The sequence below is a fragment of the Carcharhinus amblyrhynchos genome, chromosome 32 (assembly GCF_965287045.1).
Source record: "Carcharhinus amblyrhynchos chromosome 32, sCarAmb.v2.hapA, whole genome shotgun sequence".
NCBI lineage: Eukaryota > Metazoa > Chordata > Chondrichthyes > Carcharhiniformes > Carcharhinidae > Carcharhinus > Carcharhinus amblyrhynchos.
The window spans coordinates 7825043-8095760 of NC_137355.1; the positions used below are offsets into that span (position 1 = coordinate 7825043).

Consider the following 270718-nt stretch of genomic DNA (forward strand, 5'->3'; position numbering starts at 1 on the left):
ATTCAAGGATCAAATAAACAAATAGCAACTGAGTGAGAGAGGAGTGATCACACAGATAAAATGGGTGCCCTTCTCTTTGCACTTTACACTGGACATGTTTAGCACCAACTTTCAGCTCTCATCCTACTCTTCACACCAGCAACTCATCCCTGCAGACCTCAATCACATCTTTTCAAAATTTAGAGTAAAAGAATACAGTCTGTAACTCAATCCTGATGTCCAAAGGCTCCAAAAGCTATCAATTGGAAGGAAAAAAGCAAATTATTGCAGATGCTGGAATCTGAAACCAAGAGAGAAAATGCTGGAAAATCTCAGCAGCATTTGTAAGGAGAGAAAAGAGCTGACGTTTCAAGTCCAGATGACCAAGGGATTTTCCAGCATTTGCTCTTTTCATTATCAATTCAAAGAGTCTGGTCCTTTTTAAGGAAGGCTGACTATTCCCTACTATGTAAAGGGACCAAAACTAGACACCGTTCTAATGTAACCTAGCTGAGGCCTGTAAGAACTGTAGTTTTTGTGTTAATTATCTCAGTGATGCACCCTTGTAATAGCCTCATAAAACAAAGTTTATTCATTAGTCACAAGTTGGCATACATTAACACTGCAATGAAGCCACTGTGAAAATCCCCTAATCGCCACACTCCGGCGCCTGCTCGGGTTCATGAAGGAGAATTTAGCATGTCCAATGCACCTAACCAACACGTCTTTCAGACAATGGGAAGAAACTGGAGCACCTGGAGGAAACCCACATAGACACCAGGAGAATGTGCAAACCCCACACAGATAGTGGCCCAAGCCAGGAATCGAACCCGGGTCCCTGACGCTGTGAGGCAGCAGTACTAACCACTGTGCCACCATGCCATTAAGGACATGAATATTTCATAAGCTACAATTCCGGAGCGTAGGGGGAAAGGAAAATTAGTGTCCTCACTTTCCTGGGAAGTTCAGGTAAGTTATCACGTACGATTGATACAACTGCTTTCGTACAGAATTCTACTGCAATGTATTACTCCTAATAAGTGGCCAACTTGCGTTCACCAACATCCAGCACAGGAGAAAAAGAGAACTGGTCGTTTTCAGCAAAAACTAAATATGTGCGTCATTCCATGACTCAAATTCTCCACAAAATCTTCTGGTTTTCCCAAATTGTCTGTTCCGCATTAATGTTTGCAAACCCCTGTATAGAAATACTAACCCAAAAGTCTGTTTACCAGGTGCACACACACTCCAGGATGTTTTCATTTGTTACAAACAAACTGATAATACATCAAATGTAAACTATTTACTTCAGGACAATATAGGGGCAGGGAAAGGGCCCACTAAATTTCATAATGCTCAGCCTGTTCAAATGTTACTGATCAGAAAGCTAACTTGAATTACTGTTACAACCAAGGAGACCCAGTCTCCTGCAGTGAAAGAGGAACCAGTTTAAAAATGGGGTGCAATATCTGTATGATGACATAAAGAACAAGCCGGACATTCCTCATTCCTTTTTTTTATTACAAAGGAAAAACATCTGTCATTCAAACAAAACACAAACCATAGGAGATGTGAGGTGGAAGTGGGAGTTCTTCTGCCTGGTTAAGTACTTCTAAAGCATTGTGCATTTCACTCGTCTTAACAGCATTCTCAAGTTTATTGGAGATGAGGAGGCTCTCTGATTGAGAATACAGTCAAATCACTGCCAAACAGTTTATAGACAAGTGTTCTGATGTGATCCTCGCAAACCATCATTTCATGTTCCTTTCCTCCCCTACCCCACTGTGCAACATTTTCCAGGAGAAGCTGACACTTGCAATTTTTCAGGGGCACAGAATGTTCCCTTGCATTGCTACGCACAACATGGTTCTCACAGAAAAATCAACACTTGAAGGAGGCTTGCATTTATACAGTGTCTTTCACAAACTCCAAATCAGCTTACAGCCAATTGAGTACTTTTGAAATTGGGGAAATATTATAGCCAGTTTGCATATAGCACAGTCCAACAAATAGCACTGTGTTTCAGAACAGATAAACTATTTTATTGATGTTTTTGAGGGATAAATACTGCTGGGATCTCCCCTAGCTCATCTTCAAACTAAAGCCATAGGACTGTTTAAAAAACTCCTGAGAAAGCAAACAGGGTCTATGTTTGGTATCTCAACAGAAAGGCATCACCGCTGAAACTGATCACCTTTCATTAAAAGTAGCGTTTTTTTTGGTTTTGTTTGGACGTGCATGGTAGATCTTCCACATTTAGGCTTCAAATGAATGACCGCATATAGCAGTTACACTTCCACTTCCACTTGGGTTCTGATTGTAAATGCACTGAAGCCCAATTCACTGAACCATGCGTGAACCATGAGAAACACAGCAAACCATTTATCAAAAGTCTCACGGAAATGAAAAGCAAAGCAGAAGCAGGGGAGGGAGGGGCGTGTCCCGCATGAGAGAACAAGTGATATACACCTGACCCACACATCCATGACAAAATATCATAGTAATTACAACAAATACACTCTAAGAGGTCTCAGTCAAATCAGTATAGAAAAACTGTTATTTTCGGTATTGAAATGATTAATTGTTAAGCTACCACGGTTAAAGCAAGAGTTTCATTCATTTGTTGTCTCTGCTGGTGATTTCTAAGAATTATTAGTCATGAAGAAAAAGTCCACGCTGGTGTGCAAAGCCACAGATAGTGATCAGCCCTGCTCAGGCAGAGCAATCAAGCACCAGTGATTATACGCCACCACAACCTCAACTTCTAGCACATGCACAGTGGCTCCTGCGATATTATTAAAACAGTTGCCGCTGCATTTTAACAGAGCTTACTCATTTCAAAAGGTAGGCATGAAGTCATTCATAAAAAGAACCGCAACTCAGCACTTCAAAAATCACAAAACAACAGACTGAGAGGAGCACCGTGGGCGCTAAGGTTGTGAATTCTGACTGGCACCAACTGCAGGCAGAGATGACTGCCCAGGATATTGATGTGACCTTCAGAATATCTTTCAGAAGCTTCAGTGTAAGTTACGTGGAGGTCATGCTGGCTAGCATTTGGAAAATGAGGGAAATTATGACTGTAAAATTGCGGCCATTAAAAACATCAAGGAGGGTGCACTTCATGCACTGAAAGTGTCACAACAGTGTTGGGATGTTTACAAGTCACCAAGCAGACAATCACTGGAAGTGGAACAAAAATTGAGCTTCCTCCACTTGCCAATCGTGGCAGCAACTATGAAGGTGAGGGTGGCACAGTGGTTAACACTGCTGCCTCTCAGCACTGGGGAGCCGGGTTCGATTCCAGCCTCAGGTGGCTGTGTGTGGAGTTTCCACATTCTCCCTGTATGGGTTTCCTCCAGATATTCAGGTTTTATTCCACAGTTTGAAAAATGTGCGGGTAAGGTAATTGGCCATGCTAAATTCTCCCTCAGTGTACCCAAACAGGTGCCAGAGTGTGGCGACGAGGGGATTTTTTACAGTAACTTCATTGCAGTGTGAATGTAAGCCATTTTGTGACTTACAATAAACTTTTTATGAAGTTACTGTGAAAATCCCTTAGTCGCCACACTCTGGTGCTTGTTCGGGTAAACCGAGGGAGAATTTAGCATGGCCAATGCACCTAACCAGCATGTCTTTTGCACTGTGGGAGGAAACTGGAACACCTGGAGGAAACCCACGCAGACACAGGAACAATGTGCAGACTCCACACAGATAGTGATCCAAGCTGGGATCGAACCCAGATCTCTGATACCATGAGGCAGCAGTGCCAGCCACTGCGCCGCCATGCTGCCCAGAATTAATTACCAAGAACATAAAAAAAAGTTCTAGCCCCAGAAAAAACAACAGTTTTAGCATTATTGGACTAATCAACAAGCTAGTCTTATCAGGGGGGCAATATTTCACCTGCAAGTAGGCTGCGAGATCACATGAGGCTGACCGTTACTGCACAAAATACCAGAACGTGCCAAATTTACTGTTAATCGGTTCCACAAGTGTATCATGGCTACAATGCAATCAAATGCACTGGGCTAGACTGAGCAAGGCCTCAACTTACGGGCATGCATTTCACCTCCACATTCATCCTCTTCACCTTTGAAAGTAATCAGGCAAAAAGGACGTGGGTGAGTGAAGATGCTTCAGTATGTGCACTCCAATAACACTGAAAAGTTCAGGACAATGCAGTGATCGTCATCTACCCATACTGGCACGTACAGACTACATTCATGACTATCTGCAGGATGATCTGTACTGACCTGCAAAGCCATCTTTTCAGGAACAACTTGAGATGGCAACAAATACTAGCCTTGCCAGTATGCCCACATCCCTGGAATGAGTAAAAGGTATGGTTCCAATGTGGGATGTCCAAGCTCCCAGTGCTGTGCTCCAAGGCGCCTGAGAATTGTCTGATCTAGAGTGTCCAAACTAACTCATGTACAAGAACGAACAAAGTAGCTTCCTTCTGCGCCATCAATGATTCTGAATGTCAGGATACCAGATCTCATGTGCTGCAATGTTAAATTCAGAGACCAATAACAATTTATATCACTCATCTGAAACTGGAAAGAATTGTATTTATCTGGTGCCTCCCCCATCTTGAGAGCATCCCAAAATCCTGATCAATCAATTATATTTTTTTTGAAGTGGCAGCTGCTATATACACACAGGCAAAATAGTTTTGAGATAAATTCCTTGTCACAAACTAAACAGCACACAAACTTGCAGAAGTGCCCAGTTTCTATGGAAACCCACTGCCTGAGGAGTGAAGATACGTGCAAAATTTGGTTAAAAAACTAGGTCAAGCATTTCAGAAAGTAACAGATTATTTAATCAATAAACTGCACAAAATCCCCTCTGAGAAAAGGAAAATAAAGTTTGAATGGTTTTCAAATACAGAGACGGAGACTGAGGGAGTGCTTTCCAAGCAAAGGCTGAACTAACATCATGCTGAACTTTGCTCCACCACCCATCTTCCAATGAGCCCCAATTCTTCCCACAAGTCTTGATACCATCTTCCACTCACCCACGTTCTTTTTCACAAGTTGGCCGCATTTGACATCTCATGCTTATTGTGAAATACAAAACTAGATGAGTAAACACTTCTGTAATGGAATTATTTTCATAAGTTATACTTGCTGCTTAAAAAAAAGGATAAACATGAAATAACACTTGTCCAATCTCTAAATAGTGCCTTAAAAATACAAGTCAGGAGAGTGAAACACAAACCATTTTGTTTTAGAAGTTAGAACTAACCTGCTATTTTTGTACCAAATAGAATTCATTTGCAGCCCAACAGAACAAGATGTTCTTTCAAGTCTTTCCATGTATACAGCACAGGGATGCAGATGTCATGCTGCGTGTACAAAACCCTAGTTAGACCCCACTGAGAATACGGTGAGCAGGACTGGGCACCACACTTGAGGAAGGGTGTTTTGGTCCTGGGAGAAATTCAGCACAAGCTCACAAAAATGATACTTGGACTTCAAGGCTAAATTACGAGGAGAAATTAGACAAATTAGGCTTTTATTCTCCCCAATTCAGAAGCTTGAAGGGTGATCTGATAGAAGTCTACAAAATATTTACAGGGAAGGTCAGGGTGGATAAGAATAAACTATTTGAAGGCTCCAGAACCAGGGGCCATCATCTAAAAGTTAGGACCAAGTCATTCAGGAGAGATGTTAGAAACACTTCTACACACAGACTGGAGGAGGTTTGGAACTCTCCTCCTCAAACTGTGGTGGATGCTGGTTCAATTGTTAGATAAATATTTGGTGAGTAGAGGTATCAAGGGATATGGGCCAAGGGCAGGTACATGGGGTTAGGCCATGGATCAGCCATGATCTTATTGAATGGCGTAGTGGGTTCAAGGGGCTGAATGGTATTCTCCTGTTCCTATGGCAGCTGTGGTTCAGTTGGTAGCAATCGGCCAAGGATATCCTTTCAAACTCACCCCCGTCACCGAAGCAAAAACCTCAACAGTTGCACTACCACCTCATAATTAGCTGACCACTGGAGGACTTGGGCACATAATCTTAGTTGATACTTCAGTCATTACTGAAGCACCTTCTGCCTCTCGGGTGGATATAAAAGATCATTTGGCACTACGGAGCTTGCTATGTGCAAATTGGTTGCTTTGATTTCTACACTACAACAGTGATTATGCTTCAAAACTACCATTATCTGTGAGGCACTTTGCGACCTGAGGTCATGAAAAGTGAGAGACCATGTCATTTCAGTTCTAATAGCTTAAATGAGAAAAGAACATTTCAAGATAGCAGAAAACCGAATGAGAAATAATTCACGGCCAGATGGACACATTTTAGGATATACACTGGTAGCGGAGGATAGTTGTCTAACAAAAATAGATTCTCAATTTTTCAGCATAAAAATCAATCAGGCCTCATTTTGCTTCTTGTGGAAGGAGATGGGTCATTTCAAAAGACCATAAGCTTCATTCAATTGATTTGAGATGCCCAAAATTATTTAGTAGCTGGGACTGCTACTAAGTGAACTTTGGTGGCCCTGATCTAGGGAAGAAGGTAGGCAAACGTTCACTTTTAAATTCTCAAAATACTTGTCTAACAGGAACTCTGATCATTAAAAGTAATAACACATCTCAATAAGAACATAAGAAATAGGAGGAGTCGACCATCTAGCCATTTGAGCCTGCCCCGCCATTCAATAAGATCATGGCTGATCTGTCGTGTCTCAGTTCCACACTCCCGCCCTCTCCCCATAACCCTTAATCCCCTTGCCTATCAAAAACCTATCAACCCGCGTCTTAAATATATTTAGCGAGGCAGCCTCCACCACTTCAACAGGCAGAGAATTCCAGAGATTCACCACCCTTTGAGTGAAGAAGTTCCTCCTCAACTCCGTTCCAAACCGCCCCCCCTTTATCTTGAGGCTGTGCCCCCTAGTCCTACTGTCCTTTCTGAGCTGGAAGAGCCTCTCCACCTCTATCCTATCCATCCCATTCATCATCTTATATGTCTCAATGAGATCTCCCCTCATTCTTCTATACTCTAACGAGTACAAACCTAGTTTATTCAGCCTCTCCTCATAGTTCAATCCCCTCAACTCCGGACCAAGAAAAAAAACCAAAACACAGGATTCATTTCTATAAGGTTAGAATGATAAAGTCGAAAGATTAAGTATAGAATTAATTAAGTTAATTAAGTTTAGAATTTTGGTTAAATCACACTTGGAGTGCTGTGAAGAGATCTGATCTCCATATTGTAAAGACAAAACAAGAGAAGATTCAAGATAGATTCTTCTGAATGACACTGGAACCTAGATAGGTTACACATATCAGGAAAGGGATCTCTGGAAAAGAGAAGACAAGAGGTCTGAACTGGTCTAAGAGGTCTAAGATTATGAAGGGTTTGGATGGCGGCACGGTGGCACAGTGGTTAGCACTGCTGCCTCACAGCATCAAGACGCAGGTTTGATTCCCAGTTTGGGTCACTGTCTGTGTGGAAGTCTGCATGTGTTCCTGCGCCTGCATGGGTTTCCTCCGGGTGCTCCAGTTTCCTTCCACAGTCCGAATGACGTGCTGGTTAGGTGCATTGGCCATGGTAAAGTCTGCCTCAGTGTACCTGAATAGGGGATTTTCACAGTAACTTCATTGCAGTATTAATGTAAGCATACTTGTGACATTAATAATAAAATAAATGTAAAGGGTAGATGTAAAAAGGATGCTTCCTACTTCCAGGACAGAATAGAACTAGGGGCCATGAATATAGAATTAGTTATTAATAAATCAAATAGGGAATTCAGGAGAAACTTCTTTATTCAAAGAACAGATACATTTAAGGAGAAACTTGAAAAGAATGAGGGAAAGAGGAATAGAGGGAGACACTGATGCAGATGGGAAGAGTGAAAGAGCGTCAACACCAGCGTGTCAGGCCAATGGCCTGTTTACGTGTTGTAAATGCTTTGCACCCAAGGAGAGCATTTGAGACAGTCCAGCATAATTACTGAAGTAAGAGGAGTGCACCAGACTTTCACTTTTGTAAGTAGTGTAGGTACACCGAGATGCTCGAGGCAAACAATGAGGACAGTTGGTGGTGGGAGAACGTTGGATGACACCCAAAGTTAGCAAAGCGCAAAGCTACCGGAATTTAAAATCAATTTCCAAACTGAACAGTTGGTTACAATCAGAATGTAAATTGCCTTATTTATATGAAAAGTGCAGCCATTATACCGCCATAAACCCACTTAATTCTTCCAGCCACATCACAAACCTGTCCTCTGAATCCTACGCTTCAGGATAACGAGGGAACATTAACATGGTTTATTCTAACAAGACGGACAAAAAAATGTTCACCAGCTACATTGTTCATGCTGTAATTTGCGTCCAAGATTTACTAAGCAAAACACCACTGCCCACGCACAGCAACGAAAAGCACTGAGTGTGAACAGCCGGTGTACACCAATACATCTACGGATTTCAACCATTCGAAGCCTGCAGCAATATTTCTATAATAAAAAAAAGTTTGTGGTATGTAATTTAGGTAGTTCTGCAAAATTCGGCAAGATATATTTCAAATATCATACTCAAGGATAAGCATTGTCTCGTAATCCTGAACCTTATAAAGAAAAACGTTATACAAATTACAACACACATTCCTACCAGCCCATGTTGGCAGGTAATTCCACACAAAGTAATCTTTCCAATATCTGTACATTTATTGGCGCCTCTCAAACTGGATGCAGCCAGGGAGGAATACTTCATGTGGAATTGCCCTTGGCTTGACTTTGTAACTAAAAGCTTTGGCAAGAGCAGCTCAAACAGAGTCAGTGCACTTTTACATAAAATGGGTTTCCAACAGTTTTAAAGGAGATTCGAGAGATAACAGTTGGTACACCTTCCCTTGTATATGCTCAGGGTTATACAACACTTCGTACTTTCCCTTTAATATGCAGTATTGCACAGTTAAAAAGAAACCAGCCGGCAGGCATTTGTACAGAGGAAACATGCGTGGGCGTACTATTTTCTGGAAACTGTAGAGGGTTAAGTACTTACAAAGTTAATGCAATTCCACTGGCAATTTCAGTTTTTAAAATGTGGAAACGTATTTCCCCTTTTATGGATTTGAAGCTTGGGCTAAATTTACAAAGTAGCACTTAATGTCTGTTCTTGTTCTATGGGGGTAGAAAGATTGGGAATGGAGTGATGGTGGAGGTTGGAGAATACAGAGAGAAAAAAAAACTGCAGCAGACAACAAACTCTGCACGCACACACCAGAGCCAACTATTGTCAAAATAAATACCTGCACCAAAAAATAAAATGGAAAAGTTTGGCCCAAAATCAGAGAGAGAATAAAAAGGTCAATATTCTTTCCCTGGGTAATGATTGTAAGGGATGCACAGAGGAGCATCACTACATGACAGAGAAACTTGAACTCTTAAGGCTCCAAGCCTGAAGACTGCTCTCAGTCTCTTATCTGCAACACTGCATCCAAACCACATCCTCCATGGCCCTCAATTAACAATGAGGCCCTGGAGAGCACGAACAAAAGGCTCTTTGCTGCAGCCTGCGCACACGAGGAAAAGATGAAGACTTGAGTCCACTGAACTTCCATTCATCACCCATCCATTCACGCAGCTGTACAGCTCCCTTCAGACAGCCTGAACATAATAGGGAGCTCAGAAAACAAACACGGTCACCATAAACAAGACAAGAGTTTCAGCAACTATCAGGCAAATGCTGCAATGCGAGCACATCAGCAAAAGGCACGTTGACCACAGCAAGGCCATGGTCACAGCGAATAGCAATGGAAATTAAACTCTGATCTGCATCCTCAGAATCTGGCTAGATTATGTAACCATGTACTGTCACCGAGCAACTGAAAATTAGACACATCCCAGATCTCTTCACTTCAGCCAAACAACCAGAGACAGTAAATCAATGGCAATGCTACAGTGACATGTCTAGTGGACAGCTGCCATACTTGCATTGGTCTAGAGTATGATCTGGTTGAATGTCATACTCCTATGATTTACTACTCCACTCCAACAGTTTTTCATGTTAGTAACACCAATCATCAGATCGCACATGGGCAAAACACAGAAGAGACAGGAGTGTATCTAGCCAGTCTTGACTTCAAAATAATTTTAACAGTGAATGGCACTGTGGCTAGCACTGCTAGCTCACAGCGCCAGGGACCTGGGTTCGATTCCTGGCTTGGATCGCTGTTCGTGCGGTGCTTGCACGTTCTCCCTGTTCTGTGGGTTTCCTCCAGGTGCTCCAGTATCCTCCCACAGTCCAAAATATATGTTGGTTAGGTGCATTAGCCATACTCAATTCTTCTTGTATGTACCCAAACAGGCACCGGAGTGAGGTGACTAGATGATTTTCACAGTATGTTCATTGTAGTGTTAATGTACGCCTGCTCGTGACACTAATAAATAAACTTTAAACCTTTTCATTCAATATCAACCTAGATGGAATGGCCGACTCCTTCACTGTCATAGAATCATATAATCCCTACAGTGCAAAAGGAGGCCATTTGGCCCATTAAGCCTGCACTGACAACAATCCCATCTAGGCCCAATCCTCATAACCCATGTATTTACTCTGCCAATTCCTCTGATACCAATGGGCAATTTTGTACGACCAATCCATCTAACTCACAAAACTCTGGCAGTATGCATGACTATTAAGGCAGTCTGTTTCAGCACTACATTTGGGAAAATATGGCCTATTTAAGGGTAACTTCAGGCTGGATTCCAAGAAAATGAAGCATTAGAAACCGGGACATTTCAACTTCGAAAGACACGAGTAACATTCCAAAATGGATTTACACAAATGGCTAACTCAGCAAAAAAGGCAAAGCAGTAATGCACATTATTTCTTTCTGCTGTTGCAAATTCATTGCAACAAAGAATTAATATAACGCTAAAAAAAGGCCCCTCAATACAAATAACACTTAAGGGGAGATAAAGTAAATGAGCAGGCGTGATCATTTTGGAATGAACACACTCAACGCATTTTACAGTAATTAGTGGGTTTTTTGTTTGCCATAATTGGGTCTTTTTCAAAATCTGTTCAATTAGTTTTCATGGCTGAACCTTCAATTCCTCATGAGTCAAACATATAATTTAAAACACCTGATGAGTGAGTAAAATGACTTGGTATCAATATACCGCTACCATAAGACATTAGAGCAGAATTAGGCCACTCGGCCCATTGCGTCTGTTCCACCATTCAATCATGGCTGATATTTTCCTCATCCCCATTCTCCTGCCTTTTCCTCATAACACCTGATCCCTTTATTAATTAAGAACCTATCTATCTCTGTCTTAAGGACACTCAATGACCTGGCCTCCACAGCTTTCTGCAGCAAAAAGTTCCACAGATTCACCACTCTCTGGCTGAGGAAATTCTCCTCATCTGTTTTAAAGGATCGTCCCTTTAGCCTGAGGTTGTGCCCTCTGGTTCTAGTTTTTCCTACTAGTAGAAACACCCTCTTCATGTCCACTTTACCCAGGCCTCGAAGTATCCTGCAAGTTTCAATAAGAACCCCCCCCTCCTCCCACATCCTTGTCAACTCCAGAGTACAGACCCGGAGTCCTCAACCATTACTCATACGACAAACTATTCATTCCAGGGATCATTCTTGTGAAGTTCCTCTGGACCCTCTCCAGCACATCCTTCCTGCGATGCAAGGCCCAAAACTGTTCATAATACTCCAAATGCAGTCTGACCAGAGCTTTACACAGCCTCAGAAGTACATCCCTGCTCTTGTATTCTAGCCCCTTTGACATGAATGCTGACATTGTATTTATCTTCCTAACTGCCTAATGAACAATAACCTTTAGAGAATCTTGAACAAGGACTCCCAAGTCCCTTTGTGTTTCCAATTTCCTAAGCACGTCCCCATTTAGAAAACAGTCTACACCTCCATGCCTCCTTCCAAAGTCCATAACCTCAGACTTTTCCACATTGTACGCCATCTGCCACTTCTTTGCCCACTCTCCTAATCTGTCCACACACACACACACACACCCCTCTTCTCAATACTATCCGTCTCTACATATCTTTATAGCTGCAAACTTAGCAGCGGTGTCTTCAGTTCCTTTTTCCAAATCGTTAATGTATTTTGCACCAGGTGCTCCAAAAGGCACGCACAGCCCAAAGGACACTTCTAATCGCTTCAATAAGCTGAAATGAAAACATCACGCTTCCAGATAGACTGGGCTGAATCCACAAATTGGATTCAGTCGAAGCAAATGAAAAGCAGAGTTAAAACAAAATACTTAAGGTGACACTGTGAACTATTTTGACAACCAAATTAAATTTGCAGCCCTTCTGTTGACAGCTCAAGTAACCAATAAGCCACGACTCGCACAAATACATCCCTGACTCCTTTTAAAGCAAAGGCCAGTTCCTTAACATTATTAATTATTTCAATCACATAATGTGAAAAAAAACCTCACTGAGACATAACTTTTTAGAATTTTGGTCTGACAGGACAAACCCTTCCTGGTTATAGAAATCAGCCAGTGAGTTCAAACTGCTTGCACAACGAAACTCGTGTTCATTTTTTACTCAACAATATACTTCATTCTTAAAATTTGTAAAAGTACATGACAAAATATTTTGACTTGAAAATTACAGAAGTGCAATAACATTCAACTTGTCTCCATACAACATGCTCCACTCCAAAGGTGCCTCAATACTATCGTAATACTCTTAATAGTTACAATATTCTCTCAGTATTAACACAGCTGACATGCACCAGCCACACAAACGCGACAAGGCTTTCTTTATAAGCGATAATAAAGTGGAATCCTCTTTCTTAGGCAGTCCCTTGGGATAGAGGAATTGTTTTATTCATTCATGGGATGTGGATTGCCCATTCCCAATTGCCCTCAAAAAGGTGATGGTAAGCTGCCTTCTTGAACTGCAGCAGTCCTTTTGAAAGAACAGCCATAGTGCTGTTAGGAAGGGAGTTCCAGACTTTTGATTCAGTGAAGGAATGGCAAAATGGTCGCAGTAAGAAGTCTCGCAACACCAGGTTAAAGTCCAACAGGTTTATTTGGTATCACAAGCTTTCGGAGCACTGTTCCTTCATCAAGTGAGTTTCACCCGAGGAAGGAGCAGCGCTCCGAAAACTCGTGATTCCAAAATAACCTGTTGGACATTAACCTGGTGTTGCGAGACTTCTTACTGTGCCCACCCCAGTCCAACTCCAGCGTCTCCATATCATGGCTACAATATGGCTCCAAGTAAGGATGGTGTGAGGTTTGGAATGAGGTTTGGAATGAGGATTGCAGGTGGTGGTGATACCATGTGTTTGCTGCCCTGGTCCTTCTAGGTGGTGTTTTGAAGGTGCTATCGAAGGTGACTCGCTTGTCTTGCTTCCATTCTAGTTCAGTGGGTTCTGAGATGACTGACAAGTCCAATGCATGACTTTGCCACACATGAAGCAGACAATGCCTCAAGGGTCAGGTAGATGATGAGTTAATTGAGGTTTGTGCGCTCACTGAAATGCTTCAGCATCCTTTCTGCATGTTCCCAATGAAGTCTCCCAGTTTAGGCTGGTCACAAGCCAGAGATTCCCATGATTCGGTGGAATATTTGATCTCCTCAGAGATGCTTTGTGGACATGCCTGATGTGTTTCTGCTGTTCTCCTTGCCTGCCATGACCAAGTTCCAGGTACAGCAGCTGTTTCTGGAATCTGGTGTCAAGCATACGGATGTCTCACCCCGCAGAATCAATTTTGGGTGGCCAGACATTGATGAGTATGTTTGTTTGGCAGAGAACGCTACTGTTGAATTGCCTTTCCTGTCGCCAGACCTCTATAAGGTCACCCCTCAAGTCTGTTACACTCCAGAGAAAAAAAGTCCCAGTCTATTCAGGTAGGGGAGTCTAAAACCATAGGGCGTAGGTTTAAGATGAGAGGGGAGAGATACACAAGGGTCCAGAAGGGCAATTTTTTTCACACAGAGGGTGGTGAGTGTCTGGAACAAGCTGCCAGAGGTAGTCGTAGTAGAGGCGGGTACAATTTTATCTTTTAAAAAGCCTTTAGATAGTTACATGGGTACGATGGGTATAGACGGATATGGGCCAAATGCAGGCAATTGGGATTATTTAGGGGTTTTAAAAACAAAAGGGTGGCATGGACAAGTTGGGCTGAAGGGCCTGCATCCATGCTGTAAACCTCTATGACTCTCTGACTCTAAGACAGTGGTCAGTGTTGCTCCTTGCATTTTTCTGGGTTCAGAGTTGATGTCTTTCGTGCCTCTCAATGGCCTAAAACCTTACTGTGACTCTGGAAGGAGCTCCTTGACCACTGGGAGAAGATAATTGAGGAGGACACTCAATGTGGCAGACAGCAGGGAACTCCTCTTTAGTTACTGCAATCAGACTCACCTCCCTTCCTGATCAGAGTCAGAGTCACAGTGAGATCCCCCCAGCACGCATTCCCCTTCCCAGAGAGATAGGAGGCTGTGCAGCTAATCCCATCATGTGTTGGAATTCCAGGAGGGATTCCATCTTCTCCAAGGCTTTAATGTTTCTCAGCTGTCAAAATGCCTTTTTCAACTTTGCTCAAAACTACTTGGAGACTGAGCTGGATATCATACTGAGGAAGAGAGGTGAGGATGTTCAAGTCAAAGCTTTGTCAAAATATTCTCTCCAGCAAGTCCTGACAGTCTCCTTGTCCTTCAATGAGCTCCCTTCATGCCTGCCCTCAGCACGGTGGGCCTCTTGAGTGCTAAATAATCATTGATATTCTCAAGTTGTTGATCTCTTAGTTTTTCTACTCACTATTCGTTCTTTATGCCTTGCTTTTATGCTGTACTTTGCCTTCAGACACCTGTAGGACTGCTGCATTTCTCTTGCGGTGTGGACCATTTCCAGTTGGTGAAAGCTTTGTGTTTCTGCTCGATTGGATTAAAACAGCCAAGAGATACGGCATCCAATTAGCCACATTGTTTCCTGGTAGAGGTGCCAAGGACCTCCACACCGGTGCTCCCAATGGTGGACTTACAGGTCAACAAGGTGCTATGGACACAATGTAGCTCCTGGTGGTTGGGGATTGAGAGGTTAGCAATGAGGCAATGAACAAGAAGGGATGCCTTGATGGGATCTTTGAGTGCTTGCTACACTGCTTCTGCTGCCTCCACTTTTTAGATAATCCGTTCAGCAGTCATCAATACCCCCTCATGGCGTGGTTAATGTGATCATCTGCTTGAACAATTACATGGTTGAGCAGACGTGCCAATGTTCGGACTGTGGATGCTGCCATGGGGCCTTGTGCACCTCTCACTGGTGGAACAGGATTCTGGCTATATTTAACCTTTGCATCAAGAGGAGGTGATCTCTTTCGAAATACGTAAGATTCTGAGAGGCTGAAACAGGGTGGACAAATAGATTGTTTCCACTGATCGGGGAATCTAAAACACTGCAGCAGTGTCAGGATATGGGGTTGATCATTTAAGACTGAGAGGAGGAGAAATTTCTTCACTCAAAGAATTGGGAATCATTGAAATTCTCTATCCCAGAGGGTTGTAGATGCTCCAGTGTTGACAATATTAAAGCCTGGGACGGACAGATTTTTGATCTCATAAGAAGAAAAGGCAAATAAGTAGACAGGAGCTTTGACGTGGAGGAATAGACAGGGCTGGATCAATTCACTTTGTCTCAGTTTTCCAGATATAGACAACTTATTCCTAGCTGAGGATTCTTTGGCGTGGCCACAGAATTGTAAGGCCAGAAGGCCAGCTGTGGCACCCAGAACTGAGCATAATCCTCCAGCTAAGGTTGAATCAGTGTCCTATAAAAGTTTAGCATAACTTCCTTGCTACAATTTTATTCTCAATACTCCTACCATTCACAGATAGAATCTTGAGGCTTCCATTTCCTCCACTCCCGAGAGTCATTTTTGTTACTCATTATTTCCCATATGGTCATATCCTTACAAGCTGCACACTTATTTCAGAGACTGCAACAAACTAGTCATCAATTATAGCACCTACGTGGGTCATAACCAGCTTCTGAATCTCGATTACCATCACTTTCTTTTCCTCTTTCGAGCCCCACTCTGTTTTATGAGTTTAAATCCTCTGCTGTATTTTTTTCATGCAAGGACATTGGTGCCAATCCAAATTAGGAGCTTGATGAGATTTCCACTCTATTTCAAACTGCACAAATCACCACCATTTTGCTAATCAATTTTGCAGTGAATCCATTAACTAGAAAAACAGCCCAACCATGGTTAAACCTGCACAGAAACCAGAGCCACCCACCCCTGTTCTGACAATGGATTAAATCCAATAATCGGGGAAAGACATTTATATCAGCAATGTGGGGGGAATCTGGTTGGGAGTTTATACTAGTAGGTTGATCATTCAGTTGGTAATGTCTAGATGTTACTTGGAGTTGCTAGTGACAGTTTATATCTGCCACAGTTAAAGCTCCTGGCCTCCAGAAATGCTGGCAAAATCCATTCCTTGAAGTAGCTCATGACACTAGGGGAAACAGCTGAGCCACCTCATTAGCTTTACAGCATGATTGAACTTGCAGGATTCTTGGAAAGGAGTTAGTACAGTGTTCCGCATCACCAGCTTTAAGTTTAATCTCTGGGAAGCGACAAACAAGAACAAAATGTCCAATTACCATTGAGAATAACTGGCCTATCATTCAGGTCAAGAAAACTGTCATAAAACAGCAGAGCGCAGAGTAGCAGCAGGGTGGAAACATGGGTTCACACCTGCAATCCTACACACTAACGTCCCAATCTTAACAGCAACAAACAAGTGCCGTTACTATCCTGTGCCAGTCTTGCACAATTTGTATTACCCATATCTTGGGGGACTGCCCCTCTCTCCAGCAGAGACAAAGAAGTTTGTGCAGATGCTGCAGTAATACTGGTCTTTCATGATGAGTTCAGGAATTATAATAATGGCAAATGAGTTGATTGCTTTGCCAAGTTCCTCCAGTGTGGATTTAACATCCAGCTCTTCCTTAACAGGTAGGCTCTCAATGCTATCTAGACCTTCCTCAGTGATCACATTGTCTCTAGAATACAACTCAAGATAGTGTTCTGCCCATTACTCCAACTGTTGTGTGCATTCAGTGAAGATCTCCATTGCCTTTGTGTTAAATTGAATCACTTTCCGTGCTGATAAACCTGTTGCCTTTTTGACCTGTTCATACCAGGCCGTGAGTGAACCAGGTAGGTTTTTATAACAATGATATTTCATGGTCACTATTACTGAGGCTAGCTTGATTGTTCCTGATTCACTGAGCATTAATCAGCCTGGGCTTTCTGGATGCCTAGCCCAGTGACATTACCATTTCACCAATGTCTCTCAGTCAAGGGTCGGCTAACCACACAGTAATTTTTCAGATTAGGTTGGCCCTACATTTTGTGAACACCATACACCTGGGTAACTTTAACAATTTCATTTGGTAGTTGCCAGTGTTGTAGCTTTATTGAAACAGTTTGGATAGAGGTGTAGCTAGTTCTGGAGCATGTCTTCAGCATTACACCTGGAATTTTGTCAGGACCCATAGCCTTTGCTGCATCCAGTATGCTCAGCCACTTCTTGGTGTCTTGTGGAGTGAATTGAACTGGCTGGCATCTGGCATCTGGGACGGTGGGGACCTCAGGATGGATCATCGTGCCTTTTGCACTTCTGCTAGGCTCTACCTTCACAGAAGTTGGGGATGCTCATGAAGCTTCTTCCTCCCATTTGTTGTGGGGTCATTTAATTCTATTGTTGTGTGCTACTTCCACTGATTCATGTGGTTCCTGTATTGTTGCTTCACTAGATTGGCACCTTGTTTTTCAGTACAACTGATGCTTCTTCCGAGTCTTCTGTACTTCTCACTGAACCAGAGTAGATCCTGTAGCTTGACATCAATGGCTAAGTGGGGAATACAACTGGTATGCATACGTCAGGTTCCCAACTGCACTATTGGAGGCCATGCCTTCAGTTGCCAAGGCTCCACGCTCTGGAATTTCCTCTCTGTACTCCCTACCTCACTTTCCTCCTTTAAGGCAATTTTTAAAACCAGCTCTTTGGATCTATTATCACCTTATGTGGCCCAGTGTAACAGTTTTATTTATAATGCTCCTATGAAATTCACTGGGGAATTTACTAAGTTAAAGATGCTATGTAAATGTAAATTGCCCTTGTTGTTATTAGGTGATATTACGGGGGACAATTCTGCTGCGGCTGGTAGCCCACAGAGACGTGTATTACACAGCCATATTGTGGGGCAGCTTGCAGAATATCTTGGAAATCCAGTGCTGTAGAATCCATTCTATTTATACTGTGAAACTGGAGAAACAATTAAGGGATGCTCCATGTTGTGGCTTAACTCATGGACAATGGATTAAATCCAATGGTTGGGGAAATACATTTATGTCAGCAATGCAAGGGGAATCTAGTTTATACTAGTAGGTTGATCATTCAGTTAGTAATATCTGGATGTTGCTGGTGATAGCTTATATCTGCCACAAGTGAAGCTCCTGCAACAACCACCACCCCCACCCCGGAAATGCTGGCAAAATCCATTCCTTGAAGTAGCTCATGACATTAAGGGAAACAGTTGAGCCACCTCATTAGCTTTACAGCATGAGTGAACTTGCAGAATTCCTGGAAAGGAGTTTGTATCGTGTTCCACATCATCAGCTTTAAGTTTCATCTCTGGGAAGCGACAAGCAAGAGCAAAATGTCCAATTACCATTGGGAGTAACTGGCCTATCATTCAGGTCAAGAGAAGTCGAGGAAAATTATCATAAAACAACAGAACGCAAAGCAGCAGCAGGGTGGAAATGTGGGTTCACACTTGCAATCCCACACACTAACCTCTCAATCTTAACAGCAACAAACAAGTGCCTTTACTGTCCTGTGCCAGTCTTGCACAAACTGCACCGACTTTCAAAGCCATCCTCGGATAAGATAGAACAAGATTCTTGGCTCAAGGTGATGAGAAACAAAAGTGAAGGAACCAAGAGTTGAACAAAAAAAATGCTTTGATATTCAAAGCACCAGAAAAATAACTGATGAAAAAAAGTTCTGAACTTGTATTAAGTTCTAAACATCAGTCTTCTGAGAGTGGCAGAAGGAGGGGGGAAAGACAAGGGCACCAGTCACAAATTGCAAGTAGAAGTTTTATTGCCAGCCAAGAAAGTGACAGAGAGGCTGCTGATTACAGGAAGCAGTTACGATTGATAAGATGCTGCAGAGAGGTATTTGCCGGAGTCGGCACCATAGTGTGAAACTGAGTGGTCACGTAACCCGTGCTTATATTCTCAATCCATTTCCAAAGCATTGACGGTACATTACTAGGAGGAGGTAGGTGAACCCTCCAAGAACAAAGGGTCAAGGAAATCCTCATGAAGTCTGACAGGATCTCGATGATTTTCATCATTACACATCGAAGAAAGCTGACGAACTTTATGTGATACCAAAAGTCTGATCATAAAACATTTTTCTTCGATTGTGATCAGTCCATTTCTTTTTGTAAAGGAAACTTAGTTCACATTCAAGGTCCATTTAACAGTAGAGGAAAAGCAGTTCAGTGCACTTCTTGAAAATGAGAGAGTGACTATTAAATCGTACCACAAATAAATCTTGTACCCTCCTCTCTCATCCTGAAGGTACTGATTCTTGCTGAGCTGTTGTTTCATAGCCGGTAGCTAGCCTGGCAGGACATCATCCAAATGGCCACCCATTTCCCACTGGACCCCACTCACCCAGCAAAGTACGACAATAAAATGGCAAACCGGCCCAACTCTTGTGATCTCGAGCTATATCTCAGTGTGCTTTTACTCACACTGTCATGACTAAGCCACATGAATTTTTTGACTAAGACTTTAAGAAGGCAAGCTCCCACTGAACCATCTTCATACCCTGAAGAAATGAGCTGGTATGTCCACATTCAACTCTTTCACCAAAACTTTGATGATGTGTTTGGTCTCCGAACAAAATGTAATTACACCCCTTCCAAACTAACACCACCCCACTCCCAAAACCTTACATAGAATATAGAACCCTACAGTGCAGAAACAGGCCCTTCGGCCCATCGAGTCTGCACCGACCACAATCCCACCCAGGCCCTATCCCCAGATCCCTACACATTTACCCGTTAATCCCTCTAACCTACACATCCCAGGAAACTAAGGGGCAATTTTAGTATGGCCAATCAACCTAACCCGCATATCTTTGGACTGTGGGAGGAAACTGGAGCACCCGGAGGAAACTCACGCAGACATAAGGAAAACGTGCAAACTCTGCATAGACAGTGACCCAAGCCGGGAATCGAACCCAGGTCCCTGGAGCTATGAAGCAGCAGTGCTAACTACTGTGCTACCGTGCCACCCGTTTCTCATTTTGGCTGTACCAATGTATTCATAGAAGAAAATGAATGCCCTTGCATGTCTCCCCCTCTTCAATCAACCACTGGAGTAGGACACGAGTGGTCCATGAACAATGAGAAGCTTAAATGACATTCATGTACAAGTTCCTCAACTTTCTTAGTCTTGTAACGATGGGAACCAACAATTTCATCCTTCCAGGATATTGATGATACTTTCTTCCAAACCTGCATCCTGCTGTCTCCTGGATAAGTCTAACATTCTGACCTAAAACATACTTCCTGGCATTCTATTCCATCTGTTAATAATCCTCAGTGAAAAGGAATACTTGCTAATATCTATTCTAACTGTGACTCTCACAACTTTGTTCTCCATGATTCACTGAAATCTGGTATAGGTTTACATCCAGTATTGTATACACCTCTATCTGGTCTGCTCAAGAAGCCTAGTCCAGTAAGTATTTCCTCAGTTCCCTCCCCTCTAACAGCACGGTGGCACAGTGGTCAGCACTGCTGCCTCACAGCGCCAGGGACCCAGGTTTGACTCCTGGCTTGGATCACTGTCTGTGCAGAGTCTGCACATTCTCCCTGTGTCTGTGTGGGTTTCCTCCTTGTGCTCCGATTGCCTCCCACAGTCTGAATGATTTCCTGGTTCGGGTGCACTGGTCGGGCTAAATTCTCTCTGTGTACCCGAACAGACGTCGGAGTGTGGCAACTTGGGGATTCTCACAGTAACTTCATTGCAGTGTGAATGTCAGCTTACTTGTGACTATCAATAAACTTTTCTAACTCTAAGACCATCTCATTGTGCTGTCTCAAAGAGACTTTGCTTTTAGTTTGAGTGTTACAGTAAAATTCTCAAAGCTTGAAATCCTCTTGAATGATCCTTCCAAGTCAGTCACTGGAAACTTAAATATCTTTTTACAAGTTACCAGTCTGTACAGGGATCAATTTATATACTTTTATATGACATTCTATTCCTCTATTTATAAATGCAAGGAACCCATATTCTTTTTTTTAAACCATCTTATCTTGCCATGCCATCTTTAAGGATCTTATCCAAGTTCTCTTTGCTGAGACAGTTTTCAAGGTCATGCCATTCATAGTGTACTATCTCTCCATATTAATCCTGCCAAGTGCTTGCATCCGGAGACAACGTGAAACTCCATTGGACACGTTTTTCCCTATTTCACCATCCTGTCAACATCATTCTGAAGCCTATAACTATCTTCATTACTACTGACAACTTGGCAAACTGCAACTTGATAACACCGATCCTTATATCTGAATCAAGATCATTCCTAAAAATTGAATGGACCCAAAGTCAAGCGCTGGCAACCATTAATGCAAACCACCTTCCATCCTTCTTTGTTTCATCATCACCCAAGCCAATTTCATATCCAACCCACCACTTTTGCCTTACTTCCATGGGTTTCCATCTCCTGACTAAGCCTTTGTCGAATGCCCTCCACAAGCATAACATCCAGTGCGCTGGCTTAACTGACCTTCTCCATTGACTCTCTGAGAATTCAATCAAATTTCTTTTCTTTATTATTTCAAAGGATATCAGCATCATTGGCAAGGCAATCAAGTTAGCACTGCTGCCTCACAGCACCAGGAACCCGGGTTCAGTTATTGGCTTAGGTCACTGCCTGTACGGAGTCTGCCAATTCTCCCCGTGTGTGCGTGGGTTTCCTCTGGGTGCTCCAGATTCCCCTCTCTCAGTCTGAAAGATATGCTGGTTAGGTGCACTGACCATGCTAAATTCACCTTCAGTGTACCCGAACAGGCGCCGGAGTGTGGCAACGAGGGAATTTTCACAGTAACTTCATTGCAGTGTTAATATAAGCCTACTTGTTACACTAATGAAATAAATAGACATTTGTTGCCCATTTCTTGAACTTAATGGGTTCTTAGGCATTTCAAAGAGCAATTAAGTGTCAACCACATTGTTGCAGGACTGGAGTCACATGTAGGCCAGACCAGGTAAGAAAGGCAGATTTCTTTCCCTAAAGGACATTAATGAACCAGATGGGCTTTTACAACAATCTATGGCAGTTTCATGGTCACCATTACTGAGACTAGCTTCATATTGCAGATTTATTAACTGATTTTAAATTCCACCAGCTGTGGTAAGAACCCATGTCCCCAGAATCTCTGGATTGCTAGTTCAACAATATGACCACTACAGTACTGTCTCCCTCGAGATAATACCACCAACTCCCCAATTTAGTGAGAGCCAATTTGCCTAGAACAAATCTGTGCTGGCTCCAATTTCACCTTTCCAACTGAAAATTGATTTTCTCTCTGATGAATGTGTCTAATAACTATCTGACCACTGACAGGAGCGCTATAGTTTCCCACTCATCCCTGTCAAATAACAAGTTTAAGTTTATTTATTCGTGTCACAAGTAGGCTTACATTAACACTGCTATGAAGTTACTGTGAAAATTCCTGAGTCACCACACTCCTGTTCGGGTACACTGAGGAAGAATTTAGCATGGCCAATGCATCTAACTAGCACGTTTTTCAGATTGTGGGAGGAAACTGGAGTACTGGGAAGAAACCCAGGCACGGGGAGAAGGTGCAGACTCCGCACAGTGATCCAAGCCGGGAGTTGAACCCTGGTCCCTGGCGCTATGAGGCAGCAGTGCTAACCACTGTGCCGCCCTCCAAAAAAAAATCAAAGTGGAGAATGTGGGCATCAATCCCACTACCCCTCACATGCAAAGCAAGCACTCGATCATTTGAGCTAACTTCCTGTAGTAACATAACTTGAAAAATCTCCCAGTCCTCCAGCACCAAAAACAGAAAGACTGTGACCAACACATAACTCTGCCAATTCAATCATTCTTCATTTTAACAATGTAGAATGTAGAATGCATTCCATCTGCAAGGGGTGACAAACCGACTTTTGCTAATTTTTTGTTTATTCCTATCTTGTCTATAACTCTGCTGTTCTTTTAGCGTAACCTCGAGATCATCTATTTCCTCTGAGTTGATAATTATTACATCTGATCATTCCTTTGCACTTGACTCTGCCTTTCCTGCTAAACAGAATACCAGAAATGGAAGAGACAAGGGGAAGCAGTTCGAAGATATACTGATGGAAATTAAAATTTCGTTATCTGTTTCTCAAAATAACTTGACAGGGAGACTGCAGCACCAGGAAAGGAAATTTCAATTGGTCCCTGCAGAATTGGTTTACTTCCGAGCGAAAGAGTTTCAAAATACATTTCTCTGAATTACAGGCACTTTGATAAAGAGAAGCTGCCTGAGAAATGTAATATAAAATGATTTTTGGAATCTTTCCAATCTTCCATCAACCTTTAAACAAATCAATTACGAAAATATTTCCGCTTCAAGTACCTAATGTCTCTCTGCAATACCCAATATTGGCATTGCATTCCATTCAATGGAAAATGGTAAACACATGCAGTCTGACATAGATTCTGCTAATCTGTCCCATCAGGGCCACAGGACAACGACAACACGGGAGGCTTATCAATTTCTCTTCCTTGGTGAGATGGCCACGGCAAACACACAAATTAGTTTGAAACGTTCAAACAAGAAGATGGGCCAAATGGCCGCCTTCTCCTCTATGATTCTATGAAAAGTGAACAACCTTTTAGCATTTACAGGAAAAGTCCCTTCAATTCCAAGTTTCTGCATAAATGAATGAGCCAATCACTACTTCAATCTGTGCTCCCACAAAACTTGTGATACGCAGTCAGAGTAAGACAAAGGAATAAAACGGAAGCAATTTCAGAGAAGTGATTTTTGAGTTTGAGGTTTCAGAGACATGAGCGCACGATAGGTCGCTATTTGAAAGCAATGGGTTTTTTTCCCCACGTGACAGGTAAGATGATAACTATATTTTGTACACCATGCTTTTCCATGCTGGTTAGGGGAAGAAATTTCTCACCAAATATCTATGGAAAGACTCAAAGTCAGAATAAAAGCAAAATGCTGCAGATGCTGGAAATCTGAAATAAAAACAGAAATAGCTGAATAAACACCACAGGTCTGGCAGCGTCTATGGACAGAGAAACAGAGTTAATGTTTGAGTCCATATGACTCTGAAGAAGGGCATCACGGTGGTTAACACTGCTGCCTCACAGCGCCAGGAACCCAGATTCGATTCCTGGCTTGTGTGGAGTCTGCACATTCTCCCTGTGTCTGTGTGGGTTTCCCCCGGGTGCTCCGGTTTCCTCCCACAGTCCAAAGATGTGCAGAATAAGTTGATTGGCCATGATGAATTGCCCCTTAATGTCAGGGGGATTAGGAGGGTAAATGTGTGGGGTTACAGGTATATAGGACAGGGCCTGGGTGGGATTGCTGTCAGTGCAGGCTCGATGCGCCAAATGGCCTCCTTCTGCATTGTAGATTCCATGATTCGAAATAGTTTGGATGGGAAATATTAACTCTGTTTTTCTCTCTACAGATGCTGCCAGACCTAATTTTATTCCAGCATACTGTGTTATTTGAACAGAAAGGACTTGCATTTCCACTGCACTTTTTGTGACCTCAACAACATCTCAAGCTACTTGCAGCATTTGATTGCAATCGCTATTGTTATATAAGAAACAGTTGATTTGTAGACAGCAAGTTCCCACAAACAGTAACGTGACACTGACCAAGCCATCTGCTTTAGTGATGTCGGATTGCATGGATCCCAAAGGCTGTGGTGCCTATCCCGTGGCAGAGATAAAGGACAAGGACACCTCCTCGGGGCCAGAGAGGAACTAGGAGTGAGAGGACAAGGATCCAATTCTTACGGGCCATATACTAACGACATAGGTAGAACTAAGGAAGAAGTTCTGCTGAAGGAGCACGACCATTTAGAGGCTAAATTGAAAAGCAGAACTAATATGGTTATAAACTTTGGATTACTACCTGAACTACAAGCACATTGTAAGAAGTCCCACAACACCAGGTTAAATTCCATCAGGTTTAATGAGTATCAAGAGCTTTCGGAGAACTTCTCCTTCATCAGGTGAGTTTCCTGATGAAGGGGCAGTGCTCCGAAAGCTCGTGATTCCAAATAAATCTGTTGGACTTTCACCTGGTATTGTGAGACTTCTTACAACGAGCTTGTAGTTCAGTTAGTAATCCGAAGTCACCCCAGTCCAATGCCAGCATCCCCACATCAAGAAAGTTTAAATTTAAAGTTTATTTTATTAGTGTCACAAGTAGGCTGACATTAACACAGTAACGAAATTTCAGCGCCTGTTCGGGTACACTGAGGGAGAGTTTAGCAGGGCATTGCACCTAACCAGCATGTCATTTGGACTGTGGGAGAAAACCGGAGCACCCGAATGAAACCCACTCAGACACAAGGAGAAGGTGCAGATTCCGCACAGACAGTGACCCAAGCTGGGAAATGAACCCGGGTCCTTGACACTGTGAGGCAGCAAGTGCTAACCACTCTGTCACCATAGGGATTTTGGTTCATGGGACACTGGCATGAGGAAAGAGAGAGCTGTTGTGATGGTCTCTGAGTCGTGTCCTGGGGAATCGCTTAACTGGATCACAGAGAGGGCATTAAACTAATAGTGATGAGTGAGAGGGTTCACTTGAGGGGAGTTTGGAACGTTAAAGAGAAAGGACAAGACAATAGTGTAGCAATACAAGTGTCTTAGGGCTCACAGGTGCAGACACTACCTCTCAGCCAAAAGCTGTGTGTTCAAATCCCACTCCAGTACTTGATGGCCATGAAAGGTGCATTCATAATGTAGTCGAACAGGTTGATTATTAACCTGCAATTCTTTCCAATACATCTATGGCAGGCAATAAGAGCAGGACAGTCTCCTGGTCAGCCCAAACCTGCAGAAAGCAATGTCAAATCACTGCAGTATCTTACCAAGCCTAACCGTGGACCAACACACACTCTTGGTACCTGAAGAGTGAGAGCATGACACAGGTAATGATAATCGGAGTATGTCAGGAAGGGATAGAGTGTACAAACTTCAGAATGCATCAGGAAATAATTTCGGAATAGGGAAAATGGTAAAAAGATATAATGATAGGCACTTATTATGAATTCAGAAAAAGACGAATAACTATATAGCAGAAACAGAAATATTTCTGTTGTACTGTGACCAGGGCTGGGAACTGAATATTTAAGGTGACTTCACATTTCAGATGGATAGGCAGAAAGGAAAAGAAAACTACAAAGTTGCTAAGAAACGTCAGTACAGTGGAAATAAACTTTTTTGGCTCAGAAAATTAAAATGTAGAATTAGTTTGAGTGGAGATTAAGGCGAAGAAGTAACTGGTAAGGATTAGTTTATAAGCCTCATAATATTCACTACACTGTGAGATAGAATAGAAATCAAGAAATAATGCAGATTTGCGAGTGATGGACTGCAGTGATTGTGGGCAAATTTAGTCTTCATACAGTTTGGAGGGACCAAACTGGTAAAGGCAGTCTCAAGGATGAGCTCATAGGGTGCACAATGGACACTTTAAGAGCAACGTGTTCTGATACCAACCAAGGAGCAGGCTATTTTATATTTAGCAATGTGTAATAAGGCAGGATTACTTGATCTCACAATAAAAAGGATCCTCGAGGTAGGAGTGATTATAACACGATGAATTTCACATTCAGTTTGAGTGAGAAATTTTAGACTGAGACTTGTGTCTTAAACTTAAATAAAGGCAATTACAAAGGTATGAAAGCCAAGGTAGACTGGGGAATAGGTTAAAAGACAGCAGAGAAGCAATAACAGACATTTAAGGGGATATTCCATAAATTTTCAACAAAAATACATTCCATTGAGAAATAAAGACTCCGTGAAAATGTTGCACCGTCTGTTGTTAACTAAAGAAGTTAAGGATGGTATCAAACCCAAAGAAAAGACATACAATGTTGCACAGATTAGTGATAGGCCAGAATATTGGGAAAACTTAGAAACCAGCCAAGGATCTTTTTTTTAAAAAATGAGGGAGAGATTAGGAAATTAGCAACAAATGCAAAAGCTTTTTATGGATGATGAGACTGGAGAACTGATAATGGGAAACAAGGAAATGACGTGGAGATACCAGTGTGGACCTGGTGCTGCAAAACAAATAAATGCCAGAGTATCTTGAACAAATAGGTGTCCCAAGAATAGTAGAAAATCAAAGAGACAAAAGGGAGGGAGGCAGGGGCAGATTTTCAGTTCGAGGCCCCATGTATATCCGACCTCGTATCCCTCCCAACCCCACCGACCCATTCAGCCCCCTGCACCTACTCCACCATTCAATAGGATTATGGCTGATCGAACATTTCTAATGTCCCCTTTTGTCTCAACCCCTGATTCCATTACTGATTAACAATCTATCCATCTCAGCCTTAAATATACAGAAGGACTCTCTCCCCACACCTCTCTGTGGCAAGGAGTTCCAAAGAGCCTCAGAGAAGAAATTCCTCCTCATTTCCCTTTTAAATTGGTCCCCCCGTTACTCTGAGACTCTGCCCCCTGTCCTGGACTCTCCCATTCTTTCAGCATTTACCCTGTTAAACCCCTGAACAATCCTACATTACAATGAGATAATGACAATTTCATCCAACGGCAGGGCTGACTTTAGGACCCAAATGGCTGACTGCTGCTCCTATTTTGGATGTTCTTCACCCACCTCCCCTTCAGGTCTCATCCAAAGCTCAGGATCTGATTTTAAACGCATCCCTCGAAAATGTGCTCTTCCTAATCAGGAGCTGTTACTGCTGAAGCCATCCGTGAGATAAAGCAACTGCAGAAATATCACACACACACACACACACACACACACACACGCAAATGATCTGCAAGCTTCCAACTTCGCCTGCCAAAACTCTTGTCTCTATGTTGACGAGGTGAAAATCCACAGGGAGTGTCAGTTTAGATCAATTCTTTCAGAAACTGCTGGCACCGTTACATATTCAGAGTGCTGGGAAATGTCCCATAAAGACACATCAGTGCGTCAGAGAACACATTGCAAGGTACTGAATACAGAACTATTCAGGAAGCTGTACTTCCAGAAACGTTGATTCTAAGTTTCACAAAATTGGATTACAAAAATAATGTCTATTAATTTGATGCAATTTAATAATGATTTGTGCATTAAGTTATTTCTTAATCCAAATGGATTAATCCTAATGGACTGACATGCATGGCTCATTTCATACACGTGCCATTTGCAGTGGATTCAAAATGTGTGTGGTTTTGAAGGCATTTATGTCCAGTATTGACGTGCTATCCCAGTGTCTCCAAAACAGTTTATTCAATTAACCTCTGCATGGATTGCAAAAGTACATCACCCCTTGCATTCTCTGGACACAACTTCTTGGGTATTCCTTGAGCCTCTGATGTTCGAAGTTTTTGGTATTATGGCACCTGCAAAACCTGATTTTCATTTGGGCTCCTCCTCACTGTTAGATTGCTGCAAATCTGAGAGGCTAAGGGTTCCCTTAATTGGGGAGAGTCATAGCATGTCCACTACAACTCCCACCAACTTTTACAGACGCACCATAGATATCATTCTTTCCGGTTACGTCACAACTTGGTATGGCTCCTGCTCTGCCCAAGACTGCAAGAAACTACAAAAGGTCATGAATGAAGCCCAGTCCATCACTGACTCTGTCTACACTTCCTGCTTGCTGCCTTGGAAAAGCAGCCAGCATAACCAAGGACCCCACCCACTCCAGATATACTCTCCCCCACCTTCTTCTATTGGGAAAAAGATACAAAAGTCTGAGGTCATGTACCAGCTGACTCAAGAACAGCTTCTTCCCTGCTGCCATCAGACTTTCAAACAGACCTCCCTTGCATTAAGTTGATCTTTCTCTACACCCCAGCTATGACAGTAACATTACATTCTGCACTCTCTCCTTTGCTGCTCTATAAGCGGTCTGTATAGTGCACAAGAAACAAAACATTTCACTGTATACTCGTACATATGACAATAATAAATCAAATCAAATCCTTCCTCCCTCTGTCTTGCATTTTCATGCTAATCACAATTACAATCTGCTCTCCTCCCCTTCAGCATTTGGAAACCAATCACCTGGGTGGGTGTGGAAAAGGGGAAAAGAGCACAGTAGGGACAGGTAACTCCTTTCAATTCTTTTTCCACCTTCACCTCCCTGAATGGGAAGCACCAGCCTCCTGGCCAACTGCCAAACATTGCATTCAGAAATAGCAGAGGTGGACAAACACAAAGCATTTAATTCCATCTTTAATTTTAACACCCAGCATCAACATCAACATTCCAGCCCTGCATTTTGATCAGAAACACGAAAGGAAATCATAATTCCGAGAGCGAAGGGACAGAGAGCACTCTGATTGTTTGCTTTCTGCTGGCCATTTTGGTGATGGGCCTTTAGGTCTGGTAGCCCAGTCAGAGTTCTTAATACTCACCAAAAATTCCCTATCCCTCTTGAAGGCACACCATTTGGTTCCTTTACATCATCTAGGTCTAAGAATGCAGTATGAAATAGTCAAAACATGAATTGGATGTGTGCCTGGGGGAGGGAGCGATCCTTGTTGGTTTGAGTTATTTCTAGTTTAAAACCCATAGAGAATACAAAGTATGGCCAACATGTCCTCACACCCAGGGCATGTGAAAAATCTGATTCATAACTGGCCATGTACTGCACTTTAAAAACGCAAAGCAATAATGTCCTCAAAGCAAACTGTGAGCACCCTCCCCAGTCAGCAGCAGTGGCGTGATTTCCGTTCATAGCTCGACAGGCGTTTATAAGGAAAGGTGAAGTTCAGCAGGGGAAGAGAATGTAGCTGCCCATCATTCTAGAATGTTTTGTTCCAGAGTTTCGAACAATCAGCAGAAACTGGAAACTTGTCTTTTATATAAACACACTTGCTGAAACGCACTGAACGGCAGCAGAGAAGCTCCCACAGTGTCGAATAAAGGACTCCTGCTTAGATCAACAGCCTATAGACCCATTATCCAATACACTTCCCTCCACTCAACAGAAGGAGTGTAAGCCGCAAGAATGGTCCCTGTTGCTCAATGGGCTTTTAATTTATTTGTCTGAGCTCTTGACTATTGGTTTACTGTGTTGCGTGCTGTGCCTCATTCAAATTATTTAATCAGCACACAAAAAAAAGGGCTGCGATTATCTGAAGTAGACAGCACCAGAAATTGACCATTGAGTGAAGAAAATCTGAAACAAGACAAAAGAGGCAATCTCAAAAAGGTGGTTTCTTCCCAGCCTCCCAAGACTCACTGCTTGTTCTCTCTGCTGGGATGGTTTCACTCTATTACCAAAATCGAACTGTTGATGCTCAGTCGAAGAGAAGGCTGAATTGCACAGTGATTTTAGACTGTTGCAAGGTAGAAGGCCTGGTGTTTACAGAGATGGAGTTTGCACATGGGATCTGAGAATGGAATGGCGATGACTGACTTGCATCCACGAGCACTGTTTTGGCTTGCAGTATGTTAGTTACTGGTCCACTGTGGAGGGACTAGATGACACCGGACCTGTTTCTACACTGCTGTTGGTGACTCTGAAGTCTACTTATTGTGTCACAAGTAGGCTTACATTAACACTGCAATGAAGTTACTGCGAAAATCCCCGAGTCGCCACACTCCGGCGCCTGTTCGGGGACACTGAGGGAGAATTTAGCACAGCCAATTTGCCTAACCAGCATGTCTTTGGGACTGTTCACCACCCCCTCGTTGCAAAGAACATACTACAGCTGCTGGCCAACCGGATTGCTTCACAGTGTTCTCAGGACACTGGGATGAGGGATCCTCTCGGGCAAAGCCAAGCTTTTAGCCCCTTCAAAAAATATCTGGTGCTCATCAGTTGCCATAAATTAAAGCAAACTTTCACTCAAGTTTGGGGATCCTGAGGAAAAAGGACAAAAAATAAACACTAATTAATTCAACTTATAGAATCCCTACAGTGCAAAAGGAAGCCATTCAGCCCACTGAGTCTGCACTTACAACAATCCCACCCAGGCCCTATCCCCATGCATTTACCCTAGCTAGTCCCCCTGATACCAAAGAGCAATTTAGCATGGTCAATCAAACTATCCTGCACATCTTTTAACTGTGGGAGAAAACCAGACCACCCAGAGGAAACCCATACGGACACGGGGAGAATGTACGAACTCTGAACAGACAGTGACCCAAGCTGGGAATTGAACCTGGCTTTCTGGCGCTGTGAGGCCGCAGTGCTAACCACTGTCCACCTCTGTGAACATCAGATCTTTGGCCCTGCCAGGTACCACTGGTAGTCATGATGTGGAGATGCCGGCGTTGGGCTGGGGTAAACACAGTAAGGAGTCTCACAACACCAGGTTAAAGTCCAATAGGTTTATTTGATAGTTAAACCCACAAACTTTCGGAACGCTGTTCCTTCATCAGTTGAGTGAAAAGAACTTTCTTTCCATTCACCTGACGAAGGAACAGTGTTCAAGCTTGTGGGTTTACTACCAAATAACCTCGTTGGACTTTAACCTGGTGTTGTGAGACTTCTTACTGAGGTACCACTGGTAGCCAGTGCACCAAAATTATCTTCCTAATGGCACTGTGGATATATCAACACCAGATGGAGTACAGCAGGTCAACAAGGTGCTTCACCACCACCTGCTCAAAGGCAATTCGGGAAATGCAATTTATGCTGGATAAAAGCAAATTACCGCGAATGCTGGAATCTGAAACCAAAAGAGAAAATCTGCTGGAAAATCGCAGCAGGTCTGGCAGTATCTGTAAGGAGAGAAAAGAGCTGATGTTGAGTCCAGATGACCATCTGTCAAACCTAAAAGACATAGAAAGTGGGAGATATTCATACTGAAGGATGAGGGAATTCATTCCATCACTTTTTATACCTTTTAGCTTTGACAAAGGGTCATCTGGAGTCAAAACATCAGCTCTCTTCTCTCCTTATAGAAGCTGCCAGACCTGCTGAGATTTTCCAGCGTTTTCTCTTTTACTTGCAATAAATGCTGTTCTTTCCAGTGATGCTCATCTCAATAACGTCTTTTAAAAAGTGGGGAAACCAACCGTACACACCAGTAGCCACTACAAAATACTGCACATCATTCTCTCCCCAACTGAACAATTAGACTTATTTCCCCACTAAGCAATTGAAGATATGTATTTAAAAAAATGGGATTTTTTTTTTAAAGAAAAGCAGTACTCTTCTCTGCAATCCACATCCCTTGTGATGTGTAAAACTGAACCACAAAATACTGACTGCTCAGAATTTGAAAAAAACCCATAGTTGCAACACTAATTTCCTTGAATACTCTCCGTAAACTGACCACACTTCAGCCTGGGATTCCCAGTAAACGACAGGTTACATTATCCACAGGCCTAATCGCAAGCAACCAGCTTACACACAGACTAGCAGAAGGGGAATGGAATGGGACTGTTCACCAACCTTTCATTGCAAAGAATATACTACATTGCTGGCTAGCCGGATTGCTTCACAGCACTTTCAGGACACTGAGGTGAGGGATCCTCTGGGACAAAGCTAAGCTTCACAGCGCCAGGGACCCGGGTTCAATTCGCGGCTCGGGTCACTGTCTGTGTGGAGTTTGCACATTCTCCCCATGTCTGCATGGGTTTCCTCCGGGTGCTCTGGTTTCCTCTCACACCCCAAAGATGTGTAGGACAGGTTGACTGACCATGTTAAATTGTCCTTTGCTATCAGGGGACTAGCTAGGGTAAATGCATGGGGATAAGGCCTGGGTGGGATTGTTCTCAGTGCAGACTCAATGAGACAAATATCAAAAAATATCTGCTGCTCATCAGTTGCCAAAACTAAAAGGAAATTTTCAGTCAAGTTTGGAGGTATTTAAGGAAAGAACAAAAACACTAATTAACTAAACTCAAATCCTAAACTGCAAATGAGGCCATTCAGCCCATTGAGTCTGCACCAACAACAATCCCATCCAGTCCCTATCCTCATACCTTTACCTTAGCCAGCCCCCCTGACACTAAGGCACAATTTAGCACGGCCAATCCACCTAACCTGCACATCTTTGGACTGTGGGGGGAAAACGGAGCACGTGGAGGAAACCCACACAGACATGGGGAGAAACTCCACAGTCAGTGACCCAAGCCAGAAATCGAACCCAGCTCCTTGGCGCTGTCGGGCAGCAGTGCTAACCACTGTGCCGTCATGTTGTTGTTGAATTGTTGAATACAATCAAATTGTTTTATCATTAGCTCCATTATAGCCTTTATATATTTCCATTATATATTTCTCTCTAGCCCTTCCCGCCATGTTCGATTCCAAAATCCAACCTGGAACTATTTTGTGCAGATGGTGTGTGATTCTCCTCCAAGTTCCTAAGCCAAGCTAATTGCTATACTCGGTACTCAGTAAAGTTTCCCCTGTAATTTACCACTAGGGAATTTTCACAGGAAATGTACATTGATGGGAAAGGTTTCAAGGGATATGGGCTAAACGCAGGCAAATGGGATGAGTTTAAGCAACCTGACAGCATGGACAAGGTGGGCTGAAGGCCTGGCTTCCGTGCTGTATATCTCTGCAAATCTCATGCATTTAAACACAATTTCAGGGAAAGCAACCTTTAAGATGACCTTGCAAGGTCAAGGTAGACTAAAAAGCAACACTGAAGATAGAAAGCAGACAAGAAACCATAGATGGCAGCCTCTGCAACAGTGGGGTGACTGACAACACCACCAACCTCCAATAGTAACTCATAAAGAACACCAACAGGAGGGGGAGGGGAAAAGGAAAGAGGTCACTTAAAATATCAAAACTCAAACTGATCACATTGTTTGGGGCAAGAAACCAAGACAGCCAAGTGGAGTTAAGGTACAGATCAACCATGATCTAACAAAATGGCATAATTAATTTGAGGCATTAAATGATCCAATACTGTTCCTACGACAGTACCCAGAGTACATAAGAAGTCTCACAGCACCAGGTTAGAGTCCAACCAGTGTCCTCCCCACGACCCAAATACCAATGTGGTTATTTATTCTTGGAAGTCAACCAAGTCACTATGTCCTCAAGACAGCACACCAGACAAGCAGCTTACCACTGCTCAGATTGGAAAACCTTTTCCTGACAGAAATCGCCTGCTTCATCCACCCCCAAATAATAAACATGGACTTGCCTCTCTTGATGTTCAGTACATATGCGTAGGGCGGGGTGTGTGTGTGTGTGTGTGTGTGTGTGTGTTTGGGGGGGCTGGTGCAGAAAAGGACAGCAGGAATGAGAATGAGATCACTTCCTTAATCCCACCCAACCATGTCTGACCTAGCCCCAAGAGGCTGGATGTACTGCAATGAGACCTTCAACAACTCTACTCGAAACTGACTGGGAGGAGTACGGTACACCACCCCGCCACACCCCCATTACCCAGGGGACAATTTCTCTGAGCAGGAAGCACCTGGCTCTACTCACAATCACCCACAAGAGCAAGATCGAGATCTGTTAAGGACCACACACACATCAATCTATGATTTGGCAATATACTGTAACGTTCCAGGACTCCAATGTACCCCAGATCCCTCCAGCCTCTCACCAACCCCCATTCCAAAGAATACCATTTTTACTGACTCAGTGGATATCGCAGTGAGTAACAGTGACACTATCAGTCGGACTTCAACACATGCTCCCACCCACCAAACTCAGCACACTTTAGTTGATTAAAGCAACAAACCAGTTGTTACAGACAACTACATTTACAACTGCAGATATTTCATCTGTAAATTAGCAATCGTTGTCAAATTCTGGTGACTGCAGCTTCAAACCAAACTCATCAGGTCAGCATAATTAACTCAAACCTTTCCCTTCAAGAAGCCAAATTCTATGAAAAACTCTAGGTCAGATTGAGAAAAATGAGGGGCAACACAGTGGTGAGCACTGCTGCCTCACAGCACCAGGGACCTCGGTTCGATTCCCGGCTTGGGTCCTGGTATGGAGTCTGCACGTTCTTCCTGTATCTGCATGGGTTTCCTCTGGGTGCGCCAGTTTCCTCCCACAGTCTGAAAGACATGCCGGTTAGGTATATTCTTCAGTGTACCCAAACATGTGCCAGAGTGTGGCGACTAGGGGATTTGCATAGTAACTTCATTGAAGTGTTAATTTAAGCCTGCTTGTGACTAATTTATAAAATGTTTTAAATGCAATTTCTACACATCTTTTCACCCAGTAAAAGTGCATCTTCTACATCACTTGAAAATATTTCACTTTTCTTTGCTGGCCATATGTAATTTTGTAAAAGAAACATTGATTGGAATGCATTGGGTTAACAGTTAAGTATTATTGAAAGTTAATCTAGTTAAAGCAATGACATGCACCTCCTGCTAATGCTGAAGTCACATCAGTAGGACAGGAGTGAACAGAACAAGCTTATCCTGTACCTGCAATTGTGATCATTTCAAAGGGCAGCACTTAACTGCACCTGGCAAACACAAGAATGCATTCAGCATTAAAATGCCAAGACAGCCCAAGCAATAATCCTCAAAGAAAGACTTGCATTTATATAATGCCTTTCATGACCTCAGGACATCCCAAAGAAGCACTGTACAGACAATGAAGTGCTTTTATGAAGGTAGTCCCACAAATCTTGATGTTGGCTGAGGGATAAATATTGGCAAGGACCAGGGGGAACTCCCCTGCTCTTCTCTGAAATAATACCATAAGCTCTTTCACCTCCGAAATCAGTTTAATGGCTCATCTGAAAGATGGCACTTCCGACAGTGCAGCACTCCCTCTTACTGCTCAGGAAGCTCAGCCAAAATTATTGTGCTGGAGTTTCTGGACTGGAACTTAGATCCACAACCATGTAACTCAAACGCTGATACCTACTGAGCACAACTGACAATATGTTCAATTCTAGTGAATGTCTGTGGGCTAATGTCACCAGTTTTATATGGTACAAGGCATGCTTAAATTTTGCCTCTAATATCATAGAATTCCTACAATGCAGAAGGAGGTCATTCAGCCAATGAGCCTGCACCAACAATAATCCCATCCAGCTCCTATCCCCGCAATCCCACATATTTATCCTACACAGTGGTTAGCATTGCTGCCTCACAACGCCAGGGACCTCAGTTCGATTCCCAATCTTGAATCACTGTCCGTGCAGAATATGCACATTCTCCCTTATGTCTGTTCTGGGTTCCTCCCACAATCCTAAAGACGTGGGTTAGGTTCATTGGCCGTGCTAAATTCTCCCTCAGTGTACCCGAACAGGCACCAGAGTGTGGTGACTAGGGGATTTTCACAGCAACTTCGCAGCCAACTTGTGTGACAGTAGTAAATAAACTTAAAACTTAAACTGACTGGAGGACAGTGAATCAAAGACATCCTGGCATCCCACCAATGACACTTGCATCAAACGGGAGATGGGATGGGAACTCTAGCCAATATAGGTCTTAAATAGAAAGGGAGGCAGTGCCACCTCAAAGTTCTGTTCTGACAAGACCTTTCTCAGTCAGGAAAGCATTGTTAAAACACCAGTGAAATCAGAGTTTTTGTACAGAACAGCCCAAAAGAGTAAAATATAATTTTCTTTCTGCAAAGAAGCTTTCAAAACAGAAAGTGTGTACTACAAGTTACCAAATACCTGCTGACCAGAACTTAAGGTAGAAGTTGCAACAGAGGATAAAACCAATAAGCTGAAACAGGTTGCTGCATTCTGCTATGTATTCTGAATGGCCTCAGCAGCTGCACCAGCTTATTTACAAGAATAATAGTTGTTTCTGAGTGCTGAACATAAACAGTCATAACCTTTGGGAAGGGCTACATTATTCAAGTTTATGAGACATTTTAAATCAAAAGTATTGCATATTTTACTAAAAAGGTTTTGTTCAAATGGCCTCCTCCTGCTCCTATCTTCTACGTTTCTAAACACACTTCACACAGGCACATGATAAAGGATTGAACTAAAATTGTACATCTTCCTGCGCCTACATGATAAAAAGCCACATCCTAAACAGATGGACAATAAAGAGCTGCTCTTCCATAATACAAGATTTATTTATTACATAAATGCGGTCAGGGAGAGCCAACATCTGTCTGCAGTGGTTCTTTTAAAAAAAACCCAAGGTTTATTCATTTCCCTTAGTCCAACCAAAAACCCTTATCTCTTTAACAGTCTCACACAAATTTTGTTCCAAATTCTTCCATCAAAAATCTGCACCCCTTCCCTCCTTGGACACCTGAACAGCCACCTCACCAACATAACAGAATAAACTCAGAAGCAACCAAATTCCACTTTAAAAAAACTAAGCAAACTGTACCAAAGTCAGGGGAAAGTAACTATTTTGATTGGACTACATAGAAGTCATTTTATTTTAAAATATAAATGGATTACAATGATGGAAACTAACAAACACAATTTGGGGTGGCACAGTGGTTAACATTGCTGCCTCACAGCCCCAGGGACCGGGTTCGATTCCCTGTGCCTGTACGAAGTTTGCACATTCACCCCGTGACTGCGTGAGTTTCCTCCAACATAACAAAGATGTGCGGGTTAGGTGGATTGGCCACGCTGGTCAGGGGATAAATGCATGGGGTTACGGGGATAGGGCCTGGGTGGGATTGTGGTCAGTGTAGACTCGATGGGCCAAATGGCCTCCTTCTGCAATGTAGGGATTCTATGTTCTTCTCTGAAGTTACACGTTAATTTTTATTAACTGTAGTAGTTTGGGCACCAGTGAGCTACCCTTTATTTCTCAAATCACATCACTAAAAAGACAGACATTATCTGGTCATCATCACAATGCTGTTCGTGAAGCTTGCTGTATGCAAACAGGTTGTCACTTTACATTACAACAGTGAACAAATTCCAAAGTACCATGGCCAGCTGTAAAGTATTGGCAGATATCCCGAGTTTGGCAAATAGTGCTACATGAATGAAAACACTCCCTTTCAGCAGTGTAACTTCATTCAAATGTAGAAGACAACCTTCAAATTAATTATTAAAAAGCACAGCAGAGCCATTTGGGGCAGCATGGTAGCACAGTGGTTAGTACTGCTGCTTTACAGCTCCAGGGACCTGGGTTCGATTCCCGGCTTGGGTCACTCTGTGTGCAGTTTGCACATTCTCCTCATGTCTGTATGGGTTTCCTCTGGGTGCTCCGGTTTCCTCCCACAGTCCAAAAATGTGCAGGTCAGGTTGATTGACCATACTAAAATTGCCCCTTAGTGTCCTGAGATGCTTAGGTTAGAGGGATTAGTGAGTAAAACATGTAGGGATATAGGGGTAGGGCCCAGGTGGGATTGTGGTCTGTGCAGACTCGATGGGCCGAAGGGCCTCTTTCTGTATTGTAGGGTTCTAGATTCTATGAGACGGCTCCTGGGTGACTTAATTCATTAGAGACAATGCTGCAACATGCATTCGTGGCCCAAATCAACCCAGAAGCAGAAACTCTGACCAACTTACACAATAATCAGGGCAATTTGTTTTATATAGCATCTATAAAATAAAAGTGTTCTGAGGCACTTCCCAAGACAATTTTAACTGAGTCAGGTAAGATTAACTTGGTCAAAGTGGCATCTTAAAAGGAAAAGGTTTAGGTTTATTTATCAGTGTCACAAGGAGGCTTATATTAACACTGCAGTGAAGTTACTGTGAAAATCCCCTCGTCGCCACACTCCGGCGCCTGTTCGGGTACACTGAGGGAGAATTTAGCATGGCCAATGCACCCGAACCAGCACGTGTTTCAGACTGTGGAGGAAACCGGAGCACCCAGAGGAAACGCACACAGACACGGGGGAACTGTGTCTCTGACTCTGCACAGACAGTGACCCAAGCCAGGAATCGAACCCTGGCGCTGTGAGGCAGCAATGCTAAACACTGTACCACCTAAGGCAGAGAGGCTTCGGGGGAGAAATTCTGGGCAATGGAATTGAAGGCACAGTTGCCAATGATGAGCAATTAAAAAGCAATTAAAAATACATAGCCAGCCTTGCAGATAAACTAAAGCCCAAATATATATATATTCTAGCTGGCAGAGGAACGGCATGGTTCCAACTTTGTACCATGCTATACCAGCTGCTTCACCCAGAGGTCAATTAAATCCATGACTGACTCCCCATTCAAGGTCTTAGCTGCCCTTCGGCCACTCAGTAGATGGGAAACAGCAACCCAGTTAGTCTCTGCCTCCACACACAGGAAATATCTCACCTCCATTCACAGACTCCCCGGCTAAAGCTGACAACTCACCGTGTAATTGGACACAAACAAGAACACTTGCGTTTGATTATTTTCATGCAGTGAGAATGAAAACATGCAGGCAGCTGTCCTAGGCTGGGAGCCGTAAAGCTGCCTGCCAGTCACTCCAAGCAGCCAGTCAATGGGTATTGAAACACTAGCTCAGCCAATGTTACTACTCTACACATCATCACCGATTTGCTAACCTTACAAAGAATGAAACGAATATCCTAGCAGAGCAGCCACTTACCAAATACTAACCGAGTAAACAACACGGACTTCTCACAGCTCCAGGGTTACGTAAAATCAGACAGGTCTGATGATTATCCAGGCAAAAAGCTTTTGCACAATTATTCAAATTTAAATCTGCCACGACAAATGTGTTTTCAAGCTCTGGGCAACTCCTAAATGATCACATTTATTTCCCACTCCTAGCTTCCCTTAGCACAATGATTGTTAATTCAGAGTTAATCTCCCATTATGGGATGCAGTAGAGTGTGTGCAAGAGCAAAGGAACAACAGATCCCCTTCTGTGCAGAACTTCAATCACTTCCTATAAGCCTGTATTTTCAGGGCACCGTGGACCCCCCACACCATCAGCATTGTTTCATCAGGAGTTGTGGGTGGGTGGGGGGGGAAGCCCTGTTAGGGGAGCGAAGGAAAAGGTGGAGCTCAGGGTTTGCAAGGCCAGGTGCCTCCAATGGGCACAGGGAGTTCCACCAGCCCTTCCAATTCAAAACCAGCTAAAGCTGTTGAGTTACTTGCTTGGTGTTGATCTCCCCCTGCCACAGGTAAATACTGTGGAGAAAGTGAAGGAACCCTCAAGATGCCATTAACATGGGCCTCAAAAGGTCCAGTGAGCCAACTGCCCAACTCCTCCACTGTCCCCTATAAAATTTCAGACAGTTTGTGCTGGGGGGCGGGTGTTGGTGGTGAGCAGGCCACGTGATGGATTCTAACTAAACCCCCTTCCCACCTTCAAACCTGCTGGCAAGGAAGATAAAATCCAGTCCTTGCTCATTCGATTCAAGTCACGTTTACAACTTGACAAAGAATCATTAGGATTTATAAAGTTTCTATAATCCAGAAAAACATCTCAAAGCACATCACAGATCAGGCAAAAGTCCACACCTACCCAATACAAGAGAGGTTATTAGAGGTGGTTACAGGTCTAATTAAAGTAACGGTTTCAAGTGAGATTTATTTCACAAAATGAAGTTACCTTACCAAGAATGAAACAAATATCCTAGCAGAGCAACTACTTACCAAATACTAACTGAGTAAACAACACAGACTTCTCATAGCTCCAGGGTTATGTTTTTCTTTTCAAACTGTTAGTTTCTTGCCCATTGTGATTAAGCCACCCATCCACTGACTCGGTCTACACTTCCCGCTGCTTCGGCAAAGCAGCCAGCATAATTAAGGACCCCACACACCCCGGACATTCTCTCTTCCACCTTCTTCCTTCGGGGAAAAGAAATACAAAAGTCTGAGGACACGTACCAACTGACTCAAGAACTGCTTCTCCCCTGCTGCCATCAGACTTTTGAATGGACCGACATTGCATTAAGTTGACTTTTCTCTACACCCTAACTATGACTTGAACACTCCATTCTGCACATCCTTCTCTATGAATGGTATGCTCTGTAGCACACAAACAAAAACAATACTTTTCACTGTACGTTAATACATGTGACAATAATAAATCAAATCAAAATTCCGCACTAAAACTGCAACACTAATATACCAGCCTCTCAGACCGGTCTTCACTGCCTGTCTAAAAGGCCCCCAGCAAGGTTAATCGGGTAGCTACATGAGCCCTTACGCCTCTGCATCATCGTGACATTGAGTTCACAAGCAAGAGCAGTCCTGGCTCTGATCACTAGTTCCCCTGCACAACGAGAACTGAAAACAGCAATTCGGCAAGTGTTTAAATCCCGCTAACTTGAGCCCACATTTTAAACACCCAGTCGGGCCTCCCAAAAAAACACAATGCCTTAACGCTTCACCACAAATTCCCTAAGCTCAGGATAAAATTACTCACTACTGGGCAAGAAATTAATAGTTTGAAAAGAAAAACAAAAACGGGGAATGGCTTTCACCGAAGCAGCACAAAAAACTTCCAGAACACACTGGAGGAATTCCACAGTACATCCCTTCCTGACAAAGGGTACTGTAAAACAAGGTTGAGTGAAACCATTTCCAACATGAACCTGGGAGTCAGAGAATTCTTTCACAAGGAATAAATCAACTGCTCAGTGAACAACGACAGCAGCAGCACAGGATCTCAAAGTCACCGAGTTTCTTTCCTGCAGCAAATTGACGAGCAGAGCTTTTCTCCGCCACTGAGAGTTATCAGCTTTCTATTAATGAGAGACATCACCAGGGGCTTCCTAACCGGCTTTGAATCAGTAGACCCACCAATTGGAAAGGATCCAGATGAGGTTCACAAAAATGATCCCTGGAATGAAGAGCTTGTCATATGACGAACGGTTGAGGATTCTGGGCCTGTAATCGTTGGAGTTTAGAAGGATGTGCAGGGATCTTATTGAAACTTACAGGATACTGCAAGGCCTGGATAGAGCGGATGTGGGGAGGATGTTTCCGCTAATAGGAAAAACTTGAACCAGAGGGCACAACCTCAGGCTAAAGGGACGATCCTTTAAAACAGAGATGAGGAGGAACTTCTTCAGCCTACCACCACTCATCACTCATGTTGGAGCCTCACAGACTGGTGGAAAGGCACTATATTTAAAGGTGCTGTTGGCTATCCCTTGATTCAAGAATGACATCAACTCAAGGTTGCTGGCTTCTGCTGTGGGTTTTCACATGACTGAACAGGCCGATTCTCCACTGGCAGATCTCTGGGCACGTGGAGCAAGACGTCCCCTGCGGTGGTGAAATCCCAAAAGCAGAATTTGCTTCCTTTTCTTTCCTTCTCTGCCACAGCTCTGCCTCATCATTAAGGCACTGGACTCAACATGATGTAGCTAGACACAGAAGTTCTCACCAATTTGAATAATTACGTTAATGTCAATACTACTGGGTTTCTAGAGGAGTTTCAGCGAGTCTTCAGAGCATTTTGACTTCCCTGCAACATTGGTCATTTGAGAGTTGAAAAAAAACACGACCTGGCAGGGGAGGTGCTTTTTGGCCTTCCAGACAGTGTCCAGTTCATCAAAGTTAACTTTGCACAAGTTTTGTCCGAATACTGGCTTTGAGAAGGACTTCAGCGTTTGTTGAGAGACCCTCCCACTGAATCTGGATGGAAGCATTGCTGGTGGAATTTCTCCAGTGCTCTTGTATGTGACTGACAGACAGTTCAGGTGTCACTGCAGTACAGGAAGGTGGTGACTGCCCCCCACACACTAGGACTTTTGTCAGCTTGTGGAGGTCTCCGTTGTCACTGGTTGCTGTCATTTTTAGCAGGCTGACCTCTTCAATTCTGTCTACAGGAGACATGAATGTTGTCAAAGCAAAAACCATACATCATACTTCACACCTGGTCAGCCACCTCCCATATATGCTGAAGGAGAGAATCTGGAACATTGAACATTTTCCATACCTTGGCAGCCACCTCTTAAAGATCACCACTGATAAGGAACAATGCCACATTGCCTTCAACAACAATGTATATAACAAAATAAATTGCCCAATGCACTTTTTAATAATAGGGGCTTCGTAATAAGGTGCTTCAATGGAGGGATTATAAAATAAAAATACACACCAAGCCACACTAGGCATTTTATAAATTTTTTCCTGGGATGCAGGTGTCCCATCCCTAATTGCCCTTGAACTGAGTGACTTGCCAGGTTTAAAAGTTTATTTATTAGTGTCACAAGTAAGCTGACATTAACACCACAATGAAGTCACTGTGAAATTCCCCTAGTCACCACACTCCAGCGCCTGTTCAGGTACACAGAGAGAATTTAGCACGGTCAATGCACCTAACCTGCAAGTCTTTTGGACTGTGGGAGGAAACAGGAGCACTCAGAGAAAACTCACGCAGGCACGGGGAGAACGTGCAAACTCCACACAGACAGTGAGCTGCTGCAGAGTGTAGTTAAGAGTCAACCACACTGACCTTGCTGGGTCTGAAGTCAAATGTAGGCCAGACTGGTTGAGGTGGGCAGATTTCCTCCGCCAAGGGAGGGTGGTGAATGGGATGGGCTTTTCGGACAATCGATAATAGTTTCATGGTCACTACTGAGACTAGTTTTATAGCTGCCATGATAGGATTTGAACTGTGTTCCTGGGCTTCTGGTAATGTCCAATGACAAATAGGGAAGGTGGAGGCCACAGAGGAATTTGAAAGTAAGGATGGAAATTTTAAAATCAACTAAATCAAGGCAGTACTTGCCTCTGAGCCAGTGCAGGTCAATGACGTGCCAAACTGTCAAGCTCACCTCAACCTAAGTATGACAACTCCTACATCAGTGAACACTGGCAACAATATTTAAACCAACAATTCTGTGTGACCAGTTCTTCCCAACTCCACCCATTTTACTTGAATGATTATGAATCATAACTGATTTCCACATATTTATCTCAGAACACTGTCCCAGTCAAATGGCACAGAGTTCCAGCGCACTGTAATTATTAGCAATATCTGATGCATATGCAAATATGTTTCAGCCAGGAAGAGAGGCTTGTTACAACACTGACCAATAAGCAACTGCTGGGAAGAGACAGCTGATGGTATACCGGTCCTCATTTTAACACTTTCTTTAATCTTGTATCACTTGGCATTCAGTCTTGAACTTGAAAGACCACTGAAATTAGATTCAGCAATTCCATCAAAAGAACGTTAACAGCTGAAAATACAGGCAAGTTGCAGCACTGTAGATCTTCCACCTTGCTGTTTAAGCATCTTGCAAGGTGCCTTCCATTCCTTTCTAGAGCAAAGTCCAATGGGTTTATTTGGAATCACAAGCTTTTGGAGTGCTGCTCCTTCACCAGGTGAGCTCGTGATTCCAAATAAACCTGTCAGACTTTAACCTGAAGTTGAGGTTGAGGTTCTTAATGTGCCCACCCAAGTCGAACACTGGCATCTCCTCATCGTGGCTTCCAGAGCAAAAACTGAGGGCCTCAGTCTATTGAGCTTGTTTACCTTCCAGTCAACTGCTCAAGATGACAAATCACCTTCAACCGCAGTTATTCACAAAGTAATTATTTTTCAGTTTATTTATTAGTGTCACAAGTAGGCTTACATTAACACTGTAATTAAGTTAATGTGAAAATCCCCCCGTTGCCACACTCCGGTGCCTGTTTGGGAACACTGAGGGAGAATTTACTATGGCCAATGCACCTAACCGCACATCTTTCGGACTATGGGAGCATCTGAAAGGCTCCCATGCAGACAGGGGAGAACATGCGGACTCGACACAGACAGATAGCAACCCAAGCTGGGAATCGAACTCAGGTCCCTGGTGCTGTGAGGTAGCAGTGCTAACAACCATGCCACCCATTTTGCATCCCACCCCCAGGTAAATGGGCAGAGAAAGAGGTCAGTACTGTGCAGCTCGATTGAGGCATTAACCCAGTCAGTGAGGCCTTCCAAGAGGACTGATCACTTCACCCACGTTACCCAATATTGCCAAGAGAGCGAGTGCCAGCTGACAGCAATGATTTTAGGAAAGACCCAACAGCGCAGCTGGAGCTTTTCCCGGTATATGTGGTTTGGTATCACATTGTGCCACATACTTACATGCTAAGTAATATGTAAAACAGGAGTATTTGACAGTAAGCACACACTGCCATCTTTGAATGAGATGGTGTCACTGAGGTATTATTTTTGAAATAGTTCCTTCCGCCATGACCGATTCAAGTTTTAAAAGCGCATTTCGTACCCAGAGCAAAATGGATTCTGTGCAAGATGCTTTCTCAGCTGTATAAATGGCAGTTCACTGGACACCAAACCTCCATAGTCGACTAGCTCCATTCATCCAGTGCTCAGGAACAAATCAGATTGCAACAAAAAAAATGGCAATTCCCCAAATGTACCATGGGGGGAGGAACCACTGGGGTGGGGGGAGGGCACTGTGGGGAACGGGGGGGGGGAGGTCCGGGGGGGTCCCCCGCAGGGAGGGGGGAAACTGGGGGGAAACTAGGGGGGAGTGGGGGGGAAACTGGGGGGGGGGGGGAACTGGGGGGGGGGGGAGTGGGGGGGGGAAACTGGGGGGGGGGGAGTGGGGGGGGGGGAGTGGGGGGAGGAGTGGGGGGGGGAGGAGTGGGGGGGGGGGAGGAGTGGGGGGGGGGGAGGAGTGGGGGGGGGAGGAGTGGGGGGGGAGGAGTGGGGGGGGAGGAGTGGGGGGGAGGAGTGGGGGGGAGGAGTGGGGGGGGAGGAGTGGGGGGGGAGGAGGGGGGGGGGAAACTGGGGAGGGGAGTGGGGGGGAAACTGGGGAGGGGAGGGGGGGAAACTGGGGAGGGGAGTGGGGGAGGGAGAAGGGGGTGGGGGGGGGAGGGGAGGGAGAAGTGGGGGGGGAGGGGAGGGAGAACTGGGGGGGGGGAGGGGGAGGAGAACTGGGGGGGGGAGGGGGAGGGAGAACTGGGGGGGGGGAGGGGGAGGGAGAACTGGGGGGGGGGGGAGGGGGAGGGAGGAACTGGGGGGGGGAGGGGAGGGAGAACTGGGGGGGGGGAGGGGGAGGGAGAACTGGGGGGGGGAGGGGGAGGGAGAACTGGGGGGGGAGGGGGAGGGAGAACTGGGGGGGGGAGGGGGAGGGAGAACTGGGGGGGGAAGGGGGAGGGAGAACTGGGGGGGGGGAGGGGGAGGGAGAACTGGGGGGGGGAGGGGGAGGGAGAACTGGGGGGGAGGGGGAGGGAGAACTGGGGGGGAGGGGGAGGGAGAACTGGGGGGGAGGGGGAGGGAGAACTGGGGGGGGGAGGGGGAGGGAGAACTGGGGGGGGGGGGGAGAGAACTGGGAGGGGGGGGGAGAGAACTGGGAGGGGGGGGGGAGAGAACTGGGAGGGGGGGGGGAGAGAACTGGGAGGGGGGGGGGAGAGAACTGGGAGGGGGGGGGGAGAGAACTGGGAGGGGGGGGGGAGAGAACTGGGAGGGGGGGGGGGAGAGAACTGGGGAGGGGGGGGGGAAGAGAACTGGGAGGGGGGGGGGAGAGAACTGGGAGGGGGGGGGGAGAGAACTGGGAGGGGGGGGGGAGAGAACTGGGAGGGGGGGGGGGAGAGAACTGGGAGGGGGGGGGAGAGAACTGGGGGGGGGGGAGAGAACTGGGAGGGGGGGGGGAGAGAACTGGGAGGGGGGGGGGGAGAGAACTGGGAGGGGGGGGGAGAGAACTGGGAGGGGGGGGGGAGAGAACTGGGAGGGGGGGGGAGAGAACTGGGAGGGGGGGGGAGAGAACTGGGAGGGGGGGGGAAGAGAACTGGAGCGGGGGGGGAGAGAACTGGGAGGGGGGGGGGAGAGAACTGGGAGGGGGGGGAGAGGAGCCGGGAGGGGGGGGGGTGAGAGGAGCTGGGGGGGGGGGGGGGGGGGGGGGGAGGAGCTGGGAGGGGGGAGAGGAGCTGGGAGGGGGGGAGGGGAGAGGAGCTGGGAGGGGGGGGGAGAGAGCTGGGGGGGGGGGGGGGAGAGAGCCGGGAGGGGGGGGAGAGAGCCGGGAGGAGGGGGGGGGAGAGAGCCGGGAGGGGGGGGGGAGAGGAGCTGGGGGGGGGGGGGGGAGAGGAGCTGGGAGGGGGGGAGAGGAGCTGGGAGGGGGGGAGGGGAGAGGAGCTGGGGGGGGGGGGGAGAGGAGCTGGGGGGGGGGGGGGGAGAGAACTGGGAGGGGGGGGGAGAGAACTGGGAGGGGGGGGGAGAGAACTGGGAGGGGGGGGGGGGGAGAGAACTGGGAGGGGGGGGGGAGAGATCTGGGGAGGGGGGGGGGGAGAGGAGCTGGGAGGGGGGGGGAGAGGAGCTGGGGGGGGGGGAGAGGAGCTGGGAGGGGGGGGAGAGGAGCTGGGAGGGGGGAGGGGGGAGGAGCTGGGAGGGGGGAGGGGGAGGAGCTGGGAGGGGGGGGGGAGAGGAGCTGGGGGGGGGGGGGGAGAGAGCCGGGAGGGGGGGGAGAGAGCCGGGAGGAGGGGGGGGGGAGAGAGCCGGGAGGGGGGGGGGAGAGGAGCTGGGGGGGGTGGGGGGGAGAGGAGCTGGGAGGGGGGGAGAGGAGCTGGGAGGGGGGGAGGGGAGAGGAGCTGGGAGGGGGGGGGAGAGGAGCTGGGGGGGGGGGGGGGGGAGAGAGCCGGGAGGGGGGGGAGAGAGCCGGGAGGAGGGGGGGGGGAGAGAGCTGGGGGGGGGAGAGGAGCTGGGAGGGGGGGAGGGGAGAGGAGCTGGGAGGGGGGGGGAGAGGAGCTGGGGGGGGGGGGGGGGAGAGAGCCGGGAGGAGGGGGGGGGAGAGAGCCGGGAGGGGGGGGGAGAGAGCCGGGAGGGGGGGGGGGGGAGAGAGAGCCGGGGGGGGGGGGGGGGGGGGAGAGAGCCGGGGGGGGGGGGGGGAGGGGAGAGCCGGGGGGGGGGGGGGGGAGAGAGCCGGGGGGGGGGGGGGGGAGAGAGAGCTGGGGGGGGGGGGGGGAGAGGAGCTGGGTTTGGGAGCTCCAAGCCGGGGGACGGGCGGGATGGGGGTTGGGAGGGGGCAAAGGGTGGGGGGTAGGGGGAGGGTGGCTTTGTGGGGGGGGGGGTCTCCTCTTCCCCTGCTGTATTTGGGATTTTTTGTTCTATTTTACTGTCTCACCCCCTCCCGCCACTCACCAGCAAAGTGGGTTTTTTTCGGGGGGGGGGGGGTCAGTGTTGCCCCGAGGCGGCAGCGGGCCGGGCTGTGAGGAGGAGGGGGGGGGGGTGCCGGTGCGGGCCGGGCTGTGAGGAGGAGGAGGGGGGGGGGGGGTGCCGGGCCGGGCTGGGCTGTGAAGGGGGTGGTGGTGAGTAACCGAGTCCCGGTGCCCGGTTAGGCCGCGGCTGCCCCGGTAACGGAGCCTCAGCCCGGGAGATGGGAGGGAGATCGGGGGGGAGGGTGGGAGTTATTCACCGAGAAAATAAATCATCTAAACCCCCCACTAAATATTAAACACCCTGTACCCCCTCTGCCTCTCCCCCCGCTCCCTGACCTGCTCCTCCTCTGCTGTCAGCTCCGCCGCCATCCTCTCAGTCAGTCCGGCCGCTGCAGCCGCCAGCGCTCCTGTCCGCCGCTCCGCGCGGGCGGGCTCTCTCTCTCTCTCTCCTCCCCTCTGCCGAACAATGACTGAGTTCCGCTCACAGCCTCATCCCCCTCTCCCGGGGCCCTCCGCAGCCCTGCCGGCCGCCGTGGCCCAGCGGTAATGTTACTGGACTAGCAATCCGGAGACCTGGGTTCAAATCCCATCCCCTCCCTACCCCACCCCACTATACACCCACAGCCTGGCAACTCCCATTCATTTCATATGCAATCTGGAATTTGTACTGAAAAGGAAATCTGAACTAATTACAGAAAATTCAGACTTGGCAGCATTTGTCAAGAGTTTTGTTTTAAGTTTCATTTATTTGTGTCACAAGTAGGTTTTGTCCAAAAGATGTGCTGGTTAGGGGCATTGCCCATAGAATCCCAATACTGCAGAAAGAAGGATTGTATTCAGTCCATCAAATCTGCACCGACCACTATCCCACCCAGGCCCTATTCCCATAACTCCACATATTTACCCTGCTAATCCCCCTAACACTAAGGGACAATTTAGCACGGCCAATCCATCTAACCCGCACATCTTTGGAGTGTGGGAGGAAACCGGAGCACCCGGAGGAAACCCACGCAGACACGGGGAGAACACATAGACTTCACACAGACAGTGACCTGAGCAGGAATTGAACCCGGGTTCCTGGCACTGTGAAGCAGCAGTGCTAACCCGCTGTGCCATTCTAATTTCTCACTCAGTGTGCCCAAACAGGCACTGGAGTGTAACTATAGGGGAGTTTCACAGTCACTGCAGTTTTGGGCGCCATACTTACGCAAGGATATTTTGGCCTTGGAGGGAGTGCAGAGGAGGTTTACTAGGCTGATGCCGGAGTTGAGGGGGTTGAGCTATGAGGAGAGGCTGAATAAATTAGGCTTGTACTCGTTAGAGTTTAGAAGAATGAGGGGAGATCTCATTGAGACGTATAAGATGATGAATGGGATGGATAGGATAGAGGTGGAGAGACTCTTCCCGCTCAGAAAGGACAGTAGGACTAGGGGGCACAGCCTCAAGACAAAGGGGGGCGCGGTTTAGAACGGAGTTGAGGAGGAACTTCTTCACTCAAAGGGTGATGAATCTCTGGAATTCTCTGCCCGTTGAAGTGGTGGAGGCTGCCTCGCTAAATATTTTTAAGACGCGGGTTGATGGGTTTTTGATAAGAGAGGGGATTAAGGGTTATGGGGAAAGGGCGGGAATGTGGAACTGAGCCACGACAGATCAGCCATGATCTTATTGAATGGCGGGGCAGGCTCGAAGGGCTAGATGGCCTACTCCTGCTCCTATTTCTTATGTTCTTATGTTCATTGCAGTGTTAATGTTTTAAAGTTTATTCATTTGTATCACAAGTAGGCTTACATTAACACTGCAATGAAGTTACTGTGAAAATCCGCTTGTCGCCACACTCCAGTGCTTGTTTGGGTACACGGCCGATCCACCTAAGCAGCTCATTTTTCAGACTGTGGGAGGAAGCCAGAGCACCGGGAGGAAACCCAGGCAGACATGAGGAGAACATGCAAACTTCACACGGACAGTGACCCAAGCCGGGAATCAAACCCAGGTCCCTGGCACTGTGAGGCAGCAATGCTAACCACTGTGCCATTGTGGGAAGTAGATAATTTTGAACCCATGTGACTCTTCTGCAGAATATTATTATTGTCTTAGTCGTCTCTTTACTGGTGTTCATGATTGTCTACAAACAAAGTTTGTGGAGGAAATCTGCTGTCCTGTCCTGATGATTTCAAATTGATCTACAAGGCACAAGTCAGGAATGTGATGGAATATTCTCCATTTGCCTGGATGAGTGCAACTCCAATAACACTCAAGAAGTTTGACACCATCCAGGACAAAGCAGCCCCCTTGATTGCCACCTCATCCACAAACATTCACTCCCTCCACCTCTGATGCAGCAGTGTGTTTCATCTTCTACAGGGTGCACTGCAGTAACTCACCAAAGATCCTTAGACAGAACCTTCCAAACTCACAACTGCTACCATCTAGAGGGACAAAGGCAGCAGGAATGCCACCACCTGCACGCTCCTCTCCAAGCCTCATACCACCCTGATTTGGAAATATATCGCCATTCCTTCACAGTCGCTGGGTCCTAATCCTGGAACACCCTCCCTTAACAGCACTGTGGGTGTAGCTACACCACGTGGACTGCAGGAGCTCAAGAATGCAGCTCACCATCAGCTCTCAAGGGCACAAGGGATGGGCAATAAATGATGGCCAGCCAGCGACACCCATGCCCCATGAATGAATACAAAAATGTTTCTCCCTATCCACTCTCTCCAGACTCCCCATGGTTTTGAGAACACATTATCACATCTTCTCCAAGAAGAATTATCATACCTCTTCCGATCAAGCCACGTAACTAAATTCCTCATCGCTGGAACCATACAGGTAAATAACAGGGTCAGGGGTTATAGGGTAAAAACAGGAGAATGGGGATGAGAAAAATATCAGCCATGACTGAATGTTGGGGCAGACTCAATGGGCCAAGTGGCCTAATTCTGCTCCTATTTCTTATGGTTTTATGAATGTTTTCTGCATTCTGGCTGATGTTTTCATATCCTTCACAGGGTATGGCAGGTACCCTGTTTGCCAACCTCTGGTCTAAGTCTGAGGTGGCACTGAGGCTAAAGGCTGGGGTGGGCAGGTGCAGTGTTGCCAGCATTAAGCTGAAAGATGTTTGGGCTCACTGAACACTGTTGAAATTTTGCAAACACTGGCAACAGTTTTGGGATTGGTGGAAGAGGTGTTGCCAGTTTACATGTGAAATCTGACTTCAGCTTTTGAATAAAACTGCCTCTGGGGGCGTTGTGTAAATGGTGAAGTAGACCAGCCAACAATGGTGATGTGTACTGCAACAATCTAACCAGTTACAATCATGCTGAGTAATTCATCTCTTGACAATTGCAGACGGATAGATCTGGTTAACTAATTACAATCACACCCATTCATTCATTCAGATTACACAAACCAGTCCCTCTGAACTCAACCAGACAAATTAATTTGTTGACACAAAGGAAGTGCCCACATTTTCACACACATTTTCTTCTTTTTGACACATGGGCAGCACGGCAGCACAGTGGTTAGCACTGCTGCCTCATAGCGTCAGGGTTCCGGGTTCAATTCTTGGGTCTGTGCAGAATCTGCACGTTCTCCCCCTGTCTGTGTGGGTTTCCTCTGGGTGCTCTGGTTTCCTTACACAGTACAAACCTTGTGCTGGATGGGGTGCGTTGACCATGCTAAATTCACCCTCAGTGTACCCGAACAGGAGTGTCTGAGCAACTGAGAGACCTAGATAGAGTGGATGTGGAGATGTTGTTTCCACTAGTGGGAGAGATTAGAACTTGAGGGCACAATCTCAGAGTGAAGGAACGCTCCTTTAAAAATGAGAGATGAGGAGACAGGTTTCGCTTGTTGTAGGACATTGAGTCAACCCATGTAGGCTTGGGTCCAGCTGTAGGGGTTGCTGGACCATGCACAGCGGTGTTGAAAGACCACAGTGAACTTGTGTATGTCACAGCAACACACCAGCATTCATGGTCACTTTAGTTTGCTGGTACCAAATTTCACAACCTGTCAACTCACAACCCAGGGATCACAGGACCACGTCGTCCACATTCACAGACTGAGTCCCAACCACCTTTGAGGAGCTGCAAACAAACAAAAATCACCCCTCTTTCCACTTGCACCCCACAACAGAGGGTTGTTCGTTTATTTTAATTCACTTATGGGACATGGGCATCACTGGCTGGGCCAGCATTTATTGCCCATCACTTCGTTGCCCAAGAGCAGTTGGCAGTCAACCACATTGCTGTGGCTCTGGAGTCACACACAGGCCAGACCAGGTCGGGACAGATTTCCTTTCCTAAATGCTATTACTGAATCAGATGCGTTTTTCCAACAATGATTTGTCACTGGATTCTTAATTCCAGATTTTTTTCACTGAAATCAAATTCTATCATCTGCCGTGATGGGATTCGAAGCCGGGTCAGCGCGACATTAACTGAGTTTCTGGATTAGTCACCCAGCGACAATTCCGCTCAGCCACCACCTCCCCGTGATGTCTTGTCAATCACATTGTTAAGGTTTGATCATATCAATTAGCTGTTCGGGTTCAGAGAAACAGCTGATGAATATGAGTGGTCATTGAGCAAGTATAAATAAGGGACAACTTCCGTGCGACCAGTGGGCACGGTGTGGGCTGAGGTGCATCATCACCCTCCACTGGAATGATATTTTAGTTTGATTTTGGTAAGTTTCCTTTGAAGTTTGATTGTTTTTGTTACGGTGCCCCAATAGGGGTGGTCTCCTCTGTCTAATCCTGAATTTGTTCCAACTATTTGTTTTCTTAGAAGAGGCTAAAAATAAAGGGCAACTCAACTGTTGACCCCTTTACTGCGGCTACGTCCACGGCTAGATGATCACAGGACAAAGAACAAAGAAAAGTACAGCACAGTAACAGGCCCTTTGCCGCAACCGCCTCCCACCCCCAAGCCCGTGCTGATCATGTCGCCCTAAGCTTAAAAAAAACTCCCTTCCTTACTCGGTCTGTATCGCACTATTCCCTCCCTATACATGTACCCATCCTGATGCCTCTTAAATGTTGCTAATGTGCCTGCTTCCACCATCTCCTTTGGCAGCACGTTCCAGCCACCCACCATTCTCAGTGTGAAAAACTTCCCCCGCACATTTCTCTTAATACAGTGAAGAAGGAGTCTATCTTGTTTTATTTATAGGGAATATTAACATGGGATAGTCATAAAGGTTTACAGCATGGAAACAGGCCCTTTGGCCCAACTTGTCTATGCTGCTCTTTTTTTTTAAACCTCTAAGCTAGTCCCAATTGCTTGCATTTGGTCCATATCCCTCTATACCCATCGTACCCATGTAACTGTCTATATACTTTAGAGGGTGGTGAGTGTCTGGATCTAATTGCCAGAAGCAGTAGTAGAGGGCAGGTACAATTTTTTCTTTTAAAAAGCATTTAGACAAAATTGTACCTCTGGCAGCTTGTTCCAGACACTCACCATCCTCTGTGTGAAAAAATTGCCCCTCTGGACACTTTTGTAGCTCTCGCCTCTCACCTTAAACCTATGCCCTCTAGTTTTAGACTCCCCTACCTTTGGGAAAAGATGTTGACTATCTAGTTGATCTATGCCCCTCATTATTTTATAGACCTCTATAAGATCACCCCTAAGCCTCCTATGCTCCAGGAAAAAAAAGTCCCAGTCTGTCCAGCCTCTCCTTATAACTGAAACCATTAAGTCCCCAGTAGCATTCTGAGTAAAGCTTTTCTGCATTCCTTCTAGTTTAGTAATAATGTGGAGATGCCACCATTGGACTGGGGTGCGCACAGTAAGTAGTCCCACAACACCAGATTAAAATCCAACAGGTTTATTTGGAATCACGAGCTTTTGGAGCACTGCTCCTTCATCAGTTGAGTGGCGAGTTGGGTTCACAAGCACAGCATACATAAACAAAGACTCAATTGCAAGATAATGGTTGGAATGCGAGTCTTTGCAAGTAATCTTGTCTTTACAGGTACAGACAATGTGAGTGGAGAGAGGGATAATCACAGGTTAAAGAGGTGTGAAATGACTCAAGCCAGGACAGTTAGTAGGATTTTGCAAACCCAGGCCAAATGGTGGAATTACAGATAGTGTGACATGAACCCAAGATCCTGGTTGAGGCCGTCCTCATGCGTGCAGAACCTGGCTATCAGTTTCTGCCTGGTGATTCTGCGTTGTTGTGTGTCTTGAAGGCCGTCTTGGAGAACGCTTACAAGGTCGGAGGCTGAATGCCCTTGACTGCTGAAGCATTCCCTGACAGGAAGGGAACGCTCCTACCTGGTGATTGTCCAGCGGTGTTCATTCATCCGTTGTTATAACATCTGCATGGTCTCTCCAATGTACCCTGCCTCAGAACGTCCTTTCCTGTAGCATATTGGGTAGACAACATTGGTCGGGTCGTGTGAGTATGTAGTAGCATGTACCTGGTGGATGGTGTTCTCAGTTTAATAACATCCTGGGATAACTGGGACACTGAGCAGTGAGACTGAACAAGTCAATAAACTCTCTCAGTGAAGAAAAGCTCTTGTGTTTCCATTTCTGATTCAACAACTGGCCTGAAACCTGTTAACACTGATCGATATTAGAAATGGAGCAAATTCAGGGTGGCGTATCTCGATGGTTTCTTGGCAGGCAAAAGTTGCGTGGTTTGAGTCATTCAAGGAGTGTGGAAACATTGTATTTTAATAAGGAGGAAAGAAATCCCATAAGCTCAATCACTGAATCATCATCATAACCGCTGTTGATTCATTTACAGTGATCGCAAATCAATTCCTCCAATTGCAACCACAAAGATATTTTCAGAAGACTTCTAGAAAATAGGCCATATACGGCAGACTTTCTAAAGAAAGGAACGGTTCCCGTAATTAATCAAAAATTGGCTAGCGGGATTGAAAATGCTTCCACAATATGAAAAAATGTGATGATATATGTAAAAGGTCACCTGAGAATAGATCCATACAGTGAAAAAGGAGGCCATTTCACCCATCGAGTCTGCACTGACTCATTAAAAAAACATCTAAGCAAACCTCCCCCGCACCGCCTTATCCCCATAATCCTCCGTAATTCCCAAGGCCAGCCCACCTAACCTATACATCCTTGGACGCCAAAGGGGAATTTAGCATGGCCAATCCACCCAATCCAGACATCTTTAGACACTAAGGGGCATTTTAGTATGGTCAATTCACCTAACCTACACATCTTTGGACATCAAGGGGCAATTTAGCATGGCCAATTGTCTTTCCGGCTGTGGGAGGAAACCGGAGAACCCGGACGAAACCCACATAGACACAGGGAGAATATGCAAACTCCACACAAACTGTCAGTCACCCAAGGCCAGAATCGAACCCAGGATCCTGGCACTGTGAGGCAGCAGTGTTAATTACTGTGACTACTGCGAATAATTCTCTGGAGATAAGCTCCAAGTCCACTGGTGTTCATTATGATTTTGTGACTACTGTTATTAAATATGCTCATGACACCAGGCCACGTGGTCAGATAGGAAAGATAAAGCTTCAAAATATCCAATTCGATTAAGCAGTTGGGCGCAGGAATAACAGATAAAATGCCACTTGTTAATATTTATTGGATTATGAAATAGCAAGCAAATAACGACATACAGCAGCACTCCCCAAACTGGATTCCATGGAAACCGGAGATTGATCCTCGGGTTCAGGGAATAGGAACGACCATTTTAAATTTGGAAAAAAACGTCTTTCATGGCACATGGGCGTCGCTGGCTAGCCAGCATTTATTGCCCATCCCTAGTTGCCAATGGGCAGTTGAGAGTCAAACTTGTTGCTGTGGCTCTGGAGTCACATCACAGAACCCTACAGTGCAGAAGGAGGCCATTTGGCCCATCGAGTCTGCATCGATCACAATCGCAGCCAGGGTCTATCCCTGTAACCCCATGCATTTACCCTAACAAGTCCTCCTGACACTAAGGGAGGCCAATCCACCTAACCTGCATATCTTTGGACTGTGGGAGGAAACTGGAACACCTGGAGGAAATCCACACAGAGACAGGGAGAATGTGCAAACTCTGCACAAACAGTGACTCAAGCCAGGAATCGGACCCAGGTCGCTGATGCTGTGAGGCAGCACTGCTAACCACTATGCCACCCCACGTAGGCCAGACCGGGTAAGGACGGCAGATTTCCTTCCCTAAAGGACATTAGCGAACCAGATGGGTTTTTACAACAATCGACAATCTACCAGCTTATCCAATTGAAGGTCATTTTAACACAGCATTGGTGACTCCCAGGCGCACCAGTCAGCCTATCAGCAGTCACTGCACTCAGAAGCTGGCTTCTGATTGAGGCAAAGTTGGTCAGCGGCAAAGCGACGGCGGGAGTGGAGGTGGCCAGGCAGAGGAGCAGGCGGCAGAGCGAGGTAGGCCGCAACCACGGGCCAGAGAGGAGGCTGACTTGGAGGCTGACTTGGAGGCTGACTTGGAGGCCAGGACGAGAGCAAGGACTGGAGGCTGGGGAGAGGAAGCCTAAATGGAAAGCGGGAAGTGGGGAGCGGTGGCTGGTGACGGGGAGCAGAGACTGAGGACAGACCTTTGGGGGCTCTGGGGAAGGAGCGTGAGCAGCAATTAAATTGAGCTGCTCATGCTACCTCAGCAGAACCTCCTTCTGAGTCCTATCAATGTCACATTGCTGTTTGCGGAAGATTTCGCTGTCCAGATCAGTTGCCATGTTTTCTACAGCAATTCGAAAGCTTGAAATGCCTTGGGATGTACAGCGGTCAGGAAAGGCATTGTATAAATGCAAGTCTTCCTTTCCAAGGCTTACACTCCCTGAAGAAAAATGACATGTCACAACATCTTCCGTCAGAACGTATCCGCCATTCAGTGAAATTGCCTTGCTATCAAAACCATTAACTAATTAAAAGGTCTCTAAGTGATGGCAATGTGAACATTTTCTTTATTAACTTCAAGCACAGTCTCACCTGCAGCCACTGACAGGAATCCTGGACCTGATGGAGCATCCAATGTGTTTGTGACCCTATGGATTGGCTTTCCCCTTCATCACCGGCTGACTTGATGATCTCTGTAAGCTATGAGTGTTGGCATTCCTATTCTGAAAACGAAAGAAACATGGGCTGGAATTATCTGGCCATTTGCACCCCCCACACCCCCACCCCCCCCTCCTGCCAGAGAGGACGGAGAATTTGGTGCTCAGCCAAATCTCCGTTGACTGCAGTGGAACTGGAGAATCCCGCTGGCCTGAACAGTTGCCAATCCTGCCCACGGTGTGTCCTTAACTATGCTGGAGGTTGTGGGTTTTGAACAAAAAGATGTGGTCTTCACGCGTAGATTCAAAGTAACACAGGGATTTATTCTTGGAGCTGTTGCCTGTACAAGAGTAGAAAATGAAATGAAACAGCAGCCTGTGAAACACCCCAATAACACCACCATCAAATCACGTGATCAGCTCTTAAAGCAATCATGAACATCTTAAAAATATAACAATGAATGGAAATGAAAGAACTAACTTGCATTTGTATATCACCTTTCACATCCTCGGGGTCTCAAGCTGTCTTGAAGTCTTCACAGCCAAAGAGTTGAAGAGTGCTTTAGCAACAAGCTCCAGAACCCACGCTGTTTGGTCTAATTGCTTAGAGAGTGTTGACAAAGCTTTTTTCATTGTCCACTGGCTGTCACGCTGCTAAACACTAGTTTGATTTATACATAAACAATTAGCTGAGTTCCTCTCAAGACCAAAGGTAGAAGCTAGTAGGAAACTTTGGGTCTGTTCTGAGGGTCTTTGCTCTGTGAATATGTATAATCAATACCTCATGCAGTGTTTAGGCAGAACGCCAAACTCCCATTGTAAAATAACCATGTGATCAAATAAATCAATCATGTTTTAAAACACAGATCCCATGAGAGAACATCTGACCCAGCTCATCTGCATTGCCTGCACAGTTTTAATGACCTTCTCAACTTTTTACTGGAGAGTTTGGCTTTGTATCACTGCCCTTGCTTAATTTATTATTGATGAAGGAAGTGGAGACAGGGAGAGAGCAGAGACTGAGTTGAAGAGAAGTCTAGGTTAGAGGGGAGAAAGAGGGAAGGATATCTCGTTGCCAGAAGTAAATATTTGGCTGTTCCGGGACACTTGCATGTTACAGACTCTGGTTCTGAAGCAGAAAGTTTTCCAAACCACCGTGATCAGCAGCAGTGGAGATCCACTGAACCCTCCTCCTGCAAGTGTCAATCCAGATAGTGGCAACAATGGGGAAAAGGGAGTATGTAACGCCATGAATGGTAGGAGCAGAAATAGGCCATTTGGCTCATCTTCTCTGCTATTCACTGAGACCATGACTGACCCATGTTAAGGATTCAGTGTTCTGTTAGGGAGCGAATGTGGTGGAGGATGAGAGGGGTCAGTCCTGAATCAATTGGGGCAGAGAGTTAGAACCATAGAATCCTACATGCAGAAGGAGGCCATTTGGCCCATCGAGTCTGCACCAACCACAATCCTACCCAGACCCTGTCCCCATACATTTATCCTAGCTAATCCCCCTGATACTAAGAGGCAATTTAGCATGGCCAATGCGCCTAACCTGCACATCTGTGGGAGGAAACTGGAGCACCTGAGAGGAAACCCACGCAGACATGAAGAGAACAGTGCAGACTCCACACAGAGAAGTGACCCAAGCCAGGAATCGAACCCAGGTCCCTGGCACTATGAGGCAGCAGCGCTAACCATTTCTTCATTCATTTCTTTTGGGAACACCTGATCAGAGTTGACATGAACTTAAACCAAAGCTTGGCAGTTAATTGTCCCCTCATGCATTCTCCATGAAACACTGCTGTAAGAGTCCATTGCTATCCAATCAGAACTCTCTTTTCATGCTGTATAAACTGGGTCAGACCCCAACTATTGGGACAGGGAGTTTATTGCTGACTTCTGTGATTTCAGCTTTGCAGAATTTTAATGTGTTTATCAGTCTTGTTATAAAATGTCGAGGTTGGGACGCCAGCATTGTCACTCAAGGATTTGGATGCCTTTTCCACCCAAAGGATGGGATTGACTGATTGTTTATGAATGAGAAGTTTTCTTCCGAGTGTTAAAAATTCCAGGAAGGGAGGTTTTCCTTACACTGTGAAGAGTGATGGTTCTGGAATGCACAGCCTGAAAGGTCGATGGAAGCCAATTCAACAACTTTCTGAAGGGAATTGGATTTCCAGTAACCCTCACTTCAGAGTGACTCACTCAACGTGAATACCATTATATCTGCAAGTTTCACTTAAATGTTGTTTGCCACAGACTTCCTCATGTGGCCTGTCACTCACATGATTTTTTTCCACCGCACCACTTCCACTTTCACCCTCAGTTCAAGGTGGATAGGCCATGTCAAATTGCCCCTTCGTGTCAGGGGGACTAGCAGGGTAAATATGTGGGGCTATGGGGATAGGGCCTGGGTGGGGTTGTTGTCAGTGCAGGCTCGATGGGTCTCCTTCTGCACCGTCAGGATTCTCTGATTTCTCCTGACCTTGGTTTTTAAGTGGGAGACTGGTGGCAATTTGAACCGAAGAATCACCACAAGGCAGGTTAAGGAGAGAGTGAATCACCTCAGCAGGTACAGGAATTGAACCAGTGACTTGCTGTAATGTTCAATGTTCCATATTGGTCATTGGAGATTTTCTTCTACCATTTCACTGCCATCTAGAAATAAATAGTGCACTTTCCTCTTACCAGTTATTTTTAAATGTCTGTCCTCTTGCTCTCCATCCTTTTGCAGGATCTCCCCTCTCCTCTGGCTAGACCCCTCCTGGTTTTTCAGCACTTTGATCAGATCTCCTCTCAGCCTTCTCTTTTCTCTGAGGAAAACACTCCTAATTTCTGTCAGTTATCTAAGTAACTCATTCCTTAGGGCGGCACAGTAGCACAATGGTTAGTACTGCTGGTTCACAGCTCCAGGAACTCCGGTTCGATCCCCGGCTTGGGTCACTGTCTTGTGTGGAGTTTGCACATTCTCCTCGTGTCTGCATGGGTTTCCTCCGGGTTCTCTGGTTTTGTCCCACAGTCCAAAGATGTGCGGGTTAGGTTAATTGGCTATGCTAAAATTGCCCCTTAGTGTCCTGAGATGCATGGGTTAGAGGGATTAGTGGGTAAATATGTAGGGATATGGGAGTAGGGCATGGGTGGGATTGTGATCAGTACAGGCTCGATGGGCCAAATGGCCTTTTTCTGTGCTGTAGGGTTTCTATGTTCATCACGAACCAACTGTCCAGCCAACTGAACGAACTGCCTGCACCAACCAACTTCTGCCACTGGATGGAGCACAATCAATCAAATCCCACCAGTACTAAACTGAAGTGTACCGAATACATGATTTATTTCTATCATGCATTACTTATTTTATATTTAATGTTGTATTTTATTTTGCAAGCTATTTCAGTGAGGAATACACAGTGCTGCACATAAATGATGCAGTATTTCATCTTTTACATTGGCCAAAAGTCAAAGGAACCTAACACTGGCTTTAACGTGATTCATTTAACGTCACGACTTTCAGGAATGCAACCACAAAGTGAAGACTTGCTGTAAAGCCAAAAAGAGGAGAAATTTGCATGGCCATGGGACTAATCAGACAGCTCTTTGTAACAGGCTATCACAAACAGGATAGGCTGAATGGCCATCTTCACTACTGTCTGATGTCATGAACCAATGTCCAATGGACATGAGACACTTCCTCACCAAGAGGCAAATCACTCTTCAGACACAATGCAAAGTCTTCAATTATAAAGATAAGTTTAAGTTTATTTATTAGTGTCGCAAATCGGCTTACATTAACACCGCAACTGAAGTTACTGTGAAAATCCCCCTCGTTGCCACATTCCTGTTGAGGTACACTGAGGGAGAATTTAGCATGGCCAATGCACTTAACCAGCATGTCTTTTGGAATGCAGAAAATTGGAGGAAACCCACGCAGACATGAGGAGACTCCACACAGACAGTGACCCAAGATCAGAATCGAACCCGGGTCCCTGGCGTTGTGAAGCAGCAGCGCCAACCACTGGATTGAATGGAGTGATACAGAGGGGTGTGGTGTTTCTATTAAAGGAGATAATTAAATGCATGTCATTGTTAGGCAATGCAATCAGTCAAGATCCGTCATTCCTCCCCCTGCTTATTTGTGTATAATAATCCGTATGGCAGGAGTGACAAAAATATCTTGAAGGATGTGGATAATTTCACAAGACTCACCTCTGTTCTGACAAGGTCCAGCAAACTGAAACACAAACAATACAACATATTTCTACAGAACTCTGGCTCAAGGGAGTTCCAAAGCCAAACAGAAAGCACACAGCCCCAGATACTAACCGGATGGATTAATCATCTGCTTTCAGTTAATGATGAGCTTAAAAAAGAAAAAGGAATTGGTGCCAATCTTATGCAAACTGGAATGTGAAATTAAAACTATACTTTGTAGAGGGCAGTAAATCCCACTCCCCAAGAGCTGCCAGTCTGCCACACTCTGGTGCCTGTTCGGGTACACTGAGTACCAACAAGAGGCAAGGCTGTTCCCAGCAACGCACCCACCCGAGGTCCAGGATCAGCCAGGCACCCAGGCCACTGATGAGTGAGAGTGGGATGGGCCGGGGGTGGGGGGTTTGTAGGGGAGAAGGGGACAAGCTGGACAATTGCTAGAACTGGCCATGGCTCTCACTGGTTCTCCCCTCTGCTTGAGGCTGGATTTCCCCTTCAGGCACCGAGTGTCCTTGGAATAGGAATCCCAGGCGCCCACTTGTGGTTGTGGCGGCAGCAGTGGGGAAGGGGCGGGGGGGCGGGGTCTCTCCTGCAATCCAATAATTACCTTTCAGGCTTCCAATGCAGCGGCTCACCCTTCTGCTGTTGGTCAAATGGGAGCAGTGACAGGGCTGAAGGACCTCAACTGGGCATTAACTGCCTAATCAGGGATTTCAGGTGGCATCAGGAAAGATCAATTGTGCCTCAGGGGAAGGGGTTAAATTCCACTCAGTGCATGGGTGCGAGAGCGCGCGCAGGTGCAAGGGCGTGCGCTTGAGTGTGTGAGGGTGAGTTAAGTGAGGTGAATGTATTTGGCGGACTGGGTCAAGTGAAGTGTGCGCTTTGATTTAGATCTCCTGGTCTTTCTCCACAATGTGATTGTTTGCTGCACTATCGCTGCTTACGGGAAGACTATTCCGAAAGTCAATTCAGGCTGTTGTGCAGGGTGTGACTTGCACAGACCCTCGGAGACTCTCTCCTCAGTTCCTCCCCCTGGTTAGAAGGCAAGGATGATAGATTAGATTCACAACCTTGTTTTGCAGCTGGAATTCCATTAAGAGGGAGAAGAGAGGTGCCCAGACGCTGCGAGCTGTACGGTATTACAAGGAGAAGTTTTTGATTTATTAAAAAGCAGGTCACCAAGACTTGTTGACAGTACAATTCATCATCCTCAGCACAGGGGCTGAACAGCAAAGTGATAAATCAATCTTTAAAAACAACAGCTTGGAATATAACAGGCACAAAATAACAATACAGGATTCCCAACCAAAGTATCACATTCCTATGTTTCAAAGATTGTTGTTCAAGGAGACACATCAGACCTCATAAATTCAGCAATCCATTTCTCGTTTTGAAAACGAGGATTGCTCGGAAAGTGAAATGATGTCTGGTCTCAATCCTTCCTATGACCGTGAGAATAGCTCAGAGCATCCAGATTGAATTGTAAACATTGCCAGGTTTAATGTCACTCGCCAGCTATTTACAGTCCCAACACATTTGCAATTATCTGGCAGGCAACCTGAGCTTTTGTCAGTATGAGCAGGTTCGGCAGGGGGTGGGGAGGGGGAAGCAAATATTCAAACGGGTTTGCAAAGTTGGGGACAACCTTTCGGGATCTGCATGGTTCACCTATTATGATGGGTATGAGTGAACTTTGGCCCATTGAGTCTGAACTGACCACAATCCCACCCAGTCCCTATCCCCATAACCCTACATATTTATCCTGCTAATCCCCTGACACTAAGAGGCAATTTAGCATGGCCAATTCAACTAACCCGCACATCTTTGGACTGTGGGAGGAAACCAGAGCACCAGGAGGAAACCCATGCAGACACGGGGAGAGTGTGCAGACCCCGCACAGACAGTGACCCAAGCTGGGAATTGAACCCGGGTCCCTGGCGCTGAGAGGCAGCAGTGCTAACCACTGTGCCATCCTGCCGCCCCTCTGCCACCAACTTCAGCCCCTCTGCCAGACTTACTCATACCCCTACGGACCAAATTGATAAAAACAAATGCTGCCTACAAATTCCTAACCGACAGTGTAAAAACTCAGAATTCAATCCCCTCGATAGATGCCAGCAAATGCTAAAAACATACTTGACTCTCCTCAAGTTCCCTGACGTCTGTCCTCCCCTGTACACCATGACTTGTAGGGTGTTGAGGACCATCATTCGCACTCCCTTCTCTACAAGAGTCACTGTCCAGCCTCACACGGGATGGTTCAAAAGCAGCTGAAGTTGCTGCTAAAGATGGGGAACAAGAACAGGCAAAATCTCACCCCCAAATGATTCCTCTCAACAATTCCCTTTCAATAACCACCTGCCCTGCACAAAGCTCAAATGTAACTTTTTAAAAAATAAATAATGGGGTGCCTCTGGGATGGTTTTGGGCAGGGAGACTGCCACCCCGGTGACTGTCCACGCAGCCTGGCTGCCTAGCTTCCGATTTTGCTCGTAATTTCCATTTTTGCGGCAGAGGTTTCAGCCTTTTTGGGAGTGGAGAGGTGTTCCAGTTCGTATCGCCCCGACTCACAGGCCTCCTTCTTGCCTGGGCTGCCGCTGTCCGCGCCGGCCTTGCTCCTTTTCAGCTCGATGATCTGCTGCATCTGCGAGTTGGCGTACTCGGGCTTGACGGCCAAAGGGCAGGTGGGGACGGCCAGTCCCAGGATGTCGGCCACCATGTAAGGCTTCAGCCAGCCAACCAGTGGGGTGCTCCCTGGGGTGTAGTGCGTCTGCTTGTGGTAGAACAGCAACCCATCCACCTGCAACGCACAATTCAGGTCACACACCCATACCGGACAGGAATAGGATTTGACTTAATGAGGAACCTCAACTGATCAAAGGCATTCATCCTGACACACCAGCTTCACACTTAAATTAACAAACATCTGGAAAGAGGGAGAGGGGCTGAAAGGAGGAGAACATAGGAACGTGGAATTAGAAGCAGAAGTTGGCAAATTTAGCCCTTTGAGCCTGCTCCGCCATTCAATTAGATCATGGCTGATCTCTCCCTGATCTCAAATCCACCTCCCCACCTCTTCCCCATATCACTTTTTTTTTAAAATCAGAAACAGATCCATCTCCTCCTCCTCCTTCAAACCATTCAATGATTCAGACACTACCGCGCTCTGGTGCAGCGAGTTCCACAAGTTCACCCCCCTCTGCGAGTATTAGTTCCTCCCCATCTCAGTTTTAAATCTACCGCCTCTCAACCCATATCTGTGACCTCCTGTACCAGATTACCCCACAAGGGGAAACATTTGGTCTACGTTGGGGTGAAAGAGGGAGGAGAGAGAAGGAAATGCTTCAGATTAATTTAGGGGATGTTGCTGGCTGGACCCTGTAATTGCTTGGCCATTTCAGAGGGCGCTGAAGAGTCAATTACATTGCTGTGGGCCTGGAGTCACATGTAGGCCAGACCAGGTAAGGACAGCAGATTTCCTTCACTAAAGGACATTAGTATGGGAGGTGTTGGCCTACTGGTATTATCGCTGGACTATTCATCCAGAAACTTAGCTAATGCTCTGGGGACCTGGGTTCGAATCCCGCCTCAGCAGATGGTGGAATTTGAATTCAATTAAAAAAAAGTGGAATTAAGAATCTACTGATAACCACAAAACCATTGTTGATTGTCAGAAAAACCCATCTGGTTCACTAATGTCCTTTAGGGAAGGAAATCTGCCGTCCTTAAGGGAAGGAAATCTGCCGTCCTTACCTGGTCTGGCCTACATGTGACTCTGAAGCCACAGCAATGTGGTTGAATCTCAATTGCCCTCCAAGGGCAAGTAGGGATGGGCAATAAAAGCTGGCCCAGCCAGTGATGCCCATGTGAATAAAAAAAAAGAACCAGATGGTTTTTTCCCCCGACAAATCGACAATGGTTTTACGGTCACCATGAAACTTTCAATTTCAGATTGCTCTTTCAATTGAGTTCAAATTTAACTACCTGCTGTGGTGGGATTTGAACCCAGGTCCCCAGAGCATTAACCTGGATGGCTGAATTACTAATCCAGCGAAAGTACCACTGCGCCACCAACCCCTGGCGGTGAGAAATTTCACAAACTTCCAATGTCCCAAAGCCAAATATATCCTTTTGAAGTCCAGTTGTTATTATAATTCATTTAGGAGCAGCAAGCTCTCAAAAACAGCAGTGAGACTGTCACCAGAGTATCTGTTTCACTGCGGTTGGGCAACGGCAAAATATTGGTCAGGATGTTGGAGATATCTCCTCTTTTTTGAGACATTGCGAGTCTACCTGAGGGGAGGGATGGGGGCCTCAGTTTAATATCTAATCCCAGTGACAGTAGCTCTCCAACACTGCAGCACACTCAGGACTCTTGACGAGTGTCACCCTATAGTTTGTACTCAGGTCTTTGAGGTGGGACTTGAACCCCCACATTTCTGATTCAAGAGACCGGCCACACACCATCCTGACTTAGAAATACATCGCAGCCCCTCCAGTGTCACCGGGTCAAAATCCTAGAACTCCCTCCCTAACAGCACTGTGGGTGTACCTACACCTGATGGACTGCAGCTAGTCAGGAAGGCAGCTCGCTGTTCTCTTTTTTTTTAAGGAATCCCTACAGTGCAGAAGGAGACCATTCGGCCCACTGAGTCTGCCTCACCTCCCTATATCACCTATGCATTTACTATGGTTAATTCCCCTGACCTACATATCTTGGGATACTAAAGGGTAATTCAGCATGGCCAATCCACTTAAACTGCACATCTTTCAGGCTGTGGGAGGAAACTCACGCAGACACGGGGAGAATGTGCACAGACACTGACCCAAAGCCAGAATTGAACCTGGGTGCCTGGCACTGTGAGGCAGCAGTGTTAACCACTGTGTCACCCCTTCTCAAGGGCAATTAGGGATAGGCAATAAATGCCAGATTAACCAGCAACACACACTGAAAGAATATTTTAAAAAGACACTGAACAGGAGTGAAAAGCTCTTGCATTCTGAAGTTGGAGGATATCGTACATAACAGTGCCTTGTGATGGGAGGGGCACCAAGGTTACCATATGTTTAATTTTTAACTTGGACATTTCTCTCTCCCGAGAATGTTAACTGGATTCATTCAGGGGTCAGAGGCTGTGATTCTCCAGAGAATGTTATTCTGGCTAAGTTTTCAACAAAATACATGGGTTAGTGTTAAGAGTGGTAACAATGTTGAGAAAAATATAGGATGAAAATAGGACTGGGGGCGAGAAGAGTGAAGGGACAAGTAGATACACGGTACACAGCAATATCACACAAACCAGTCTCCCATCCATTGACTCTGGCTGCACTTCCCACTGCCTCGGCAAAGCAGCCAGCATAATCAAGAACCCCACACACCCCGGACATTCTCTTCTACCTTCTTCTGTCAGGAAAACGATACAAAAGTCTGAGGTCATGTGCCAACCGACTCAAGAACAGCTTCTTCCCTGCTACTTTTGAATGAACCTATCTCACACTAAGTTGATCTTTCTCTACCCCCTAGCTTTGACTGTAACGCCACATTCTGCACTCGCGCCTTTCCTTCTCTATGAACGGTATGCTTTGTCTGTATAGGATGCAAGAAACAATACTTTTCACTGTATACTAGTACATGTGACAGAAATAAATCAAATCAAACTTCCTTCAAACTTACCTCAAATGGGTAATTTGCAGCCAGAGTCTGACAAATGGTATCCGGGTTACACGGTGAATTTGGCAGGCCGACGAATTTAAACTGCGGAGAGAGGGAAGATTCATTTTTGCATTGTTCAACAGTGGCGACAACCCCCAAGTCTTGCGAGCCAAAATAACATTTAAAAAATGATGGGACAGATCTTGGATTTTTTGTGATATGCAGAACACAGGGCACTGAAACAGGCCATTCAGCCCTACCAGTCCATACCAGCATTCATGTCCCACTCAAACCTCCTGTCTACTCTCATCTAACTTTATGAGTGTAACACATTATAGGAAGGACGTGAACACACTGGAGGGGGTGCAGAGGAGATTCACCGGGATGTTGCCTAGAATGGAACATTTAAGTTATAGAGAGAGGTTGCATAGGCTTGGGTTGTTTTCTTTGGAGCAGAGAGGAGTGAGGGGTGACCTGATTGAGGTGTTCAAGATTATGAGAGACATGGACGACGTGGATAAGGAGCAGCTGTTCCCCTTAGTTGAAGGATTCAGTTATGAGGGGATACATGCTAAAAGGGAGGGATGGGAGGTTTAGGGGGGATTTTTTTACCCAGAGGGTGGTGATGGTCTGGAGTGCACTGTTTGGGAGGGCGGTGGGGGCAGGGTGCCAGCACAAGTATCTGGATGGGCACTTGGCATGTCAAAACAAGGCTATGGGCCAAGTGCTGGGCAGCTCAGGGCCTTTCATGCATGGGTGCAGGCGCAGACTAAATAGGCTGAAGGGCCTCTTCTGCACTGTATCGCTCCTTTAATCGTATCTCCCCCACGTGCTAATCTAGCCTCCCTTAAACCCATCAATACCATTCACCTCAACCACTTGAAAGAGGTGGTGTTGTTCCTCATCCTGCAGTCCTGGCCTCAACATTAAGTTCAATTTAAGTTCAGACCATAATCTCTCATTTTTGTTTCCTTTGTGTCTTTTCTTCCTTGCTTTTCTGCTGTTACGGCAGCTGTTCCAATAGTACTCGGGTGGTGGATATTACTTGCTGGGCTCACCTACAAGGGGCAGCTAAAAGAGTCAGTCGGAGATCATAGTATGCAAGGTGCGTCTCCATAACTAAACGCTCGCAATTTTAGGAAGTCTTGCTTGGGCTATACTATCCTTCAGAGCCTGCCCACCTGAGTGGTTACAGTAAGGCTCAGGATGGGGTTAAAATTCTGCCCAGTTTGTTTTTCCTTCAAGTCCAAACTGTGTCACTGTTTGCACATCTCCTTGTTTGCTTTCCCACTTTTCCACTATTGCTCAACCAGCCCTGTAGCGGTGCGGATGAGGCAGAGCAAAGTCTCGCCTACTTTGCTGTCACAGGGTCATTTGTTCAAACAGCAGGTCCGTTTACACTCGGGGTGGGATGGTGGGTTTTTGAGCACGTCAATATAATGCACCCGAACTATAAACACGCAAAGCAAACATGCACCTCGCAGAGTCCTTGCCAAACATCCTACTGCCCGAGTGAAGAGCAGGCAATCACTCGGAAAGAACTGAAATAAAAACAGAAGCATGTTACAGCTCGAACTTCTTCCAGCCCTGGTGGAGTACCGTTGACCTGAAACATTAACTCTGATTCTCTCTCCACAGAAACTGGCTGTGCCGCTGAGCTCCTGCTATTTATTTCCCATTTCCAGCACCCACAGCCGTTTTGCTGCAGTACCAGGATAAGGCTTCAACAACATGCTACATAGATTGCAGCCACAAAAACCATTAAAAAATATACACTTACAACATCTTAAAGACAACAATTAGATCAAATCAACTTTATAAGCATCCTCCTAACTGTGTGTGTGTGTGTGCGCAGATTTAGTCTCCTTATCTGAGGATGTTCTTGCTGTAGAGGGAGTGCAGAGAAGGTTTACCAGACTGATTCCTGGGGTGGCAGGTCTGACGTATGAGGAGAGGTCGAGTCGCTTGAGATTATATTTACTGGAGTTCAGAAGAGTGAGGGTGCATCTTATAGTTTCCTTTAAACTCGAACAGGATGAGACAGGGTAGATACAGGAAGGATGCAGGGGAGGCATGGTGGCACAGTGGTTAGTGCTGCTGCCTCACAGCACTGGGGACCTGGGTTCGATTCCTGGCTTGGGTCACTGTGTGGAGTTTGCACATTCTCCCCTTGTCTGCGTGGGTTTCCTCCGTGTGCTCTGGTTTTCTCCCACAGTCCAAAGATGCACGGATTAGGTTCTTGTATGGATTGGCCATGGTAAATTGCCCCTTGTGTCAGGGGACTAGTTAGGGTCAATGAATGGGGTTATGGGGATACGGCCTGGGTGGGATTGTGGTCAATGCAGACTCAGTGGGTCGAATGGCCTCCTTCTGTACTGTAGGATTCTATAATTCCATGTTTTGGATGGTGGAGGTGTCCAGGACCAGGGGCCACAGTTTAATGATATGATAGGACCAAGATGAGGAGAACTTTCTTTATCCAGAGGGTGGTCAGCCTGTAGAATTCACTACCACAGGAAGTAGCTGAGACCAAAACAAGGGGTGGCACGGTGGCACAGGGGTTAGCGCTACTTCCTCAACAGCACCAGGGACCTGGGTTCGATTCCCAGCTTGGGTCACTGTCTGTGGGTTTCCTCCGGGTGCTCTGGTTTCCTCCCACAGTCTGAAAGATGTGCTGGTTAGGTGTATTGGCTGTGCTAAGTTCTCCCTAAGCGATTGGGGGATTTTCACAGTAACTTAATTACTTGTGACACTAACAAATAAACTTTAAGAAACAATTAGATGGAACTCTTGTGGGGAAGGGAAGCAAAGAAATGGGGGGGTGGGGGGGGGGGGAAGAAATCAGGAGTTGGATGATCAGCCATGATCATAATAAATAGTGGAGCAGGCCCGAATGGCCTCGACCTGCTCCACTGTCCTACGTTGCTATTATTTTTTGAATCTGATGAATCTGCACTCTGCTTCCTTTAACAGAGACTGAACTGTGTACTCCAGTTGAGGTCTGAGCGAGTTGAGCATAACCTGTCCCTTTCTATTACAGCAGCTTTGAGATAAAACCTATTTATCCATTTAACTTGCAATTTTTCTTTAGCCGAGTCAATCAAAAGCAAAAGGAAAGGTTATTCTCTGCTCATCAGTTCAAGGAGGTCAGTTCATGGGAATGGCAATAATTTCAACAAGACATTCAGGATGCAGTGTGCCTGGGGACTCAAGCTCCCTCTACTCTGTCCCCGTAATGTATCTCGGCTCCAAATAAATGAAGCAAAACTTCACCTCATTTTTTCTTGCCCTTTGGGAGGTGACAAGGGCTCAGATTACGAGCAGTCTAAAGTGGTGGATTCCTGATGGTGGAGTTGAGGTGGTTGGCCTATGAAGAGAGACTGAATAGACTGGGTCTGTACTCGTTGGAATTTAGAAGGATGAGGGGGGATCTTATAGATTCATTAAGATAATGAAGGGGATGGATAGGGTAGAGGTAAAGAGATTCTTCCCGCTTAGAAAGGATAGCAGGACTAGAGGGCACAGCCTCAAAATAAGGGGGGGGCAGTTTAGATTGGAGTTGAGGAGGAACTTCTTCACTCAAAGGGTGGTGAATCTCTGGAATTCTCTGCCTGTTGAAGTGGTGGAGGCTAACTCGCTAAATATATTTAAGTCACGGATAGATAGGTTTCTGATAGACAAGGGGATTAAGGGTTATGGGGAGAGAGTGGGGAAGTGGAACTGATCTGAAGTGGATCAGTTCCACTTCCCCACTCTCTTATTGAATGACGGGGCAGGCTCGAAGGGCTAGATGGCCTACTCCTGCTCCTATTTCTTACGTTCTTATGAGTCTATCAAACCTTCTTTAGAAGGAGAAGCATGGATCTCCGAGACCCGATTGAGCCCCAGTGTGACTGGGGAAAGGACTCTGCTGTACCACAGTGTGCCCTGAAGTAGCTCACTTCAGCCTGTCCCTGATCTCTGCACCACAGTGAATAAACTGACTGCTCAGACTGCTGTTTGCAAACCTGGCCACAAAGGAAGTGGGAGCACTCACTGGATTGCGGGACGCTATCTCTGCCAGCTTCTCGCCTTCCTCCTGCAGCTTCGACTGGAGCCAGAAGAATCGGAATTCCGTCTGTTTTTTTTTTCAAAAATAGAAATTTTTAAAATTTATTTACTCAATGGTCACTTACACTGGCACAGCGGTTAGCACTGCTGCCCCACAGCGCCAGGGACCTGGGTTTGATTCCCGCTTGGGTCACTGTCTGGGCAAAGTTTGTACATTCTCCCCGTGTCTGCATGGGTTTCCTCTGGGTGCTCCAGTTTCCCCCCTCAGCCTGAAAGACGTGCTAGTTGGGTGAACTGGCCATGCTAAATTCTCCGTCAGCATACCCGAACAGGTGGCGACGAGGGGGATTTTCACAGTAACTTCATTGCAGTGATAACATAAGCCTACTTGCGACACTAATAATAAAGCTAAATAAACTCACTCAATAATCTGCATTAATGTAGCACCTGATCATATCCCAAAGCAATTCAAAACTAACTATATTTTGAAGTGAATTCCTTGATTTTGTCAGCAAGATGGCACCCATTTGATACGTGTCAATGTTCCTAAACAGCAAAGTAACAAATGACCAGATTACCAAGATTACCATTGTGGTTTTGGGAGATAGACGTCAGCCAGTGCACTACGAGAATTCTCCACTCACTCTGCATTCCTGCCAAGGGATTTTTTTTGTATTGTTTGAGCAAGGGTTCCCAGTTTAATGGTCCCTCCAACTCCCTCAGTCCTACCCCGTGAGTCTGTATTCGGTGCTCAGGTGTGGACTGGAGTTTGGAACATGAAGTTGTATTCAGACATGAGGCTCACTCTCTACTGAACCAAGCTGACATTTAATGTCAAAATGCGCACTCGATTGAAAATTTTGTTATTATTTGTGGCCTATGCAGGGCTTGGGAAAGTGATAATCTAGTGGTATTATCACTGGACTACTAATCCAGAAACTCAGCTGATGTTCTGGGGACCCCGGTTCGAATCCTGCCACGGCAGATGGTGGAATTTGAATTCAGTAAAAAAAACCTGGAATTATAAATCTACCGATGACCATGAAATTATTGCCAATTGTCGGAAAAACCCATCTGGTTCACTAATGTCCTATAGGGAACGAAATCTGCCATCCTTACCCAGTCTGGCTTACTCCAGAGCCACAGCAATGTGGTTGACTCTCAACTGCCCCCCCCCCCAGGAACTAGGGATGGGCAATAAATGTTGGCCCAGCCAGCAACACCCATGTCCCACAAATGAATTTAAAAAAATCTTGCATTCTATACGGACCTTGAGAAACAGATGCAACTTAAAGACATCTCCCATGTTATACAAATTATGGACCATAATAAACTGAGAGCGCGAGAGAGGCAGAGAGCGCGTGTGTGTGTTAGAGAGAGAGAGAGAGCTAGAGAGAGAGAGAGAGTGTGAGAGAGAGGGGCTTTAATTTAATTGTCTTCATACAGACCTGGCAATCATAGACTGGGTGACCCCTCCAACACATCACATCTAAGACAAAGAACGTTCTGTTGACTTCGCTGTAAATACAGTCCAATATGGTGTAATCTGGAGAACGGACATCCAAGAGTCAGCAATAATTAAGATAATAGATTCCAGAAATACATTCTCCCAAAAGCTCAATTATAAGCCTCTTAAATCAATGACATCACATCCAGGGGGTTCAGGCTAATGAAAGCCAACCATCAAGCTCTCTGTGAGTTCCTGTTTCGCAATTAAAAAATACAACATTTGGTGAATGAGTTCCTGGTACTCTACTGGCAACTGGAAGGGAGCACTTACTGGAGTCAGTTGGTGCAAAGCAAAACGGATCTGACTGATGAAAAGACAGACAACTTTTGTCACCACCTTTGGCTGTTGTAAGTTCTTCCGAACTGCAGTTACTGACGTTATAATCCGGTACATAATGTCATGTACCAGACGATAGAACTGGAGCCAATCTTTTCAGACTTTTATAACCATTTATTTACGGAGATACGCATCACAGATGTGCAACTCCTTACCCAACCCCCATAGTTTCAATCTGTTCCTCTTCATAGCAGCACAAGTGAATCCCTAGTTAGTGCACACCACCTGCACATCATTAAATAAATGTTACTACAATTAACAACTGATGTAACATGGGAAACATGAGGACGCAATCGTAGCACGGCAAGCTCCCAGAAACAGCAGTGAGATACTGATCAAACTCTCAGTTTCTTTATAATGATGTTGGTTAGGGTTAAGTAATGACTCGGAGAACAAAAACATAGAATGGTTACAGAAGGAGGCTATTCAGCCCATTAAGCCCATGCTGGCTCTGTTCAAGAGTGGCCTGATTGAACGCACCCCTCTGTCCTTTCTGTCTACCCCTGCAATTGTTACCCTTTAGCTGCAGATCCAACTTGCTTTCGAAAACCATGGCTGAATCAGTCTCCACCGAGCCCTCAGACAGTGCATTCCCGATTGTGGCCGTTCGCTGTGTAAACAGCTTTCTCCTTGCATTGCCTTTGATGCACTTGCCAATCATCTTCAAGTGGGTGTCCTCTGATCTTGGTCTTTCTGCCAATAGGAACACTTTCTCTCTTTATCATTTCCCCCACCGATGATTTTGAGTGCCTCTATCAAATCTCCTCCTAACCTTTCTTTCTCTGAGACAGCCAGTTTCTGTAAAATCTACATTCTATTCCTCTGGAAGCTTCCTCACGAATCTTATCTGCATCTTTCCTATACATTCCAGATCTTTCCTAACTGGAGGTGTCCAAGGAGTGGTTATGCAGACACAATGGGCTGAATGGCCTCCTCCTACCTTGTAACAATTCTGTCGGGAAAAACTAATTTAAATTGCATTGGGAAAGAGTGAGACGGAAGGCCCCAAGTGTGTACAGATGTTTCAGAGAACCAGGATAGGCATGAGGGGTGGAATGGGCTACTCTCTACATTGAAAAACTCTTTTGTTCTGTACTCATGTAACGGCTCAGGAAGCCCGACTGGAAAGGAACACAGTTTATTACAGAATGCAAAGTAAAACCATATTACTGTGGTGTACACACACGAGTTCTTGCCTGGGAGTACCATTCAGCAGGCCTAGTCCTGGGCCTGTCTTATAAAAAGCTCAGGTAAAGAACTCCAACTGAGTAGGCCACTGCCTGTTACTAGGAGAACTCATACTCAATGAGCCCCATGGGAAATCAATGACTTTGACCTTCTTGGGCGCATCTTTCAGCTTATGTTGACCACATTAATTTTAAAGCATGTATTATTTAAGTGTGCTTACCCTTGCCTGTGGCAGAGTTGTGCCGATTGCCACCAGGGAGGAGTGAGGGAAACCTGTTCACACAGAAGCCGCTTCGCGTGTACGCTGCTGTGCTCCCCTGACCAAAGGAGATCCAAAAAGAAACCATTAACAGGTCAACCCAACTTCAAGCTCTTGGTCTCACTTAGCCCCTCCCACTCTTTTGCGTTCTGCCTTTGACTTACGACCCTCCCCTTCCTCCAGACCCTGGTTACCATTCATCCACCTGAACCGGGCAATATTACTAGTGCTGATCCAATACTGCCCAGTCAGCCTTGACTTAACACTGCAATAGCAGCATTGAGTAACTCAACCTGCGTTCCAACTTCCAGTTCAAAGGACCATATACAGTTCAGAGGGCGGAAGTATCCCAGACCCTGTTCTTTTTCTCTCCATTTTTGTTTTAGGGAGTGTTCTTCAGTCTCAAGTTTCCTACTTTCACCCCAAAGGGCCTTTTCACACCATTTAGACCCAGAGGATAAAGCAACAAGTAACTGCTATCTAATTTCTATTAAAAAAGTTCTGACAAAGGGCAGGTTGGAGATATACGAATGCGGCTGAACAGCTGCACAGTTTTAATATGTTACATTTCAAGTTTTATATTAACTTCTCCCCAAAGACGCATTCTTGTACATATCAACTTTTAACTAGTTTTTATGTTCCACCCTTGTGCTAACTTTGAACTCAATAAGCCCTTTGTGTATCTCAGTAGTTCCTACATTTCTATATTAATAACAATTCCCCCTTTCCAAATATCTTTTATGGCGTCATCCACCACCCCCCCCAGCATCTCATCTGAAAGATAGCACTCCAACAGAGTAGCAGCATTCTCTCAGTCTATTGCATGGGCAATGGTAAGCCTTTGGAATAGGATTCTAAACTGCAATCTTCTGCCTCAAAAGAATAAAAGAATGCTATCAACAACCATGGCTGACATTTTGATAAATCTTAGTTGAGCTTTTTAAACTAAGTTTAAATTTTAAATGTATTTATTAGTGTCACAAGTAGGCTTACATTAATACCTCAATGAAGTTACTGTGAAAATTGCCCAGTCTGTTCGGATACACTGAGGAAGAATTTAACATGGCCAATGCACCTAACCAGCACATCTTTTGGACTGCAGGAGGAAACAGGAGCACCCAGAGGAAACGCACGCAGAGACAGGGAGAATGTACAAACACCACACAGCCAGTTACCCAGGCCAGGAATCGAACCGGGTCCCTGGTGCTGTGAGGCAGCAGTGCTAACGACTGTGCCACCCTGACAGCCATGCTGAGGTTTCCCCTTTCTCCAAAGACTCTCAAGCTCTTTCCAATTTTGCGTAGTCAGCACCAGCGAAGCTGTACGAACGTTGAAGCTTTGAGTGAATCCCAGTTGGCCGGTTTCACGCCAGTGTATTAATGCGATCATAGATATTACACGGATTTTGCAACACTGCTAATAAGGACAGCTTGCTGTGTGAGAGCAGCAATGTGGCCTGGCCAGTCCCTCAGGGTAGGGAGGACTTTGGGTGATTGGTACTTACTCTGGAAGCTATAATGAGGGTCCGCTTGCCAACAGGACAGACCACCAGCAGCCACTCTTCAACCAGGTCAGTAGGTACATCCACTAGCCATTCCGATAGCATCAACTGCAAGAGAGACAGACAGACAGGCACAGCCAGTTACAGGCAGCTTCTTCCTAAGGCGCGGGAGGGTTTATTAAATTCCATAAGTTACATCATGTTGTCTGAATGTCTCACAAAATCAGTTTTAATGCACCATTTGAATGTATAAACCAAATTCAGGTGACACAGTACTCGAATACAGCTGGAAAAAGATACTTTAAACCTTTCATCTTCTATCCCTCAGGAAACTTTGCAAGGAAGGGAAACAACTCATTTTTACTGCATGAGGAGGATTGTTGATTGTTTAGCAAGTGAACTCTTGATTAGTAGAGACATTGTCATGGTTCAGGCAATGGGCAAAGCCTTGACCATGGTCACTGAATCCTGACAGTGCAGGAGGAGGCCATTGGGCAGCACAGTGGTTTGCACTGCTGCCTCGCAGCGTCAAGGTCCCAAGTTCAATTCCAGCCTTGGGTCATTAAACCATAAAACCATAAGACACAGGAGCAGAATTAAGCCACTCAGCCCATCGAGTCTGCTTCAAACTGTCTGTGTAGAGTTTGCAAGTTTTCCCTGTGTCTGTGTGGGTTTCCTCTCGGTGCTCCACTTTCCTCCCAGTCCAAAGATGTGCGGGTTAGGTTGATTGGCCATGCCAATTAGTGTCAGGGGAACTAGCCATGGTGGATGCATAGGGTTGTGGGGATAGGACCTGGGTAGAATTGTGGTCAGTGCAGACTCAATGAGCCAAATGACCTCCTTCTGCACTGCAGGGATTCCATGGTTCGGACCATCAAGTCTGCACCAACAACAATCCAACCCAGGCCCTATCCCTGTAACCCCATGTAATCCCCATGACACTAAAGGGCAATCCCACCCAGACCTGTTCCCGTATCCCCGAGTGCTGACCCCACTAATCCCCCTCACCTACACATCTTGGGACACTAAGGGGCAATTAAGCACAGCCAATCCACCTAACCTATACATCTTTGGATTGTGGGAGGAAACTGGGGCATGTGGAGGAAATGCACGTTTGGGCAGCACAGTGGTTAGCACTGCTGCCTCGCAGCACCAGGGACTCAGGTTCAATTCCAGCCTCAGGAGATTGTCTGTATGGAGTCTGCATGTTCTCCCCATGTCCACATGGGTTTCCTCTGACACTCCAAGGATGCGCGTGTTAGGTTGATTGGCCATGCTGGTCAGAGGGTAAATGCAAGGGAATAGGGCCTGGGTGGGATTTGGTCTGTGCAGACAGACCCTACAGGCCGAATGGTCTCCTCCTGCACGATAGAGATTCTACAATTCTACATATGCAACAAAATCCAGGTGAAGTTGAGGTGAATGATTAACTGTTGCAAATGGCACAGGAATCCTGTATAAAAGCAACTAACTTCTAAAATCCATTGGTCAATGAACAAAGAGTTATCCTTCAATTTAGCACTGTTACATGTGTTGGCATTGAGTGAAAAATATTGTTTCTTGCATGTTATACTGACAAAGCATACCGTTCATAGAGAAGGAATGGAGAGAGTGCAGAATGTAATGTTACAGTCAGAGCTAGAATGTAGAGAAAGATCAACTTAGTGTGACGTCGATCCATTCAGAAGTCTGATAGCAGCAGGGAGGAAGCTGTTCTCGATTTGGTTGGTGCATGCTTTGACTTTTCTATCTTTTTCCCAACGGAAGAAGGTGGAAGAGAAAATGTCCAGGGTGCGTGGGGTCCTTGATTATGCTGGCTGCTTTGACGAGGCAGCGGGAAGTGTAGACGGAGTCAATGGATGGGAGGCTGGTTCACGTGCTGGACTGGGCTTGGTTCACAGCCACGAAGAACAAAGGAAACTGCAGCACAGGAACAGGCCCTTCAGCCCTCCAAGCCTGCACCGACCAGGCTGCCTGACTGAACTAAAAACCCCCTATTCTTCTGGGGACCTTACTCCTCTATTCCCATTCTATTCACATATTTGTAGTTTCTTGCGGTCTTGGACAGAGCAGGAGTCATACCAAGCTGTGATACAACCAGAAAGGATGTTTCTATGGTGTATCTGTCGAAGTTGGTGAGAGTTGTAGCGGACATGGCAAATTTACCAACTCCTCCTGAGAAAGTAGAGGCGTTCGTGGGCTTTCTTAACTATAGCAACAGCATGGAGGGACCAGGACAGGCTGTTGGTGACAGAGTTGCGATGGCATTTAAAACCAGAGATCCCTTGAGCATCGCATTTGATCGTGGTGTACCTATTCCACTTTCTCCACTGCTCCCCAGATTCTTTCAATCTCTGAGGGAGCAGAAATCTGTCTATTACGATCAGTGGGCTGGTCGCTCTTTCCCTCCTCTGTGATGATTTATTGTAGCAAACACAGAGCAGGAAAAGGTTTAACTGGTGACCTTCCTCTTTTAGATCATTTACGGGTAGTGTTTTTCAATAGTCGCCACATTCCCGAATGCTGCCAGATTTACTGCACAGCATTGCATATTCAGTAACAAACATCATTAACCATCGCTTTGCATTTAGGGGGCTGTGCACGATTTTTGGGCACATCTGGGCAGATGTCCCAGAGTGACGGCACAGGTAGCCGGCCAACACACAGAATGTGGGAATAACTTTGTGTATCTATTCCTGTCCTTTAACTGCAACATCCAATTCTGTGACCTCTGCCTTGACTAACAAGGGCAGCAGATACATGGAAACACAGGCAATGCCAAGTCATCCTGCCTTGGAATTATATTGTCGCTCACTTCCTACCACTGCATCGTAATTCTGGAACTCTCACCCAGAGGAAACACACACAAGCACGGGTAGAATGTGCAGTCTCCGCACAGACAGTGACCGAGGCCGGAACTGAACTCAGGTCCATGGTGCTGAGAGGCAGCAGTGCTAATCACTGTGTTGCCTTCCACTGTATTCACACTCTTATTTTACAAAAAAGACGACTGGGGGTATACTTTCACTGCAAGGTTCAAGGCTGAGGCACACCCCGCCCAAGGTTAACATAAGAACAAAAGAAATAGGAGCAGGAGTAGACCATCTAGCCCTTCGAGCCTGCCCCGCCATTCAATAAGATCATGGCTGATCTGTTGTGTCTCAGCTCCACCTTCCCGCCCTCTCCCCATAACCCTTAATCCCCTTGGGTGCTAGTTTTGCACCCAAAAGCAACAAGATTAGGTGAGGTATTTTCCAACAAATGCTCTCTCCCAATTTCACTCACTGGGAAGAACATAGCTCCAATTTAAGCATTTTTTTTAACTGCACTGGAGTAACTTCCAATTCATCAATGTTAAGCCAGGGTCTATTCTTGGAAATGACTCCAATTCAGTGCAAGCTCCTCTCAGTGCAGCAGTCCAGCCACTGGCCAAGTGAAAATAGCACAAGCTTTGGCCAAGTGCCGATCCCCTTCCCAAACCCAAGTTAACTGCAGCAGCGAACAAGCTGCCTCTGACTGCCCTGGGGAGGCCTCACCACTCCCAGCGTAAACACACACGGACTAAAGATGCGCAGTGATGACGTGAATAAAACCCTAACTGTGCCTGAAACCAGTGATATTTGTGAATGTATCATTAACCGTACAACAGCTTTGTAAAGTAAGCGTGTGAATACACAGTGGAAGCAGCACGGTGGCACAGTGGTTAGCAATGCTACCTCACAGCGCCAAGGACCCAGGTTCAACTGGAGGCCGAACAGCCGCCTTCTGCACTGTAGGGATTCTATGATTCTAAGTGACAATTAAGTGCCTGATCTCCTTTGACTCTGACAGCAGTGCCATTTCGAGTCTCCAAGGCCTGGTGATATCAGCACTGGTGGACAGCTGTCACTTAGCCCAACTGGATTCAATTACTTTGGCGAAGCCACAATCTAACGGAACTCCATCACCTCAGGGGGTCCCAAAGTGCCTTATTTTTGAAGTTAAAGTTTATTTATTAATCACAAGTAGGCTTTCATTAACACTGCAATGAAGTTAATGTGAAAATCCCCTAGTCGCCACACTCTGGCACCTGTTTGGGTACACTGAAGGAGAATTTAGAACGGAGTTGAGGAGGAACTTCTTCACTCAAAGGGCAGTGAATCTCTGGAATTCTCTGCCCGTTGAAGTGGTGGAGGCTGCCTCGCTAAATATATTTAAGACACGGGTAGATAGGTTTTTGATAGGCAAGGGGACTAAGGGTTATGGGGAGAAGGCGGGAAAGTGGAACTGAGCCACTTCAGATCAGCCATGATCTTATTGAATGGCAGGGCAGGCTCGAAGGGCTAGATGGCCGACTCCTGCTCCTATTTCTTATGTTCAACATGGCCAATGCACCTAACCTTTCAGAAACCGGAGCACCCAGAGAAAAACCACGCAGACACGGAGAGAACGTGCAAATGCCACGCACACGGTCACCCAAGCCAGGAACTGAACCTGGGTCCCTGGTTCTGTGAGGCAGCAGTGCTAACCACTGGAATGTAGAAAACCCAGCAGCCAATTTGAGCACAGCAAACTCCCACAAACTGTTAATATTTTTGTGTCCCTTTTTTTGCCTAAAAGTGACGTTAGCTTGAGGGATAAATATTTGTCCAGGACAGTGGGGGGAAGTCCCTGTCCTTCTCTAAAATAGCATCACAGGATGTTTTACAATGCTGGGAGGGCAAAGAGGGTCTTGTTTTAACGTTTCATCCAAAGGTTGGACTGGACTGAGAGTCGGCCCTGGCCGGGGGAAACGAAGATCAGTTTTCTCCTGGGGGCCTATAGCAAAAGCCAATACTTGGAGGGAGACAAGTGTGGCTTGTGGCACTATCCCCTCAACAGATATCTGAGGTTGCTTCAAATGGTTTGTACAGCCAACTGTCTGTTTCTGACATACAGTCATAGAGGACTACAGCACAGTAAAAGACCCTTCGGCCCACTGGGTGTGTGCCAACTATTCTAACCCTACTCTGTAACACTTGACCTTGTGTGCCTTGGCATTCCAAGTGCACATCTAAATACTTCTTAAAGGGTCTCTGCCTCCACCACCCTTTCAGGCCATGAATTCTAGACTCCCTACACCTTCTAGGTGAAAAACTTTCTCCTTTCTAAACCTCCTGCCCCTTGCCTTAAATCTATGTCCCTTGGCCATTGATCCTCCACCAAGGGGAAAAGTTTCTTCCTGTCCACTCTCTCTCTCATGCAAAGACAAAATACATCCGCTGTGATTTACAGAGAGAGATTACATGATGTAACACAAATTTTTGGGAAAAATCACTGTTTAAAGAGGCTGCATTAAATAAAAAGAGTACACCTTGATTTCAATTTGCTGTTGTGTGTACACATTAATGGGTTAAGACAAGCAGTTCCCACACACTCCCTATTTAAAAATGCAATTGCCACCGCACTGTACTGGAGGAGATGGAAACACGATGTTATCTGTACTGTTTGGTTCATTTACTTCCTGATCTATTTAATACGGACCGCTGGTCGGATTTTGGATCAGAAAATGCTGCTCAAAGATGACACCTAGTGGGTTGAGGGGTGATTACTGCGCGGAAGGACAGGTATCAGAAAATGCTGGAAAATCTCAGCAGGTCTGACAGCATCTGTGGAGAGACAATAGGACCAACGAGAATAGAACCAGCGCCACAGCTCTGACGGAGCATCATCCAGACTTGAAACGTTGGTTCTATTCTTTCTCCACAGACTCGGTCAGACCTACTGAGGTTTTCCAGCATTTTCTGTTTTTGTTTCAGATTCCAGTGTCGGCAGTATTTTGCCTTTAGCCTCTGAGCAAAATTGTCTGTGACAGCCATGTGAAACTCCTCTCCTTCCACTAATTATTTTTATGTAGTGGTGGCCACATCGTAAACAGTGTTGAGCAAGCCCTGGTCACGCAGCTTGTTTCTGGTGGGACTCCTGACTCATCATGTGGATGAGTCAATCGTCTATGTTTTTAGAGTCGAGTCCACACTGGGCAACACACTTCCTTGTATCGTTGCCGCAGCCACCTCCCCACCTCTCCCCCCCCTGCCCCAACACACACACACACACACACCCCAAAACAGGTTCCCCGCTGATCTGACAAACATCATGTAGAGACGCCAGCGTTGGACTGGGATAAACATAGTAAGAAGTCTCACAACACCAGGTTTAAGTCCAACCAGCTTATTTGATAGTGATCCCACAAGTTTTCAGAAATGGTGTTCATCAGGTGCGTGGAAGGTTCTGATCAGAGAAAGGTATATAAAGACACGCACAGTTTACAGAATACTGATTAGAATGTATTCTGTAAACTGTGTGTGTCTTTATATACCCTTCTCTGATCAGAACCTTCCACACACCTGACGAAGGAACACCATTTCTGAAAGCTTGTGGGATTACTATCGAATAAATCTGGTGTTGTGAGACTTCTTACTGTGTCCGACAGACATCAGGTTTGCACATCTCGTGTAAGCTGTTTTTGCTCAGAGTCTCTCTCAGACTTTTGGTTCCTCCACCCTCTCCGTAGTCAGAAAATGCCTCAGGTGCCACCTTTCCTTCCCCCGTGGGGCTTCACTCGATTGGAATGTTCACATTGACTCCAATGCTGCAAGAGTGTTTTTTATATTATCATTTTACAGAATCCCTACAGTGCAGGAGGCGGCCCAGTTGGCCCATCAAGTCTGCACCGACCACAATCCCACCCAGGCCTTATTCCCAGAACCCGACACATTTACCCTGACACTTGGGCCAATTTAGTACTGCCAATCCACCTCACCCACACATCTTTGGACTGTGGGAGGAAACTGCAGCACCCTGGCCCCCCCACCCCTGAGGAAACCCATGCAGACACGGAGAATGTGCAGACTCCACACAGACAGTGACCCAAGACTGGAATTGAACCCAGGTCCCTGGTGCTCTGAGGCAGCAGTGCTAACCACTGTGCTCCCATGAAAAGTGTTGTGAAAATTTAAGGCGTCTGTCCCCAACATCAAGAGGGAGAAGCTGTTTAACTGAAACCTGAAAGTAATTCATGTCCCTATTCCAGGGTGCGAGCATAGGGTGGTCAACTGAACAAGGGAATAAGAATCCCATCACATTATGGCACATTCTGCCCCTCCAGGTTAGTTGTGAATTACAGAATGCATTGGTCCCAGCCAATATTATTGACGGGATGATACTGCCACCTGCAGCAGGGAAGCAGAATTACATGAACAAAATACACACATAGAATCATAGCATCCCTATAGTGCAGGAGAAGGCCATTCGAACTATCAAGTCTGTCCCAGCTCGCTAACAGGCCCAGGCTCTATCCCCTTAACCCCATGTATTTACCCCACTAATCTCGAGACACTAAAGGGAAATTTAGCATGGCAATCCACCCAACCTGCACATCTTTTGAGTGTGGGAGGAAACCAGAGCACCCAGGAGAAACCCTTGCAGACGTGGGGAGAACGTGCAAACTCTACACAGACAGTCACTTGGAATCGAACCCAGGTCTCTGGTGCTGTGAGGCAGCAGTGCCAACCATTGTGCCACTGAGTTGCCATGCCAGTGCTGCAAGATCAGCTGCACAGCCCTAACAAAGTTTTAAAAGTTAAGTTGAAGTTTATTTATCAGTCACAAATAAGCTTACATTAACATAGCAATGAAGTTACTGTGAAAATCTCCTAGTCACCACTCCGATGCCTGTTCAGGTACACTGCGGGGGAATTTAGCACGGCCAATGCACCCTAACCAACACGTCTTTCAGACTGTGGGAGGAACCTGAAGCACCAGGAGGAAAATCACGCAGACACGGGAAAAATGTACAGACTCCACACAGACAGTGACCCCAGCCGGGAATCAAACCCGGGTCCCTGGTGCTGTGAGGCAGCAGTGCGAACCACTGTGCCACCATGCTGCCTCAGGTAATCATCCAATTCTCTAAGAATGGCTTGCTTGAATCTGCCTCCATCACACTCTGGGGCAGTGCATTCCAGATCCCCACCACTTGCTGTGAAAAGCTTTTCCTCTTGTTGCCTATGCTTCTTTTATCAATGCAGTCTTCTCTGGATCTCCAAGCTCCCGCCAAGGGGAACAGTTTCTCACATTAGTCACCCCTCCGATGATTTTGAACACCTCTCTCAGGTACCCTCTCAACCCTTGCTTCCCTCAAGGGGAACAAGCCAGTCTCTCCAAACCATCCAGATAACAGAAATTCCTTATCCCTGAAAGGATTCCTGCAAATCCATTCCAAAGCCCTTTCATCTTTCCAAATGTGTGGTCCTCAGAATTGGACACTGTACTTGGGAGTTTGGTGGGAGCATGAAGTTGAGGCCACAAATGGATCAACCATGGTTATATTTGAATGGCAGAGCAGGCTCGAGGGACCAAATAGCCTAGTCCCACTCTTAATTCAAAGATAAAGGCAAAATAATGTGGATGCTGGAATCTGAAACAAATACAGAGAAAGCTGGAGGAACTCAATAGGTCTGTTTTAAAGTTTAAGTTTATTTCTTAGTGTTGTAAGTATAGAATCATAGAATCCTTCAGTGCAGAAGGAGGTCATTCAGCCCATTGAGTCTGCACCAAACACAATCCCACCTAGGCCCTATCCCCATAAGGCCATACATTTACCTTAGCTAGCCCCCCTGACACTAAGGGGCAATTTAACATGGCCAATCCACCTAACCCGTACATCTTTGGATTGTAGGCTTACATTACGGCAATGAAGTTACTGTGAAAATCCCCTAGTCGCCAGACTCCGGCGCCTGTTCGGGTACACTGAGGAAGAATTTAGCACGGACAATGCACCTAAGCAGCGCATCTTTCAGACTGGAGGTCGGAGCACCCGGAGGAAACCTATGCAGACACAGGAAGAACGTGCAAACTCCACACAGACAGTGACCCAAGCCAGGAATCGAACCTGGGACCCTGGCACTGTGAGGCAGCAGTGCTGACCACTGTGCCTCAGAGAGATAATATTCCAGAGAGAGAAAAGAGCCAACGTTTCAAGTCTGGGTGGAAACGTTGGCTCTACTTCCTCTCCACAGACACTGTCAGACCTGCTGAGTTTTGCCAGCATTTTTTGTATTTATTTGCTCTTAATTTGTATGTATATTTGTATGCTAATGCTGGACCAGTCTCATTATCAACGGGATAGAGTGGCACTGGACAATATACAAGAAAGATTCACAAGGATAATGCCAAAACCTGGAGGTTATTACCATCAGGAAAAATTAAACAAAAGACTTCAATCCACAGAAACAACGACAAAAATCAGATCGGAACAACTTCAAAAAAAATGACAACACCCACAAGCATTCTCAAACATAAATTATCCTTTCGAGATGCTGGGGCAAGTAAAAATCAAATCAAGTTACCAGTGCAGTATATACCCCATCATTCACAAAGGATAATATTAATAAGTGGTTCTACCAAGAGCAAACTGTGCTGTGTTAATATCGACTGTGATTTAAAGATTTAAAAGTTTATTTTATATAGTATATTGAATCTTGTTACAGCAACCAATTCTGATAGATTCCTGGGTACTGATAATAGTAAAATGATCACTGGCGTGGCACGGTAACATCGTGGTTCGCACAGTGGTAACACAGATTGCCAGGGACCCGGGTTCGATTCTGGCCTCAGGTCACTGTCTGTGTGGAATCTGCATGTTCTCCCTGTGTCTGCGTGGGTTTCCCCCGGGTGCCCCGGTTTCCTCCCGCAGTCCAAAGATGTGTGGGTTAGGTTGATTGGCCATGATAAATTGCACCTGTGTGTCAGGGGAATTAGGAGGGTAAATACGTGGGGTTACAGGGATAGGACCTGGGTGGGATTGTTGTCAGTGCAGTCTCGATGGTCCGAATGACCTCCTTCTGCACTGTAGGGATTCTATTCAGAGAAGGGCAATTCACAACGATCTGTGGGGCCGCTCTCAAACAAAAAGCATCACTCGTAGTAAAGTTTCATGCAGTAGCGATAAGCAGCCTTGTCCACAAGTCTGTCCTCTACCCTAGCAGAAGCTAGCTAACATTATCTGATTATCACTGGTGGGATCTTACTTTGTCCAACTTGGCTGCTCTGCATAGTTCTGGCCAACCACACAAGCAGTTGATCAGTGCAAGATTCTGCAGTAAGGTCTCAGTCACAATCTCGGGACATCGGAGGCGCGGACAAACAGCCAAGCTCTCATTTTCAGGTTATGCCCCCTTATTCTGGACTCCCCCAGTTGAACCCGAACCCACTGGGACATTTTCACTGCAGTCTCCAAACTCTTATTACTGACTCAAATGCTTCCACTTTATTTATCCAGTCACTGGGCCTAAGCAAGGAGCAGAGGGAGGACGATACGGACGGAGTGGAACCCTCATTCCCACGTCCAATTTTCCTTCCCAAATTTCCTGAAGAGTGCTTTGGCTCCATGGGCAGTAACAGCGGCTATTCTTCAGGTCTGGTAAGTTTTGGCAGGCTATTTAATTGTTACAATGTCCGCTCACCCTGTACGTATACATTTCCAGCACAGGCCAATATACAGGAATTAGGACTGGGAACCTAGCTTGATTTCTTCAAGATTAGCCTGGGGGTGATATAACAATCCGACTGCTGCAGCTGGACTTACATCTGTGTGGCTTCTCCGGAAACAATGCCTTTTGCCTTGTCAACACACTTGGGAGTGGCTTGAGTGGAAGTTAAAATGTTCAGAATGGATTTTCATGCCTTCTCTGTCATCTTACAGTTCTTCAAAAGGAGTCAGTGACTGCTATTTCAGCACAAACAGGCTCATTTTAATCTGCGTAGGCCCCATAACATTCTGTATTTCGGCCTTCACCAAAGGGTGAGCAAGACCAGACTTTTCCATAGCAAGCACCAAAGGCAAGATATGGGAATTTGCAATGCAAATAGAGGATGAGCACAAGTCAGTTTTTCATTGAATGAGAAAGGACGAAAAGCCAGGATTTTATTGGCGAATATGTATGCAAATAAAGGATTGCTGATTTGCTGTAACTGACTATAATTGTCAAGCTTTTCATAGAATCCCTACAGTGCAGGAGGCTGCCATTCGGCCCATCAAGTCTGCATCACCCACAATCCCACCCAGGCTCTATTCCCGTAACCCCATATATTTATCCCGTTAGTCCCCCGACACTAGGGTCAATTTAGCATGGCCAATCAACCTAACCCACACATCTATGGAATGTGGGAGGAAACCGGAGCACCTGGAGGAAACCCACGCAGACGCAGGGAGAACGTGTGAACTCCACACAGATTGATCTGAGGCCAGAATTGAACCCAGGTCCCTGGCACTGTGAGGCAGCAGTGCTAACCACTGCGCCACCATGCCGCACCCAGTTGCTTGTTTGTAACTTCAGATACAATTGCAGAAAGATTGTAAGCTAGTTTCTCCTTGTGCACAAGTCAGTAGAGGTCTCGTATTGGATTATACATGGTGTCTAGCGCTGTCTGTACCCAGGTCAACTAACAGTGCCTAAGGTTGCTGATATCCATGATCTCTGACACTTGGAACATTCTCTGACCTGATTTGCGTAACGTTTGGGTAACTTCTTCTTTGCCACCTCCACTTCCATTTCATCGTGTTCATCAGATTCCTCCTCACTGTTCTCGTCTTTTGCCCAGTCATCTTCAGCCAGGCGCCTTGCGTGGTTAACGTAATTCAGTCGCTGCCTTTGATACAGGAGAATAAGGCAGGGTTGAAGCTAGCACAGCACTATGCTCAAACACAACACAATGCAGAGAATTGGTACAGTGCCCTTCACAACCTCAGGACATTCCCAAGCTCTCTACAACCAACAAAGTAGTTTGGATGCGTCACCACTGTTGTAATGCAGGGAATAGACAGCCAATTTGTACACAGCAAGATCCCACAAACAGTAATGTGATAACGGCCAGATAATTGTAAGTGAATCAATATTGGCTGGCATGGTGTCGCAGTGGGTTAACACTGCTGCCTCACAGCGTCAGGGGTCTGGGTTCAATTCCCGGCCTGGCTGACTGTATGTGTGGAGTCTGCATGTTCTCCCCGTGACTGCGTGGGTTTCCTCCGGGTGCTCCAATTTCCTCCCACAGTCCAAAGATATGCAGTTGACTGGCCGTGCTAAATTGCCTCCTAGTGTCAAGGGGATTAGCAGGATAAATACATGGGGTTATGGGGATAGAGCCTGGGTGGGATTGTGGTTGGCGCAGACATGATGGGCCACTGGCCTCCTTCTGCGCTGTAGGGATTTGATGATTCTATTCTATGATTCTATGGGGAAACCTCCAGTTCTTCTTCAAGGTCATGCTTTGGGATTTTTTAAAAATTTCCACCTGAGGGAAGATGAGCCTCAGCTCGATGTGTGATCCAGATGTCTGAGATGCCCCCTCACACTGCGGCAGCAGCCCCCTCATGCCACGGCAGCCCTTCAGTGCTTCACTGAAAATATCAGAAAATCCAACTGAAACCCAAAACACCAATCTGCTTTTCACTGAAGCAAGACAACATTACTGAAACATCATCTGATCACATAGCCACTTGTGAGATCCTGCTGTGCACACATTGGCTTCATGTTTCCTGAATCGCAACTGTACTTCAAGCAGATTTCAGTGCTTTGGGATACCCCAAGGTACTACGTTAATGCAAGCCTTTAATTTTTTTGAAAAAACAGAGGGCAGCAAAAAAAATTTCTGCCCCCAGATAAATGCACCAGGTAGTAGGGAGGTCTGCCCGGGGTCCAACTGAAGACGTGAGTTCAAGACATATGCATTTGTTCATCATTCCAGTATAGAATTAATCCACAGATCACAGCCAATACAAGGGTGGTCACGGCTGCTGCGATGAGGACACCATCAGCTATGGTTCTGGGAGATCCTGTTTATTCATCAGTATTGACTAAATAAACAATCCTATTTCACAGCTGCCCATCAGTCCATCTCTACCCAAAGGCCGGGCAAAACAGGTCCCTTGACAAAGATGACAGCTGCACAGGTAAGGACTGGCCCTGCACAGCGGCCACCTTTACCAATTGACAATTTGCCTACTCGAAACTATCCCTGAGCCAGTATGAATGAAAACCAGCTTACAGGCGCGGTGGGACAGTTCAGTTCACATGCCTGTGGGAATTTCATCAACTGTTGTAATGGGAGATTCATAAGGCTAGTCTATTGTACAACTGGACAGTTTAATCATCCCTCCAGCATACTGCAGTCCCCTAGATTTTGTGCTCAATTCCCTGGTGCGGAGTTCTGATTCGGCTGTGACAGCGCTACTCGCTGAGCTATACAGCTCGTAAGGGTTGCAGGATCCATCCTTGATCCTCCCTCTCAGATAACCTCAAGCGGGGAACCATAATCGGACTCAATATCCTGACCGGGGAGTGACAGAGTGAACCAGCATCCTGCTCCCACCTGCAGCCTCGTGAACAGAGAGGATGGGCCGTGATCTTGAGTGCTAATTGCCTGAGCTGAAATAGCAACCTCCCTCTCAGTGGATGCAGTTAGTGCACTATTCCAACATAATGGCAATGGGTCTATTATCCTCGCTCTCGCTTATCTGGGTCTTCGGCAGATATGAGCTGGGAGCAAGGCCCAGAGGGACTTGAAAACATTCAGAGTGTTGCTTGAGCAACAGTGGAGGAGCCAGTGCACGTCAGTGAGCACAGGGCTGATGGGGGAAACAGGATTTGCTGCGAGTTAGAAAATGTGCAGCAGTTTTGGACGATCCCTGGTTTACTGAGATTAGAACATGGGAGAACAGCCAGGACTGCAATGGAACAGTTGAGTCTGGAGGTAACAAAGTCACTGATGAGGGTTTCAGCAGCACATGAGTTGAGACAGGGTTGGAGTTGAGGGATATTCACTATCGAAACATGAGCCACTCCAGTTTTATGCATTACGCTGCTTGTATGTTGTTTCTGTCTCACTAATCTACATTGAGGCGGCACAGTGGTCAGCACTGCTGCCTCGCAGCACCAGGGACCCAGGTTTGATTCCTGGATTGGGTCACTGTCTGTGCAGAGTCTGCACACTCTCCTCGTGTCTGCATGGGTTTCCTCCAGATGCTCCGGTTTCCTCCCACAGTCCAAAGGGGTGTGGATTAGGTTGATTGGTCATGCTCAATTGCCCCTTAGTGTCAGGGTAAATACATGGGGTTACAGGGATAGGGGCTGGGTGGGATTGTTGGCAGTGCAAGCTCAATGGGCCAAATGGCTTCTTTCTGCACTGGAGGGATTCTGCCCGAGCTGACGTCACACAGCGGCGACATGGTAGTCATGAGTTCAGATAACCGGAGAGAAGGAGGGACACAGCTGGATGGGAGAACCCCAAAATTTCCTCAGAATTTACAATGATGACATTGCTTGCCTTCATTCCAATTACTTACAACTTTTGGATTTCCAGAAGTTTCCGCCTGCGCTCTGCCTGCTCCTGTGTGTTGGATTTGATTTTGTACTGGGCGAGACGTGGGTGGGCAGTGGCAATGCTGTTCAGATCCTGAGAAACAGCAAAGCTGGTGGACAATACCCGGCTTAATTCCTCCATAATGGTCCCTGCAAGAAGAAATCCCATGGCATTATTTCAAAAAAGTGCAGGAGAGTTCTTCCCAGTGTTCTGGGCAATATTTATCCCTCAACCGATATCACTGAAAGAGATCAACTCAAATCCAACAGATAATCTGGTCATTACCATACTGCTGCTTGCTATGTGTAAATTGACTGCTTTATTTCCTACAACAGTGACCCCACTTTAAAAGTACGTAATGGGCTGTAACGCGCTTTGGAAACTGGAAGTCGCACAATACGAAGACGAGTTTTTTCCTAAATGAGGTAGATGGTGGCACAGTGGTTAGCACTGCTGCCTCACAGCGCCAGGAACCCGGTTTCAATTCCTGGCTTGGGCGACTGTGTGGAATTTGAACATTCTCGCTGTGTCTGCATCAGTTTCCTCTGGAAACTCAGGTTTCCTCCCACAGTCTGAAGACGTGCGGGTTAGGTGGATTGGTCATGCTAAATTATCTCACAGCGCCAGGGTCCCAGGTTTGATTTCCGGCTTAGGTCACAGGGTGTTCGTGCAGAGTTTGCACGTTCTCCCTATGTCTGTATGGGTTTCCTCCCACAGTCCCATTAGGTGCATCTGTCATGCTAAATTACCGCCTCTCAATGCCAAGGATCCAAGTTTGATCCCTGGCTTGGGTCGCTAAATATTTTTAAGACGCGGGTTGATGGGTTTTTGATAAGTGAGGGGATTAAGGGTTATGGGGAGAGGGCGGGAATGTGAAACTGAGCCACGACAGATCAGCCATGATCTTATTGAATGGCGGGGCAGGCTCGAAGGGCTAGATGGCCTACTCCTGCTCCTATTTCTTATGTTCTTATTGTCTGTGTGGAGTCCACACGTCTTCCCCATGTCTATGTGGGTTTCCTCCAGGTGCTCCGGTTTCCTCTCACAGTCCAAAGATGCGCGAGTTAAGTGGATTGGCCGTGCTAAATTCTACCTCAGCGTACCCAAACAGGCGCCGGAGTGTGGCGACTAGGGGATTTTCACAGTAACTTCATTGCAGTGTTAATGTAAGCCAACTTGTGACAACAATAAAATAATAACAATAAACAAAAGACATCACCTGTAAGGAATAATAAAAGGGACAATCTCTTAACATGCAGGACACTTGGTCCCCCTGCCTTGCCACCCACCCATGCTAAACGCTCCCTCGGCGTACCCAAGCAGATACCGGAGTGTGGCAACTCGGAGATTTTCACAGTAACTTCATTGCAGTGTTAATGTAAGCCTTCTTGTGACAACAATAAAATAATAACAAACAAAAGATATCACCCGGAAGGAATAAAAAGCCAAAGAGACAATCCCTTAACATGCAGGACACCTGGTCCCCCTGCCTTGCCACCCACCCAGGCTAAGTTCTCCCTCAGTGTACCCGAACAGGTGCCAGAGTGTGGCAACTCGGAGACTTTCACAGTAACTTGATTGCAGTGTTAATGTAAACCCGCCTATGACACAAACAAACAAAATAAACGCCTTTTCAAATTGGATGGGGAGGGGAAAGCTGACTGTAGTAGGGTTTCAGTGGGTTTAACTGCGACTCTAATCGCTGGCTTAAGGTTAATAACGATTGTTTTTCAAAAAAAAACACAGAAATAGCCTTTTCTTCCTTTGTGAATTACACACGTGAAAGGATTTTACACCCAAATGAGTGAGCCGCAACTGAAATACATCATCCCAGTCGAGGTAAATCAGCTACATTGCGATAATTTTGTTTTAAAATGCAAAAATAATATTTTAGGGCCTCTCCCCGCTGCTACTCACCAGACTCCCGGCTGCTGCTGCTGCTGCTGCTGCTGGGTGGCCAACCAGCAGCTCACTCACTGCACCCACACACACTCCCTCACAACAGCGGCTGGCCAACCAGTAGCTTTCCCCAGGCTAACGCTGTAAGATATCTCACAACACCAGGTTAAAGTCCAACAGGTTTATCTGGTAGCAAAATCCACAAGCTTTTTGAGTGGGGAATGGTTGTGAATGGTGATCGCAGTAAGAAATCTCACAACCCCAGGTTAAAGTCCAACAGGTTTATCTGGTAGCAAAAGAACATAAGAAACAGCAGCAGGAGTCGGCCATCTAGCCCCTCGAGCCTGCCCCGCCATTCAATAAGATCACGGCTGATCTGAAGTGGATCAGTTCCACTTACCCGCCCGCTCTCCATAACCCTAATTCCCTTATCAATGAGAAAGATCGATCAAAAGCCACTAGCTTTTTGAGTGGGGAATGGTAATGAATGGTGATCACAGTAAGAAGTCTCACAACCCCATGTTAAAGTCCAACAGGTTTATTTGTAGCAAACGCCACTAGCTTTCGGAACTGGCTGCTCCTTCGTCGTGTGTGGCGCTTGCTACAAATAAACCTGTTGAACTTCAACTTGGTGTTGTGAGGCTTCTTACTGTGTTTACCCCAGTCCAACACCAGCATCTCTACATCATGACTTTCTCCGGGATTACACAGCCCACCCAATTTGAAAAGACGTTTCTTTTTTGTATTGTATCATAAGTCAGCTTACATTAATACTACAATTAGGTTACTGTGAAAATCTCCAAGTTGCCACACTCCGGCACCTGTTCAGGTACACCGAGGGAGAATTTAGCATGGGTGGCTGGCAGAGTGATTAGCACAGCCGCCTCACAACGCCAGGGACCTAGATCCGATTCCTGGCTTGGGGCAATGTCTGTGCGGAGTCTGCACATTCTCCCCGTATCTGTGTGCGTTTCCTCCGGGTGCTCCGGTTCCCTCCCGCAATCTGAAAGATGTGCTGGTTAGGTGTATTGACTGTGCTAAATTCTCCCTCAGTGTACCCGAACAGGTGCCGGAGTGTGGCGACCAGGGGATTTTCACAGTAATTTCATTGCGGTGTTATGTAAGCCTACTTGTGACATTAATAAATAAATTTTAAATTTGCCATTGCACTAACCAACACCTCTTCCAGACTGGAAAGAAACTGGAGCAGCTGGAGGAAACCCACGCAGACAGGTGGTGAATGGGCAGACTCCGCACAGTCATCCAAGGCCAGAATTGAACTGGGTCCCTGGTGCTGTAAGGCAGCAGTGCTAACCACTGTGCCACCCCAACGAACAGACAATATGTAATTTAAAAGATAATTTGCAATTTTTCAAATTCATTTGTGGGACATAGGCACCACTGGCTGGCCAGCACTTATTGCCTGTCCCTAGTTGCCCTTGGAGGGCAGTTGAGAGTCAACCACATTGCTGTGGCTCTGGAGTCACATGTAGGCCAGACCAGGTAAGGATGGCAGATTTCCTTCCCTAAAGGACATTAGTGAATCAGATGGGTTTTTCTGACAATAGTTTCATGGTCATCAGTAGATTTCAGATATTTCTGTTTAATTCAAATTCCATCATCTGCTGTGGTGGGATTTAAACCCGGGTCCCCAGAATATTAGCTGAGTTTCTGGATTAATAGTCTAGCGATAGTACCATGAGGCCAACACCTCCTTCTTTGCTGATTGTCTCAGGGGGTGGGGGGGAATAAATTTACCTTTCAAAAAATAAAAACCATACTGACTGAAGAATATATTAATTGATCACTGCACAATGTGCCCTATTCAGCATAGGCCAACAGGTTTCACTTCAACGTCTTGTCAAATGCCGAAGTTCCCGGAATGTGGAATAAGATTGGAAAGCTCACTTAGGAACAGAGTTGCGTAGTCAGAAGAGAACAAAGAAATCCAGTTAGGGAGGGGATGGCCTAGTGGTATTATCCATTAATCCCAGGAACTCAGTTAATGTTCTGGGGGACCTGGGTTCGAATCCTACCGTGGCAGATGGTAGAATTTGAATTCAATTGAAAAAGAGTCTGGAATTAAGAATCTACTGATGACCGTGAAACCATTGTGAAGGGGAAAAAAGCCCCATCTGCTTCACTAATGCCCTTTAGGGAAGGAAATCTACTGTCATTACCTGTTCTGGTCTCTGTGTGACTCCAGAATCACAGCAATGTGGTTGACCCTGAACAAGGGCAACTTGGGATAAATAAATGCTGGCCAGCCAATGACACGCATGTCCCATGAAAGCAAAATGAATAAACAGCTTTAATTATTGCCAATGTGGGTGCTGTTTATCTATTATCTGTTTACCTATCTATCTATCCAAATACACTACAGCTTCTGGTTCCCCCTTATTCACCTAGCTCATTATATCCTCAAAGAACTCAAATAACCTCCACATCTAGATGTAAAGGAGCATAAAGGACAGGATTAACAAAAAAAAGCTTGTGGTAAATACCAAGTGCTCAGTATGGCAGGGTCCTGAGAGGAGGATAAAAAGTGCAGTACGGAAAATTAGGAAAGCTAAGTGATTGAAAAAACTTTGGTGGAGACAATAAAGGAAAACCCGGAGATACTTAAGGAAGTGGCTCTAGAAACAGCGGATGCTTTGGTGGTCGTATTCAAGAATTCTATACGAACAGTCCCTATAAATTGGAGGGTAGCTAACGTCACTCCAGTATTCGAAAAGGGAGGTGGAGAGAAAACAAGGAATTAGGGTCAGTAAGTTTAACATTGGTAGTGGGGAAAATTCACAAATCCATTATCAAGGACTTTATAGCAGAGCATTTAGAAAGCAGTGACAGGATCAGACAGAGTTAACATGGATTTATGAAGGCGAAATCATGCTTGACAAATCTGTTGGAACTCTTTGAAGATGTAACTGGTAGAGTTGACAAGGGGGGACCAGTAAATGTGGTATATTTGGACTTTCAGAAAGCATTTGACAAAGTTCCACACAAGAGATTATTGAGAAAGATTAAAGCGCATGGGATTGGAGGAAGTGTAGTGAGATGGATAGAAAATTGGTTGGCAGAAAGGAAACAAAGAGTAGGAATTAATGGGTGCTTTTCAAATTGGCAGGCATTAACTAGTGGGGTGCCACAGCGATCATTATATTCACAGTATATATTAATGATTTGGATGAGGGAACAAAATGTAACATCTCAAAGTTTGCAGATGGTACCAAGTTGGGTGGGAGGGTGAACTGTGACGAGGATGCAGAGATCCTTCAGAATGATCTGGACAGGTTGGGTGAGTGGGCTAATCAGTGGCAGATGCAGTATAATTTGGATAAATGTGAGGTTGTTCACTTTGGAAGCAAAAACAAGGAGGCAGACTACAACCTGAATGGCTGTAAATTGGGAGAGGGGAGTGTGCAGCGGGGCCTGAGTGTCCTTGTGCACCAGTCATTGAAGGTAAGCGTGCAGGTGACAAAGAAGACAAATAGCATGTTGGTCTTTACTGCGAGAGGTTTTGAGTACAGAGCAGGGATGTGTCATTGCAATTGTGCAGGGCTTTGGTGAGGCCACACCTGGAGTATTGTGTGCAGTTTTGGTTTCCTTTTCTGAGGAAGAATGTTCTTGCTCTCTCCGTAGTGTAGCAAAGGTTTCCCAGGCTGATTCTGGGGATGGCGGAACTGATATATGAGGAGAGATTGACTAGGTTTGGATTGTTTTCGCTGGAGTTCAGGTGAATAAGGAGGGAATCTCATAGAGACTTACAAAATTCAAACAGGTCTAGACAGGATAGATGCAGGGCGGATATTCCCGATGGTGGGGGAATCCAGAACCACGGGTCACAGTCTGAGGACCCAGGGTACCATTTAGGTCAGAGATAAGGAGACATTTCTTCACCCAAAGAGTGGTGAGCCTGTGGAACTCATTATGACAGGAAGTAGTTGATGCCAAAACACTGAATGTATTCAAGAAGTGGCTAGATATAACATTTGGGGCAAATGGGATCAAAGGTTATGGGGAAAAAGCAGAATTCAGCTATTGAGTTGGATGATCAGCCACAATCTTAATGAATGATGGAGCAGGCTCGAAGGGCCAAATTACTTCCTGCTGCTCCTACCTTCTATGTTTCTTACAAGTGCTAAATCCGCAGACTTAGATGAGATATATCCCAGGCTGAGGCAAACAAGGGAGCAGATATCAGGGGGACTGGCAGTAATTTTCAAATCCTCTCTGGCCCCAGAGGGGCACATTAAGAAATCTCACAACACCAGGTTAAAATCCAACAGGTTTATTTGGTAGCACAAGCCACAAGCTTTTGGAGTGTTGTCCTTCATCAGGTGATGAAGGAGGGCATATAAAGACACAAACTCAATTTACAAGTTAATGGTTGGAATGTGAGTCTTTACAAGTAATCAAGTCTTAAAGTTACAATGTGAGTGGAGAGAGGGTTAAGCACATGTTAAAGAGATGTGTATTGTCTCCAGATGGGACAGTGAGATTTTGCAAGCCCAGGCAAGTTGTGGGTGATAGTGTGACATGAACCCAAGATCCCGTTGAGGCAGAACTTGTGGGTAGAACTTGGCTATCAGTTTCTGCTCAGCAATTCTGTGTTCCTGTGTGCCACCTTAGCAAACACTTACCCGAAGATCAAAAGCTGAATGCTCATGACCGCTGAAGTGTTCCCCAACAGGAAGAGCACACTTATGCCTGGTGATTGTCCTGTGATGTTTGTCTGTTGTTGTGGTATTTGTATGGGCTCCCTAATGAACCATGTCTCTTTTCCTGCCATGTATCAGGGAGACAATGTTGGCCAAGTTGCAAGAGTATGTACTGTGTAACTGGTAGATGATGTTCTCACATGAGATGATGGCATCCGTGTGGATGATCTGGCATGTCTTGCAGAGGTTGCTGTGGCAGGGTTGTGTGGTGTCACGGTCACTGTTCTCCTGAAGGCTGGGTATTTTGCTGCAGACAATGGCTTGTTTGAGGGCAAGAAGTGGGGGTTTGGGGATGGCCTTGGTGAGATGTTTGTCTTCACCAATGACATGTTGAACGTTCTGGAGATGTAGTAGCTCCTCCACTTTGCAGAAGTACTGGATGACGAAGGGTGCTCTGTCCATTACTAACGTTGTCCCATTGAGAGATAGACCAAGAAATTATAAGCCAGTCAGCCTAGCCTTGGTGGTGGGGAAATTACTGGAAAGAATTCTGGGGGACAGAATATATCTGCACTTGGATAGACTCAGATTAATCAGAGGTAGTCAGCATGGATTTAAGAAAAAGTTGAATTTGACAAATCTAATTAATTCTTTTGAGATATCCAGGAGCATTGATGGGATAACATGAAACCAACATGAAATAAGAACATAAGAAATAGGAGCAGGAGTAGGCCATCTAGCCCTTCGAGCCTGCCCCGCCATTCAATAAGATCATGGCTGATCTATCGTGGCTCAGTTCCACATTCCCACCCTCTCCCCATAACCCTTAATCCCCTCGCAAATAGGAGGCAGAGAGTGGGGGTCAATGGGTGCTATTCGGATTGGCGGATGGTGACTAGTGGAGTGCCCCAGGGGTCGGTGCTGGGGCCTCAGCTATTTACCATTTATATAGATGATCTGGAGGAGGGAACTGAGTGTAGGGTGTCGAAATTTGCTGATGACACCAAGACTGGTGGAACGGCAAATTGTGCGGAGGGTGTGGAGAGTCTACAGAAGGATCTAGATAGGCTGGGCGAATGGGCCAGGAAATGGCAAATGGAATTTAATGTTGGCAAGTGCGAGGTGGTACACTTTGGTAGGAATAATGGTAGGAAGGATTATTACTTGCGTGGCAAAAAACTGCAGCAGGCGACGGTGCAGAGGGACCTCGGGGTCCTTGTGCATGAGTCGCAAAAACCCAGCTTGCAGGTGCAGCAGGTGGTCACGAAGGCGAATGGGATGCTGGCCTTCATATCGAGGGGGATTGAATATAAAAGTAGGGAGGTCTTGCTGCGGCTGTATAGGGCATTGGTGAGGCCGCAGCTGGAGTAGTGTGTGCAGTTTTGGGCGCCGTACTTACGCAAGGATATCTTGGCCTTGGAGGGAGTGCAGAGGAGGTTTACTAGGCTGATACCGGAGTTGAGGGGGTTGAGCTATGAGGAGAGGCTGAATAAACTAGGCTTGTACTCGTTAGAGTTTAGAAGAATGAGGGGAGATCTCATTGAGACGTATAAGATGATGAATGGGATGGATAGGATAGAGGTGGAGAGACTCTTCCCGCTCAGAAAGGATAGTAGGACTAGGGGGCACAGCCTCAAGATAAAGGGGGGGGGCGGTTTAGAACGAAGGAGGAACTTCTTCACTCAAAGGGTGGTGAATCTCTGGAATTCTATGCCTGTTGAAGTGGTGGAGGCTACCTCGCTAAATATTTTTAAGACACGGGTTGATGGGTTTTTGATAAGAGAGGGGATTAAGGGTTATGGGGAGAGGGCGGGAATGTGGAACTGAGCCACGACAGATCAGCCATGATCTTATTGAATGGTGGGGCAGGCTCAAAGGGCTAGATGGCCTACTCCTGCTCCTATTTCTTATGTTATCAAAAACCCATCAACCCGCGTCTTAAAAATATTTAGTGAGGCAGCCTCCACCACTTCAATGGGCAGAGAATTCCAGAGATTCACCACCCTTTGAGTGAAGAAGTTCCTCCTCAACTCTGTTCTAAACCGCTTCCCCTTTATCTTGAGGCTGTGCCCCCTAGTCCTACTGTCCTTTCTGAGCAGGAAGAGTCTCTCCACCTCTATCCTATCCATCCCATTCATCATCTTATACGTCTCAATGAGATCTCCCCTCATTCTTCTAAACTCTAACGAGTACAAGCCTAGTTTATTCAGCCTCTCCTCATGGATCAACCCCCCTCAACTCCAGCATCAGCCTAGTAAACCTCCTCTGCACTCCCTCCAAGGTCAAAATATCCTTGCATAAGTGCGGCGACCAAAACTGCACGGTACTCCAGCTACAGCCTCACCAATGCCCTATACAGCCACAGCAAGACCTCCCTACTTTTATGTTCAATCCCCCTCGCTATGAAGGCCAGCATCCCCTTAGCCTTTCTGACCACCTGCAGGCTGGGTTTTTGTGATTCATGCACAAGGACCCCGAGGTCCCTCTGCACCGTTGCCTGCTGCAGTTTTCATCACGTAAGTAATAGTCCTTCCTACCAAAGTGGACCACCTCACACTTGCCAACATTAAATTCCATTTGCCAGTTGCTGGCCCATTCGCCCAGCCTATCTAGATCCTTCTGCAGACTCTCCACACCCTCCATGCAATTTGCCATTCCACCAATCTTGGTGTCATCAGCAAATTTTGACACCCTACACTCGGTTCCCTCCTCCAGATCATCTATATAAATGGTAAATAGCTGAGGCCCCAGCGCTGACCCCTGGGGCACTCCACTAGTCACCAACCACCAATCTGAATAGCACCCATTAACTCCCACTCTCTGCCTCCTATTTGACAACCAAGCCTCTATCCACGCTAACACCCTACCCTCAACTCCATGCCCCCTTACCTTCTGCAATAATCTCTTGAGGTACCTTGTCAAACACCTTCTGAAAATCAAGACTACATCCACTGGCTCTCCTCTATCCACCGCCCTAGACACATCCTCATAGAACTCCAGTAAATTTGTCAGGCACAACTTCCCCTTAACGAAACCGTGCTGCGTCTGCTCTGTCAAGCAATTCCCCTCAAGATGCCTTGCTATTTCCTCCTTGATGACGGATTCTAACATTTTGCCTACAACAGACGTTAAACTAACCGGCCTACAATTCCCTGCCTTTTGCCTGCCACCCTTCTTAAACAATGGCGTAACATTAGCCGTTTTCCAATCTTCCGGCACGTCCCTGGAATCCAGCGCTGTTTGGAAAATAACCACCAAAGCATCCACTGTCACCTCTGCCATTTCTTTCAGAACCCTCGGATGCATTCCATCCGGTCCTGGGGACTTGTCCACAATCAGTCCCTCCAGTCTCCACTTTTAATTTAACACTTTCCTTCACCTCCTTCGTTATCCACAGCTTATTACCTCTCCCCCTACTGTCCTTTTTAAATTTCTGCTGAGCACCAAGAAAGATCTCCTTAAAGATCCTCCACTGCTCCTCAGCAGACCTACCTTCCAACGCGCTCCCCCAGTCAACATTCGCCAATTCTCCTCATCCTACCATACTCCCCTCTGTTCAAACAAAGGATGTGTGTCCGGGAACCCACTTTCTCCTCCATCTGCACCAGAAACTCCACCATACAATGATCACTCTCCCCAAGAGGATCCTTCACCACAAGGTCCCTAATTCTACCCACCTCATTACATAACACCAGATCCAAGATAGCTCGCTCCCTCATCGGCTCCAACACACTGTTCAAGGAAACTATCCCGGCAGCATTCCAAGAATGCCTCCTTGAGCCCACTGTGTCCAACATGGGTCAGCATGCTCCAAAGAGGATACCCAAATGGCCAGCTTAGAGTTCAGAAGCCCAAGCACTATCTTGTGACGCATAGCTAAATAATTGTAATCATGTATTGATCATGAAGCAGAGCAGCTCAATTGATCTCATTTTATCACATTCATCTTTGAAAGATTTCAGCAACCAATATTCAATTGAGGTCACTAATATTTTAGTGATCCTTTTCAATGTGTTCAATGAGCTGGTTGATGTTATAACCCATGGATCCACACCATTATATTGTGTAGTTGATTTCTAGATTTTTCCAAGCTAAGAAAACAAACTGTGGGTGCTGCACAATGTTTAAAATTTATTATAAAAGATTGACCAACATTGCAAAGCTACAAAGCAACCAGCAAAACACTACATACCATGTTTCCATGAAAGTTTCTCCTCTCACCATCCCCACCCAACAGCAGGAATAGAGAACAAAAAGAATGAGATTCAAAATGCAAACTAGGTACCAAATCTTATTTAGCTAAAGGTCTCACTGGGCCTGGACCAAAAGTTCTAGCTAATAAGTTCAGTCCCATGATTATGGCTTTTAATCAGTATTAAATTTCTGTACAAGAAAACTAAAATAAATCCATACTACATAGCAATAGACATATATACAAATATACACCGAGGATCAATTCAAGTATCATGTGTTCAATTCTCCTCCTCTGAAGCAGCTTCTTCTGATGAGTCCTCAGGCAGAACATGTGCCCTATATGGAATAAATGGACAATTAGAAAGTTATTGCAACAATTTTGAAAATTCCCCTAAAATACATTTGTAAACAGGCAATGTTGAATCCTGGCTTACCAGTTGTTATCCTTATTGAAGGGTTTAATGATTGGGCCCCCTGAGAATCACTGCAACCCTTGCAGATCTCAGAACTCACGCTAAAAGGTGTCTGAACCAGAAAGAAAATGGCAACCCTGACAGTGGGTGCTCATCATTGCTGCTGGGGAGTGGGTGGGGTCAGATAATGAATTCAGTGGAAACATGCAGCAATGCCCTGGTGTACAGGTGAAATATTGCTTTACTATACAGCTGAATACTTCATGGTACAAGCTTGAGGCAAAGAGGGTTACAGGGGACAGCAGCAAGCCATTCACTGCAGAGTCTTCTCCTGAGCAAATGGTACTATGTCTGGTCCACCCATGCTTCTCAACTGTAGCAACTAGCATAGTAATAAAATAATTTGTATCAAAGCATTATGCATACAAGAATCATTGAATTGTCATCTTGCAATCAAGTTCAACACCAATAATACAATGATATATACTAATGTATTAGATATTCTGCTGATGGTGAGAGTCTCAATGGCTTGTTTGAAAGTAGACACCAAGCTCAGCAGCCAAAGATGCTTTCATATCTTATTGTAGGCCAACAAGATTGTCTCCATTCACAGACAACCAATCTCCGGTCACAAATCAAGTTTTTAGGAAGGGCTATTTCTTTGAAGTCCCTGACCCCAAATAGTACTGCCAACAGACCAGGAGACCACAAATGACCTTCCATAGAACAAGGTCACAAGAATGATGTCACTCACTTTTTGGTCTTTTGGCTAAGATCAAGTGTAGTATTAACGTGCTGTGCTTGGTTGAAGTCATTAGGTTACATTTCAGCTTCATTTGAAGCAATTTTTAAAAGCAGCATCTCAGCCTTTTGGACAAGATGCAAGTGAGATCAAGCCTTGGAGGAGCTATGCCTACTCCAATCAGCCTGGATCAGCAATGTCTCAACTTGAGACTTTGAATTGGATTTGATTGAATTGAAATTAAAAACAAAAAAAAAATCAGGTTTAGTGATTCATTTGACATTAGCAACATTGTTATCCAGCTTTTGGAAGCACAAACATTGCAGTTTTGCCAAGAATCAGATCTGAATAGTGGTAATCATTTGTTTGATGTTAGTGTACATGTCAGAACAGTTGGCCAAGGATAGTGTAATCAATATAAAACTCAAATATTTAAGTCATTATCCCTCAAAGACAATAAATTTTACCCCAAGTTGTAATGTTATGCCCAAAATAGCAAACTCCACCACCAAGTTAGAATTCATGCAGTGCAGGAGGGCATTCAGCCCAAGTCTGCACCAAACAATCTCACACAGGCACTATTTTTGTAATCCCACATAATTACCCTGTTATTTGCCTCTGGTATCAGATTTAGCATGGCCAATCAAACTAACCCACACATCTTTGGACTGAGGAAATGGGAGCACCCAGGAGGAAACTTGTAGACACAGAGAGAACATGCAAATTCCACACAGTGACCTGAAGCCAGAATTGAACCTGGGTCCCTGGTGCTGCAAAACAGTAATACTAACCCACTGTGCCACCCAGCAGAGAACTAGTGAAGATCTTAAATTCATGCTGAGTTGCTGATATCTGCTCAGGTGACAGGAAGTCTTACTGATTGCAGCATTTAGAATCAGACAGGGCAACAAGTCACAGCTTGTCTTGATTTGGGTGAAGTTGCTATCCAATGCCCCTCAGCTGGAGATTTGAGATTCTGGATAAGATTTCCCCTGGGGAGCCTGAGTACATGTCCCAAGTGATAATTCTCAGCCAATCCTACATGCAAGGAACCATACCACAAAGCCATACAGTGCCTTTTTCAAAAGGGGGAATGTTATAACTTACCTTCTTGGAGCTGTGCTTGTTCCGGCCTTGCTGCTACTGGCTTCATCATCCGAGGGTACAGTATTTTCCTTCTCAGGCCGTTTGGATGGTCCACCAAAAAATTCACCAATTCCTTTCTGCCACTTTGGGGTAGGCCTTGGACACACAGGGTTCCCACCAGCATATTTTCCTTCTATTAAGCACAAAACAATGTTCTAATTGCTTGATAGAGCAGACGCAGCACGGTTTCATTAAGGGGAAGTTGTGTCTGACAAATTTACTGGAGTTCTATGAGGATGTGTCTAGGGCAGTGGATAGAGGAGATCTGGCGGATGTGGTCTTGATTTTCAGAAGGCATTCGACAAGGTACCTCAAGAGGTTATTGCAGAAGGTCAGGGGACATGGAGTTGGGGGTAGGGTGTTAGCATGGATAGAGGATTGGTTGTCAAATAGGAGGCAAAGAGTGGGGGTCAACGGGTGCTTTTCAGATTGGCGGTTGGTGACTAGTGGAGTGCCCCAGGGGTCGGTGCTGGGGCCTCAGCTATTTACCATTTATATAGATGATCTGGAGGAGGGGACCGAGTGTAGGGTGTCGAAATTTGCTGATGACACCAAGATTGGTGGAATGGCAAATTGTGCGGAGGGTGTGGAGAGTCTGCAGAAGGATTAGATAGGCTGGGCGAATGGGCCAGGAACTGGCAAATGGAATTTAATGTTGGCAAGTGCGAGGTGGTACACTTTGGTAGGAATAATGGTAGGAAGGATTATGACTTACGTGGCAAAAAAATGCAGCAGGAGACGGTGCAGAGTGACCTTGGGGTCCTTGTGCCTGAGTCGCAAAAACCCAGCTTGCAGGTGCAGCAGGTGGTCAGGAAGGCAAATGGGATGCTGGCCTTCATAGTGAGGGGGATTGAATATAAAAGTAGGGAGGTCTTGCTGCGGCTGTATAGGGCATTGGTGAGGCCGCAGCTGGAGTACTGTGTGCAGTTTTGGGTGCCGTACTTATGCAAGGATATCTTGGCCTTGGAGGGAGTGCAGAGGAGGTTTACTAGGCTGATGCCAGAGTTGAGGGGGTTGAGCTATGAGGAGAGGCTGAATAAACTAGGCTTGTACTCGTTAGAGTTTAGAAGAATGAGGGGAGATCTCATTGAGACATAAGATGATGAATGGGATGGATAGGATAGAGGTGGAGAGACTCTTCCTGCTCAGAAAGGACAGTAGGACTAGGGGGCACAGCCTCAAGATAAGGGGAGGGGGGGTGGTGGTGGTGGTGAATCTCTGGAATTCTCTGCCCGTTGAAGTGGTGGAGGCTGCCTTGCTAAATATTTTTAAGACGCGGGTTGATGGGTTTTTGATGAGAGGGGATTAAGGGTTATGGGGAGAGGGTGGGAATGTGGAACTGAGCCACGACAGATCAGCCATGATCTTATTGAATGGCGGGGCAGGCTCAAAGGGCTAGATGGCCTACTCCTGCTCCTATTTCTTATGTTCTTAGAGTTTATAGAAAATACTGTACTGTAGCATTTGATATGACCAATGTCAAGTATTGTCAAATCTTTTCATCTATAATATTCATTAAAGCATTGCCTTTGGAGCTGTTAAACCCATGAGCTAAGGCTCAAATTTTAATCTGCCCCTCTTCCACTTGAGTCTTGCCAGTCCATGTCCTCAATTAATCTTCACAAATTGAAGGGAGCCAGAATTTTCATCTTTATCACTGAAGACTCAAGGAGTCAAGTGTGTACAATTGCTTTAAGATGAGCAGCCCACAAACTAAGAAGCATTTGTTGATTGTGTTGCAAATGAGTTTATTACACAAATAGAAACTGAAAACCCAACGCTACATTCAATTATATATCAGCCTTTATGACAAGAGGGCCAAGTATTTGAATCAGATCTGAGGGATTTGATTGCACTTACATCAAGAAAATGAAGTGGGAACTAATGCTTACATCTATTCTTGAATATAATTGTAGATTACCAGTTGTTAAAACTAAAATGAATTCCATGCATTTGTACACACCCAAGAACCATAGCTTCCATTTGCCTTTGCTTTGACTTGCCTTAATTTTTATACCACAATAAAAGTCAGTAGTTTCATGTATCTGGGATATTTTGCTCAAGTCAATACATACCCTTTTTCCCAGGTGATGTTAGAGAGCTGTTGGCTGTACTTGTACACCCAAGTGCCTTCCTTGGTGCTCTGGCAGCAACAGCTGTTAAGAAAACAATTGTCTGGATGTTAGATACAATGACAGACTCAGAAACAAAGTACTTGGTTAGCCAATGTAAAGACCTTCACATCAACTCATGTTGGCTTCGTCCAAATCAAGACCACTAATATTTTGTAATTTAATTCTGTAAAGCATGGGATTCTTTACCAATGTGCAGTTGAAGTATAATTTGTCACAGTAATGTTACACACCAGGTTAGAAAGACATTAATAAGCTAAATACACCTTAAAATTAAAGGGCTGATCACCAATCCCCACACCCAAATAACTATAACAGGATTCAATGCAAAAGTAATTGCTCTAGTGAATGAATGCCAAAATACAAAATTACAATCAGGGATGGAAATCATGCAGCATTTGCCCAAGGAGTGGATACCTGAACTGCTGTCCTCAAGGCTCCCTAGCCATGCCCATCCTTGGCCAGCCCCATCTGCTGAAACCCTCAGTCATTTGCTGTGAAGTATAATATTCCAATACAAAAGCTAAATACTGGTTTGGAAATTCAAGTGCAGAGAGTGGCAGATATATTTCAGACTGATCTGAATGTCAGACCTTGGGCAGTGGGAAGGAGAAAAAGCAGCAATAGTATCTCCACTGCACCAGCTTCTTCCCTGCTGCTGTCAGACTTTTGAATGGATGTACCTTGCATTAAGTTAATCTTTGTCTATAGCCTAGCTGTGACTGTAACATTATGTTCTGCACTCATTTTCTTCTCTATGAAGACTATACTTTGTGTAACATGCAAGAAACAATACTTTTCACTGTGTGCCAATACATGTGACAATCATAAATCAAACCATTTACATGCCAGGGGCTCAAGAGGGAGCTAGTGTATCACAATGACTGCTACTCAAATGCAACATTTGGTTGTTGCCCTACACTGGGAGTGTAAGATGAGGAACAGGTGAGAGCCAAGTACAGGAAAGAACAGACTGATCTGCCTGCAGTGAGTTGCATCCTTGCCTTTTTTATTCCCAGTAAAAGCCCATGCCCGAAGAACATGCTACAGAACATTGCTACTACAATGTCATGCAATATTTGACAGTAGGCTGCTTGGATCTGAAACTGTTGAGGATCCAAGGACAGCCTCAGACTTTAGGAACAATCCTTTAGAAATCAAGATAGTGGAATTTCTTCAGCAAGAGGGTGGCAAATTGTGGAATTCACTGCCATGAAAGGCTGCAGAGGCCAGTTGAGTGTAGACAACAAAGGTTACAGGGAAAAGGCACAAAAATGGGGTTAAAAACATATCAGCCATGATCAATAGGCCAAATGATCTAACTCCTATATTTATGGAGTTATGAAATCATTGCATAGCACATTCCTGTGAATAGCATATTCAGCCATTTCACAATTGAAATGTATATGTCACTTCAACATCCCAAAGTTAATTACAACCATAAAATTGTAGCCTCAACAACCCTTCAAGATACCACTTGCCTGTATTTCCCCTGCCCTCCACTGTACCAGACCTTCATTTTTCACCTTTCTTCACCGTTTCCCCCCCGCCGCCCCCCAAATCAAAACACATTCCAACTTTTACTAAAAAACCAGAAACAATCTGCTTCACAGAATTATGGCACAGCAGGAGGCCATTTGGCCCATTCACCTTTTCCCTCACACCCCTGCATTTTGTCCTGAAATGTCAATTGAGTCTGCCTCCAGACAGCACATTTCAGATCCCAACCACTTGTGAAAGTTTTATCCTTAGATTTGCTTTTGCCCTTGCAATCTTTACACAACCACAATTCCAGGCACTGCATTCCAGACCCAAACCACTCCTTGAGAAAATAGTTCCTTCACAGATGCCCATTTCAGTAGCCCACATTCCTGGAGACTTCATCAGCCATCTTCCCACAAAGCTCCCTCATCCCACCATTTCTCCAATATTTAGTTTGTTAAAATCAAAAGCATATGCAAAAGAGAATCAGTTATTTTGTTTCCCTCCCAAACTTGAGTATGTTCACCTCAGATTTGCAAGAACCATTATTCTTTAACTCAAGTTACTAACTCCAGCTGCCTAACCTGTTAAGTTATTTCCAGCATTTTTCCCCCTCAGGGTAGCAGTGGGTTCACAGCACCAGGGACCCAGCTTAGGTCACTGTCTGTGCAGTCTACACATTCTTCCCATGCCTGCAAGGGAATCCTTCAGGTGTTCAATTTTCCTCCCACAATTCAAGAAATATGTCAGTGAAGAGCACTGACCATACTAAATTCTCCCTTCAGTGTATCCAAACAGAATATGGCAACGAGGGGATTGTCACAGTAACTTCATTGCAGTGTTAATTAAGCCTACCATGCCATTAATAATCTATCTCTGGAATTCTCTGCCCGTTGAAGTGGTGGAGGCTGCCTCGCTAAATATATTTAAGACACGGGTTGATAAGTTTTCGATAGGCAAGGGGAATAAGGGTTATGAGGAGAGGGCGGGGATGTGGAACTGAGACACGACAGATCAGCCACGATCTTATTGAATGACGGGGCAGGCTCGAAGGGCTAGATAGCCTACTCCTGCTCCTATTTCTTATGTTCTTAAGAAGTTTAAATTTAAAGGGAACAGCCTATAAAAATAGGAAAGTCTAAAAATTTTTACTGCGAACTAGCTAGACCACACCTGGAATACCAGAGCTTTGCATTGCTAACACGACACGAAAGATCTTTAAAGCTGTCCATCATTTGTGATTTCTTTCTGCATCTGTGACCCCACTATGCCTGACTTGCTCATCCATACGGTGCAGCATCGCTGATAAGATACTGGTGGAGCACTGGGAGGGGTTAAGATCACTTCATGAAGGTCACTCAAGTTATATGAAAAAAAGGTGGCCATTGATTAAAACCGCTTGGATGGAGACGAACAACCGGTGAGGGAGGGAGAACGGGTGCGTGTGGGTGTGGACGTGGACCCAGGAAACATCCGGTGCTCAGCCTGGCGCCAAAAGTCTCACACCTCCCGCCAAAAGGGCCAACCAGGGACATCCCCTTTAACCCGGGAGACTGCGCGGCAGACATCCCCTTTAAAAGGCAATTCTTGTCGGCCGATAGGTCCGCAATAACGCGCTGAGGGGAAGGAAGGAAGGAGAGAGGAAGGCGATGAAACAATGGCGGCTGCTCAGCTGTACACCGACCCGACAACACGACTGACAGGGCACGGGACACCGAGGTGGACGGTAAAGCTCCCCTCCCCTCGTCCTATCCCGCGCGATTTCTTTCCCACCCCTCCCTTACCCTTGCGATAGGAGCCGGTGGAGGAGGAGGCGGACGGGCTGTCGGCCTTAGTGCGGACCATGTCGGCTGAGGAAGCTGTACCGGGCCGTGCTCGCGCCTCCCGCTTTTTAAATGCGCCGCCGCTCCCGCGCCGCCTTTTTCCCCCAACGGCCAATCCCCTCCGGCGCGCGCGCACAGCCAGCTCCCTTATTGGCCGACCGCCCGCCACTCTGACCAATCGCGGCGCTCGTCTCATTTACGCTCGGGGATGCACCAATAGCATGGTCGGACACAAAGCAAAAAACCGGAGAGCCCGCCCTCCAACCTCAAGAGAGGCTTGTCGTCCTCTCAATTGCGACTAAAAAAAAGATTATTGAAAGAAATTGAATGTAATAAATCCGCCAGCATTTGAAACGGGTAACGATTAAACTTACTTTCGTCGAAGTTGCGGTAAATCTACGGAGTACCGGATCGAACTGGGTTCACCAATCAGCTGGCGTGCTGGCATGATTGACAGCGCTGCGGGCTAATGAGGAGCGGCGTGAATTTGGCGGGACATTGCTTTCTTCTGACCTTTGTTTGCTAACATGGTTTGTGGTGATTGTAGGTTTGGTTCTACTCAAGTGTAATTAGAGGGTTACAGCAACTATGTTTATGAAGCTCAAGTGTAGGATTGAATTTGCAAATCTTCAAAATGCAATCAATTCCCGCGAACCCTGATTTTTTTTATCTTTTACCTGATTGTGTACTTTTATCTTTTACCTGATTGTTTATTTCTGGTGGAATTCAACTTTTCTGAATTCCTTTCGAAAGTTAAATCCAGCCACCACATGCAAAATTTCCCATTTGTATTTATTTTCTGTTGGAATTCAACTTTCTAAAATGCCTTTTTTCACCCCCACCAGAGTTAAATCCTATCACCACATTCATACTTCCCCGTTTGAATCAGTGCATCGAGTAACAGAACGCGATCATTTTCACTAAAGATTACATGGTGTCTCTCGAGTGTTTGAAATCCATCAACGTCCTGTATAATGGTTTGTTTTAAAAATATCCCCATTGATATCAATTTTGGCAGGTACCCCGCATTGCTCACGGAGAGACACTTTTTAAATGGATTATTTTCAGCAAAATGAGATGGAAAGTTGAAGAGAGTAATGACATTTAGATGAATTATGTCTCAGATATTTAAAATATCTATATTTGGAGTTGGATGGGAGTCAAACAAAGTGCAAGGGAGAATGGTAAAATTGATTGTGAAAGAATGTTTCTGGTCAAATATGGTTTTAAGAAATGCATGCCTTGAAGCGCCAATGTCTATTTCCTCTGGTTTGTTCTAAGCAGAGGAGAATGCTGTCATTTGGATTATCATGCCTGTGTGTCTTTTAGGTCAAACAAAATTAAGTAACTCAAATTAACTCAAGGACAAAGTAAAAGGGGCAGCTCCCCAAAAGGAGGGGGAACAGCCTGAACAGAACAGAAATACAAAGGAAACAAAACACTAAATTATGGTTTTTGGGGTCCATAATGCACCCCAGCCCCTGCGGTGCCCAACGGGCATGGAAGGCATTAACTGCGCCTGTGGACACCACATGCTCCCTTTTCAGGGACATTTGGCTGCGAACACAGTCGCGGCAGAGGGGCAGACAGTCAGGATGGACCTGTTAATGGTCCTTCCCCTCAAGCCTGCTTTGTCATTTAATAAAAGCATGGCTGAGCTGACAGTAATCTTTGGAAATCAAATCTGCAGCCTGCCTACCCACAATAACTATCTCCCCCTTGCTTACCAAGCAGCATGGTGGCACAGTGGTTAGCACTGCTGCCTCAGAATGCCAGGGATCTGGGTTCGACACCCAGCTTGAGTCACCTTCTGTGTAGATTCTGCATGTTCTCCCCGTGTCTGTGTGGGTTTCCTCTCGGTGCCTATCATCCGAAAGACGTGCTGGTTAGGTGCATTGGCCATGCTAAAAATCTCCCTGAGTGCACCCAAATAGTCGCCAGAGTGTGGCGACTAGGGGATTTTTATAGTAGTTTCACTGCAATGAGTAGTTTCATTGCTCATTAATGTAAGTCTACTTGTGACACAAATAAATAAATAAGAATCTATCCGCCTCTTCCTTCAAAACATTCAAAGACTGCTTCTCCATTTCAGGAAGAGAGTTCCAAAGACTCCAGATGCTCTGAATAAATTTTTATTTTGCCTCATCTCCATTTTAAATGGGTGACCCCCTATTTTTAAACAGTGACCCTTAGTTCTACTTCTCCCACAATAAGTAACATCGTCTCCACATCCACCCTGTCAAGACACCTCAGGATCGTACATGTTTCAACCTAAGAACATAAGAAATAGGAGCAGGAGTAGGACATCTAGCCCCTCGAGCCTGCCCCGCCATTCAATAAGATCATGGCTGATCTGTCGTGGCTCAGTTCCACATTCCCGCCCTCTCCCCGTAACCCTTAATCCCCTTGCCTATCAAAAACCTATCAACCCGCGTCTTAAAAATATTGAGCGAGGCAGCCTCCACCACTTCAAGGGGCGGAGAATTCCAGAGATTCACCACCCTTGTCACCTCTTACTCTTCTAAACTCCAGTGGATACAAAAGCTGATTCAATCTTTCCACAGATGATAACCATTCCGTTCAGGGATTAAACTAATAAACCTCTGAACTGTTTCCAACTTACTTGCGTCCATTCTTAAATGATGTGACCATTACTGTACACAGTACTCCAGATGTGGTCCCACTCGCCTGTTATAACTGAAGCATATCCTTTTGTATTGAATTCCCCTCGCAATAAGCGATAACATCGTATTAACTTCCTTCCACACCTCTTCATCACATGGAACATTGGAACAGGAGGAGGGCATCTGCTCCTCAGTCTTATTCTGTTTCTGTACCAATTGGTTGATTTTAGCTCTGTTTTCCCACCTTGGTCCCATGACATTTTATGCCCCTGCCCAACAAAATTCTATCAGCCTCAGTTTTGAATAAACCAATAAAATATACCGTATAAATGATCAGACATTTCTTTTTATATTTTGCAGCTTACATACATCACAATTTCCGTGTGCTGCACAATCGTGTGAGAATAATTAGGGGCTGTGCTTTCATTTGATTCTTTTAGCAACAGTATTATGTTTGGGAAATACAGCATGATTCAAATTTAGTGAATTTAAACAATTCACTTTTTCCTGCAGCCTTATGCATCCTGTCATCACAATCCTTCAGTTTTCCACTTCTGGCGCAAAACTAAATCCTTTAAAAACATTTCTGGATGAGTACATGGAACTTAATAGAATTGAGGGTCATAGGTAAGCCTAGCAAGTATGGATATTATTGGCGCAACTTGTGGGCTGAAGGGCCTGTTTGTGCTGCAGTTTTTCTATGTTCTAAACTGGATGCAACCTGCCCCTGTCCCCATTATCGAAGAGTCTGCCAATCCTCATTTTTTCTTTTGCCTTCCATCATCTCCCATGTGCTGTCTATGAGTGTGCTTGGATCATGAATGGCAGTGGGCATCAACCTCGGAGGGCATCATGATCCAGACTGACACTGCCTGCATTTGTACTTCAGTGTAAAGTTCTATCGGAAAGACAACACCTCCAAAAGTGCAGCACTCCCTCAGCACCACACTGAATGTCAACAGAGATTTTCTACTCAAATCTCTCAATTGGAATTTGACCATAAAACTTTCTGATTTAGAATAGTTAAATTGACTCCTTTGCTTTAGTAGTGAGGGGGTTACTTCACACATTTCGTACATTGGATTAGCAGACTTGTCCATGGGACTGTGGCTGAGAAAATAATTCTCAAACTTTTTTGATTGAATGGATCAATAATCTCCAATTCCTCCATCTCAATGTTATAGAATACTCAATAACCTGGGGCAGCATGGTGGCACAGTGGTTAGCACTGTTGCCTCACAGCATCAGGGACCCAGGTTAGATATTTGGCTTGAGTCACTTTCTGTGTGAAGTCTGCACGTTCTCCCTATGCCTGTGTGAGTTTCCTCTGGGTGCTCCATTTTCTTCCCTCAGTCTGAACGATGTGGTGGTTAGGTACATTGGCCATGCTAAATTGTCCCTCAGTGTACCTAAACAGGCACCAGAGTGTGGCGACTAAGGGATTTTCACAGTAACTTCATTGTAAGCCTACTTGTGACACTCAGCGGCGAAATCGAAAGGGTCGAGAGCTTCAAGTTTTTTGGAGTCCAGGTCACCAACAACCTGTCCTGGTCCCTCCATGCCAATACTATAGTTAAGAAAGCCCACCAACGCCTCTATTTTCTCAGAAGACTAAGGAAATTTGGCACGTCAGTGACAACTCTCACCAACTTTTACAGATACGCCATAGAAAGCATTCTTTCTGGTTGTATCACAGCTTGGCATGGCTCCTAGTTTGCCCAAGGCTGCAAGGAACTACAAAAGGTTGTGAATTTAGCCCAATCCATCACACAAATCAGCCTCTCATCCATTGACTCTGTCTACACTTCCGCTGCCTCAGCAAAGTAGCCAGCATAATTAAGGACCCCACGTACCCCGGACATTTCTGTTTCACTTTCCATCGGCAAAAAGATAAAAAAGTCTGAAGTCACATACCAACTCACTCAAGAACACCTTCTTCCCTGCTACTGCCACACTCTGCACGATTGTTTCCTTCTCCATGAATGGTATGCTTTGTATAGTGTGCAAGAAACAATACTTTTCACTGTATGTTAATATATGTGACAATACTAAATCAAATTAAATCAAACAAACTTAAACTTGGCTTACTAGTGATAGGCAGCGTCATTTTGTGAAGGGGAGATCGTGTCTCACAAACTTGATTTCTTTAAGGAAGTGACAAGAAAAATTGAGCAGGGCAGTGGATGTTGTATACGTGGACTTTAGTAAAGCCTTTGATAAGGTTCCTCATGGCAGGCTGATACAAAAGCTGAAGTCATATGGGATCCAAGGTCAGCTGGTAAGGTGGATACAAAACTGGCTTTGGCATAGAAAGCAGAGAGTAGCAGTGGAAGGATACTTTTCTAACTGGAGGTCTGTGACAAGCAGTGTTCCACAAGGATAAGTGTTGTTTGTAATATATATAAATGATTTGGAGGAAAATGTAGGCGGTCTGATTAGTAAATTTGCAGATGATACAAAAATTGGGGGAGTAGCGGATAATGAGGAGGACTGTCAGAGGATATAGCAGGATATAAGTTGGCTGGAGACCTGGATTGAAAGATGGCAGATGGAATTTAACCCGGAAAAATGTAAGGTGATGCGATTTGGAAGGTCGACTGCACAAGTAAAGTTTTTTTACTAGTTACAAGTAAGGCTTATATTAACACTGCAATGAAGTTACTGTGTAATACTGTAAATGGTAGAGCCCTTAGAAATATTAACATACAGAAAAATCTAGGCATGCAGATCCACAGTTCCTTGAAGTTAGCAAAGAACAAAGAACGAAAACAGCCCGGGAAACAGGCCGTTCGGCCCAACGAGCCCACGCCACCATTTTAATATTACCAGTCCCCCCCCCTCCACCCATGACCTCTATCTATTGTTTTTATGGCAATCCACGTTGAGGGAAACTAATTTAGGGACAATTTATTACTTCCAATCAGCCTCATAGCACATCTTTAGGGTGTGGGAGGAAACCGGAGGACCCGGAGAAAACCCACACAAGCACGGGGAGAATGCGCAAACTCCCACAGACACTGGCCTAAATGCATGTGTCTGCACAGCAAACAGTGATAGTCACTGAGCTGTCATGTTGCCCAGCATCTGGTCCAGTTTAAGCACACACTATCGACATGAAGCACTAGGCCAATCTCGAACATTCAAGAGCAGCCCAAGTACGACCTATCACGTGTATGCCTCTCGTTGGACAACAAGGCGGACCGACTTAAAACCTGTGAATTAAAAGAGAAAAAACATTATTATCATACCATATCCTTTTACATTACCAGGGACATCCCACTACTAATGAACTTTAAAACAATCTCCTATATCCTCCCATCTCCAACCCACTCATGTGCCTGTCTAAGTTACTCTTAAACAACTCCAGCGTGCCTGCCTCCACCACCTTACTTGGCAGAGCATTCCATACCCCCACTACCTTCTGTGTGAAAAACCTCCATCTAATATCTGTGTTATACCTTTCCTCCCTCACCTTAAGCCCGTGGCCCCTCGTACTGTGTGTCTCTAACATAGGAAATAGCTTACCTCTGTTTACTCTATCTATACCCTTCATAATCTTATATACCTCTATTAGATCCCCCTTCAGTTGCCGTTTTTCAAGGGAAAACAGCCCCAATTTGCTCAATCTTTCCTCATAACCCAGTCCTTCCATACCAGGCAACATCCTGGTAAACCTCCTCTGCACTCTCTCCAGAGTCTCCACGTCCTTCCGATAGTAAGGCGACCAGAACTGGACGCAGTACTCTAAAAGCGGCCTAACCAACATTCTATACAACTACAACATTAGACTCTGCTCTTATACTTTATACCCCCTCCTATAAAGGCTTTCTTCACAACCTTCTCCACTTGCACTGCCACTTTCAAAGACTTGTGCACTTGCACCCCCAGGTCTCGCTGCATTTCTATACTCCTTATGGGCTTACCCTTTATCATATAACTCCCCCCTACATTATTCCGGCCAAAATGCATCACCTCACATTTATCCGGATTAAACTCCATTTGCCATATATCTGCCCAATATACCAGCCTATCGATATCCCGTTGTATTGCCAGACACTGCTCCTCACTGCCCACCAATCCAGCCATCTTGGTGTCATCAGCAAATTTGCTGATCACACCACTTACTCCCTCTTCCAAGTCATTTATATACACTACAAAGAGAAGAGGTCCCAGTACTGAGCCCTGCGACACACCACTAGTGACAGACCTCCAGCTAGAAAAGGACTCCTCCACTACTACTCTCTGTCTCCTCTTAGCAAGCCAGTTCTCCACCCATCTAGATACCTGGCCTCATATCCCATGAGCCTTAATCTTTTCTACCAACCTACCATGAGGGACTTTGTCAAACGCCTTACTGAAATCCATATAGACGACATCAACGGCTCGTCCTTTGTTGACCGTTTTTGTCACCTCCTCAAAAAATTCTACCAGATTCATAAGGCAAGACTTCCCCTTTACTAAGCCATGCTGCGTATCCCTAATCAGATCGCCACGCTCTAAGTGCTCATACATCCTATCCCTAAGAATCCTCTCCATCAACTTGCCTACCACTGAAGTCAAATTCACTGGCCTATAGTTACCCGGATTATCCCTCCTACCCTTTTTAAACAACGGTACCATGTTTGCTATCCTCCAGTCCTCTGGGACCTCAGCTGTGTCCAAAGAAGAGACAAAGATTTGCGTCAGAGGCACAGCAATTTCATCTCTCACCTCCCTAAGCAGCCTAGGATAAATGCCATCAGGCCCCGGAGATTTATCAGTTTTAATGCTACCTAAAAGCCCTAACACTTCTTCCCTCGTAATCGATAGTTCCTTCAATTGGTCTACAGCTCCCTCGATGACCGTACCAGACATCAAGCCCCTCTCCTTTGTGAATACCAACGCAAAGTATTCATTCAGGATCTCCCCCATTCCCTCAGACTCTAAGCACAATTCCCCTCGTCTGTCCCTGAAGGGACCGATTTTTCCCCTAGCCACCCTTTTGCTCCTAACATAGGAGTAAAACGCCTTTGGATTTTCCTTAATCCTACCTGCCAAAGCCATTTCATGCCCCCTTTTTGCCCTCCTAACTCCTCTTTTGAGATCCCTCCTATTCTCTCTGTACTCCTCCAACGCTCTCTCCGTTCCCAGTTGCTTAGACCTGACATATGCCTCTCGTTTCTTTCGGACCAGGTCCTCTATATCTCTGGTAATCCACGGCTCTCTAATCCTACCTTTCCCATCCTTCCTCCTAACCGGCACATGCCTTTCCTGCACCCATTTCAGTTTTCCCTTGAAAGACTCCCACATGCCTAACGTGGACTTGCCCTCCAACAGCCTATCCCACTCTGTATCCCTAAGCTCCTGCCTAATCTGGCTGTATCTAGCCCTCCCCCAATTTAGCACCCTCCCCTGAGGACAGCACTCATCTTTTTCCATTCGTATCCTAAAGTAGACAGAGTTGTGGTCACTATTAGCCACATGTTCACCTACTGCAACTGAGGTGGACAAGGTGGTTAAGAAGGTGTGTGGCATGCTGGCCTTCATCCGTCAGGGTGTTGAGTGTAGGAATTGGAAAGTCATGTTGCAGCTGTATAAGAATTTGGTTAGACCTCATTTGGAGTATTGTGTATAATTCTGGATGCCACACTATCGTAAGGATGTTGATGCATTGGAAAGGGTGCAGAAAAGATTTACCGGGATGTTGCCTGGTTTGGAGGATATGGATTATGAAGAAAGGTTGAACAAATTTGGATTGTTTTCATTGGAGCATTGGAAGATAAGGCGGGGGGAGGGGGGGGGGAACACCTGAGGTTTACAAGATTATGACAAGTTTGGATAGAGTGGATAGTAAAGAGTTTTTTTCCCCACAGTCAAAGTGTGGATTAATCGGGGGCATAGGTTGAAAGTGAGAAGGGGAAAGTTTGAAAGAGATGTAAGGGGCAGGTTTTCACAGACGGGAGGGGGGGGATGGGGGTGGGAGTGAATGCCTGGAACGCACTACCGAAAGAGATGATGGAAGCAGATTCTTATGGATACATGAATAAGCAGGGAATACAGGGATATGGACCACATAGAAGCAAGAAAATAATAGATTAGAGAAGCATCAGGGTAGGCACAGATTTGATGGGCCGAAAGGCCTGTTCCTGTGCTTTAAAGTTCCTTTGATCTTTAAAGAAAGAGGATTTTTGGTATCCTTTCTTTGTGACTAAGTAATAGAATAGTTTTTTTCCCTATAAGCCCCTCCCTCTTGAACAAGGCTGAACCCACCTGATGCCAACACCAACCTTGGTAACTGCTGGTCTATCCAGTCATCTTCAAGCTGCTTTGTGATCTGGAGCTCCCAGTTTGAGAAACATTGTGCACTGACTTGAATCCAGCTCTGAAGTTATAAGGACCAAACATTTTTGAGATGTCATAACCCTATTATGGTACTGTCACCGTCATTAGAATGCATTGATTTATTTAATGCAATCTATTTTGTTCCTGTACCTGTCATTAATCAGGCTTTCTTTGTCCAGAGGGTAAAGGTTGATGGTTTGAATGAGGGAAAGGTTGGATTTCTTGGAGATCGGAACGTTAATGCGGAGCCAGCGGTGCCGCTGGGAACAACCGGCGCACTGGACCGTTTGCGTGTGTGGCGTGCGCGGGGGAAACATTTCCGGGTGGATCTGAGCCGGGTTTATTGGCCGCTGCCGGGAATGAGGGTGGTGGAACAGTCGAAGGAAAATGAGTGGTGAGAAGGAGTCTCTTCTGCGCTGGTGTCAGGAGGAGCTGGTTCGGAAATTTAATCTGGAAGTGAATGAGGAGCTGATTCAGTAAGTGACAGCTGCTGGCCGCAATCTCCAGTGGCTACAGCGGCATAAGCAAAGTCTCAGGTGTTTGGCCTGGGGTTCAGCTGCTTCCCCTGGCTAGGCTTCTCCATCCTCCTCCTTTAGCTTCTGTCCCTCTGCTTCATTTCCGTTCCCGTCACTCCTTTTGCTTTATACAGAGTTTTTGAGATAAAATAAATTTAAGCTGGCAACAAAGTTGTCAAGTCGACAAGGCAATAGTTACAGCATCTTTGCTGTTATTTGTGTGATAGCTGGACTACAAGTCTCCACTTTGCAGAACTCAATTCTATCTTGTCTCAAAACGTTTGACCAGAATGCCAAGCTCGGAGGTATGCCAGCCACAGAGATAATGATAACGTCGACATATTAAATTTATGTCTGAGTACTGGACTGCCCAAGAACGGATTCTTCACAGAACTGAAGTTTGCTAAACATCCTTATACTGAATAAAAGTTGACAAAGGATCATCTGGACTTGCAGTATCAGCTTTTTTCTCTCCTCATAGTTGCTGCCAGACCCGCTGAGATTTTCCAGCATTTTCTTTTTTGGGATCCTTTTACTGATCTGTTCTGACACTCTTAGAGTTTTCTAAGGGTTGACCCTCAAAACAACTGACATTTCATTTGACTTGTGGGACTATAATGTTCGTGACAAATGGCAAGGAAATGATTCACAATGCACGACAAAACTTTAAGTTAGCTAAAGACAACTGAGAATAGATCACATCTCTGGTCAATTTGGTTCTGACATCCTGTGTTTGGGGAAAGGTTTTGTGAAAATCAAATTGTGCAGTGAGAACTGTCAAGTTGTATAAAGTAGAGAGGGCTCAGGCTTTCACCATCTCCAACAAAGCCAGCACTTATTGCTTATCCCATATTGCTGTGAACTGACTAGTTTGGTAGGCCATTTCAGTCGGTAGTTTAGAGTTAACCACATTGCTGTAAATTTGCCAGCACATGTAGGCCAAACTGGCAGATTTCCTTCCCCAAAGGGCATTTGCAAACCAGATGTGTTTTTACAACAATCATTAATAGTTGTCATGGTTACTGTTTCTGAGCCCAGCTTTACATTCCAGATTTATGCTGTGGTGGGATTTTAAACCCGTGCACCCAGAGCATTGACCTGGACTTCTGGATTACTAATGCATTAACGTTGCCCCTACACCATCGTATATATAAAGTTGCATTTATAGAGTGGTTGCCAAACAAAACTGCAATATTGGAGAGCAAGGATGATCCAAAGCTTGGTCAAAGAGGTACATTTTAAGGGGTGTCTTGAAAGAGGCAACAGAAACCGAGAGTTTTAGGAAGGAGATTCCAGGGCTTAAGTTCTTGGCAGTTCATGTCTAGCTGCCAACTGTGGCCCAATTAAAATCAGGGATGCGCAAGAGGCCTGAATTACTGAAGCACAGGAATGTCAGGGTTGTAAGACTTGACAGAGATGGATTTACGCTTTGTGGTGCCCACCCTCACCTTCATTTCTGCTCCTCCCCCTGTAAAATCACACCCCTCCTGACTCAACCCATCCTCTCACCAGAGAATGCAAAGTTGGAAGACAGAAAAATATACATTGATCACTGCTTGTTGACTTGAAAATACGCTATATGAATAATTGCTGAATTGAAATCCAAACTTACCTCTTGTCAAAATGGTGGTAAAGATGCTAAATATTACAATATGAGTCTTGAGGCGAGCAAACATGGAACTTGCTGATGAGCAATGAGATGGAAAAAATCTGCCAATGGCATCAGTGCAGGACAGAATGAGACAATCCAGTACAGGGGCAAATACTCCAATCAACAAGATGTATATGCTACCATTTCAGACACTCATTCAGTTTCAAAAATAAAAGTTAACAACGTCCAACTTCATAAAATCAGAGAAGTTATTCTTATAAATTCACGTGAGTGGAGTGTCCAGTGAGTCCGAGTCCGATATCAGTGGTTCTGTCTGCCGGATTCTGTTCTTTGTTGTAGAATTTTGTGAAGGTCGGTTTGGAGAGCGATGGTTATCAGAACTACCAGCTGCAGCCATTACATAAGACAGCGATGGTCCATTTTGAAAAACGGAATTTAAGCAAGAGAATATAAAAGAGCTCATACTTTTCAGATTTTCTTGCTTCGTTCCTTACTGGCATGGAAATTTGGATAGCTTTATTCTATGCTTTGTTTTCTACAAAATCAACAATTACCTTATCGTAGGTAAAATCATATAAAGACGCATTTTCAGTTGTCAGTATTGCTGAACTTGTCAAATATTCCTGACTTATCGTACGTTGCAAATAATTTTTAATTCTTCAATACAGAAAAAGCATTCACCCGAAGTATTTGTGACAGGTATTATTAAAATATTTTCAGAATGGTTTCTGCAAACTTGGTACAAACCAGCTGGTGATCTTGAAGGGCAGAACTCATCATTATCGATAAATGATCTTCAGAAAGATTTGTGCCTATGTCCTCCGGTGGAATTCACTGAATTTGTTAGTGCAGTGGGTTTTAGGATTTTCATCCAAACCTCTGTCAAACAGAATGCAAAATAAATCAATGGTTTTCATCAGAGATTTACTTCTACTCTGCAATCGCATGTTATTTTGTCATAAATTACATTGACAGTCTTGGCGAAGATCTCTTTCCCTTCAAAGTGATTTCATTGGAAAACAGCTTCCTGTGTCTTGTACACTTCTCATCATCAGTGGGACCTATATACTTTGTTAATGTTTGTGCCCCTGCTTCCACCAAGCTAAGGTGATATTGAAATCCCATGACCAACCTTTTAATTGAGGGTAACAGTTGTCAGCACTCAGTAAATTTGAATCAACGTTTTGCAGTGATTTGCCGATAGCATTAAATCTTTGAAATAAACAGTCCCACAAAATAGTAAAAATAGGAATGTGGTAGTTGTACTTTTCAAACTGTTAAAGGTTTTGCTTCAGATTTCAGACATTGTTTTTTCGGAATCTGATGCAATTATGTCTAATAAGGTTTCCTTTATATCAATAAAGTTCATTTTCAAAGCCAAAAACAGCATCTGCACAAGTGGACCACCTTGTGTGACAAATTTGTTTGACTGTCAAATGTTTTCCATTTGCTTGCTCCAAACATGATTGCAGCATATTCCACTGATGCATAGAAACAGGGAAAAAAAAGGCAACCACGTTTTGAACAAAGTCAAAGAAATGTACAGGATTCAGCTGCAGTGTTGCAAATTAAATTCCAAGAGTGAGTGGAAGATAGGATGAATGATACACAGGGGCTTGCATTATTAAGTCTTGCTTGTAGACCTGAATATTTTCCTGCCATGTTTGTGGCATTATCAAAGCTCTGTCCACAACAACTTTGGACCTCCAAACCTAAATTTGCAATGATTTCCAAAACAGTTGTCTTCAGACACTCAGAAGTGTGGGATTGGAGCTGGACAACACAGAGAAATCGCTCTACAACTTCACCATCGTTGGTCACATATCTTAAAATTAATGTTAATTCGTTCACATGACTCATCTGGTGTTGAATCAAGTATTATGGAATAGTATTTGACATCTTTTACTTCGTTAGTGAATTGTTTTCAGAGCAGCTCTGCCATTACTGTGATATTGTCATTATATGGCGCGTTAAAAGGTTGGCCTTCCCTGAGCCACGATCATAGAACCACATTGATAACTTTTCAAATGCTCTTTGAGAAATTCATCAAATTCTTTGAAATTCTTCTCTCAAGATGGTACCAGAGCGAGGCATTTTCTTGCAGGCTGTGCCCAACATACCTTCTAGTTCCATGCTTCTAAAATTTCATTCTCACTCTTTTAATCTCTCTTCAGACTTTTGAATGGACCTACTCGCACTAAGTTGATCCTTCTCTACACCCTAGGCTATGACTGTAACACTGCATTCTGCACCCTCTCCTTTCCTTCTCCGAATGGTATGCTTTCTCTGTATAGCTTGCAAGAAACAATACTTTTCACTGTCTACTAATACATGTAATAATAAAACAAATCAGTTCTCTGAGATATTCAAGGCAGGCTAAAAAACGACCTCTTTGATTTGATGCTGATGACTCATCATGTCCTCCTTTGGAGTTGTTCCAAAATAGACAGCACTTTGACTATGGCAACAAATGTCTCAGAACTTTACTCCAATAAGAACACTCCTTTTTAAACAGAGTCAATCATGCAGAATCAGTTCACATCTTTGAACAAAACCACACAGCTTTAGTTTGAACTTTGAATATTTCATGATCAGCAATATCTCCCAACATTTCTCCAGTTAGAGTACCTGTTGATAAATGCTTGTTTCCCTTTACGAGGGTCAGGGAATAAGTTGTAAATATAACAGTAGACTACCTTAGAGATTTCTGGAAAAAAAAATCAACCAATTTCTAATTTCTGTGACCCCCATTTCTCTTCAATCAGTAAATGGGACTTACAAAGACTTTTAACTAGCTTTTGGCCTCCAACCTTCAAGACGTCTCTCAAATTTTCATATGAGCTATGTTTTCTGGTTTATTTAGTCCAAAGTATTCTGTCATTCCCAGTGCAATAGAATTTGGCCATAGAATAATGAATTCAGGGTAGGTTTCTTCCCTCATTTCAACAGAAGAATCAGCAATATTTTGTAGTTCCATTGTCATTTCAGAGATCACTTCTTGTTCAATCTTTTCTGGCAATATGGTGTCTCTGCAAATCGACAAGTCGTTAGTCGTCAAATAATTCACCTGTAATTTTGGATGAGGATGACAATGCTGTTTGTGTACTGTTCAATACTTTGAACCTTTTAAAGTAAAATGACAAACTGTCTTTTTGCCTCGCTTTGTGCTCTTGCTTTACCTTCAGTTTTCTGTGTTTTTGACTGCCAGATTGATAGTGTTGCTTCATGTTGCTAAAGAGATCGATCTTGATTTTAGGCAGCTAATGAAGTGTCTGAAAGAGCAGGCATTTTCACAGTCAGTCCCATGTTTTTACCAGGTTCAAGCTCTGCAAAAATTGGATTCCTGTTTTAACTCTGAAGCTGTGATTTTGATCATGGATTTCAAACAACATTCACTTTCCTCCTGTCCATTCTCCCATCACAAATTCCACATGTATTTCCAATCCATCACAATCTCTCCCTCCCTCCATTATCATAGGCTCATAAACTCCCTACAGTGCCATTTGGCCCATCAAGCCTGCATCAACCTAGAATTCTGCGCAGCCCGTATGCCGTAATCCTATGCATTTACCTTGCCAGTCCCCCTGATACTAAGGGACAATTTAGCGTGGCCAATTAGCCTAACCCGCACTTCTTTGGAGCGTGGGAGGAAACTGGAGCTCCTGGAGGAAATCCATGCAGACATGGGGAGAACGTCAAACTCCACACAGACAGTGACCTGAGGCTGGAATTGAACCTGGGTCCCTGCCACTGTGAGGCAGTGTGGTGCTAACCACTGTGCCATTATACTGCCTGACCCCCTCATACATTCCCCCCACTACCCCCCCAAGTGTGCAACCCAACCTCCTAACCACTGTCTTCCCCCTACATCCTCACGCTGTTTTTTTTTCCCCCTTTCCCTCCATCTCCTCAAAGTATCCCCCGACCCCTCTCACTCTCCTATTTTCACTCAACTTGCCCCTTGCCTGAGGAATGGTATCCTCAGGTTAAATCACTACCAGATAGCCCTTCCCTCAGAGGGGGAACTTATGGTCGTCTGGGACTATGGCGGCTTTACCTTTTATACTAAAAGGGTAAATTCAAAATGAGGAAGGTAGTGGAACCGGTTAGTATTGATTCATTCAAGGTAAGTTTTTGAGTTCTTACAGAAATTAACATTTTGGGGATACTATACATGTGTAACTTGAGACATGTTGGGCAAGCATGGTAGCACAGTGGTTAGCACTGCTGCCTCACAGCACCAGGGACCTGAGTTCGATTCCCGGCTTGGGTCACTGTCTGTGTGGAGTCTGCACATTCTTCCTGTGTCTGTGTGGGTTTCCTCTGGGTGCTCCACTTTCCTCCATTAGTCCGAAAGAGGTACTAGTTAGGTGTGTTGGCCATGCTAAATTCTCCCTTAGTGTACCTGAACAAATGCTGGAGTGTGGCGACTAGGGAATTTTCACATTAACTTCATTGCAGTGTTAATGTAAGCCTACTTGTGATACTAATAAATAAGAACTAATAACTAAAGAACTAAAAACTAATAAATAAGAACTAAACAAGTGTAGTGTGTTGGGTGAAACTGGTAACTCTGGATCTATTGTTTTTAAAACTCCACTATTGGAGATTTCCTCAGCTCCTCTCAGTCTGTAATAAACTAATTGACAGAGGTTGATTGTACAATTCTGCCATTCTCATTGTATTGGGTAAGCTCAGGAAATTGGGAACAAGAGGTGGCCATTCAATTCTTCAAGCTTCTTTGGCCATTCAATTAGATCAGAGCTAATCTTTATGTATCTCAGTTCTATTTACTTTCCTCCCCCCTCATCTCTCTTAATAAGCTCAATTGCCCTGCAACCTCCACAGCCTTCGGGAACAGTTGAGATCTCCAGATTTCTACTTCCCTTTGTGTGAATAAATGCTTTCTGATTTCATTCCTGAATGTCTCAGCTCTAACGTTAAAATTAGGTGAGCCTTGACCTTTTTTTTTACCTGCTCAATCCTGTGCTCACAATGTTATTTGATGGAGGTGGGCTCTGAGTTTGAGGATGAATGTAGTTATAACCCGTACTGTTTGTGTCACAGGATTGCTTGAGGTTTTGAAAGTAAATTAATTCAATTCCCTGATACCCTGACCACAAACTTTCAATTTCTTCTCACTCCGTTTCCCTACTATACACAACACATATAACAAAACTACAAAGGGTTGTGAATGAAGCCCAATCCGTTACACGAACCAGCCTCCCATCCATTGATTCTGTCTGCTCCCGCCTCGGAAAAACAGCCCGCATAATCAGAGACCCCACAGACCCTGAACGTTCTCTCTTCCACCATACAAAAGTCTGAGGTCACGTACAAACCGACTTGAGAACAGCTTCTTCCCTGCTGCCATCAGACTTTTGAATGGAGCTATATTACATTAAGCTGATCTTTCTTTTTACCCTAGCTATGACTGGAACACTATACTCTGCACTCTCTCCTTTCCTTCTCTATGAATGGTATGCTTTGCACCACAGTGGTTAACACTGCTGGCTCACAGCGCCAACCAGGGTTCAATTCTTGGCTTGAGTCACTGTACAGAGTTTGTACATTCTCTTCATGTCTGTGTGGGTTTTCTCCGGGTGCTCTGGTTTTCTTCCCACAGTCTGAGAGATGTGCAGGTTAGGTGGATTGGCCATGCTAAATTGCCCCTTAGTGTCAGGGAGATTAGCTAGTCTAAATGCATGGGGTTATGGAGATAGGGCCTGGGGGGGATTGTGGTCAGTGCAGACTAGATGGGCTGAACGGCTTCCTTCTGTTCTAAGGGATTCCATTATACATGTGATAATAATAAATCAAACATGTATTTTATTCATCCAGATATATCCTATCGATTGAGAGTGCAGAGGAAATTGAAGATTATATTGCTGACTTGGTTCAAGGGACTGAGGGGAAGAAACGGGCCTTCATTGATGAACTTCTGAAAAGGTGGAAGAAATCACAAGAGTCAGTTGCTGCTGGACAAGTGCAGTTATACAGGAAAAAAGATGGTGCGTCCAATTCTAACAGTTAAAATTCATAGCCCTTAATTTGGCTAATTTTAGGAACTCTCAATTTACAAACTGTAATAAAGACAGAAGATACTGGAAAAACTCATCAGGTCAGGCAGCAGCTGTGGAGAGAGGAAAACAGAGTTAATGTTCGGTATTCTACAACCTCGCTTGAGTGAGGCTCATAAAATCCTGCCTGAGGCCAAACAGAGAATTCCGCTCTGTGAACCTTGCCCGCCATGGAAATGGGGTGGGCATGCCGGTAAAATTCCGATCGATGTTTCAAGTCCAGTATGAATCCTCTTCCTGTTCTGAAGAAGAATCAAAACATTAACTCTGTTTCTCTCTCACAGATGTCTGACCTGCTGAGTTTTTCCAGTATTTTCTTTGCAGATTTCCAGCATCTGCCGTGTTTTGCTTTTATTTTAAAAGCTATAAGGTTGTTCCTGACATCCATTCTAATGGATTCAACTTTTAAGGTGGGGGTTAAAAGAAAAACCCTCTGAACACTTTCCACATGCTTTTTCCACTCCAAAGCAGTGTTAAGGGAGTGCTGAATTGTTGAAGGTGCTGTCTTCAGATGGGATGGCAATTCCCTCCTGTATCCTGGTCAGTTTTTATCCTGCAAACTACATTGCTGGCGTAGGTTGTTTTAACAAGTTGATGTTATTGGTTGTGAAGGGCTTGCTGTGTACAAATTGGCTGCCACATTTCCTACACTGTAACAACAACTAAATTTCAAAACGTACATTATTGACGGGAAAGGACTTTGGGAAGTCCTGACGTTGTGAGAGGTGCTCTCTAAATGCCAACCTGTCTGTCTGTAGAGGTTCCAGATTCATCGAAAGCTGGTGACCAGCTCAAGAAGTCCAAGCGGAAAGGCCGGAACAAGCAAGAACCATTGCTTGTGACAGAGAGTCAGCACCCAGCTGAGGAGGTTAAAACGCCCATGGATCTGGTGAAGGTAAGTGCTGAAGATAACAAACGTTCTTATGTCTGTTGGCTAAACGAAAAATAATGGTGAAACTCTGCCCTTTCCACATTATGCTGTACCAGTGTTGAGCATTTCCTGGCTGGGCAGAGAAGAATAATTGGCAGTGCCCCATGGCTTGACTTTAGCATCCCATTCAGTTTTAAGAAAATACAGAAGGAATACATTCAGCCTGTCAAATCTGTTCTGTGCACCAACTCTTACTTGCTTTACTCCATCTTATTTAATTTCCAGGCATGACAAAAATCTATCAATATTGATCTTGAAAATTTCAATTGTCTCAGCAGCCACAATCCTTTCTGAGGAAAGAATTCCAGATTTCTGCCACACTTTGTGGAAAGAAAGCACTTTTGGTTTTCCTCCTGAATGTTCCAGTTCAAATTTTGTCTTGTTATGGATTTTCCCACCAAAGAAAATTTTCAGTTGTATTCAAGAGGCAGCTGGATATAGCACTTGGGGCAAACGGGATCAAAGGTTATGGGGAGAAGGCAGGTTAGGCTATTGAGTTGGACGATCAGCCATGCTAGTGATGAATGGCAGAGCAGGCTCGAAGGACTGAATGCCTCATCTAGCTCCTATCTTCTATTTTTCTATTTCAATTCACTTCCCACTTTGAGTGATGCACTAAGGCAGACTGTCTTTTGTTTCCATGGCTCATAATTCCTGGACAGGTTGCTAGAATGCCACTAGGGGGTTTATAACTTGACCGTTCCATAACGAGCATGGCTGACCAGGAGTGTCTCCTCTTACCATCAGCCATTGGCATGTTGGGAAGGATTTTGACTGCATTACAAACCCACCTTCTTTAGCCATCAAGTCCTGGGGTGGGTCTCGAACCTGGAGTTTCTGGCTCAGAGGCAGGGACACTAACCCACTGTGCCACAAGACCTTCACCAGGAGAAATCATGGTTTTTAATTGGGCAGCACAGTGATTAGCACTACTGCTTCAAAGTATCGGGGACCTGGGTTTGATCCCTGCTTGTCTGTGTGGAGTTTATACATTCTCCCAGTTATCACATGGGTTTCCTCCCACAGACTGAAAGACGTGCTGTTAGGTGCATTGACTCAAACAGGTGCCGGAGTGTAGCGACTAGGGGAATTTCACTTCATTGCAGTGTTAATGTAAGCCTTACTTGTGACTAATAGATAAACTTTAACTTCAGAATTTTAAGCACTTCAATTACACCATCTGCCAGAGTCTTGATTATTCTGCCGATATAACTTTCTAACTTGTGGCTAGTTGCTCCTGACTAGTGTCATCAGCAAAGTTTGATATACAACTCTCTATTCCTTCATCCAGATCTTTGATATAAATGGTGAAAAGCTGTGGCCCTGGTGAGCCCCGGTTGTTATCTTCCACCAATCGGAGTCCATTTCTTTACAGTATTCTCTGTGCCATACTTCACAACCTGTTACATAGAACATAGAACAGTAGAGCACAGTACAGGCCCTTCAGCCATCAATGTTATGTCGAGCTATGTTGAAACCCAAGATCAAGCTATCCCACTCCCTATAATTCTAGTGTGCTCCAAGTGCCTATCCAATAACTACTTAAAAGTTCCTAAAGTGTCTGACTCCACTATCACAGCAGGCAGTGTATTCCACACCCCAAACACTCTGACTGAAGAATTTACCTTGGACCTCCCCCCCCTTATATCTCCCACCATGAACCTTATAGTTATGCCCCCTAGTAACAGCTACATCTACCCCAGGGAATAGTGTCTGCATGTCCACCCTATCTATCCCCCTCATCATCTTATAAACTTCTATTAAGTCACCTCTCACCCTCCTCCGCTCTGAAGAGAAAAGCCCCAGCTCCCTCAACCTTTCCTCATAAGACCTATCCTCCAGACCAGGCAAATTTCCTCTGCACTCTCTCTAATGCTTTCACACCCTTCTTATAGTGAGGTGACCAGAATTGCACACTATTCCAAATGTGGTCTCACCAAAGTCCAGTATTGTTGCAGCATAACCCCACAACTCTTAAACTCAAACCCCCTGTTAATAAACACTAACGCACTATAAGCCTTCTTCACGGCTCTATCCACTTGAGTGGCAACCTTCAGAGATCTGTGGATATGAACCCCAAGATTTCTCTGTTCCTCTATCTTCCTCAGAACCCTGCCGTTGACCCTGTAATCTGCATTCAAGTTTGTCCTACCAAAATGAATCATCTTGTACTTATCAGGGTTAAACTCCATTTGTCACTCTTTTCTGCCCAGCTCTGCATCCTATCAATGTCTCTTTGCAGCCTACAAGAGCCCTCCACCTTATCCACTACTCCACCAATCTTGGTGTCATCAGCAAATTTACTAACCCACCTTCAGCCCCTGACTATTACCAACTAATGTCATGAGGTTGCCTCCAATTTCACTCACTTTCAATTATCTCTTCTGTGAAACCTTATCAAAAACCATCTGGATATCCATATAGATAAGACTCCAGACTCCCTTGTCAACCATATCAGTGATTGCTTAAAAATCCATTAGATTAGTCAGACATGACTTAGTCAAGTCAGTGTGGTAACTCCCTTCGATCAGCTCACACTCGTATAGGTTCTCAATCACATTGTCCCTGATAAATTCCAGTAATTTCCTCATCTGATAAACTGTAGGACTTGTTATTACCTGGTTTCTCTCTCCTTCCCTTGGGGGAGCGCGTTGGAAGGTAGGTCTGCTGAGGAGCATGGAGGATCTTTAAGGAGATCTTTCTTGGTGCTCAGCAGAAATTTATTCCGATGGTTAAAAAGGACCGTAGGAGGAGAGGTAATAAGCCGTGGATAACAAAGGAGGTGAAGGAAAGTGTTAAATTAAAAGCGTTTAGAGTAGCTAAGAGTAGTGGGCGAAAAGAGGATTGGGAGAGGTTTAAATGTCAACAAAGATTGACAAAGAAGTTGATAAAGAAGGGTAGGAGAAACTATGAAGCTGGGCTAGCACTTAATATAAAAAAGGATAGCAAGAGTTTTTATAAATATATAAAAAGGAAGAGGCTGGCTAGGGTGAACGTTGGACCCTTAGAGGATGAGAAGGAGGACTTAGTGGTAGGGGATGGGGAAATGGCTGAGGTCTTGAATAACATTTTTGTTTCAGTCTTCACGGAGGAAGACGTGAATAATTTGCCAGGTGTTAGCGATGGAAAGGTGGTAGAACTGGAGGGTGTCAATGACATTATTGTTACTAGAGAGGTGGTGCTCGACAGACTGGAGGGACTGATTCTGGACAAGTCCCCAGGACCGGATGGAATGCATCCGAGGGTTCTGAAAGAAATGGCGGAAGTGATAGTGGATGCCTTGGTGGTTATTTTCCAAACGCCGCTGGATTCCAGGGAAGTGCTGGAAGATTGGAAAATGGCTAATGTTACGCCGTTGTTTAAGAAGGGTGCCAGGGTGCAGGGAATTATAGGCCGGTTAGTTTAACGTCTGTTGTAGGTAAAAAGTTAGAATCCGTCATCAAGGAGGAAATAGTGAGGCATCTTGAGGGGAATTGCTTGATAGAGCAGACGCAGCACGGTTTTGTTAAGGGGAAGTCGCATCTGACAAATTTATTGGAGTTCTATGAGGATGTGTCTAGGGCGGTGGATAGAGGAGAGCCGGTGGATGTGGTCTTTCTGGATTTTCAGAAGGCGTTTGACAAGGTACCTCACGAGAGATTATTGCAGAAGGTAAGGGGGCATGGAGTTGGGGGTAGGGTGTTAGCGTGGATAGAGGATTGGTTGTCAAATAGGAGGCAGAGAGTGGGGGTTAACGGGTGCTATTCGGATTGGCGGTTGGTGACTAGTGGAGTGCCCCAGGGGTCGGCGCTGGGGCCTCAGCTATTTACCATTTATATAGATGATCTGGAGGAGGGAACAGAGTGTAGGGTGTCGAAATTTGCTGATGACACCAAGATTGGTGGAATGGCAAATTGCGCGGAGGATGTAGAGAGTCTGCAGAAGGATGTAGATAGGCTGGGCGAATGGGCCAGGAACTGGCAAATGGAATTTAATGTTGGCAAGTGCGAGGTGGTCCACTTTGGTAGGAATAATGGTAGGAAGGATTATTACTTACGTGGCGAAAAACTGCAGCAGGCGACGGTGCAGAGGGACCTCGGGGTCCTTGTGCATGAGTCGCAAAAACCCAGCCTGCAGGTGCAGCAGGTGGTCAGGAAGGCTAATGGGATGCTGGCCTTCATAGCGAGGGGGATTGAATATAAAAGTAGGGAGGTCTTGCTGCGGCTGTATAGGGTGTTGGTGAGGCTGCAGCTGGAGTACTGTGTGCGGTTTTGGTTGCCGTACTTACGCAAGGATATTTTGGCCTTGAAGGGAGTGCAGAGGAGGTTTACTAGGCTGATGCCGGAGTTGAGCTATGAGGAGAGGCTGGATAAACTAGGCTTGTACTCGTTAGAGTTTAGAAGAATGAGGGGAGATCTCATTGAGACATGTAAGATGATGAATGGGATGGATAGGATAGAGGTGGAGAGACTCTTCCTGCTCAGAAAGGACAGTAGGACTAGGGGGCACAGCCTCAAGATAAAGGGGGGGCGGTTTAGAACGGAGTTGAGGAAGAACTTCTTCACTCAAAGGGTGGTGAATCTCTGGAATTCTCTGCCCTTTGAGGTGGTGGAGGCTGCCTTGCTAAATATTTTTAAGATGCGGGTTGATGGGTTTTTGATAAGCGAGGGGATTAAGGGTTATGGGGAGAGGGCGGGAATGTGGAACTGAGACACGACAGATCAGCCATGATCTTATTGAATGGCGGGGCAGGCTCAAAGGGCTAGATGGCCTACTCCTGCTCCTATTTCTTATGTTCTTATGTAACGGAGTGATAATTGCAGTTATTACTCCTTAAGCACGTTTCCTGAACCTTTGGAAAGTTATGTTTAGGGCACTTGCAATTTCCCAACCTATTCCATTTAGTATTGAGGTAGATAAACCTATAACACTATGGTTTCCATTGAGGTAGAAACCATTGTGTTATTGGTTTGTCTATCTTAAATCCCATAATTTTTTTCTATTACCATTATGCCATTCCCTTATTATTCATTTATAGCCATGTCTGTATCTATCTTTAATAAGCCCACATTATTTTACACACTTTCTTTAATCTATTTATGTAAAGTTTTGCTTTTGACTTGTAAGTTTTGTCATATTCCTTTTTTGTATGTCATTACCCTGTATATGCTTTTTGATCTTTAGAATTCTCCTAGTCTACTGAATTTCCACTTTTTTCCTAAATTTGTGTAAATATTTTCAACATTAAATGAGAATTTCCCTCAACTTTTAAAAGTGTGTTGCATCCTGTGAGAATTGCAAGTAGAAGCACCCTACTGAGAGTGTTGAAATCAATGGAAAACACCATTAAATTCTGATGCCAGAACCACAGCAAAGATAGATTTTGATTGTTCTTTCTGTTTATTTTTCTTTTTTAAAACTTCACCTAAAATTGATATTTTAGTGTACCTTTTTGAAAATTTATGGTACCTGATTATGGAAAAACCATCATTATATCTAACTGGAACCTCTGTTATCTGTAAAATCCAGTTATCTAAATTCATCATAGAATCCCTACAGTACAAAAGGAGGCCATTCGGCCCAACTGGTCTGCACTGATTCTCTGCCATCGTAACCAGGCCCACCCTATGCATCTACCCCATGAATCACCCTAAGCGGCAATTTAACATGGCCAACCCATCTAACCTTCACGTTTTTGGACCATGGGAGGAAACCAGAGCACCTGGAGGAAATGCGCGGGGAAAACATGCAAATTTCACACAGACAGTGATCCAAGGCCAGAATTGAACCCTGGGTCCCTGGCACTGTGAGGCAGTTGTGCGAATCACTATGCCACTGTGTTGCTGTTTTTACCTTTTATGTCTACTGTTAAAAGAGATGTGACAAGAAAACGTTGGGTGCTGTGCTTTGAACATTGTAAGGCAGAATAAGTTTGAGATGAGATAGTCCTATCCTTTTTTGTTAATTTGGTTGCAATATTGGTTGCCCCTAACTGCACCATTTCAATAAATTTGAAAATGATAAATTGGGAGCTTGTGTTTTGGTTCAAGCTGTGTAATCTGTCAGATTTATTGTGTTGCTCTCTTGCCACCTTTTCTGCTGGTCCTGACCCAAGGTGTTGCCTTCTTACCCAGGCACCAGTCAGAGACCAGCCTTCACGGCGAATGCTGGCAGGCTAGGTGACTATGGGGAGCATGACAGTCCAAGCTAGATGCCCATCTGTGCACCTCAGACAGGACCGGTGTCAGAAGTCCGGAACTCTGGAAAAAAACAAGGAGGACAGATGTGGATGATTGTTTGTATTGTGGAGCTGGAGGGGAGGACATGATGATCTGGAATAGACAGCTTTAAACAGATCCAATAATAACTTTCCAAAGGAAATTGAATTGATATTTGAAGGGGAGAAATTTGCAGGCTTAGTGTAAAATGCAGGATCATGGGTCTAATTGGATAAGACACAATGGGACCCCTGCTGTCCTGTAAGATTGTATTTTTCCTTAATCTGGCTGACGTCGGTTAACTCTGTTCAATGGACCCTAGTTATTCTTCGGGTCTGTGGCTGAACTGGATTATTGTACTGAGGGAGCAGTACAATTTCACATGCAAGTTGATTCATAGAGTCATAGAAGTTTACAGCATGGAAACAGGCCCATTGACCCAATTTGTCCATGCTGCCCTTTTTTTTAAAACGCCCTATGCTAGTCCCAGTTGCCTGCATTTAGCCCATATCCCTCGATACCCATCTTATGCATGTAACTGTCAAAATGCTTTTTAAATGACAAAGTTGTACCCGCCTCTACAACTACCTCTGGCAGCTTGTTCCAAACACACACCACCCTCTGGGTGAAAAAATTGCCCCACTGGGCACTTTTGTATCTCCCCTCTCACTTTAAACTTATGCCCTCTAGTTTTAGACTCCCCTACCTTTGGGAAAATGTATTGACTTTCTAGCTGATCTATGCCTCTCATTAGATCACCCCTCAACCTCCTATGCTATAGAGAAAAATGTTCCAGTCTATCCTGCCTCTCTTTATAACTCACACTATCAAGTCCTGGTAGCATCCTAGTAAATTTCTTCTGCACCCTTTCTAGTCAAATAATATCCTCTCTATTGCTTTCTGTATTTTTTAATAAAGCCTGCATTTGAGCTGTGACACCAGAGGGAGCACTTGCTGCACCCACACAGACGAGGTAGCGTCCCCATCTCTTCATGTCTAAGTGAGGTGCATTTCAGCGCAGCTCTGCCTCCTGTCACCAAAATATCTATTTGACTTTTGCAAGTTGGTGTCTCATAACTGTCTTTACCGCAACATTTTAAAACTTGATTTATGATGTCAGTTTTTTATCTAAGGTAACTTTTGGGTCCATTCATTCGTTTGAATAGATGAGGAGATAGCACTGATATGAGTTGAGAAATGGTTTTCTTTTATGGAACAGAACTTAACACAACAGAAGTGAAAAGAAAAAGCAAACTTGGAAACTAGCTTCTATTGCGAGTCCCTTTACTGAACTTGAATGAATCTCTAAAGCAAACTGAAAAAACACACACTGAAACTATACTTCAACCAGTATCGTGTTATTGGAAGTGTTTTTCACATAGTGTCTCCATCTTAGAAAAACAATCCTTGCAGTTGTTATGGGAAGCTGTTTGCCTGCATTGTGTACCCTTCGGGAATGCAGTCAATTTTTTTTCAGCTAACTCAGTATGCCTTCTGCTTCTACATGTAGTCAAATTAGCAGTCAATTTTTAAGCTTGGGAGAGTTAGCTGCATGGGCAGAAATATCTTAAAATGAAGTCTGCTTGGCTAAAGCAAACCGAGCTATGCATACATAGAATCTCTCAGCAATGTTTGTAAATTATTGAAGCAATACATATTTCAAATACAAAAACAGAAAATGCTGGAAAATCTCAGCAAGTCTGACAGCATCTGTCTGATGAAGGGCCATCCTGACTTGAAAAGTTGGCTGTATTCTTTCTCGATGTGGAAATGCCGGGGTTGGACTAGGGTAAACACAGTAAGAAATCTCGACACCAGGTTAAAGTCCAACAGGTTTATTTGATAGTAAACACCACTATCTTTCGGAGTGGTGCCTCCTTCATCAGATGAGTGGGGCATTCATCTAGCCAACGCCATTCCCACACCCCCACTTCTTGCCGTTAAACAACCACACCACCTCAAACAGATCATTGTCTGCTGCAAACTACCCAGCCTTCAGGAGAACAGTGACCACAACACCACACAACCCTGCCACATCAATCTCTGCAAGACATGCCGGACTATTGACACAGATGCCATCATCTCACGTGAGAACACCATCCATCAGCTACACAGCACATACTCTTGCAACACGGCCAACATTGACTACCTGATATACTGCAGCAAAGGATGCCCCGAAGCATGGTACATTGGGGAGACCATGCAGACGCTACGACAATGGATGAATGAACACCGCTCGACAATCACCAGGCAAGACTGTTCCCTTCCTGCTGGTGAAAACTTCAGCAGTCACGGGCATTTGGCCTTTGATCTTCGGGAAAACGTTCTCCAATACGGCCTTCACGACATACAACAGCGCAGAGTAGCTGAGCAGAAACTGATAGCCAAGTTCCGCACACATGAGGATGGCTTCAACCAGGATCTTGGTATCATGTCACACTATCTGTAACATGACTTTCCTGGGCTTGCAACATCTCACTTACTGTCCTGTCTGGAGACAATACACATCTCTTTAACCTATACTTAATGCTATCTCCATTCACATTGTCTGCACCTTTAAGACTTGATTAGCTGTAAAGTCTCGCATTCTAATCAGTATTCTGTAAACTGTGTGTGCCTTTATATGCCCTGTTTGCGATCAGAACTGTCCGTTCACCAGATGAAGGAGGCAGCACTCCGAAAGCTAGTGGTGTTTACTACCAAATAAACCTGTTGGACTTTAACCTGGTGTTGTGAAACTTCTTACTGTATTCTCTCTCCACAGATGCTATGACTGCTGCTCCCATTATCTAGCAGCTGAGCTAGCTTGCCTGTGTAGAAACTCCTTAAGCTTGTGCACTTTGTTCACCAAAAATACTGTGTTTGTTTGTGAGGATATTTCAAAGATTTGCGATCCAAGGGAGGCATGGTGGCACAGTGGTTAGCAATGCTCCTAACAGCGTCAGGGACCCGAGTTCAATTCTGTGTGGAGTTTGCACATTCTCCCCGTGTCTGCATGGGTTTCCTCCATGTGCTCCAGTTCCCTCCCATGCTCTAGATGTGGGGGTTAGGTGCATTGTGCATACTAAATTGATTATAGTGTCAAGGGATTAGCAGGGTAAATATGTGGGGTTACAGGAATAGGGCCTGGGTGGGATTGTGGTCAGTGCAGATTCAATGGGCTGAATGATCTCCTTCTGCAGTATAGAGTCAATGGAGGTCTTCAATAGAAATATAAATAGTGAAAGGGTGGTAAAATGGGGAGATGGGCTGACTAAGGATCAACAAAGGGATTTGTGCCTGGAGGCATGGGTTGAGATATTAGCTGAGGTATTTAAAAAAAAAAATAATTTGCATCTGTCTTTACCAAGGGAGATCTACCTGGCTACGATGAAAGAGAAGAGAATTAATACAATAGAAGGATTCATAGTTGATGAGGAGATGGTACTGGATAGGCTGCCTATACTTAGAGTTGATGAGGCATCAGGACCAGATGAGATGCTTCCAAGGATATTGGGGGAAGGAGAATAGAAATTGAAGAGGCACTGGCCATAAATTTTCAGCCTTCTTTAGACTTGGAGGTGGTGCCAGAAGACTACAGGGTTGCAAATTTTCCATCCTTGTTCCATTAAAGGTGCAGGGATAACCCCAGCAATTACAAACCAGTCCATTTAACCTCAGTGGTGGGGAAATTTCTACAACCAATCGCTTGGCACAAAAAAATAGTCACACGGACAAATGTGGGTTTGTTCAGGATAATTAAGGTAAACCGATTTGTTGAGGGGAAAATAGTGTTTACTGAACCTTCTGGAACCTTTTGAAGAGTTCACTGATTGGGTTGGTGAGGGTTATGCTGTTGGTGTGGTACACATGCATTTCCAAAACACACTTGATGCAGTGCTGCATGACAGGCTTGAGGAAAGTTTGTCTCCCATGCTTTAATTGATAAAGGCACAATGCTTGGTTCTATTCTTTCTGTTTGCAAGGAGCGTGCCTTGCATATGAATGTATACAGCTTCTAGCAAACATAACTGAGCCACATTGTGAGCTCGACTGATAGTCTTGAATTGGTTGTTAGTGTAATCTTGCAAAATCACATCTAATGTTGGACACAATGTTCTGAGTTTTGCAAGCATGGGTTGGTTGGGTGTGGTCAGTATGCTTGTTACAAACAGATGACTAGAAATGGTGTTTGATAGGATCTTGGGTAGCTGTCCTGACGAATGCAAGGTAAAAGGATTCAACAGTCTCTCTTTTTCAGCAATACCCAAGTTCTGTACTACCAAACAACTATTTGTATGCCTGAGATAAAGAACAAAGAACAAAGAACAACCCAGCACGGGAAACAGGCCCTTCGGCCCAACGAACCCGCGCCGCCGCATCACCCTACACCTATTCTACCCTGCGTGTCTACGAATGGAACCCCTAACTTAGCCAGATTCAGGGGAGAATAGTGTCAATTTAGTAAACCAATCAGCCTAAGAGCACATCTTTGGGGTGTGGGAGGAAACCGGAGCGTCCGGAGGAAACCTACGCAACCACAGGGAGAATGCACAAACTCCCACAGACACAGGCCCAAATCCATGTATCTGCACAGCCAGCAGTGCTAGTCACCGAGCTGTTGCGGTGCCCGTCTACCGGTCCATGATCAAGCACACACACCGACACGAAGTACTAGGCCACTCCCAGAACCTCCAAGAGCAGCCCACGCACGACCCACCGTGTGCATGCCCCTCGTTTGACAACGAGGTGGACCTCCACCTGCGGAATAAAAAGATAGAAGAATTAGATTGTTATCTGAAAAGGAAGAATGTGCAGAGTTATATGGTCGAGAATAATAGAATCTCTACAGTGCAGAAGGTGCCATTCAGCCCATAATGTTTGCATTGACTTTCCAAAAGAGCGTTCTATCTAGGTTCAATCCCAACCCTAAACCCATAACCCTGTATATTAATCATGGCCGATCCACCTAACCTACACGTTTTTGGACTGTGAGAGGAAACCCACGTAAACGTGGGAGAACTTGCAAACTCCACACAGACAGTCACCCAAGACTAGAATTGAACCTCGGTCTCTGGAGCTGTGAAGCAGCAGTGCTAACCACTGTGCCACCATGCCTCCTCTGCTGTAATGAATCTGTGACTTGGACTTTCCAGAGAGCGTGGAATCAGCCTGGTCACAAAACATTCTTCAGAATTGCTTTAAAAGCTAGGAGAAGGTACTCTTAACTGGTTATTTCTCTGTGACTAGCATCTTTGTTAGTTCCTATATCCTGCAAAGAATGAAAGCTGGCTGCTTGTATTTGGGCTGCAAACACTGATGTGAATTTAAGGGAGGATGATGTCTGAAGACTGAGTGGTATAGGTATATATGGAGCTGTGTTTATTCTTTGAAAGAATATACACAACTCCATATATTCAAGGTGGCACAGTGGTTAGCACTGCTGCCTCAGCGCCAGGGATCCGGGTTCAGTTCCGGCCTTGGGTCACTGTTTGTGTAGAGCTTGTATGTTCCCCCCCGTGGCTGTGTGGGATTCCTCCGGGTGCTCCAGTTTCTTCCCACAGTCCAAAGATGTGCAAGTTAGGTTGATTGGCCATGCTAAATAGTCCCTTAGTGTCAGGGGGATTGGTGGGATAAGTATATGAGTTTACAGGAGTAGGGCCTGAATGGGATTGTGGTCAGTGCAGATTTGATGGGCTGAATGGCCTTCTGCTACTGTAGGGATTCTGTGAAAGACCTGCATCAAAATGAGTTATGTTATTGAAGCAATGTGATTGGTAATTTCTAATAAATGACACAAGAAGGGGTCTGCAACATTCAAAACGTGATTGGATATGGTCTCGCTGGCGTAGAGATGTAACTGCTATTTGTTAAGTCGTCTCCCTATCCCCTTCAATGTGCGGTGTTGCATCAATCATTGTTAAAAGTGCTATTCTACCCATACATAAGCTTGCAACTGGGACTTTCACAGGAAGCACATTTTTTATCTTTCTCTTGCCTTCTTCCTCACTTCCCCATCATTATTATCTGATTGTATCATTTTTACCTTCCCCAAGAGCCCATAAAAGCATTTCACTAGGTAAACAGTTTCCCCCCTCAGAAGGTAATTTTACATCCAAGAAGACAAAGTTCCTTCTTCCTTTGAATGTTGCATTGAGTTCTTGTTCACTGAGTCAGAGCATGGTAAAAGTGCAACTCCCCTGAGCGATGTGGTTTTGCTCTGACAGAGAAAGTTTGAACATTGGGTGGGTGTAATGCCCTAACTATATCGAGGGTTGTGGGTCCAAACAAAAAGAAAAGATGTGGTTGCACACACAAATTCAAAAAACACACACACAAAACAAGTTTATTCTAAGAGCTCTGGTTTGCGCAGAGTACAAACTAAATTAAAGCAGCAGCCTTTGCAACATCCCAATGACATCACTATCAAATCATGTCATCAGCTCTTAAAGCAACTTGCAACAACTTAAAGATAAAACAGCTGGAAACACCTGACTGCACCAGTCTCTGCTAGTTGGTTCTCGGGAACATTGGCAGCTCCATACAAACAGGTGGCTGTACGCCTCAGCTTCATGGCAGCACTGTTCAGCAAAGAGGGTAAAGCTGTAGCGAGCCAAGTTAAACTTACTCATTTAAAAATAAAACAACATTTCTCCCTTTAATTAACCCCACTCTGACCATAAGACTCCTTGCAAACTTTTCCAAAAGATTGACAACACCAGAAAATATTGGTCTGTTAGGTGGTCGAAAATGATTTTTATAAATGAATGTTTTCTGCACAAATTTATGCTCCTTTCTGAAGACTTCCTCCTAGAATTCTATCACTATTGCCATCAGGTTAACCAACACAGATGCAAGAACCAATTAGAGCAAAGCTCCCTCAGTACAGCGGAGATTAGGAGTGCAGATTGTAAGCAATCCATGATGTGGTACCTGGAGATTTTTGTGTGCTTTGTAAATAATTTCAATATTGTGTCCTTGTGATAACCCTTCACCATTCAGTTTCTGTTCCAAGATTCAGACATTTCTGCTTTCCCCTCACTGGGAGGAGTGAGACAATCTTCTTGGAGGGATTCCTTTTGATTTAATTAACTTCCATGGTACTCCAGAGATGTGGAAAATGATATGTTTATTATGTCCCAAAGCTGTGCAGCAGGGATTGAAAACGTCATACAGGGATGTGAAGATGCAAGCTAGTGGTTTTCACACTGTGGTTAAAGCAAAGTGACTCTGTTGAGAACAGCTGTTTATTGATCAAGGTTAAATCTGTAGCTCGGTTGGTTGCATCCTTCATTCTTAACTGAGGTTATGGTTTCAAATCCCACTCCAGAACATAAAATCTACACAGATACTCCCAGTGCAGGAGTGAGGATGTGGCGCGCTGCCCGAGGTGCTGTCTTTGGTGTGAGACTTTAAATGGGTACGCTGGCTATTCTTGCAGATGAATTTAAAAGATCATACGGCACTGATGGAAGAAGAGCAGGGGAGTTCTCCGTGGTGTCTTGGACAATATTTATCCCTTAATCACTGGACAGTTTGAAGTTTACTGATTTATTAATGTTGCAAGTAGGCTTACATTAACATTGCAATGAAGTTACCATGAAAACTCTCTAGTCGCCACATTCCAGTGCCTGTTCAGGTACGCTGACGGAGAATTTAGCACGGTCAGTGCTCCTAGCCAGCACATCTTTCGGATTGTGGGGGGGAAACTGCAGCACTCGGAGGAAACCCATGCAGACGTGGGGAGAATGTGCAGACTCCACGCAGACAGTGACCCAAGGTGGGAATCGAACTCGGGTCCATGGCACTGTGAGGAAAGTGATTACCTGGTCAACTATCCCGTTGCTGTTTGTGGGAGCTTGCTGTGTAAAAATTGGCTGCTGTGTTTTCCATATGTTCTACTTCTGTTTTTTAACTCCAGGTGCAGGAAGCTAATTCTGCATCCAAGAAGAAGACAAAGTATCTGTCCCTGTACACAAAGGAGGGTGAGGACCGACTTGCTGTCATTCTCCCTGGCCGTCATCCATGTGAATGCTTAGGACAAACGCACAAACTCATCAACAACTGCCTAGGCTGTGGCCGCATTGTATGCGTGCAGGAGGGGTCTGGACCCTGCCTGTTTTGTGGAACACTGGTGAGTGAGCAATGCTCTCCAATAGGTATTGCGATATTCTCTGCTTATACACCTGATGGAAGGAAGGGAGGACTCAGCCTTTGTATTGATTTAAGACACATGGAAATGTCAGCCCCGATCCCTTCCACAGTCTGCATTGGGTTATCTGTTTTCAGATAAGAAATAGTTCAGGGAAGGAAAGGGTACGTCAAATTGACTAACAATGGAATATGGCCAATTTGCACTTTGCTGCTCGTTGATCTTAGCTGCTAACTGTGTGTGTTGGAACATCCCTGGTGGGTGTACTAGAACTCATGATTGGATACCAAAATGGCCGTTTTGAAGCCCTGTAAGGTTGTTGATGCAGAATGGAATCCACCTTGAATCAGCTCCTCAGCAGAAAGAGAAAACATCAGGAAGAATATTTTGGGGAGTGTTAATTAGTAGGACTATAAGAATTCAGGCAGTTGATTTTTCCCTACCTGTTTGACATTTTTACCCTAAATAATAATTGATTTGATGAGATGAATCTGTCTCGGTTTGTGAATCTGACAGTGTGAGCACATTGAGTTGACCTCATTCATCTCATGCTTCAGCAATGTCTAATTTAGGTACATTTATTAATTGAGCTTGTTCTCAATGGCAGCATGTCAGACGAGTGTACTGTGGAACATGATGTCTTCATTGGACACTGTTTGTACCATTTATTATACTGTAGAATTTGAACGTTTTGATTTGAGCAGTCTTTTTCAAGCCAGACGACTCCACGACCTGTTCAATGGCCATCAAAGAAACGGCACCATTCACTCCTGAAGATGCCTTTGGCACAGTGCATAGGCTACATTGCATATGCAGAAGTGGTTGTACTGTGATATTTTCTACCAAAGACTGATATACTGTATTTGTTTTCTGTCTAGAAGGAAGTGATATTCCCAGACCTTGACTTTAAGACGTCCTTCATATAATGACACTTAGGTGACATCTACACAATAAACAAAGTTGTGCCATTTCTGTACATTGAAACTCAAAGCTCAATACGCTCAGGAACGTTTTTTAACAAATAATTTTCAAACTCTTTCTAAGAATAGTGGGGAGACGAGCTTTGAATGTGTATTTGGAAATCTGGAAGAAAGTTGGTTTCTGTGGCTTGGTAAGCTGTAAGGAAATCATACGCTAACTTCCTTTTTGCATGTGAAAAGAATAAGGGCACCTGGAAGAATAGCTACACTGAGTTTTGCAACACAGAATCGGCCATTCAGCTCAGCTACTCCAAGCCAACATTTCAGTGTTTGTGACCTCAGGGTCACAAGTGGGAACGTTTTTGTTATGTCCAACCTATCAAACGTTTCATTATCTTCAACAGGTCGTCCCCCAGCCCTTCCTCCTCTGGATAAAAGTACTCCTGCTGTTAACGCCAATAATTGCATGTGAAGAAAATAGTATGTTTGAAGCAGCCTTTTACCTTGAGCAGATCTATTCTTCTAACAGGCTCTTTCTGTTCGCTAAATCTGACTGTTCCAGCTTTGTCCGTCTGTAACTGAGCCCAATGCTTATCACCTGCCTTTTAACAGTGGCAATTATTTTGTTAAACCAATTGCAAAGGGTTAAATTGCTGATACATTGACACCTGCTTCTTCAGCCTTTCCTGATACAGATAACCCCCTCACTTAATCTCAACGTATCTTTTGCAGGTCTGTACAAAAGAAGAGCAAGAAATCCTTGTCCGTGACTCAAACAAAAGTCAGAGATTGCGCAAGAAACTCATGGGGACTCCAGGTTAGTTATTTATTGTTGCTGTGTATTTGATAAATTGCAAATATTTGTTGGTGTTCTCCGTTGAATCTGTTTAAGGTTGGTATGTCGTCGACCTAGGCAGATCCAAAGTCCTGAATTCAGTTCTTGGGTTGTTGTAAATTAACTGAGTTTAGTTGTGGTGCAGGGATCATGCTGCAACTTACCTTGTTTCCCAGGGCACTGTACATTCCAGCAACATTTGGCCCGACTGGTCTTTGTTGGATTTTATGCACCGTCCAATCCTCCTTTAGCCCTATCAGCAAAGCCTCCTATAATCTGTCTCTCCCTTATGTGTTTATCCAGATTCCTCTTAAATCATCTTTTTAACTTGTCTCAACTATTCCATGTCACAACAAACTCCACATTATATAACAAATCATTGGCTAAAAAAAGTTTTTCTGAAATTCCCTATTGCATTCATTAGTGTCTTACATTTATGGCCTGTAGCTTTGGACTTGTCATGAGTGGGTATAACTTCTCTATGTTCATCCTGTTAAACCCTGTTATAATCTTCTGATGATCTGCAATGTTGTAACATATGGACCATCATTTTGGGTCTAATGCCCCTATTAAAGACAGTAAGATGGGGCCATGCACACGTGTGTACGCACGTGTCTGACACTTGTGTTGTTCAGAAGAATAGCAATTACCTATTAATCCCTCTAACCTATGCATCCCTGGACACTAAGGGGCAATTTCTTAACATGGCCAATCAACCTAACCCGCACATCTTTGGACTGTGGGAGGAAACCGCAGACACGAGGAGAATGTGCAAACTCCACACAGACCATGACCCAAGCCGGGAATCGAACCCAGGACCTTGGAGCTGTGAAGCAGCAGTGCTAACCACTGTGCTACCGTGCCGCCTCTTCATAAACTGTAGAATAATTCTACAGTTTATGATGTTTTGCTCTTTGATATTATGATCGGAATATACTTTTGCACAAATGTTTCTGCTTATCTGAAGGGGCTTGTCAAGTTTTTATCCAATTTTTTTAGATATTATTACAGATTGTACTTACACTATCAAGCAAGCACTTCCACTCTTTTTTCTTCTTTGTTCTTTCAAGGGATATGGGTGTCATTTCACTGGCACCATTTGCAACCCATCCCTACTTGCCCTTGAAAGCAGTTAAGATCAGCCAGATTGCTGTGGGTCTGCGTGTAGTTACATATGGGTCACCCTGGAATAGGATCACACATTGCGTTGACTAAAAAACATTGGTGAGCCAGTTGAATTTTTACCGCAATCAATGAAAGTTGGCATGTTCTCATTTCTGAGACTAGCCTTATAAATCCAGATTTATTAATTGAATTTATATTCCGCCAATTTGAGCTATCTCACTGAAACCCCGTTCATGCCATTCCACTCCTCATGTCAGGACTTCGTGTATGGGATGTGGCTCCTTTGTACTCCTCAATGCTACTGTGTCCTGACTTGCTGTTCGAAGGTGGCAGTGCCGCCCTGGTGTCTGGATCTGTAGGTGGGAGTCTTCCCCTTTTCCATCAAGAATTTAGCATGGCGGGTGCACGCACCAGCGTAATGCAATAGAGGATTGAGTTGATTCATGGAATCCCAGACTGCCTATATTTTCTGTAGTCTCAAGGAGTCTGTGCTCCACATGTAAGCTGATTTTCCAGGTTGCCGCTCCTTTTCCATTATTTTTAGAGAGCTGCTGCTCCTTGAGCCATTAACGGTTCAGGCTGCAGGTGGTGGGGAAATGTGAGACAGGGTGGAATCATTTGACCCAACTGCCTTCCTTTTTACTGCGGTTAGGTCTGTGCCTGGGTGTCCTTGGAAAGAGAGCACATCATATCTTTCTGGCGACATCTGTGACTGGTGGCCCCTGCAGGGGCTGGAATGCATAATCTCCCTTCAAAATAGTATTTTTAATTCAATTTTAACAAGTTTCTTTGTTTTTGTTACAGTGCACATTAAACCAATTAGTCATTAGTTCATTTCTTTAACACTTGTACACTTACGAACATAGAATGAGGCAGTGTGAAGTCAGGAGGTATATACTTGTAATGTTTTAATCTATGAATAAATCTATTACTGGCTCTAGTTTCTTCTTTTGCTGGCTGGCTATCCAGAGGTATAACACAACTATCTGGAATCTTGGCACGTGGCTACAGTACTGAGCTTGATAGACTCAGTGCTTCTGGGAGTCTTGTGGCCAGACTTGGTGCTGCTGTTTGAGATTGGGCTGGGTGGCGGTGGCTGTCACCATGCTGTGTTAAAGTGGTAGTCAGTCACCATGGAAGTGACTGAGCAGAGGCAGAATGGGAAGAGCAGGAAGAGATCGTGGTGCGTTGGTAATGTCACAATGCTAGTAATTCCGAGGTGCAAGTGCTCTGGAGACGCACATTCAACTTCCACCATGGCAGCTGGAGGAATTTAAATTCAATTAATTAAATTCAGTCAATTAAAAAAAATCTGGAGCTGAAAATTAGTTTCAGTCGTGGGGACGATGAAACGCTCACCGTTGTTGTAAAAACACATCTGGTTCACTAATGACCTTTAGCGAGTGACATCTGTCATCCTTACCTGGTCTGACCTACGTGTGGCACCACATTCATAGCAATGTGCTCTCTTAACTGCTCTCCTGGGAAATTAGGGACAGGGAACAAATGCTAGCCTTGCCAGCGATGTCCCCATCTCATAAACAAATCTAAAAATAAGAAGCTGCTGCCAGTGTAGAGCTGTATTGTTGAATGATGCTGTGCGAGGAGGTTTGTCCCAAAATATCTGGCCCTTACTGGAGTTGATGCAGAGTTACAAAGATGTAAGTGAAGGATTAAGAGATTGGGGTTGACATCTTTTGTGTTGGAACAATGACTTGAAAAGAAGAGGCATGGAAACAGGCCCATGTGACCCCAGGTAGCAGAAACACTGGTCCATGTGACCAGGTTTGCAAGAGGAAATGATGTGGCACAGCTGAAGAAAGTTGACCTGGAAGGCCGGATCTGGGAACAGAGATAAAGAGAGAAGTTACTATCGCTGCTTCAGTTTCTTTAAAGGAATTGATTGACCGGACCCAGTGATAAATGCACTGAGATGTTACTGAGTGTTTGGATAAAGACAACTCTGATGGTTCCACACTATCAAATCTCGTGAGCAGAGCTGAGGAGGTTGAGATTGAAATGGTTGAGATTCATAGAATTCGTGAAATGATATAGTGTAGAAAGAGGCTCTTCGGCCTATCGAGTCTGCACCGACCACAATCCCACTCAGGCCCCACCCCCATATCCCTGCATATTTTACCCATAATCCCTCTAACCCACGCATCCCAGGACAATAAGGGGCAATTTTAGCATGACCAATCAACCTAACCTGCACATCTTTGGACTGTGGGAGGAAACCAGAGCACCCGGAGGAAACCCATGCAGACACGAGGAGAATGTGCAAACTTCACACAGACAGTGACCAGAGCCGGGAATCGAACCAGGAGCTGTGAAGCAGCAGTACTAACCACTGTGCTACCGTGCCGCCCCTTCTGCAGAAGGACGTCTTCCTGGCGAAGCCAGTGCCTTTGGAACTCTGGTTGATGAGAAGCTGCTTTCAGATGAGAATTGGTGGCTAATTCCTTGAAGAAAAGGAGCTGGAATTCTACTTGAGGAAGTTCAGAGCTGTGATGGATTTTTTTTTGGCTGAAATTGGAGCCAGTGAATCCAAGAGTTATTTGCTATTTAATGTATAATTTGTCATGAGTATTGTCTGTTAATCCGTGCTTAATTCATGTTTATTTTGGTTGAATTGTTAAAGTAAAAGTCATAAAAAGTGAGATCTTGGTTTTCATGTTGGAGTCATTGATCAATTTGGTCCTTCTGGTTTGTGGGTCTCTTTGAGGATTAGGAGTGAGACATTAGAGAGCGCTGTACTGCCACCTTTCAGATTAAATATTAAACTGCCCTCTCAAGTAGGATTCAAATAATCCATAATGAAGAAATATGGGTTCATTCTCAGTGTCCTGGCCAATATTTTGCTCTCAACCAGAGCAAGTTATTTGGATAAAAGCAAATTACTATGCAAACTAGGATCTGCAATCAATGTTACAAGTTATTTGGTCATCTCTGGATTGCTGTTCATGGGGCTTGCTATGCTGAAATGGCCTGTAATTGTGGTTTTCATGTTCTGGAATCAGATAGCAAAATAAAATTTTGAACAGTTAAAGCACTTTATACGGGAGATTTAGTTTTAAAACAATGGTGGTCAATCTGCAGCCTATGGGCTGCCTATGGTGGCACAGTGGTTAGCACTGCTGCCTCACAGTGCCAAGAACCCAGGTTCAATTTTGGCCTTGGGTGATGGTCTGTGTGGAGTCTGCACATTCTCCCTGTGTCTGCGTGGGTTTCCTCCTGGTGCTCCGGTTTCCTCCCGCAGTCCAAAGATGTGCAACCTGCTAAATTGCCCCTTGTGTCAGGGGAATTGTTGGGGTAAAGGGGTGGAGTTACAGAAATAGGGTCTGGGTGGGATTGTTGTCGGTGCAGGCTCGATGGGCCAAACGACCTCCTTCTGTACTGTAGGGATTCTATGATTTTAATAACTGACGCTCCCAAGCAAGTTTGCCAGATCCAGCTGTTTCCATCTGCCTAGTTTTTTTCCTACTGGTGTGAAATGTATGTAAAGCAAATGAAGTGAGGTGTGTGGTGATTGCACACAACATTGGCTGTGAAAGCTGTGTGCTGCCTCTGCTTCCCATCAAAGTACTTCTACAGTTTAGGCAGCGTGTCCCGCAAAATGTTTAAAGTTTATTTATTTATTCGTTACAAGTGAGCCTTACATTAACACTGCAATAAAGTTACTGTGAAAATCCCCTAGTCACCACACTGTGCCACTTGTTCTGGTCAATGCACCCTAACCAGCTCGTCTTTCAGACGATGGGAGGAAACCAGAGCACCCAGAGGAAACCCATGCAGACCAGGGAGAACGTGCAGACTCTGCACAGACAATGACCCAAGCTGGGAATTGAATCTGGGTCCCTGGCACTGTGAGGCAGCAGTGCTAACCACTGTGTTGCCATGCTGCAATTGTAGGTGTGTAAATGCAGTATTTTCTGTGTTTTTGCCATTTTGAAGTTGGTGACAATTCTGTTATATAAAGATTAAGCATTTTGAATAACTTGTGGAATATTGGGCATATATTAAATGTATTCGATCTTCTTCAAAGGTCATTTGTTAGTAAATATGCCCAATTTCAATCTTCACCGAGATGAAGGAGATCACTCATGACATCCACTTACTGACCTAAGTTACCCATCACTCTTAAAGCCTCCTGGGTCACAGTGTTTAATCATATTGAACACAGGATTCTGTGCAAACTTTATAATGACAGTTGACTTTATTTTATAACCAGTTTAAAGTCTCTTACTGTTTAAATGTGATAAAAGAGTAACTCAAAAGCTGTTGGACACTTGCAGGTGCAGAAAGAACAGGAAACCCTGATATCTCTGAAAGGGAGCTGCTGCCTCATCAGGAAATGATTCTCAAAGCTGGGCTGGAGAAAGCTGTTAAACACAAAGACAAGCTGTTAGAATATGACAAAACCAGGTAAGAGGGCGAGGTGGTGACTGTGACTGCATTGACTGGGGTGGGCACAATAAGAAGTCTCACAATAGCAGGTTAATGTCCAACAGGCTTATTTGGAATCACGAGCTTTTGGAGCGCTGCTTTTTCCTCAGGTGAGTCTTTCTTTTGACACAGACTGGGGTAGCTGAGCTGGACACAGGGGGGCTGAGGTAGCTAAGATGGACACAGGGGGGCTGAGGTAGCTGAGATGGACACAGGGGGGCTGATGAGTCTCACCTGATGAAGAGCCACTCCGAAAGCTCGTGATTGCAAATAAACCTGTTGGATTTTAACCTGGGGTTGTGAGACTTCTTACTATTTCAGATATATTATTGAAACACACGTAAGCATAGCAGCTAACTGCACGTAACCGTTTTCCGTATGGCGTTCGCTTACCAGTCATTTGACCATTAACCCGTAACACAATGATCTGGCTAATAACACACATTTATTGATTTATTGAGGTAATAAAACTTTTATCCCCCATTTGTTTCCCCTCCCCCCCCCCCCCCCCCAACTTTTCTCAATTTTACCCCTCTCTGACCCAGATCCCCTATCTTCAGCTGTCACAACTCATCTTCTGATTTCGGCCTCTCTGCCGTTTGGTCATTCACACCTTCTATTCTCTCCCTGGACTGTCATTAGCACCTCTTAGCCTTTACCCCTGGTTTCTGTGGCTATGAATCATCTTTCATTCACTCGCCCAACAGTATAAATATTCCCACTTTCTATGCCTTTTAGCTTTGACAGAGGGTCATCTGGACTCGAAACATCAACTCTTTTCTCTCCTTACAGATGCTGCCAAACTTGCTGAGATTTTCCAGCATTTTCTCTTTTGGTTTCAGATCTCAGCACCTACAGTAATTTGTTTCTGATAAAGCTTAGTTATGTGAGCTCTAGTTAGGCTGCATCTGAAACCTTGTGCTGTTTTTGGCACTGCACTGCAAAATGGCCTTCGAGCGAGTGCATGTGGAATGGTTCTAGGTTAAAATAATTAAATGATGAGGACAGGTTGCCTGCGCAAGGTTTGTATTTCCTTACAGAAAATATTAAAAGTGAATTTTAAAAAACATTCATTTGTGGGACATGTCGCTGGCTGGCCAGCATTTAATTCCCATCTCTATATGCCCTTAGAAGGTGGGTGAAGTAAAGTTTGTTTATTAGTCACAAGTAAGGCTTACGTTAATGCTGCAATGTGGAAATCCTCTAGTCACCACACTCTGGTGTCTGTTTAGGCCCTCTAAGGGAGAATTTAGCATGGTCAATGCACCTAACCAGCATGTCTTTCAGACTGTGGGAGGAAACTGGAGCACCCAGAGGAAATCCACGCAGACACGGGGAGAACGTGCAGACTCACACAGACAATGACCCAAGCTGGGTCCCTGGTGCTGTGAGGCAGCAGTGCTAACCACTGTGTCACCATGTTAAGTGGCTGTACATTATGCATTCTTTGTTGGTATCTAGATTTCCTCTATATACACGTCTCCTGAAATTCTTACATCTTTCATGACATGAATAGTGCAGCTTCAGTCATTTGTAAGCAAGTACTTTCCAAACAGATGGTGCTTGTATGAGCAACCATTTCCCAAACCTGCCATTTGCTGGGCCCACCCTCCCTATGTCTACTTTGTTCTTTGAGACATCCAGCTACTGATGACAGTTGCCAGGCTGAAAATGCTTTTAGACTAACAGCAACACCCTTGTGACTGCTGTCGATTAGCAAAAAAAAAAGCAGCTTAAAATAGGTAATCGTGGCAGTCACTTTTAGCAAGCCCTCGCAATTCTGTATTTGCTTCAGGAAGCAGAGATACAAGAGCAGATCTAATGACTGTAATTGTAAAAGCAGCTTGGGTATTCTGTATTGATTCTCCTCTGTACTGGTTTCCCATGAGAAGAAGCAACAGAATGAAATTTGGAGGCGGAGGAGTAATCCATCATCTGTTGTGTGTGTATGAACCCTCCTCACTATTATTGAGGTTGTCATTTTAATGGGACTTTTTCACTCAGACTATGCCTGAAGAAGTAGTTTTGCCCCTTAAGTGTTCCCTGTCTAGAGAGGAGGGTTGAATAACATTCAGTCCTTGTGTCGACAACTGACAGCCAGTCCAGGATATAGGTTAGGGCACCGAGGGTGGGTTGGAAAATGAGGCAGTAGTGGAAGAATAATAAGTGAAGAGAGCACTCAGTATAGCACATGCCTCCACCATCCTGCATTAACTCAAACATATTACATTGCTCTTCCATGAAGGTTCTCCCTGCCTGTTTAATGCTTTGTAACTATAAAGCTTCCATAATACTGAGGAGGTTTCAGGCCATCTGCATCCAACATCTGGCTGGCACGGTGGTAAGGTGGTTAGCACTGAACATAAGAACATAAGAAATAGGAGCAGGAGTAGGCCATCTAGCCCTTTGAGCCTGCCCCGCCATTCAATAAGATCATGGCTGATCTGAAGTGGATCAGTTTCACTTTCCCGCTTTCTCCCCATAACCCTTAATTCCCCTGTCTATCAGAAACCTATCTACCCGTGATTTTAATATGTTTAGCGAGGCAGCCTCCACCACTTCAACGGGCAGAGAATTCCAGAGATTCACCACCCTTTGAGTGAAGAAGTACCTCCTCAACTCCGATCTAAACTGCCCCCCTCTTGAGGCTGTGTCCTCTAGTCCTGCTATCTTTTCTAACTGGGAAGAATCTCTCTACCTCTACCCTATCCACCCCCTTCATTATCGTATACGTCTCTATAAGACCCCCCCTCATCTTTCTAAACTCCAACGAGTACAGACCCAGTCTATTTAGTCTCTTTTCATAGGCCAACCCCCTCATCTCCGGTATCAGCTGAGTGAACCTCCTCTGCACTCCCTCCAAGGCCAAGATATCCTTCCGCAAGTGCAGCGACCAAAACTGCACACAATACTCCAGCTGCCACCTCACAGTGACCCGAGTTCACTTCCTGGCTTGAGTCTCTGTCGTGTGTGAAATCTGCACGTTCTCCCCGTGTGTGGGATCCTTAACTATGTTGGCTGTTTTTCCAAGGCAACGGGAAGTGTAGACAGAGTCAATGGATGGGAGGCTGGTTTGAGTGATGGACTGGGCTACATTCGCAACCCTTTGTAGTTTTTTTGCAGACTTGGACAGAGCAGGAGCCGTAGTTTGAACAATGGCTGCACGGGTAGATAGAGAAGCTTGGCAGGCTGGATGTGGTCTGTGGGCCACGTGTTGCACAACCAGCATACGTGGGGCATGTGATCAAAATCTCAGTTTAAGATTTGAGTTTTGAAGTGCCTTAGAGTAGAGGAAGTCAGAGCTTGAGGAAGGGAGTTACAGAGTTTGACACCTCACTAGCTGAAGGCACAACTACCCAGACTGGAGCAGTGGAAATCAGGAATGTGCAAGAGGCCAGAAATGGAGTGCAGGTATCGCAGAAGATCATCGGCTTGAAAGTGGTGACTGAGAAATGGGCAAGCAGGGCTGTGGATTGATTTGAGAGCAAGAATAAGAATTTAAAATGTTGTATTGGAGCTGGACCGGGAGCTGATGTGTGTCAGACATCACATGGGTGATGATGATGTGGTGTTGTACTTGCATGCTGCAAATACTTGAAGGTGAATCTTGCGACCATTTTCAATCCTGCTGAACTAATTGGCTTCGTTTGTGTTTTTCAGCGTTCGGCGTACCCAGGTCATTGATGATGAATCAGATTACTTTGCTGCAGACTCCAACCAGTGGCTTTCCAAACAGGAGCGAGAGGCGTTACGCAAAAGAGAAGAAGAATTAAGGGAGTTACGGCATGCATCCCGTCGAACGCAACAGATCACGATAGACTTTGCTGGAAGAAGGATCCTTGAGGATCAAGGGTCTTTGGATCAGTATTACAGCAGGTTTGTGTGGAATACAGCTTGCCTTTAAAAGCTTCCTTGAAAACTTTGACATTGCTGAGTGAGTACATGAGCTCTATGGGTCAATTTTAGCCCAGTTTGTGCTGAATTAACTGATCTAAGCTGGAGTGGGAGTAGGCACTCTTATAATCAGGTTTCAAACCATTGGTTAGAAAGGGTAAAATTGAATTGACTCCCAGTCCTGATTTCCCTTCAGAGCAAGGTACTCTACCCCATCGATGTGAGGCACCAATTTCAGTTTATTCTCTCATTCGCAGAGCTGGTAAACAAATTTCAGAAACATGGGAGAAAGGAGCAGGAGGAGGCCATTCGGCCCTTTGAGCCTCCTCTGCCATTCATCATGATCATGGCTGATCGTCCAACTCAGTAGCCTAATCCTGCTTTCTCCCCGTACCCTTTGATCCCATTCGCCCCAAGAGCTATATCTAGCCGCCTCTTGAATACATTCAATGTTTTAGCAGATAAGGCATTGCGACTGTTTGTTGCTATTAATCAAAAAGACAAAACAACCATGAATTAATTTATTAGCTTACTTTCCCACCACCAGATTGAAGACTGAATGAGTGAGATACCTGGCGTAGTTATTGCTTACACAAGTTGTCCATGTCTGCCTGCACAATGTCCATCTGTCGAGTGTAATTTTGATTTTTGTCTTGACGTTTTTCATTCTTGGAAAAAACTGTTTGCAACCATGTGAACTGCCAAACAGTGCAATGAAATGAAGGGCATGTTATGATAGATTTGGCTAAGCCTCTGAGGGAACATATTGACTGTAAAATGTCAGAAGCTCACGCACTGAGAAGGCTCCCTTCAGATCACTGTCATTTTGGATCTCAGTTAGTTCCAGTTGGAGCATGTCGTGAGCATCAGTTCCAAATGGAGCTGCAAACAGCTTCAGTTCATCACAGGGTTCCTGGAAACCTGCAAATCTTTGTTTGAATTAATCTCTCAGGCTGTCGATCAGTGCAGAATACTGTTGGAGGTTTGCTACATCAACGTGCCTTATTGATAGCATTGTGAAAGAGACCATTCTCTTCATAATCAACTGTTTCTGAATCAATTCTATCTTCTGAATGAACGCTTGGACACGCTCATCCATTTTGTTGACAAATTGATCCTTTCCTTGTAGCCTCTCGCTCCCGTCTCCCAGATGCTTGGGTGATGTCAAATAAAAATACCATTAGGGCAATCATACTCAAAAATAGCAGAGTGTTGTTTCCGGCGAGCAAATCCAGTGTATTTACTTCCAGAGAAATCAGCCAGTTTTCTCTCCAGATCGGTGACACTCTGCCAAAAATAAATCAAGGGGGGTGTGTTTCATGCCGTCATGCAGTGGGGGCAGGGCCTAAACATGCTGGCAAAACCTGGCTGCACAGAGATCTATACTCACTTTTGGGGGGAGGGGCACAACATGTGGCACAGTGGCTAGCACTGCTGCCTCACAGCAGCTGGGACTTGGGTTTGATTCCTGACTTGGGTCATTGTCTGTGTGGAGTTTGCATGTTCTCCCCATATCCACGTGGGTTTCCTGCAGGTGCTCTGGTTTCCTCCCACACTCCAAAGGTGTGTGGGTCAGGTGGATCGATCATGTTAAATTGCCCCTTAGTGTCAGGGGGACTAGCTAGAGTGAATGCATCTGGTTATGGGGATAGGGGCCTGGGTGGGATTGAGGTCGGGGCAGACTTGATGGGACGAAAGGCCTCCTTCTGCACTGTAGAGATTGTGTGGAAAAAGTTCATGTCTAGGTGAACCTGTTGTAAATGGCAGCAGCAAGCTGGGGCCCACTGAATATCTGGTGAGGGGCTAAAGTCAGGGAGAGAGTCGCTAATGATTAAAATGAGCTTTCTGTGGTCCCGCAACATGTTTCACACCACTCCACCGAGGAGGGGCCGGGAAGATCAGAACTCGGAAACTCACCGGCTCGAATTGCGCTCTGGAATTTGAGCATACTTGGCCATTCTCACAGACGGGGAGTGCGGACTCAAAATCACCTCTCAAGTCATTCAATCACTTAGCATTGTCACATGAAGCTTACATCTTTTTTCTTGTTTGTCATCGATGTTTTTATTTCTTTAAGGAGTCACCTCAATCTTGCTAAAGTTTAAAGTTTATTAGTATCACAAGCAGATTTACATTAACACTGCAATAAGTTACTGTGAAAATCCACTAGTCGCCATACGTCTGCGCCTGTTTGGGTACACTGAGGGAGAATTTAGTATGGTCAATGCATCTAACCAGCTGGTGTAGCCTCCATGCTGAGCCAGTGGAACATGGCTGAAGTAAAAGACAACATTGTGGTCTGACTGTACCTCTGTCAGGAAAACTTGGAACTGTCTGTATTCAATCCCTTGGACCTAATGGAATTGACTGTTTAAAAACAACCTTTTCCATCATGTGTTTCATCTGTAGGGTCTTTGCACACATTTGTCCTCAGTGAATATGGCAGTGATGTGCAGTGACTTAATGAGGCACTGATTTACTTATTAGACTAATGAATCCATAAGGAGTAGAAATAGACCATTTGACCCATCAAGTCTCTCCTCCATTCAATGAGATTGTGGCTGATGTGATTTGATAATCATGCGGAGGTGCCAGTGTTGGACTGGGGTGGGCACAGTAAGAAGTCACAACACCAGGTTTAAGTCCAACAGGTTTATTTGGTATCATGAGCTTTCGAAGTGCTGCTCCTTCATCAGGTGAGTCAGTTTCTTCTGAGGAGGTCGGTTTTTTGCTGTGGCACTTTGGAACTGTTGATCAAGGCGGCTTTCATGACACATGACAATGCATAGTCACTGAGCAGAGACTGATAGCCAAATTCCGCACATGAGGACGGCCTCAATCGGGATCTTGGGTTCATGTCACACTATCTGTAATCCCCATGACTTGCCTGGAGTTGCAAAATCTCACTAAGTGTCCTGGCTGGAGACGATACACATCTCTTTAACCTGTGCTTAACCCTCTGTCCACTCTCACTGTCTGCACCTTTAAGACTTGATTACCTGTAAAGAATCGCACTCCAACCATTATTTTGTAAATTGAGTTTGTGTCTTTATATGCCCTGTTTGTGAACAGAACTCCCACTTACCTGATGAAGGGGCAGCGCTTTGAAAGCTAGTGGCTTTTGCTACCAAATAAACCTGTTGGACTTTAACCTGGTGTTGTGAGACTTCCATCTATCTATGATAGAAGGCAGTGTGTTGGGATAAGAGGGGCATTTTCAGAATGGCAACCTGTAACTAGTGAAGTGCCACAGGGATCAATGCTGGGCCCCAGTTGTGGCCACAATTTACAATGACTTGGACGAGCGGAAATGAATATACTATTGCCAAGTTTGTGGATGACAGAAAAATCGGTAGGATGTCAAGTGGTGAGGATGACAGAGTACAGAGGGATATGGACAGATTAAGTGAGTGGGCAAAAACTTGGCAGTTGGAATATAATGTAGGAAAAAGTGAAGTTATGCACTTTGGTAGGAAGAATAAAGGGGATGCGATGGCCTTGTGGTATTATCAGTCGTCCATTAATCCAGAAACTCATCTAATGTTCTGGGGACTCTGGTTCAAATCCCCCCATGGCAGATGGTGGAATTTGAATTCAATAAAAAAAACTCTGGAATGAAGGTTCTACTGATGATGATGAAATCATTGCCAATTGTCAGAAAAATCCATCTGGTTCCCTAGTGTCCTTTAGGGAAGGAAATTTGCCGTCCTTACCTGGTCTGACTTGCATGTAACTCCAGAGCCACAGCAACATGGTTGACTCTCAACTACCTGCTGAACAAGGGCAACCAGCAAATGTTGGCCAGCCAGTGCCGCCCATATCCTATGAATGAATGAAAAAGAAGTAAAAGAATTGAGCATTATTTAAAGGGAGAAAGAATGAAGAACAGGGATTTGGATGGACTTGAGCATAAATCATAAAAAGCTGGCATGCAAGTTCAGCAGGTAATTGAAAAAGGCAAATGGAATGTTGTCCTTTATTTCACAAAGAACAAAGAACAACCCAGCACGGGAAACAGGCCCTTCGGCCCAACGAGCCCGCGCCGCCGCATCACCCTACACCTATTCTACCCTGCGTGTCTACGACTGGAACCCCTAACTTAGCCAGATTCAGGGGAGAATAGTGTCAATTTGGTAAGACCAATCAGCCTAAGAGTACATCTTTGGGGTGTGGGAGGAAACCGGAGCGCCCGGAGGAAACCCACGCAACCACAGGGAGAATGCACAAACTCCCACAGACACAGGCCCAAATCCATGTATCTGCACAGCTAGCAGTGCTGGTCACCGAGCTGTTGCGGCGCCCGTCTACCAGTCCAGGATCAAGCACATACACCGACACGAAGTACTAGGCCACTCCCGGAACCGCCAAGAGCAGCCCACGCACGACCCACCGTGTGCATGCCCCTCGTTTGACAACGAGGTGGACCTCCACCTGCGGAATAAAAAGACAAAGACGTTAATTTACAAATCTGCATTTCCGGTGTCTCCCGAGGTTCTGACCTTATTTAATAGCCCCTACTATAACCCTCCATCCTCGTTTCACTCATGTGTCTATCTAACTGAACCTTAAACGAGTCCAACGTTCCTGCCTCCACCACCCTACTCGGTAGCGCGTTCCATACCCCCACTACTCTCTGCGTAAAGAACCTTCCTCTCACTTCCAAATTATACCTCTCCCCCCTCACCCTTAAATCATGACCTCTCGTGTTTGTACCCAGTCTAGGGAGCAGTCTCTCACTATTAACTCTATCTATTCCCTTCAGTATCTTATATACCTCTATCATGTCCCCCCTCAATCTCCGCCTTTCCAAGGAGAAAAGTCCCAGTTTCTCCAACCTTTCCTCGTAACCCAGCCCCTCCATTCCAGGCAACATCCTGGTAAACCTCCTCTGCACCCTCTCCAGAGACTCCACGTCCTTCCGGTAGTAAGGTGACCAGAACTGGACGCAGTACTCCAAATGCGGTCTAACCAATGTTCTATACAACAGAAGCATTAGATGGCAGCTTTTATACTCTATACCCCTTCCTATAAAGGCTAGCATTCCATAAGCCTTCCTAACAACCTTCTCCACTTGTGTTGCAACCTTCATGGATTTGTGAACCTGCACTCCCAGGTCCCTCTGTATTTCTATACTCCTAATCTGTCTACCTTTTATCTCATAGCTCCTCTCTGCATTATTCCTTCCGAAATGCATCACCTCGCATTTGTCAGGATTAAATTCCATCTGCCACCTATCCGCCCAATGCACCAACCTATCTATATCCTGTTGTATCACCTGATTTTCCACTTCAGTACCCGCCAACCCTGCCATCTTGGTGTCATCTGCAAACTTGCTGATCGCACCACCTACGCCCTCTTCCAAGTCATTTCAAAGGGAATGGAGTATAAAAGTAGGAAAGTGGAGTTAAGGGTTATATCAGATTTGTCATGATCTCGGTGAATGGCGGAGCAGACTCGATGGGCTGTACAAGGAACTTGTTAGACTACACCTAGAATGCTGAGAACTTTTTTGATTCCCTTTTCTAAGGAAATATATACTGACATTGGAGGCAGCCCAGAGAAGGTCCACTAGGTTGATCCCACATTGAATGATATGAGGAGAGGTTGAGTAAGTTGGACCTGTACTCATTGGAATTTCGAAGAATGAAGGGTGACCTAATTGAGACATACAGTATCCCCGGAGGGGGGTTTGGCAGGGTAGATGCTGAGTGGTTGCTTCCACTTGTGCGAAAGTCTAGGACCAGAGGGCACAATCTCTGAGTAAGAGGTTGCCTATTTCAGACAGAGATGAGGAGGAATTTCTTCTGAGGGGAGTGAATCTGTGGAGTTCTTCCATGTAGAGGCTGGGTCATTAAGTATGTTCAAGGGTGAGATAGACAGATTTTTAATCAGTAAGGAAATCAAGTGTCATGAGGATAAGGTGGGAAAGTGGAGTTAAGGGTTATATCAGATTTGTCATGATCTCGGTGAATGGCGGAGCAGACTCGATGGGCTGAATAGCCTCCTCCTGCTTCTACATCTTATGGTGTTAATGTCTCACTTTTTGAAAATTTGCTCATGGGGTTCGCTGGCTAGGCCAGCACTTTTTGTCCATTACTTGCTGCCTTTGAAAAGGTAGTGGTGAGTTGTTTCTTGAACTGTTGCAGTCCATATGGTGTAGGTATATTGACAGTATTGTTCGGGCGAGAGTTCCAGGATTTTAACCCAGCAACAGTGAAGGAACAGCAATATATTTCCAAGTCAGGACAGTGAGTGGCCTGGAGGGAAACCTGCAGGTAATGATGTTCCCATGCATCTGCTGCCCTTGTCTTCTTGGTGGTTGTGATCAAAGGCTTGGAAGGTGCTGTTGAAGGAGCATTAATGAATTGCTACACTACATCTTGTGAAGGATGCACACACCGCTACCTCTGTGTCTCAGTGGTGGAGAGAGTGCATACTTAAGGAATGCTGATCACATGAGTTGCTTTGTCCTGGTCTTGTGTGTTGTTGGAGCTGCACTTGTCCAGGCAACTAAGAGTATTCCATTACACTCCTGATTTGTGGCTTGTGGCTTGGTGCACAGGCTTTGGGAAGTCAGTAGGTTGAGTTACTTGCTGCAGAATTCCCAGCCTCTGATCTGTTTTTGGAACCACAGTATTTACGTCATTGATCTAGTTCAGTTTCTGGTCAATGGTAACGCCCAAGATGCCCAACAGACAGCACCTCTGACAATGCAGCACCTCCTCAGCCTTGAGTTTTGTCACCTAGTCCTGCAGTGGTACAACCTGACTCCGAGTTGAATGCTACCAACAGAACCATGGCTGATGCAACAAAATCTTTGCATTTCTGAGCTTCTTCATTGATTAATTTTCTTCCTTTCTGAATTATACATCAGTGGGAGATCTATTACAAAACCATGGTTCGTGGTAAACCTAGAAGTAGAATGAGCATGATTGTCCTGAGCATCAATAATCTCTCTACTCCTCAAACTGATTAGGAAAGGCGCATTCATTTTCCATCTAAGATTACACATAGATGCATCCTAATACCAATGCATTTGTGGGTAATTTCTCTTCCTTCTCCTTGATTTGCTACTGGTATAAATCAGGGTAGTCTGCATACTATTTCTCACCTGTTAGCCCCGTATATAATGTGTTGAAATTGCAGCTGTACGAGCAATAAATGAACAAGTTAAGTCAGCACGTTAAAGGTTGTATGTAGAACAATAGAACAGCATGATGGGCCACTTGATTGATTAATTTCCAGATTCATCCACAGCTCAGTTGCTTTAACCGGGCATTTTAGCTGCTTTTTGGATTGCTACATAAAATCCATAAGAGGGAGATCGAAGATAGATGTCCCTTTCATGGTAGGAGATTACTTACTTTTTCAACAAAAAGGATGGGGAGTGCTTTGAACTGACAGTGATGTAGTTTTTAACCTCTACTGTAATTCTTGGGTCATTAGTGCAGCAGTTGTTATAAGGTGATGTGGTTTCGAGACAATTTACAGAGATACCATAATAGCATTCGGAGTATATATTGATTTGAAATGACTGATGGTCTGGGATACTTAATTTTAGATTGTGATGGTTTGAGGTGCAATTACCTTTAATTCTCTTTTACAGCAGGCATCATTCCTTCAGGGTGAGCAATGAATGAGCACACAAACTTGCACTATGAGTATATATTGACAAGCTCCTTCTGTAATGGGCCCTTGGGATGGCAGTGCAGTGGAATTTACTCTTTTGTGTTTCAGAATTGATTCTGCATCATTGGAGTATCAGTGAGACGGCACGGGTTGTGATTTTATTTCCACGGAATCACACAGCACTGAAAGAGGCCATTTGTCTACCATGCATGTCGTGTCTCTGTGGAAGAACTATCCATTTAGTCCCATTCCTGTGCCCCTCCCCTGTAGTTTCTGGCATCTAGATTGTCCTTACTGTGCTCCATTGGACCAGCACCCCAGAAGCTGTGGGCAGGGTTTATATATGCCTCCCTGGACAGTGATGCAAAAACAATGTATCTTCTTTAACTGGGTATTGACAACTCCAATGCCTGCGGTTCTGCCTCACTTTATCTTGAAATACTGCTGCTCATGTCAGCAGCACTGACTGGAAATTGCAGGATGAGATTTAATTACCATGAGGTTGCAGTATCTGTTGTGAATGCGCGGGGAAAGTTACTTTCCTGACCCACTGTGGCTGATGGTGCATGCTTTCCAGAGTGAAGTTGTAGCACTTCCTGCTTCCTAAATGATTCAATAAGAAGTCTCACAACACCAGGTTAAAATCCAACAGGTTTATTTGGAATCATGAGCTTTCAGAACGCTGCTCCTTCATCAAGTCAGTGACTCACCTGATGAAGGAGCAGCGTTCTGAAAGCTCGTGATTCCAAATAAACCTGTTGGACTTTAATCTGGTGTTGTGAGACTTCTTACTGCGCCCACCCCAATCCAACACTGGCATCTCCACATCATATCTGATCCAAGACCAGGTATTACTATGGAGTGTGCTCAAGTGTTGCTGAACTATATCCATCGCCCATTCCTGACATATTTGGTGTTCTTGTCCTTTGGATACCAGGGTCACTTGTGTCATATTTATGCTTTGCTTTTAAAACAGACTGGATGACCTTGTACAAGAAATGAAGGCTAGTTCACAGAACAACGCTTCTGGCACGCAGGCTGAATGGAACAAGCAGCAGCAACAGTTAGGGGAATTGGTCAACCCCAGCATGATTCAATCTCCTCCCATTGTAAGTATTAACTACCCAAGTCCAACTGAATGATTAGTCTTGCTCAATGTATCGGACATCTAAAATGACCATCTCTGGCAAGTATTATTCTGTGGTAAGAGGCAGCATTGCTACTTGAACGACAATAGGTCATGAAACCAATGTAAGAACTGAGGGATACTTCAGTTATTCTTGTGTTTGGAGATTCCACACGTGATTGTAAATATTATCTGCAGCAATATAGTAAAATGGTGCATTTTGTCTTTGCTGGAACAAATTTAAACCTGTGAATCTGGCTGAACAGATTAAGATGATCAAGTGATACCACACCTAAGGGGCTGTTTGGCTATGCTGGCTCTTTCCACTAATCCTGTTGTTTCCCCATTGCCCTACAAATTCATTCCTTGCATGAGCAAACAATGCTTTATCTTTTGATAAGGATAAGGAAGATTCTCATCAGGGTGGAGTGAAGAAAGTCACAGAATAGTACAACACAAAAGGAGGCAATTTGAATCTGTACTGACACTTTCAAAGAGGAATCCATTTATCGCACCCTTCCCTTCTGCTCGTCTCCCATGTCTGATGGAATTTTCTTTACTCATATAGATATCTACCCAGTTCCCTTTGGGAAACTATTACTGAATCTGCACCCACAGCCCCATTAGGCAATGCCTTCCAAATCCGATCCATTGTTGACTTAAAAACATTTTTCCTCATGTCACATGTGGCTCTTTTGCCAATCAGCTTAAATCTGGGACATCTCTCTGATCATTGGCCATTCTGCCTCGAAACGTTGGTTCTACTCTCTCTGCACAGATGCTGTCTGAGATTTTCCAGCATTTTCTATTTTTGTTGCGCTCTGGCCATTGATCCTGCAACTACTGGGAACAATTTTTCTTAATTTGCTTTATCTCAACCTCTCGTCATTTTAATCTCTTCCATCTAATCTCCTCTGAGTCTTCTATGTTCTGAGGAAAATAACTCTGGCTTCTCCAGTCTACCTACATAACAGAAATTCCTCGAGCCTGGAAGGCATCTAGTAATTCTCATCTGAAATCCCTGCACAACCTGATAATCATTGGCACAGTGGAGATAGGTGGTGTGCGTCAAAAGTGAGAGGGAAGGTAGAAGCGGTTGCAAAGACAACATTCATTTTGGGTGCATTGAATATGGAAGTTTGGAAATAATGCAGAATCCGCTCAAGGCAGTAGCTAGGCTGTAGTTACAGCACTGGGTACACTATTGTAAGAAAGCCTTTAAGACAATTGGAAGGGCAAAGCCAAGGTTCATCAGAAACATAAGAACTAGAGGTTGTAATTAATGGAAGAAGACATGGGGGAAATACAGAATACTCCTTAAAAGGAGGATAAGCTCGAATGGGGGTGCCTAAAATGATGAAACTGTTTGTGAGGGTAGAATCATACAATGATAGAATCCCTACAGTGCAGAAAGAGGCCATTCGGCCCATTTGAGTCTGCACTGACCACAATCCCACCCAGGCCCTATCCCCATAACCCCATTCATTTACTCCGCTAATCCCCCCGACACCAAGGGGCAATTTAGCATGGCCAGTCCATCTAACTGCATATCTTTGGACTGGGAGAAAACCAGAGCACCCGGAGGAAACCCACACAGACACCGGGCAAATGTGCAGACTCTGCTCAGATAGTGACCTAAGCCGGGAATCGAACCCAAGTCACAGGTGCTGTGAGGCAGCAGTGCTAACCACTGTGCCACAGTGTTACCTCTAGACAGTGAAAGATTCTTCCTGTTCGTTGGTGAAGTTTTAATCTGGGATGTTGGCTTGGATTATTCCGGGGGGAACCATAGGAAGCTGGAATAATTATTTCCATGCTGTGTGTGGAATGCTTTTATCACAAATGGTAATGGAGACAAATGTCATTTTACACTTAGGTACAGTAGCATCATAGGGCTTACGTTATATGTTTCTGGACTAGTGTCACCAGATTTTTAGTCCAGGCCTCTGGGTTATGAATTTAGATAACATCATGAAAATGTAAATTCAATTGACTTAAATGGAAAAGAATTAATTTAAAATGAATGTCATTGATAGTGAACAAGAAACTACCAAATGGCCGCACAAACCCAACTGGTTCAATGAAGTCTTTTAGAATTGGAAATCTGCCATCCTTACCCAGTTGCCAGTGTATGACACCAGACCCGCAGCAATGCGATTGATTCTGAATTGCCCTCTGAAATGGCCTAGCAAGCCACTCCGTTATACATAACTATCACCTTCCCAAGGTGATGGTGGTAATTTACCAGCAGTATCCAAACTTTGTGAATGAGTTAAAAACAGAAATGGGAATTGAAGAAATATTTGAAAATTGGGCCATTGATGTGGAGAGTGGTCTCCTTCCTTGCTGTGATTTCTCAATACTTTTGTGGAACTTCATGTCCCTATCTTTGTTTTTGTGTCTTTCTCTGTCTGGAGTACAGATTAATGCTCAAACCTTATGCTATCTCTGCAGTATGTGGAACCGACTGGTTCAGGTACCCATAGGAGAGGGGGCAGCAGTCGCTCGCAGGGCAGAGTCAGCGATGCAGCCTCTCAGAGGGACCGTTTGCGCATCCAGGACCGAGAGCTATTGGAGATATCTGATGATGGGATGTGTCTCAGTATGCACCAGCCCTGGGCTTCACTACTTGTAAGAGGCATCAAGAGGTAAATAGCATCTGATGCACTTCACAAGATGCGAATATTCGATGAAACTTCAAACATGATGTTGACATTGCGACTTAGTGATTATGAAAAGAAGGTTTTAAATTCAGTGGGATTTTGTAAACTCTCAAAAGGCAAGACTACTTCCATCGTAGTCAGGATTATCCTCCCCCATTTCCCCCAACGTGATGCCACTACTCCCCTCACTTTCCCTGTCAGCATTCTGCAGGGACCATTTTCTCCAAGCCAACCTGGTCCACTCCTCCATCACACCTCACTCCCTGCCTACGGCACTTTCCCATGCAAGCGTAGAAAGTGCAACATCTGCCCCTTAACCATCTCACCAGCCCAGGTCCCAAACACTCTCTTCAGGTGAAGCCTCATGTACAACTTCTTTAATCTAGTTGATTGTACTTGCTGCTCCCAATGCAGTCTACTCCACATTGGAGAAACCAAATGCAGACTGGGTAACCGCTTTGCGGAACACCTTTGGCCTGTCCACAAGTGGGACCCTGACCTTTCTGTCACTTGCCACTTCAACACCCCACCGTGCTCTCCTGTCCACATGTTCGTCCTTGGCTTTTTGCAATGTTCTAGTGAACCCCAACACAAACTGGAGGAACAGCACCTCATCTTCCGATTGGGCACTTTACAGCCTTCTGGGCTGAACATTGAGTTCAACAACTTCAAAGCATGAACCGTCCTCCCCACCTTCACCCAATTTCCATTTATTTTATTTCATTTCATCTTTTCTTCTCATTTTTATTAATTTTATTCTTTTTTTTCCCACTTCTGAAATCTTGTTCCTCATCTTGAATCCAAAACAGCCACCCCCTTCCATCCTGGGCCAACTGCCACATTGCTCGGGTCGTCACTTAACAATCTCTACTTTTGTTCGGCTATTCACACATTCTGAAAACATAATGGATGCTTTTAACATCTTTCTCAGCCTTTATCATCACCATTTACATTCCTTTTCTTCCATTATAGTCCCATCCCATCCTCCATAGTGTAAATCTTATCTGGTTTTCTTTGTTTTTAGCTCTGATGAAGGGTCATCCTGACTGGAAACTTGGCTCTATTCTCTCTACAGATGCCATCAGTTCTGTTGAGATTTTCCAGCATTTTCTGTTTTTGTTTCAGATTTCAGCATCGGCATTTATTCCATTGTAGTGTGCCTTTCTGTGTAATCCAATAGCCACAAACAGACTGCCAATTGTTGGGGCCATTTTCATTTGGATGGACTCAGTCTCCTTTACATGTGACCCTCCATTCCAAGTCTGTCATTGCATTGCTTCCTCCAGTTGATGGAGTGCATTGGGCCTGGACCTGGCCCAGAGCAACTGTAACGAAAAACATCAAGCCAAATGCTCATTTACATCACCATTCTCTTATTTACACACTGTAAAAATCAGAAATTGACAGCAAGGATGAGGCTATTTGTCTGATCATGTCCCTGTTGGCCAACAAGTAACCCATCCAGCCTAATGCTGTTTTCCAGCTCTTGGTCCTTAGTTTTGTAGGTTAATACAGCTCAACTTCATATCCAATGTCTCTACCATCTTTCCAAACAGTGAGTTTCTGATTCCCATCATAGAATCATCATAGAAGCCCTACAGTGCAGAAGAGGCCATTTAGCCCATCAGGTCTGTACTGACTCACTGACAGTATTTTACCTGGTCCTCTCTGTCATATCCCTGTAATCCACACATTTACCATGGCTAATTACCCCTAATCTGTACATCTTTGGACAGTTTATTGTTTTACACTGTTTGAGCAGTTTCAGTATAACCTCCAAGCTCTTATGGTCTGTACCTGGGTTAAGTATATGCCTTCTTGATCACCTTATCTACCTATCCAGCCACTTTCAGGGATCTGGGCCCAGGTCCCTCTGTTCATCTACACTTCTCAGTTATGCTACTGTTTAATTTATATTCATTTGCCTTATTAGCCTGCTCCAACTGCATTACCTCACACTCCATTTGCTCCTGTTCCGCCCACTTGACTAGTCCATTGATATCTTCCTGCAGTCTACTGTTTCCTTCTTCATCGTCAACCATCCAGTCGATTTTTGTATCGCCTGCAAATTTTTAATCATCCCCTTATACTCAAGACCAAATTGTTGGTATATATTCCAAATAGCAAGAGTCCTAGTACTGAGGCCTGTGGAACCTCATTGGAAACAACCTTCCAGTCACATTAACATCCATCACCCATTATATTCTTACTGCCTCTGAATCAATTTTGGATCTAAATTGCTACTTTGCCTTGGATTCCATGGGCTATTACTTTCAGGACCATGTGGGAATTTATAATAATACTAAAATCCGTACAGACTCCACCATGTGCACTGCCATCTTTGACCTTATTACTTTCTCAAAAAATTTTATCAGAATTTAGTTAGAGACAACCTTCCCTTAACAAATCCGCGTTGATTTTTGATTAATCCATGTCTTTCTAAGTGAAGATTTATCCAGTCACTCAAAACACTTCCCACTGCTGATGTGAGGGTGTTTAGCCTGTAATTACTTGGTCTATCTTTTCTTCTTTTTAAAACAATGGCAAAAGGTTAGCTCTCCTCCAATCCTTTGGCACCATACCAGTAACCAAAAAGGACTGGAAAATGAAAATCAGAGCATCCAATATTTCTCCTCTTTTTTTTCCCTTACCAGCCTAGGGTATGCTTCATCTGGGCCCAGGGATTTATCCATGTTCAAAGATGTTAAACCCATTATCTTCCTCTCTCACTATGTTAATTCTATGTAATGTTTCATACTCTTCCTCCCTGATTGCAATGTCTATATTGTCCCTCTCTTTTGTGAAAACAGACACAATATATTCATTAACAACCATTCAGTTTCCTTCATCCTCCTCTGTTTCAAAGAAACCACAGCCTATCCAATATTTCCTCATAACTAAAATTTTCCAATCCAGGCAACATTTTCATATCTTCTCTCTCGTCCAGTCACAACTTTTCAATATTGCAATGACTAGAACTGCACACAAAGGAATATAAAATAAATCGGTGGCGTAACTGAGACGTGCAGATGACCAGAGGAACCTCGGGCACTGATCCCTGAAAGTGGCCGGATAGGTAGATAAGGTGAGCAACAAGGCATATACTTGCCATATCCTTTGCCTCCACAAACAAGTTACCCTTTTAGTCCCTAATAAGCCTGTTCTTTCTTTAGTTACCTATTTGCTCTTTTTATATTTATTGAAAATCTTTTGGGTCTTGCTTGATTTTAGTTGCCAGTGTTTTTTTTCATGTTATCTCTTAAAGTTAAAAAGTTTATTTATTAGTCACAAGTAAGACTTACATTAACGATGGGATGAAGTTACTGTGAAATTCCCCGAATCACCACACTCTGCTGCTGTTTGGATCAATGCATCTAATGTCTTTCAGACTGCTGGAGGAAACCCACGCAGACACGGCGAGAACGTGCAGTCTCCACACAGACAGTGACCCAAGCCGGGAACTGAACCTGGGTCCCTGATGTTGTGATGCAGCAGTGCGAATTGCTGTGCCACCATGCCGCACCAACTTTGCTTTCCTAATTACCTTTATAATGTACCCTTAAATTTTTCATACGCCTCTGGGTTTTCTGAGTATTAAGCCCTCGGTATAAGCTTCCTTTCTTTTCCTTTATCCTCTTTGTGTTTGCAGCTTTGTTTTGTGCAGAGAGTAGAAATAGGAAAATTAAAGGAGGAATCGCCTGATGTAACTGTTAATCAGCATATTTATATGCAGAGGAGGCTTACTAGAATGAAACAGGGATGACGGACTTCAGTTACATGAAACGACTAGAAAAAGATGGGATAAAAATCGAAGTGCTGGAAAAATGTGGCAGGTCTGGCAGCATCTGTTGAGAGAGAAACAGAGTTAACATTTGGACTTAAATCAAATTTTTCATTATATTTTTCTTCATACATTTTGCAGAAAGCCCATGGTCGAATGGTTGTATGTGGAGTATTCCTGCCTAAAGATACATAACCATAGTATTTTGTGTGGAACTTGTACGTTTTTAATGTCCTTTTTGCCTTGTGTTCCTAGGACAGAGGGCAGGACCTGGTACACGTCGCACCGAGGCAGGCTATGGATTGCAGCTGCTGCCAAAACACCATCGCCACAGGAAATAACTGAGATCGAAGGGACGTACAGGGCAATGTATGGCAGAGGTAAATCACTCCAGAACTCTACTTTGCTTCAAAATAGGTCCAGCCAATCAACAATAGTGATATTGGAATACTCGCTTCGAGTTATTGGGTAATCTAATTTAAATGGCTGGCTTTAATCTCTAGATTCATCTGAAGATTTTTAACATTGGCTACATTAACCTTTGTATTCTGGATCTTATTCTATTTTGAAATTCAGTTTTTAAAGCTAATTGTTTTTGGTAGAGTGCTAGATTGAGATGATGGCATAGTGGTCATGCCACTTGACTAGTAATCCAGGTTAATGCTCTGGGAATCCCAGTTCAATCCCACCACTGCAGCTGGAATTTAAATTCAGGCAATGAAACCTGGACATAAAAATAGTGTCATTAACTTGCATCGATTACTAAAAATCCATCTGAGTCACTGTGCCCCGTTCGGGATGGAAATCTGACATCCTTTCCCAGTCTAGCCTACATGTGACTCTTTAACCAGCGTTTGAAATGGCCTAGCAAATCACTCAGGGCAATTAAGCAGAGGCAACAAATGCCCTCATCCCATGAAATGAGTTTTGAAAAAACGTTAAATGCCCCAATGTATTAAACGTTAAACATCAGTCCAGGTGGAATACGCAATGTGCTCATTGACCGACATGGCTCCTGCAATGCCTCCTTTTTAAAATTCTCTCCCACATATTCAAGAACCTCCGTGGCCATGCACTTCCCAATCTCTGTGACCACCTCCATCCTCTCAATCCACTGAGAACTTTGAATTTCTCCAATTCTAGCCTCTTCCTTCACCACAGCAACAATGGCCAGGCTCTCAGCTGTGTAAAAGCCTTGAGCTCTGAAATTCTCTCCTTGAACTCACTCAACCTCAACATCAACTGGGATGGCATGGTAGCACAGTGGTTAGCACTGCTGCCTCACAGTGCCAGGGACCCGGGTTCAATTCCTGCCTCGGGTCACTGTCCATGTGGAGTCTGCATGTTCTCCCCGTGTCTGCGTGGGTTTCCTCTGGGTGCTCCAATTTCCTCCCACAGTCCGAAAGACGTGCTGGTTAGGTGCATTGGCCTTGCTAAATTCTTCCTCCGTGTACCTGAACAGGCACCGGAGTGTGGCAACTAGGGGATTTTCACATAACTTCATTGCAGTGTTAATGTAAGCCCCTATTTGTGACACTGACAAATAAACTTAAACTTACTTTAAGAAGCTGCTTAAACCCTGACTTTCCTTGTTTGTGTCTATTTTTGTCAGATAATTTTTCTGTTATGCTAAATGTACTGCAAGTTGCTGTGATGATTTGCTGAGAATTTCTTGGAACAACTGGGAAGGCAGCAGAGCTGTATCTATCAATCAAACTCAGTCTTGAAAATGTCTCTTTTAACTTGTCTTTCATAGTCTATTGGGGAGGCAAGCTCCAAATTCCACTGTTCTTCTGTGTGGGAGGAAAACATCCTTCTTAATGACCTTGCTCCGACTTTAAGGTCAACCCTCCTTGGGCTGAGCTGTTTCAATAGAGGAAGTTGTTTCTTTATGTCCCTATCCAGTTCCCTTATCATTACCTATCACAAACATGGAATATACAACTCAGAAACAGGTGTTTGAGCCCACTAATCCATGAAGTATACACCACCTGAGATTCTTCCTCATCTCAATTTAAATACAATCCTCTATTCCTTTGCCCTCCATAGGCTTATCAAGCTTCCACTTTAATATTATTTGCCTCAGATGTTGCCTGTGAAACTAGGTTTCACATTCTCTTCTGGGTACAGGTTTAATTTGGATTCGCTATTTAATTTATTCTTTACTATCTTACATTACCATAGAATCCCTACAGTGCAGAAGAGGCTGTTCAGCTCATTGAGTCTGCATTGACTCTGACAAGAATATTCCAGTAAGAAGTCTCACAACACCAGGTTAAAGTCCAACAGGTTTATTTGGTATCAAATGCCACTAGCTTTCAGGGCTTTTCCCCTTTTTCATCAGGTGATGAAGGGGAAAAGCCCCGAAAGCTAGTGGCGTTTGGTACCAAATAAACCTGTTGGACTTTAACCTGGTGTTTTGAGACTTCTTACTGTGTTTACCCCAGTCCAACACCAGCATCCCCACATCAAGAGTATTCCACCCATCCCTGCCCTATTCTAACCATGATGTGGGAATGCCGGCGTTGGACTGGCGTAAACACAGTAAAAAGTCTGACAACACCAGGTTTTAGTTCCTGACGAAGAGGCAGTCCCCTCGAAAGCTTGTATTATCAAATAAATCGGTTGGACTAAAACCTGGTGTTGTCAGACTTTTTACTATTCTAACCACACACATTTCCCATGGTTAATCCATCTAACCTACACATTTTTGGACACTAAAGGGCCAATTTAGCCTGGCCAATCCACTTAACCTGTACAGCTTCCCTGCGCAGACTGACTGTAGGAGGAAACTGGAGCACCCATGTTAGAATGTAACCAGTGACAACTTTTTTTTGGATGTAGTGTGACCAATGGAACAAGATGTAAGGGTCAGCTGACACAGTAAACCATGGAACCAATTACAGAGTGATGCAACAATCAGCTGACCAGCTGATTCACTATAAAAAAAGAAACCGTATAGAACTGTGGGGAGCTTGAGGTGGCCCAGGGTGGAGTAATGATGTTTCTTTATTAAATCCTTTCTTTGATTATAAATTGGAGTGAGTTTTGTTGTATTTTCATTAGTTGCATTTTGGAGAGTTCCTTTTGAAGAATCAACCCGCGCAGTCACAGGACAAATGTGCAAAGACTGCATAGTCAACCAAGTTGATAGCCTCTAGATTGCTTTTTCCCACAAGTGTAAAATCTCTGATGTTTGCTCTATTAAACCTTTCATAATTTTGAAGATTCTTTTTCGGCCACCACACAGCCTCTCTTTTTCAAGAGACCTTTTAAAACTCTGATGAGTCGAACCTCGCAGTTCTGGCATCTGGACTGAGATTTTGGGTGCTAATTAGCTGGGGGACACGTTCCGTTCTCTACCCAAAACAGGCACCTGCCTTTAAAAGCTGAATTTCAAAACAAAATGAGCGATGGAATAAAAGGTCAGCGTAAGCCAACCAATGTCAATTGACCCTTGAGTTAAACCCAGCTAGTTGATGTAGATTACTGGCTTTTTTAACTCTTTCCTGTGACTTTATATCCATTTTGTAATGCTGACTGCAGAGTTCTGCACAGATATTGTCCAACCAAAGTTTGACAGAGGTTTAACAAACCTCTTTACTTTTCTATTTCATCCCCACTAGAAATAAATCCTTGTGTTTTGTGTCTTAACTTGCAGCAAGCCCCATTCACCAAGTCTCTCCATGTGTACTGATCTACATTGGCTCCTGATGAAGCAACACCTCCATTTAAAATTCTTATCTTTGCTTTCGAATTTCTGTTGCCGTGTCCCACCCTTCCCTATCTCTGTAATCTCCTCCAACCCTCAACTTTTTGAGATATCTTCACCCCCAAAATTCTGGTCTCTTGAGCATAGCTGTTTTAATCTTTGAGTCAGAGAGTTTTACAGCTCAAGAATAGGCCCTTCTGTCCATCGTGTCTGTGCCGGCTATCAAGCACCAATCTATCCTAATCCTATTTTCCAGCACTTGGTCTGTAGCCTTGTATGCCATGGTGTTTCAAGTGCTCATCTAAATGCTTCTCAAATGTTGAGGATTCCAGCCTCCCTTACCTTTTTCAGGCAGCGAATTCCAGATCTTCACCATACCAATCCTATAGTGCAGAAGGACGCCATTTGGCCCATCGAACCTGCACTGACCACAATCCCACCCAGACCCTATTCCTATAACCTCACATATTTACTCTGCTAGTCCCCCTGACACTAGAGTCAATTTAGCATGGCCAGTCAACCTAACCCACACATCTTTTGACTGTGGGAGGAAACCTGAGCACCTAGAGGAAACTCATGCAGACATGGGGAGAATATGCAAAGTCCACATGGACAGTGACCCAAGGCCAGAATTGAACTGGGTCCCTGGCACTGAGGTAGCAGAGCTAACCAGTGTGCCACCATGCTGCCCACCAGCTCTGAGTGAAAAGGTTTTTCCTCAAATTGCCTCTAAATCCCTTTGCCTTAAATTTCTGATCTCTGGATATTGACCACTCTCCTAAGGGACAGTGTCTTCCTATCTATATCCCTCATACTTCTGTATGCTTTAATAAATTTCCCCCCTCAGTCTTTTCTGCCCAAAGGAAAGCAATCCTTGCTTAATCCAGCCTCTTCTGTCTGCGTGGGTTTACTCCAGGTTTTCTGGTTTCCTCCCACAGTCCAAAAGACGTGCTGGTTAGGTGCATTGGCCGTGCTAAATTCTCCCTCAGTGTATCCGAACTGGTGCCGGAATGTGGCGACTAGAGGATTTTCACAGTAACTTAATTGCAGTGTTAATGCAAGTCTACTTGTGACACTGATAAATAAACTTTAAACTCATAGCTGAAACACTCCAGCCCTGGCAAGTCCTCTGCGCGTTTTTTAGTTCCACTGTCAACAGCCATGCCTTGAGTTGCCAAGGCCCAATGCTCTGGAAATCTGTGCCTAATTCTGTCTACCACTCATGTTTCCTCCTTTAAAATGCTGCTTACAACCTAGTTCTTTGACTAAAGTTTTGGTCACCTGTCTTAATATTTCTTTGTGACTTGGTTTGCTAACAATTCTGTGAAGTGTTTTGGGACATTTTATTTTGTTAAAGGCAGTTTATAATCAGATGTGTTCTTTTTTGTGACTTTATGAACCTGTGCTGCTACTTTGTGATTTATCCCAGTCAGATTCTTCTTTTCCTCATAATTTGCGATCTTCCTATTTTTGTTTAGAAAATATGTCACCTGTTGAATGCTGAAATTCATTTGCCTCTTATGTCCAATTATACATAGAAAACATTCTTTCTGGTTGCAAGACTGCAAAAAACTACAAAAGGTCGTGAATGAAGCCCAGTCCGTAATACAAAGCAGCCTTCTACCCATTGACTCTGTCTACACTTCCCGCTGCCTCAGAAGCAGCCAGTATAATCAAAGACCCCATGCGTCCTGGACATACTCTCTTCCACTTTTTCCGTTGGGAAAAGGATACAAAAATCCAAGATCAAGTACCAACCGATTCAAGAACAGTTTCTTCCCTGCTGCCATCAGACTTTCGAATGGACCTACCTCGCGCTGAGCTGTTCTTTCTCTACACCCTAGCTATGACTGTTAATACTATATTCTCCACTCTCTCCTTTCCTTCTGTATGAATGTTATGCTTTGTCAGTATAGCGTGCAAGGAACAATACTCTTCACTGTTTACTAATACATGTGACCACAAATCAAATCAAATCAAAGTCCAATCTGGAAGTTTTTGGATTGATTTATTACTGTCACATATTACAGTACAGTACTGTTGTACACTATACTGACAAAGCGTACCGCTCATAAAGAAGGAAAGAAGAGAATGCAGAATTTAGTGTTAACAGTCATAGCAAGGGTGTCGAGAAAGATCAACTTAATATATGGTAGATCCATTCAAAAGTCTGATGGACAGCTTTCCTGCTGCCTTGACTCGGTTGGTACGTGATCTCAGACTTTTGCATCTTTTTCCCAACAGAAGAAGGTGGAAGAGAACATGTCTGGGATGCATGGGATCCTTGATTATGCTGGTTGCCTTTCCGAGGCAGCAGGAAGTGTAGACAGAGTCAATGGATGGAAAGCTGGTTTAAGTGATGGATTGGGCTTTACTCATGACCCTTTGTAATTTCTTGCTGTCTTGGGCAGAGCAGAGGTCATACCAACTTGTGATACAGCTAGAAAAAAATGCTTTTTATGGTGCATTTGTAAAAGTTGGTGAGAGTCATAGCTGACATGTCAAATTTCCTTAGTCTTCTGAGAAAGTAGAGGCGTTGGTGGGCCTTCTTAACTATCGTGCCTGCATGGGGGGGACCAGGACAGATTGTTGGTGATCTAGACACCAAAAAACTTGAAGCTCTTTCTACTTTGCCTCCATTGATGTAGATGGGGCATGTCCTCCTTTACGCTTCAAGTCGATGACAATCTCCTTCGTTTTGTTGACATTGAGGGAGAGATTATTGCCGTCGTACTAATTCACCAGATTCTCTCTCTTTCCTGTACTTTGTGTCGTCATTGTTTGAGATCCGATCCACTACAGTGGACATCACTGATGACTTCTTGTAATTTATCACTCAGTTTGGTGTCCTGTGAAAATTTGGAAATTTCATTTTTGATTCCAAAGCCTAAATTGGAATTTGAATTCCGAACACTAGTGTCCCAGTTAAGATCGCTTTTGGAAGTCCGCTGTTCATCTTCTGAAAAGTTATCCTTTGCCCCTACTCTCTGCTTTCTCCCTGCAGCCAGCTAACTGCTCCTTGCCCCCGACTCCATAAGCTAATCACGTAGCATCTTTTCAAAGGCTTTTTGAAATTAATTTTAAACACCTCTCTGAGAAAGCCCCTTAGCTTTCTGGTGCTTTATAGCCAAGGAAGTAAAATTTTTAAAGTTTATTTTTTAGTCACAAGTAAGGTTTACGTTAACACTGCAATGAAGTTAGTGTGAAAATCCCCGAGTTGCCACACTCCGGTGCCCGTTTGGGTCAGTGCCCCTAACCAGCATGTCTTTCAGACTGTGGGAGGAAACTGGAGGAAACCCACGCAGATAGGGGGAGAATGTACAAACTCCACACAGACAGTGACCCAAACTGGGAATCAAACCCGGGTTCCTGGCGCTGTGAGGCAGCAGTGCTAAATAGCCACTTCAGGGGAGGCAATAGCCTAGTAATATTATCGCTAGGCTATTGATCAGAAAATTCAGCTAATATTCTGAGGACCTGAGTTTGAATCCAGCCACGGCAGTTGGTGGAATTCAATGAAAAATATATGGAATTAAGAATGCACTGATGATCACGAAACCATTGTCGATTGTCGGAAAAACCTATCTGATTCACTGATGTCATTTTTGGAACATCAGTGCTTTTCTTACCCAGTTATTTGTGACTCCAGAGCTACAGCAATATGGTTGACTCTCAACTACCCCTCTGAAGTAGCCTAGCAAGCCACTCAGGTCAGGAACAACTAGTGATGGACAATAACTGTTGTAATGTGGGGTAAACACAGTAAGAAGTTTCACAGCACCAGGTTAAAGTCCAACTGGTTTATTTGGTAGCAAAAACCACTAGCTTTCAGAATGCTGCTCCTTTGTCCCATTTACCTGACGAAGGAGCAGTGCTCTGAAAGCTCGTGGCTTTCGCTACGAAATAAACCTGTTGGACTTGAACCTGGTGTTGTGAGACTTCTTACAATAAATGTAGGCCAGCCAGTGACGCCCATGTCCCACAAATGACTTTAAAAAAAAGAAGTGAATTTTAGTTGCAGCCACTATTGTGCTGCAGGCAAATAAGCTCCTGGTCACTGGTGATAGAAAACACAGATACTGAAAGACCATGATATCCACCCAAGTAGAGAAATAGGGTGAGGGGATGCTGCACCCTCAGACAGCGGGTCTATCTGAGGGTAAATAATAGAGAGGAAGAGGTGAATAAACGCTGTGTAGTTGGGACTTGAGAAAGACTTAATTTCATTTCCTGCCACCTCAGCTCTTCCAAGACTGGGTTTGATCCAGATTATAAGTGACAGTCTTATTTAAGCAGCAAAATGCTTTAATAGATAAGGAATGGCAGCAAAGTTAATTGACTTCTGAAGGAGATAACCACACACACGGATTTTTCTGTTTTGTCAGCAGTTCCAGTCACTCTTGTTTGGATGCTCCTTGTAATGTGGAACGATAAATGACCATTCTCCACAAGCTTAACCTAGTTCACTGATTTGTTGTAACAATAATTCAAGGTTACCATGCTCCAGAGGGAAATTTGGTCCATCACGATTTGTGTCAGCAAACATTGACAAATTTGGGGATTAGGTTTAGTGGGCTAATTCACAGTTAAATGTTGGCCACTTGTTTTCAAATCCAGACCGACATGACATTGCACTGCTGAGGAGGTGCTGCAGTCTCAGATACACTGTCTCTTGAACAGCGCATTAACTCCCTCCGACTTCGTAGAAGAATCATAGAATCCCTGCAGTGCAGAAGGAGGCCATTTGATCCATCGAGTTTGTACCAACCACAATCCCACCCAGGCTCTATTCCAGAACCCCACATATTTACCCTGCTAATCCCTCTGACATTAAGGTCAAGTTAGCATGGCAAATGCACCTAACCCACACATCTTTGGACTGTGGAAGGAAGCCGGAGCACCTGGAGGAAACCCACACAGACATGGGGAGAATATGTAAACTGCACACAGACAGTGACCCAAGGCCAGAATTGAACCCAGGTCCCTAGTGCTTCTCAGGTCAATGTGGAAGATCCCCTGGTTCTGTTCTGAAGATGTGGAGATGCCGGCGTAGGACTGGGGTAAGCACAGTAAGAAGTCTCGCAACACCAGCTTAAAGTCCAACAGGTTTATTTGGCAGCACAAGCTTTCGGAGTCTCAGTCCTTCTTCAGATGAGTGAGGAGTTGTATTCATAAACAGGGCACATACAGACACAAACTCAGTGTACCAGAAAATGGTTGGAATGTGAGTCTTGTGATATTTTGTCTACTTTCTTGCATATTTGTAGAAACTTGACGTCTGTGTCGATACGCGTGATCTTCTTGCAAAAGACTCGCATTCCAACCGTTTGTGTCTATATATGCAATTCCTCACACACCTGAAGAAGGAGCGAGACCCCGAAAGCTTGCCGTACCAAATAAACCTGTTGGACTTTAACCTGGTATTGTGAGACTTCTTTCTGTTCTGAAGGACAGCAGGGGAGCTTGCCTTGGTATGTTGGCCAATATTTATCCCTCACCCAGTATTATTTAAAAGGCAATCTGACGATTGTCACATTGTTAGCGAGATCTGTCTGTGTGCAAATTGTTGCTGCAATTTCTACAACTCTAAAGTTAAATCCCTTGATAACTGGTCTAGCAGATGAGTATGTTGACAGTGAAGAATCTTATTTTTTTTTCAGTTAGATCCATTCTGTGCCTGTGTGTAATATATTTAATTCATTGCTGTTGGAACTTTTCAGGTCAAAGGAAATGCATCAACATAGGCACAATTTTTAGATTTTCACTAACTCTTTCTCCTCAGATGACGGTACTTTACTCTTTCTGAGGTTGCGTTCTGACTGCTGCCTGGCACGTTGTCCTGCCTGATCCACCTTCAAACTTAACCCCACCATAAATCACCTGACTGCAGTGATTTTCGGATATCGTTTATCTCCTACTCCCACGTTCTGTATGCCAGCAGTGTGTCCCAGGCACTCACCTCTGACCTGGATGCTGGGCAGGGCCAGGAGCAGTTTCTGCAACCTCTCCAATGCCTCGTGGCCTCAGGACATGTTCAACTCTTTGTGCAGATAATGTCTTTTAAAACGATCAACTTGCCAAATCACTGAGCAATAGTGGTTTTGTTTTTAGTATCTGTGCCTACAGTATTAGGTGGTGCATATTTGTGAAAATAACAGCTGCTCTTTTTGAACAGCTCATATAATAATATGGCCATTCGGCCCTTTGTGTCTTTGAACAAGCTATATCCAATTTGTCCCATTCTTTCCACTGCAAATTATTCAGTTTGTAAGTATTTATCCAATTCCCCGTGAAGCTTGCTATGAATTTGCTTCAGGCTGCGTATTCCAGATCACAACAACTCATTATGTTTAAAAACAAAAGTTCTCCTCATTTTTCTCTCTCTCTCTGCCTCCAAGCTTATTTTGCCAATTATTTTCGATTTGTATCCTCTGGATATTGACCCTTCTGTCAGCAGGCACAATTTTTCCTGTTCCACTCTTTCAAATGCCCCTCACAATAAGCTGATATTTAAAACATATAATTGGATAGTATTTCACATACTGACTGGAGTCTGGGAAACTTATTGAAAATGATCCATCAATATGAACCCTCCTTTACAGACTGGGACATTATAGTCCTGCTAGATGGAATTGTCAAGGAGCATAGCTAATTAGGCATACAAACCATTCAAATGAGGAGCAGGAGTATAGCCCATTCGGTACCCTTGAGCCTGCTCCGCCATTTGATAAGATCATGGTCAGTCTGACTGTGACTTCAACTGTATTTTCGTGTCTAATTCCTATAAGCTTTGATACCTTAACCTTAGAAATATTCAGTGGGAAAGAATTTCACTGACTTACAAACCTCTGATAAACAAAACTATTCTCCTTTTTGTCTTAATTGGTGATCCCTTATTTTTAAACTTTGTTCCCTAGTTTTTGTCTCTCCCACAAGGGGAGACATCCTCTCAGCATCCACCCTTTGAAGCCCCCTGAAGGTCATATATGTTTCAATAAGATCACCTTTCGTTCTTCTCAACTCTAATGGATGCAAACTCAAACTTTCCTCATCCTAAAAATCACTCCGGTGAATGCTCTGTGAACTGCTTCCAAGGCAATCATCTCCTCTCAAGTAAGGAGAGTAAAGGTCAGCACAGTATAGCAGATTCAGTTTCACTTATTTCCTGTACAGCTGCAGCAAAACATCCATATTTTAATATTCCATTCCCCTGTCATTAAAATACAACATTTCACTTGCCTACTGAATCACATGCTGTATTTGCATACTAACCTTAATATGATTCATGCAGCAGGGCCCCAGATCCATCTGCATTGCTGAGTTCTCTCCATTTAAGGAGTATACTGCTTTTCTATTTTTCCTGTCATTGTGGACAAGTTCACGTTTTCACACATGATAATCCATTTGCCAAAATTTTGCCCCCTCACTTAACCTATCTTTACTTCCTCTTGACAACTTAGTCTCCTACACGTTTGTGTCAGCAGCAAATCTGGCAAGCGTACATTCAGTCCCTTCATCCAAATCATTGACATATATCATAAGTAGTTGAGGCCTCAGCATTGAGTAACAGCTTGTCAGCTCAAACAACCCTTTTATCTCTATTCTCTGCTTTCTGTTGGTGAACCAATTCTCCGTCCATACACCTATGTTATCTCCTACACCATGGGCTCTTCAGTTTGTGTTGTAACATTTGGTGTGGTACCTTACAGATGCCTTTTAGAAATCCAAATACATCACGTCTACAGGTTCCCCTTTATCCACACTGCCTTTCATCACCTAAAGGAACTCTAATAATTTAGACAAATACTATTTCCCTCTCACAAAACCATGTTGTCTCTGTCTGATTGCATTAAGATTTAAGTGCCCTGCTATGACCTCTTCAGCAATTGATGCTAGCATTTTCGTTATGACCACTGTTCGGCTAACTGGCCTGTAGTTTGTCGCATTTTGTCTCACTGGGTAGCACAATAATTAGCACTGCTGCCTTACAGTGCCAAGGACCCAGGTTTGATTTCCATCTTGGGTCACGGTGCGGAGTCTGTGTGTTCTCCCCGTGTCTTTGTGGGTTTCCTTCTGGTGCTCTGATTTCCTCCCACAGTCCAAAGATATGTTGCTTGGGTGCATTGGCCACGTAAATTCTCTCTCGATACACCTGAACAGGCTCCGGAGTGTGGCGACTAGGGGATTTTCACAGTGGCTTCATTGTAGTGTTAATGTAAGCTAACTTGTGGAACTAGTAAATAAATTTTGACTTTGAACACTCCTTCCTCGAATAAATTATCAGGTCCTTGGAACTTATCTTTGGTGCTAATCGTTTTCCCTGATGATTGTAAAAGTTCCTCCCTCCCTTTCATCTCTTGATTTCCAAATAATTCTGAGATGTTATTTGTGTCTTCTGTGGTGAAGACAGACAGAAAATATCAATTCAACAGTCCTACCATTTCCTTACTTCCCATTATTCATCCCCCAGACTCTCTTTCAAGGGAATCAGTGCTTTTTTTTCTCTTTAGTTACCTGTAGCAAGTCTTGCTATTATGTTTCTAGCCTGCTTTCTCTCATAATCTAATTGTTGCCTCATTTGCTTTAGGTTCTCTCCAATCTTCTGATCTGCAACAAACCTTGATGGAATTATACCTATTCTCTTTCAATTTGAGAGTATCCTTAACTTCTTTGTTAGTCATGAATGGTGCGTCCTTCTCATACACAATCTTTCCTTCTTACTGGAATGTATTTTTTGGTGAACATTATGAAATATCTCTTTGTGTGCCTGCCATTGTCTCTCTACTGTCTTACCCTTTAACATATTTTCCCAGATCACTTTAGCCAGCTCTGTCTCCGTACCTTTATAATTGTCCTTATTTAAGTTGAAAATACTCGTCCTTCACTCTTCAAACTGAATACGAAATTCAATCATGTTATGATCACTGCTACCTAGAGGCTCCTTTACTATGAAGTTGTAAATTAATCTTGTCTCATTACACATTACCAGGTCTCAAATAACCTGAGCTCTCACTGGCTTTAGAATGTGCTGCTCTGCATAATTGTCTCAAATGTATTACATGGCCTCATCTTCCAATTTGCCAATCTAGTTGGTCCAATCTATGTGTAGATTAAAATCACCTATAATTGTTGCAATACCTTTCTTACAAGCACATATTCTTTGTTCCTATATATTCTGTCCTATGTTATTGCTGGGGGGTGGTCTGTGAACTACTTCCACAATTAATTTCTTATCTTTGCTATTTCTTGAGCTAGATTTTTTGGTCTGACCCTCTCAGGAATCATCACAGACAATTTGCTGGACCAACTAAAGGTCCATTGACCGTTGGCAGGAACTTCTTGTCTTGGAGTGGGCACAACTGGAAAACTTCACCCCTTGCCTGTCCCCAGACTGATTCTGCATCTTGATCTATATACCTAAGGTCATCCCTCGCCCCTGTACAAATGTAATCCTTAATTAGCAGAGCTACCTGATCATCTTTTCCTAGCTTTCTGTCCTTCCCAAGGTCATGTACCTTCACATGTTCTAGCCCCAGCACTGCTCATCTTGCAGCCACATCCATGTCAGCTGATAATCATCCATAATCAAATAGTAATAGATCGTGATAATAATTCTCCCTTCTTTCAGCCCATACCCGCAGAGGTAACCTCAACCCATACCCGCAGTGGTAAATTCAGCTTATTACCTTGTTAATTTATGTTGTTCGCTGTCACTGCCATTGGGAACTGGGATGTACTGATGGTTAAGACAGAGAGCTGTGGGAAAGAGAAGGATTAGTGACTTGGGAGGGTGTTAGCCAGGTTGAATTGAGGTCCCAAGCTAAGCCTGGCTGAGGTAAGTGAAATACAAGGCTACAGAAAGTATTGGCCCGTAAGCAATGAGTATGTGTGTGCACGTGTGTCTATTTCCAGAAATGTGCACAGGTGCTGGCAAACCGTGATGCTTCTTTGGTTGGAAATACAAAACTGAGAGATCTGAATGAGGCATTTTGAGAATCTTGAAGTAATAAATGTCCTTATTAACCCAGAACACCCGCTTGCTAAATGGTTGGCAGAGTCTGCCTGCCTCTAATGTTTCACATCTACATTATTTAAATAGAAATATTTTTAAAATGCCAAAATCTCCTCAAAGCAGCTTTTAAATGTTTCCATTTCAGACATTGAATTTCCCAAGGACTATCCAACTGGGTGTTTGCTGGGCTGTGTGGATGTGACAGATTGTGTCTCTCAAGAGCAGTACCGTGAACAGGTAAGCGCAACTGCTGCCAATACAGACATGTTCCTCCCCAATTCGAATATCTGAAAAACAGTATGTGCAGAGGGTGCATGTTTTTGACAAGGATTTCATGATCTGACTTGTGTTCCAGAGTAACAGATCCTTTAGATGCTTGTCTCTGTTTTTCTTTGATTGTGCAATGTATTTTGTGATGTGTTCCTTGTAAGCTGCGAGGGCGCACAACAGTGCAACAAGTGCCATGCATTTGATTATTGGAATTATACATAACCTGATGGCTGAATGAGGTTTACTACTGCTCCACCTCATAAACAAAGAACTGGTAGACTTCCCCACAATGGGAAATTAATGGATAAAAGCCAAGCTACACACACTTGATCAGGTGGAATTAACAGCCAAACTTTAGTTCCTGGAGACGAAGCTACGCCAGCACTTGTCTTTTCTGAGATCTGTTCGCCGTTTCCCTTCCATCCTCTCCCTGAACCTCCAGCGCCGCTTGCTCCCTCACTTGCTTCCTCCCTTTCCTGAGCCCTCACGAGAATTGAGGAGAGAGGAGCAATGAACTAAAGGAAATGGCAAGTTGGAAGAGACGATGAACAGAATGGGAAGCTTAGAGAATTAGTGAGCTATTAAGAGCTAGTGAGAGGACTTTTGGGCTAATTAATGTCAGTGATCTGGTCGTTCATCTGCAGTTGGTTTTGTCAGATTGTTAAAGGAAGATTGATCCCAAAGATTTTTGACACTTTGAAAGCACAAAGGGCTGGAATGTGATCACTGTTCGTGCCGGCAGGATTTTTCCCATTCCGCTGTAGTGAATGGAGATTTGGCTTGCTGCCAGATTCTCCAACCTTGCTGCAGCAGGAGTGTAGCACCCTGGGGCATTTATTGGGAAAAGTTCTGGATTGCTAGCCTAGATCTCCAAATAATGCAAAGCTTCTTGTGAGGTTATCTTATTAAATTGTGAACACTTCCAAATGCTGCATCTCCCCAGTTCACATGTGGATGCATTGTGAGACACAATTACTTTAATAATGGTCAATTGGTTTATTATTTCACAGTTCATAAATATATACTTCATTAATTCAGAAGAAAACTGTAGCTGGAATAAATTCACTCAGATTCCACAAGAACGATTTCAACAGTCGTTCATTCTCCCTCCTGAATTCTCTCTTCACCAGTTCCCAGATGTAATTTCCCCCTTCGATATTCACTGAATTTATTGGGACACTTTTCTCTCTGACCTTCACCCTCCAGTTCGCAAGAGCCACCTTCTCTCCAAATTCACAGTGACACTTTCCCACTGCCTGATTCTGTTTGTTGATGTGATGAAATGACTGAGCTGCTTTCCTTGTTATTCACGGCAGCTTTAAGTAAAGAAAACACTCAATGAGCTGGGAAAAAAAAGTCGCCTTTTCCACATTTTCTACCAATTTAAAAGGCCAACCTCTTTAGCTCTTTCTATTTTTAGCTTATCAAATTGAATCTTGTGTTATCTTGAGCCCTCACGATCTATTCAACTTTTCTTCTATTAAGTGATGAAACTACACCATAAAAACGAATAAATGCCTCTCATGAATGATGGTGTAGTGCTTATGGTCTTGAACCTAAAACCTAGAGGCTGAGTTAAAATGTCACTCTGGTGAATTAAAAATTGAATTAATTACTTCTGATAATCCATGGAATAACATGTTAGATGTTGATGGTAATCTTCCTTCTTCTGATATCAATGGTAACTTTGAAAGCGTAAATATTATATGTAGCTTTTTTTTTCTACTAGTGGCGCAAATCCACACATTACTTTGACATTGATGCATATGACTGGAAAATATTTGATTTATTGTTGTCAGGTGTGCTGGGATACAGTGAAAAGTATTGTTTTTCACATGTAATACAGACAAAGTATACCGTTCATAGTGTACATAGGGGAGAAGAAAAGGAAAGGGTGCAGAAAGTAGCTCATTGGCTGAAAAGTTTTCTGGGAAATCCCAAAGTTGGAGAAGACAGTTTAGAAGTACAAATCTTTATTATTTCAGTACTTCAGTCTAGTTTACTTATTCTTTGTAGAAACTAACCAGCACAGAGCACTGTGACGCCATTGTTTGGTGGAAGCTTGATTACAAGTCCTTGAAAATGACAAATGAAGTAATATGCAAATAATTTTGCAGCGTTTAAGATAATGGATTGACCGTATACAGAATTCAAATCTTCATAAACAAGAATAGTGGAGGAATGGTTGGCTGGTCGTCACACACGTTAGACTCATCTAATTTGGACAAGCAATAGCAACTTGCATTCCTATAGTGATTTCGTAGTAAAATCTTGTTTGAGTTTTATGTTATCACTGTGGTACAGATAACTTGAATACATCATCCAAATTGAAGCAAATAACTGGGACACAGGTAAACCTAATGGTGAACATGTGAGGGAATGAAGTGAGTTAGAATCAAGACCCAACATTGAAATTTTGTTGATCATGTGTTCCCGAGGAATATTTTATGTATTTGAATGTCAGCTTTGGCTGAGTATTTGCATTCTCATCTCTGATTCAGAGTCATGGCTTCAAATCCTGTGGTAGAACCATGAGCAAATAAGTTAGAGTGATGTTTCTGTATCGCATTGTCCACGTGCCAGCGTTTGGATAAGACATGAAACCAAGGCCTTTGCATAGATGTAAAAGATCCCAGGACACTGCTTGAAGAAGGAAAGGGGAATTTTCCAGGAATCCCAACCAATATTTATCCTTCAAATTGTATCACCAAAACAAATTATCTGATTATGTATCTTACTTTCTATTTGTGTGGCCTTGCTTTGTGTAAATTGGCTGCTGTGTTTGCTTGCATTGCAACAAGATTTTTTTGACCATTCTGGTGATATGATAAATGTGAACTAAAACACAAACTTACTCCTTCCTATTTAAAGGCCTGTTTTATTGACCAAAAACATCATTATTGCCCCTTTTAGACGTGACGGTCCATGTTCATATTCAGCATCTTTTGACAGTCTAAACCAGTGGAATAACTTCACGCTTCTGTTTGTGTTTCACCAGATGTGTGTGTGTGTGTGTGTGTGTGTGTTTGTGTGTGTTGGTGGGGAGGGCGGGGGCTGGTTCAGCAATTTTATTTCCCATCCCTAATTGCCCCTTGAGAAGGTAGGATAAGCTGTCGCTTTGAATTCATAGAAACATAGAACCCTACAGTGCAGAAAGTGGCCCTTCGGCCCATCAAGTCTGCACTGACCACAAACCCACCACCTAAGCATCTTAGGACACTAAGGGACAACTTTACAACCTAATCCATACATCTTTGGACTGTGCAGTCCATCTGGTGTAGATCCAACCAGAATGCTGTGAGGGAGGGAGTTCCAGGATTTTGACCCAGCAACAGTGAAGGAGCAGCAATATATTTCCAAGTCGGGCTGATGTGTGGCTTGGAGGGGAACTTATAGGTGGTGGTGTTGCCATGCATCTGATGATTAGATTCTGCCTTGGAGATGGTCATTGTCTGGCACTTGTGTTGTGTGGATGTTACTTCCTGCTTATCTGTCTAAGCCTGAATGTTATCCAGGTCTTGCTGCATTTGGGCATGGACTGCTTCAATATCTGAGGAGTCATGAATGGTCCTGAACATTGTGCAGTCATTGCAAACATCCCCATTTCTGATCTTATGATGGAAGGAAGGCAGATATGAAGCAGCTGAAGGTGGTTAGACCTAGAACACTACTCTGAGGAACTCCTGCGTCATGGACTGAGATGATTTATCTCTCAACAATAAATCCATCTTCCTTTGTGCTGGATGTGACTCCAACCAGTAGAGTGTTTACTCCTTGATTCCCATTGACTCCGGTTTTTTTTAGTGCTCCTTGATGCCACACTTGACCAGATGCAGGTTTGATGTTTGGGACGCTTGACCCCCAGCAGTCATTTTCACCCCAGTTCCAGAGTTCAACTCTCCTTTTTTGTCCATTTTTGGACTAAAACTTTAATGAGGTTATGAACTGAGTGAGCCGGACAGAACCCAAACTGAGCATCAGTGAGCAGGTTATTGCTGAATAACTGCTACTTCATAGCACTGTCAAAGGCCTATTCCATCACTTAGCTAAAGATGAAGAGTAGACCAATGGGGTGATAATTGGCCGGGTTGGATTTTTGTGGACAAGACATACACAGGCGGTTTTCCACATTAGATTCCACCGAAAACAATCCCATCCAAGCCCTATTCCCGTAACCCCAAGTATTTACCCCACTAGGCCCCCTGACACAAAGGGGCAACTTAGCATGGCCAATCAACCTAACCTGCAATCTTTGGACTGTGGGAGGAAACTGGAGCACCTGGAGGAAACCCACACAGACACAAGGAGAAACTGCACAGACAGTGACTTGAGTCTGGAGTCGAGCCCGGTTCACTGGCACTGTGAAGGTAGCAGAGTTAACCAGTGTGCCACCCATGGTCTTTGTGATGAAGAGGAAATGAGATTTGAAACTTGTTTGGGATCAAAAGTGCACAAAGATTGTGATTGAGGCGATTGCCAGGAGGAGGAGGAAGCTGTCAGTAGCTGGGGATAGGATGAGGAAAGTTAATGTCCCACAGTCATAGTCAGGGATGTCATTTGTGACTTTGGTTGGGGTTGGCTCAGTGTTGTGGCAAGGACAAAAATTTGATTGAAAAGACTCAAATCTGGAGATGCAGGAAAAATGGGCACTGATCTATGAGACATGCATATTTAAGTACTTAGAAATTGGAGAGGGATCATACGTATGTTTTTTTGATGATGCCGCTTTGAGAGGAAGAGAGCCAATACTTGCAAGTCATTTAATGTCACTGACCACTGGGGTGAGGAAGGGATGCTGAGAAAACAGACACTGATTCAAAACAAAGGAGAGGTTTGGGTAGATGGGGGAAGCAGAAGAGGCAGCTGAAGGAGATTTAGCTCCTTGCACTTGCTGGAGGCGAGGTTGGAGGTGGTGGTGGTGGGTTTGAAAGAAACATTTAGTAGCAGAGAGAAGAAGGTGGGATTATCTCTTCACTGCAGGATGATTGTGGAGTAATGTGTGGCTTAGGCACAAGAGAATGAACCCTAGAACACTTGGTGTGAATCAGTTGGACTGAGTAATAGAAGGCAACTATGTGCACCAAATATGCTGAAGTTTATATTTCTTGAACTTGATGCAACAAGGATGTGGACCATGTTGAGGGCATTGTTCAGGATGTGAGAGAATAAATGGGTTACTAATATCAAGGACATCAATGGTGGACATGAGAAGTGGTTCAGCAGATCAGTCGCTGTGGAAATGTGATGAATGCAGAGTCAAAATCTAGGCATTGACATAGAAATAGATTGTGCAATTTAAGTAGCTGAGGGGAAGAATATGTTTGAGGGTGGAGAATGAAGGACGTGGGGTTGGAAGTAGGGAGAGGGAGATGTTTAAAGATCACAAGCAGGTGTTCACAGGTAACCTGTCTGAGCTCAAGGCAGTGGAGTATTATTTCCTAATGAAATGCATTATCTGAACTGCCACAGCCAGACAAGAACAATTGAAATATAGAAGTGCAGAAGGAGGCCATTCAGTCCATTGAGTCTGCACCAACCACAATCCCACCCAGGCCCTATCCCCGTAACCCCACACATTTACCCTGCTAATCCCCCGACACTAAGCGGCAATTTAGCATGGCAATCCACCTAACCCACACATCTTTGCAGGAAACTGGAGCACCTAGAGGACGCCCATGCAGACTCCACACAGACAGCAACCCGAGGCCGGAATCAAACCCGGGTCCCTGAGGCTGTGAGACAGTGCTAACCACTGTGCCACCGTGTCGCTATGTGTTTGGCTTTTGTACGTTTGACAAACTTAAAGGCCTTCAAAGGGCAATGGCTATAGATTTGCTCACAAATGAATCTGGAGAAAATAGCTGTTTTATTTTAGAGACTATTATTCCCCTTATTTGAGTATCAAGTGAATGGAGAATTATGCAGGGCTAATGAGCAAATTACTCAGCTCCTGTGAATGTGGAGTCGAGGAGGTGACCAGTGTCTTTGTTATGGACGCAGCTTTACTCCTGGGTAGGGGCAAATCCAGACTCCATTCACCCATTAGTTTACTGTCTGTGTAAAATGGAAATCACTTTGCACCAACATTAAACCAGCAGTACAACAATAAAACACTTTGAAAATAAAAAAATTAAACAATTTGTATCTAGTTTTCCAGTTTGACCTCTTCATTAAGTGGTGACATTTCATCCTGGAATGGTCACTGAGACAACAGCTTCCCTCTGGCACCATGTTTACAAGACTATTCCTCACTCCTGCGCTTGGTGCTGGTGAGAGAAATCAGCAGGAAACTATTTACTTCCAACAGCACTCTGTGGATAGACTGAAGAGCAAAGAACTGTCATTCAAGGTGGTTTTGCCCCAGCTTTGATCCAGAGGCAACTGTAGTTCCTCCACTTGTTTCTTTTCTTGAGACTGTCATCGCCATGCTGAGTTTTCCAGCTTGGTGCCATTGTTCTGAGCACCCACGGGACAAAACAGTCCATGAATTGTCACTGGAAGAGTTCAATCCTTCATCTAAAAATTGATGTCTGATGCATTCTGTTTGCAAAAAGAGCTTGATGCGTCTGAGAACTTGAATAGATCTTTTCCTATTTTCTGGACAATGATAGTAAGAAATACTAACCCAAGAATCGGACATTGTAATTTGGGCAAACTCCTGCCTCAGTGGTTTAGATGTTCTTTCATGGGTAACCTTGCATTGTTCTGCAGCTAGAGGAAAGGAATTATCAGTGGTGGTGACCAGGACATGCTTGTGCTCTGAACTAAGCTGGTTGGGTGAAGATATGGTGCTTTTGTTCTTGGTTTCATGGTGTTGCCTGTGCTGGAGTTGTCTTCTCCCTGCTGCAGACCTTCCTACGTCAGCCAGTAGGGGGTGCTCACAACCTGCTGCTTAATGATTCTGTGCTGCCTCTAATTCATGTTAATAATTGCTAAGATAAAACTAAATATTCTGTTTAACCCTGAGCGGAACCTAAGAACTGTGAGTTCAGAAGATTGAAGGAACTTGTATTTGTAAATACTGAAGCAAAATTTTTATCTACTATATGTTGAAGGAATGTAATATTCTTGATGATCTCAAAAGGTTTTGTATGAAGATTCTGTTTCTTCCCAGTCTTGCCTCCTTCTGCTCTCCCACACATACATATATGCACACACTGTCAGATGCCTGTCAGTATTCCCTGGACTTATCCATGGAGCATGGCTGTTCTGGATGAGGTGGTGTGATTCACCAATGGAGCTGAGGTACAGATTAGCCATATTGTAATGGGATAGTTGAGCGTCAGTGGCACTGCTACCTCGCAGTGCTAGGGGCCGGGGTGGATTCTTGGCTTGGGGCACTGTCTTGTGTGGAGTTTGCATGTTCTCCCCGTGTCTGTGTGGGTTTCCTCCAGGTGCTCCAGTTTCCTCCCACACTGCAAAGATGTGTGGGTTAGGTTGATTGGCTATGATAAATTGCCCCTAGTGTCAGAGGGACTAGCAGGGTAAATACATGGAGTTACGGGGATAGGGCCTGGGTGGGATTGTTGTTAGTATAGGCTTGATGGGCTGAATGGCCACCTTCTGGCCTGTAGGGATTCTATGATTCAAAGCCAAGGAGGTGAATAGCCGACTCTTCCTAAAAATGACCTAGTATGTGTAGGCCTAACCAGTTAGTCGGAGAATGACAGTAAAGTACAGAGTAGGTGCCAACGACTGTGCTCAGAAAGCGTGACTGCAGCAGGTTTGGTGCTTCTGACCTACTGGAACTAAATGTAAATTTTCCAACATTTAAATTGCAACCTGGTAGTTGCTCCAAGATAATTTTTGCATCCTGTCTGTGCATTTTCCATTCTTCACAAATGGCAGTGAAACTGGACACACTGTTCTTGTGCCTGGTTACACATCCCTGAGTGTTTTAGTGAACGTCTGCCCTCTGCAATTAGTCAATCATTCACAGAAGAATGCCTCCGATTTCAGTGCAAGCTACAGGAGATAACTGGCTGATCTCTGATTTCTTGTCTGCATTTTGTCAAGTTGTTTGGGTGAACCAGTAGCCCAGTGTTGACTGAGGATTGTGCTGTGTGAACCAGGCACTACTTAGTAACCCCAGTTGCTGCATTGGTTCTATAACCTCTGCCATTAATGACTTGATGTGGAGATGTTGGCGTTGGACTGGGGTGGGCACAGTAAGAAGTCTCCCAACACCAGATTAAAGTCCAACAGGTTTATTTGGCATCATGAGCTTTTGGAGCGCTGCTCCTTCATCAGGTGAGAATCTCACCTGATGAAGGAGAAGCACTTCAAAAGCTCATGATGCCATATAAACCTGTTGGACTTTAAGCTGGTGTTGTGAAACTTCTCATTAATGACTTTGATAACACTAACTGTCTGAAGAGGATAAATGCCAGCTTGCTTCTTGTCCTTGTGAGCTGAGTTTTTTTTTATAAATTGTGGTTGAACTTGGAACTTGTAGTAATGCCTAGATAAATAGATGTACTTTTACCACCAGCCAGTTCCATTATAGCTGTTCATATTAGCAAAATTTTGCTGGCAGGAAAGAGAATAAGTGTCAAATTTGTGGCTGGAAATTGTGGTTTCTCCGTAGCCAATGGCCACAGAGATTGCTTCAGCCCAGCTATTGATCATAGAAAGGCTGGCATGGATGACAAGTCTATTGTTTTGGGAGCTTGAGTTACTGCTCACTCCTTTTCCATAACTTGTTAAACGCTCAGGTAGCAACAAGTAGAATCAACATCACTGAATAAAGTTTAAATATAAGTTTAAAGCTTACTTATTAGTGTCACAAGTGGGCTTACATTAACACTGCGATGAAGTTACTGTGAAAACCCCGAGTTGCCATACTCCGGCACCTGTTTGGATACACTGAGGGAGAATTTAGCACAGCTGATGCACCTAACCAGCACATCTTTCAGACTGTGGGAGGAAACCGGAGCACCTGGAGAAAATCCACGCCAAGAGGGGAGAACGTGCAGACTCCACACAGATAGTGACCCAAGCTGGGAATTGAACCCGGGTCCTTGGCGCTGTGAGGCAGCAATGCTAACCACTGTACCACCATGCTGCCCATCACTAGAATCACTCACTAGGCAGTTGTTTTAAGTGCGTCACTCACCTTTTCAGAACAGATTGCAGTATTTGTGTAATTGCAGTTTGTTTTTGCAGACTGAATCGTAATGTGTGAATCTCAGCATTTCTTGCCTGCAGTTGTTTACCAGTTATAGATGAAAGTGGCAAACCAGGTTCTCCAGTGTTCACTGCAGAGGGAAGCTGAGTGTTCTGTTAACTGTCAGGAAACATAACCATTGCGTAGTGATGTTTGCAAACTATGAAATATTTTGTTGCACTCTTTGTTTCCTATTGGGACTGGTACAGTTTGGAAAAATAATAGATATGATCCTTAGTTAAACCATTCTTCATTTATGGTTTTAAAAAACTCTAATTTTGGATTAAAACCTTTAATTAAGGGTGACACCAAAAAAATCCAACTTTTATTGTAAAGTAAGTTACGGAAGTGCCCTTTAAGCAACAAATTGGGCCATTTTATGTTGTAGTACTGCACCGTAGAATAAAGATACTTGTGACAAACCAATGTTTAAAAATACTGTGTAAAGTTTTCAGCACTGCTTTATAGAAAGGACATTAAAAGGTCAGCGACTGTGCAATGTAGGTTCACCTCAATGATGTCAGGGATGAAGTACTTCGACTGAGAGTTGAGATGGGAAGGGTATTCTCCAACTGGCAGTGCAGGCTAAGAAACCCTTGAGACAATGGTTTTTTTAAATTTTGCTAAGATTTCAATGAGGATTTCAGAGAAAAGCCAAAACAACACTCAAGAATCTCAGAGCTATCCAGGATAAAGCAGCCAGCTTGATTGACATCCAGTCCACATCTGAAACATTCATTGCCTCCACAGCGTGGCTGCAGTTTTTACCATCAACAAGATGCACAAACTTACCAAGCCTCCCTTGATGGGACTTTGCAAAACCATAACCTCTGCCACATAGAAGAAAGGGGCAGCAGATGCATGGGAGCACGACCACCTGCAAGTTGGAAGTGTATCTCCATTCTTTACTCAGAGGGTAGTAAGGGTGTGGAATGCCCTGCCTGCAGCAGTTGTGGACTCACCAACTTTAAGGGCGTTCAAATGGTCAGTGGATAGGCACATGGATAACATTGGAATAGTTTAGGTTAGAGGGTCATTAGATTGGTTCCACTGGTCGGCGCAACATCGAGGGCCGAAGGGCCTGTACTGTGCTGTAATGTTCTATGTTCTTCACTGCTGAGTCAAAATCCTGATCTTCTCTTCCTGATACTTCTATGGATGCATCTATTGAACATGAACTGCAGAAGTTCAAGGAGGCGGCTGGCCACCACCACCTCGAGGGGAATTAGAAATGGGCAATGAATGCTGGCCCAGTCAGTGACACGTAAATCCCATGACTGAATTAAAAGGGCATGATAGAATGGCATCAATTATAACATTGTAAGAGTAAGTGTAGATTTACTGCTGGATTTTCCTATGTTACAACAGTGACTTCACTATGCAAAGACATTATTGCCTGTGAGGTTTTTTTTGTTTCTTCATAAGGGTGTGATTAACAGCTGTGGTTTCAGCTGTCGAGGCCCTAAGCTTTGGCATTCCCTCCATAAACCTTTCTGCATCTCTGCCTTTCCTCCTGAGACATTTTCAAACTCACCTCTTTCCCCAAGCTTTTGATCCCTCATTGTCATATTTTGTTAACTCTCACGCAAAGTGCCTTGAAATATGTTGTTACGTTAAAGGTGCTCTACAAATGTAAGTGGTGTTGTTGATTGAACCTCCAGAAAGAGCCTGCAAGATTACCAGAAAATGTATTCCTTGGCACAATAAATCATATAGCTTCAATGAGAAATTTCAGCGCTCAATCTTTCTAGATTGTAACTTTATTATATGAATTTATCATTTGAAGGTAGTGTGAATGGTTGCAGCTAAAGAAAAGAGACACAAGAGAGAGCATTTTCCCTGAAAGCGATTTTCCACACACACACACACACACACACACACACACACGGAAGATAAATTGAGTGGTGATGGAGGATCTAATTTCTTGAGTGGTACAGTTGTGCTGTGGAGAAATAGAAAATTCTGACAAATGACGTCCCAGTGAGAAAGGCAACAATAAATGATTTAAGTGACAAGCTTGAAATTTTTCTTTTTTTTATTATCTGTCAGTCACCTCCCTAGATTTACAGTGTCTAGAAGGGTAAATGATGGAGCACCGCTTTGTTACCTGTGATGTGAATTGTTACTATATTCCCAGAGCAGCGCTATTTGAAGTGTATAACCCAATTAATTTTTTAATGCTTGCCAGACCTAAATTGCCCTTGAATAAAAGTGCGCATTCTTGGGTGAAGCCACCTCGTTTGTGCAGCTTTGCACTTATGAAAGGCTCCAGGAGACTTGAATTACCTTGTGTGCAGTCACCTTCTCACAGTTCTGTAAAGGCAAGCTGTGTTGCAGATCTCTTTCAAGTGGTTTCTGCTTTGCTTCTGTGACCTAGTAAATGAGGGGAGGTTCCTCCAGGAATGTTTCAAGAAATTAATTATGTGGTTATAAGCACGCAGACATGCTGGCAGCAGAGAGTCTCCTCTCTGTGGTGTGCTGTGTGTAATTGACTGGGTGTTATTGATAGAATGTTTGGAAAGACTGCAGGATGTATTGAGAACAACTTGGTTGACAGAAATCTGTAATGGTGCTCTGGAAGTTATACAAAAGGAGAGACAAGAGATAATCGGATTGTCGTTCATCACCGGATCCTTGTAAGTACAGATTGTACAGCAAATGTTTTGCAGGTTAATTTTTTTTTAAAAGCTTCCAGCTTCTTATAATCCAGTTTCTGTCCTTTCACCTTCATTCCATATTGATAGAAGTATGCTGATGAATGGATGGCGAATAAGGCAGATTATCCACAACTTCATTGCCTTGTAAGCCACACTTGCTTCCTGGAAGTCATGTATGTTAAATTTCAGATGGCCAGCTGGGAAAGGAGAGCAGAAGTCAGTCCTTACTTAGTATTAGATTTATTAACAAAGTGAAGCATTACAAATCATTGCCCTCAAAATAAATATGCTCAACTAATCATCAGATGAATGGCTCCCATTTGTATTCTTTGATACTCTGGGGGTTACCATTGATCAGAACCTGAACTGAACCAGTCGTATAAATATCGTGACAACAAGAGCAGGTCGAAAGTGAGAAGCCTTGCAGTGAGCAACTTGCCTCCTGGCTTCCCCAAAGCCTGTCCACCATCTACAAGGCACAAGTCTGGAGTGTGATGGAATATTCTTGCTTGCCTGAATGAGTGCGTTCTCTAACAATACTCAATGCTTGACACCATCCAAGGCAAGGCAGCCCACTTGATTGGCACCCCTTCCACCACCTTCACTTAGTCCCCACCATCATCGCACTGTAATACAGTTTGTAGCATCTACAAAATACATTGCAGGAACTCACCAGCGCTTCCTATAGAGCACCTTCCAAATCCGTGACCACTACCACCTAGAAAGGCAAGGGCAGCAGATATATGGCAATACCGCCACCTGGAAGTTCCCCTCCAAACCACTCACCATCCTGACTTGGAAATATATTGGCCGTTCCTTCACTGTCACTGGGTCAAAACCCTGGAACTCCCTCCCAAACAGCACTTGGGTGTACCTACACCTCAGGACTGCAGTAGTTCAAGATGGCAGCTCATCACCACCTTCTCAAGGGCAGTTAGGGATGGACAATAAATGTTGGTCTAGCCAGCAACGCCCAAATCCTATCAATGACTTTCTAAATACCCTTAGTTTCTAGAATTAATAGTGTAGGCTGAGATTGAGGCTCTTGCCCTCTACGTTTGCAAAGTATTGGTTGTAGTGATTCTTAGGATTCATAACCCTAGTTATGTTCACTCTTTTTGATTTGATTTAGTATTGTCACATGTATTAGTATGCAGTGAAAAGTATTGTTTCTTGTCTGCTATACAGGCAAAGCACACCATTCTTAGAGAAGGAAAGGAGAGAATGCAGAATGTAATGTTACAGTCATAGCTAGGGTGTAGAGAAAGATCAACTTGATGAAAGGTAGATCCATTCAAAAGTCTGATGGCAGCAGGGAAGAAGCTGTTCTTGAATCGGATATGACCTTATTATTGGCACAGCTGGTGTTGGTGATAAGACCAAGGTCTTATTATTGCTGGGTTTGGATGATGGCTGTCTAACTAATTGTCTTAGTGTAGAAAATAGATCGTTCTGGCCCTTATTATGTTCAGATCAATCTCCACTGGGTTATCAAGTTTATCTCTTTTTAGTATTCTCTTCAGTTATCTTCTGCTTCTCGAGGATGTTCCACAGATGTTTTTAATTCATTAGAGGTGAGATTGCCTGTGGGATCATACTGTGCATAATTTGGCTGCCCTGCTCGCCTCCATAAGAACAAAGATAAGGTGCTAAATGAAAATAGACTTGCTCTTTAACATTATGAAGGAAAAACAAACTTGTATCTCAATCCATGTGAATATTATTACATGTTGAGTGAAGAACAAACGGAATCTTAACTTCCCAAGTGGAAACCCAAAACCTCCAAATGCTGCTTTATAATCAGTAAGGTTCATTGTATCCGGTCAACGTGGAAAGAACTTTACTTCCAAATGACTGCATGGAGCAAACAGCTTATGTTTAATCGATTTGGAACATATGAACAAAGGAAGTTAACCAGGTGGTGGTTTGCTTGTGTGATTGGAACAGCAAAACGTTGTCATCCAGTTGTTCCAGTGGCTGGAACAGTGAGACTTCCATGAACTCTGAGGTGGTCAACTAAGAATAACAATTCTGGTCACAGCTGATAAATGGCAGTCGGTTATCCATCTGCTGTGTGTATTTTTTTGTTGGCCTTTGAATGTGGGGCAACTTTGGCAATGCCACATTTATTTGCCTGCAAAGATGATGGTGGCCTCCTGTTGCAATCCAACTATTGCAATCCTTACAGCAATACGCTCCCAGAATTAGGTCAGAAAAAGGATTTAAGGGTTTTGACCCAACGACAATGAAGGAACAACTGCATATCTTTATGCCAAAGTGCTGTGTGATGGAGAAAAAGTTGGATCTGATGCTTTTGACCCCTTTAAGAGGCTGTAAGGCACTTTGTTTAAGCCTGGCGGGTGCAGTGCAGTGACAGGACGGTAGAGAAAGCACAAACTGTGCATCCTTAGTGTGCCATTGTGGCGGAGTTAGAGATGGTCATTTGTTGTTTCTTATTGTTGAGCTTCCTAAGTATTGTTACAGCTGCAACCATTCAGACAGTAGTGAGCCACCTGTAGTGGTGGACAGACTGAGTAATCAGGAGGTGAGCTATGTATCAGTGTACCAAGCTGCTGCTCTGGTGTAGCCCTGATTTTTATATGCTTGGTTTATTCATGCTTCTAGTCAATGGTGACCCCAAACATGATGATGGGGAAACCGGTGATGCCGTGTGGATTAGATGAGATTATTTGCTTGTGGGATCTTGCTGTGCATAATTTGGTGCCCTGCCAAAGAACAAAGATAAGGTGCTAAGTGAAAATAGACTCGCTCTTTAACATTACGAAGGAAAATGAAACTCATGGCCCAAACCGCGTGGATATTATTACATGTTGAGTGAAGGACAAAAGGAATCTTAACTTCCCAGGTGGCAACCTCAGAACTCCGAACACTGCTTTATAATCAGTAAGGTTCGTTGTATCCAGTCAACATGGAAAGAACTATACTTCCAAATAACTGCATGGAGCAAACAGTTGATGTTTAATCAATTTGGAACATATGAACAAAGGAAGTTAACCAGGTGGTGGTTTGCTTGCAAGCAAATCTTTATTTGTTGAAGATGGCCTTTTCCTGCCACTAATTGTGCAATTGTAGAATCACACTCATCCTCATTAACTACCTTTGCAACAGGAGTTCTCATGAAAGGAATCCAAACTATTAGGAGCTGCATTAAAAATTATAATGTTCAAATTATCTATTTATTTCTAATCAAGTTGTGATGATATTTTGTTCTGGATTTCCCCACCAAAGGAAGTAATCTCTCTCTATCCAACCTATTGAATTCTGTTAGTGTTTTAAACACTAGGGAAGACACTGGCCTGGTGGTATTATTGCTAGACTATTAATCCAGAAACTCAGCTAATGTTCTGGGGACCTGGGTTTGAATTCCCCCCACTGCAGATGGTGGAATTTGAATTCAACTAAAAAATACCTGAAATTAAGAGTCTGCTGATGACCATGAAACCATTACCGATTGTCGGAAAACCCATCTGGTTCACTGATGTCCTTTAGGGAAGGGAATCTGCTGTCCTGACCTGATCTGGCCTATGTGTGACTCCAGAGCCCCAGTAGCATGGTTGACTCTCAACTACCCCAGGGCAATAAATGTTGGCCAGCTAGCGGCCACCATGTCCCACAAATGAATAAAAAAAATCTTCAGTTAGATCACTCCTTAACCTTCTAAACTCAGGAGGGCAAACAAAATTTAAAAAACATCAATTTATTTTGTGCCTTTAATAAACTCAAAGTCCTTTGAGGGTTTTACAGCCAATGAACTACTTTGAAATATAGCCACTGCTGAGATGCAGGAAATGCAGCAGCCAACCTGTGCACAGCAAGCTCCCACAAACAGCAATATGAAAATGGTGAGAGAATCTTCTTTATATGATGTTGGTTGAAGGATAATTATGGTCTTGGACATTGGGATTAACTGCCCTGCCCTCCCTCAAAATATTGCTGCAGGATCTTTGAGAGTAGGTGTTTATTTATTCGTGTTGGATTACATTAACTCTGTGAAAATCTCCTGGTCGCCACATTCTGGCAGCTGTTCGGGTACACTGAGGAGAATTTATCATGTCCAATGCACCTAACCAGCACATTTCTAGACTGTGGGAGGAAGTTGAAGCACCCGAAGGAAACCCACGCAGCCACAGGGAGAACCTGCAGACTCTGCAAGGTCACCCAAGGAATTGCACCCGGGTCTCTGGTGCTGAGAGGCAGCAATACTAATCATTGTGTCTCCTCATCTGGCTTCTTATCTGAAGGATGGCGACTCTGACAGCACTGTGCTTCCTGATTACTATGCTGAAGTGTCAGTCTACACTTATCCACTCAAATGCTGAGTGGGACTTGAGCTCACAACCTGAGTCAGAGGTGAGTGTGTTACCAACTGGGCCACTGGTGATGGCAGTTTGTGCAACACCTCAAGTTCCAGGTCCATTCTGATGAATTTGCACTTCCTCCAAGATCAATATTATTTTTCCTGGAATGCAGGGTCAAGGACTGGATGCAGTAATCTGAAAGGGGCCTGTGTAGCTGAAACAGAAGAATTCTAGTCCCCTGGATTAAATGCCAATAGTCCTGAAACTATCTTGATTCCTTTACTATCTTTTTTAATTGCATGATTTGTACACCTAGCCAAATTGTTGTCCTCATTTCTTAAATCTCTCACCATTGAGAAAATTCCCATCCGTTTGCCTTGGATCAAAGCTGGTTACTTTTTTTTAAACAGTAAGAAGTCTCACAACATCAGGTTAAAGTCCAACTGATTGCCACTTTTTTTTAAGACAGTCCACTTGTGATTGCTCAACCTCCTACTTCATGATCTTAAATCCAAATCATTGGGGTCTTTAAAATAAAGCGATTAACACATGATGACAATTTGCTTCTCAAAAAAAACTCAGATTTGAACCAAACAGCTTTATTTTTAGAACTCCTTTGTTATTCCAAAACAAAATCATTTCATTAGATGGCAGGTCATTTTTTGTTTGAACAGCTTTGCAGCCTGTATCCAGGCAGTAAGAGGCAACGTGTTAAAATGGTAGTTACAATTGTGTGAGTTATGGTTGTCGATGTCACTAACTGGCTGTGAAGCTAAAATGATTTCTAAAAGCACTCCAGAGTATTCAAATGATGCAGCTCCTGAGTATTAAATTGAGCCAAATACCTGTGCCGTCAGACCTAGCTCCAGCTGCTCTCTTGATGGTTCTTAAAGTCTTGGAATGTGAGCATTGTGAGCATCTCTACACAAGTAAGAAAGATCCAGTGAAGTTAAAGGTTGAAAAATAAAGCCAAAAATCCATTAATCCGCATTTACAGTTGTGGCCTTGAACAACATTGCAGAATTATTTATCCTCTTTCCCCTATTTACATTGTAACTATCTGAAGTGTGCCAAGCCAAGAGCTTCATTCAAATCTCCCAGTTATTTTCCCCTCTCCTGCTGTACTGACTCATATCACACAACAGGCAATCCTCTTCAACTGAACCTTGGGGCTTGTTTGAACCTAAACAGCAACCGTGATTTCAGCAGGCCAACTCAGCCAGACCCCACTCTCTTCTCTTCTGACAGTCACATGTGTTCCTTCCCCAGTAGAATAGGGATCAGCATGGCAAACCCCAGCTTACAATAATTTAAAACTTTTCACTTGGCTCAGTAAGCACAGCCAACAGTCTCAGCTCAGGCAACCCAAAGCACTTTACCACCAACTTAACTACTTTTGAATTGCAATCACTATGAAATGTTGGAAAATACGAACACACTGATATATGAGGAGAGATGGACTAGGTTAGGATTGTTTTTGCTGGAGTTCAGATGAATGAGTGGGGGATCTCATAGAGACTTAAAAAATTCTAACGGGACTAGACAAGGTACGTGCAGGGAGGATATTACCGATGGTGGGGGAGCCCAGAACCAGAGGTCACAGCCTGAGGATCCGGGGTAGACCATTTAGGACAGAGGTGAGGAGACATTGGAGATCCAAAGAGCTGTGGAATTCGTTACCACAGGACGTTGTTGATGCCAACCCATTGAAGAGCGGCTAGATACTTGGGGTAAATGGGATCAAAAAGTATGGGGAGAAAGCAGGATTAGGCTATTGAGTTGGATGATCATCCATGATCGTGATGAATGGTAGAACAGGCTCGAAGGGCCAAATGGTGGTCTGCTGCTCCTATCTTCTATGTTTCTATATGAGCAGAAGTAGGCCATTTAGCTCCTCGCAGCTGCTCCACCATTCAATAATATCATGGCTGATCTGTTTGTGTGTCTAATTCCACATTCCCAAATAACCTTTTGATGCCCTTGCCTAACAAGAATCTATTAACCTCCACTCTGAAAACACTGAGTTCCAGAGTCTCACAACCCTTGGAGAAAATATTTCTCTTAGTCTTGTTCCTAAAATGGCAATGTTTAATAGTAAAACTGTGCCCCCTAGTTTTGGACTCCCCCACAAGAGGTGAGACATGACTGCATCCTGACACATTTACGTACTTCCTTAAATAAGGAGATCAAAACTGTGTTTGAGACGTGGTCTCACCAGTGCCATGTATAATAGAATCATAGCATCCTTACTTTTATGTTCAATTCTTCTTGTAACAAAGGACAGCATTCCATTAGCTGCCTTAATTACTTGCTGTACCTGCATGCTAACTTTTTATTGCTCTTATACTGGAGCACCCAGATCCCTCTACACCTTGGAATTCTGTGATTGTTCTCTGTTTAAGTAATACTCTGCTTTTTTAAATTCTCCCTGCTAAAGTGAACAAGTTCACATTTTCCCAAATTATGCTCCATCTGCCAGATTTTTACTTACTCGCTTAACCTATCTACATCTGTCTGCCATCTCCTTGTGTTCTCTTCCCTACCTATCTTTGGTAGGAACTAGCTCACAAGCAACAATGAAGCAAATAACACCATAGGACATAGAAGCAGAATTAGGCCACTCGGCCCATTGAGTCTGCTCTGCCATTCAATCATGGCTGATTTTTTTTTTCTCGTCCTGTTCTCCTGCCTTTTCCCCATAACCCCATCCCCTTGTAAATCAAGAACGTATCTCTGTCTTAAAGATACTTGATGACCTGACTTTCATAGCCTTCTGCAGTAAAGAGTTCCACAGCTTCACCACTCTCTGGTTGGAGAAATTCCTCCTCATTTCTGTTTTAAAGGACCGTCCCTTTAGCCTGAGGTTATGCGCTGTGGTTCTAGTTTTTCATATGAGTGAAACATCCTCTCCATGTCTACTCCAGCCAGGCCTTGTAAGTTTCAATAAGATTTCCCCCCTTCATCCTTCTAAACTCCAATGAGTACAGATCCAGAGTCCTCAATCGGTCCTCAAACAACAAGCTCTTTGTTCCAGGGATCATTCTTGTGAACCTCCTCTGGACCCTTTCCAAGGCCAGCACATTCTCCCTTAGAAATTGGGCCCAAAACTGTTCACAATATTCCAAATGGGATCTGACCGGAGCCTTATACAGCCTCAGATGTACATCCCTGCTGTTGTATTCTAGCCCTCTCAACATGAATGTTAACGTTGCATTTGCCTTCCTAACTGCTGACTGAACCTGTAGGTTAACCTTAAGAGAATCTAAAACAATGACTCCCAAGTCCCTTTGTGTTTCTGATTTCCTAAGCATTTCCCCATTTAGAAAATAGCCTATGCATCCATTCCTCCTCTCAAAGTGCATAACCTCACACTTTTCCACATTGTATTCCATCTGTCATTTCTTCGCCCCATCTTCTAACCTGTCCAAGTCCTTCTGCAGCCCCCCCCCCCCCCCACTTCCTCGATTATTGCCTGTACCTCTACATATCTTTGTACCATCTGCAAACTTAGCAATCGTGCCTTCAGTTCCTTCCTTCAAATCGTTAATGTATATTGTAAAAAGTTGTGGTCCAAATACTGACCCCTGAGGCACACCACTATTCACCGGCTGCCATCCTGAAAAAGACCCCTTTATTCCCACTCTCTGCCTTCTGCTAGTCAGCCAATCTTCTACCCATGCCAGGATCTTACCCTTAACACCATGGGCACTTACTTATTTAAGTCTCCTATGTGGTACCTTGTCAAAAACCTTCTGGAAATCTAAATAAATCAAGTCCACTGGTTCTCCTTCATCTAAGTTCCTTGTTACCTCCTCAAAGAACTCTAACAGATTTGTCAGACATGACCTCCCCTTGACAAAGCCGTGCTGACTCAGTCCTACTTTACCATGCACTTCCAAGTACTCTACAATCTCATCTTTAATAATGGACTCTCAAATCTTGTCAATGTCCGAAGTCAAGCTAACCAGCCTATAACTTCCCGTCTGGTGTCTCCCTTTTTAAACAGCGGTGTTCCACTTGCTACTTTCCAGTCCTCTAGAACCCTCCCCGCCTCCAGTGATTCCTGAAAGATCACACCAATGCCTCCATAATTTCCTCAGCCATGTCTTTTAGAATCCTGGGGTATAGTCCATCCGATCCAGCTAATTTAGACCTTCAGACCTTTCAGTTTCCCCAGAACCTTCTCCTTAGTGATGGCCAGTACACTCCCCTGAGCCCCCTGACTCTCCTGGAGCTCTGGCATTCCATGGTGTCTTCCACCATGAAGACATGATGCAAAGTAACTATTCAGTTCCTCTGTCATTGCTTTGATTCCTATTATTATTTCTCCAGCCTCATTTTCCAGGGGTCCGATGGCTATTTTTGCCCCTCTCTCTTACCTTTTATATATTGGAAAAAAAACTCTTCCTTTTTTTTATATTACTAGCTAGCTTACACTCATATTTCATCTTCTACCCCCTTATTGCTGTTTTAGTTGTCTTCTGCTCGCTTTTAAAAGCTTCCCAATCCTCTGGCTTCCCACTAATTCTTGCCGTTTTGTGTGCTTTTTTTTTTGTTTTATGCTGTCCGTGACTTCCTTCGTCAGCCATGGATGCCTCATCCTTCCCTTAGCATGTTTCCTGCTCCTTGAATTTCTGTTCTGCCTCCCGAATAGCTCTCCAAAAACTGCCATTGCAGTTCCACTGTCTTCCCTGCGAGGCTCCTTTTCCAATCAACTCTGGCCAGCTCCTCCCTCATGTCTTTGTAGTTACCTTTATTTAATTGTAATATCATTACATCTGATTCCAGCTTCTCCGTGTCAAACTGCAGGGTAAATTCTATCATATTGTGCTCACTGCTCCCTATGGGTTCCTTCACCTTAAGTTCCCTAATCAAGTCTGCCTCATTACACATCATTAAATCCAGAATAGCCTGTTCCCCAGTAGGCTCTGTCACAAGCTGCTCCACAAAACCATCTCTTAGACATTTCACAAATTCCTTTTCTTGGGATCCACTACCTACCTGATTTTTCCCAGTCCACCTGATATTGAAGTCTCCCATGATTATTGTAATATTGCTTTTTTTATTTGCCTTTTCTATCTCCTGATTTATTTTCTGCCCCACTATTGCTAGAGGGCCTGTACATAACTCCCATCAGGGTCTTTTTACCTTTGTGATTCCTTTTTTTATTGAATTCAGATTCTACTATTTGTCGTGGTGGGATTCGAACTTGGGTCCACAGAACATTAGCTGATATTCTGGATTAGTCTAGCAATAATAGTCCATCACCCGCCCCTCTGATGATTGTGAGAAATGTCATATAAATGTAAGTCTTTATTTCACAGTAAGGTGAAACATACAGAAAATTGGTTGTTGCTCAGTTCAGCCGGTCCACCTTACACTTGTGATTCGAAATAAAAAATGTGTGACATGAGCCAACTCTGGTGAGCTAATTTGCTTTAATTAAACAAAATGATCTCTTCACGTTCTGTCCCAGGATGAAACCGCACTCCCCTTGCAGACTTTGATGTCTCGCTGCCTACCCAGCTGTTTCTAAAATAGAGTGCCTTTTTAAGTGTACTAGATCACAATGGCTGCAAGGTGTTTCATCACGTGCAGAGACAAGCAGCTAAGTTGTTTGTGGTTTGTTCTCTGGGAAAGTACCTTGAATGAACACATTCATTTTGTTTCAATGTGACTTTGAATTGGCGGTGGGGTGGTGGAGGGTTGGTGGTGGGGGTGTGGGGGGGGATTGGGTGGTGAGCTGTGAGACACAACATACGCTAACTTGTATCTAGATTCTTTCTGTGGAAAGATGGCCAGGAGGTTCAGATGTGACACGTGCAGTCTTGTAAAACTGAATTATATATCATAGTGAAGCTGATTGTAGGCTTTGGATCATAATTGTAAATATACCTTTGCTTTCTGTGTGTACATGTGTGCGTGTGGTCTCTCCATGTGAACTGGGAACTTGAGTAAGACGTGTCTAATTTGGAGCAATTTATAACAGCCCACAGCAAGATGAGCCTCCTCTCTGTCTGGGCTCATCTCCAAGGCAAAATGAAAGTTGCCTCGTGGCCTTCATGAGATTATTTCAATTTGAGTCTTTTCTACTGTTGCCTTATGTTGTTCAGTCAACGAGTTGTATTATTTTAAAGTGTTATCATTGAACTTGACCTTGTATAATGAAATATTTAACAATGTTCCCACTCAATCTGGGACCTTCCCTTTGTATGTGTGTAACCATGACCTACTGTTCACTGTCTCATTTTACAACTTTCTATTTGAGTGAGAACTTAAACTGAGCTTTGGGTTTTGCCCAACATTGAATCCTGTGGACTGTGTTGAATTTTAAGTCAACACGATTTTTAGCTCCACAATGCAAAGCAAGACAATCCTACTTGACTGTCAAACAGAGAACCTCTCGATTGACGGCGCAGTGGTTAGCATTGTTGCCTCACAGTGCCAGGGACCCGAATTTGATTCCTGGCTTGAGTCATTGTCTGTGTGGAGTTTGCATGCTCTCCCCGTACCTGTGTGGGTTTCCTCCCACAATCCAAAGATGTGTTGGTTAGGTGGATTGTCTGTGCTAAATTGCCGCTTAGCGTCAGGAGGTCTAACAGGGTAAATGCATGGGATTATGGGGAAAGAGCCTGGGTGGGATTGGGGTCAGTGCAGATTTGATGGGCTGAATGGCTTCTTTGTGCACTGTAGGATTCTATAATTCTAAGTCATCACCATGTTTTAGCTCCACAATGCAAAGCAAGACAACCCTACCTGAGCCTCAGAGAAAGAACCTCTCAATCGATCAGAACTTGGTCCAATTCAGATTTGAGAATGAGCTCAAGAGTTTTCACTTGACCAGTTCAGGCCAACTCAATGGTGGATATTGACAGATACAACACTTCATCTGCTTCTGCGATCTGTACGCTCTTGTCCAAACCTAAATGTTTGATTTGAAACTGTTACTTTTTGGCTCCTCCACAGTTTGCTTCCACAGTGAAACTCTACCAAATGGTGTTCAGGAACCGAGAGTATCTTTCACAGAGGGGGATCTCCAGCCTCTTTGTAGGGTTGCCGAGAAAGAAAGAAGCAGGTTGTGTTGTAATGATGAGAACCACATTCTTGCATACATGATGAACCAGGTCAAAATGTTGTTTCATCTCCTCTTATTGATTTACAAAATACATGTTAGTTTAGGTGGAAATGATGACCTCAGTGGGAAACTTGTTTAAGGGCTGCTATATTCTAATGGCTTTTGAAAAGGAATGTAACTAGCACCATTTTTAACAAGTCATTAATCTGGGTTAATCAAATTGACTGAAGATTGTCCTGTGTGATGTTCGGCATTTCAGGAGGAGGTTGAGATGGATCATTAATCTGGGTTGATAGACATGCTTCACTTGTGTGTGTTAATTCTAGCTTCTGTTTGCTAGAAAACCTCTTGAAGCCTTGACAGTGCAGTCAATACTTCCTTAAACAGACCGAGTAAGCAGTCTCACAACACCAGGTTAAAGTCCAACAGGTTTATTTGGAATCTCGAGCTTTTGGAGCACTGCCCCTTCCTTAGGTGAGTCTCAAGTAATTGATTTGTGATTCCAAATAAACCTGAGGGACTTTAACCTGGTGTTGTGAGACTACTTGCTGTGCCTACCCCAGTCCAATGCCAGCATCTCCACATCATGGCTACCACCAACACCGTAAACAGACATGAGCAAGAACATAACTGAATGTTTTTTTTCATTTTTGAAAAGGAAATTATAGTTCATTGTATACAATTCTTTTCATCTAGTCAGGAACAGTGGTGGGCAGTTGATGAAAGGAAGAGGCTTCGAGAGCTCCCCTTACTCAATCAATGCAAAAGGAGAAGGTTGAAGTGTTTGTAACCATCTTCAACCAGAAAGGCTGAGTGGATAATCCATCTCTGCTTCCTCCTCAAGTCCCCAGAATTGCAGGTGCTAGTCTTCAACCAATTTGGTTCACTCTATTTGTTGTAAAGAAATGGCTGAGCACGTTGGATACAGCAAAGGCTGTGGACAGCAAAATTATCCTAGCTGTAGTGCTGGAGACTTGTGCTCCAGAGCCACACTGCAACACTGGCAGTTAGTCAACAAAGTAGAAACTTACCCAGAGATTTCCCCTACAAAAAGGGACAAGTCCAATTTACAATTATAGTTCTATGTATCTACTCTCAATCATCAGCAAAATGATGGAAGGCACCATTAACAGTATGATCAAGAAGTATTTACTCACTAATAATGCTCATAGATTTATGCACCTTTTTCATTTGTTTCTCCACCCTCTTCAGGGGAACAAGTGTATACCATTTAGCCTCCTTGAGATCATGACTGACCTGTGACCTGACTCTCTTTGCTCCACATTCTTTAGTGCCTTTGGTTAAGAAAATCTCTCAATCTTTATTTTAAAATGAGCAGTTATGGTTTGCGGAAGAGAATTCCGTTATCTCTGCCTCACTTCCACAATCGTCTCCCCAACCTCTCCTCATTTTTTTTTTAATCTTTTAAAACTCACCTGATTGAGCCAGCTTTTAATTATTCTTTCTAGGTTGCCTCCAAAAGCTTAGTGTTGGTCCCTTTCCTCTTGGCAAGTACCTTATGTTTAACATGCTGTATCAGTACAAACTTGTTGTTTGACACCAAAGGAGGCAAGACTGTTCTCCAAAGGACAAAAACAAAGCAACGAGTAAAAATGTTTGAAGAATGCCTTGTCAGGCAGTAAGGAGGGGCTAAATATTTCTTTCTACACTTGCTCTGTATGTGTGTTCTTGTATGACTGATAATTTTGCATATATGCTGCAGCTTAAGCCTCACTTTGAATAGTGCTATATGATTTAAAATGAGCAAGTGAGGCCCTGGTTTACATCTTATCCATGTGGCCACTTTAACAGGGTGTCAAATTGTGTGCTAATTTACATAAAGTACCATTTTTCAATAGGGTGGCACCTTTATCAGACTCTGCTTCTGTTTAATATATATTGGAGTGAAACACAATGCCAGATTTAGTGAAATTAGTTGGAGGTCACCATTGCATTCCACAGCTGTCTTGCTTTCTTTCCAAATACTCTAAAAGGTAGCCATGTGCTTTAATGCTTTCAATGCTTTCGTCATCCTCCTCTTATAAATTGCGACACCAGAACTTCAACCCCTTACTGATTTTTGTACAGAGCAGGTAGGAGTGTTTTATATAAGCTGCTTTTCCTTTTGAGTGCACAGAATTTCATTTCATTGTTGTAAAACAAAAATAAATTTCCTCCAAAAAAAGCGACCTCATTTTGTCCGGCATGAAATGGCACTAGTGAAGAATCGCAGTCATGTAGCATGTTGCAGCACAGGAGGAGGCCATTTGGCCCACCATGTCTGCACCATGTTTGCTCCCAGCCAGCCTTGAGCATTAGATTGTTGCTATCATTGCATGCTACATTGTTTTAATCTGACAATTCGGGTTTAGCTTACCTCTGGTTTTCTTCTTTTGTTTGGATGTCACTTGTTTCCACTTTAGTAATAAGGAAGGATGGTTAATTAATGAGTATAGATCTGCCTACCCTCATCCTTTAACTAGTATAGATCTGCTTATCCTCATGCTTTAACTAGTATAGATCTGCTTATCTTCATACTTTAACTAGTATAGATCTGCCTATACCCATTCTGTCACTAGTACAAATCTGTCTATACCCATTCTTTAACTAGTTTAGATCTGCCTATACCCATTCTCTAACAAGTATAGATCCTTACCCTTTAACTGGTATAGATCTGGCTATCGTCATTCTTAGAAAATTAGTTAAAGTGCAAAATACTGTCTTATGACCAGGCACAACATGATAATAAGTTTCTAGTAGTTCATAGAATCCCAACAGTGCAGAAGGAGGCCATTCAGCCCATCGAGACTGCATCAACAACAAATCTTATCCCCATGTAACCTCACATATTTACCTGCTAATTTTTCTGATTCTAAGAGTGAATTTAGCATGGCCAATCAACCTATCCTGCACATCTTTGGATTGTTGAAGGAAACCCACGCAGCCACAGGGGAGAACTTGCAAACTCCACACAGACAGTCACCCAAGTTTGGAATTGAGCCCAGGTCCCTGGCCCCGTGAGGCAGCAGTGCTAACCACTGTGCCATTGTGCTGCCCATAGTTGACGATAAGCAGATCAGTCTTTGTGTCTCACCTAGCTCTGAAAGGAGCTGATGGCTCTGGGTATTTTCCCCTGTTGAATTATATTAATCTGTATCTTACGGTTGAATTAGATTAAAGAATGAGGAAGATCATACTTGTGGTAAATAACTACACCTTTTCATTTAATCAGCATTAGTCATGGTGGGGAATATTTATAGATCTGTATTGCTGCAATGGATAATCACGGCTTGGATTACATTACTCAACCTCTTGTACTGAATCATTAAATACAATCAGTAGCAATTAATGATGGTAATTCTTAACATCTGTTGCGTTTTTCTATCTGTTTTTATTGCATCTTTTAGCAGAGATTGGATCACTGGGGAAACTGGCCACAGAAATATTGACTCGAGATTTACAGGGCAGTGGATTAATACACACACTGCTGACCCAAGTGCAGAAATGTCCGATGTAAATTACTGCTGCTGCTGATTTATTTCGGAGCCGACAAGTTGAGGGAGCAATTACTCTGAAGAGCTAGTGTTTGATCATGTTCATTATATTATCTTAAAAGTGGATGGAGGTTAGTGATTTCATGATTTGAGCTCACAAATGGTGAAGTGGATGAAACTCTGACCTCAACATCCGTCTGATCTGCATCACTGACTAAAAATGTGGTACATCTCTGAAATTAAAGCGTTGCAAAGAGTGGTTTCAAGTTAATGTATGGAATCTCATTTGGGCTGCTCTGCTTGACTCTTTACCCAGCCTTTAATATATTGTCAAATTGAAGAGATACCAGATTCTCCGTGGAATGTAAATGTAGCTTTCAACAGTTGATGTGCGGAATCTATTTGAACAGAAAGCATGCTGTTAACTTAAGGATTGATGGAAGCATCATATGGTTATAGTGCAAAGTGAGGCCATTCAGCCCCTTGTGTCTCTACTGGTTTTCTTCAGGAGTAACTGGCCTAATACAAATGGTATTAGGTGGGCCTAATGCCCCACCTTTTTCCCATTGCCCTCAGATTTTTTGTCTTCAGATAATGGTCCAATTCTCTCTTGACAGCCATGATTGAATCTGCCTCCACCACATTCTCAGACAGTGCAATCCAGATCCTCACCACCCATTGTGTAAAACAAAAAAAAATCCTCATATCACCATTGGTTTAAATCTGGTTCTCAATTTTTCTACCAATGGGAACCATTTCTCCCTATCTACTCTGTCCAGACCCTGATAAATTTGAACATCTGTATCGCATGTACTCTTAATCTTCCCTCTAAGGAGACTATCTCCACCTTTTCCAACCTATCCACGTAACTGAAATTCCTCAGCTTGGAACCATTCTCCTGTATCTTTTCTGCTCCCTTTCTATTGTCATCGCATCCTTCCTAAAGTGTGGTGTCCATAGCTAGACACTAAACTGCAGCTGAGACTGAACCAGTGTTGTGTACGTAACTCCCTTGCTCTGAAATCCATTCCCCTATTGATGAGGTCTAGGATCTTATATGCTTCATCAACTGCTTTCTGAACCTGTCCTGCCACCTTCAGTGGTTTGTACATATACAGCCAAGTCCCTCTGCTCCTGCACCCTTTTGGAATTGTACTCTTTGTTTTATATCTCCCTTCACTCCTGCTACCAAAATGAATCAATGTGTGCACCCTTGTATTAAACGTTATTTGCTATTCCACCGGTCACTCAAAGTCCTCATGAAATTTACCACGATCTCCCATTGCAATTCACAATGCAATGCTGGGGATCTTCACGATCAACCTTCCTGCATTCTGAAAAATAACTGTTTATCTCTACTCTCTGTTTCCCCTGTCACTCAGCCAGTTTCATATCAATGCTGCTGCAGCCTCTTTTATTCCTTGAACGCTAACTTAGCTTACGAGTCTGTTCAGTGGCACAAATGTCTTTTGAATGTCATTATACACCACATCAACAGTATTATCCTTATCAACCCTCCCTTACCGCATCAAACATTCAAACAAGTCAGTTAAACACACTATTGTCTTTAACAAACGCATGAAGGCTTTCCTTAATTAATCCACATTTGTCCAAGTGACTGTTAGTTTGCCCTGAATTACCGTTTTTGAAATCTTCCCACCATGGGGGTTAACGGCTGACCTGCCATTGCTGGATTCATCCTTACGCCTGATTGGAACAAGAATGTGACATTTTGTAGTCCTTCTGCCACTCTGTATCTAAGGAGGATTATGGCCAGTGTCTTTGCAATTTCCACCTTTGCGTCTCTCCGTATCCTTTAATGTAGCTCATCTGATCCTGATGACTTGTTAATTTTTTTTACAACCAACCTAATACCTCAGTTTTATCAATATTTAGCCCATCCACCAGTGTCTTAACTATCCCCTCTTTCACTGTGACTTGGACAGCATCTTCCTTGGCAAAGACATATTAATTTTATTCCCTGCCATGCCCCCACTTCCATGCTTCAAACCTTTTTTTGGGTCCCTAATTGGCTCCGCTCTCCCTTTTACAATATGCTTATAAAAGATTATTCAATTCCCGTTTTGTGTTAGCTGCCAGTCTCTGCTCATACTCTCTCCATTTGCTTCTCTTTGTTTTTTCACTTCTCCTACCTTCTATATTCCCAGTTATGTTATCTGACAGCTGTTATATATTTTTTCTGCTCCATCTTAATCTTCTTCTGTTCCATCTCTTTCATCATCCAGGGAGCTCAGGATTTATTTGTTTAATCTTTCCAGCTTGTGGAATGTACTATGACTGTATGCAAACTCTCTCCTCTTTAAAGGCAGCTCATTATTTGACTTACAGTTCTGCCTGCCAAACTTCGTTTCCAATTTATCTGGGATTGATCCATTCACACCATTGAAAATAGCCCTTCCCCAATTAATTATTTTTGTCTTGGATTGCTCCTTGTCCTTTTTTCTTAGCCTGCCTAAACGTTATGGTACAAAAATCACTGTTTCCTTACTGACATTTGATGCATTTGACACACCTCATTCTCCACAACCAGATACAGTTTTGCTTCCTTTCTCAAAGGACTGGAAACCTACTGAGAGGGAAATTTTCCAGAACACATTCTGGAAACTTGCCCCTCTCTGTCTTTTACCCTGAATGTATGTCAACTCTGAGTACATGATACAAGCAGGAAACACTTAGCTTTACGTATCCTCACATGGAACAGATAAGGAGTATTGTCCATTCATTACAATTTCCATTTCACTTAACAGCATTGGCCTTGTTCCAATCCATCAAGGAGATGTCTGCAGGACGGAAACTGGTTCTACTTGCTACGTTATTGCTTCTAAGTCGTTTTGAGTGTTCAAATCCAACTTCAATATCCAGCAGTAAGACCTAATCAATGAATCATTCCAAAAGGCTCTGTCTGCTATTACAGTTGATGTAAATGGGCCATTTTCCAAGATGCTTATCTGCATGTAGTGATATGGAAACGTCATAGCAAGTACTGGTATATTCACAATGATCTATGGATTGTTCTTCACCCAATCTCTCAGGATTGAGTTTCCTGCCTGTGTCTTAAAGGGTGTCTATTGACTTGAAACATCAAAAGATTGTCACATCAAGCATGCAGGATCAAACTGACTTTTGACGGTCAGTGGAATGCAAGTTATTAAGTTGTGTATATTAGTAGTCCTAGCCTTGTAAATCAGCAATAAAAACAGAAAATATTGGAAATACTCAGCAGGTCTGCTAGCAGCTGTGGAGGGAGAGAATCCCGAGTTAATGTTTCATTAGAATTGGAAAACATTAGCAGTGTAATATATTGAGCAAGGGGTGGGTGAGAAAAGGGACCAAAGGAAGGTCTGTGATGGGGTGGAAGACAGGAACGATTAAATAACAGAAGAGATAATCTTACAAGGCCAAAGATAATGGGGCAAGAAAAGAAACAAAAGATGTGCCTCGTGTCGTAGGATGTTAACTCTGTTTTTCTCTGTATAGATGCTGCCAGACCTGCAGACTAACTCCAGCATTTATTGCTTTTAATTGGGATTTCCAGCATTTTTGTCTTTATAATGATTCAATCTATCTAACACCAAAACAGGAGTTTGATTTGTCACAATTATATTTTTCTCAGTTCTGGACTTTCCTATTTGTTGCTATTCTCAACTTATACTCTTGTTACTTACAAATGGGTATTTGATTCCCACCATGGTATTGCTATCAGTACATTTTCACTGACCGGAATATTGAGGCTAATGTGGAGTGCAGTACTTGTAGAATGAGAGTTCCTTTAACTCAAATATATTTTGGCTTGAGACAGGGAAGGAATTTCTTTTTGTTTTTACGATTATTGTTAACTTTGTGATTTAAGTATCCATCTCAGTTTTCTTTTAAATGCTAAACTTAGACCAACAGTAGTTTATAGCCAGTGGGGCAGAATGAAGAGGGACAAGCAGAGTTCAGCTGCGGTGAATAGGAGTTTTCAGCTGTGCTTTGGTGTGAGGGGGCTGGATTTTGGACAGCACCTGGGGTAAGGGACAGGTACTTTTGAGTTAGCACTGGAGTGGGTAGGTGGAATTCAGCTAGTGTTGGGGTGGGTTATTGCCAGTGTTGGTGTGGGTGGCTGGGGGATTGTTGCCAGTGTTGGTGTGGGTGGGTAGAGATTGTTGCCCGTGTTGGTGTGGGTGGGTAGAGATTGTTGCCCGTATTGAGGTGGGTGGGTGAGGATTGTGCCAGTAGTGGTGTGGGTGGATGGGTTGTTGGCAGTGTTGGTGTGGGTGGGTGGGGATTGTTGCCAGTGTTGGGTTGCGAGGTGTACCAGTGTGACTATTGGGTGTGTGAATTGGAGGGAATGATGTTCCCCACCGTCCATGGATGATTAATCCTGTTTTTTTTTCTTTTCAGTTTGCAGACCACGAGTGTGGTTCTCCATTTGTGTTTATTTGCACCAATCCTCAGGAGCTACTGGTGAAATTTCCAATTAAAGGACGACACAAGATCTGTAAGTGACTGGATTTATTCTGTAACCAAGGCTGAAGTTTGGACCATTATATAGCTTTCAAAACTTGAATGCCTACTGAACTATTTTGCAAAAGTTAATCACCACCTGTTCTTATATTTTTCAGCGCATATATAATACAGGGTGTGTTAAGGGACTGATTCTATTATTCCCACTTAGTGTTTTGTACCCTGTAATAGATCACGCTCTTTTTAATTATTTTTAAAACCCTTGTCCTTGTTTTCGAGTCTCTCCATGGCTTGTCTGTCCTGAGCTTTGTAATATCCTCCATCGCCACAACTCTAAGGAGTCAGAATTAGAGGAGTGGGGTTATCTAGGAGGGTTGTACCTCTCTGATTTGAATCACTCCACCATTGATAGCCATCTGGGCCTGTATTCTAAGCTCCTGCCTAGCGTTAAATGGGATCTACCCCAAGAATTGCTATGCAAAATAAGGAGTCATAGAGTTGGGGGTAAGATATTAACATGGATGAAGGATTGGTTAACGGACAGTAGCGGAAGGTGGGGATAAACGGAGCAGTTTCAAGTCGACAGGTTGTGACTAGTGGAGTGCTGCAAGGGTCATTGCTGAGGGAATCTCAACTGTTTGAAATTATATTAATCGCTTAGAAGAGGGGGCGAATTTTCCCATTCTACCTGCCCCGGGAACCGTTGTGGGCGAGGGGCAGACCATGGAAAGATCCATTGACTGTGGGCAGGTTTTTCAGGTTTCAGGGCGAACGTGGCTGGAAAAACCCTCCTGAAGAATCTGTGACTATGTATCCAAGTTTGCTGATGATACAAGCCAGGCACCAAGTAAGCTGCAAGGAGAACATGAAGAGGCTGCAAAGCAGTATAGACAGGTTAAGTGAGTGGGCAACAAAATGTCAGATAGAAAAATGTCAGGAAATGTTAAGTTCACTTCGCCCCTAAAGATAGAGAAGCAGAATAGTTGTCAAAAGGTATTAAACTTGTAAATGGTGATGTCCGGAGGGACTTGGGCGCACTCCTATAAGGAAGTATAAGTTAGCAAGCCTATACAGCAAGCAATGACATGTTGGCCTTTTTTGCAACGGGATTGGAATTTCAAGGATCAGGAAGTCTTAGTACAATAATACAAGGTTTGAGACTGGACTGTAATACTGTGCTTTGTTTTGGTTTCAATATCAAAGGAGGAAGGACAGCAAATATTAACGAGTTTGAGTCCTGGGCTGAGAGAGTTGTGCTGTAATGAGAGGCTTGGTAAATATGAGGCTCTTCTATTTGGAGTTTAGAAAAATGATCTCATTGATATATACAAGACTCTAAAAGGACTTGACAGGGTTGATACTGAGAGGTTGTTTCTCCATGACTGGGGAATCCAGTACATGGTTTCCCTGTAAGGGATCTTAAATGCTGACATGAGTAGAATTATTTTTCATTCAGTTGTGAATCTTTGGATTTCTCTACCCTGAGGGTTGTGGATGATCTAATGTTGAATACATTTAAGCCTAGGTAATCCTAATAATCTTCGGTGTGCTGAGAATTAAACTAACAATTTACTTGTTAGTTGGGCTCATAATGTGGCACATGTGCTTGTGGTGGAAGCTACATATATTAATGCACAGGGCCCTGTTCTCTGCGGACAGAAAGAACATGCACACGTTGCGCCTATTTCAACTAACAAAATAAGTGACAGCCATTCACTCAAGGCAATGCTGTGACCAATCATGGTTAAGCTGCCCAGTTTAAATTTTAAACAGTATTTGGCAGTTAACTGCTAGTCACCATCCATTGGTTCTCCAAGGCAATGCCTTTACCAATCAGAGTTCACTTGCCAACCTTCCAGCAGTCTTCTCATGCAGTATTAATTGTTGTTTTCCCTTTATACTGATATTCTTGTGAAGTGTCCTGATGAGTGCAAGATGATAAGCTTTGACTTTTTTTGTCAACAATACACAAGTTTTGATAAACAAAACAACTATTTCACATAAATGTTGTGCAAAGATAAGTTTGCCCCATGAGTTTACATTAAAGATCCCATGTTGTACCATGCCAGGAATATCCCCTTCAAGAGAAGTTATCATTTTCCTTTTGAAAAGATTAAATAAAAGCACCAAACCGTTTCAAATTATAATCTTTTGAGGGGTGGAGGGGGTGGCTTCCTTTTAAAAGGGATCCTAACAGCAATGCAATAAAAATATTGAATCTTCGAGTACAGAAGGAGCCTATTTAGTCCATCATGGCAGTTTGAATGAGTTATTGAGATTGTAGTTCTATTGCCCTGCTCTTTCCTATAGCTCTTCAATTTTCTCCCTTTTTAATAGCTATTCAGTTTTTTTTGAAAATACCATTGCATTTGCTTCCACAATTGCTTTCAGGTAGTGCGTTCCATATTGGAACTTGGAAAAAATGTCTACTTATTTCTCCTCTACTCTTTTGCCAGTTATCTCTGGTTACTGATCCCATTGCCACTGGAAATGAATGGGATGTGTACAAGGAACAAAGAAAATTACAGTACAGGAACAGGCCATTCGGTCCTCCAAGCCTGCACCAACCGTGCTGCCTGACTGAACTAAAACCCCCCTACACTTCCACGTAGAATTTATATTCACAGATATTGTTGACTAGTTAGTGGAACATTACAATGTATATTTTAATTCAATGTTCTGTTCTATTGTGATTTCAGTGTAGAATACAAGCACTAACCCATGCTCCTGTTGTGGTTTCATATGCAACATACTTCAAACAGCTAGAAGGTAATCTTTTAGATGATGAATGTGTGGACTGTTTGCCTCAGGCACCATGGAGCCTTGGAGAAGGGGGTGGCAGTACATATATTTAAAACAACATGAGGGAGAGAGGTTAAAAGCAAATTATTGCAGATGCTGGAATCTGAAATCAAAAGGAAAAATGCTGGAAAATCTCAGCAGGTCTGGCAGCATCTTTGAAGAGATAAAAGGGCTGATGATTTGAGTCCAGATGACCCTTGTCAGGGCTAAAAGGCATAGAAAGTGGGAGATATTCATATGGTAGGGTGAAGGAATGAACACAGAACATTACAGCGCAGTACAGGCCATTTGGCCCTCAATATTGCACCAACCTGTGAAACCAATCTAAAGCGCATCTAACCTACACTATTTCAATATCATCCATATGTTTATCCAATGACAATTTAAATGCCCTTAATGTTGGCGAGTCCACTACTGTTGCAGGCAGAGTAACCTCATTACTCAGAGGTTATTACTCTCTGAGTAATGAACCTACCTCTGATATCTGTCCTATATCTATCACCCCTCAATTTAAAGCTATTTCCCCTCATGCTAACCATCTCCATCTGAGGAAAAAGGCTCTCACAGTCCACCCTATCTAATCCTCTGATCATCTTATATGCGTCTATTAAGTCACCTCTTAACCTTCTTTTCTGTAACGAGAAATGAAAGATGAGTCATTGTCACAAAAACAAGGGGAAAGGTAACTAATGGTAGTCCAGAAAGAGAGAACAGAAGGTGTGAATGGCCAAATGGCAGAGAAGCTGAAATCAGAGGGTAAACCGTGACAGATGAAGATGTGGGGGGGTGAGAGAGAGGTAAAATTGAGAAAAAGGGGAAGCAAAGGGGGAGAAAAGGTGAGGGAAAGAATGGGAAGGGAACAAAATAATTTACTTATTGTTGGGATGAGATTTAAGAAGTTTGTATGGAGCATTAACACTGGTACAGCAATTTACCAAAGCTCCTTTGACAGCACCTCCCGAACCTGCGGCCTCTACTGCCAAAAAGGACAAGAGCAGCAGATGTACAAGAGGCACCACCCTCCAAGCCCACTCACCATCTTGACTTGGAAATATATTGCCATTCCTTCATTGTTAATGGGTTAAAATCCTGGAACTTCATCCCTAACAACAGTGTGGTGTAACGGTGTAACTGCGTAACATGTCCACGGATTAGGTGCTGCACGTGGCCCACGGCCTGGAAGTTGGCCACACCTGTGTAAGGTGCTGTTGAGTTGGATGAATATATTGCACATCTGTTGGATAAATACCCAGTCCCAGTCCTCAGTACAACAAATGTTAAGTCTTTATCACACCCAAAAGTATGAGAGCAGAGGTCAAGGAAGGAATGAGTTCCCCAAGGCACTCGAATGTGCCTTTTATCCAGATTAAGAGCAGTGATGGTGGAAACCCCTGATAGGGGTCTCAGCCAAACTGGAAATGCATTTGTCATGAGGTTTATGGGTGCCAGGAGATAATACTCCTTGTCACAAACAAAAATAATCTCCATGCCAGCCTCTTGCCAACTGCGCAATAAAGGTTCATCATGGAACCTGCTGGTCTAATATACTGACTCCAGTTACCATCTATGAAAATGGGGATCCCTTGAGTTTTGAACAGCTGAGTCATATGCCGCACTCTCATTACATGATATACAATCATGAGGTTTAATCAATATCCCATAACACAAAAATCCTGAAATTCCCTCCTTACGGGCATTATGGTCAACCCACAGCAAATGGACTGCAGTGATTCAAGAAGGCAGCTCAACACCACCTTCTCAAGGGCAACAAATACTGGCCAGCCAGCGACACCCATGCCCCACAAATGAATTTTTTTAAAAAAGCGTTGAATGCAACACGGAAAGATTTATAAACGGTATAATCAATTATTCTGCATCCCAGAATTTTGCTGATCTTCATATCTTAGAACTTTCAAATTTGGCAGCAATACCAAGTAACTTTGTAACTCATTAGAATTGACAACCCTCGAAGTGAAATGAGATGTAGTGATTTCACTGAGAGCAGTCATTTGAAGGTGGAACATATGACGGGGACAATAATTACTCCATTACCAGCCTCTCAACAGTGATACTGTTATTTTCAAAACATGAGCAGAATTGAGGAAGGCTATTCAGTCTGTCCAATTTGTTTTGACTCCAGGCCTATTTTTAAACCATTCCATCACCATCATGTTCCAGCACAAAGCCTGTATTTTTCCAATCAAGAGTGGGTCAGAAACCTTCTTCAAAGGTTGAACAGATTCTGCTCAGAGACCTTTTTCATTTCTTGGCTGGTATTAAAGGGGAAGTAAATTCCGCCAAAGCTATGATTTTTCAAGGCTTATCGTCAACATCTCCGTTTGAGCAAAGGGTCTTGCACTGTCAGAGGGTGGACCGAGAAACATTGTAAGCTCTCTTTCAGACAGGACATTATGCCAAGGTTCCATCTGCCTGCTCAAACAGGCATAAAAGATCCCAGTGTACTATTTGACAAAGAGCAATGTGTTCTCCTGTGTCCTGGCCAACATTACTCCCTCAATCAACACCACAAAGCAGTGATTATCTTGTCGAATACTTGTTGCTGCTTAAGGGGTCTTTTAGTGTGTAAATTGACCACACTGTTTTCCTACATTCAACCAGTGATCTTACTTTAAAAGTAAAGTGCTTTGAGACATCCTAAATTATGCAGCATTGTCAAAATACAGGATATAGGATGAAGTGATTCTCAAAGAAATTTGATTTTTTTTCTTGTTCCTTCTGCCGCCTTGAATGGAGTGTCTTGGCCCCTGCTTTGCACTTCTTTTAAAAATGGAAAAGTTTCAGACACAGACCTAGGTTTTTACAATTCATGATGTGATTTAGTAAACTTCCCTAAATAATCCTCTTTCCTATCTGCTGCTACACATGCTGGAAAAGTGTATGTCAAAAATGCTGGAATTAAGGAATAGTATGAAATATCTCAATTTAATTGTGTCCAGTGTGCATTGTACTTTGAATGTACATGGTTCAAAGTGTTCTTGGCTTTTGAAGATTGAGTATTGCAGTGCTGTGATTTAAGCTATTGTCAGTGAAATGCTGCACCCGGGGGCGGCACGGTGGCATAGTGGTTAGCATTGCTGCCTCACAGCACCAGGGGCTGGGTTCAGTCACTGTCTGTGTGGAGTTTGCACGTTCTCCCTGTGTCTGCTTGGGTTTCCCTCAGGTGCGCCACTTTCCTTCCACAGTCTGAAAGACGTGCTGGTTAGGTGCATTGACCCAAACAGGAATGCGGTGATGAGGGGAATTTCACAGTAAATTTGTTGCAGTGTTAATGCATGCCTTATTTGTGACTCATAAATAAACTTTCGTTCTCAATAAGCTAGGTTTGCACCTAACTTAAATACCAAACCTCTGCCTGTCAAGTGTGTGTGTGTGTGTGTGTGTGTGTGTGTGTGTGTGTGTGTGTGTGTGTGTGTGTGTGTGTGCGCGCGCACTGTTGGTGATGGTGGGTGTGGGAAGTGGCTCCTGTTCATCCAGATGTGAACTGATGTCATGCAGGCGAGTGAAAAGTTCAGTGTGCTGACCTTTTGAGCTTTAAAAAGCAGCCTGTATAAGAGCAAAAACTACCTTCCGTTTCATTGCTATCTCTTATAACTGGATCTTTATCTCTTGGCATTCAATTACACAGATGTGAAGGGAAAAAAGAAAAACATGGATTAACATGGTGCCTTTCATAACATCCCAAAGCGCTTTGCAGCCAGTGAAGTACTTTACTCAGTGTGTCACAGATGTAATTTAGAAAATGGGGCAGTCAGTTTGTGCACAGCAAGCTCTCACAGGCAACAATTATGTAAATGAAGTGTTTAATAATGGGATAAATATTGGCCAGGGCAGAGAAGAAAACTCCACTGCTCTTCTGCGAATACTGCCATAGATAATACCACGTAGCTCCAAAGAATATCTCGTTCTTCATTCTATCCAAAAGCCTCCTCTTACCCTGTTCCAACACACCACGTTAGCATATTATTCTGTCCCTCTCTTCCTCATGCACTGAGCTTGCTTCTCCTTAAATACATTTGTGCTACTTACCTAGATCACTCTGTGTGGTAGAAAATCATTTTTCATTTCACCTATATCCCTGCGGGGAGGTTCATTGGTATGGCTGGGAGGGCTTAAACCAAATTCACAGCATAATGGGCATCAGCATATTAAGAGTAGAAACGAGGAGTAGGGTGCATGAAATTAGAAAACTGCGCAATGCTCCAGAAGAGAATATTTCTATATAGGTTTGAGTGGACTGAGTGGATATCGCAAGTAGGTTCAGAGTACGGGTGTTAAGCAATAAAGTCTACTTTTTGAGTTAATGTGCATGAATTTAAAGTAAAAGTTTATTTATTAGTCACAAGTGAGTCTTACATTAACACTGCAATGAAGTTACAGTGAAATTCCCCTTGTCATCACACTGTGGCGCCTGTTCGAGTCAATGCACCTAACCAGCACGTCTTTCAGACTGTGGGAGGAAATCAGAGCACCCAGAGAAAACCCACGCAGACACGGGGAGAACGTGCAAACTCCACACAGATTGTGACCCAAGCTGGAAATCAAACCCGAGTTCCTGGCGCTGTGAAGCAGCAGTGTTAACCACTGTGCCACTCCATGTGAATGCACGGAGTATGGTAAATAAGATTGATGAGTTACCGGCACAGATTGTCATGTGGAAATATGATAACATGGCTACAGCAGAGACCCGGCTCAAAGAGGGCAGGTCTGGCTATTAAATATTCCTTGATACAAGGTATTCAGGAAAGATAGGAAGGAAAGGGGAAGAGATGGCAGTATCGAAAAGAGGGCATAGTGCTGGAAAGAGAGGTGGCGTTGGAGAGGTCAGAGATAGATCTATTTGGCTAGAGCTAAGGAACAATCCAGAGTAAGGATGGTTAATTGGGGGGAAGTCAACTTCAATAGGATGTGAGTCAATCTGACCCAGAACAACGGGAATCACAAGTTGGCAGGCAAAACTGAACCTGAACAATGAGTTGCCATTCGAGAAGAGTGATTTTGGACTCCGATATGGTATATTCCCACAAAGTGGGAAAGCAGGCTAAACAAATCCAAAGCTCCCAGGATGACAAAAGATCAAGATGAAGAAGAAAAGCATGCTTATGACAGATTCAAGTGATAATGCAACCGAGAACAGGCTGAATGTAGAAAGTTTATAGGGCAAGTGATAAAACAAATAAGAGAAGCAAAGACAGCGTATGGCAAGTAATTCACAGCTAACATAAAAATAATTCCAAAAGCTTTTTTTTTTATAGGCATATAAGTTGTCAAAGGGTGGTTAAAAACAGAAGTGGAGCTGATTCAGGATAAAAAGGAGACATTGGCATGGAGGCTGGGGATATGGCTGCGGTATTGAATAAGTATTTTCCATCTGTCTTTACTAGGGAACATGATGTTGTCCAGGTCATGGTGAAAGAGGAGGTATTTTAGACACTCAAAGGATTTAAAATTGATGAGAAGGCGCTATTAGATGGGCTGTGCTTTTGAATTGATAAGGAAGCTGGACCAGATGGGGTGCATCCAAGGATACCAAGGAATGTGAAAATTGTGAAGACACTGTTCGTAACTTTCCACCCTTCCTTAGACTTGGGTGGTCCTAGAAAACAGGATGATTGCAAAATGTTACACCCTTATCCAAAAAGCAATTAGTTATGCATCTAAAGTAAAGTTTATTTGTTAGCAGCGAGTAAGGCTTACATTAACACTGCAATGAAGTGACTGTGAAATTCCCCTAGTTGCCACAGTCCAGCGCCTGTTCGGGTCAGTGCACCTAATCAGCATGTCTTTCAGACTGTGGGAGGAAACCGGAACACCCAGAGGAAACCCACGCAGACATGGGGAAAACATGCAGACTCCAGACAGACAGTGACCCAAGCCGGGAATCGAACCCAGGTCCCTGGTGCTGAGGCAGCAGTGCTAACCATTGTGCCACCTAATAGAATCTTAGGTAAATGCAGGTTAACTAAGAAAATCTAGTACAGATTTGTTGAGGACAGATCATATTTTACTAACTTGCTGCAGTTTTTTGAGGTAACAGATTGTTGTTGAGGCTAATGATGTTGATGTGATGCATGTGGACATTCAAAGAGCATCTGGCACAACAGACTTGTGGATAAAGTTACAGCTCACTGAAGTTGGTGGCATGGAAACAAAATAGACGGAGTAACAGTTAACGATTTTTTTTAGACTGGAGGAAGGTTTGTAGTGGAGTTCCTCTGGGTAAGTGATGGGACCCTTGCTCTTCCTGATGCATGTTAATGACCTGGACACTGGTGTACAGGACACAGTTTCAAAAATGAGCAGATGACACAAAACTTGGAAGCATTGTGAACTATGAGGAGGATAGTGGAGAACTTCAAAAGGGCTGAGGCACATTGATGAAGGAACAGATGAAATTTAATGGCAAAAAGTGTGAAGTGATTCATTTTGATTGGAAGAATGTGGAGAGACAATATAAAGCACACAATTCCAAAGGGTGTGTAGGAGCAGAGGGACCTAGGTTTCTGTGCATAAATCATTGAAAGTAGCAAGCTGCTTCAGAGAACAGTTAATAAAGTGTATAGCATTTGAAGCTTTACTAATAGGGGCATATTGTATAAAAGCTGGAAATTATGTTAATTATGTATAAACGTTGGTTCCGCCTCAGATGTGTCCAGTTCTGCGTGCCATACTTAATGAAAGATGTGAAGGCGTCAGAGACGGAGTGCAAAAATGATGCTGAAGAATGGTCCCAGAGATGAGGAACTTCAGTTCGGTGGATAGATTGTAGAAATGGGAACTGTTCTTGGAAAAGAGAGGGTTGAGAGGAGATTTGATAGAGTTGCTCAGAATCACAAGAGGCCTGGACAGAGTAGAGAGGGAGAATCTGTTCCCATTTGTGGAAGAATGAAGAACAACAGGGACTTGGCACAGGAAGCATTAAAGTTGTGAGAAAGAAAATGTTTTCCTATGCGAGTGGTTAAGATCTGGACTGCACCACCTGAAAACATGGTAGAGGCAGGTTCAATCAAGTGTTCCCCAAAAGGAGGGATTGGATTGTTATCCAAAAAGGAAGAATATGCAGGGCTCCAGGGAGCAGGAGTGGAAGCGACACAAGGTAAATTATTCCCATGGAGAGCCAACACAGACATGATGGGTGAATGGCCTCTTTCTGTTCTTTCACAGTTCTGTAATTTTGTAATTTCCAACAATTAGTAGTGTGAATTCCCATGTCAGTAGAGCTTACTTTTGTTTGATGCATGACAAACTGTTTTTGATCTACCCAGTGAAACTTGAACCCAGAAAAACGTTTTCCTGTTTTCACCGTTTTAGAATTTTCCATTTCCAACACCAGCCGTTCTGTAGGCACTCGCATACACTGTAACATTCGGCCTATTGAGTCTGCACTGACCACAGTCCCCCCCCCCGGCCCTATCCTTCTAACCCCATGCATTTACCCGAGCTGGTCCCTCTGACACTAAGGAGCAATTTAGCATGGCCAATCCGCCTAATCAGCACGTCTTTTGGACTGTGGGAGAAAACCCACACAGACTGGGGGAGAATGTGCAAACTGCAAACAGAAAGTGACCCAAGGAATTAAACCTGGGTCCCTGGTGCTGTGAGGCAGCAGTGTTAACCACATGCTGCCCTTTGGAAGTGATTGTCAGTGGTGCTGAATTAGGAGTGTTTTGTGTTCTGTTCTGCTGAAACTGCCCAAACTCAATTTGCATTGGAGAGTGATAACATCCCGTTTATAATGTGCTTCATTTTAATCCGGATCCCAAAGCTGAAAGGCCAGTGCCTGACTCACTCAAATATCTACAAGCAGCTTGACTTTGTGAGCTGTCCTGAATGAGCTAGGACTTCCTCCAGTTGAGTATTAGAGCAAACACATCATTGCCAAAAGGAATATAGCCTTGTCCCTGAACCACTTGTTCAGGCAGAACCAGTTGTGCAAGACACACAGGTTAAGGTATGTGACCTTGATGTCCTGTTCAATCCCGAGCAGAAGGTTAACTCAGCTGAAGACGTGCCAAGGGACTGTGTGACCTGCCTAACATTGTTCTGTACCAAAGAATACATGTTGGTATAAACAAAGGATGAGATCAGTTTAAATTATTTTCCAGGTGAAATGTTTGCAGTTCCTGCGTGTTACTCTGAATTATGCAGTCCACTTTGTCTTCACTGTGTGAGAGTTCAGGATCAGAGCCAACTTCCTTTTCGCTACTTCTGCAGTCAGCCATGTGGCCTAGTGGTAGCAGTCTTACCTCTTGAGTTAGAATGATTTGGGTTTAGCTTCTGCGCCGGGCACGTGAGTGCACAATCCAAGCTGATTACTGAGAGAATTATGCATTGTTACACTGATGTGATATTAAACTGAGGACGTGTCTCCCCTCCCCCCGCCCAGGTTAAATAAAATATCCTGTTCCTTGTATTAAAAAGAAGAGGGGGATTTCTTCCTGGTGCCCTGACTATTATTCATCCTTCAATGCACATTTTCCTGGTTAAAGCCCAACAGGTTTATTTGATAGCATGAGCTTTTGGAGGGCTGAGTCACTCACCTGATGAAGGGGCAGTGCTCGAAAAGCTTGTGCTACCAAATAAACCTGTTGGACTTTAACCTGGTATGAGACTACTTATTGTGCCTAACCCAGTCCAATGCCAGTAACTTCACAGCATATTCTCCTTGCTGTTCCTGAGAGCTAGCTTTGTGGAAATTGGCTGCCATGTTTCCAACAATACAGCACTTTAAGAAGTACTTAATTGTCTGTAGGGCGTTTTTGAAACGTTTTGAGGCTTTGCAAGGTGCTATAAAAATGCATGTTCTTTTTTCTCTTGAAGCAGATTATCTGTGCTAATGTTCAGTGATCCCATTGTTCAATCTCCTGCAGTAGGGAGTGACGACGGTGTTACACAATTGCATTGTTAGCAGCCTTTAATTTACTGCACTGCTGCGCTAACGCTGCAGGTTCCAAGGATGCAAGGCTTGTGCGGTCAGCCCGGTGCCAAATTTGCCCAATTCATTCAGGCTGGTGGGAGGAAGGACCCAGAGAGAGAGAGAGAGACAAATGTCTTCAGCTTTGTAAGCGACCCAAATGCCGGGAGTCAGTAGTATTTCATGTGATACTGCAGCTATTGTCAGATCTGGTGGCTGTATAAAAAGGGCTTTTGAGAAGCACAAGCTTGGTAGAATTTGCTTATATTGTCTTGGGAATTTGCCTATGCAAGTTTCCGAGTGCAGGCTCAGCCTCACACACTCATCCACAGATGTACACGGCCTGAGAGCATCAGCTGGGTTGGAAAGGCGGCACAGAGTGTATTTTTAGCAGAGCTTGTATGGCCATTTTAAATTAAGAGCGAGGTTACCGAGATGATTTTCTATTTGGGCAGTTCAACACACTGCTGTGTAATCTGCTGCTTTAGAGAGCAAGGAAAAAACATTGACAGACGTTTTGCAAGAAACAACTGTCTCTTTCGACGGAAAGTATGTCACGGGAAAGATTTGCATTTGTCCTTTTAATTATGCCAGTCTTTTATCTGAAATGTAAATACGGGAAACCATGTATGTCTTGGTTGGCATGACAACGCAAAGGTGCATAGACTCAGCCTGGCACAGAGCCAGAGTGGTTGTTAGAATGCTGATGGAATCCAAAACAAATCACATCTTGAGGAAGATTTACTTGCGCAGTGTCAAGGATTTGCATATATCTCCTTTCTGTGTATGGATTTTATTCTACAAAGGACGTTTTGGTTTCTGAGGGTTGGGGGTAGGGAGGGAAAAGGTTCCTTGGTGATTGCAGTTGGAGCTATATGAAAGCAATAATGGTAATGGGCCAACCACTAATTGCGCGCTAATGTAAAACCGCCTCTTCGCTAATGCAGTGAAGTGAGCTGTAAGAGATCAGATCCGGCACTGCGAATATAAAACACAGCGTTTGTGCAGTTGACATCAAACCTTTTCCAGTGAATCCACCCGTAATGGGGTAGGCCTGTGCAGGAGGGTCAGTAATCACCGACCCCCATGTCTCGGAGAGAGGCAGGGCAGTATGTAATTAGAGCACGCTGGCGGGCTGCTTTTGTGAGTTTGATATTAAGAGCAGCTGCTGTGCTCGGTCATTCAATGCCAATGACTGCCAGGTGCCCCTTTTTACGATGTGATAATTGATGTTTATGTAAGCTGCGAGGGAGAATATGTAGCACAGAAACTTGCTTTGAAAATGTGATTTTTTTTTTGTCTGCTCGACTTTTTCCGAGCTGCCTGTAATAAGTCCCTCCACGCCCAGTCCCATGTGCTGGAGAGAGTGGAATTGCTGCAGTGCAGATCAGGAGCAGGTGCCACCGGAACCCATAATTCTCGGCCATATTTGGGCATTTGAGACCTTCCTTCACTGTGTGGTCAAGGACCCAGGCTGCTGTGCCAGGGCAATAGTTTTGCCCTTCGGGTTTAATACTACTATTATTTTGGAAGTTTCATTTGAAGTGGAAAAAAAGGGAATCAGGAAGTCCACTTAAGTTATTTTTTCATCTGTTAGCTGGTATACAAAGGAATGGATACTCTACCACAATTGTATAAAGCTCTCTGGATAGACTGCATCTGGAATACTGCTTTCATGTCTGGGCACCAGACCTCAAGAAGGATGTGAGAGCCTTGGAGGGGGGTTCATCACAGATTCACAGAATCATGCCAAGACCAAAAATATAAATATTTGTTTATGGGATTTGGGTGTAACTGGCTAGACCAGCATTTTATTACCCATCCTTGATTGCCATTGAGAAGGTGGTGAACTGCTGCAGTCCATATGGTGTCAATACATCCACGGTACTGTGTGGGAGGGAGTTCCAGGATTTTGACCCTGCAAAAGTGAAGGAATGGTGATACGTTTCCAAAGCGACACAGTGGTTAGCGTTGCTGCCTCTCAGCACCAGGGATCCGGATTTGTTTCACTGCTTCCTGTCAGCCTGACCACATTCTCCCCATGTTTGTGTAGGCTTCCTCAGGGTGTTCCAGTTTCCTCCCACAGTCCAAAGATGTGCGGTTTTGATGGATTGGTCATGCTAAATTGCACCTTAGTGTTGGGGGACTAGCTGGGGTAAATGCATGGGGTTATGGGAATAGGGCCTAGTTGGGATTGTGGTTGGTGCAGACTCGATGGGCCAAATGTAAGTAGGGATTCTCTGATACTATTGAATGAAGGACGCAGCCTGAGGGCTGAATGGCTTCCTCCTGTTGGTATATTCTTGGGTTGATTTCGCTCAGTTGGCTAGACAGTTGGCTCACGATGCAGAGTGAGGCATGGGTTCAATTCCCTTACCGGCTGAGGTTATTCGCGAACCAAATAAAGCAAAGTCTCGCCTGCTCCCACACTTCTGCCTGATTTCTATCCCTCCTATGTAAATGTCCAGATTCTGTGTCATGTCTCCCTGCAATGCCGTGGTTAAGATCAGAATCTCCATATTGAGTGTAACTTGAGCCTGAATCTACATCCTACCAATCTATGATGCCACTTCTCAAAGCTGCCCTGCACATTTGGCCAAATATTCAGAGTTAAACAAAATTGGTAACTTGACCAGCGTTGTTAAAGAAGGGAGTTTGTGTTTAGCAAGGAAAAGTATTGTTACTAAATATGGTCAGCAGGCAGAAAGATTTTTCCCCTAGATAGGGATAAGGTTGGGCAGGTTGGTGGACAAGAGATTAGGGTAGGGAAGCACACAAAGCTTGACTTAACCTTAGTGGCATCCCATATCCAGCTTGGTATGGCTCCTGCTCTGCCCAAGACTGCAAGAAACTACAAAGGGTTGTGAATGAAGCCCAGTCCATCACGCAAACCAGCCTCCCATCCATTGACTCTTCCCACTGCCTTGGAAAAGCAGGCAACATAATTAAGGAGCCCACACACCCTGACCATTCTCTCTCCTACCTTCTTCCATCAGGAAAAAGATACAAAAGTCTGAGGTCACATACCAACTGATTCTAGAACAGTTTCTTCCCTGCTGCTGTCAGAGTTTTTAATGGACATACCTCACATCCTTCTCTACACCCTAGCTATGACTGTAACACTACTGCACTGTCCCCTTTCCTTCTCTATAAACGGTATTCTTAGTCTGCATATCACGCAATTAACAATACTTTTCACTGCATACTAATATGTGACAGTAATAAATCAAATCAGATGTCACTGTTCAGAGTATCAGGTTTAGAAACACATGGTAGAAGCTGACCTTGCTGCAATTAATGTGTGTGTAGTGGGTGTTGAGGTCTTATTTCCAAACCTAGGAGGTTTTGTGGTGCCACAGCAGCGTTCCTACTGCTGGACAAGAATCTCCGGGTTCAAATCCCACGCCAGGACTTGTTGGTCACGGAAGGGGTGTCCATAAAGTGGTCCAACAGCTGATAATGAGCTCAGAATCCTTCTACCACTTCTCCACTATTTCCCCAAAAGGGAATAAGCAATGTATGCATATGAAAGTGTGCTTAAAACCTTTTTCCAAACCCTTGCTTTGTTATCTTGTGATGCACGGCTAGCAGTTCAATTCAGATTGTCTGTTAAATCCACCAACATTGAAGTGGATTGCATCATATTCATTAAACCCTAATTTTCTGTGAGGAACCTTGGCTTTCTTACAGTCTCGCTGCACTCAGGAGCATTAAACTAAACTAATTCCAAGAATCAGCCATGCGACTTCATTCACAGAATGTCATCGTTTCTGTCTTCCCCAGTAGACTAGACTTACTGATGTGTGACTGATTGCATAGAATTATAATAGAGCGCAAATGGATTCTTTCACACAGCTTGTTTATTTTTAAAATTCCATGTTGTCATGAATATGCTTTGTAAGCACAAGAACATCATTCTGCTTAAGCTGCTCTGACTTTGGTGATACAATCGAATACAAGTCTGTGCATACATAGAGGGTGCTGAAGAGGTGAGGCATGTGGAAAATGAATGTGTCCATCCCATGCATTGGTCAGGTTGGTGCTAACCATTCCCACTTCCTCACACCGCAAGCAATTTGCTAAGCACAGCTTTGGGGAGTGGTGATCTGGCTTCCATGCTTGGCTTTTCTTCATGAAGGAAGGAGTTTTTTTTGGGGGGGGGGAAGTGGGGAGATTTGTTTGTGAAGTCAGATACCTTACTCTCTCATTGTAATGAGTTCAAAGAGATAGAGGATTGGCAGCACACCACCACAACACACACACACACACACACACACACACCCCCCCCCCGCCGTATAGGTTGAAGAGATAAGAATACTATAAACAAGAGTGATAAATTATTACATTACTAAAGGAAAAGCAAGAAATAAAATGAGGGATTTACTGACACGTATCCAGTGCAGCTAGAACCAGTAGTTGAATGTTCAAGTCTCATTAACGTCACAATTTAAAAATCTTTTTCTGGTTTGTAGTCTGGAACATTTACACCATTTATATTTGAACGTTTATTTCTTTTCTTTGTCCCTCCATGTCTGCTTGCTGTAGTGAGGAAGCATGGCACCCACCAATTCCCTTGCTGCCCGGAGCCCAGCCCCTGCCCTGTCCTGTGTCTGCTGCACTCCTGCCCTGCAGTGCCCGGCCCCTCTCTGCCCAGTGCCTGCTGCACCCCTGCCCTGCCCTGCAGTGCCTGGCCCCTCTTCCCCTCCCAGTGCCCGGCCCCTCTCTGCCCGGTGCCTGCTGCACCCCCGCCCTGAAGTGCTCTGCCCTTCCCAGTGCCCGGCCCCTCTCTGCCCTTCCCAGTGCTCGGCCCCTCTCTGCCCCTCTCTGCCCCGTATCCCCATCGTCTCACCCAGCCAAGCGGCACTGCTGATCTGAAATGGAATGATGCTGCACTTGCAGCTCACCTGTCCTCTCTGAGGCAGCTTTCACACTCAGGCACACAGTGCTTTTCCTTGGGGTCATCGTGTAAAGTTAAGGACTCAATATATTTAAAGGAATGCTGTTTCCAAAGAGGAAGTTTATAGGGTCAAAATATTCTTTTATTGAATTGTTTTGTTGATCATTTTGATTTAAGCTTGAGCTCTTATCTCTTTATTGACAGTTTTTGAGAATAACATGGTTATTTACAATATGAAGAAGCTCTCTTTACTGTTTACCCTTTCACCTCCTTGGCTGTCCTGTGCTTCTCTGAAACAGGTTGTCAAGATTTGCCCTGGAGTAGCTTGCCCATTGTAGCCCACTTTCTATCCTGGGCTTCCATTAAACCTCAATTGGATCCCCTGGTGAAAAGTTGCCTGTAATCTACTAGAAGACCCAGGATCAGACCTGCGAAATGTTTTCTTCTAATTTAGTTATCTATGAAGTTGTTACAATGTGAGAAATTTAATGGAGGAGAGAATCTCCCTTAATTTGAAGTGTTGTATTCATCGGATTGTGAGATAATATTTCTCACGGTCGTACAGTGGTTAGCAGTGCTGCTTCACTATGCCAGGGACCCGGGTTCAACTCCAGCCATGGGTGACTGTGCGGAGTCTGCACGTTGTCCCCATGACTGCGTGGGTTTCCTCTGGATGCTGCAATTTTTTCCCACATTCCAAAAATGTGCAGATTAAGAGGATTGACTGTGCTAAATTGTGCCTTAGTGTCCCAAGATAAAGTTTATTTACTAGTGTCACAAGAAGGCTTACGTCAACATTGCAATGAAGTTACTGTGAAAATTCCCTAGTTGCCACACTCCAGTGCCTGATTGGGTACACTGAGGGAGAAGTTAGCATGACCAATGCACCTTTCAGACTGTGGGAGGAAACTGGAGCACCTGGAGGAAACTCACGCAGATAGGGGGAGAGTGTGCAAACTCTGCAGAGACAGTGATCAAGCCGGGGATCAAACCTGGGTCCCTGGTGCTGTGAGGCAGCAATGCTAACCATTATGCCACCGCTCTGCATTTATAGGTTAGGGGGATTAATGGGGTAAATATGTGGGGTTACGGGATAGGGTCTGAGTGAAATGCTCTGTCGGAGAGCCGGTGCAGACTCGATGGACCAAATGGCCTCATGTAGGGATATACGGGATTGTGCGAATATATAGGGATTGTGTGATTCTATCTCTCTGGACAATTAATGCCTCATACACAACAGCTACCCGATTCCTGACAGATTAGTCTATCTTAGCTGAGGTTCTTGTTCTAGCCTTGTAAATTCCTTTTTTTTAAAGAATAATTAATGGGCAACATGGTGGCACAGTGGTTAGCACTGCTGTCTTACAGTGCCAGGGACCTGAGTCCAAATCCTGGCTTGGGTTACTACTGTCTGTGGAGTTTGCGCGTTCTCCCCATGTCTGCGTGGTTTTTTCTCTGGGTGCTCCGGTTCCTCCCACAGTCCGAAAGATGTGGGTGGATTGGCCACACTAAATTGCCCCATAATGTCACGGGATTAGCAGGGTAAATGTATGGGGTTACTGGGATAGGGCATGGGTGGTATTGTTGTCAGTGCGGGCTCGATGGGCCGAATGGCCTCCTTCTGCACTGTCGGGATTGTGTGATTGGATTGCGCAACTTGCAAATTTGCACTACTATTCATTCTCTATTCTAATTTTGAATTCCACAACCATAAGTGACAGGAGAGGAATCCCTTTTTTGCCTGCAAGCAAATTAGTAGCTCTTGCAACAATAACTCTTATTGCGCAATGGAATCCTCTGGTGTTGGAGTGTATGGATTTGAAAATTACCAAGTTTACAGATTTGCATATAAGCAGCTGTAACGACATAGACGTTGAATGTCATTCATGTATAAAAACAGAAGTATTAGCTGTTATAGTGACATAGCAGCTTGTCAGTGTGTCCTGGATGAATTTGACAGAAGTTTAAACCACTTACTCCTTTTACACAGGCTTATGAATATGGAGAAGAAAATTCACACTTCCTTATTTGTCAGCAACATTAGGAGGAACTTTAGAATAAAATGTTCAAGCAACATTACAGTGAGAGAATTTATTTATCATCTTTGGCAGTCTACAACCCACTCACTGATCCTGCAGCGTGGTGCTGTTCCATTTAAAGTCAGTTGCCTCGTCTATTTTACCAAAACTATGAAGTGCCTTGTCCGTTGAGTTTGACACAATGTAGAATTGCTTGTGACTGGACCTTTTAGAGAGTTGCCTTGTGACTAGGCCACTGTCCTGTCCTTGGGCCAGCACAGTGGTTAGCACTGCTGCCTCACAGCACCAGGGACCAAGATTTGATTCCCAGCTTGGGCTACTGTCTGTGTGGAGTCTGCACATTCTCCCTGTGTCTGCGTGGATTTCCTCTGGGTGCTCCAGTTTCCTCCCACAGTCTGAAAGACATGCTGGTTAGGTGCATTGGCTGTGCTAAATTCTCCCTCAGTGTACCCGAACAGGCACCCGAGTGTGGCAGCTCGGGGATTTTCACAGTAACTTCATTGCAGTGTTAATGTAAGCCTTACTTGTGACTAATAAATAAGTAAACTTTTAACTGTTGCTCCATATGTTGCTTCAGTATTGCTGAACCTACAAAAGATTACAAACAAGAATTAAAGTTCAGCAGAACATGACAGTATAACTTCAAAAGGTTGGAACTACACCACTTAAGATTGGCCATCAAAAAAGCATTGTTATTGCAAAGCACATTGGAGCTTAAGCCACTGCGAGCAGCACTGAGTGGAGGAAATGATTTACCTTTGCAACATGGACGATAAAGCAAGCAGTTTACAGGATGAACTGAGGATCATAGAGAGAAGCCATTCGATCCATTGTGACTTTGTGGGTGCTTTGAAAAACCTACCCCATTATACCACTCCCCTCCTTTTCCCATTACCCTGCAAGATTCTCCTTTGGGATGTAATCCAGAGACCTAGTGGGGACCGGGATTCAAATCCCACTACCCGGAGATGGTGAAATTTGAATTCAGTAAAAATCTAAAGTCTAGTGTTGACCATGAAACTGTTGTCAATTGTCATTAAAAATCAATCTAGTTCACTAAGGTCCTTTAGGGAAGGAAATCTGCCGTCCTTACCCAGTCTGACCTATGTTTGACCCCAGACCCACAGCAATGTGATTGATTTAACAACTCTCTGAAATGGTCAAGCAAACCACATAATTCAAGGATGGCTAGGGATGCCCAGACCAGCGGCACCCACATCCCATGAATGAGCTTTAAAAAGAATTATAACATAGAATTACGGAATTATTATGGTGTGGAACTAGGCCATTCAGCCCATCGTGTTTGTCTGCACCTGCTCACCAAATCAGCTTTTTGACTTAATGCTGTTCTCCTACCTTTTCCCCATAACCTTACACATTGTTTCTATTTTACAGTAACTCTGCATTTAAAAAAAAATTCTTCCCCCTGCCACCCATACAGTTCTTTTGGTAATTATCTTATTTTTGTGTCACTCCCCACCTCAAGCTATCACCTCTTATCAAAAGCCTTTCATAATTTAAACACTTCTATCAAATCTCCCCTTTTCTAGTGTGTGGAGAACAGCCCCAGCTTTTCCAATCTCTTTGCATAACTGTCTCAGTTTTCAGGGTGATTTTGGGGTTCCAATTCTGAGAGTGTTTTTGTAATTCCAGAGAAAGAATGGGATTAGCAATTTAATTCAAAGTAAATTGGTTAGACTAGTAAGCAAACAAAGGTTTTTTTTCAGATTGTTTTCAGTTTGCCTATTTTCCACATGAGTTCCTTGCTACGTGTGGTTGCTTCCATGGGATAACTCTGGCTGTCATGCTGATCATTATTAGATTGGCCAGCTGAACTTTCTGATTTATTGCTCCCACAAACTAATGAAGCTGCCAGGCGCCAACTTAAACACGGTTTGCTTTAGTTTGCAAAAGAAATTGAAGGAGTTGGCGATGGCTGAGTGGATAGCACACTTGCCTCTGAGGCAGAAGGTCATACATTCAAGCCCTGCTCCGGAATCTTGGCAGTGCGTCAATGCCTGATGTACTGGAACGTTCAGGTATGGCAGCCCGCTCTTCGGTTTAAGGTCTCTTCTGAAGATGATCAGTGCTGTTAGGATGATGGAGAAAATCACTAGAATTATACTTTTAAAAAATACCTGAGTTGTATGTTGTAAAAAATGGGCACAGACGCTGAAGATGGCTGAGAACATACAGTTAGCCACTGACAGGAATGGCTGGCGGGGATTATCTAAGGAACGTTGGAACTTCCTCCCTTCCAGGGAATAGGGCCTGGGTGGAATTGTGGTCAGTACAGACTTGATGGGCTGAATGGCCTTTTCTGTACTGAAGGATTCTAGATAAGGTACTTGTAAAACCATCCAAAGACTGACTAAGAGCAAAGGGCCGTCATGGCCTTCTCATCTCCAAGACCCTGCGTATAATGACCTAGTTATTTATTTAGCTAATGCAAAGTCCCTGCCAGGCAATTTCTTCTGTTCCTCTACAACCACTGTGGATTGGACACTCTTCCCAGATGTGCATAATGGCCTAGGATAGGCTGGTCCATTCCTGTCCTCCTGGAGTACTCATCTGGGGTTTAACGCCTGCTTGCTACCAGCCTGTACGACTGTTGCCCTATATGGGTGTGCTTTGGAAGAAACAGCTGGACGTTGCTACACTGAAGGTGATACAGTGACCAAAGCAGGCTCCCTGCAAAGTCGCCGGCTTTTGCAGGAACATCTAAAATTCTCTGACGGTCAATGTCGATCAGCCAGCAGAAGGATTGCAGCTGGAAAAAGAATTTAAATCTGTCCACCGAACTACAAGAACACCTGAACTGAAGAATCAACTGTTTGTCAGCAGAAGAAAACATCGCAATGGCTGCAACACTTAATCATCATCCACTCCACGCAACTAGAGGACTGTACCATCTATTTACAATTGGACTCGATTCTTTCTTCTAATCCGTATGGACCTGGATGCCTGTGTTTTACCATTTCTCCTTTCCTTTTTAGTGGTTAATAAACTTACTTTATCTTAAAGCTTAGTTAAATTGGCTCCTTTTTAAACATAGTTATTGGGTTTGGAAAAGGTATCCAAAGGAAAGGAGGCGCTCTTTGCTGCTACCAGGAAAGGGTGGGTTGAATAAAGGCATGGTGTCCATCACCCCTTCCCTCACTTGGGTTTGGACAGCTTGGGGGTATCCCAGTCGGATGATGACAAATCAAGCGGTCTTGCCCAGATCAACAACTTGTGAGCGAATCCTACCTGTGACTGGAGGTAACAGTACAAATGATGCAGGACTCCCGAGAAAAGGGCCGACCAAACGCCTGCGTTGCAGACCATTTCTCATGGGAAAACACTGCAACCCACTGGCCTAAGTCTCTTTTATAAATCTCTACAGTGCCGGAGGCCATACGGCACACCGAATCTGCACTGACCACAATCTCACCCAGGCCTTATCCCCATAACCCCATGCATTTACCTTAGCCAGTCCCCCTGACACTCTAGGGCAATTTACCACGGCCAGTGCATCTAACCTGCACGTCTTTCGGACTGTGGGAGGAAACGGGAGCACCCAGAGGAAACCCACACAGACATGGGGGGAACATGCAGACTCCATACACACAGTGACCCAAGGCTGGCATTTAACCTGGGTCCCTGGCGCTGTGATGCAGCAGTGCTAGCCACCATGCCAGCAGAGTAACCCAAAGAGACACTGACTTGGCTCCAGAACCGTTTCCAAACAGTGCGTATTATAAACCATTAACTCCCAAACTAGGTTTCTGTTTTGGGCATATCGGGCAGGATTTTCCGTTCGCAGCAAGCACTGAAATTTAGTTCAGTGTGCATGAAGGACCATAGTTAGAATTTGCCTAAGTCTCGCAGTTCATTGTGATTACGCAATGTGATAATCAGAATTTTAATTGTGTGCATCATCAGTTATTGGCCAGAACAATTGAAGTAGGAATTCGAGTTGGCAACATCCCACACTGGGTGTGAGAATTGGGTATTGGCCAGAACAATACAAATACTCTAACAGTATAAATACTCTAGCAGTATCACTGAATGATTTGAGGTTGTCCAGGTCAGCCTGTTCCCTTTGTAATATTAACTGCTGAACAGTTAAACCATCAAGATGGTCATTATGTCAGGTCTGGGCGAGAAGGAACTCACTTCAGTATATGTTCTGGTAATCATTTGGTATACCTCTGAAAAGGGTGAGTGTGCAAAATATTAGAAAACATCCCCTCTTGAAGGACAACTCACGGGACAGCCAGACGTCCACCAGCTATGGAGGGAAAGTTTGGTCATGTTGGTTCTGCAAGAAACCAGGTTGTATGATCTAATGTATAACCATAATAGTTATATTATTGTTGTCTTGCACCTGGAACCTGAATCATGAGGAATTATTTAACAGCAATTAAAAGACTTCCTAACACCATCTATGTCTAACTCATAACACCCAACGCTCTTAAACTAAGGCCAGAGATGGCACAGTTGCAGAGGTCCCCCCATCTGCCAGGATATGATCTGCCAGTTCTGTAGACACCCATGCCAGTCCTGAACCAGAGTCTTCAGGCACAAGAGGATCCACAGAAGAAGATGAAGTCACTTATAGCTTGGAGGTACTCAGTCATTTTCCATCTCTTTTAGGCTCAAGACTCAGTCATAAAAGATCCCAAGGCATTAGTTGAAATAAGGGCAATGGAGTTATCCCTTGGTTTCTAGCCAATATTTATCTCAATCAATATCACTGCAAGGCGAGGTAGTGGAAGCAGATGTGATAGTGACTTTTAAGGGGTGTCTTGACAAATACGTGAATAGGATGGGAATTGAGAGATATGGTCCCCGGAAGGATAGGGGGTTTTAGTTCAGATGGGCAGCATGGTCAGTGCAGGCTTGGAGACTCTATTCCGGTGCTGTAATTTTCTTTGATCTTTGTTTGAAAACAGTAATCTGGTCATTAAGGTGGAATTGAGATGAATGATCAGTTATAATGCTGGTGAATGGTGGATTAGGCTTGAAGGGCCAGATGGCCTATTCCTGCTCCTATTTCTTCTGTTCTTATAATCACTGCTACTTGTGTGGACTTGCTGTGTGCAAATTGGCTTTCCTGTTTTACAACAGGGACGTGAGGAAATCCAGAGGTTGCAAAAAAAAGCATTATAAATGCAGGTCTTTTTTATGTAGGAATTTAATCTCAGTGCAATAACTCGTTGGTTTTCACCAAATATTTAACTCCAGCATTGTGTCTGCAATAGTCTCTGGAAATATAGCACCCCTCATGAGAGTGGATGAATGGCAGAATTTGTGCAATGTGCACTGAGATGATAGCTTCCCAGTCATGTCAATTTTAAATGGTTTGGGCGTTCATTGCAGAGCTGACCTCCTTGAAAACTCTCCATTATTCCTGCATAACAGCGGTACTTGACCCCCCCCCAACCCCCAACATTATCATTTAAAAGGTCGAACGTCCCGTAGGCAGCTATCATTCCCTAAAGGCAGTATTAAATGACTTACACTTTCCTAATTAATATTGAAAGCACTCATTGCACTAATTTATTTCAGTGCAGGGGCTTGAGCACTGTGCAAAAGTGGTCATGTTTGCAAATGGTGCCAAAACAGGAGAGGAGGTGGAACTGGAATTAATTAAATGAACTATGCAAGTGGGCCATGAGTGAGGGCATACAATTTAACACTGAAGAATGTGAAATATATGGAAAGATAAAATGGGCGACCGAAGCTATACATGAATGCAACAGTCAAATACTACACTAAAATATTAGGGTGGCACAGTGGTTAACACAACTGCCTCACATCACCAGGGGCTCGGGCTCAATTCCCAGCTTGGGTCACTGTCTGTCCGGAATCTGCAGTTTCTTTCTGTGTCTGCGTGGGTTTCCTCTGGGTGCTCCAGTTTCTTGCCACAGTCCAAAAAATGTGCTGGTTAGATGGATTGGCCATGCTAAATTCTCCCTCAGTGTATCCGAACAGCTGCCAGAGTGTGGCGACTAGAAGGTTTTCATAGTAACTTGATTGCGGTGTTAATGTAAGCCTTACTTGTGACACTAATAAATAAACTTAAACAGGGACTGTATTTTGACGCGCTCTCATTGGTTTTAAAGTGCTTTGGGACATCCTGGTATGTGCTTTGGGACATCACAAAATGTGCGGTATGAATCCTTGTCTTTCTTTTTGTAAAGTTGACATTGTTCAAAAAAAAGTCAGAATCTTGGAATGGAATGGATTCCCAGGTAGCGTATTGGCGACGAAGGAAACCAGAAATGGGGCCAAGTGGATAATACATAACGTCTTAGACTAGAGAAATGAATCTTGTTTGTACTCATCTTGTAATAAGAAAACACAACTTGCATTTATGGAGGTCTCATCACTCACAGGGTGTCATTGTTTCAGATTAGTTTCGAAATAGTCACTTAGGGTGGCAAAAACTGCAGTCAATTATTACAACAAGTGAATGAGATAAGTGGCCAATTAATTTTTGTGATCGTTAATATGCTTCCTGTATCCAAATACAAATGTACGATGAAGTGGATACTCAGGAATGATGGGCTGAGCCATAATTTCATCAAGGAAAGGCAAAGCTGGAGTGGTTTATAATTGTGATCAAAGCTGTTGAGGTCACTGCTTTATCAACCCTTACTAAGATTATCTGCAGCTCCGTACTGCATACTGTTGTTTTCCACAGAGTGCTGAAGTAGGTGCTCAGAAAGAGGCGATAGATATTGTGCTGATTGATTCATTTGCAAGTAGCTCGTAAATATCTGATGGTTTTGAGCTGTGTAGTGATTAGTATGGATGTAGTTTATCAGATATGTGCAAAATACAAACGATCCCTGTACTTCAGGGACCAGGGGATTGTAAACATGTCATTATGAGCTGTAACATTAAATTCATGCAGGGGCATTTTGCTATGTTGGCCTATCAGAAAGCTTCCCTCTTGCATTGTCGCTTACCTTTATTTCAGAATTTCCCTTGGGGGGGTTAAATAAATTGGATAGATTTGATGATGGAAAGATTCTCTGAGGAAATAAAGATTTTGCCTGCAAGTGTTTTTGTCCTTATAGAGGTATCCACAATTAATTAACACATATGCCAGCACTAGTGATAAGAGATTTTGTTCCTAGATTCTACCTTTTTATTATAGATGTACAAATTCCAGAATTATCTCTCATATCATGTTCTCTGAAGCTGCTTCACAACTAGTAAGTAAAGTCGCCGTACCCCCAGGTGACCATAGGCTGCTCTTCACTTTAATGGGGAGAGCTGACTAGTGGTGATTTAACCTGAGGATCACCACCTCACAGGCCAAGAGCAGGGTTGAGAAGACGGGCCTTCGTCAGTGATCTCAACCGGGACTATCCTCAAGTGTCTGCTGTTGTTCTATTGGTGACATTCTGCCTCTGAGCCAGAAGGTTCTGAGTCATGTCTCCCTCCAGGGCTTGAGCACAAAAATTAAGGTTGATACTCCTGTACAGTACTGAGGAAGTGCCACAGTGTTCGAGGTGCTGTCTTTCACAAAGAACCAAGCCCTCCTCAGGTGAAGAAAAGAAATCCCATGGCACTATTATCCATCAAGCAGTGTCACAAAAGATGATTATTAGTTCATTATCTCAATACTATTTCGGAGAGCTTGCTGTGCCCAAATTAATTCTCACTTCCCACATAGTGACAGTGACTACAATAGTGAGTATACTTAAAAAGTACTTCAATTGCTATAAAGTGCTGTGCTCTTGAAAGGTCCCCGCAGATAAATTGTCTAAAGGGCCATGATTTTCAGAACGATTGGGGTTTCCCTTCCTGCCAACTGGATGGCAGCTCGCTCAGTCCAGCAGTGCCAGAAGCCACAGTGGACATCATTGGAACTGCAAGCAGTCTCCAGGGTCTAAACCCTGGAAGTCCAAGTCCAGGTCAGTGGGCAATTGAGGCCTAGGAGGGCAGGTAGGGATATTGGTGGAGAGCCCAGGGAAGGCAGGGGAGTGTGGGGACACCTGCAGGGGTGATTGAAAGGAGGCTGTTGATGGGGGGTCTCTTTCCCCACTACTTCTGGCCTGAGTAGGTAACTTTTTAGGTTTTCTCACTGGCCTGAAAATTGAAGCTGGGCAGGAAAGAGTTGTTAATTAGCCACTTGAGGGCCTCAAGGGTGGACTGGCCTTCTCGTTGTCCAGCCCACCATAAAACTACAAAGTTTGTGGTGGTTTGAGTCTGGTGGGAAGACTATTTAAAGAATTTTAACGTCTGTCCTCTGCCTACAATTTTCCAATTATATTCTCCCCTAGAAAAATCATTTTCTTTCTACTTCAAGTCTTATAAATTGACAGCTAGTGATTGGTGGTTCAGATTATGTGGTAAACATGTTATGGATTTGTAAGGAACTGACTGTATGGTTTACTCCACTTGTACATTCCCCAGTGATCATGGTTCCCAGAGATACCAAAGCTGATACAGCGCTCTTTGGAACTGTTAAACCGCTCCCTGTTGGTGATGGAGAAATACTGGAACCAACATGTGACAAGGCTATTCTCAGAGAAACAGTAATTTCAAATGATTAAAAATGGCCAGGTTTTGGGGGGGGTTTGGGTGAAGAAAAATATGCTGAAGATTCTGCAGTCGAAATCTCCTTGCCAGCAAGATTTATTTTTATCACAAGAAGAATTGATGCATTTTTTGAGTTCTCTCCTTGGACTCCTGCCAGTTTACCATGTTCTCAATTTGTGTCACTAACCTCAGGAAATGTCCTGCTAATTGATACAGAAATTTGATACCTTCACAAAATCAGCGCTCATTTGAAATGTGGTTTTGCTCTTTGATCATGAGTGTGTCATTAGATTTCACCTCTCGAAGGAGAGAACAAAAAATGGTCCTGCTGCTTGTGTGTTATGTAGCCTTCAAGCCCCTTTCAAAAGCTATTAATCACCGAGAACTCCACTGTGTACGTACGCCAGAGCAGAGTTGTTTATCCATGTGTGTGCATGATGAGTGCAAAAATACACAAGATTTCACAACCTGTCTGTGCAGCAAGGCAAATGAAGAAAAATTCTGTCCTTCAATAATTGTAGCTGGAGGTGTTTGGCATTAATGCTTTTGTAGGATGCTGTGTCACTCACTGGGTAACATTGCCTTTGAAACCAACAAATTGGCTAGCCAGCAAGAGGATTGTTTTTATGGATAGGTACTTGGTGTCAGTTTTCATTAGTTCTGAAATAGAATGCCCTGTTTCAGCGTAGTGTTAATTTCTTTCCTCACCTTCACTTTCCCCAGCTACTTTTTCTACACTGATGAAGCATCTTTGCTTCTGACTGCTACTTGTTTGGCCAGAATGACTTATGCACATATTTTCCCACTGGTGCCTCTGGCAAGGTGAGGATGTGAAAAGTGTCTGGAACTGAGAACAATGAGCCAAGCAGCATTGTTTCTGTTAACAAATTGGTGGGGGGGGGGGGTGCCGTTTAGAGATTCTGCTTTGCAATAAATATAGTCACAGGTTTTTTAAAATTTGTTTATGGTGTGTGGGTTTAGCTGGCTGGGCCAGCATTTGTTGCCCCAAGGGTATTTAAGAGTTGCTGTGGGGTCTGTAGGCCAGACCAGGGAAGGGCAGCAGATTCCTTACCTAAAAGGCGAGTGAACCAGGTGGGTTTTTACAACAATCAGCAATGATTTCATGGTCATCCTCAGATTTTCAATTCCAGATAATTATTGATTCAAATTCACCATCTGTCGTGGTGGGATTTGAACTCGGGTCCCCAAAGCATTACCCTGGGTCTGTGGATCGCTAGTCTAGTGACCATACCAGTGCGCCCCAAAGCCTCTCCTTCAGTATAGATACCAGGCTTAATAAGTGTATGATTCCACCCAACGAGGATACATCAAAGAGGGAAATTGTGACTTTGAAGTGGGTGCAGGTTAGTTCTAGTTGTTGCATGTTGTGTGTCTTATGGAAAGGAAGGATTCTAATTCAATGATGCGTGTCTCTTGGCACAGGAATTTCTGCACATCTCTACCTCAACACAATAAAGAAAAAAGGTAGAAAAACACAAATGTCAGCCCACGTACTTCAAGCTAATTCAATGCATGGGGAAGTGCAGGCATTGGTCCTTCACAACCTCAAGGCTGTACAATTCCAAAGTACAATATAAAGGATTTGTGTAGTCACTGTAATAACACAAGAAATACTGAAGCCAATTTGCACACAGCAAAGTCCCATCATATAAGATAACATTCAGAATATCTGGTTTGGTGAAGTTTATTGAAGGATGAACATTGACCAGGATGCTGAAACTTCTTGGAAACAATGTTCTGGAATTTGTAATTAATAGTAATGAATGAAAAAGGAGATTTTGTATCAATCCGATAGAATATAGAAACGAATATTAACCATAGTAAATAATAGATATATTGGGTTACTTGCATTCAAGAATATCAATCTTACATAATGTAATGTTTAGAAATATGTTGCTTGAGTAATGAATATTATCCCTTTGCAACCGTTTTGATATGGCATCTCTAATTTCCAAGTCACAGATGGGGAGAATTTGATTGACCCCTCCCTCTTTCTTATAACCCAGTGTCCTTTAGACGAGGAAGGTTTGCCTTGTTCTTGACTCCAATAACACCTCGCAGCACGTTTCCTAAAGTTTGGTGTTCCTGGTCTTAACGTTTGTATAGAAACTGACAAGATCTGTTTAGAGGTATATGAGGCATAAATGAGCCTTTGGAGCTAATTGTCATCTTAAATGACTACAAGCGGTGAGGTGGCACAGTGGTTAGCACTGTTGCTTCACAGCAGTTGCTTATCCCAGTTCAACGACGGCATCTCCACATCATGGCCTCACAGTGCCAGGGACCCAGGTTCAATTCTGGGTCACTGTCTGTGTGGAGTTTGCACATTCTTCTCATGTCTATGTGGGTTTCCTCTAGGTGCTCCCATTTCCTCCCACACTCCAAAGATGTGCAGATGAGGTTGATTGGCCATGCTAAATTGTCAGGGGGATTGACACTGAGGTAAATATGTGAGATTACAGAGATACGGCAGGATCATTGTTAGTGCAGCCTCGATGGGCCGAATAGCTACCTCCTGCACTATAAGGTTTCTATGATTCTATATCTAACTTCCGTTGCAAAATAGAGAAAACTCCGTTAACATTTGCTGGAATACTATGAGCAGACCTTCTTGCTTGTAGGATAAAGTGGCGAACGTCAAACATAGCCAACGTCTTGGGGCATTCCTTTCATTTCTCACTCTGCAGATTTATTTCAGATTTATAGCACCCTGAAGCATTTTGCTTTAGTACATTGTATTCTGTGCTTGGTCTCATGGTAAATATATTTGTTTTCTGTTTGTGATAGGGAAATTGGACTCCAAGATTCATCAAGGCATGAAGAAGGGGTTAATGCGGCAAAAAGAAATTGCAGTGGCGGAAAGAAAAGCAAATGGGGACCTGTCTCGTTCTGGAGTGCTTTGTGGCTAAAAGCCCTACAGCTGGTAATTTAACAACCTGTCATAAAATCTACAGTCACTCACCCAATAAAATCTGAATCCACGATCCAACGAGCTTCTAGTGCATTTACCAGCCACTCGGACTCGACATCTGACAACCCAGAAATGCAAGAACTTCAGTACTTAATAATACAAAACAACATGCAATTCACAAAACCTGGCCATTTAACAGAAAGCCTTTTAAAAAAAATGACATTCCAGTAACCCTGCTACATGATTACTCTCCTGTTGCAGGGCAATGGATCTTTGAGATTTCTGCAGTCTTGTTCAGCTTAACTTGCTTCATTGATTAAAGGAGTTGACACAATGTCTGGAACCTATTTCCTTCTGACCCTGGTTTCCAGTAACAAACCTTGAAATATTCATTTTGCTTCATCTTCAGTTTCTCAGCATCATAGGTTGATGGGTTCCAAGGAAAATTCTGTGCCGAGCAACTGGTGAGTTCAGCAGCAGCCCTGAATGCTGGGATCATCATCATCATAGCGTTAAGGAAAAAAAAATTCCAAAGGTGTAGGAACCACGAGGAAGGATGTGGGTGTCTCTGGCTAGACCAGCATTTATTGCCCATCCAAGAATTGCCTTTGAGAAGGCAATGGGGAGCTGTCACCTTGAACTGCAACAGTCCGTGTGTTGTCAGTACACCCACTGTGCTGTTAGGGAGCTCCTGGATTTTGACCCAACAGTGGAGGAACAGCGATTATATTTACAAGTCAGGATGGTGTATGGGTTTTAGAGCACTTCCAGGTGGTGGTGTTCCCATGTGTCTGCTGTTCTTGTCCTAGATGGTAGTGGTCATAGGTTTGGAAAGTGCTGTCTAAGGAACTTGGTAAGTTCCTATAGTGCATCTTGCAGATAGTGCACATTATTGTCACTGTGCATTGATGGTGGACAGTGAGCTTTGCTGGATGGGGTGCCTCTCGTGGGCTGCTTTGTCCTGGATGGTGACAAGTTTCCTGAGTGTTGTTGGAGCTGCACTCATCCAGGCAAGTGGAGTGTATTCCATCACATTCCTGACTTGTGCCTTGTAGATGGTGGACAGGCGTTGGGGAATCAGGAAGGGAATTACTGCATAATTCCCAGGCTCTGATTTGCCCTTGTAGCTGTAGTAGTTATATGGCTAGTCCAGTTCAGTTTCTGGTCATTGGTAACCTCCAGATGTTGATAGTGGGGGATTCAGCAATGGTAATGTAATTGAATATCAAGGGGTGATGGTAAAAGTTCTCTGTTGTTGAAGATGGTCATTGCCTGGCAGTTGTTGTTTGAATGTTACTTGTCAGTCCAAGCCTGGTTATTGTCCAGGTCTTGCTGCATATGGACATGGACTGCATCAGTGCCTGACGAGTTGTGAATGGTGCTGAATGTTGTGTGATCATAAGCCAACATCCCCACTTCTGACCTTATAAAGGAAGGAAAGTCATTGATGAAACAGCTGAAGATAGTTGGGCTCAGACACTCCCCTGAGGGACTCCTACAAATGGTACCCTGGAACCTTCAACAATCACAGCTATCTTCCTTTGTGCTGGACATAACTCCAACCAGCAGAGACTTTCCCCCCAGATTCCCATTGACTCCAGTTTTGCAAAGGTTCTTTTGTGTCACACTTAAGGTCAGTCACTCTCACTTCTGCTCTGGAGTTCAGCTCTTTTGTCCATGTTTGTACTAAAAGGTCAGGAGCTGAATGACACTGACAGTAGTAAACTGAGCATCAGTGAGCAGGTTATTGCTAAGCAAGTGCTGCTTGATATCATTGTTGACATCCCTTTCCGTCACTTGGCGATGATCGACAGTAGACTGATGGGACAGTAATTGGCCGGGTTGGATTTGTCCTGTTATTTATTCAAGACATGCCTGGGCAATTTGCCACATTTAGGTTAGATGCCAGTGTTGTAGCTTTGGCTTACTGCACATCTTTATTTGCCCTGAGAAGGTGATGTTGTGCCCTCCAGCAGCTGTTGATGATGTAGCTCACTCGGCCATTTCAGCTGTAGTTGAGACACAGCCATGTTAAAGAGTTCAAATCATTGCAGCTCAGAGGGAGGCCAATTATTCCACCGAATTCATGGCAACTCTCATTGGAGCAATCCAGTCAGCCCCATTCCCCCACTCTCTCCCTGTAGTCCTCCATGTTTATTTCCCTCAAGTACCTATCCAATTTCCCTTTGAAATTATTCATTGCTTCTGCTTCCACCACCCTTGTAGACAGCAGGTTGCAGGTTATGGAAATCTAGAAAACAGGAACTGGAGGAGGCCATTCGGCCCCTTGAGTAATCTCCGCCATTCAGTATGATCATGGCTGATCTTTATCTCAATGCCATACTCCTGCTCTCTCCCTGTATCTCGTGCTGAACAACCTCACCTTTACACTGAGCACTACAGTGCAAGTAAAACTACCAGAATATTGTGAATACTCTGAAAGTTTGAAAGAAGCAAAATGGCGTGTGAACTGTACCTCTAATGGCTCTCAGTGTTGTCCTTTTTGAAAGAAACACATGGATTTCTATATGAAGCCAATTGCCTATCTAGTTAGAAATGTAGAAACATAGTAAATAGAAGTAGGCCACTCAGCCCTTTGAGCCTGCTCCACCATTCATTATGATCATGGCTGATCATCCAACTCGGTAACCTATTCCCATTTTCTCCCACATCCTTTGATTGCTTTAACCCCAAGAGCTGTATCTAACTATATAGTTTCTGAAAACATACAATACTTTGGCCTCAACTGCTTTCTGTGGTAGAGAATTCTACAGGCTCACCGCTCTCTGGGTGAAGAAATGTCTCCCCACTTCAGTTCTAATGGTCTACCTCATATCCTCAGCCTGTGACCCCCTGCGTTCTGGACACCCCCAGCATCGAGAACAAGTTCCCTGCATCTACCCTGTCTAGTCCTCGATTGGTTTTTATGAGATACCCCCTCATCCTTCTAAACTACAGCAAATATAATCCTAACCGACTCAATCTGTCCTCGTACATAGATTCTGCCACCCCAGCAATCAATCTAGTAAACCTTTTCTGCACTCCCTCTGTGGCATGGATATTGTTCCTCAGATAAGGGGACCAAAACTGCTCACAGTATTCCAAGTGTGGTCTGACCAAGGCCTTGTGTGACTGCAGCAAGACACCCCTGCTCCTCTACTTAAATCCTCTCGCTATGAAGGCCAACAGTCCAAAGATGTGCGGGTTAGGTTGATTGGCCATGCTAAAATTGCCCTTAGTGTCCTGAGAATGCGTAGGTTAGAAGGATTAGTGGGTAAAATATGTAGGGATATGGGGGTAGGGCATGGGTGGGATTGTGGTCAGTGCAGACTTGATGGGCCAAATGGCCTCTTTCTGTACTGTAGGGTTTCTATGATTTCTGTACCATCTGTCTTCTTCACTGCCTGCTGCACCTGCATGCTTATCTTCAGCAACAGGTTTTGTTGCACACTACACTTTCCCAATTTATAACGGTTCAGATAATAATCTGCCTTCCTGTTTTTGCGATCAAAGTGGATAATCTCACATTAATCCACATTATACTGCATTTACCATGCATTTGCTCACTCACCCAGCCTGTCCAAATCACACTGAAGTATCTCTGCATCCCCCTTGCAGATCACTCTCCCACCTAACTTCGGATCATCTGCAAATTTGGAGAAATTGTATTTAATCCCCTTTTCTAAATCATTAATATACATTGGGAATAGCTGAGGTTCCACCACTGATCCCTGTGGCACCCTACTAGTCAGTGCCTGCCATTCCTACTGTGTTTCCTGTCTGCCAACTAGTTTTCTATCCATCGTAACGCACAACCCCAATCTCGTGTGCTTTAATTTTACATGCTAATCTCTTACGTGGGACCTCCCCCCTCCCCCACCTCATCAATTCTATTCGTTACATTTCAAACAATTTCAATAAATTTGTCAATCCTGATTTCCCTTTCGTAAATCCATGTTGACTCTGTCCAATCCTGTCACTGTTTTTCCAAGTGCTTTACTATTACATTTTTTATAATGGACTATTTTCCCCGCTACCAACATCAGGCTGTGACAACTCTAAAATTCCCTGTTTTCTCTCTACCTCCCTTTTTAAATAGTAGGGTTACCTTAGTTACCCTCCATTGGGTGTGTGGTGCAGTGAAAATAGATTTGTTGAGTAATCATAGCAATCAATCTCGTCCAGTTTATCCATAGCAGTACCAGAAATGCCACAAAAACGGCACTGATAGCGTCACAGATTCAAAGATGTTTGACCCGATACCTCGCTGTTCAAACACAGGCTATGCCCTTGGCTTCTGCTGTTTTGGACTGGGTGAAACATCTTGACATCGAATCCCTTTTCTAATCGTTAAAAAAAAAGCAACGTTACGGCACGGTGGCACAGTGATTAGCGCTGCTGCCTCACAGCGTCAGAAACCTGGGGTTCGATTCCAGGCTTGGGTCACGTCTGTGAGGAGTCTGCACGTTCTCCCTGTGTCTGGTCCTCTGGTTTCCCCTCTCAGTCTGAAAGGTGTGCTGGTTAGGTGTGTTGGCCATGCTAAATTCTCCCTCAATGTACCCGAACAGGTGCCAGAGTGTGGCAACTAGGAGATTTTCACAGTAACTTCACGTAAGCCTACTTGTGACACGAATAAACTGATCATCCTGCCTTTCCCTCCAGCATGAATGTGCCAATCTGCATAATCAGCGTCCCTCATCCGGCCTCTCCAGTCTCTCTCAATCATTCTGCTAACTCTCTTGTGTATGCTGTTTGTAAACAAAACAAAAAGCTGTAATCGCCAGTGGGTAGTTTCCTGAAGGATATACTTTTCATACACCGGTAGCAGGATAGGAAAAGGGATGGCTGATACTTCTGTTGTATTCTTTCCTCTCCCCCCACTCTGTCCCACCTCTATTATTTTCACAACTCTCAACTGTCTGCTGCTCTTGGTATGATGTTCCAGGGTGACAAATATGAGAGTGGAGCAGTCCGCACTAATGCATTTCATTCTCCTGTAAGCTTGACTGAGAAGGGGGAAGAATAATAGCTCCTCGTTATTAGGGGTGAGGCACCTCGTCATGTCATTCTATATATTTCCCCTCCCTCCCCAGCCCCCTTACCAGCTCGATAATTCTATTGTGCTTTGGATATCTTTATGACAGATGGGGCCATTTATTTCCAGGCTTCTGTAAATAGTACTCTGCAAAGCAGTCATCAACAGCTGTGTGAGAATGGGCTTGAATTGATTCTTCCTCACTGCCTGTGGTGGTGCACCTGAGGCACTCCCCATGATTGCATGGTTGAGATTCGGGGCTTTCAGAGCTTGTAAGTGCTTTCAGATACAAATCTGGATCCTACCACTGTTTTGAACAGCCCATTAATGTTGTACTGCATTACCGGCAACACTTGTTTTCTTACCATTTAGTTCCACTGCAGCGCACAGTGCCAAAGATACAAAAAAAATCAAAGCACACTCTTACGCACCACCATACTTCACTTATTTAAGGAAAGGAATTTTTAAAGTCTATTTTGTTGTAGCTGTTTTCCTGGATGTGTGCTCCAGCGCTTGGAAGAGCAGCAGTAAAAGACCAGCTCGAATTCTGCAAAAAAAAGCCTTCACCAAATAAAAACTGTTAGTCATTAAACAAGATTAATAGAATGTTCTGACGTGGTAATTAATATAATTATGTGCCTTACTGTGCAGGGACTGGAATCCGAGCAAGGCTGTCTTCAATTCATGTTTAATATTTAAAAAATAGGCTGTCACTTACTGAAGTGAGCTGTTCATTAGTTTAGTGCTTGGTTTGGGCTGAAGTTTTAACTCTGTCATGGTGCAGTCAGGGGAGGGCTGTGCTACTCAGGGAGCTACCACCCTTCCTTCCTTCCATCCATCCATCCACACCCCCCCCCCCCACCCCCCATTAATCGCATGGCATTGGGCAGACATTGATAATTCATTATTTTTGTTCCTCTGAAGCTGCGGAAGATATTTTTTTCCTTCGGGAATGCAAGGAGTGAGGTCCTGGGTTTGTGACGAATAGGATTATCTAAACGTCCTCTCAGTCAGATTTTGGAACATTCCCTCTCTTCACTTTCTGCTTCACTCCACTGGGTTGCTGCTGTGAGGGTGGACAGACCAGTCTCCAAACCCTGTGGCACTGCTGCTCTGTTATTACGGAATGATATGCTCAGATAATCCGCAACGGAGACAGATCCAACCGTAGCAAATCACACATTGGCATCTAAAATATCCGCACCATTCAAATTCACTGACGGCATCATGCAGCTTGCAGAGTGAAAAGGGGCACTGTTTGACTAGCCAATGCTAGCTGGAGGCTTCATCACAGGAAACCCCCTCCTGCCTCCCGCCTGCTCCACTCTTTCATTCCAGCGATTGGTTCCCCCAACGTAATCATCTTCTCAGAGCCAGTCAGAAGGCAAACTGTCTCCCAATAAAAACAGGAAAATGCTGGATAATCTCAGCAGGTCAGGCAGCAACTGTGGAGCGAGAGACACTCTTGTGGGAAAGTGTCATACACACTTGAAACATTAATGTTCTTTCTCTCTCCACGATGCTGCTCAACCTGCTGAGTTTCTGTGCCCCCCCCCCAGCCCCCAATTGCATTTTCTGTTTTTGTTTCAGATTTTCAGTATACCTGGCATTTTACCTTTAACTGTCTTGTTTTCTGATTGGATGATTCCAGTTGGTCAAACAGTCTTTGTTCCACAGCCAAGCAGAAGTCTTCAAATGCAGTAATGTTTTTTTCAATAAATGAATGGCACGGTGGCACAATGGTTAGCATTGCTGCCTCACAGGGCCAGGGGCCTGGGATCAATTCTGGCCTCAGGTGACTGTGTCTGTGCAGTCTGCATGTTCTCCCCATATGTGTGTGGGTTTTCTCCGGGTGCTCTAGTTTTCTCCCACAGTCCAAAGATGTGCAGGTTAGGTGGATTGGCCATGCTAAATTGCCCCTTAGAGTCTCAAGTTGTGTAGGTTTGGGGGATTGGTGGGGTAAATATGTGGGGTTACAGGGATAGGACCTGGGTGGGATGATCTCTGAGAGAGTCAGTGTAGACTCGATGGGGCATATGGCCTTCTTCTATGATGTATGAAATGCCGCTGTAGTTGTTGGCAGCAGTAGTCCAGACTTCAGGGCAGTCCCGCAGGTTTGGCGCACTCAACACATGAGGAAGTTGAGCTGATTATCATTCTTGCAAGTGGCCGTTCTATTTTGTCGTGGTTCTGCGATGCAGACCAGGCTTGAACTGCGTTTAGAATGTCAGCAGTAACCTGAGCGGTTGCAGAGTGCTTGTGGTTAAAGTGGTACGCTACCCCTGGTTAGAAGCTCCACTGTCAGAATTTACCTCAAGTGTTATGGAGCATGCTTCGAATTCTTGGGTAAACTATAAATTCCATTTGACTGTTGGTGCATATGCCACAAAATAAGCACATTAGCCAGTCATGTTGGTATAACTGACCAATGATTCCTGTAATGAATGAATGTCAAGAATGAAACTTGCATCCCTATAGCACTCTTCACCACCTCAGCACATCCAGTGGCCGTACCTTCAGTCATCTTGGCCCTAAGCTCAGGAATTCCATCCCAAACACTCATTTCTCCTGTAATTATACTGCTTATAATCAACCTGTTTTACTGTTTCCTTTCTTTTAATTCCAGTGAATTAAAGTGTGATGACAGCAGAAAATATGAAAGCAATGCGTACACAGCAAGATCCCACTAATAGTCATGTGATAATGACAGGTGATCATTTGATTTGATTTGTTATTGTCATATTTATTAGTATGCAGTGAAAAGTATTGTTTCGTGCGTGCTATACAGCCAAAGCATACCGTTCATAGAAAAGGAAAGGAGAGGGTGCAAAATGTAGTATGACAGTCAGAGCTAAGGTGTAGAGAAAGATCAACTTAATATGAGATAAATCCATTCAAAAGCCTGATGGCAACAGGGAAGAAGCTGTTCTTGAGTCAGTTGGTATGCGACCCCAGACTTTTGCACCTTTCTCCTGATGAAGAGGGTGGAAGAGAGAATGTCTGGGATGAGTGGGGTCCTTGATTATGCTGGCTGCTTTTCCGAGGCAGCGGGAAATGTAGAGAGAGTCAATGGATGGGAGGCTGGTTTGTGTGATCTGTATATTATTGTTGGGTTGAGGGATAAATATCGGTCAGGATACGGGAGAACCCCCCTGATGATTTTCGCACTAGGGCCATGGGATCTTTTGCATCCACCTACGAGAGCAGACCCAGTCTCGGTTTAATGTCTCACTTAAAAGACTCCAGCAACGCAGACCTCCCTCAGTATTCACCACAGGAATCAGTTACACACCATCTAGCATGAGACCCTCGCCACCCTCAACCTCATCGCAAGAGTGAAATCAAATCACATCGGTGTGGATCTTCCAGGGAATGACAATCAGTGTCGGGTTGCTGGTCCGCTGAGACTTTCCCTCACTTTGATATTGCTCCACATTTCTTGCAGGGACTTGCGAGTCTGACTCTCCCAGAGATGTGGAGCACAACGTCCAACAGAGAACTCCATTGTAGTGCCGTTGAGTTGGAAGGAAAACAGGACACACCTTTTTCACACTACTAACTGTCATGTGTTAAGTTCAAAGATCCAGTCTGGTGTTACTGCATGAGTGAGTGGATGAATGAATGGTTGGGACGACAGACTGGGTGGCTGGATCAGGCCGGGAAAGATAGGCTGGGAGCTAGTTGGGTTAGGGTGTCTGGGGATAGTCAGGTTGGATTGGAGGGATGGTCGAGTGGTTGAGACGGTTCTTGGGTCAGCTCAGGGCTTCGTGGAGGGTTTTTGGGTAATAATTGGGGCTGGAGAGTAGTTGGATTGGTGGGATTGGGGTGAGGGGATCCAGTGTGAGAGATTGCAGGGGCTCAGTTGTGTCGTTACTCAGAAATTACGCTCTGTCTTATCTGTCTAATATTTCCTGGCTAACCGTTGAAATAACTACATCAGAATTGTCCATTTGTGGAGGGTTCCAGGACGCAGGGGAGTTGTAGCAAATCCCCATGGAGACCAATGCAATACAGAGACTGGAAGACCTTGGCTATCGTTTCGAACTCGGAGACAGAATAAATAGGACTCCTGATTTGACGTCGTCCAGTGGTCACAGTGTCCAATGCAGACTGCTCATGGCAATGGGGATGTTTGTCTCAGAAGGATTTTCTTTGTGTCAGCATCCCCTTTGAATCAGTGTTTGTCTGATGATAAAACAGGCTGCTTGGAATCCTGAAATGTCTCGATTCACCATCCACCAGTGTGTGATATTGGTAAAGATCCCCAAAACACTAATCTCTACTTTGCTTTTGTTCTGACTGGAGATCTGAATACTCTGGATTTGAAATTTGCATAATTCACAAGTAACTTTGCAATGCAAAGGCCAAAAGGACTGTTTGATACACAAGTCAGGCATTGTGTACGGTTGTATAAGAAGAATATTCTGTTAAGCGTTATTGTAATTTCTTGCAGGTTAACAACTTGCATTCATGTTTAACATTATCAAACAGTGCCAAGGTAAGTAACAGCAGCTTGATTGGACAGAAATTAACACTAGCTGAAAAAAGGAAACAGTAAAACAGGTTGATTAGAAGCAGTATGTTACAGAAGAAATGAGTGTTTGAGATGGAATTCCTGGGTTTAGGGCCTAGATGACTGAATGTATGGCCACTGATAAAGGGGCAATGGATTTGGGGGAAGCAGAATATGCCAGAAATGAAGGAATGCAGAGTTGGTGGCAGGTTGTGGGGCCGAAGGAGGTTACTGAGATGAGGAATCATAGAATCCCTACAGTGCAGAAGGAAGCCATTCAGCACATCAACTATGCATCAACTCCAATCCCACTCAGGCCCTATCCCCAGAACTCCATGCTAGTCCCCCTGACGCTAAGGGGCAATTTAGCATGGACAATCTGCCTAACTCACACATCTTTGAACTGTGGGAGCAAACTGGAGCACTTGGAGGAAACCCACGCAGACATGGGAAGAATGTGCAAACTCCACACAGACAGTGATCTGAGCCAGGAATTGAACGTGGGTCCCTGGTGCTATGAGGCAGCAGTGGTAACCACCATGCTGCCCGTGAGGTAAGGAAACAGGAATTTGATTGGAAAAGAATTTGAAGATATCATGCACTTTCAGTAATTACAGGCGTCTGGGGTGCTATGTTTTAGACCACTTGAGCTCCAAGTTTGTTTCTTTGGGGAAGTGGCGGAATGATTCCTGAGCTGATAATCAGCCCATTGAACAACCTTATGGATGTTCCTTTCATGACAAACAAGTTAGACTTGAGCCCGGAACGAGATATTGGGCTGCTACCACTTTGCCGCAAGACTTTCCTTAACTGATATGGGAAGATTACACAAACCAGCAATGAAATCCCTGGAGTTTGGTAGGGGTGAATTGATCATAGAATCATAGAACCCTACAGTGCAGAAAGAAGCCCTTCGGGCCATCAAATCTGCACCGAACACAATCCCATCCAGGCCCTACACCCATATCCCTATATACTATACCCACTAATCCCTCTAACTTCCACTACCCTGGACACTAAGGGGCAATTTCTTAGCATAGCCAATCAACCTAACCCACACATCTTTGGACTGTGGGAGGAAACCGGAGTACCTGGAGGAAACCCACACAGACACGAGGAGAACGTGCAAACTCTACACAGACAGGGACCTGAGCCGAGAATCGAACCCAGGACACTGGAGCTGTGAAGCAGCTGTGCTACCAAGCTGCCCCCAAATTGATTCAACTTTTTGAGATGTTAAGGAGAACAGATAACATCAATCAAGATAAACTGTGCAGGATGGGGTGAATCCAAAGCAAAGTTTATTTATTAGTAACAAGATTCTTACATTAATCCTACAATGAAGTTACTTTGAAAATTGCCTAGTCGCCACCCTCTGACACCTGTTTGTGTACACTGAGGGAGAATTTAGCCAATGCAACTAACCAACACATCTTTCAGACTGTGGGAGGAAACTGGAGCACCCGGGGGAAGAATGTGCAGACACAGACAGTGACCCAAGCCGGGAATTGAACCTGGGTCCCTGGCACTGTGAGGCAGTAGTGCTAACCATTGTGGTCTATGTACCAGTGTTTAAAAATGAGAGGCAGAGCTTTCAGGATTAAAGCCACTTCCACGCACAAAACATGGTGGAATTCTTCTCGACAATCTGCAATCAATGCAACATCAACTGTTGATTTGGATTCTCAGATGGATAGATCTGAACCATAGCTATGAAGGAATTTGGAGCGAAGGTGGGGTGTGTGGAATTGGGTGACAGACCAGCCACAGTGGCGGGACAGGCTTGAGGGTTTAAATGACCCCCTTTTGTTCCCACCCACAAGAGAATAAGTCAGAGTTGGCACATGAACCTGAGTCAGATGGTCGCCTCCAAGCAGAGGAAGCGGAACATAGTTGACATCTGGCGTGATCTCCAGTGGCTGATAACACAACAGAACGGGTAATTATTAATCCCGAGCACGTTAATCTGATTCACAGCGTGTGTGAGGCAAAGATATCAATTCAGGAGAGGCTGTGAAGCTGCCTTCTTGCAGCGAGTGTCAAATATAAAGTGTTGGCAGGAAGCCAATCACACCTCATGAAAAAAATGATTGAGATCCTCTTCAAAACGATTGCAATTACTGAAATAATTATAATTTAAAATAATGATATATTGCTTGAATATGAATCTAACCATGCACTAACACAAGTAGCAGAATGCATCGTCTTGAAGTAATAAGCAATGCATTTAATAACAATTAGGGAGCCCTGCAGATGCTCCACTCATTAAACCTTCATCCAGTGTTGATCACTTAGCTCTGTCCTTCCTTACAGAAAAATAACTGTAAATCAAAAGCTGCCTGATGATAACCACTTCCAATGATGCATTACAATACCACTCATCAACTCAGAAATAAACTCCTGTCAGCTTTGCAATGTTTCAAGAACCTCTCTTATCCTTAGTCACGGATAGTAATTTAAATCTCTGCTTGCTCCTTCAGAACACAGCCCCAGAGCCATATTTCAGACCCTGAGATATAATTAGACTACCCATTTTGGACTGATTGAATATAATAGGAGGTTAACAAATAATTAGGATACAAGATGTGGCTCTTAGGTCTGCCCTGATGTGTTTCTAGATGCCCTGCAATCCACAGAGGTCACTGTTTAAATTGGAGGCAAGCAAGTGCTGTTTAAGTGAGTACAAACAGCCTGGAGGGGAGTGCAATAAAATTAAGGTTGGTATTTGTGAAGTGGTTTCTTTTTGAAACAGTGAAGAAGCTTAACTCTGTCTTGTCCGCCCATTGCAACTTCTTGTAGCTTTACAAAGTCTTGTGACTCCTCACCTCAACTTGAGAGTTCAGGATTGACATTTGCAATTCTTTTAATTTACAAGCTGGTAGGTACAATTATTTCCTCGTCTCTAAATGAATGATTAAGAGGCTTGTTCCTGCACCCCTGTGGTCACTGGTTCAAGCCTGCATTGTACCAGTGTTCTAAGTATGTATGGTGATGGGTTTCATCTGCAATGGGTTGGGACTATATAATTCAGCAGCGAAGTGACTGATTTAACAGGATCCCTGGAAACTAAGCCGAGAGACTGGTGTTGCTGACCCATCTCCAACAAGAGAGAATCTAACCATCATTGTTTAACATTCACTAGCATTACCATCATGAATTATTGAGCAGAAACTGCACTAGACCAACCATATAAATACTACAAGAGCAGGTCAGAGACTAGGAATCCTGCAGTAACTCAACTCTTGACTTCCCAAAGCCTGCCCAACATTACAAGGCGCAAGTCAGGAGAGTGCTGGAAAATGACTGGATGAGTACAGCTCCATCAACAAGGAAGCTTAACACCATCAAGGGCAGAGCAGCCTCCTTGATTGGCACTCCATCTGCAAGCATCAACTCACTACACCAATGAGGAGTGGCAACCATGCATACTATCTACAAGATGCACTGCAGAAACTCATCAAAATTCCTTCGGCAGCACCTTCCAAACTCACCACCGCTACCATCTAGAAGGACAAGGGCAGCAGGAATCCTGCGGTGAGTAACTCACCCCCTGACTCTCCAAATCCTGTCCACCATCTACAAGTCCCAAGTCAGGAATGTGATGGAATACTCCCCACTTGCCTAGATGGCAAGGTGCAGCTCCAACACCACTCAAGAAGCTTGATACCATCTAGGACAAAGCAGCCCGCTTGATTGGCATCCCTTATACAAACATTCACTCCTTCTGCCACCAACTCGCGTCAAGATAGCCACTGGATAATGACAGGAATCCACATCTGTTCCTGAACACCCTGTCATAAACAATGATGAGTTATTTAAATGTGCCATGGTGCTTCACTGGAGAATTATGCAAAGCCATATAAAGAGCTGTTAGGTCAGAAGAGGAAAATGAGGTAGATATTCCACAGCTTGGGACCCGGAAAACTGAATGTGTAGCTACTATGTGTACCATCTATAAGATGCAGGAGCTCATCAATGTTTCTTAGACATCATCTTCCAAACCCATGACAATGACCATCTAGAAGGATAAGGGCACAGATGCATTACCAGCTGCAAGTTTCCATCCAAGCCACATACCATCCTGACTTGGAAACATATTGCCATTCTTTCATTATCGCTGAGTTAAAATCCTGGGAATCCCTCCTTAACAGCACTGTGGGTTACTTACACCTCATGGACTACAGCGGTTCAAGAAGGCGGCTCACCACCAGCTCCTCAAGGGCAACTGGGGATGAGCAATAAATTTTGGCCCAGCCAGCAACACCCACATCCCTTGAATGAAAAAAAAAATTCAGGATTATCCTGGTGTCTCCAGAAATTAAAGATTAAACTTCACAACAGATCACAGCTGTGAACAATCAAGAGGCAAAATCATGGTGCTATTGACAAAAAATGTTTTTCATTTTCTTTGAAACTATTTATTGTCTATGAAGACATTGGTAATGATGGGGGAGGGGAAAGACCATTTGAAATGATCCAGTTGGGTGATTGGCCATGGAAGGTGGTCCCCCATGAAGCTGAACACATCAGGCAACCAATAGTGTAGGAGTGTGGGGACTGGGGATTTGAGGTGGGAGGTCGTGTGATCAGAGTTGGCAACTTGAGACAACTGGCAAGAACTTAACTCTTCTCTACTTTCCATACTCCTCTGATGTCTCAGTGGACAAATTAACTGGCTGGTTTGTTATTCAGCTAAACAGAGCAGGAAAACCAAAGGCTTCAGTCAAGGAAGTGAGCCAGCATTATAATTCCCCTCAACGTCGCAGAGCAAGGAAGGAGAGTAATCATTAAAGGTTCTTGATCTTCGTTGCCCTCCAGTGATGAAGATGGTCTGCGCGTTACCAGTTGAAGATGGAATTGGGATTTGCTTTCTCATCCTCAGGTTAAGTTGGCCACTGGTTTAAGTGAAGGATGGAGATGAAAGAAAACACCTTTGGAGTTGTACTGAAGTGTCAAAGCGTCCCTTCAAGAGGTGGGATAGAAAACTCAGATTAAAGATTGTGGCAGGAATGAAAGGTTTTAGTATAGACCGAACACTGACAACAATCCCACCCAGGCTCTATCCCCGTAATGCCATGTATTTACTCTCCTAATACACCTGACACTAAGGTGCACTTTAGCTTGGCCGATCAACCTAACCTGCACATCTTTGGAGTGTGGGAGGAAACTGGAGGGAACTCGCACAGACATGGGGAGAATGTGCAAACTCCACACAGTCGTCCAAGGCCAGAATTGAACCCGGCTCCCTGGTGCTGTGAGGCGGCAGTGCTAACCACTGTGCCACTATACTGCCCTATGAAAGGGCAATTTAGCATAGCCAATCCACCTAACCCACACATCTTTGGACTGGTGGAGAAACCCCCCACACAGACACAGGGAGAACGTGCAAACTCCACACAGACAGTGACTCAAGGCCGGAATTGAACCTGGGTCCCTGGCGCGATGAGGCAGCAGTGCTAACCACTGTGCTGTCCCATGTTGTTTCTTCAAGTTAGAAGCAAAATGCTGCAGATGGTGGAACCTGAAACAACAATAGAAAATGCAGGAAAAACTCTGACAGCATCTGTGGAAAGAGAATAGAGTGGATATTTTGAGTCTGGATGATTCTGCCAGCTTTGACAAAGGATCATCCAGACTGGAAACATCAGCTCTATTCTCTCTCCACAGATGGTGTCGGACCTGCTGAGTTTTTCCAGCATTTTCGTGCTTTGGATGCAGGTTTCCTCGCTGCTTTTATAAACAGTACTGACACTATCAGGAAAGGGCAATCGAAATCACCTGGCAGAAGCGGGGATAATTTTGACGTACCTTATATTTTGTGTGATTAGCTCAACATTTACTTATTTGGCCACCCTAACTTGTGGCTGTGCATAACCTCCTGTGTCATTAGTGCGAGTGTCCTGAAGGGACCTCTCTGCTCAAATTACCATTTGAGTCTCCCAGGCTAGCAGAAGCACAATAACCTTTTCAATAACATTTACTTTATTAAGTGTGGTGTTAAAGTGATTTGCTGGAGTGTTGCCTAGCAACCTGTCTATCCTTGTGGCAGAAGCGATCATTAGCTTGTCAGTTCCCCAAAAAAAAAGAGATGAGTTGCTTGCTGACAGTTTCTCGCCTTCCTCATAGTCTACAACCTTCCTGAGGAGTTCACTTTCCCTTCAGGATTCTGTTTCAAAGCTGTTTCTCCTTTGTGGGAATTGACTCAATCGTCACCTTAAAGGTTTAATTCAAGTGACTCATAGAATCCCTACAGAGCAGCAGGAAGCCATTCGGTCCATCACATCGGCACTGACAACAATCCCACCTCGGCCCGCTGTAACCCCACAAATTTACCCTACTAATCCCTCTAACCAATGCATCCCGGGACACTAAGGGGCAATTTAGCATGGTCAATGCACCTAACCTTTGGACTGTGGGAGGAAACGGGAGCACCCAGAGGAAACCCATGCAGACACGGGGAGAATGTGCAGACTCCACACAGGCAGTGACCCAAACTGGGAATCGAACCTGGGTCCCTGGTGCTGTGAGGCTAACCACTGTGCCGACCGTGCTGGGGCATGGTTACTCCATGGTTGCAACCTTTTATTGTTCTGAAGTTGTCATGAGGGCGAATATTCCCTTTTCAAAGCTTTTCTTATGCCTCTTTGAGATATACGTGTGGAGGAGACAAGACCGACCAGCTCTGTGATCAAGTCTTTGTCTTCTTATGAATAGGAGTCCCAGCATTCACTGAGTTTGACAGTCCCTTACCAGCAGGTTTACAGGAGAGGAAGCTGTAAAATTCCCCGGATGGCCTTCCCTCTGTTTGCTCCGACATGCCGACGATTTTACTGTGGGAAGAGCTTGGCCTAGTCTCCTCACCCTTGCCCTTAAAGTGGGCAATTGATGGGGCCAGTTCTCAGTCTGAATGGAGGAGTTTAGAAACAGAGGGGAACCACGGTGGTACAGCGGTTAGCACTGCTGCCTCATCGCAAGGGACCCAGGTTCAATTCCAGCCTCGGGTGACTGTCTGTGGAGTTTGCACGTTCTCCCCATGTCTGCGTGGGCTTCCTCCCACAGTCTAAATACACATGGTTTAGGTTGATTATCCATGCTAAATTGCCCGTTCTTGTCATAGGGACTAGCACGGTAAATATGTGGGGTTAGTGGGATAGGGCTTGGGTGGGATTGTGGTCAGTTCACTCTCGATGGGTTGTATGGCCTCTGCACTGTAGGGTTTCTATGAATACGGTCACCTTCATCAGATGCTGTGACACCTCCTTCAGTGGATTCCTTTCCACAAAGCACCTAACACAGTCCACCCCCACCAAGGATGCTCCCCAGCTTCTCCATCAAGACTACCACCCTTTCTCTCATGCTGCCTGTCTTAGGTCTCACCACCCCACCCTGCTGTGAGACCACCCACACTGATGTGATCGCGGTCTCTGGAACTTTGAATCTGGGGACTGATCCCAGTCATAAACAGTACTCCTGACACTACTAGGTCTTACAGAGCTGCCAGTCAGTCAGATTACTTGCAGCACTCTAAGCCTGGACCTCCTCCCAGGTGAGTGGTCAAAGTTCCATCTTGAGCCAAGCAATGCTTCTGATTGCTGCGGAGCAACCAATATCGGCCCACGATGCATTCCCCACTGACCATTAAAATACTGGCTGCTATCTCTCACTCAGACCTACATGGAGATCATTGGCTTTTCAGTGATTCACGCTGGTCTCAAGGGCAAAGAAAACATTGACACAACTCAACTCTGCCTCCCATCAGTTGGAACTTCAAGATGAGTCACTTAAACAGAATCAAACACACTCCCTGAGTAATTTGCATTCTATAAATTCTAAGGATCACTATTTATAGGTCAAAATCACACACCTCAAATGCTTGTCCTGTGGGCCATTTACCTTCAATTCTTTTGCCTAGTGTGGAATTTTAGAACCAAGTATAATCTGAAACTTACACACCCAACACCCAGCAAGCATTGCCTATTCTGCTCTATGACAGTGGTGGGCAATTTACAGCCTGGAGGCCACATGTGATCCATCTGGGTTCTGAGTGCGGCCCCACCAGACATTTTGTTGACCGTTGCCCATGTGCCAGGTTACCACATTCTGCTGATTTCTCCCATGTAGTTTTTCTCCTACTGGTGTGACTGAAGTGATTCGCTTGTAAAGCAAGGGTGAATGAAGTGAGGTGTGTGCTGATTATTCACAGCATTGACTGTGAGAGCTGTGCACTCCCTCTGTGGTCCAAAGTGTCAATATCCCCTTTGTTTTTACCATTTGAAGTTGATGACAATTAATAAATGATGAAGCATTTTCTACAATGTATTATGAAATATTCAGCTAGTATTAAATGTATTTAATCGTATTCATGGGGACACAATTAGTGAACAAGTCTGATTTCAATCTTGTGGCCCACTCACTCGCCTAGATTGCCCTTCACGGCTCTATGTTCCCACACTCAGTTGAAACTGGATATTAATGACCAATCTCAGGGTGGGGAAGAATTGCTTGTTGATGGGTGGCACTGTGGCACAGTGGTTAGCACTGCTGCTTCACAGGGACAGAGACCCAGGTTCAGTTCCCGGCCTGGGGTCACTGACTGTGTGGAGTTTGCACGTTCTCCGCGTGTTTGCATGGGTTTTCTCTAGTTTCCTCCCACAGTCCAAAAGATGTGTGGATTAGGTGAATTCGCCATGCCAAATTGCCCCTTAATATCAGGGGCACTCGCTAGGGTAAATGCATGGGGTTATGGGAATAGGACCTGGGTGGAATTGTGGTTGGTGCAGATTTGATGGCCTCCTGCACTGTAGGGATTCTATGATCTGACTTCCTGCCCCAGCTACGTGGAGACTCAATCCCAGACACCTGTGAAAAGTTGTTCATCTTAACGTTGTTCAGAAGACTCCATTTCTTTGCCCCCTTCTCTCCCTCTCCAAATCCTAACACCCTAGGTGGCCACTTAGTTCACCTAATTAGCTCACCAGCCTTTCCTCAACCTACCCACAGGGTGACCAACTTCTGGGGACATCCTGTCCCAGCAACCTGTCAGCCTCTGACTGCTCCTCAAGTTCTGATACCTTGAGCTTCCACACAAGCACTCACTGGCCTGTGGTGATCCCACAACATGAAGTATCGAGGGACCTCCGAGTTTAGTCTTCAGCTGTGCAAAATTAAACTTTTCTTCCTGAGGTTTTGTAAGATCAAACACAACAACTTATGGCACTCATGTAGAACCTGAGGCTAATGAGAGCTCTATGCAGCAATCCTGCTGAGGTTCAGCTGCGTGCTGCCATGATTTTTGCACACTTCGCTATACTTGCTGCTCAGAATTAATATCTGGTGAATAATATCAACTCTGTACAGGTTTAATATGGACACAATCGCCCGGCTGCCACTGGGAAAAATAGTCAATCACAGAACACTGCCTAATCTGATCAATTAAGTGTTACCAGCTCAAAGGGAACTCACAAAGAGAGTCCATATAACCGTGAGGTGGGTTGGTTCACAGACTCCATAGATGAATGTCTGTCTCTTGGATCTTGTGCTGTCCATGGACCGTGTAAGATCTTCCAGGCTGCAGTCCCTCCTGAGTTTTCTGAAGAATCTGTCACTTTCATTCTTGGTTGCACTTCAGCCCCACGCTACTTATCTTCGATCACCCAGTTGGGGGGCAAGCCTCCTCATGGACCTGCTTCTGGGCTTAGTTATTAATTAATAGATACAGGCAGCGGGCAGTCAAGGGGTGGAGGGGGTGGGTGGGTGGTGTCTGTCCCGTTTGCCTGCTCCTCTTCTGTGCCTGTATTCCCTGCCAGGTATCTCTGACATGGGAACAGACTGTGGCTACCAGCACCATTGAGACTTTCTGTACCCCGTGGGGGACTGGGGTGTGTTATCAACCCCTTCAATCATGTTTAGTTTCAATGTTTTAAATTTTCTTTGAGATTCTACTTACTTTGATGTACAAAAGATTTACTCGGATGCTACCAGGACTTGATGGTTTGAGTTATAAAGAGAGGCTGGATAGTCTGGAACCTTTATACTCTGAAGCGTCGAAGGCTTAGAAATCAAAGGAACCCTGCAATACAGAAAGAGACCATTTGGCCCATTGAGTCTGCACCAACCAAATCGCACTCAGGCCTACCCCCATATCCCTACATAGGGGTGATCTTACGGAGATCTATAAAATAATGAGGGGCATAGATCAGCTAGATAGTCAACACCTTTTCCCAAAGGTAGAGGAGTCTAAAACTAAAGGACATAGGTTTAAGATGAGAGTGCAAAGATACAAAATGGTCCCGAGGGACAATATTTTTCGCACAGAGGGTGGTGAGTATCTGGAATGAGCTGTCAGAGGCAGTAGTTGAGGAGGGAACAATTTTGTCTTTTAAAAAGCATTTAAACAGTTACATGGGTAAGATGGGTATAGAGGGATATGGGCCAAACGTGGGCAATTGGGATTAGCTTACTGGTTTAAAAACTGGGTGGCATGGACAAATTGGGTCAAAGGGCCTGTTACCATACTGTAAACCTCTTTGACTTTATAACTACATTTTTAATTCCACAGCCTATTGATGTCGTTTATTTGGTGAATGCAAAGAAGCACAAGCAGGAGACTATATAATTAATTGAAGTGCACAGCATGACATTTAGCCTATTGTGCCTATGCTAGTTTCAGAAAGACCATTCAGTTAGATGCACCCATTCTACCCCCCTCCCCTCTGCCCCCCCCCGCCTTTCTCCCCTTCCATGCTCCTTACCCTCCCATGCCCCCTCCTATTCTCTGAAATAATTCACCTCTTGACCCCTCCAAAGCCAGTCCACCATCTACAAGACTCAAGTCAGGAGTGTGTTGGAATACTCTCCACTTGCCTGGATGAATACAGCTCCAACAACACTAAGAGAAGCTCAACACCATCCAAGACAAAACAGCCCACTTGATTGTTACCCCCTCCACAAACATTTAATCCCTTCACCCCCAACAAACAGTGGCAGCCGTGAGTACCATCTACAAGATGCATTGCAGGAGCACATCAAGATTCCTTAGATAGTATTTTCCAAACCCACAAACACAATCATCTAGAAGGACAAGGGCAGCAGATACTTGGGAACACCACCTAGAGTTTCCCCTCCAACTCACCCACCATCGTGTCTTGGAAATATACCATCATCCCTTCACTGTCACTTGACTCACAATCCTAGAATTCCCTCCCTAACAGCACCATGGGTGTACCTACACCTCAGGGACTGCAGGGGTTCAAGAAGGCGCTCACCACCACCACCTGAAGGGAACTTGAGATAGGCAATAAATGCCGGCCTAGCCAGCGATTCCCATATCCTGGAAAATTAATTTTTTTAAAAATATTTCCTCTCCAAAGCTTCCACATCTAGCCTAACGTGTGGTCACAGTTCTTCAGCTGGGCCCTCACCGATGATTTGATAACAAGGGCAGAAAATGCTGGAATATCTCAGCAGGTCTGACAACATCTGGAGAGAAAATAGAACCAACGTTTTGGGATTGGATGACTCCTCATCAGAGAAGAACACAAGGAAAATTGGACAAGATTTATATGGTGAGAGGGTGGCTGGGGTAGGGGGAGCTTTTATCTCAGTGATTTGTGAAGGCTTTGTGAGCACAACCTCCTTATTTTTGTATCTTATTTGGAAAGCCAAATGTTTGAATTCTTTGCACAGAGAAACCTTACATACCCTATTTCATTTGAGTGCGTGCGGCGTACTGAGAATGATGTGGAAAGTGTTGAATAATGGAGTAATAATGAAAAATTCATAACAGTCTTGGAAGAATTTATATCACTTTCCTGTAGATAATTAGATCTAGAGTTAGTTGTACAGCAATTTTTTTGGCTTACGGTTTATTATCATTCAATACTTGTGGACAAGACCCACTGTGTTCTGACTCCAGGCTTTGCTCCATTCCTCATTGTCTTGTGGGACAGGATTTTTATTTATTCATTCGTGAGACATGAGCGTCATTGGCTAGCCAACATTTATTGCCCATCTCTAGTTGCCCGAGGGCAGTTGAGAGTCAACCACATTGCTGTGGCTGTGGAGCCACACGTAGGCCAGACTAGGTAGATTTCCTTCCCTAAAGGACATGAGTGAAGCAGATGAATTTTTCCAGCAATCGGCAATGGTTCCATGGTCATCAGTAGATTCTTTATTCCAGATACTTTTGCAATGGTTAACTTTGCTGCCTCAGAGTGCCAGGGACACAGGTTCAATTCTGGCGTCGGGTGACTGTCTGTGTGGAGTTTGCACATTCTCCCCGTGTCTGCGTGGAGTTTGCACATTTCTCCCTGTGTCTGCGTGGGTTTCCTCCAGTGGCTCCGGTTTCCTGTCACACTGCAAAGATGTGTTGGTTAGGTTGATTGACCATGCTAAATTGGCCCTTCCTATCAGAGGAATTAACAAGGTAAATACGTGGGGTTCTGGGGATAGAGCCTGGGTGAGATTGTTGTTGGTGCAGACTCGATGAGCCAAATGGCCTCCTTCAGCATTGTAGGAATTCAATGATTCCATGAAATTCCATCATCTGCTATGGTTGGATTCAAACCTGGGTCGCCAGAACATTAGCTGAGTTTCTGGATTAAAAGTGCAGGGATAATACCATGAAACTATCACCTCCCCGGTTCCTGCCATCTCAGGGCGAGAATGCACCCCCCCACCGAAATTGCCTGTCCCACAGTCAGTTAACGCTCCAAAAAACATGAATTGGCTGGAGGTGGGACTGGATGAAAGCCCCGCCTTCGAGAACTGCTGGCCCATCTGATTGGCTGTTTAGTCCCCAGCAGCGCCGGGAGCTTCAGTGGACAAGACTGGGATTGCAAGCAGTCTGCGCGCAGGTTCCACTTTCCAGGAGTCCAGGACCAGGCACATTTTGAAGGTACGGAGCAATCTCAGGCTGGGGAGCAGAGGTGAGGCCTGGCAAGGCTAGGGGAAAGGGCAGAGGGGGTGTTGGTGGATGAAACACCTCAGTAGCCAGAACTTTTGGGAGGAGGATGCCTGATATTAAAAGGATGATTTTGATTTGATTTATTATTGAACATGTATTGGGATACAGTGAAAAGTATTGTTCCTTGCGCACTATACAGACAAAGCATACTTTTCATAGAGAAGGAAACAAGACAGTGCAGAATGTAGTGTTACAGTCATTTTTAGGGTGTAGAGAAAGATCAACTTAATGCGAGGTAAATCCATTCAAAATTTGACAGCAACAGGGAAGAAGCTGATCTTGAGTCAGTTGGTACTTGAACTCAGACTTTTGTATCTTTTTCTCGATGGTAGAATGTGGAAGAGAGAATGTCCAGGGCTCTGTGGGACCCTTTAATTATGCTGGCTGCTTTTTTGAGGTGTAGACAGAAGTGTAGACAGAATCAATAGATGGGAGGCTGATTTGTGTGATGGACTGAGCTTTGTTCACAGTCCTTTGTAGTTTCTTGTGGACTTGGACAGAGCAGAAGCCATACCAAGCTGTGATACAACTAGAAAGAATGTTTTCTATGGTGCATCTGTAAAGGTTGGTGTGAGTCATAGCTGACATGCCAAATTTCCTTAATCTTCTGAGAAAATAGAGGATGTTGTTGATGGAGATGCCCCCCACCCCCTTCCCCATGCCTTCCCACTTGAGGTCTGAGTGGGTTCATCTTCTGGACTCCCTCCTCCCTGCACTGACCCTGAATTCCTCTCAACAGTCTAAAAATGGAAGGAAACTACCCTTTAGTGGCCCTTAATTGGCTACTTAATGGCCCCAATTGGGGAATGTGTGCCGATCTAGACCACACTTTTCCAATGTTAGATTGTTGAGAGGTCAGGCAGGTGAGAGTCCAGCGCAAAGGCCATCCAAAGAATTTTATGCCTACCCCACTCCCTCCTCCTCCCGTGCCCACAAACTACCAGCAGGTAAATGTGAAATTCTACCCATGAAGGCAGTTTTTAGCACTGACAAGCTCTGCGGAACAGCCATCACACACCAAGGTTCAACCGGTTTGACCTTTGACACATTCAGATGCACGTTCTCACTGAAGGGGGTGACATATTGGCTGTCAAACAAAGTTCAAGCAATCGTCAATTACTTCCCAACGCCAACTGCAACATTTTGACCAGCTGCAACATTGGGCAGGATTGTCTGGTCTAGTTTGACAGGATTCCTTGTGACGTTGTGGAGGAAAAGTAAAGAATTTGGTATTCAGAATTATGCTTTATTGCGGAGACATTTTTAGCATCTCTGTTCTTTGATGAATTCCAAAATTCTCTGTTCTGGCTGATGACTTCAGTTAGGCCCTGCATCACCCTATGCGTTGCGTCCTCTTTTGCTGACTGACATTCTGTCTCAATCTTGATCTCACTCCAGGGACTGTCCATTTCTACTGATTGCAGGTTATTTCCCGGAGGAACATAGGAAGGAGGCCATTCAGCCCTACAAACCTGCTCCACAAAATCATGGCTGATCTCACCTTGCCTTCTGCACCCTCCTCACTCACCCCAGTAACCCTTGACTCCCTTGTGTATTGTGATGTTAGTAGTGCAATTGGTTTAAGGGGAATGTTTAAAAATTCAGCTGTTTTTAGCCAATTGGTATGTCTGGCAAGCGTTCAGCTCCGATGTTGTAAAAGCAGGATCATTACTCATTTTAGCTGTGCAAATGTTTGCTTAGATAGAGCAAATGGACTTCTATTTACGCACAATGTCCCCATGAGTTTTTTGATCAGAAAGATGGAATGGGGATCAGGTGCTAATGTGGATAATGGGAGGAGCTAGGTCTGTAGCAGATAAACAGCTTTGCAGTTCTGGCTGAGAATTGGGGTGGCACAGTGACACAGTGGTTAGTACCGCTGCCTCATAGTGCCATGGATCTGGGTTCAATTCCTGGCTTAGGTCACTGTCTGTGTGGAATTTGCATGTTTGTCCTGTGTTTATGTGGGTTTCCTCCAGGTGCTCTGATTTCCTCCACTCACGCCAAAAAAGTGTGGGTTAGGTTGATTGGCCATGCTAAATTGCCATGCTGGCAGGGTAAATATGTAAGGTTACCGTGATAAGTGGGATTGTTGTAGGTGCAGACTCGGTGGGCTGAATAGCACTATTGGGATTCTATGAAGATAAAGGCTTCTGCAAGCTACTCTAAAACTCATTGTGTCTCTGAAAGCTTCAAGACTGATGACACAATTGATAGCAAGTATGCCTGGGTTTGCTAACTATTTATTTAAAAGCAGATTTGATCTATGCTTGAATGGGACTTATTTGCAACTGTAGTAATGAGCTAGAAAGTAAAGTTGCTTCCTTTCATTTTTAAATGTTCAACTGTTAATGGTTAAGCTGCTACATTTGTTAGAATTAAATTTAAACTGTGTTACTAAATAAAGTCTGTTTTACTATAAAAAGATCCCTAATTTGTCAGGAGAATTACTCCTGGAACAAAATATCCTTTCCTCACATTAATGCCAAAATAGAACGATTATTGAGCTCTACTCTGGCTTCCTAATATAATTTGGGGTTCGGGTCCAGGACCCCAACAGTGTCAACGTTCTGCCAAGAATAAATTCAGTGAAGCAGCCTCCATGAGTTTCCCAGGAAGAAAACTCCACAGATCGATGACCTTTCAAATTCCCCTAATCTCTGTCTTGAACAGTAGACGTTTTCTTATTAAACTGTGTCTCCTGGTTCACATCTCTCCCTCAAGTGGAAACATCCTCCCACTATCTACTGTTTAATTCTGTGAGGATCTTACATGTTTCAATAAGATCACCTATCTTCTAAACTCCAATGGGTAAAGGCTCAACAAAAACATCCCAACCAAGTCCGACTCTTAATTTTTTATTTATTTATTGGTGTCACAAGTACAAAGAACAAAGAAAATTACAGCACATGAATAGGCCCTTCAGCCCTCCAAGCTGGCACTGACCATGCTGCACGACTGAACTAAAACCCCTGACCTTTCCGGAGACCATATAATGTGTATATGATTATATATAATTATACACATATAATGTAAGTGGGCTTACATTAACACTGCAATAGCATTACTGTGAAAATCCCCTCATCACCACACTCCAGTGCCTGTCGGCGTACACTGAGGGAGAATTTAGTATGGCCAGTGCACCTAACCAGCACATCTTTCGGACTGTGGGAGGAAACCAGAGCACCTGGAGACACAGGGAGAACGTGCAAACTCCGCACAGTGACCCAAGCTGGGAATCAAACCCGGGTCCCTGGCACTGTGAGGCAGCAGTGCTAACCACTATACCGCCTCTCTGATGTTCCCCTCTCTGCTCCACACGTGAACAAGATCCTTGCTCCCGACAACATTACTTTGTGCTCTTCAAGTAGAATATCTCCCTCTTCTAACAAAGCTCTCCTTTCCTTACTTTTCCCCATCTCTGAGCTATCCTGGGGAAGGAGTGCGAAGTGATGATGATGGTTTATCACTTTTTAACCTGGGTGTCGAAGCACAAAAGATGCAATGTGACGGGAATGTTTGCAGTTTGAAGTAAATCGTTAATGGATTTGAGATCGGAGCTTTTAGCACATTGTGTCGCTGGCTGGCCTAGCACTTATTGCCCATCCATAGTTGCCCCTTGAGAAGGTGGTGGTGAGCTGCTTTATCAAACCCCTGCAGACCCTGTGGTGTAGCTACATCCACAGTGCTGTTAAAGAGGGAATTCCAGGATTTTGACCCAGCGACAGTGAAGGAGTGGTCAATGTATTTCCAAGTCAGAATGGTGAGCAGTTTGGAGGAGAACTCGAGGTAGTGGTGTTCCCATGTGTCCGCTGCCCTTGTCCTTCTAGATGGAAGTAGTTTGATCTGATCTGATTTGATTTGATTTATTATCATGTATTAGTATACAGTGAAAAGTATTTTTTCTTGCATGCTATACAGACAAAGCATACCATTCATAGAGAAGGTAAGGAAAGGGTGCAGAATGTAGCGTTACAATGTTCATGAGTTTGAAAGGTGCTGTCTCAGGAACCTTTGTTGCAGTGCATCTTGTAGATGGTACAATACTGCTGCATCAGTTGTGAAAGGAGTGAATGCTTGTGGGAGGGATAGCAATCAAGTGAGCTGCTTTGTCTTGGATGGTTTTGAGCTTCTTGAGTGTTGGAACATGCTCCAGGCAAGTGGAGAGTGTTCCATCACACTCCTGACTTGCACCTTGTAGATTGTGGACTGGTTTTAAGGGGGGAGTCAGGAGTTGAGTTACTTGCTGTAAGATTCTTAGCCTTTGAACTGATCTGGTAGCCACAGTACTTATATGGCTGGGTCCAGTTCAGTTTCTGGTCAATGTTAAGGTTAGGGTATTGAGTGAGGGTAATGCCATTGAGTGTCGAGGAGTGATGTTGAGAACCTCTCTCATTGGATATAGTCATTGCCTGGCACTTGTGTGACATGTATGTTACTTGCTACTTTGGGTCCATTTATTTAGAGAAAGATACATTGGCATTGGAGGCAGTCCAGAGAGGGCCCAATAGTTGATCCTGGGTATGAAGGGATTTTCTTACGAGAAGTGCTTGAGTCTTGAGGGCCTATACTCATGGGAGTTTAGGGATGGCATGATGGCACAGTGGTTAGCTGCCTCACAGCGCCAGGGTTCAATTCCAGCCTTGGAGTTACTGTCTGTGTGGAGTTTGCACATTCTCTCTGTGTCTGCATGGGTTTCCTTCGGTTTTCCTCCTACACTTCAAAGATGTGCAGGTTAGGTGGATTGGGCATGCTAAATGATCCTTTAGTGCCCCAAGATGGAGAGGTTAGGGAAATTAGTGGGGTAAATATGTGGGGTTACGGGGATGGGGCCTGGTTGTGATGCTCTGTTAGAGAGTCAGTGTAGATTCAATGGGCCGAATTGCCTCCTTCTGCGCTGTAGGGATTCTATGAAGAAGAATGAGAGGTGACCTTATTGAGACATATAGAATTCTTGGGAGAGCTTGACAGGGTAGATGCTGAGAGATTGTTTCACCTTGTGGGAAAGTCTCAGATCAGAGGGCATAATCTCAGAGTAAGGGGACTTCCCATTTCAGAGAGAGATGAGGAGTAATTTCTTCTCTCAAAGGGTAGTGAATCTGTGGAACTCTTTACTGCAGAGGCTGTAGAGGCTGGGGTGTTAAGTACATTCAAGGCTGAGGTAGACAGATTTTTAATCAGTAAGGGAATCGAGGGTTATCGGGATAAGGCAGGAATGTGGAGTTGAGGATTGTCACATCAGATCAGTCATGGTCTCATTGAA

The 270718-nt window shown here is 44.3% G+C and overlaps 4 protein-coding genes across 4 annotated transcripts in view; 1 reads left to right on the forward strand and 3 right to left on the reverse strand.

Annotated features, from left to right (window-relative positions):
• Positions 1-48640, reverse strand: part of ptpn9a (protein tyrosine phosphatase non-receptor type 9a) — a 194066-nt gene extending 145426 nt beyond the window's left edge. The window contains exon 1 of the mRNA XM_080216288.1: positions 48533-48640. Coding sequence (XP_080072414.1) covers positions 48533-48565 — 33 coding nt within the window. The 5' untranslated portion in view covers positions 48566-48640. The remainder of the gene's footprint in view (positions 1-48532) is intronic.
• Positions 48641-62199: 13559 nt separating this feature from the next.
• Positions 62200-92282, reverse strand: snupn (snurportin 1). The gene is made up of 9 exons (XM_080216211.1): positions 92224-92282; positions 90290-90455; positions 87450-87597; positions 75931-76035; positions 74388-74484; positions 72582-72679; positions 71120-71200; positions 67105-67185; positions 62200-64230 (listed from the first exon to the last, which is right to left on the reverse strand). The coding sequence occupies exons 2-9, from the start codon at positions 90445-90447 to the stop codon at positions 63904-63906; spliced, it is 1095 nt and encodes a 364-aa protein (XP_080072337.1). The 5' UTR covers positions 90448-90455; positions 92224-92282; the 3' UTR covers positions 62200-63903.
• Positions 92283-100987: 8705 nt separating this feature from the next.
• Positions 100988-108880, reverse strand: pclaf (PCNA clamp associated factor). The gene is made up of 4 exons (XM_080216154.1): positions 108760-108880; positions 105437-105517; positions 103323-103494; positions 100988-101396 (listed from the first exon to the last, which is right to left on the reverse strand). The coding sequence occupies exons 1-4, from the start codon at positions 108818-108820 to the stop codon at positions 101339-101341; spliced, it is 372 nt and encodes a 123-aa protein (XP_080072280.1). The 5' UTR covers positions 108821-108880; the 3' UTR covers positions 100988-101338.
• A 9192-nt stretch (positions 108881-118072) lies between these two features.
• trip4 (thyroid hormone receptor interactor 4) lies at positions 118073-243286 on the forward strand. The gene is made up of 13 exons (XM_080216153.1): positions 118073-118219; positions 125712-125881; positions 126709-126845; positions 140979-141191; positions 142862-142946; positions 148385-148514; positions 152196-152411; positions 161035-161167; positions 163639-163832; positions 167884-168008; positions 181498-181589; positions 212738-212834; positions 242820-243286. The coding sequence occupies exons 1-13, from the start codon at positions 118131-118133 to the stop codon at positions 242939-242941; spliced, it is 1803 nt and encodes a 600-aa protein (XP_080072279.1). The 5' UTR covers positions 118073-118130; the 3' UTR covers positions 242942-243286.
• The last annotated feature ends 27432 nt before the right edge of the window (positions 243287-270718 follow it).

Bases quoted from the DNA above. Each gene is read 5' to 3' on its own strand.
- pclaf (XM_080216154.1), bottom strand. From the start codon at position 108,820: ATGGTCCGCACTAAGGCCGACAGCCCGTCCGCCTCCTCCTCCACCGGC. The intron at 105,518-108,759 runs GTAAGGGAGGGG...TTTTCTTAACAG, and splicing joins CACCGGCTCCTATCGCAAGG to CTGTTGCTGCCAGAGCACCA. The intron at 101,397-103,322 runs GTAAGTTATAAC...TATTCCATATAG, and splicing joins ACAAGCACAGCTCCAAGAAG to GGCACATGTTCTGCCTGAGG.
- snupn (XM_080216211.1), bottom strand. From the start codon at position 90,447: ATGGAGGAATTAAGCCGGGTATTGTCCACCAGCTTTGCTGTTTCTCAG. The intron at 76,036-87,449 runs GTCAGAGAATGT...TCTCTCTTGCAG, and splicing joins CCAAACGTTACGCAAATCAG to TTGATGCTATCGGAATGGCT. The intron at 71,201-72,581 runs GTCTGTATGAAG...AAAAAAAAACAG, and splicing joins ACCCAGTCTATGATTGCCAG to ACGGAATTCCGATTCTTCTG.
- trip4 (XM_080216153.1), top strand. From the start codon at position 118,131: ATGAGTGGTGAGAAGGAGTCTCTTCTGCGCTGGTGTCAGGAGGAGCTG. The intron at 126,846-140,978 runs GTAAGTGCTGAA...TTTTAACTCCAG, and splicing joins CGCCCATGGATCTGGTGAAG to GTGCAGGAAGCTAATTCTGC. The intron at 181,590-212,737 runs GTAAGCGCAACT...TTTTCTTTTCAG, and splicing joins AAGAGCAGTACCGTGAACAG to TTTGCAGACCACGAGTGTGG.